Source organism: Mirounga angustirostris, unplaced genomic scaffold (assembly GCF_029215605.1).
Source record: "Mirounga angustirostris isolate CCGP_5_RB_7025 unplaced genomic scaffold, mMirAng1.0.hap1 SCAF_8, whole genome shotgun sequence".
Classification (NCBI taxonomy): Eukaryota; Metazoa; Chordata; class Mammalia; order Carnivora; family Phocidae; genus Mirounga; species Mirounga angustirostris.
Genome location: NW_026991716.1, coordinates 137,495,532 through 137,765,308, shown reverse-complemented (window position 1 = coordinate 137,765,308; position 269,777 = coordinate 137,495,532). Strand labels below are relative to the sequence as shown.

The window sequence follows — 269,777 nt, the reverse complement described above, 5'->3', positions numbered from 1 at the left end:
GATGGTCAAAGGGTTCATGGTATATTCCCAGTAAGTCAGATCAGTGTGGAGAAAATATTTGCAACTTACAGCACAGGAAATCTTGAAAACTGGGAAAAGACCAAAATCCAAAGAGAATTTTTGGGCAAGAACGTGAACAGACAATTCACAGAAAAGAATAGCAGTGGTCCTTAAACATAGAAGGCTCTTTGCCCTCACTTATAATGGAAATACACATTGAAATTACAAAACTCTGGAGAAACAGTGCTCATAAATTTCTTGGTGGCGATGGAAAAATGAAGACCTATGGAGTACCAAAATGCCATTTGCATTTATTCTTAAATCTTGCAATTCTATTTCTAACCCTAACCGTATTCTGAAAATACACCTCCACAAATAGAAACAACATGTAGGCAAGGTTACTTGTTGCAGTGTCATTTGTCATAAAAATTTGGAAATAACCCGAATGTCCATTAATAGGGAACTGGTTGGACATGATAAAACCATACAATGGAATACAATGCAGCCATAAAAAAAAAAAAAAAAAAAGAATGAGTTGCTTTGGAATGAGTCCCAAGTTATATGGAAAATTGGAAGGATGGGGCGCCTGGGTGGCTCAATTGGTTAAGTGTCTGCCTTCAGCTCAGGTCATGATCCCAGGGTCCTGGGATCAAGTCCTGCATTGGGCTACCTGCTCATCCGGGAGTCTGCCTCTCCCTTGGCCCCTCCCTCCCCACTCGTGTGTACTTGTGTGCTCGTGCATGCTCTCTCTCTCTCTCTCTTTCTCTCTCTCTGTCTCGAAAATAAATAAATAAATAAAATCTTTAAAAAAAAGAAAGAAAAAATTGAAAAGATACCCTAGAAACAAAAACGGTTACCTACAGAGGATTGTGGAAAGGGAGCAGGGGAAAGAAGTAGAAGCAAGGCATATGATTTTGAACTTCTAAAGTTTTACCTAGCCAAAAAGTAAGTAAAGGAACCAAAGTAAACGTTGAAAGCAAATTGAAACAAACTTACCTTTAAGTCAAATTGGTAACATAACTAATGTTGTTACCCAGAGAAAATAATTATTCCCCCAGGGCTTTTGAACATAGTACTCAGGCAACATCTGTGGTGGGATATGTTCTAAGGATGAAAAAGAACTACAAAGGAATCTGAAGCTTCTCTCAGTGGTTTAGAATTAATGGCAGTACGGTTACTGTGGTTTTGAAACTGTATTATAGGATAACAAGTAATATAATGTATAACTTTTAGGCATAAGAGAAAAGGAGGTATAAAATCAAGGAAGTTCAGAAAAAGCCTGTAATACACTTAAATTATAAGTATCAATTTGAGCACGTGATTATAAAAATAAATTTCCTGGTTCTGGGCACTGAAATGGCCAAGAAGCACTAGGGTGACAAACTGTCCCAGGGATTTCCCAGGATGCTACCTTTTCGGTGTTAAAATTGGAACTCTTGGAAGCAAACCAGGATGGTTGGTCACCTTTAGGAGCAATGAGCACACTTGCCCCCCAGATCATGGTTTCTAAATTCCATTTCTCACTAAATAGATCCAAAACTCCTTGGAGAATTGGCTGATTCCAGGCTGGGGCAGAGAAAGTACAGGATGAGTCAGACATTTTGTGCCTGAATGCAGAGGAAGTGCTTAGGCTAATAAAGATAAGTCAACAAGACTCAGGAGAAAAGGCAAAACTGATCTATAGGGATAGAAGTCAAATCCATGCCTGGGTGGGGCAGGGCGGAGCATGAATTGACTGGAAAGGAAAATGGGGAACTTTGGGGGGTTATGGAAATATTCTACATCACAATTAAGGTGGTGTTTACCCAGGCTTTGTGTATATATATATAAAATATATATATAAAATATATATATATAAAAAATATGTATGTATAACATGTATATATGTCACCATTCATCACACTGCGCCACTAAATGGGCACACTTAATGTCAATTTTACCTCATATAAGGTATATATATTTATTACGTACATACACTTCATATAAATTAACCCTCATATGTATGTATGTATTCATGGTAATTTTAACATCAAAAGGAAAATGGCAACAATTAATTGTATATACTGAATAGATAAAAATCTATAACCCTAGAGTAACACTTGAGAGAGGGGTAGAGGATGGTTTTCCGTCTTTGGAAATGGGTATTACATCAAGTCACTCTGAAAATGAGCAATTAAAGGGAATATAGTATTTTGCCCTACCTTTTTTTTTTAAGAAAAGGAAAACTGTGGTTCACTCCGGGTTAATGAGGAAAACCTTTTCCTCACAATAGGGTGCTAGCAAATAAATGTAGAATAAATAATGTAATTAGCAAATAATTAGTATGCAAATCTAAAGAAATAATTGATTCAGGCAAGGATCATCAATGGACTTTAAAACCTTTAGATGACAGATTGCTGGGAAATCAGAGTATGCATTTGGAACCAAAATATCATTTCTCAGATTATTTATCTAATTGTGAAGAGAATGCATTTGTATAGTGGAGTCATTTGGTGGTCACCATCTGAACCAAATGAACAAATTTAGAATCTGTAATAGTGGGACAACCTCCAATTTACAGAAAATACAGGAGAAAGAGTAATAGTAACAAATCTAATGGCACTAGCAAAATTATTCCCCCCAAAACTTTATGAAACTGTAAGCAATAACTTTTTATTGAACACCTGAGTTAGGTCTAGCCCAGTCCTCAGTATCACTATCCACCCAACTTTAAGCTACAATTTCAAAAGAGATATCAAAGTATGCTGAAAGTTATTTACATTTGACTGTTTTAAATAGCACATGCTGTTGAGTTAGATTGACGTGAAGTAAATTGGCCACTTCTTTCCCATCAGCCTAGTAGCCTATAATCTATATTCCTACTACTTTGATTTAGGAACCATCTAATAAAATATGAATAGGAAAAAAGAGAAAGAAGAAGAAAAAGGCACTCACAGTAAGTCTGGCCTTTGTCATTGGCACATAAGAAGTCCAGGGAGCTTGGAGATGGACAGAATTGGCAGTTAAAGAAGTTGGTAGTAATTCATGGATGCTCTTCTGAGCTCAGAAATGGCATGACCATGACCCTGAGCATGTCAAGTTTTTCCATAAGTCAGTACTTTGGATTGGTCCATTCTTCCTGTCTGCCTTGCTCTTTCTACTCTTCCTTACTAGGTTATCTCCTATTACTCATTAGCAATTAGCTTTAGAGACATTATTTAGCCTATTATGTGTTGATCATAGAGATTTGCGGTTTCACACATATGGGAGCTAAACAAAGCTCTCTAGACCAATTTTCTGTTTTTAAGCTAGTGGATTTTACAGTGACTTTCTTACAAAGTTTTTCTTTGAGCAGCAATGCAATATACTAACCCAATGTATCTAATCTTTCAGGTTTCGTTAACGTTTATAACCATAAAGCTAATGGTGTTTAGTCTTTCTTTACAGACCAAAAGAACTCCATTGGTACTCTTTAAACAAGTTTTAAAAAATAAATAATTATATTCATATAATAATTTTTACAAGTACTATTTTTAAAATGCTATTTCATGGTATCTATCTCCTGAACATAATACTGAACAATTTTCCAAGCTTTGTTTCCTTCTATTGTTTTTTGGGTTTTTTTTTAAGATTTTATTTATCTGAGGGAGAGAGTGAGAGAGTAGAAGCGGGGAGGGGCAGAGGGAGAGGGAGAAGGAGGCTCCTCGTTGGGCAGGGAGCCCAATGCAGGACTCAATCCTAGGACCCTGAGATCATGATCTGAGCCAAAGGCAGATGCCTAACCAACTGAGCCACCCAGGCGCCCCTTCTTGTATTGTTTTGAATCAGTGTATTTGTTAAAAACCCAGGAAACATTCATTAAATACTTGCCACACTATACTAAATACAAAGGAGATTTTATCCCCCAAATAGTGACTCTACTGGAAGTTTCAGTCATTCTGAATCCTTGATGGGGGCAGGGAGCAGAGATAATAGAGGTGTGGGGAACGCAGAATCACTTGTTCTTGAAAACAGGCTTGTCTAGTTCCTGGGAAATCCTTTATTAAAAAAATAATAAAATAAAGGCAGACCTTGGAGATAATTTCCCTATCATGATCTCTGTCCTTGTCACCCATTCAGTGCAAATAACAGCACTTTCTGAAAAGGAATCAGTGTGCTAGCATGACTAAGCATCACTGTACTCCTTCCAACTTCCACCAGGGTACCATGGCACACACTGCTGGGAGCCATGTTCCTCTTCTTGCTGATGGTTTCCTAATGGTGTTTGAGTCATAAGATCTTCAGCCCAGGGGATGAATTATGGCTGGTATGAGCCGATGTTTCTTAACAGGAGTGCTATTGATATTTGGGTAGGATGAATTTTTGTGTGTGTGTAAAAGTGTTCCGTGCATTTTAGGACATTCTGCATCCCAAGACTAACCCACTAAATGCCAGTGGTATCTCTCTATTTATGTGACAACTGAAAGTACCCCGTCTATAGTTCCAGTACCTCTGTATGGGGAGGATTCCCCTGATGAGAATCAATGGGGGGGTATTGGAATCTTCTTTACCAAAAATCATGATACCCCATCTTCCTGCAGGCAGAATTAGCCAGTTGATCAGTTCTGGCCAGGACCAGAGGAAATCTCCTGGGGCTTCTGAGAAAGGTTTTTCTTTCTGATAAGAGAGGTGTACATGAGGAAAAGTGTTTTTCGCCCTCCCTTCCTCTTAACAGTCTGGGAGAGGCTGTGATGCTCATACCTATAGGAACCATCTCACGATCAGGAAGTACCAAGTGGGAAAACAAGCCAGCCTGCTGAGAATACAGAGTAGGGAGTGAAAAGTTCCTGGATTGTGGATGACATTGTTAAGCTTCCCAAATGAACCCAGGGACTGCCAACTGCTGGGCTTTTTATGAAGTAAAATAGAAATATATTTTAAACCACTGTCCATCAGGGTGCATATTAACACATCACCAAACACATTCTGACTTAGGTAGTTAGGGAAAAAGAGTATTTACATGATAAACAAGTTAAAGAAAATGGAAAGGTACCGAGTAAAGCTAGGTTTTTCTTGGGGCAAAAATATAATAAAACAATTCACCTGCAGAGAGTTGAATACTTAAAAGTCTCAATATATGGATTATATTTGCTTTATTGAACCCATGCATCAAAATAATTGTTCTTCCTGTACCACTTTACATTAGGTTATGATTATGGCCCTCATTGTTTAGTGACTTGATAAAGCAGAAATTTACGTACCATTATTTACTTCCAGAAACCCAAGCCTTATAAGACACAGACCTAGCCACATTAAATATGTAAAGGGCCTGGAGAATCTTCTTTTCAGAACTACTATTCTCTTTTCCTTTGCTGCTTGCCAGCCTATGGGTACAACAGCTAAGTTCTGTTGGGTCAAACACTCAATGAAACCTCTTCTAATTTTTAAAAAGGACAGCCTTTTATTCCCCATAGATTAAAGAACCACTAGCTCAGGAGACAGTCCATCCAAAAACCATGTGCCTGACTCGCTCCTGATCATTGAAAATCTGTACTTCTTGCAGAGAAGAGCAGTTGTTCCAGTCACTGTGCTGACCACCTGCTACAGACGTCTGTTAGGAATAACATAAGACTTATTTTCATTGCTCTTTCCTGCCTTTTTTTTTTATTATTTTTTTTTATTTGAAGGCAGAGAGCCCAAGCAGGGGGAGCAGCAAGTAGAGGGAGAGGGAGAAGCAGACTCCCCGCTGAGCAGGGAGCCCGATGCAGGGCTCCATCCCAGGACCCTGGGACCACGACCCGAGCTGAAGGCAGATGCTTAACCGACTGAGCCACCCAGGCACCCCCCTGCCTTTTTTAGCCTCTTTTCTCTATCCCACTCATCTGTGTCCAGTGCTACTGGCCACATCCAGATATTTATCTTTTCTCATGCAGAACTCCAACAGCCTCCTAGTTGGTCCCCTGCCACCCATCAAAAACATCGTCCACAGAGCAGTTCTGGAAGATTTCCATTTTTGGGGTTATGGAGCAGACATACTATTCCATGTTCCTCTCACGAAGCACAACAGTAAGTCCTGCATGTTACCTATGAAACGAACATAAGAAAGCACACGGGCTAGGGACATCAGGACCGGAGAGCAACACAAAGCTTGTCCCGTTCCCTGAACTTTCTCTTTGCTTTATAAACCTCAGAAGCAGGCAATCTCAAAATACCAACAGGCATAGACAAAACATACTCCACCACCCCCCCCCGAAAAGTCTGTTCCCTATAACCAAAGGACCAGGGAAGAGACAGCCCAGCAAGACAGAAAATCTTTAGACAGCAACCACTCTTTACAGCCAGCACCCCCACGCGTGCCATCACAGGGTACTGATTAAAAGCATCGGTGAGCCAGGATGTGGTTAATCCGGAGACACTGGAGCAGGAGTTACCGCACAACCCCAACACATTGTTACACCTTTTCAACAAAGGGCGACACCGGAAGTGCTTTTTAGTATTCTGGGAAAGAGCACCACCTTGTGATGAAAGAAAAGGAAACAATCGAAATGCTGTGCTTCTAAGCCCTTGGTCAAAGCCAAGTCAAGGTGGACTTTTAGAGGCTAACTCCCCAGGGGGTGGTGTACCATCCGGAGAAGGGGCTGATGAAGCCCAGCGTTCCAGATCAAAGCTGGGCTCATCCCTCTTGAGGAGGGGACATTCTGTATGAGATGTATCCCACAGTGGGGGACTCAGGGATATCTGAGGTCCTGGTTTTCTGGACAGGAAAAAGAAGATGAGGAAAGTTATAGAAAGAAAGAGAAGCAAACTGATTCTTAACACTTTGCTGGAGGCTTTACATACATTGTTTTATTAGTTCTCACAAGCAGACTTGTAGGGAAGTGAGGTCTTGTATTAGTCCCATTTGGCAGGTAGGACAGCCGAGACACAGAGAGGTTCAATAACAGCACAGATAAGAAGAGGGAAAGCCTCAACTTGGAAAAGTTAAGGTGATTTCAGGGTCTCCTCTCCTAAACATACACAACAGGCTTCCCTCAGGAACATATGTACACATAGAAACCTTCAGCAAAATAAAGGTATGACTACGGCAGAGAACGTAACTTAAAAGTATGTTTAATCTCCTCAGCCTGATATGATAAAAGTAAGGGTCCCTCTTTGGGACAGCCTTATTTTATGCCTGTAGACCCCTGTGCCTAAGAACAAGTTCCCCTCTCAGCAGGAGAAGGTTTATGTACAGTGGAGGGGGATTTTGTTCTTGTTCCGTAGAAAATAAGTGCTAAATATAGCCAAACCACCCAGTAAGTTTGAGTCGTGCTTCCGCCCCAGAGAGAGGAATAACCAAATGATAACAAGGGCAGATTTGGGTAGGAGACTATCTAAAAGTGGCTGCAGTGACCACAGGGTCTTTCTTAATAAGGAAAACCAGGCTGTCCAAGGCCATGTCCAGAAGGCATGGAAAATTTAGGTGTGTTTAGGCAAACAAGTGTTTCCAGAGCTCCATTCTCTGAGCAGGGCTCAGCAGTGAGGGAGTCCTGCCGGTGGAAGGTGATGCTGGACAGAGTTTGTGGCAGCCGTGCTAATTATAATCCAAGTGGGAGCCCAAGCGGGAGTCCAGAGGCAGAGAAGGGGATCCAGCCCCTAGAAGAAGGGACTGGCAAGGGCCAGGAAGTGTTCGTGGGCCTCAGGCATTGAAAAAAGGGAATAAGTAAGATAGCCAGGATAAATCACAGCAGCTAAATGTGCTCTTACTATAAGGCATTACAAAGATAATAAATATATAATACTTCTTTTAAATTTTATTTAATTACTTGAGAGAGAGAGAAAAGGGGGGAGAAGGACAAGCAGACCCCCTGATGAGCAGGGAGCCCAATGCGGGGCTCCATCCCAGGACCCTGAGATCATGACCTGAGCTGAAGTCAGACAACCGACTGAGCCACCCAGGTGCCCCTATTTAATAAGTTTTTAAAGGATAAACCGTGGTGTGGCTTTGACCTAGGTATTTTTCCAAAACCCACTCTATACGTGGCTTCAGCCTTGGCCTTTGGAAAACTGGGATCAAGTGCTCACTTCATTGTCATTTGGATCATCCCTGGCCTTGTGCTAGACGAGAGGTTGTGTAATTGCTTCAGTTACTGTCCTATTCAACTTGGGTAACAACGTCACTCATAGAATCAAGGCATGCTGTCCCGATTATTTCCAACAGACAGATGTAGCATGGGGTGAACATCTTCTTGGGTTCTGTGTTCACTGAAATTCTATTAGTTATATAAATGTATATTCATTACACAAAAGCTTTAAAAGAGCTAAAATGTATTTAGCTCTTTTAAATACATTTCTCTTCTGTTTAATATCATTTAAATTCTTATCAACATTTATTGACTCAAAAGAATATAATGGTCTTCCTAAAGTTATCTACCTAATATTTAACATTCTCATTTACTTCAACCTATCTTCAAATGTATTTAGCTTTCTAAGTGTTCTTAATAACTGCTTTGTACAGGGGTGCCTGCGTGGCTTAGTCGGTTAAGTGTCTGACTTTGGCTCATGATCTTTGATCTTGATCTCGGGGTCCTAGGATTGAGCCCCATGGAGGACTCCATGCTCAGCGGGGAGTTGTCTTCTCTCTCTCCCTCTGCTCCGCACCCCCCCCCCGCTCGTGCAGTCTCTCAAATAAATAAAGAAAATCTTTAAAAAGATAAAAATAGAAATAAAAAATTAAGTTAAATTCATACTACTACTAAATGTTTTATTTTTTTATTTTTAATCTTTTTTAGAGAGGGAGGCAGGAGGGGCAAAGGGAGGGGCAGAGGGAGAGAATCTCAAGCAGTTTTCCCACTGAGCCCAGAGCCCCCCACCCCCCTGCCTCAACATAGGGCTTGATCTCACAACCCTGAGATCATGACCTGAGCTGAAATCAAGGGTCAGGCGCTTAACTGACTGAGCCACCCAGGCGCCCCAACTTTTCTAAAGGAATTTTCAAGAGATGTTTGAAAACAACTCAGGATGCCATAACATATCTTGAAGAACCTAAGTTGTAACTTTTCATAGTACTTGCTAGATTTAAAGTCACGTTTGGGCTGATTAGAGGTGGGTACCCTTGGGTAAGGTGGTGGTGTGGGTGCAGGCTTGCCTCTAAAATCCCCATTGAAATGACCCAAGGGACAAACTCATGGGGAAAAAAAAATCCACAGTACTGCTAGAAATCTGAAGTGCCACTCAAAGACCAGAAATCTGGGAGAATTTCTGTAGACATAGTCTTTTTTTTCCCCCTTAATTGAGGGGGGTAGGGGGGCTGAAGGAGAGAGAGAGAGAATCCTCAAGCAGACTCCCCGCTGAGGAGGGAGCCCCACACAGGGCTCGATCCCATGACCCGGAGATCATGATCTGGGCAGAAACTAAGAGTCAGAGGCTTAACTGACTGAGCCCCCCAGGCACCCCTCTGGTAAACAGGCTTGATGTGTCGCTGCCACATTGGGTAGCAATGATTTGTGGGATGTGATCACACAGTGACTCCACTGTGTTATTATGTTGGCCGGCTGAGCTTGGTTTTTCTTTGCCCCTGGACCAAAATGCTGGTGCCAGGACCTTTTTTTTCTTTCTTTCTTTCTTTTTTTTTTTTAATTGTAGGTGATAAATCATATAATCACTTTAAGTTGGGACACAGGCTCAGTCTTAAATGCCCAGTCCTATGTACAAACCTCTGCCATGGACTTTAAGTTGAGACTTGTGCTTTAGTGCAGGACTGCAGTGGGAGAAGGAGAGGGAAGTCTGCAGTCTGCAGTGGGAGGAGAGGGAAGCTGGTGGGCTCTTCCAGTCTTGGGCCTTCTTCTCCTGCTCTTCCTTTCCTAGCATGCTAACCCTGGTTTCTGGCTTTCCAGGGATTGAGCTGCAGGAGAGAGGAGGTGTGGGGTTATGGTTCATGCTGGTGGTGTGGGGAGCGAGGGGCCTGTGGGGGAATCTTAACTTGACTATTACTGTCTTGTCTGGCTGTTGTTTGACACTGACTCTTGTGGTTTTGGAGACCACCTGTCACTGAGGATTTCTCACCCAGAACTTAGTCAAAAAGCTGAGAGACCGCATTGTGTTCCAGGGAAGCTTAAGAAAAGAAAACAAGATCTCTGCTTTATGCTGACCCCGAAAGAAAAGTAGGCCAGCAGAAAGTCAAATTTTAACAAAAATAAACGTTATGTCCAAAGACCAGTCATTTATTTTTTTTTTAAGATTTTATTTATTTATTTGACAGAGAGAGACAACAGCCAGAGAGGGAACAGAAGCAGGGGGAGTGGGAGAGGGAGAAGCAGGCTTCCCGCTGAGCAGGGAGCCCGATGCGGGGCTCGATCCCAGGACCCCGGGATCACGACCCGAGCCGAAGGCAGACGCCCAATGACTGAGCCACCCAGGTGCCCCCAAAGACCAGTCATTTAAACATAACTTCCAAAGTGCATACCCAGAGATAGGTGTTCCTCATTTAACACTAAGAGACATCTTCTTATTCCATGTGATCAAAAAAGTTGGAGTCAGAAAATATGTCATGACCTTATTTTAAGCAATGCATTTTAACTTAAAACATGCAAATGCATATCCATTCAATACCTTTCAGATGAAGAGCCAGAACATTGTTGGAGCTGCCCGTGACCACACTAATCGTGCATTGTCTATGGTTTCCGTTTTCAGTTCTCAGCTGTGGGGTGGGAACTTGAAGACACCTGCAAAGCAATCTGATCCTTTCACCATTCAGTGATCTTCCCAGTCATATTACTTGTTTTGCCCTCCTCTAATTGAACAGCGATTATTTTTAGTGGCTCACCTTTATTGAAACTTTACAAAGTATTCACTTTAGTTTTCATTAAAATAACTTCCTTTCTCACATCTTAAATAGGGCTTTGTTAAATCACATAATTTCAAAAAAAAATCACATAATTTCAATAACTGGTAAATAAGTAAAACTAGGCATAAATCTGTTAGGGGAACAAATACACCTGCCTCTTGGTAAGCATCCACCCCAACTGCTGGGGCAGTAGTGAGTGGTCTGGCCCTGATAATTCATGGGTTACGGGCATCTGTCACTATGCCCTACAGAGGAATGGAAAGATGTCTGTTAATCTGGAAAGCTGTTGAGGTGGACTGTGTATGAAAGCTTCTACGATATGTATTCTGCCTGGAATGGCATGGTATGGTGGAAAGCATGGGTTTCTCCACTATGCCTTCCATGGTCTGGCCTCCTTTGCTGACTAACTCACTTGGTGTGACATTTTTGTAATAGTTTTGCCTCTAGGACAGTGGTCCTCAATTGGAGATGATTTGGCCCCCAGGGGACATTTGGCAATGTTTGAGACATTTTTCGTTGTCAAAGCTGGAGGTGAGTGAGTGCTATTGGTATCTAGTGGGGGTTAACAGGGAGGTGGATAAATATCCTACAATCCACAGGGCAACTCCCATAACAGGGTCATCTGGTCCAAAATGTCAGCTCTGCTTGGGGGAGAGACCCTGCTCTCTGGGTTCTGGCCTCTGACCCCAGACTCCAGTGTCTGGGTGGCTTTTGGCCTTCCCATCAGCACTCCCAGATGTCACCATCCTTCCTGAGTGACAGGCTCCCCAGGTCTGTGACAAAGTTCCTGGGGATAAGGATGATCACTGGTTCTATACACAACTCATAACGAGCTTAGCATCCAGAGGACAGTAGGTACATCATTGTTTAAATAATAACAACATGGGCGCCTGGGTGGTTCAGTCGATGGGTGTCTGCCTTCGGCTCGGGTCATGATCCAGGGTCCTGGGATCAAGCCCCGCATCAGGCTCCCTTCTCAGCAGGAAGCCTGCTTCTCCCTCTCCCACTCCCCCTCCTTGTGTTCCCTCTCTTGCTATCTCTCTTTCTGTCAAATAAATAAATAAAATCTTAAAAAAATAAAAATAAATTTATAAATAATAACAACAGAACACAGAGGTTGAAGCACCAGTTGAAATCCTTTCTCATTCACCCTCCAGTTCCAACTAATGGAGTCAGCCGCTACCAGAAGTAAGATTATGAATCCCTACAGCCTGGATCAAAGGTGGAGAGGTTCATGTTGTGGACAGGCTGTGCAGGTTTGGCAGCTTCCCCCACTGGGAAATACAAAAGGGCGACTGAAAGGAAGAGCAGTTCTGGGCTTTAACAGAGTGTTGGGCTTGATCCTTTCTGATTTTGCTCTCCACTCATGCCCTTGGAGAAAGAGGATCATGGAACCTATGCGCCCTGAACATTGAGGGTGAGCTTGGACACTGGTACCCACTTTTTGTCAGGATATTTCTGAAGGTGGAGGCACCAACCAGTCTCAAAGGGAGCATGGAGATGAAGCATGAACCAGGCTGCCCTGTCCTGCATGTTGATCAAAGGAACATTCACCCAGAAAAGGGACAGGGGAGCCCAACAGACGCATGGTCACACCTGGGCAGGGACAAGGGCTCTACCTGACAGAGAGCCAGCTGGGGTGAGGCTGAGCCAGATAGGTCATCTGTATAAAAACACTTGTGCATATGTGGGGCCACTAAAATGAAGTTGAACCAGACCGAGATAAAACGCACCTCTTCTCTCTCAGCCTCTGACTGTGGCTGGAACTGGTACCTGGGGTCAGATGACACCAAAGCAGGAGACAGCTAAGAAAGGCCATCCCTCCTGGATACAGACTCCCTTTTCCCTCCCTGCAGGTGAGTACCAGCAAGCCCTCTGAAGGAGCAGGGCAGGGAGGAGAGGGGAGGGGAGTGCCGTGGGGTGAGTCCCTAGTGGGAAGGAGACCCAGTGATTGTGATTATAAACTCAACAGTGGCTGACAGTTTGAAAACCAGATTGGATTACAGAAAGCTGTGAACTGCTGTATTAGTTTGCTTGGGTTGTAAAGCAAAATACCATAGATGGGGTGGCTGAAGCAACAGAAATCTGTTTTTTCACAGTTCTGGAGGCGGGAACTCTGAGATCATGCTGTCAGCAGGATTGATTTCTCTTTAGGTCTCTCTCCTTGGCTTGCAGATGGTCACCTCTCAGTCTGTGTGTGTGACTTTATCTCCCCTTATAAGGACACCTGTCACACTGGCTTAGGGCCCACCCTGAAACTCTCATTTTAATTTAAGCACCTTTTTAAAGGCCCTATCTCCAAATACAGTCACATTCTAACGTACTGGGTGTTAGATCTTCAACATATAAATTTTTGGGGGACACAATGCAGTCCATAATAACTGGGTTAAGTACTAACCTGGTCTGGGACAAAACTAAGATGTCTGCTCAAGGGAGAGTTGAATGTTCAGGGTCAGTGTTGAGATTAAGAGAACTTCTGGTTTGTACATCACTGAGAGGATACTCTTCAAATCCCATACAGGAGTAATTGATAATCAACCAGACTATCTTGTACCAATATATAGCTGACTAGTTCCTTAAACTAAATTAATACTCTCTTTTTTAAAGATTTTATTTATTTATTTATTTATTTATTTATTTATTTATTTATTTATTTATTTAAGAGAGACAGAGATAGTAAGAGAGAGCATGAGTGGGGTGGGGGCAGGGAGAGGGAGAAGCAGACTCCCCGCCCAGCAGGGAACCCGTTGCAGGGCTGGATCCCAGGACCCCAGGATCATGACCTGAGCCAAAAAGGCAGACGCTTAACTGACTGAGTCACCCAGGTGCCTCTAAATTAATACTCTTAGGGTGAAAACACTTCTAGGCTTATTTCACATGATTTTATGCTATTTCCCCCACAAAAGGGCCAGTGAAGATATAAGCCAGCACCAGAGTGGGGGGATGTAGGCCAAGATAGCTAGTGTTCTGGGACATGCCTGAGGTGGGACCCAAAGTTCATACTATTTCCAGTGGACCAAGTTCTGGCATGAACCTCTGTGGTATATGAGGCCAAGCCTCCTGCACACCTACGCTGGTTCCTTGGTGTGGGGTGTAACCCCTGGCATATGCTGGCTAGGAGATATAGCCAGCCTGAGATCGTTATGCTTGGTCATTGCCCTCAGGGACGTGGGTCCATTCATCTTGGGTAGCTCTCGGGAATTATTCTTAGAACTGTGCCCATGAATTCAGTTTTATTCCATGATAATCCTGGGATATTAATAGATCAACACACTTCTCACACAGAATACATTGGCCAAGTTGTTTTTCTACCTGCTGTGATGGTTAATTTTACGTGTCAATTTGGAGGGTGTTTTGGATGAAATTAACATTTAAATGGGTGAACTTGGGGTAAAGCAGATTGCCTTCCATAATGTGGGTGGACCTCATCCAATCAGCTGAGGACCTGCACAGAACAAAAACTGACCTCCTAAGCAAGAGGAATTCTCCCTCAGAATGTCTTTGCACTGGATCTACATGATTGGCTGTCCTGGGTCTCCAGCCTGTCGGTTCACACTGTAGACTTTGGACTTGCCAGCCTCCATAATCCATGAGTCAATTCCTTATAATATACCTCTTTCTCTATATATATACAAATCATATCAATTCTGTTTCTTTTTTAAAAAAAGATTAATTTATTTATTTTGGAGAGAGAGAGAAAGAGCATGCAAAGGGGAAGGGGAGAGGGAGAGAGAGAATCCCAAGCAGGCTCTGTGCTGAGCCCAACACCGGGCTCAATCTCATGACCCTGAGATCGTGACCTGAGCAGAAATCAAGAGTTGGGCGCTTAACCAACTGAGCCACTCAGGCGCCCCTCAATTCTGTTTCTTAATTCATCTCTTTCTCTCCATATATACAAATCATATCAATTCTGTTTCTCTGGGGAACTCTGACTAATACACCTGGAGTAGTTATGATGGTGGGTTATTCATTCCCCTAAAGGGGTAGACACTGCATCGTCTTTATGGAGGGATCTGCTGGACTCTAGATATGGGACACCCTTTCTTTTTATGCTCCTCTATTCTGGCTTCCCAGGTTTATGGCCTGCAAGGGTGGGAAAAGTCAGGTGACCCAGTGCCAAAGGCAGCTCTAGGAAGCTGGGTTTTCACTGAGGCTAAGAAGTAATGTGATTGAAAGTACAACCCAACATGAGAACGGAGAAGCAGTATCAAGCTCAGGTCCAAGAATTATGACCTGAGTCATATACAAGAGATGAGTCTGGAGATTAGATTTCACATTTTTTTCAGGCTGGAAATATGCACAGCTAACTGACTACATCTCCCAGCCTTCTCTGTAGCTAAGTGTATCTGTTGGGTGAATCTACTGCAAAGGGTCCTTAAAAGGGAGACAGCTGGGGCCCAACCTTTTTTCCTTCCCTCTTCATGGGAAGGAGGTGAGATGGCTGGTGCTCTAGAAACTATCATGGATCATGAAGCAACTCTGAGGACAGAGGAGCCTGGGTCCTTGATCATCTCATGGCACTGTCATCCCAGCTTGGACTGCCTACTTCAGATTGCTTTTACATGAGGGAATGGATATGCTCTTCTGTGTTTGAGACACTCAGTCACTAGAATATGAATGTGATTAATAACTGGCTCAAAATGATTTCATCTCAACCCATATTTTGCTTCCTGCAGCCAATATGTTGGTCTAACGTGGTGGGTCTGAGTAGCTTTGGGAAGTTTATGCAAGGGAAATGCCCAGTTATGATGCCAGATGTGACAGATGACATCCTGAGCTGGCTGGAGGAATTTGGGACAGGCCCCAGTCAACTGTAATCTAACTCCAGGCCAATACTGAATGAGTACTTCCTATAGTCGCCAACAAAAAAGAAAAAGAGGCCTGTTCATTGGGTGTGGCAGACAAAGAAGGTAAAAAAACTTCTCCTAATCTCCAGTATCCCCCAAATCCTTGGTCTCAATCCAGATACTCTCACAGTTGGGGTTGTCTTCTGGAAGGATGTAGCTGATACAGATGTGATGTGAGAGACACTTCTACCAGACTGTTACTGTCACTAGCCCACCCCCCAATTGTTCCTTGTTCAAAAGGGCATCTCCTGAGGGGGTCAATTTAAGTATCAAAGTATCATCATCTGTACAAACTAGGAGTACATCCATGCAGCCTAACCGGGCTCAGTCGCCTTACGGTGATAGAACAAGCCTTTTTATTAGTGACTGATCTGTCACTGAATTCTGTTATTTCATCCTTCAAAATGTCCTTTTCTTCCAGTTCTCAGAGCTAGTACCCTAAAACTGGCTCTTAGGACCTCAGCTAGGATTCACGGAACAGCTTTCTAACTAGCTTGCCCTTCACGATATCAATGCCAGACTACCTTGACTGAAAAACTATTTTATATCTCAGTTCAGCTAAAATGCTTCTTAATTTCCATAACCAACCAAATTTGAGTTTTGAGCATATGCCTAGCTTGCCCCCAACCTGATTTTCCTCCTTTATCCCATCAAATATTCTTGGTTAGTTTCCCAACTGTTGGCAAGCGCCAGCCCTCTTGCTGAGAAGCCAGCTCAGTGGTTCCTGTTAGCTATTCCCCAACCCAAATCCTAGTCATCCTTGGGAAGGGGGGAGAGATAGGGAGGGGGGTGTAAGAGAGTAGCTGAAACTATTCAGCACCTACTCTGCTTCCTTTTATATTATTCTATTCAGTAAGGATCCAACTTACACCAATAATAGTGTTAAGGGTTTACTAACTTCTATATAGAAAGGATTCACACAATTTAGGATTTTTTTTAAATTGTTGAGAAAGCATTAGATGCAGCTCATTGGGCTGTTAGACACAGTAGGAAAGAATCCTCTGTTGCACTTCTGTAATATTCTCCTGAGCTTTTGGTTCTTGGAAGTCACTCTGAACAAACACTCAGGACCTGACTGGTAAGGCTTAGTAATCAAGAAAGTACGAACTTTCGGTTCTAATCCACTCTTTTACTTATTAACTGTGTGATCAGGGCAACCTGCTTAACTTCAGGGAGCTCATTAATACCGCCTGGAGTCAACGATACCTACTCTAGGAGTGAAATAAAGATAAATGCATATAAACCCAGCAGCATAGTCCCTGGCACGTTGCAGGCGTTCAGTAACACTATCAGGCCGCCCCGGTCCTGGCTCCGGTCCCAAGGTCGAATTCACTCGGAAAGAAAGGTCACTCCGGGCAGCGGCTGGAGGGGCACCGGCTCTACACCGTACCAGCGCTCAGGACTCTCCTCCCTGCGGGCCCTCCCTAGCCCGCCAGAGCGCGCCAAGGCTGCTCAGGGAAGCCGCAGCCCTCCCTCCCAGGAGGTCGCCGGACCCCACCGCGGCCCCGAGGCGCCGGGAGCAAAGGGGCGGGGTTGCGGCGGCTGCGCCTGCGGGGGCCCTCCCCGCGGGCCCCCGAGGGGGCGGGGCTGCGGGCCGTACCATCTTCCACCATGGGGGGGGTTAGAGCGCGGCCTTCCCTTTGGCCACACGCTCAGAAGCGGGCAGGTGGGCGCCGCCGTTCCCCTGGCCGCCCGGGGCAGGTCCCTCATGCCCCTCCTTTTCCTCCTTTTCGCATCCCCTGGGCTCAGGGCGCGGGCTGGCTCCGGCAGGGCAGACCCCGGGCCGCGCGCCCCCCGGCGTGGGAGCGGCAGGCGCAGGGGGCGGAGCCCGTGGAGGTCGGCGGTGTCCCCGCGGCGCGGCCCGCGGGCTGCGTCTGTGTGCGCCCGGCCCTCGGCGCGGCGGTTCGGCTCTGCGGCCTGGACTGCTGGCGTAGCTCACCATGCTGTCCCGGGCAGCGCGCAGGTGAGGCGCCCGGGCCGCAGGGCGCAGCGGGGGCGGGCCGCGGCCCGGAGGGCGGAGGGGCTCGGGCGGCCGCCTCCACCGGCCCCGCTCCGTGCGTGCCCGCGCCGGCGCGGCGGGTCCCGGGCATCTCCGGGGCCCCGGGACGTGGGGACGCGGCGGGCGGCCCTGCGTCGGGGCAGGTGGCCGCCGAGCGCGCCCCGGTGCTGCCGCGGCGCAGGGCTGCCGCGTTGGTGTAAAGCTGCAGCGAACGTGGAGGGCGAGCGAGCGAGCGGTAGAAAGGCCCGGATGGCGCTGGGTCTGCGTAGACGCGTGAGCGAATCGGTCTGCGTCTGCTCTCTTCGCAGCACGAGCCGGACGCTGGTGCCGGCGCTGGGGTCGCTGGCTGCCCGGCAGAAGCACAGCCTCCCCGACTTGCCGTACGATTATGGCGCCCTGGAGCCTCACATCAACGCCCAGATCATGCAGCTGCACCACAGCAAGCACCACGCGACCTACGTGAACAACCTGAATGCCATCGAGGAGAAGTACCTGGAGGCGCTGGAGAAGGGTAGGTGCCGGGCTGCCTGCCGGTGAGAAGCGACAGGGAAAGGGGACCGCGAGGCGCGGCCCCGGGAACCAGGAGAGCGGCTCCTCCGCGTGTTCCGGAATTCACAAGGAATGCGGTCATTTTGTGGGAAACTGAAACAGGCCTGTGTGTATCTACTAATACTTAGAATTCGGTGTTACGATATAATATGGACTTACCCCCCCCCCCGCCCCCAAAGAGCTTAGTTGACAAAACCGGTAAGGAGCGTGTGGACTTTGTGGCCGGGGGCGTGTGTGTACGAGAGTCTGTGTGTTAATGTCTCCGTACAGAATCGTATTACACTTTTCAGCCTGCTAATCAGTGGCTTGCACGAGAAAAACAACTGACGGTGTGTACTGCTTAATAAGCTGCCCAGTTAAAACATGTCGTTTTTCCAAGTTTATTGACTTTAGGTCCTCTGACATTTGAGTAAATTTCGGACCGTGACATCTTGCTGACGGGGGGCATCTAGTGGGAAAAGGTAGTATTTCAGCCTGATTGCACGAGGTAATTGGCTAAACAAAAACAAGAGGAAGTTGCCACATTCTGGAAGATTTGTGACGGGAACCATGAGTACGGGGAAAAATTTTGGTGATTTGTACGGGAAAGGGGTTTTAGAAAATAACAAATTCGGGGAAGATGTGGTAATGATGGCAAGGTGGGGAATATCCCAGTTGTGAAATTATTTCCTGCATGATAACACCTGACAACTTGAACCTTTCTCTTCAATATTTTAAGAACAACTTAATTTCAGTCCTTCTCTTGTGCAATCACACCTTTACTCGTTTTCATGAAAGTTACTGAAAACAAAAAAAAGCTGTACATTATGTTGTATTATGTTGACTATAAATTAATAAGTACCTACAAAGTTTTCTTTTATTTAAAAAATTATATATTTTAAAGACTGTTGAAGAATTAAATTTTCATGTTTGAAAATTTGGGGCAAAAGTATTAAGTGACGTAAACATCATCAATCTCATTAAAAGTAGGTAAATACTTTTCAAACAAAAGTATTTAACTTGTACTTAACAGGAAAAAAATTGAATTGAAACCAAGGAAAATGTTGAACTTAATAGTATTTTTAAAGCAAATTGTAAAGCCCCGCACATTTCTATTTATTACTACTATTTTTTATTTTTTAAAATATTTTATTTGTTTATTTGACAGAGACATAGAGAGCACAAGTAGGCAGAGCGGCAGGGAGAGGGAGAAGCAGGCTCTCTGTGGACCAGGGAGCCTGATGCGGGGCTGGATCCCAGGACCCTGGGATCATGACCTGAGCCGAAGGCAGACACTTAACCACCTGAGCCACCCAGAAGCCCCAGTTACTACTTTTTTTTTTTTTTTAAGCTCTATACCCAATGTGGGGCTTGAACTCACAACCCCAAGATTGAGTCGTATGCTCTACCAACTGAGCCAGCCAGGCACCCCCCAAATTTATATTAAAGTTTATTTATTTATTCAGTTTATTTATTTGAGAGAGAGAGCACAAGCAGGGAGGAGGAGCGGAGGAAGAGGGAGAAGCAGACCTCCTGCTGAGCAGGGAGCCCGCCAAGCAGCTTGATCCCAGGACCCTGGGATCTCCACCCGAGCTGAAGGCAGACGCTTAACCGACTGAGCCACCCAGGCACCCCTATATTAAAATTTAAAAATGATGAAGTGGCTCAGTCAGTTAAGCATCTGCCTTTGGCTCGGGTCATGATCCCAGGCTCCTGGGATCTAGTCCTGCATCGGGCTCCTTGCTCAGTGGGGAGCCTGCTTCTTCCTCCACCTGCCGCTCCCCCTGCTTGTGCGCATGCTCTCTCTCTGACAAATAAATAAGATCTTTTTTTTTAAAAGATTTTATTTATTTATTTGACAGAGAGACAGTGAGAGAGGGAACACAAGCAGGGGGAGTGGGAGAGAGAGAAGCAGGCTTCCCGTAGAGCAGGGAGCCCGATGTGGGGCTCGATCCCAGGACCCTGGGACCATGACCTGAGCTGAAGACAGACGCTTAACGACTGAGCCACCCAGGCGCCCCTAAATAAATAAAATCTTAAAAAAAAAAAAAGATGAAGTAAACTTTAAGAGATTGAGATTATTAAGCTGGTTTTCAATAGCATGTTTCTTTCCCATTAGAAAAATTTAGATACTGTTGATTTATTAAAAAACAACATAAAACCTACATTTATTTTTAGGGTGATTTTCCTAGAATAATTTCTAAGAGGGACACTGATCTATAACAAAATTATATTGTGAACATAATAACAACAACAAATTGGCATCTTAAAACAACTCTACAAGATGATCTGTGTATTCTGAGATCACTTGGCCCTTTCCTCCTCTCTGAGGTATGCCCTAAGAACAGATTAGAGAACTTCTATTATGTAAACTCCCTAATAAGCACAGAGCTCTCAGTGGTTCTTTGTGTCTTCCACTTTGTCTCTTAGTATCTTGTGAATAATAAACACTTGGGATTTAATTGAACAAGGGAATTGCCATTTTCCCTAATAGTTAATCTTAGCTTCTTAAAGGCATGGAAAAGAATATTTTGCCTACTTATTTAGCAAGGTAAAAAAAAAGTCTTCCAATGTGTTTTTTTTTTTTTAAGTATAGATATCAGAGAATTAGTTTTTGTTTTTACTTTTTTCATAAAAACTACATTTAATGTATTCAGTTATCTAGTCAATCAAACATTTATTGAGTGCCTGGTATGTAGGAGGCAATATATCGGCCCCTGGGACACAGCAGTGCACAGAAGTCCTTGTTATTATCGGAGCTTTTGTTCTAGTGGGGAGACAGATGGACAAGTAAATATGTAGTAGTATGCCAGGGCTGTAAGTCCTATCAGGAAAAACAAGTTGGGGAAGTGGTGAAAATTGCCCATTTTATATTGTGGTTTGAGAAGGCTTCACTGATGAGGTTGCCATGTCCGTGGAGACACGAAGGAGAAATGTGGGAATGAGCCACGAGGCTATCTTCAGCAAGAGTATTCCATTCCAGTTCAGGCAACAGCTAAGGTTAGGAACAGTTAGGGTTAGGAAACCCTAAACTGGGAGCAGGCTGAGCTTCTCTTGGAAGTGCAAGGAGGCCAGTGTGGCTGGAGCTGGGCCAGCGAGGAAATGCACAGGGTCAGATGACCTGCATCTTTGAAGGCAGTTGTAGGGACTTGGGGTTCACTCTGAGTGAGAGGAGCAGCCTTTGGAGGGCTTTGACTAGAGGAGTGCCACGATCAGTGTGGGGTGCAGAGGAGCCCTCTGGCCAGTGTTGAGAACAGATTGTAGAGGGCACGTGTGGAAGCAGGAGACCAGTATGGGATATGGTGGCACAGATGCAGGTAGGTGATGCTGCTCGTCTGCACCAGAAGCAGGAAGAAGGGACTGGATTCTGGATCTTTTTTTTTAATTATTTATTTATTTATTTGAGAGAGAGAGAGAGAAACAGCATGAGAGGGGATAGGGTCAGAGGGAGAAGCAGGCTCCCCGCTGAGCCGGGAGCCCGATGTGGGACTCGATCCCAGGACCCGGGATCGAGCCCGATGTGGGACTTGATCCCAGGACCCGGGATCATGACCTGAGCCGAAGGCAGTCGCTTAACCAACTGAGCCACCCAGGCGCCCGATTCTGGATCTTTTTAATGGTAGAGCTGGCTTTGCCAGTGGGTATGTTGGTGGGTTGAACGTGGTGTGAGGGGAAAGGAGTAAGAAATGACCAAGTCCTCAAAAATGTTCTGAGAAAGCAGCTGGGCTGGGGAAGGCCGTTGGAGGGTAAGTTTGGGATTGGAAATCTGAAGTTGAGTCTTGAATATGCTGAATATTTTGTTGATGTAACATTGAACAATTTCCCAGTGGAATAGTTGTCTGTCTAGAAAATGAGAGCTGAAAATCTACCATTTTTTAAAAAAACTTACATTTATTTTTAGTAATCTCTACCCCCACTGTGGGGCTTGAACTCACCACCTTGAGACCGAGAGTTGTATGCTCTACTGACTGAGCCAACCAGGCGCCCCTGAAAATTTACCATTTAGTACAGTTTATGGAACCACACATATCCGCATTTCACTGTTTTCTATCTTTGTTCTCATTGTTGCTGAAATCTTCTTTTTTCTTTTCTTTTCTTTACTTATTTGCCAGAGATAGAGGGAGGGCACAAGCAGGGGGAGTGGCAGGCAGAGGGAGAGGGAGAAGCAGGCTGCCCGCTGAGCAGGGAGCCCAGTGCGGGGCTCAATCCCAGAACCCTGAGATCATGACCTGAGCCGAGGGCAGACGCTTAACTGACTGAGCCATGCAGGTGCCCCTGCTGAAATCTTTAATATCCAAGAAAACTTTGAGTTCTTTGAAGCTCAGGAAAGAATTTTCTGCATGCTTTGCACCCCCTGCTGGGACACTCATTGAGTTGTTCAGAATGTTATTAATTGAATTGAAAATCCACTGGGACAAATAATTTTTTAAGATAATCTTTTGTTGTTGTTGTTGTTGTTCGAAATTGTGGAATTTTAGGACCGATAGGGATGTTACAGATAAGCTAGTCTAATTATCTGACGTTTTACAAAGAAAATGGTGTATAGAGTGTTTGAAAAGTAAGAATTTTAAAAAGTATGTTTGCCTCTTTACAGGTGACATTACAACTCAAGTAGCTCTTCAGCCTGGGCTCAAATTCAATGGCGGAGGCCATATCAATCATTCCATCTTCTGGACAAACCTGAGCCCTAAGGGTGGTGGAGAACCCAAAGGTTGGTAGATACTGGTATAGTCTTAGCTACATTTTGTGCACAATAGGAATGACGGTTGCTTTTCTTATATTAATTCTGAGATATCATAGTGGCATACTTTTCATAGCAAGGAGTACAACAAAGTTGTAACTTTGAAAGGGACGTGTAGGAATGGAGAGTACATTCAGGGAGTTACGTCATCAGGTTTTATACACATACAGTGTCAGATACGGTGTCAACTTCTGGTTGAAATGTACTGTACATTAGAACAAGACTGGTAAATGGTTTTTAGAAAAGTTGAGCAGCCTGGGGGTGGGTAAGATACTTAATCATTCTGTATCTACTTTCTTCATCTGTATGATACAGGGACAGTAATAGAGCTGTTTTGAAAATTAAATAAGTTATCAAACATAAAATGCCCAGAATAGTGCCTTTTGCTATTATTTTCCTGCTCTTCCTAACTGATAAAAAGTTAGTTGTCCCAGAAAATTAGGTTTTCCAGGACACCTGGAGGGTAAATGAGGGGACTACAGAGCTAATGGTCTTGTTCACTCTGGCTGGTTTACTTGACTTCCTGTGTCTCTCGTGGAGGCCCAGAGGACTATAATTACCCTCCTCATCCCAGGGAAGTTACGGGGCATAAGTAGAGCTCTCCCTGTCTCTGGGCTTCTGGCATGTACCTTAAGTTTCTGTGGGTTTATTTGTTTTTAATTGTTTTGTAGAAGGCATCTTAGGCACTTGTAATAAGCAATTTCATTTGGAAGTAAAGATGAATGGGAGAGTAAATTTGAGTAGCTGGGCATTTTTTTTATGAGTTAGGTCTGCAGACAGTGACTTAATACTTCTGAGGTTTTGGGATTTAGTAGAATGTCAGATGTGCCCATTTTCAGCCAACAGGTCTTGGTTCTCTGACACTTTGGGTTATCTGTACCACTTTATTATTTGTGCTTATAATAGATAATTACTATCTATTATAATAGATAATCAGAGAAGTGATATTTTGGCCTACTTGATTTGGTTGATGTGCTCAATCTAGAATTATATGTTACATTGCTACAGAATAAAAGGACTATAGCTCTTACAGTGTACCCTTTGTTCAGTAATAAAAGACAAAAATCACTCTTTTTAAAATTACATAATTGTGATAGGAAAGATCTAGGCTGCCTTGGGGAAGAACCAAATAACAACCATAAAATTTTATTCCCAAATTGAGACAGAATAGGTAGGGTAGAAGTCAAAGTAAAATTTTCTGTTGAAGGGAAGGTAACGGAAAATATCCTTTCTTTTCTGATGGAAATAGCACAGTGAGGGAAGAAATCCCTCTAACATGGTTCAGTAACAAACCCGTGAATTACAATTGTGAGACCTTGTGATGCTAGTGTTAAGGCAGGAGTAATGTGGTGCTGTCTAGGCTCACTGGGTTATATTATGTCTTCCGATGTTGTCTAGCTGTATCTTGTGCCTTATGACAGGCATATTTTAATGTATGTAATGAAATTGTTTATTGTTACAGTCTGTTCACTTATGCATGTTGTTGGATTTTTTTTAAAATAGGGGAATTGCTGGAAGCCATCAAACGTGATTTTGGTTCCTTCGACAAATTTAAGGAGAAGTTGACCACTGTATCCGTTGGCGTCCAAGGCTCAGGTTGGGGTTGGCTTGGTTTCAGTAAGGAACAGGGACGCTTGCAGATTGCTGCCTGTTTTAACCAGGATCCCCTGCAAGGAACAACAGGTTAGGTTTGAAAATTGTTTCACATTCATTAGTGGGAGATGGTTCACTGTAAAGCATTTACCTTGAAATAAGGAACAAGAGCAGCGATTAAACCGATTAAACCTATCGTGAGCATGTCCTAATGTGAGTAGATCTTAACAGCTGATAATACCCTGAGTCTTGTATAAGCAAAAATGCTTTAAAAGCCCTTGATGTTTTTGCAAAATTAGCACATGTAATTTTACAGATACATTAACAAAACATGTTTTGGACATAAACCCTGCTTCATTTGACAGAGAATGCGTATCAGCTTACATAATTACATGCACTGAAATTAGATAAACACCACGCAGGAGGAAAAGACCTGGAAGCCGAGTCTGACCTCAGGCCTTGGACCCTCAGCCCGTCTGCTTGAGCACCTGTGGTCAGAATGGCACTAGAGCTCAGATTTCCAGACTTCTGCCTTTTTGGGGGGTTTTGGTTTTGGTATAGGAAAATATTTGGCTTAGAAACTCCAGGCTGGGGATACCAAATCCTTTTCCATGTTGAGCCAGATTGAATCAGAATGTCTTTAGGAAATAGTCACAAGGCATCCAGCAGTTAGTGGGAACTTTGATCCTCAATGTAACAGACCTGTGGTGACATCTTAACGTCAATTATCTGTAGTTCTCAGCCATGTTTTCTGCCTCAACACATGCCCGCAGACTTGCTTACATGCCTCATTTCCCTGGATATATTCAGATTTAGCGAGGCTCTAAATGGCTCTTTTGGGAAAGTGAAATGCTGGAGAATGTTCAGAGAGTCGGGTCTACCTTTGAAGGTGCCTTACAGACAAGGCTGTGATTTCCAGGTGAACCATGGCCACACCTGCTTCTCTTCCACTTGAGGAAAGCCCATTGGAATGAAAATCTGTAAAAGTCACGGCAGTTTACAGAGGGGAAAAATCATTTATAAACTTTGTTACCTTAATTATTCATAATACATGATTAGTGACCTACCTCCCCACTGCTCAAGACCTACTGGTTGGTACTTGTTTTCCTAAAGGAGAGCTTGTCATTTAGTTTGAGAGTTTTTGAAAATGAGTGTTGTGTAAGTAATTCCTTCTTTATACTATTTAATTTCTGAGGACAGTGTCTCTTTTTCTTTGGTCCTGTTCAGTTTTCCTTGTTAACTTATTCTTTCTGTTAGTGTCTCATAAATGTTCTGTATTCTCTGAGACTAACATTATTAGCCTTAGGAGCAGAGCGGGTTCTCCTAAAACTCCCCTGACTGCTTTGGAAGGTCCTCAACCACCCCCACAAACATGGTACCTTACTGATTGTCCGAGAATTGGCTCATGGATAGCTTTGTTGGTATTTCAAGAACAGCTCTTAAAATACCGTACTTAATTTTCCAAACTCTATTTTAAATTTTTTACTCTTTATCGCATTTTCTTACAAAGAGCAAAGCTTAAAAACATTTTTATGGGATGTTTATTCTTAGCCGAATTTCCTATTTGTAAAAGAAACTGAAAAATGGATGGGAATGTTGTGAAGGGTAATTTTGTATGCAAAGGATAAAGTTTCAGTGGAGAAGATGCAGTCACGTTTTAGGTTGAAATTCATAGTTTTTGCTTTTTTCCCCCCCTTCTCTCCAATAGGTCTTATTCCACTACTGGGGATCGATGTGTGGGAGCATGCTTATTACCTTCAGTATAAAAATGTCAGACCGGATTACCTAAAAGCTATTTGGAATGTAATCAACTGGGAGAATGTAACGGAGAGATACATGGCTTGCAAAAAGTAAAACGTGATCATTACACTGAGCAAAATAAGCTTTTCACGACTATTTTCGTAGTAGTGCAGAGTACTATAGTCTACCAGTAAGCTGCTCTATTGTAGCATTTCTAGCTTGTTCAAGCATTTGATGAACATGATTTAATGCTATGAATTTCTTGTTTTCAAATTTTGTTATTGGGCAAGTGAAATAGTAAGTGCTTTGTATGATTTAGTCTTTTGATTGAACATCATTTTCCGAGAGCTGAAACAGCCAGCAGGTTATAATTGCCATCATAAAACCATCGAAAAGATCTCATCCCTGTTCTCTTAGGGCCTCTGGGGAAGCTTTTGCCCCTTATTGCACTGGTAGAAAACCTGGTCCTTTGCCCAGTTGTTTAATGATAAAAGATTAAATTTGTTTCCCAAGGGAAATGTTCAGTTTTTCTATTGAAAATTGCTCTTTTTGTAAGTAATCTTCTGTCTAGTAGTACTTGATATCACCCATGGGCCTTTAATTATTTTTGGTCACATGTTCCACAGGGTTAACACCATTTTGTCTTTTAAAAAATATCACTTGATTGCCAATTGAGAATTGCTCTATTATGAAAAGGAAATAGTCGTGCATTTGGATTTTTCTGTTGGGAGAAATAAAAAGACTTATGTGAAAGTTTGTCATCAGACATAGAAGTATGTGTTAGGTACCTGCTCAAAGCAGACAAATCTGGGTCTTGTTGATAAAATGAATGTTGGGAATGAGGCCACAGACTGTTCTGGCCAGGCGCTTGCCCCACGTTTCCACCCTGTTCACGAGCACAGCTCTGCAGAGCGGCAGCCTGGGTCGGGTGCTCTCTTCCCAGAGTGGCAGGTGGTTGGTTTCTGGATGTGGGCAGCGGCGTGTCCCTGCCCAGGAACATTGCTTTTCAAAGACTTGTTTTTGAGTTATTCCATCATATTTGATTTTCTTTTCTTTTAAAAAAATGCATAGTCACTATAGAGCTTTATGTTGTATAGTCCTTTAAATAAAGGAAAACGATACCCATAATCCAGTGACACAGCCTGTCAGATTGTGTTCCTGTTTCGTGCTTGCAGGTGGGACTGTTTAAATGTAGCAGGGAGCCTTTTGTAATTTGGCTTGACATTGTCATGTCATTTTCCTTATTTTTGGTGGCTGTATAATTTATCAATTGGACACTTCCTAATTTATTTTACAGTTCTGTACTGAATATTTCATTGGTTACTAATTGTTATTTATTCAAATAATCCTGTGGTGAGCAACACACATAGATTTTACCTTTTTGGGGAATATTTTTTCTATATAGGTTTTTTTCTTAAGCCTGTTTAGTAACTGGATGTTTTCCCAAGTTAGTATATTATTTTTTCCCCAAGTTTATTCTATTTTTTTTTTTTTTTTTGCATGGAAAAATGGAGTAACTTAGCAGTTTCAATATTGAAGACTGAAGTTTAAAAAAATTAAATTTAAGGCACTTTTCTTTTAGAATTCAATTAGAAAGTACTTAGGCTTTCTGAATTGTCAGCAGCGTTGATGAGAGTAGTGATAACTGTGTATGCTTGTGGATTGAAGACACTTTGGAGACTAGGATTGCCATCCTTCATCTACCACAGTGAAGTGACTTTCATGGAGTGCAAATGAGAGTCATGTGCTTACCACTTACATATATGCATATATACACACATATATACATATACATACACACATATATGTATACGCAAGGCAGTGAACTCTTTAAATGGACCATTTAGAAAAGTAGAACCTTTTTGAAAGATGGCATTTTGAATACAAGTAGTCTGCCAGATCCTGGTTTGTATTGAACTAGCAGGTATGCAGAGATGACTGATTAATACAAAACTTTTTGACTTTTATTAAGCTTTAAGATTTCAAAAAAATTCGATGTTGAAATTTCTATGGCGCTCTATTTTTGCTCTGATTTTATGTTGTGGGAACAACGGAAAGCACACTGTTTTTCCCTAAGGTTTTGTTTTTTCCTCCCATCAGATAGATTTTAAGAGACTGAGATAATTTACAGATAAAGCTTTTAATCATCCAGCAGAAAATGAGACTTCAAGATTTTGTTTAGCTCTGTTTCTCATAATAGAAAAGACATAGAAAAGGTAAAAGCCATTTCTTCTGAAATGAACCAAGCATTTCATTGTTCATCCAAGAGGGATTTTTGTGACCACTCAGCAGTGCCTGCTCTAGTCTTAAATGTGCTTCGAACACCATCACGTGATTAATGCCGCAAGAAAACAGGGCATGAGACAAATGCTGTCTGAAGTAGAATCTGCTGCTTGAACTGTTGTGTAATAATTAAACTTTGATGTTGAGAAATTACAAGTTTTATTGCACACCTCAAATTCATGATCTTAAAATGCGATTTGAGTTTTCTGGTGACTACCTTTAAAAAAGTAACATCAAGACGATAAAATTAAGATTGATGTGTATTGTGAGTCATCTAAAACTAGGTCTAAATACAAATTTTATTTCCTGTTTTAATTTAAGCAGGGGAGCTACTGTTTGGGAAAGCCGTTAGGTAAATCTTTTATAAATCAGTTTCTCATTTTCAGTCATACCTAATGATTGTGCAAGCTGATGTCCTGTCTTCTAAGGTACACATCAAACCCGGGATGCATTAAAAATCCTATAAGGTCCTGGATAGTTTTCATTTAATTATTCATTAGAGAAACATTTATTTTCCTATTGTGTGAAGTTTTTTGATTATTAATAAAAGAATGTCAACTATCAAAAGAGGTCTGCATTATGCATGTGTGTCAAAACAATAATCTTGTAATGCTTTATCATTTTTACTGCTTTTCTGTGGGACAGGGATAATAAATGATAGGTAGTTGAAATTTTACTCTTAAAACTCAGAAGGCATATGAAGCCTATTCATATCTGTAGTAACATCTGATAATGTAATAGCATAGTATTTTATATACTAAATTATAAGGTTAGAACATCTTCAAACACTAACCAGACAGAACATTGCCTTGGGGCGCCTGGGATGTTCTGTCGTTTGGGCGTCCGACTCTTGGTTTCAGCTCAGGTCATGATCTCAGGGTCATGCGGTTGAGTACCATGTCAGACTCCGAGCTCAGTGGGGAGCCTGCTTGAGATTCTCCCTCTCCCTCTCCCTTTGCACCTCCCCACTCTCTCTGTTTCAAATAAATGAATAAAATCTTAAAAAAAAAAAGAATATTGCCTTAACTATATACAGCACATCTTGTGATAAAAAGCTGTTTACTTTTTTTTTTCCATAAAGTTCTGGGCAGGTGATATTTTATCCACTCATACTGGGAAGTACGAGCTCACCTCATGCATCTTCCCCTGGACTCTTTGTATAACAGTCCTGGAAGGGGGAGTAAGGTGCCCCTGTTTGGTGAGGTCCTGCTGCTTGCTACCCCACATGTGCTTGTAATGGTAACGGGTGCTATTCTCAAGACTCTTCTGGAACATATTAAGAAAAATAAGACCTCTCAATTTAGACTGTGAAAGGGAAAGAGAATGAGCGCTTCCGAGTCCCTGCTTTCTGTTAGTCATTTACCGTCCTATTGTCGCATTCAGTGCTTCTCTTAACACAGAGGCCATTCTGTGTTTGTTTCGTCCCCCACTAAAACAGGAGCTCCAGGAAGGCCCAGGACAGGAGATTCTTTGGTACTGAGCACATCATTTTGGCCCATATTCAAGTATTTTTACTAAATGATGTGATTTAATAGTGTCCTCATTGTAAATACCTGTATTTGCAAGGCTCAGTTCACTTACCAAGTTCACCTGCCAAAACCCACACGGATGTTTGATGGCAGAACTGCTGTGACTGAAGGCCTTGCGCCTGCCCCTCTCCCTGCTGCTGGCCTTCGCGCGGCACAGGAAGAACAGTGAATTTCATGGCAGGCCTGGAGCCCAGGCCTGGTGCTTTCACTCAGCACCCGTGGGATGCCGTCAGCACGCCTGTTTCATGTCCTATCCCTTTGATGTAGAATGATAGATTTGGAGAGAGCATCTTAGGTGCCAACTCCCAGCATTTTATGGATTTATCTGTGTATTGACTAAAATTGTGATAAGTGAGTACTGATTACACAAAATGTTTATGTCACAAAGGGCATCCGTCCAACCTATTCCTTTGAACAAGGTTCTCCAACAATGGAAGTCTTGCTGGTGTTGCTCGTAGCGGCTCCATCTCTCACTGGGGCTCAAGAAGGATGCCAGGAGCGCCTTGGTGGCTCAGCTGGTTAAGCGACTGCCTTCGGCTCAGGTCATGATCCTCGAGTCCCGGGATCGAGTCCCGCATCGGGCTCCCTGCTCGGCAGGGAGTCTGCTTCTCCCTCTGACCCTCCCCCCTCTCATGTGATCTCTCTCATTCTCTCTCTCTCAAATAAATAAATAAATAAAATAAATATAAAGAAGGATGCCAGGAAGAAGAACAACCGAGTCTTTCAGCTTCTTATCCCCAGCCGCATTGAAGCGATATCAAAAGGCGCAGTTCAGTTGGCTAAGCTGTCTCCTGGATACCAACTCATATTAAATTGCACCGCGACTAAATTTGGGCTTTATTCCTTTATTGCCTGGAGCAATCGTGTGATTATCATTGATTTGGAGTATGTTATTTCTTTATTGCCTTATTAAGAGACATTATCTTGTATGCCATTGACTTGTGAAATTCTCCGTGAGCTCCTGTTAAATTTCCGGCAAAGATTTAAAAAAAAAGGAGAGATCTGGGGGAAATAACCCTGATGGAAAGTAAGGACTATATAATGAACCCTGACACCTACCAGATTTTGAGACTCTACTACAGGTTAGACATTACAATTTTTTATTGAAAAAAAGAGAAAGTGGCTCATAATAATACCTCGTGTTTTTTCATGGAGAGTAGCGTAGCCCAGATTGTGGAGCCTGGCTGCCTGAGTTTACAGCCCAGGTACATCCCTCTTTTTGCGGGTTGCTGTACCGAGAAGTCCTATGTGAGTGAATAAGCTATAGATGTTTATTTCTATTTCATATAAAGCTCCCAGTGCTTCCCCTAGTCAATCGCTTACTCTATAGTGATTCACATACCCAGGCTTCTACTGCGCCCCACCATCTTCAATATGTAGTGCCCAGGGTTCCTGTACTTGGCATCAAGCTGGCGGAAGTGGAGAGAGCATGGGGACTTGCTCGTGGGGAGCTTACGGTCTAGCACACACCACTTCCGCTCATATTTCATTGGCTAGAATTTAATCCCATACCAAACTGTAAGGGATACTGGTGTGGTCTTGTCTGCAGGTCACCGGTCTCGGTCAATGTTTTGTTCTCGTTGTTAGAACAGCAATTTCCGGAGTCCCAACTCCAAGTGATATACAGTCCTGTCCATTAGATTTGTTTGTGGCCCCTCATGGTCTGGGGACCTATGAACCAAAAAGTCAAGGTGTCTGCCCAACCTTCCCATCCCAACCCAATGTAAGTGAAAGTGCATGGACAGATAATGGCAATAAAAAGTCCTGTTCAGAAAAGAGGGAGGAAATAACTCAGCACTCACTGGTCCATGGCAGGCATCATGAAGGGTGAGAGCAGTTTCCTGATTAGACTCCGGTTCTGTTCCCTGTGCTACATTCTCCTGACCCTGGCTCCACCCCCTGGAGGTTCTAATTTGTGCATCCTCCACTGTTCATTTGGAGTAGGTGATGGGCAATTCCCTCTACTGGGAGGATGCATAGCTTTCATGGCCTGGTTTCTGCCAGTGCAAGTTTGGTCTGAAAGTTAGTTTAAAACTCAAACAGTGGAAGACTTTTTAGTTCTGACTCTATTGTTGACAGAGAGAGCACAAACAGGGGGAGCAGCAGGCAGAGAGAGAGGCAGGTGCCCCACTGAGCAAGGAGCCTGATGCAGGACTCGATCCCAGGACCCTGAAATCATGACCTGAGCAGAAGGCAGATGATTAACTGATTGAGCCACCCAGGCACCCCTCCCCTTTCATTTCTGCTTGCAGACAGACCAGTTCTTTCCTGAACACACCAGGTATACCTCTCGAAAGGGGAAGGTAAGAGCCAACATGCAGTTTGGTTCTTCCCAAACACTTGCAGAGCTACCGTGGCCTTGCCCTTCATGCTACTGCAGGAACCAGCTTTACTGCATCATTTGCCACTGTGTGACATGGCCTTCCATCTCTTCAGCTTCTGACTCCAATTTCTTCACCACCCACTAACCCAGTGTCACCTACTTTATGTCCCCCCCACCTGGGGCAGTACCCACCTGTAGGTCCTAATTTTTTACGTAACTTGGGTAACAAATTCTTGCTTTGACAACAAACCCTAAATATATAATGGCTCAAGGACAATAGACTTTTTTACTCATGCAAAGTCTACAGTGAAGGTTTCTGGTTCACAGGGGCTTTCCTCCAAGTGGAGGTTCCAAGATCCAGGCTCTTTAGGTCTTACTGCTTTGCCATCTCAGTTAAGTGTCATGGAAGGTAGCTCTTGTCATCGTCATTGAGCCAGTGGTGTCAACAAGCCTGAGGATGGCAGGTATGAAGTTTTATGGGCTAGGTCTGGAGATGGTGCAAGTGCTTTTGTTCCTGTTTCATGGGTGGCCACACCATACCTCCCCGGGAGGCCGGCTGGGACATGTAGTCTAGTTCTGCTCCTATGCCCAGGTTTATTTGACCTTTCTGTGTCTCAGTGTCCTCAGCTGGTGATAATGGGATGTTGTGAGTTTCAGATGCCTTAATACATGTGAGGGGCTTAGAACAGTGTCTGGTGTGTAATATGCACCATGAAGTGCAGCTGTAATACAGCTAAACGTGGCTTCCCAATTTTCACGTGGTCTGACTTAGCCACTCTTCAGCAAAGGCATGGAGGACACAGAATCAGGGACAGACGCAGACATCCCTGGCCCAGCTCAACAGCCAGTTCTGGGAACCTCTGACTGCTTTAGTGTTCATTCCACAGCACTGCATGATATTCTGAAAGAATGCCTTTTATTTATAACTTATAGGTCAGGGGAACAAAGCTGCTTCATTTAGGAAAAAACTCTAATCTGATTTAATAAAGTAATTGTGCTGATGTGTTTGATTTACATTTCTGTATGCATGTTTCAAATATTACTTTAATTTCCTCCCCCATACCAAAGTATGTAATTATTTACAAAGCCTTTTTTTAAAAAAAGATTTTATTTATTTATTTGAGAGAGAGAGTGTGTGTGTGAGTATGAGTGGGGGCAGGGGCAGAGGGAGAGGGAGAAGCAGACTCCCCGCTGGGCAGGAGCCTGATGCAGGGCTCAGTCCCAGGAACCTGAGATCATGACCTGAACTGAAGTCAGATGACAAAGCCTTTTTTTCTAAAGAAAGTATTTTTATTTGGTTAAGCCTTTCTGTGAGAAGGCCTGGAATAAGCCAAAAGTGAATATACTGTCCCTTCAAAGAGAGCAGATGGGAAAGGGTGAATGGCTTTAACCTCTCTCTCCCTTCCTCCCTCCCTTCCTTTCTTTTCTTTCTTAGACTTAGCCATCAAATAGTTAAGGGTAAGATCCTTTGCATGGCCTTGTAAGCAAATTGACATTTTTTTTGGGGGGGGGGTGTTGAGAGTGAGATTTTTTTCAGAAAAAAGTAGGATATTTTGGGGTAAGTTCTGGCCTAGCCATGGTGTGTATTTAAAAAAAATTATTTTTATTTTTTTATTTTTAATTCCAGTATGGTTCATATACAATGTTATATTAGCTTCAGGTGTATAAGACAGTGATTCAACAATTCTATACATTACTCAGTGCTCATCAGGATAAATGTCCTCTTAATCCCCTTCACATAGTTCACCCATTCCCCACCCCACGCCCCTCTGGTAAACATCAGTGTGTTCTCTAGAGTGAAGAGTCTTTCTCGGTGTGTCTCTCTCTTTTTTTTTCCTTTGTTCATTTGTTTTGTTTCTTAAACTCCACATATGAGTGAAATCATATGGTATTTGTCTTTCTCTGACTGACTTATTTCACTTAGCATTATACTGTCTAGTTCCATCCATGTTACTGCAAATGGCAAGATTTCATTCTTTTTTAAGGCTGAGTAATACTCCATTGTGTGTATATGTGTGTGTGTGTGTGTGTATATATATATATCTCATCTTTTTTTTTTTTAAATCGGCTCTATGCTGGGTGGGGGCTTGAATTCACTCAGGACTTGAACTCACAACCCTAAGATGATGACCTGAGCTGAGATCAAAAGTCAGATGCTCAACTGACTGAGCCACCCAGGTATCCCTACCTCATCTTCTTTATCTGTTCCTCTATTGATGGACACTTGAGTGGCTTCCACAATTTGGCTATTGTAAATAATGCTGCAATAGACATAGGGTTCATATACATTTTTAAATTAGTGTTTTTGTTTTCTTTGGGTAAATACCCAGTAGTGGAATTACTGGATCATATGGTATTTCTATTTTTAATATTTTGAGGAACCCATACTGTTTTCCACAGTGGCTGCACCAGTTTACATATGTCATTTGCAAATACCTTCTCCCAGGCTGGTTGCCTTTCAGTTTTGTTGACTGTTTCCTTCACTGTACAGAAGCTTTTTATTTTAATGAAGTCCCAATAGTTTGTTTTTGCTTTTGTTTCCCTTACCTCAGGAGACATATCTAGAGAGATGTTGCTATGACTAATGTCAAAGAAATTATTGCCTCTGCTCTTTTCTAGGATTTTTATGGTATCGGGTCTTACATTTAGGTCTTTAATCCATTTTGAGTTTATTTTTGTGTATAGTGTAAGAAAGTGGTCCAGTTTCATTCTTTTGCATTTGGCTGTCCAGTTTCTCCAACACCATTTGTTGAAGAGACTGTCTTTTTCCCATTGTATATTCTTGACTCCTTTGTCGAAGATTAATTGACCACATCATTGTGGTTTTATTTCTGGGCTTTCTATTCTGTTCTATTGATCTGTGTGTCTATTTTTGTGTCAGTACCATACTGTTATGATTACTACAGCTTTGTAGTATATCTTGAAATCTGGGATTGTGATACCTCCTTTTGTTCTTTGTCAAGACTGCTTTGGCTATTTGGGGTCTTTTGTAGTTCCATACAAATTTTAGGATTATTTGTCCTAGTTCTGTGAAAAATGCTGTTGGTATTTTGATAGGGATTGTTTTGGGTAGTATGGACATTTTAACAATGTTTTTTCTCCCAATCTATGAACATGGAATATCTTTCCATTGTTTGTGTTGTCTTCAATTTCTTTCATTAATTTTTTAAAGATTTATTTATTTATTTGAGAGAGAGAGAGAGAGAGAGTGGTGGGGAGGGGCAGAGGGAGAGGGAGAGACAGATCTCACCAGACTCCCTGCTGAGCATGGAGCCCAACTTGAGACTCAATCTCATGACCCTGAGATCATGACCTGATCCGAAATCAAGAGTTGGACACTTAACCGACTAAGCCATTCAGGCGCCCCACATCAATGTTTTATTGTTTTAAGAATATAGGTCTTTCATCTCCTTAGTTAAGTTTATTCCTAGGTATTTAATTATTTTTGGTGCAATTGTAAATGGAATCTTTTTCTTAATTTCTCTTTCTGCTCCTTCATATTAGTGTATAGGAATGCCATTGATTTCTGTACATTGATTTTGTATCCTGTGACCTTGCTGAACTCATTTATCAGTTCTAGTAGTTTTTTAGTGGAGTCTCTCAGGTTTTCTATATATAGTATCATGTCATCTGCAAATAGTGACAGTTTTACTTTCTCCTTACGAATTTGGATGCCTTTTCTTTTTCTTGTCTGATTGCTGCAGCGTAGGACTGATTTCCAGTACTATGTTGAATGAAAGTGGCAAGACTGGACACTTGTCTTGTTCTTGATCTTAGGGGAAAAGCTCTCAGTTTCTCACCATTGAGTATGATATTAGCTGTGGGTTTTTCATATAGCTGTGGGTTTTTCTTTATTCTGTTGAGGTATATTCCCTCTAACCCTACTTTGTTGAGGGTTTTTATCATGAATGGATGTTGTACTTTGTCAAATGCTTTTTCTGCATCTATTGAAATGATCATATAGTTTTTATCCTTTCTCTTGTTGATGTGATATATCACACTGATTGATTTGTGAATATTGAACCACCCTTGCATCCCAGGAATAAATCCCACTTGATCATGGTAAGTGATTTTTTAAAATGTATTATTGGATTCGGTTTGCTAATATTTTGTGGAAGGATTTGTGCATCTATGTTCATCAGAGATTTGGCCTATAGTTCTCTCTCTTTTTTTTTTAAAGATTTTATTTATTTATTTGACAGAGAGAGAGACAGCGAGAGAGGGAACACAAGCAGGGGGAGTGGGAGAGGGAGAAGCAGGCTTCCCCGTGGAGCAGGGAGCCCGATGCGGGGCTTGATCCCAGGACCCTGGGATCATGACCTGAGCTGAAGGCAGACGCTTAACGACTGAGCCACCCAGGCGCCCCACTCCTAAGTTCTCTTTTTCTGTAGTGTCTTTATCTGGTTTTGGGTATGAGGGTAATGCTGACCTCATAGGCTGAATTTGGAAGTTTTTCTTCCTTTTCTACTTTTTGGAATAGTTTTAGAAGAACAGGTATTAACTCTTCTTTAAATGTTTGATAGATGGGTGCCTGGGTGGCTCAGATGGTTAAGTGTCTGCCTTCGGCTCAGGTCATGATCTCAGGGTCCTGGGATCGAGTCCCGCATCGGGCTCCCTGCTCCTTGGGAGCCTGCTTCTCCCTCTGCCTTTCTCTCTCGCTCTGTCTCTCATGAATAAAAATAAATAAATAAATAAATAAATAGATAGATAAATAAATAAATAAATATAAATGTTTGATAGAATTCACCTGTGATCTATCTGGTTCTGGACTTTTGTTTGGTGGGAGTTTTTGATTACTGATTCAATTTCATTGCTGTAATTGATCTGTTCAAATTTTCTATTTCTTCCTGATCCAGTTTTGGGAAGTTATGTGTTTCTAGGAATTTATCCATTTCTTCTAGGTTGTCCATTTTGTTGGCATATGATTTTTCATAATATTCTCTTATTATTCTTTGTACTTCTGTGGTGTTGGCTGTTGTTTCTCTTCTTTCATTTCTGATTTTGTTTATTTGAGTTCTTTCTCTCTCTCTCTTTATTGATGAGTCTGGCTAAAGTTTTGTCAATTTTGTTGATATTTTCAAAGAACCAGCTCCTGGTTTCATTGATCTGTTCTACTGTTTTTGTTTTTTTTTTTAAGTTTCTATTTCATTTATTTTTTGGCTCTAATTCTTTATTATTTCCTTCCTTCTATTGGTTTTGGGTTTTGTTTGTTCTTCTTTTTCTAGGTCCTTTAAGTGTAAGGTTATGTTGTTTATTTGAATTTTTTTTGAATTTATTTGAATTGTGTTTTCATTCTCATTTGTCTCCATGTATTTTTGGATTTCCTCTTTGATTTCTTGGTTGACCCACTCATTGTTTAGTACCATGTTATTTAACCTCCATGTACTTGTACTGTTTCCAGATTTTTTTCTTGTGGTTGATTTCTAGTTTCATAGCATTGTGGTTGGAAAAGATGCATGGCATGACTTCAATCTTTTTGAATTTGTTGAGACTTGTTTTGTGGCCTAACATGTGATCTATTCTGGAGAATGTTCCACATGCATTTGAAAAGAATGTATATTCTGCTGTTTTAGGATGGAATGTTCTGAATATACCTGTTAGATCTATCTGGTCCAATGTGTCATTCAAATCTACTCTTTCCTTGTTGATTTTATGTTTGGATGATCTATCCATTGACATAAGTGGGGTATTGTGGTATTACTATTGATTACTTCCTTTATGTTTGTTATTATCTGCTTTTGTATTTGGGTGCTCCCGTGTTGGGTGCATAAATATTTATAATTGTTATATCTTCTTGATGGATTGTTCCCTTTATCATTATGTAGTGTCCTTCTTTGTCTCTTGTTATAGTCTTTGTTTTAAAATCTATTTTGGCGTCACTTGGATAGCTCAGTCAGTTAAGCGTCTGATTCTTGGTTTTGGCTCAGGTCATGATCTCAGTCTCCTTAGATTGAGCCCTGCATCAGGCTTTCTGCTCAGTGGGGAGTCTGCTTCTTTCCTTCTCTTTCTACCCCTCTCCCCCCACTTGTGCTCTCTCTCTTAAATAAATAAATCTTTTTTTTGTTAAAGAAGATCTATTTTGTCCAACATAAATATTGCTACACCAGCTTTCTTTTCATTTCCGTCTGCATGATAAATGCTTTTCCGTCCCTTGACTTTTTTTTTTTTTTTAAGATTTTTAACAATTTATTTGAGAAAGAGAGAGAGCATGAGCGGGGGAGGGTATCGAGAGGGACAAAGAGACCCCACACTGAGTGTGGAGCCCAACGTGGGGCTCGATCTGAGATCATGAACCCTGAGATCATGACCTGAGCCAAAATCAAGAGTCAGCCACTTAACCTATTGAGCCACCCAGGCACCCCTCCATCTCTTCACTTTTAATATGCATGTCTTTAGGTCTGAAATGAGACTCTTTAGGCAGCGTATAGATGGGTGTTGCTGTTTTATCCCTTCCATCACCCTATGTCTTTTGATTGGAGCATTTAGTACACTGATATTCAAAGTAATTCCTGACAGGTATATACTTACTGCCATTTTGTTAGTTGTTTTGGTTGTTTTTGTAGTTCTTCTCTGTTCCTTTCTTCTCTTGCTATCTTCTTTCATGGTTTGTTGGCTTTCTTTCTTTTTATTTTTTTTGCATATATATTACTGGTTTTTGATTTGTGGTTACCATTAAGTTTATATATAACATCTTATGCAGATAGCAGTCTATATTAAGTTGATGATTGCTGAAGTTTGAACCCCATCTTTACTCCTCCATGTTTTAGGTGTATGGTATTATACTTTATATCATTTTATTCTGTGAATCCCTGACTGATTTTTATAGATATACTTAATTTTACTGCTTTTGTGCTTCCAACTTTTCTTCCTCCTACTTATAGTCTTTCCTTTCTACTCAAAGAGACCCCTTTAACATTTCTTGTAGGGCTGGTTTGGTGGTGATGAATTTTTTAAACTTTCATTTGTCTGGGAAACTATCTCTCTTATTCTGAAGGATAGCCTTGGTGGACAGAGTATTCTTGGCTGTTGGTTTTTCCCATTCAAAACTTTGAATATATCTGGCCTGGAAAAGTTTCTGCTGAAAAATCAGCTAATAGACTTATGGAGTTTCCCTTGCATGTAACAGTTTTAGTTTCTCTTGCTGCTTTTTTTTTTTTTTTTTAAGATTTCATTTATTCATTTGATAGAGAGAGACACACAGAGAGAGGGGACACAGTCAGGGAGAGTGGGAGAGGGAGAAGCAGGCTTCCCACTGAGCAAGGAACCCAATGCAGGGCTCAATCCCAGGACCCTGGGATCATGACCTGAGCCGAAGGCAAATGCCTAATGACTGAGCCACCCAGGCGCCTTGCTGCTTTTAAAATTCTCTCTTTATCACTACTTTTCACCATTTAAATTACTAGGTGTCTTGGTGTGGACCTCCTAAGGCTGATTTTGTTGGAGGCTCTCCATGACTCCTGGATTTGGATTTCTGTTTCCTTCTTCAGATTCAGGAAGTTTTCAGCTATTATTTCTTCAAATAAATTTTCTGCCCCCTTTTGTCTCCTCTCTCCTCTGGGACCCCCTATAATGCAAATGTTATTACACTTGATGATGTCACTGAGTTCCTTAAGTCTATTTTTATTTATTATTATTATTTTCCCCTCTTTCCTGTTCAGCTTGATTGCTTTCCATTACTCTGTCCTCCAGGTCACTGGTCTGTTCTTTGGCTTCCTCTAGTCTACTATTCACTCCACCTAGTGTATTTTCAATTTCAGTTATTGAGTTCTTCATCTCTGATTCATTTTTTGTGTTTTCTCTCTCTTTGTTAAGGGTCTCAATGAGGTCCTCCACTGTTTTCTCAAGTCCAGGGAGAATCTTTATGACCATTACTTGAAATTCTCTATTAGGCACATTACTTATCTCTGTTTTGCTTAGGTCTCTTGCTGTGATTTTATCCTGTTCTTTCGTTAGGACAAATTCCTCTGTCTCATTTTGTCTAATTCTGTGTCTGTTTATATGTGTTAGGAAAGTTAGCTTCATCTCCTGCTCTGGAAAGTAGTGGCCTTATGAAGAAGAGGTCCTGTAGTGCCCTGCAGTGTAGTGTCCCCTCTTCACCAGAACCTGGCACTTCAGGGGTGTCTCCTATATGTGATGTGTGTACCCTGCTGTTGTGGCTGATCCACTTTTGCCTTCAGTCTGTCATCTTCAATGGCTCTCTGCCTGTTGTGGGCAGTGTTTGATCCCTGTGGTGTTAGTTGACTGGTCTGGGGCCGAGTAGAGCTTGAATTGAGTCAGACTGGGGATCTACCAGAGATGCAGTAGCACCAAACTGCAGGGTGCTTTCCCTGTGTTGTCCCCCAAGAAGCTTTCATTGGTGGGCAGGGCCTGCAGTCAGATCAGATGTCTGTCCCCAGCCCACTGCTGGAGCCTAATGACTGCTTCTGTATGGTGACTGCAGGTGGTTAAGAAGTGGGTAAGCCTTCCTAATCTTCTCATGTCCCTTCTGCTTGCTTGCTGGGCATGAATGCTACTATTTTGGAAGCCACTTATTGAAGATGGCACAGATACAGAAGAGAAAAAAAATCTGTGTCCTTGAATTGTTGCTTCAAAGAGAGCTGCGTGACCAAGAATACCCAGATTATGGGAGCAAGAACTAGTGTCTTAATGTGGGAAGGCAAATGTTGTGATTTCTTTATTACAGCAACTAACACTAATAACCCAGGGGTCTTCCCCTTCTGCCTGGTATAGTATCCTGTTATTCTTTGGGGAACAACTTCTTTTTACTCCATCATGGCTTGGTAAGTCTGTCTATTCCTGTGCTCTGTCCCCTTCTCTCCCCAGTTTGGCCCACTAGGTGGGTGTATGAACCAGGCTGGTCAAGTTCTCCATTTTTGGGTGCATAATCAGTTCAGGAATGGTTTCATGACTCAAACTGTATCAATAAGAATCTTCCTAAGCCTCAGCATCTGGGCAGTGGGAAAAGTAGTTTTTCTTTTCTTTGGACTCCTGTTTGGGAGAGCCTACAAACTGGTGGCATCTTGTCCTCTACGGTGGAACAGAAGACAGTGAGTGAGGCAGGAAGAACTGAAGCATGGAGACAGAGGCAGAACTCCATTATCACTGTTGGGTCTTTGAGGCTGGTGGTGCCTGAAGATAGTGTCTGGGTTCACTGCTTCTGTGAGCTGAAAATTCATTGAAATTATTGTATGAAACTTTTGTTTCGTTACTTCTTCTGCCTAGGTAAGTCGAGCAGGATCACTGTCGCAAGCCAACACACTGCCTGCTGTCAGTTCTGGCTCCATTCTTCTCTCCAGGCTTGTGGTACACAGTCCCTGCTCACTTGCTCGCAGCTCCATGAGAGCCACCAAGGAGAGCTCAGGGTTCTGCCCACTCCCCAGTCTGCTCATTTCTGAGTCCTTCCCACCTCAGGAAGTGGTGACACCTGATATCTTGAATCCAGAACCTCAGTTGCTCTCAATCTTCTCTCTCTCTCATTGTCTAGTTTATCAGTAAATCTTGTCTTTCTTCTTCCTTCTCATTTCTCTACTTTCTCACCTGCATTTTCTCCAAGAGCCTCCCAAGTGGATTCTCAGCTTCCACTCTTGTATCCCTGTAACTTATTCTCATGTAGCAACTAGAATAATCCCAGAAGTGCACATTCTTCTGCTAAAAACTGCAATGTCATTCCTTTGCTCTTCCAAAATTCTTCCTGCGACCTTCAAGGCTTTGCATGGTCTGGCTCTTCCCTGGTTTTCAACCTTACCTCTCATCCCTCTCTTGCCATGCCCTGCACTTGGGGTCCTGGACTCACCATTTCCCAGATCCCTCTCAGTTCTTCTGGGCCCTTGGGCCTTTGCACCTGCTGTTCCCACCAGAGGGAAGTTATTCCTTTCTTTTTTTTTCCAAATATTTTATTTATTTATTTGAGAGAGAGAATGAGATAGAGAGAGAGAGCATGAGAGGGGGGAGGGTCAGAGGGAGAAGCAGACCCCCCGCTGAGCAGGGAGCCCGATGCGGGACTCGATCCCGGGACTCCAGGATCATGACCTGAGCCGAAGGCAGTCGCTTAACCAACTGAGCCACCCAGGCGCCCCGAAGTTATTCCTTTCTTTCCCAACATGGCTATACTTCCTCAGAGAGGCCTCCAATCATCCTATTTAAATGTATTTCCTTCCCAGGAGAGTCTGTGATTGTCTATTCTTTTACTTGTTTGTTACTTGCCTCTCTGCTTTAGAACCTAAGTTTAAAGGAGGCAGGGGTCTTGTGTTCTAATCATAGCTGAATCTCTGGGCCCCATGCCTAGCACATAGTTGGTGCTCCACAAAAAACTCTTCTCTTCATGTGACAGGCCTTGAGGGGGTCCTCAGAAGGCAGTTTGAAACCCCTCAGACTAGAAATTCTCTATGGTACCTGTTGGTTTGTCTTCCTCCTGAACTAAGTGCAAATCGAATATAATATTTTGATTAATACTCACTTAGGTTGGAGTGATATTTTATCTTATTTATATGTGCTTTTATTTATTTATTTATTTTAAATTGAAATATAGTTGACATATAACATTATATTAGTTTTAGCTGTACAACATCATGGCTTGACAATTACATGCATTATGAAGTGCTCACCATGATAGTGTAGTTACTACCATCTGTCAATCTAAGATTTCTTGCATATTTTCTGATTACAGAGGTAGGAAATAGAAGAAATCCATACTTAAGTTTTGTTTTAATCGAGTACTTGTAAGGGGTTCCTTTTAACTCCTCAAAGGTTAAACTTGAACCCAAACACATGAATTTGTGGTGCTTTCAGTGCTGGAAGGATGTGGGTGACTGTATCTGTTATTCTCTTTACTTTGGCTATATTCAGCTGTCATTATGATTTTGGTGAAATAGAGATAGAATTTTAAAAAATAGATTTTGTGTTTTAATTTAATTTATTTTATTTTTTTTGAGTAGGCTCCATGCTCAGCATTGAGCCCAACATGGGGCTTGCACTCATGACCCTGAGATCAAGACCTGAGCTGAGATCAAGAGTCAGATGCTTAACCGACTGAGCCACCCAGGCCCCCCTTGGCTTTATGTTTTGTATTGTTTTTTTTTTTTAAGATTTTATTTACTTATTTGACAGAGAGAGAGACAGCGAGAGAGGGAGCACAAGCAGGGGGAGTGGGAGAGGGAGAAGCAGGCTTCCCGCGGAGCAGGGAGCCTGTTGCAGGGCTTGATCCCAGGAGCCTGGGATCATGACCTGAGCCGAAGGCAGACGCTTAATGACTGAGCCACCCAGGCGCCCCTAGGCTTTATGTTTTAGAGCAGTTGTAGATTAACAGCAAAACTGAGCAGAAAGTACAGAGATTTCCCATTTACCCCCTGGACCTCCTATAGCCTCTCCCACTATCAACGTTCCTCACCAGAGAAGTACATTTGTTATATTCAATGAACTTATATTGACAAATCATGATCACTCAAAGTCCTCAGTTGTTTATATTAGAGTTCACTCTCAGTGTTGTATATTCTATGGATTTTGATAAATATACAATGACATGCATCCATCATTAAAGTATCATACAAAATAGATTCACTGCCCTGAAAGTCCTCCGTGCTCCACCTGTCATTCCCATCCCCACAAGCCTCTGGCAACCGCTGATTTTTATTTTATTTTATTTTTTTACTGTCTCCATAGTTTTGTCTTTTCCAGAATATCATATACTTGGCATCATACAGAATGTAGCCTTTTCCCATTGGCTTCTTTCACTTAGTAATAGGCATTTAAGGTCCCTCCATGTCTTTTCATATCTTGGTAGATCATTTTTTTCTAAGTGCTGAATAATGTTCCACTGTGTGGATGGATCACAGTTGATCTTGGTTGCTTGTAAGTCTCGGCAGTCATGAATAAAGCCCCTATATACATCTTTGCATAGGTTTTTGTGTGAATATAGGTATTCAACTCATTTGGGTAAATACCAAGGAGAGTGACTGCTAGATCCTATAGTGAGACTATGTTTAATTTTGTAGAAATGGAGTTTCAAAAAATTAACAAATAACTTTTAGAAAGTTAAATGTTCACCCCAATGTGTGGAGAATCTTACCAGTAGCCAGGGCCTTGGCAAATGATCGTCAGGCTGTGCCCCACAAGGATCGGGCCAGGAGGGTGAGCATGGGCTGGGATCCAGCCTTCTCCTGCCCTAGTGTGAAGCTTCACCTGCTCCACCCACAAAACTGCCCTGTGAGTGAGCTTAGATCCTGCTAACTGTCTTCTCTCTCCTTGGGTCCTGGCCTGGCATCTTATCCTTGGGCCCGTTCTCTCATTTCTTCTCTTTCCCAGAGAATTCCTCTTCTCCAAGGCTGCTGGGGGTGTGGTGGGGAATGGAAAAAATTTTGTCTTTATCATACCCTGTAAATGTATCCCTTCCTCTTGAGTTCCTCATTCTAGAGCATGCCCTGGGCTCATCTGAAACCCAAGAAATCATCTGCCACCAGCTCCAAGTGTCAGATTGAATTCTCAGGCAGGCCTCAAGGTTAAAAGACCTGTTTCCCTTGCTCTCCAACAGCTTTTAAAAGTCAATCCCCATAGGAAGCTCTGTTCTTCCCAGTGCAGGGGATACCTCAGGATGGTGTCCCCCTCTGCGCCCCCATTACCCTAAATGTATTTGCTCTCCGCCAGTAGGTGGCAGTATTCCCACACTTTTCTCTCTCACATGCGCTCTCCTAAACGCAGCATTTATGTAAGAGCAGAGTGGGTTCAGGGTGTTGAGATAGTATTAGAGGAAGCCTCCAAAGGCACAAGACTTTTTTTGTTTTGTTCATTTGAGAACAGATAATCTTTTACCTTTTTCTCATTTTAACCCTTTTTCTTTTGAAACAATCTCAAATTTACATAAAAGTTGCAATTATGGTTCAAGAACTTTTTTTTCCTCAGAATCTTTTGAAAGTAAGCTGCCCATGTGATGTCCCATCACCACAGAGAACCTTATCTGTATTTCCTGCAAACAAGGACATTCTTCTACATAGCCACTAGAGAGCCTTCAAAGTCAGGAAATGAACAACCGTACGTGACTATTCTGTGATTCTCAGATACCATCCAAGTTTCACCCTTTGTTCCCATTATGCCTTTTACAGCACAGGGATCCAGTCCCAAATCACCACTGTATTTAGTTATCATGTCTCCTAATATCCTTCAAGCTGGGAATGTTCTACAGTCTTCCCTTGTTTTCCATAACCTTGATACTTTTAAGATTACAGGTATTACTTCGTAGAATGTCCCTCAGTGTATCTGTGTCCTTACATGAGATTCAGTTTATCCATCTTTGGCAGGAATATCACAAAAGTGATATGGATCCTTTTCACTGCTTCCTATCAGGTAGCTCAGGGTCTCAGCTTGTGCTGGGACCGGTGAGCTGTTGTGCCTCGACCCACTCAATTACGGTGATGTCTGGCAGTCACGTCCGTCGTAAAGACAGCCTAGTTCCCTTTGTAACTAACAACACCTTTGGAGTTACTTTGAGACCAAGTGAATAGCATGTTTATCATCAAATTTTTGAACTCCTCACTCACTTACTTCTACCAGTATGAACTGATGAATTGCTGTTTTATTCAGTGGTCTATTTGTTTCATATTTAGTCAGTGAGAACAGCTTCGAGGTGACTTCTATGTCCTTTTGACACACCCCATCATTAATCTCTGGCACAACATGTACAAAGTTCATATCGTACTTTCCTTGTCCCCCCATCTGCCATTTCTTCTAAGAGTTCTGGGTTCTTTTAGTGGAGAATGGGATTTAGAAACCAGATCGAGGAGCCAGATGAGCTCATTGTTTTTCAAGCACCCCTGCTCCCAGGTCTTTTTGTTGGACAGAGCTAAGGAATATGTGACTATGCATGTGAGTATGTACGCACACACACACACACACACAGACACTGACACACACATACATATACAGACACACATAGATGCATACACATATACACACATAGATACGCACAGATACACATACATGCATTTACACACATAAAAACACATATACACATACATACACACATAAAACACACACACAGATACCCACACGTACACTCGTGTATACACACCTAGATATACACACATGTGCACACACATATATGAAAATACCTATATACATCTCAGACAATTACATCTACAATTTTTTCTGTATGTGTATATACTGAAAACTATGAGTCTACATCAGAGCTCGCTACACAATTTGTGGGCCCCAGTGCAAAAGGAAAATGTGATGCTCCTTATTCACAAAACAGAAAAAAAGTGCTGTGTAAGTTATTGAAATATAAAGCTTTTTCCTGTTTTCCACAGTTTCTCTCCAACTTGTCATGATGTCTTTCCATTTGCTATTTAATGTCACTCTAGGGAAAGAATAATTCAAAATTTAGATTGTTAGCATGAATTTTACTCTTCATCTGTGTATTGTGCAATGCCAGTTTTCAGTGCAAATATAAAAGCATTTAACTTGTATGTGGAATCACCTAGAATAATACATATTTTGTACAGGCACACGTATTTTGCTCTTACCAGAACAGCTATGACACTACACAAAACTGACCTAACTGTTTTTATTTTCCCTCCTGCTAGGTGCACGTTCTACTAACACTGTCTGCTCAGCTTAGGCTCACTGATGACCAGGAGAGACGTAAGGAAAGGAGATACAAATTGCGTGGGGGCCACAGGCAGGCCGCCCCAAGAGGGGCCACTGTGACAAATACATTGTTTTAAATACAAGTTCCGTGAGAGATGGCCTCAGACCCTCCTGTCCCCCTGACAGCAGGAAATAAATCTCCTATGTGACAGGTGCCTTTGCTGTACCAGGAGGGAGAGACAGCCTATCACCAGGCATGGGGAATTTAGAGCCCAGATGCTGTATATATTCTTGTGACTTTCTACTAATTAGCTAGCCTGGCCCAAATTCTGTGGAGAATTCCTGACGAATTGAAGCTCTGGAAGTTGTTTTGTTTGTCCTGTCAATTCCTCACAGATTTATCATCTCTGTCTAAAAAGTATCAAAACTGTCTGTCTGGGTCGCTTCTTTCAGTCTCCATTTCATTCCTGGGCCTCCGTGAGCAGTCATCAACCTTTGTTTTTCTTGTGTTAATCTGTCTCATGTCAATTTAATTCTTAGCTCAACCAGAAGAGTCTTGACCAAAAGAATATTTCTTCCTCCCTGACAATTGCCACATCTTTCCCTTTCCTTCTAGGTCCATAGTTTCGGCAAAGTTAGTTGGCTCATACAATAGAACATGAGTAAGGAAGAACACGGCCTTTTGTTTTTCTTAAAATACCGTTGTCTTCTAGCAAGTTCTAGTCCAAATGGAAAGTGTGGCTCTCAGAGCTGTCAGTCACAGAAGGAATGCGTTTCCTGTGTGCTGGCTTTGAGTCTCACTGAAGTCCCGGTGGGTCCATGAGAACCTGTGCTCAAGGGGCATGGCGGATGCCACATGCGAAGGGGACATTAGGGAATGACAGACACGTGTTGCTGTATCTCCTCTGTGTATTCTAGACTCTATTGTCTTGTTAGACTTCATTTCCAGAGCACAAGTGCAAAAACAAAATTGCTAAGAATTTCGAGAAGGTGACGCAGAGTATGAAACAAAGTGTGGGGCTCTTCTGAGCTTGGGTCCCCACCGGCCTGCACAGGTCACGGGATCAGAAGGCTGGCCTTGGCTCTGGCATCTGATGATCCAGAGAACCTGCTTTAGAGGCTCCCATGGGTGTTGTTAGAAGACCCCCATGTCCTGGACCCTGTGCAAAGGGTCATAGTGGGAAAAACACCCTTTGCTTTGCTTTGTACTTCGACACCCTTGGTCGGGGTTTTTAGCCTACATGCACAGTCTTGTGAAGGCTCAGAATGGGAAGCTTCCAACTAGGCCTGCAGTGAGTTTCTGTGGTATGCCATTTGAGTTCACTGGCTTCCGTTCACATCTTTCTTGCCCCTCAAGAAAAAGATTTCCTTGAGGCAAAAGTTCCTGTGTCAGGTTTTTCTTCCAAATCTTTTGTTCTGACTTATTTGGGTTACGAGATGCCATCCTTAGTTTTTAGGCATTTTAAGGAGGACCCAAGCGCCGCTGAGGGAAACCATGTGTGGGTGTCAGCCATGATGTTACCAACTGGTCTTATTTCCCCCACGTCTTGCCAAGGAGTTTCTTCCCTTGAGAAGGTGATCACATTTATCTGGGTCATGAATCTCTATCCCTATTTCTTTAAATATTCCATTTGTTCCTTCCACCTCTTTTTCTTCCTGGGAAAATCCACTTACTCTCTAAGGTTCAGTGTAATGGTGCCTTTTTTTTGATGCCCCAGGCCTAACTGGTCAGTCCTTTGCAACCTGTCTGCTCTCGTCTCCATTCTGGTGTGTACTGGTTTAAATGGTGATAATTGACTTCCAGGTTTGTGTTCTCCAAGAGGCTTCACGTTTCTCCAGGGTGGGAATTGGTCTTTACTCATTCTGAATCCCCAACGCTTCTCACAGGGCTTGACCCCTGGTTCATGGTCAGCCTCTCTAAAAACGGGTGCTCTGAACAGCTCTTTCCTTTAGCTAGTTTCTTCTCACATTTCAGTTTGGCATTTTCCTCTGTTTACCTGGCATGTGTTTTTGGTTGTGGAAAATGTAATAGAAAGCATTATCCCATATATTGACATGGCTTTGTTACCAATAACTAGAAGTTGTCTTAATAGACATCTAGTTATTGTCAGAGAGCAGAACATAAGAGTCTCTTTAGAAACCCAAACTGTCATTTTAAAGGCTCATTGCTAACCACTCTACAATAGTCCATCCAATTTATTTAAGCTTTTTGAAGGTTAACATGTTTCAATACATTTCTGGCTCTTTACTAGTTGTTGTTGTTGTTGTTGTTGTTTAAAGAATGCTACAGATAGCATTTGGTCAGATTCATTTGAAAACACTTGCTTGGAGAGAATTATTATGGGTATCCTTAATGACCTGCAACTCAGACTTTAAGGGTCCATTTATCTGTGTGTTTAAGCAGATCCAGAAACTGTCCTGTGGGACAAAGGATGGCCCTGGGCCACCTCCTGTGGAGAGAACCACCTTCTGTTCACGCACCCTGTAGTTTATCCTACAAATTCTACCTCAACCCAGTGGACAATGAAGGGGTGTGGACCCTCCCATATTTTGCAGTAGCAGTTTGAACCTTAGATAGTTGTCAGAGTAAAGCCCCCAACTCTCTCCTGACCAGTATTTGTAAAAGTCAACAAATAGTATTTATAGGCATTTATAGGAAGCATGACTATACATCATGTGGAGATCATTCATGAGTGATAGGCTCTGATTCCTTGCCATCACCAGATTGGGCTAGATCTGCTAAAAATCATTCCTGGACTCGGCAGGCCATTGGATCGCTGCTCACGTGCACTGCATTATTTTAGTCTTCTATAGACCTTCTTTGCTGAACAGGTGAGCAGTACAAACAGTGGTTGAGAGCTTGGGCATCAGATACAGGTATTCCTGACTTGAATCCTGCTCTAACCCTGGCTCTTCCTCTTGCCACCTGTGTAACCACTGGCAAGTGATCTGATCTCCCTAAATGTCTGTTCTTTCATCTGTAACGTAGGGTATGAATGCCTTCTGACAGGGTTGTGACAAGAATTAAATTAATTCGCCTGCTGCATTTGGCACAACGCCTGGCTCATCATAAGTGCTCAGTGTATGTATTTAAAAACTACTTAAAACTTTTGACATAATTATTAACCGTGCATCAGTGAACTGTGCATTGGCATTCATGGGGGTAACATTATGACAGAGTTCCCCTGTGATGTCGTGGTAGGGATTTGCCAAGATGTTCATTTATTCATTTATTTATGAAGTATTTTTTGACTATTATTGCCAGGCATGATTCTTATTGCTAGTGATGGAGCAATGAGCAAAACATTAAATAATTCCTGCCCTCAAGAAGCTTATATTCTAGTTGCTGGTCAGTGGTGGGAGGCAATAAGCACAAAAAATAAGTAAATTTGGGCACCTGGGTGGCTCAGATGGTTAGGTGTCTGCCTTTGGCTCAGGTCGTGATCTCCAGGTCCTGGGATGGAGCCCCACATTGGGCTCCCAGCTTGGCGGGGAGTCTGCTTCTCCCTGTCCCTCTGCCTCTGCTTCTCCCCCTGCTTGTGCTCTCTCTGTCTCTCTCTCAAATAAAGAAATAAATCTTTAAAAAAATAAATTATTTAATATGTTAGAAGGCGAGAATGCTATGGAAATAGAACAAGAAAGTGGGGGAAGAGGGTGCATTTAAGAATGTGGTCATGGTGGGCCTCACTGGGAAGGTGTCCTTTGAGTGAACACTTGAAGAAAGTAGGGGTGAGGGGCACAGTTGCCTGGTGGGAAGGGCACCCCACTAAAACATTGGCATGGGAGTGAGTTTCTGGTGTGTTCCAGGAATGGCCAGGAGAACAATGTGGCTGGAGAGCAAGGAGGTAGCTGTGGTAATGAAATTGGGGTGGGGGTGGGGGCATCGTTCACTTAGGCCTGTTGGCTTCGGGAAGGACATTGTTTTGTGGTTTTTTTTTATTCTTATGTTAATCCCCATACATTACATCATTAGTTTTAGATGAAGTGTTCCATGATTCATTGTTTGTGCACAACACCCAGTGCTCCATGCCGAATGTGCCCTCCTCAATACCCACCACCAGGCTAACCCATCCTCCCACCCCCTCCCCTCTAGAACCCCGTTTGTTTTTCAGAGTCCATCGTCTCTCATGGTGCGTCTACCCCTCCGATTTCCCCCGCTTCATTCTTCCCCTCCCGCTACCTTCTTCTTCTTCTTTTTTTTTTTCTTAACATATATTGCATTATTTGTTTCAGAGGTACAGATCTGAGATTCAACAGTCTTGCACAATTCACAGCACTTACCAGAGCACATACCCTCCCCAGTGTCTATCACCCAGTCACCCCATTCCTCCCACCCCACCCCCCACTCCAACAACACTCAGTTTGTTTCCTGTGATTAAGAATTCCTCATATCAGTGAGATCATATGATACATACATGTCTTTCTCTTTTTGACTTATTTCACTCAACATAATACCCTCCAGTTCCATCCACGTCATTGCAAATGGCAAGATCTCATTCCTTTTGATGGCTGCATAATATTCCATTGTATATATATACCACATCTTCTTTATCCAGTCATCTGTTGATGGACATCTTGGCTCTTTCCACAGTTTGGCTATTGTGGACATTGCTGCTATAAACATCGGGGTGCACGTACCCCTTCGGATCCCTACTTTTGTATCTTTGGGGTAAATACCCAGTAGTGCAATTGCTGGATCATATGGTAGCTCTATTTTCAACTTTTTGAGGAACCTCCATACAGTTTTCCAGAGTGGCTGCACCAGCTTGCATTCCCACCAACAGTGTAGGAGGGTTCCCCTTTCTCCGCATCCCCGCCAACATCTGTCGTTTCCTGACTTGTTAATTTTAGCCATTCTGACTGGTGTGAGGTGGTATCTCATTGAGGTTTTGATTTGGATTTCCCTGATGCTGAGCGATATTGAGCACTTTTTCATGTGTCTGTTGGCCATTTGGATGTCTTCTTTGGAAAAATGTCTGTTCATGTCTTCTGCCCATTTCTTGATTGGATTCTTTGTTCTTTGGGTGTTGAGTTTGATGAGTTCTTTATAGATTTTGGATACTAGCCCTTTATCTGATATGTCATTTGCAAATATCTTCTCCCATTCTGTCGGTTGTCTTTTGGTTTTGTTGACTGTTTCCTTTGCTTTGCAAAAGCTTTTTATCTTGATGAAGTCCCAATAGTTCATTTTTGCCCTTGCTTCCCTTGCCTTTGGCGATGTTTCTAGGAAGAAGTTGCTTCGGCTGAGGTCAAAGAGGTTGCTGCCTGTGTTCTCCTTTAGGATTTTGATGGACTCCTGTCTCACATTGAGGTCTTTCAACCATTTGGAGTCTATTTTTGTGTGTGGTGTAAGGAAATGGTCCAGTTTCAATCTTCTGGGCATGTGGCTATCCAATTTTCCCAACACCATTTGTTGAAGAGACTGTCTTTGTTCCATTGGACATTCTTTCCTGCTTTGTCGAAGATTAGTTGACCATAGAGTTGAGGGTCCATTTCTGGGCTCTCTATTCTGTTCCATTGATCTATGTGTCTGTTTTTGTGCCAGTACCATGCTGTCTTGATGATGACAGCTTTGTAATAGAGCTTGAAGTCCGGAATTGTGATGCCGCCGGCTTTGCTTTTCTTTTTCAATATTCCTCTGGCTATGCGGGGTCTTTTCTGGTTCCATACAAATTTTAGGATTATTGTTCCATTTCTTTGAAAAAAGTGGATGGTATTTTGATGGGGATTGCATTGAATGTGTAGATTGCTCTAGGTAGCATTGACATCTTCACAATATTCGTTCTTCCAATCCATGAGCATGGAACGTTTTTCCATTTCTTTGTGTCTTCCTCAATTTCTTTCATGAGTATTTTATAGTTTTCTGAGTACAGATCCTTTGTCTCTTTGGTTAGATTTATTCCTAGGTATCTTATGGTTTTGGGTGCAATTGTAAATGGGATCGACTCCTTAATTTCTCTTTCTTCTGTCTTGTTGTTGGTGTATAGGAATGCCACTGACTTCTGTGCATTGATTTTATATCCTGCCACTTTACTGAATTCCTGTATGAGTTCTAGCAGTTTTGGGGTGGAGTCTTTTGGGTTTTCCACATAAAGTATCATATCATCTGCAAAGAGTGAGAGTTTGACTTCTTTGCCAATTTGAATGCCTTTGATTTCTTTTTGTTGTCTGATTGCTGTGGCTAGGACTTCCAATACTATGTTGAATAGCAGTGGTGATAGTGGACATCCCTGCCGCGTTCCTGACCTTAGGGGGGAAGCTCTCAGTTTTTCCCCATTGAGAATAATATTTGCTCTAGGTTTTTCACAGATGGCTTTTATGATATTGAGGTATGTACCCTCGATCCCTATACTCTGAAGAGTTTTGATCAAGAAAGGATCCTGTACTTTGTCAAAAGCTTTTTCTGCATCTATTGAGAGGATCATATGATTCTTGTTCTTTCTTTTGTTAATGTATTGTATCACATTGATTGATTTGCGGATGTTGAACCAACCTTGCAGCCCAGGAATAAATCCCACTTGGTCATGGTGAATAATCCTTTTAATGTACTGTTGGATCCTATTGGCTAGTATTTTGGTGAGAATTTTTGCATCCATGTTCATCAGGGATATTGGTCTGTAATTCTCCTTTTTGATGGGGTCTTTGTCTGGTTTTGGGATCAAGGTAATGCTGGCCTCATAAAATGAGTTTGGAAGTTTTCCTTCCGTTTCTATTTTTTGGAACAGTTTCAGAAGAATAGGTATTAATTCTTCTTGAAATGTTTGGTAGAATTCCCCTGGGAAGCCATCTGGCCCTGGGCTTTTGTTTTTTGGGAGATTTTTGATGACTGCTTCAATTTCCTTAGTGGTTATAGGTCTGTTCAGGTTTTCTATTTCATCCTGGTTCAGTTTTGGTAGTTGATACATCTCTAGGAATGCATCCATCTCTTCCAGGTTATCTAATTTGCTGGCATAGAGTTGCTCATAATATGTTCTTATAATTGTTTGTATTTCTTTGGTGTTGGTGGTGATCTCTCCTCTTTCATTCATGATTTTGTTGATTTGGATCATTTCTCTTCTCTTTTTGATAAGTCTGGCCAGGGGTTTATCAATCTTGTTAATTCTTTCAAAGAACCAGCTCCTAGTTTCGTTGATCTGTTCTACTGTTCTTTTAGTTTCTATTTCATTGATTTCTGCTCTGATCTTTATGATTTCTTTTCTCCTGCTGGGTTTAGGCTTTATTTGCTGTTCTTTCTCCAGCTCCTTTAGGTGTAGGGTTAGGTTGTGTACTTGAGACCTTTCTTGTTTCTTGAGAAAGGCTTGTATTGCTATATACTTTCCTCTTAGGACTGCCTTTGCTGCATCCCAAAGATTTTGAACAGTTGTGTTTTCATTTTCATTGGTTTCCATGTATTTTTTTAATTCTTCTTTAATTTCCTGGTTGCCCCATTCATTCTTCAGTAGGATGCTCTTTAGCCTCCATGTATTTGAGTTTTTTCCAACTTTCCTCTTGTGATTGAGTTCTAGTTTCAAAGCATTGTGGTCTGAAAATAGGCAGGGAATGATCCCAATCTTTTGGTACCGGTTGAGACCTGATTTATGACCTAGGATGTGATCTATTCTGGAGAATGTTCCATGGGCACTAGAGAAGAATGTGTATTCTGTTGCTTTGGGATGGAATGTTCTGAATATGTCTGTGAAGTCCATTTGGTCCAGTTTGTCATTTAAAGTCTTTATTTCCTTGTTGATCTTTTGCTTAGACGATCTGTCCATTTCAGTGAGGGGGATGTTAAAGTCCCCCACTATTATTGTATTGTTGTCGATGTGTTTCTTTGCTTTTGTTATTAATTGCCTTATATAATTGGCTGCTCCCATGTTAGGGGCATAGATATTTACAATTGTTAGATCTTCTTGTTGGATAGATCCTTTAAGTATGATATAGTGTCCTTCCTCATCTCTTATTATAGTCTTTGGTTTAAAATCTAATTTGTCTGATATAAGGATTGCCACCCCAGCTTTCTTTTGGTGTCCATTAGCATGGTAAATAGTTTTCCACCCCCTTACTTTCAATCTGGGGGTGTCTTTGGTTCTAAAATGAGTCTCTTGCAGACAGCATATCGATGGGTCTTGTTTTTTAATCCAGTCTGTTAGCCTGTGTCTTTTGATTGGGGCATTTAGCCCATTTACATTCAGGGTAACTATTGAAAGATAGGAATTTAGTGCCATTGTATTGCCTGTAAGGTGACTGTTACCGTATATTGTCTGTGTTCCTTTCTGGTCTATGTTGCTTTTAGGCTCTCTCTTTGCTTAGAGGACCCCTTTCAAGATTTCCTGTAGGGCTGGTTTTGTGTTTGCAAATTCCTTTAGTTTTTGTTTGTCCTGGAAGCTTTTTATCTCTCCTTCAATTTTCAATGACAGCCTAGCTGGATAGAGTATTCTTGGCTGCATATTTTTCTCATTTAGTGCTCTGAATATATCCTGCCAGTCCTTTCTGGCCTGCCAGGTCTCTGTGGATAGGTCTGTTGCCAATCTAATGTTTCTACCCTTGTAGGTTACATATCTCTTCTCCCGAGCTGCTTTCAGGATTTTCTCTTTGCCTCTGAGACTCGTAAGTTTTACTATTAGATGTTGGGGAGTTGACCTATTTTTATTGATTTTGAGAGGGGTTCTCTGTGCTTCCTGGATTTTCATGCCTGTTTCTTTCCCCAAATTAGGGAAGTTCTCTGCTATAATTTACTCCATTATACCTTCTGGCCCTCTCTCTCTTTCTTCTTCTTCTGGGATCCCAATTATTCTAATGTTGTTTCGTCTTATGGTATCGTTTATCTCTCGAATTCTGCCCTCGTGATCCAGTAGTTGTTTATCTCTCTTTTTCTCAGCTTCTTTATTTTCCATCATTTCATCTTCTATATTACTGATTCTCTCTTCTGCCTCATTTATTCTAGCAGTTAGCGCCCCCATTTTTGATTGCACCTCATTAATAGCCTTTTTGATTTCTACTTGGTTGGATTTTAGCTCTTTTACTTCTCCAGAAAGGGTTTCTCTAATAACTTCCATATTTTTTTCAAGCCCAGCTAGTATCTTTAAAGTGATGATTCTGAACTCTAGATCTGACATCGTACTAATGTCCGTATTGAGTAGGTCCCTGGCAGTCGGTACTACCTCTTGTTCTTTTTGTTGAGGTGATTTTTTCCGTCTTGTCATTTTGCGCAGAGAATAGATTAATGAGAGAACAAAATGCTAGTAGAGTAACCACGTCCCCAGAAAATATACTCTAAACAAATCCGAAAATACCTGAAGCAGTGGGATAAGAAAGGGAAAGAGAGAAAAAAGAAAAAGAAAAAAAAGAAAAAGATAAAGATAAAAACAAAAACAAACAAAACAAAACAACAACAACAAAAGAAAAACCAGAATGTGATCAAATATGATCTATATGGTATATAGATCAGTGCCACACACTAGATTTGGGGTGTATTTTGGTCTTTTATTTTATTATTTACTTATTTATTTATTTTTTAAAAAGATATTATTTATTCATTTGAGACAGAGAGAATGAGATACAGAGAGCATGAGAGGGAAGAGGGTCAGAGGGAGAAGCAGACTCCCCGCCGAGCAGGGAGCCCGATGCGGGACTCGATCCCGGGACTCCAGGATCATGACCTGAGCCGAAGGCAGTTGCTTAACCAACTGAGCCACCCAGGCGCCCTGTATTTTGGTCTTTTAGAAGAAAGTGCCTCCCAAAATTTTAAAGAAAGAAAAACTTATATATGTACAAAAATAAGGGTTGATATGATGAAGGGATGGAATATGACTGTAAAAATGGAAATTATAAAAAATGTTATAAAGAATTGATAAGAAGTTGTTTGAAAAAAGAAAGAAGAGGATTTAAAAAAAGAAAAAAGAAAAAGAAAAAAAAAGGGAGAGGATGTGATCAGGCAGGGGAATAGAAAACACCATATACTAGAGATTTAGGGTATATTTTAATCTGTTAGAAGAAACTATCTCAAAATTTTAAAGAGAGAACAACTTATATATATAAGCCAAAAATATGGGCAACTACTATGAAGGGATAGAATATGACTCTAAAAATGAAAAATAAAAATGTTTTTTTTTTTAAAAAAAGGGATTGATAAGATGTTGGTTGAAAAAGGGAAAAAGAAAAATTCAAAAAGAAATAAAAAGACAAAAAAGACAGTTAAAAAAAATTAACTTTGAAAGACTAAAGAATCATGGTAAAAAAGCCGTGAATTCTATGTGCAGTAGTCCCCTAGCGCTGGAGTTCTGCCGTTCTCATTGATCGGTAAACTTGGTCTTGGCCGGCTGTTCTCGCTGATCTTCTGGGGAGGGGCCTGTTGCCGTGGTTTCCAAATGTCTCTGCTGGAGGCGGAATTGCCCCACCCTTGCCGGGTCCGGGCTAAGTGATCTGCTTGGGTTTGCTCTCCGGGGCTTTTGTTCCCTGCGAGCTTTCCGTCCAGGTTTGGAGGCAGAGAGTGAAAATGGCGGCCTCCCAATCTCCGCCCCGGAGGAGCCGAGAACTCGGGCCCGCTCCTCAGTGCGCCCCCAGAGAAGAGCCGTCAGTCACTCCCGTCTCCCGGTCTCCGGCCGCACTCCGTGCTCGGCCGGCCTGTGACCGCGCGTTTCTATCTCTGGCACCGACCCCGGGTGGAGTCTCCAAACCCAGCAGATCCCTGCGGTGCCCTCCCGCGCGGCTCCTCCCGGGGGAGGAAGGTGAGTCTCCCCGGATCTGCCGCTTGTGGGGTCCCTGCTGGAGGAGCAGGGGCCCGACTGGGCCGCGGATCACGGTTTATGGCGCCTGGGCTCCGCCTCTGCAGCCGGCTTCCCGGCTCCGATACCTGGGAGCTCTGCCACCCTCAGGCGCCCCCGGTCTTTCTGTGACCCCGAGGGTCCTGAGACCACACTGTCCCGGAGGGTTCCACCCCCCGCTTAGCCACCAGAGTGACGTCCCTCGGCGGAGCAGACTTTTAAAAGTTCCGATTTTGTGCCCCGCGGCTCTATCACTTGCCAGAAGCGGCCGACGGAGGCCCCTCCCCCGCCGTCTATCCTCCCGAATATCTCCGCGGATTCACTTCTCCGCACGTCCTACCTTCCAGAAAGTGGTCGCTTTTCTGATGAGAGAGTTGTTGCTCTTCTTTTCTTTGATCTCCTGTTGAGTTTGTCGGTGTTCAGAATGGTTTGATCCCTATCCAGCTGAATTCCTGAGAGGAGACGAAATCCAGGTCTCCTACTCCTCCGCCATCTTGCTCCGCCCCCGGACATTGGTTTTTGCCCTGAATAAGATGAGAGCCATTGGAGGGTGTGAGTGAGGGAAATGTTGTTCAACTTGTGTCTCACTGTTTTCTTCCTCCTCTCTCTCTTCTTTTTTTAAGACTTTATATTTGAATAATCTCTACACTCAACATGGGGTTCAGACTTATAACCCTGAGATCAAGAGTCACACGCTCTACTGACTGAGCCGGCTAGGAAACCCTCTCTTCTTTTTTTCTCTTTTCTTCTCTTCTCTCCTCTCCTCTCCTCTCCTCTCCTCCCCCCTTCCCTCCCCTCCCCTCTTCTTTCTTTTCTTTCTCTTTCTTTCTTTCTTTCTTCTTTCTTTCTTTCTTTCTTCTCATTCCTCTTCTTCTTCTTCTCTCCCTCTTCCTCCTTTGGGTAGATAAACAGAAGATTTTTTTCTTCAAATCGCAGTATCAGGTCAGCTCTGTCCCTGAGTAGATGCATGTTTTTCAGAGATTATGAAAAGTGTGAGTGGTGTGACTTTCCAGGCTGTGTCCTTTTGTTGAGAGCCAGAGAGCTAGTCTACATCCACTTTCAGGGCAAAGCTAGGGCCCCCTTTGGCAATAGAATGTTAGGTTGATGAAACTGACTTGGTCATCTGCACAGCTTCCTCACAGCAGTAGGCGGCTTCAGAACACGTACCATCATTGGTTTTTACTATCTTGGCGTGATCGTTTGGTTAGTAGTGGTTTCCTCCACTAGACCATAAGCTCCATGAAGGCAAAGGTCATGGAGCTGTTTTAAAAATCAGCATTGTGTCCCCGGAACCCACTACACTGCCCTGTACACTTACAAATATTGGTTGAATGAATAGCTAAGTTGGATCAGTGTGATAATTTCTATTTCCTTTGCTGCCATAATGCTAGAACCACACAGGAAACCTGTGTTCACAGAGCCGTAGGCAATTATATTATTGGATAAAATCTATCTGTTTAAGAATACATTGCAAGACTGTGGTTTGTGTCAACAAGATGTGGGTCACGGGGCCCAGCTTTTGTCGACTTAGCAATGGTCTGAAATGTCCCCTGTCTGCCAATTTGTTGGGAAGTCAGACAAGAAGATTTCAGAGGAATGGTAAGATTTGATAAGAAAACCCATTTGTGTGTGTGTGTGTGTGTGTGTGTAAATGAAAGAATTCAGGAGACTCAGTTTGGTGTTCTTTTATTTTAACTTAAATGATTCTTTTTAAAAAAGATTTTATTTATTTATTTATCTATCTATTTATTTATTTATTTATGAGAGAGAGGGAGAGAGAGAGCACACACTTGAGCATGCGCAAGCCGGAGTGGGGGGAGGATGCAGAGGAGGAGGGAGAGGGACAAGCAGATTCCACACTGATCCCATGACCCTGAGATCATGACCAGAGCCAAAACCAAGAGTCGGACATTCAACTGACTGAGACACTCAGGTGCCCCTAACGTTAATGATTCTTAAATTAATATGAATACGTAAAAATACCAACCTATATAAAAATGTCTACTTTTATGGATCTTACACAACTATAAAACCAAATAAATATGTCATTTAATATGAACACAATTATGAAAGTGATATAATTCACAGGAACCACATCAGTGAACCTAAGGGTGCCTCCTGTGCGAACCCTGCCCTGCCTGCCCCCCACGCATGTTTCCCTTGGCAGCCTTGCACCCCATTCCCTACGGCGATGTGCTTCTCCCAACATTCCTCTTGCTCAAAATATTGCAAAATACATATTCTTTCTGCCATAGGCAATACAATTCACCTTTTACCTTCACTGGATTAAAAATGCCTCATTTATCTACTAAATTAGTTTCTGCTTAGTTCACCAAATTTAAAGTGGTATTACTCGATGACCAATCAATCAGCCCAACTGCAATGAAGTCACCTTGCTGTCCCTAGACATAAGGCAGATGTTCCGATAGCCCAGACAGTGCTTACATTAAAAGTTTATGCATTACAACTGAAATGAAAAATAATTGACGATTTACTAATTTGCTGTCAAAAAATTGAGAGTGACCAACATCAGGCTAAATGGTGACTTACTGCCTATTCATTCAGACCCAAACAATCAATTTGGTATTTTTTCTTTCTCTGTGTGTGCATGGAGGGTATGTGTGTGTGTGTATTTGTGTGTGTGAGAGACAGAGAGAGGGAGGGAGGGAGCAAGAGAGAAGTTATTCTTGAAATATACTTGTTTATTTTAGGCTAGTCCTTAAATTTGGGTGGGTACATAATTTCTTATGGAGATCTTTGAGGACAATCAAGAGTATGCTTGCCTCTGGTTATTTTCAAGATTCTTAACATTAAGTTGGCATTCTTGAGGGATGAAAGATACTACATTGTTCTAGTAAACAAATACAAGAATTTGAGAATGCATGTCCTGGGCAAATGCCAAGACTATTGCTTTTTATTTTCCACTTAAGTAAACTATTTTAAAATGTTCTTTGGAGATAGTGCTCGCCATTGTGTTATATTTTAGACTGTTCATTAGAGAGTTTATCAAAAACTTACTGGTGTTTATTTAGATTATAATAAATGGCTTAATTATCTCTTTTTAGCCATTTGTAATTGTCATGAGGCCAACTTCAGTTAAAATGTCAAGTTACTTTTTTTCCTTTATACAAATGTTTTCTGGAGTGTTCTGTGAATTCTTCAAAAGTACAGCATATACTTTACTACTGCCAAGAATATATGTGCCTTAAATGTGAGTTTTTGAACTCTAACATCTGAGTTTGTTTAAAAACCAAATTGTGACATTAGTGTGGAATCACCATGTTGAAAATGCATGAGAGCTTCAATATTGAGATGACCATATTAACATAAAGTGTGGCAACTTCAGATTCAATTTCATGGTCTACTTTCTAGTTCTATGTGGGGAGCAATTCTAGTGCTTTACAAATAAAATACATTAGCTCTTAACTAGTGAAATGCTCTGGCAGTAAAACTTAAATGCTTTGGTGTAAAGTTTTAGGATGGGATTTTAAAAGCTATCTTAATAACCGTTAGGATCCTAATAAAAATAATGAGCAAATCTTGTGGTAAGCAGACACAACACTGAGGCTATCACAATGGCCAAAATTCCATACGAGTAAATATGTCTATTAGCTAAGTTATGCTGTGACCCCCTACATTACGCCCAACTCTGATTGCGAACTAAAAATAATCAAATGACAATAGGTGTCTCCAAAGTCATGGATTTAGACTGTGAAATAGAATTTTACATGTTAACATTTTTATTCCATGGTCTGACTGTAATACAGCTTTGCTCCTTATCAAGGTCAGAATTAAATTTTATTTATTTTATTTTTTTTTAAAGATTTTATTTATTTATTTGAGACAGAGAGAATGAGAGAGAGAGAGCACATAAGGGGGGGAGGGTCAGAGGGAGAAGCAGGCTCCCCGCCAAGCAGGGAGCCCGATGCGGGACTCTATCCAGGGACTCCAGGATCATGACCTGAGCCGAAGGCAGTCGCTTAACCAACTGAGCCACCCAGGCGCCCCAGAATTAAATTTTAATACTGAATTTTAACATTTGTATATTTCACTAGTTAAGACCTAATGTATTTTATTTGTAAAGCACTAGAATTACTAATTAGTAATTTTGGTAAAGTGTTATTATTTATGACATAAAACACTGATTTTTCCCCCTCTAGTCAAGATTATGCTGCATCAGCTATATTTGTGTGTGCGTGCGTTTGTGTGCTTGCAGTTATGCAATATTTATCGTGTCTGTCACTATTTAATTTACTGACACATTGTAGAGTATGTAAATACAAAACAAATCATGTTAGAAGTTTCAGTTTGCATTTTGGGTTTTTCAAGGTGTTTATACAGATGTGTAGACAAACACGCACACTCAGTTGAACATCAGGTGACAAGCATGTGGAGCCATGAGCCTGATCGTTGGTCCAAATTGAGGGTGGATCAGATAGGGTGTTTTGGTTGCAAGGAAAAAGAATCCCAACTCACACTGGCTTAACTAATGAGAACACTGGATGGCTCACGTAACAGAAATCTGAGGCCATAGTGGACTTTGGGGCTGGTTGAGCCAGAGGTTCATGTGCTCTTCCAGGATCCCGGTATTTTCTGTCTGTCCCCTCTGACATCCACAATATCAGTTTCAAGCAAAGGCTTGTTTTCTGAGTAGTTGTGGTTTGGTCAGCAGCTCAGTTAGGGCTTCATGCTTGTCTCTTCCCATCCAGTGGGAGGGAGGTCTGGTGTCCTGTGGTTCTCTGAAGTCAACCACAACGGATGGGGAGGCAAGGGAGAAAGGTAGGTGAGGCATGAATGCTACTCCTTAGCAGAAGGTACAGATCCGATCCAATAGCCAGGCTTCCTCTTCAAAGGGTGGGTCAAGGATTGAGCAGAGATGGTTAAAACCCGATCTCATGGGGCTGGGGTTCAGAGCCAAGAATGCCGTCATTTTGGTTAGGAGAGCCCGTGTGCCGGGGGAGGAATCTTGTTTCTGAAGGTGCTGGGGAAAGAATGAAGTGGGACATAGGAAGTTTTAAATCTCAGTTTCAGAACCCTGAGGATGCCAAGAATGGATGAGAAAACCGACTTCATGTGGAGCGGATGGGCCATCTCCTCGGAACTCTTCAGATCTCGCTGCCTTTCTCTGGAGTGCGGTTTGGAGCTGGGGCTGTGGGTACTGATGGGGCTTATGTGGCTTCAGCTGCAGAAGGTAGGGAGTGGGTGACACAGAGCAGGAAATACGTGGTGTATTCTGGCCCAAATATTCTGATTGAGTTAAGAGGCAGAGAAGAAATCCAGCCAATAGAACACATTGAATCTCATATGATATGCAGCAGGATGTTGAAATGGAGCTTTTAAAAATGTCAGTTTCAGCAGAGGCCCCCAAAGCCAAAAATAAAGACGCTATTTCTGGTTAAGGTCACATTCACGGGTATCCGGAGGTAAGGCTTCAATGTAACTTTTTGGGGTACACAATTCAACCCACAAGAGGGGTCTCCAAGAGGACCTTTGGAGACCTCAGTATGTGTCCCCTGGAGAGTCAGGGCACGTGAGTAAGGATCTAGTTCTTTATAAGAGAAGTGTAAAGGGGAGAGGACGTGGCTGTTGCTGCCAGTCGGGGAGCAGGGAGGAGGGCGCTGACTGATTTGGCGGTTCCTAAGTCAATGGCGGGGCCAACATGTGGGTTTGTAGGAACGAGAAGTGGAATGCACTCAAAGGAAGCTGGCCTGGGGTCTTCTTAAAAGGCTCCCTCCCCAGGTGGGTCCTGGAGATGTGACCTCCAAGAGAGATTGATCCACCGAAAAGGGCTGGAAAGTGTAGCCAGGACTTCTCTGCCCAGACCCACACTGGGAATATTTCTACATGTAACCGTCTATACCTTCATTAAGCTAAACATGCATCCTGACTGATGTCTCCAATTCTAATATATCACCATGTGGCTCATTCTGACGTTCTTGCTCACCTATAAATTCCTTCTCCATCAGTGCCTGCTCGACCTTCAGCTAGTCGTTACTTAATTATTTAATTGCAGTATACAGGATAGCAGCATTGCAGCTATTGAGCTGTTCACCCAAGGGAAGTAATTTTATCAACTAGAGAATGGTGCTTGTATGCAGTTCCTCTCTACCTTTTATTTCCCAGGCTCCATCCACTTCCAAAGTTACTTAGCGCAGCACCTTTCCCCAACACCCCTCAGTGAGATTGTGTCATACATTTGTCATCCAGCGAGATCCTTTGTCGTAGTCTACCTTCCTTCCTGGGATTTTTTTGACTTCCTAAATGAATTTTTTGAAATGTGCATGCATTAAGTCTCAGTCTTTGTGCTGTAATGTGTTTTGGACTTTAACAATTGCACAGTGTCATATAGCCACCATGATAGTATCATGCCGAATAGTCTCACCATCCTAAAATCCCCTGTACTCCACCTTTTCGAACCCACCTCTCCGCCCGAACCCTCGGTAACCACTAATCTTTGAATTGTCTCTACATATTTGCCTTTTCCAGAATGTCATATAATGGGAATCATATAGTATGTAGCCTTTCCAGCCTGGTTTCTTTCACTTGGCCATATGCATTTACATTTCTTTTATGTCATTTTGTGGCTCGATAGCTCATTTCTTTTCACGGCTGAATAATATTCTATCATACGGATATGCCGAAGTTTGTTTATCCATTCGTGTTTTGAAACACATCTTGGTTGCATAGAACTTCTATAAACATTCATTTACAGGCTTTTGTCTGGACACACATTTTCAAATCAGTTAGGTGAGTAGCTAGGAGTGTGATTGCTGGATCCTGTCGTGAGACTATGTTTAGCTTTGTCAGAAACTGTCAAATTGTCTTCCAAAGTCACTGCTCCATTTTGCCTGCCCACCAACAATGAATGGGAATTGCTGTTGCTCCACATCCTCACCAGCACTTGGCGTTGTCTGTGTATTGGATTTTGACCAATTTTTCTTTTTTTTTTTTTTAGAGAGGGAGTGAGAGAGTGTGGAGGAGGGGCAGAGAAAGAGGGGAAGAGAGAATCTTAAGCAGGCTCCATGCCCATCACGGAGCCTGACACGGGGCTCAATCTCACGACCCTGAGATCATGACCTGAACACAAATCAAGAGTCAGACGTTGAACCGAGTAAGCCACCCAGGTGCCCCAGATTTTGACCATTTTATTAAATGTGTAGTGATATCTCATTATGATATTGTTTTAATTTTCAATTCCCTAATTACCAGCGATATTGAGCATCTTTTCCTATGCTATCACCGCATCAGGAATGAAAAACATCAGTGTAGACAGAACGAATTACCTCTGGACTGAATAGGTCATTTTTTCTTTAACTAGAATATGCTCATCTGGAATGTTCCATCTGTACGTCTACTTTAGTGAAGTGTCTGTTCAGATCTTTTGCACGTTTTCCAATTGGATTGTTTGCTTTGTTGAGTTTAAAATTTCTTTATACATTTTGGGTTCAAGTTCTTTATCAGATAATGTGTTTTGCAAATATTTTCTCCCAGCCTGTGGCTGGTCTTCTCATTCTTTGAACAGTGTCTTTCCTAGAGCAAATGTTTTTAAATTTCAACAAAATCTAACTTAACTTATTTTTATTTCATGGATTGTGCTTTTGGTATTGTATCGGAAGAATCTTTGCCAAATCAAAGGTCACATACATTTTATTCTGTATTTTCTCCTATAAGTTTTGTAGTTTTGCATCTTACATTTAGGTCTAGGACCTATTTTGAGTTAATTTTTGTGAAAAACTAAATAAATAAATATATTTTAAGAATTTAATTGTAAATAATCACTTGTTACATTTATCCATATTTGTACTACATGTGACTAATCAGGGTTAATCTGTGACCTTTTTCTCCATTACTCAGGTCACTCAAGAGTTTACAGCATGCATGTGCTTTGTTACTATCAGCGTGCACTCTAAAGCGGTTGCATTTTCCTTCTTATCTACTGCAAACTGTGTTCTTTCTCATTACCTCAGCTGGGGTGGACGTTCTTTCAGCACAATTGCACTTCTTAAATTAAAATCAATTCCCTTAGTCAATATCTCATTAGTTGGGATCCTTTAGTGATAACTCTAGAGTTAGAGAACTGTTGGGAAGGATTTATATGCTTTGAAATAGACATGTTCAGGTCATGAACATGGAACGAATGCATTCAGGTCAGAAGTAAGTTCTTCTGTCTGCACTGATATTTTTCTCTCCTGATAACAGGGTTCTCTGCCCAGCTCCCTTCTTAACCTGGGAATCTGCATCCACCTGGCTCTTGGCTGTAGGCTGACCCTGTCACAGGCTTTTGGACAGTCCTGTGTCTAATGAGGAAGATACAGAAGGTCAGAAGCCCATGAGTTATCTAGTTATTCTTGCTGCTGGTTGTCTTGCAGTCTTGAGGTTGGATTGTCCATCTGAATTCTGACAATTTCCTGCATGGTCACTGCTTAGATACTAGATGTTTTAGATTCAACTTAGACCTTTGGCTAGAGTAGTCATGTCTTCCCTTCTTAATTCTTGGTGGCTTCATCTTTTAGTTTCAAACCTGCATATGCCTTTGTGACTTCCAGAAGTAATTAAAATTAGACAGTGCTTATGCCTAGAACCTCAGCCTTCATCTTGTGTGGATTCTGATTCTAGTTCTCTCCTGTTCAGCCCATCCAGCTCCATCTGAACCTGATGGGCCATCTCTTTCCCTCCCTTCCTCTCTTTCTCTCCCCCCACCTCTCTCCAACCTCTGGTAGACCCTCCTCAACTCCCACCGTCCCCTGTGTGGGCACAGTCCAAGGTGTCACTTCTTCCCAGGGGCCACACGTGTCTTTTCTATATTCATGCAAGAGCCCACACTGACTTGGCTCACACTGACTTGACACCATCTCTCTCAACCCCTTCTCTGCCTTCCTCGCTCAGCTGGGGCTCCATGTTCTCTGCCTGCCCTCCACACTCAACTCTAGCACAGTTTCCCAAGCCTGTCGGTCATGCTCCATCTGTCCTCCTGGTCTTTGCCCAGAGGTCTCTCCAACTCTCCAAACCAGGTAGTGTTTGCTCCTCAAGGACTGGGCGAGCATCAGCTCTTTCTGGAAGTCACTGTGCATCCCTTGCCCTCTCCGTCCTGTGCTTCACGGCTGCTTCTTGTTCATCCACCTCCTTATGTTACTTGATTAACTGAACCAATATATAAATAAATGAATACATTTGCTACTTTATCAATTTGCCAACTTAGAGGCCTAGGAGTTTTTGCTTTACTGAGTATTCAAGGATTATGAAATTCCCTTGTGGGCTAAATCTCTCCGGCACACCAGGAAGCAGCGCATGGAAAGAAAAGGAGACTGGGTGAAGAATGGAGGTTAGTGAAGGCACAGGGAACGTGGGCACAGGACAAGGGATGAGGGTCTGTGCCCTGTCCGGGGCTGCCTGGAGGAGGGAGGTGCCTGGGACTGGTGTGAGGAACCGGTCATTTTAGTGCTGGTCACGAGTTGGTTCTATCTTCCCTGGACAGGCGGATTTCTCTGGTGACAGAGGGTAGACCCTACTGCAGTCACAGCTAATGCATGCATTCTCAGTGGTGGGGGATGGGAGGGGGAGGATATCACAAATACTGTTCTTGGGAGGCAAAAAACCCCATCTTAGATATTGCAGTGGTCTGTGGCCTTCCAAACAGCCTCAATCCACAGTATATCAGTGTATCTGTGGCATTAAAATTTTATGCAAGGGGGTGATTAGGACACAAATGCCTAATATGGCTTCTGGGGAGGAGGATAAGAAGGTTGGGAAAAATGGGGCTGACAGACAGTTTTCAAGCCAAGGAAGAGACTCTGGCCAGCGTCCTGGAGAATGGTGACGTTTCTGCACAGCCCAAAGCTGCCCAGCCGAGGGGTGAGTGGGGCTGAGTTCAGCCACTCTGTGGGGTGGCCCTGAGTCTTGTCCACCCACAGGGGGGCTCTCATATTTGCACCAGGCAAGCTGTATACTCCTGGAGGCCCTCGATCTGGCAGTCCTGCCTGCTCACGCTTGAGCCTGAGCTGGCAGTGTCCGGAGGTTCAGACTAAAATAAGAACTGCAGGTGCTTCTGGGTGGCTCAGTCGTTGAGCGTCTGCCTTCGGCTCAGGTCATGATCCCAGGGTCCTGGGATCGAGCCCCGCATCGGGCTCCCTGCTCCGCGGGAAGCCTGCTTCTCCCTCTCCCACTCCCCCTGCTTGCGTTCCCTCTTTCGCTGTGTCTCTCTCTGTCAAATAAATAAATAAAATCTTAAAAAAAAAAAAAGAATTGAATTACTGGCAGGTCAGCTGAGTGGGGATTTGACTGACAGAGAGCTCGGCGCCATTGCTAGGGTGAAGCAGGAATGCGGGTCATTTTAAGGACAGGTGAGTCCTTCTACAGCCGGAGACATGTTGGTTCTGCTCCCCAGGTGGAAAGTGCCCCGGAGCAAGGTGGGGGTGTGGGAGTGGAGCAACAGCCCTGGAAACGCCAGCCACCCCTGGGCTTCTGTGATGTGGGGCTGCTCTATCAGCTGAAAGTCAAGGCCAGCGCATGAACCCTTCTATTACTGGGAACCGGTGATACTATCCTAAATCAAAACCCTTTGGTTTGCCTTTTAGAATCCTCTCACCCTGCAAGTCCCAAAGGAAACCCAAACAGAGAAAAAGAACTGCAGAAAAATGGGAAAATTGCCAGCTTATTTTTCCTCCTCCTTTCCTTTGACTCGGTTGGGCTGTGGTAATGGATACATAGGTAACGAGTCTGTTTGTATATACACTTTTATTGATAGACTATCAATCAGTAAGTGTCAAACAGACCCTGAAAGACAAGGCAGTGCTGGGTTCACACGGATAGTTGTCATTCTGTGTCATGAATTACAGGATGATGCAAGCGTCGCCGCCCCCCCCTTGAAATAGGGGGCTGTCTCGGGCTGGTTGGCTCCAGGGGCCAGGGCAGGGCACGGGTGAGGTCAGGGCTGTGGGCTCTGCTCCATCCCACACCCACATCAAGCCACGCCAAGGGCTATCTGGTGACACGTGTGGGTAGGCTGGCACCAGCCCACCTCGCTGACTCGGGAACATCTCCAACCCTCGGCTGCAATGCGGGTGGGTCAGGGAGGTAATTTTCACATGAGACCGGCATGCTCCATACCACAGACTCATAGAGCTTCTTTGCTGTTTTCTACAAATGGAAAAGTTAGATTGTTTATTTTTCTGTGGGAAGGCTGTTTAGTTCTGCGGGTGAGGATGAAGACTGTCTCCCCGAGACTCACCAGATCAGACATGCTGCCAAGTCTGTTGTTAACATCTTTTTTTTTCTTTTAAGACTTATTTATTTATTTGAGAGAGAGAGAATGCGAGTGGGGTGGGGAAGGGCAGTGGGGGAGAATCTTCAAGCAGACCTCCTGCTGAGCGTGGATTTCCCCATGCGGGGCTCGATTCCCCGCCCCATGAGATCATGACCTGAGTTGGACGCTCAACCGACTGAGCCCGTTGTGAACATCTTGTGCTCAGTCTGACCATCGTCTGATGGGGCCGAGCCAGCATGGTGGCCAGTGAGGAACTCGGAGTGAGCAGGCCCAGGCAGGCAGAGGGGCAGAGCGTGGCAGGAAGGGAGGAACACGTGGTGTCCAGCTTCCAAAGAGGTGATGCGGCGGAGCAAGCTGCAGCCGTTGGAACAATGACAAAGTGGGTTTGTGCTATCCTCCTCTCCTGCGCGACCCCATGCGGGCCCCCTCTCCTTCCTTAGCACGGTGGCACGAGAGGTTGCCTGTAATTTGGAGCTTGGGCAGACAGTCTAGATCTTTCAGGGAACACAGATGGGGCAAACTTCCCGGACTGCCATCACTGCCCCCTCCCCAATAAAACTACTGGCTGTAAGATAAAAACATTTTCAATTTTATTAGATAGTATGTGCCAACTTGCTCTCCAAAGCTGTCCTTGCCTACTCTTGATACTTTTACATCTGAATTTTTTGCTAGTCTTTTATGGGTGAAAAGTGCTATCTCTGCCTTGATTTGGAGGGTTTTTTTTTTTAAGATTTTATTTACTTATTTGAGAGAGTGAGAGAGAGCACAAATAGGGGGAGCGGCAGGCAGAGGGAGAAGCAGACTCCCTGCTGAGCAGGGAGCCCGATGTGAGGCTCGATCGCAGGACCTTGGCATCATGACCTGAGCCGAAGGCAGACATTAACCCGCTGAGCCACCCAGGCACCCCGATTTAGACTTTTCTAATTACCAGTGGAGTTGAGCTTTTTCTCCCATTGAACTTTTTTCCAATTAGTGTACTGGCTGTTTGCATTCCTTCCTCTGAGAACTATATAGTCATCACCTTTGCATGTTATTATTGGGTGTTTGCTGTTTTCTTATTGATTTGTAAGTTGTAAAAAAGTATATATTTGGATACGAATTCTTAGTTTGTTCTATGTAGGGCAAAGACTTTCTCCAGTCCGTGACTTCTCTCTTAATTCTGTTTATGTCATCTTTTGAAAAATTGGAAGTTTTGCATTTGACAGAGTCAAACATTCTCCCTTATCACTCATGCTTTTGGTGTCACGGTTAAGAGAAACTTACTACACTGAAGTCACAAATATAGTCTTATACTTTTTACTAATAATTTTAAGATATTTTTCTTCTTTCCCATTTGGATCTTTGATCAATCTGATGCTGATTTGGGGGGTATGAGTCTAATTTAACTTTTCTTTTTTTTATTGAAGTATAATTAACATAGAGTGTTAATGTCAGGTGTACGGTCCAGTGATCCAACCATTCTTTGCATGACTCAGTGCTCATCACAATAAGTGTACTGCTTTAACTTTTCAATACGAAAAGTCAACTGCCCTAATACTATTTATAGGATGGCTCATCAGTTCTCCACCGGTTGGTACTGCCATCCTATCATATCCCAAGTTACCACATATATACAGGTCAATTTCTGGGCTCTCTTTGTGATTCAATGAATTTTTTTTTTATCAATTCTTTTGATAAACTTTTAAAAACCATTTTATTGAGGTATAATTAATATACAATATGCTGAATGTATTTAGTTTTTAATTTCATGGGCTCTCTGTATTTATATATTCTAGTTTTTGTTCATTGATTTAATATTTATTTATTTTTATTTTAGTATAGTGAACACAAAATGTGACATTAGTTCCAGGTGTATGACACAGTGATTCAACATGTTTATACATTACGTCATGCTCACCACAAGTGTCGATAGCTACCATCTGTCCCCATGCATTGGTGTTACAATATCATTAACTATATCCCCCATGTTGTGTCTTCTATTCCTGTGACTTTTTCATTCCATAACTGGGAGCCTGTATCTTCCACTCCAATTCACCCATTTTGCCCCTCCCCTCACTCACCTCTCCTCTGGCGACCACTGGTTTGTTCTCCGTATTTATAGGTTTTAGCTTCTTGACCTGAATATTTATCTCATTAATTTGTGCATTTTTTTAAAAATATGCTTCCTGTTTTAGCTACATCCAATAAATGTTGATGGGTAGTTCTTTCGTTGTTCATTCTAAGTACTTGGGAACTTTCATGTGAGTTTTTCCTTTACCAAGAATTTTTAAAGATATCTGCTCTCTAATTCCAAGGATATTTTTATTTTTTAATTAAAAAATGTATTGCTTCCAATTGTATTGCATTATGATCACAGAACCTGGTTTTCATGGTACAAATATTTTGGAGTGTGTCGAGAATTGCTTTGTTTTCATAAAATATTATATATTATCTGTTTACTGGGATGTATATCAAGCTGTTTGATTGCATTGCTTGAATCATTTGTGCTCTTATTATGCTTGATGTAACAGTTTCTGATGGCAATATGTTTAAAAAAAAACCTCATTATGATTGTGGATTTGTCAATTTCTCTTTCTAATTCTGGTAATTTTTGGCATATATATTTGGAGGGAATTTTTTATTGTTATGTTAATCACCATACATTACATCATTAGTTTTTGATGTAGTGTTCCATGATTCATTGTTTGTGCATAACACCCAGTGCTCCATGCAGAACGTGTCCTCTTTAATACCCATCACCAGGCTAACCCATCCTCCCACCCCCTCCCCTCTAGAACCCTCAGTTTGTTTTTCAGATCCATCGTCTCTCATGGTTCGTCTCCCCTGAAGGGAATTTTGTTAGGTGAAGCAAATTAATGATTTTTATATCTTATTCGTTATTTTTCCCTTTAATTATTAAGTAATGTCTGTATCTTCATTAATATATTTTTCTTTAATTTTATTTGACTAAATACTACTAAACTGGCTTTATTTTCAACTTTTTATTTTATTTATTTATTTATTTATTTTTTAATATTAAGAAGGATTTCTTTTTTTTTTTTAAAGATTTTTATTTTTATTTTTATTTATTTGAGAGAGAGAGAATGAGAGAGAGAGAACACCTGAGAGGGGATAGGGTCAGAGGACGAAGCAGACTCCCTGCCGAGCAGGAAGCCCGATGCGGGACTCGATCCAGGGACTCCAGGATCATGACCTGAGCCGAAGGCAGTCGCTTAACCACCTGAGCCACCCAGGCGCCCCGAATTTCAACTTTTTAAAAAGATTTTATTTATTTGTCAGAGAAAGAGAGTGAGTGAGAGAGCACAAGCAGGGGGAGCAGCAGGCAGAGGGAGAAGCAGGCTCCCCGCTGAGTGAGGAGCCCAACGCAGGACTCAATCCCAGAACCCTAGGATCATGACAAGAACCGAAGGCAGATGCTCAACTGACTGAGTCACCAAGGTGTCCTTATTTTCAACTTTTTAATGTCACTTTCTTTCTTTCTTTTTTTAAAAAGTAGGCTCCACACCTAGCATGGAGCCCAATGCAGGGCTTGAACTCACCACCATGAGTTCAAGACCTGAGCTGAGATCGAGTCAGATGCTCAACTGACTGAGCCACCTAGGCACCCCTTAACATTAAATTTTTTTAAAAGATTTTATTTATTTACTTGATAGAGAGAAAGACAGTGAGAGAGGGAACACAAGCAGGGGGAGTGGGAGAGGGAGAAGCAGGCTTCCTGAGGAGCAGGGAGTCTGACTCGGGGCTCGATCCCAGGACCCTGGGATCATGACCTGAGCTGAAGGCAGACGCTTAATGACTGAGCCATCCAGGCACCCCTAATGTCAAAATTTTAAGTGAAAGACTAGATAGTCAAAAAATAAAGAAATAAATCTGGGAGATTGTCTTTTAATTGGTGAATCAAAGGCATTTATATTTATGGTAGTTACTATATATTTAGACTTCTGTCTATCATTTCATTTTGTAACTACTATGTTTTTCTTTGGTTCTTATTTTTTCTTTACCGTATTTTGTTGAAGTAAAAGATATATATATATATATATATTTTTTTTTCCTTTCTTTCTTCTCTCTCTCTCTTTTAACAGTTTCTATCTTGTTCCTATACTGGTTTGGAAATTATGCATTCTAATTATATATGTATACATACTTCTAATTTTAATATTTCTAACAATATATAAAGTTAATAAATATCTCTTTCCTACTCTTGAAAAGACAGTGACTTTAGAACACTTGACTTCTCTTTAAATTCACTTGCCATCTGGGGCTCTTGGCTGGCTCAGTTGGTAGAGCCTGTGACTCTTGATCTCAGGGTCATGAGTTTGAGCCCCAAGTTGGGCATGGAAAGTCCCACCTTTGTCATCTCAAAATGAGTTGTTATCTTTATTTTTGAGATGGAGGGTTCTTTTTAGATTCTTCAAGTCTTTCGTTGTTGTTTGTGTGAGGTCATCATTGCTTCAAGCGCTCTTCTCCTTTCTGGGCTAAATGTTTTTCTTGCTGAAGTAAGAGCTGTGGTTACTCTCGGTGGGCCAGGCTCTGCTCTAAGTGTGGTCATGGTCATGGTCACGGTCAGCACTGGCTCTCCATCCCCACAGTAGCTCCAGGTGCTAGGTGCTTGCCGAAGGGCATCTGCCTGTACCTCTATTTCCCCATTTACAACCTGAGCTCTGTCTCTTTGTGCAGGTTCCTTCCTTGTTTTTCTTCTAATGTCCAGGTTCCTGTGGGTTCAAAGCAGGAAGCATGAGGGAGAGGGATCTCCAGCAGAAACCCAAGCATTATTCTCAGAGAGAACTTTGGGTAAGCAACCAGACATCAGTGGCTTTGTTGTATGCAGGGAAAGTTCTGTGGAAGAGCTACAGTCTTGGGAGTTAGTTCTTCCTTTTTTTATTTAGCTATGTGAGCTCAGTTATAATGGAAATAAGTGAGAGTATTGTGGGATTTAAGACTGGAATCAGTGGTTCCCACATCAATTCATACAGTTTTTCTGGGTGGTTTTTAGGAATAAGCACAATATTTAATCAGAGGATATTAGTTCTGGTCCTCATCACCCACAAATGAAATGTGGTTATTCAGTTTACTGGTAAGTACTGTCAGAAAACAAAATTCAACTGAGTAAAATTTAGAGATCTTATCAGCTTTAGTCAGCAATTCATGGATAAGGCAGCATCTAATCTAGCAGATGGGAGCTCTGAAGAGCTGTACAAGGCAAGAGATTCTATAGACAGAAGGGAGTAGGAACAAGGAGGTGGTACTAGGCAAAAAGCAGATTGGTTATTGTGAGGTTACTTTCCTTTAGGGGATGGAAGGGTGATCAGGCAGATTACCTAACTAATGCCAATCCAGCGATTCCTGATGACTAGTTTAAGAGTCCATTTCTACGAGAGCTGAAACTGTCATTAACGCCCATGTTGGTGATGTGGGAGTTAGCATGTGGAGTTAGTGACTCCAATTTGGGCCCTGTTGTCTTTAACAGTACTTCTGAATACTATTATTAAATACAGGAGATGTAGATCCTGGAATACACTCATATCCCAGTGCCACCTTGAGGAAAGAATTTGAATTGAGAGGCAAGCTACGTGTATTTATGTCCATCTTAGTCACCTACATATCATTTTTGCCTTTCACATGTATTTCTTCTTCTGTAAAGTAAGGGCACCCACAGCATAGTTATGTGAAGATTTCTCACGACCAGAGTCACTAACTCGTAAGAATTTTAAGGAAGGCTTGCTACCATTTTTAATGAAGACTGTACTGTAGGCAAAATGCAAACTTACTGATTAAGAGTGAACACAGTTTTTGCTTTACAGCACAGAAAGCCATTGAAAAATAAAAACAACTGGTCATCTCAGTTGCTGAGCTGCCTTTAACACCAGAATATTTCCCACTCTGTACGTGAGTCTGGCTCACAGCTATCTACCATGTCCTCCTAACCTTGGACTTCCCTTTCCCGGTAAGCATATTGCTTGCCTTCTAAAGTGAGATGTGAATTTTCTCGCCATTTAGAGATAGTGACAATAAAAGTCACCACCAGGTATTGAGCTCTGTCTTTCAATCAGCAAAATATACTACGATGGCACTGAAAATTTGCATCCTCCTCCAAGCGCTTGCCCCCCTCCAAATTCATATGTTGAAGCCCTAACCTCCAACATAGTCGTATCTGGAGGTGAGGACTTTGGGGGGTGATTAGGTTTAGATGAGGTCATGAGAGTGCAGCCCCCAGGGATGGGATTAGGGCCCTTATATGGAGAGGATGAGACCATGAGACCAGAGCTTGCTCTAGTTCCTCGCCCCATGTGGGCACACAGTGGGAAGGTGGCTGCGAACCAGGAAGAGGACTCTCACCAGGAGCTGAGTCTGTGGGCCCCTTGATCTTGGGCTTCCAGAGTCCAGAACTGTGAGAAATAAAGTTCTATGTCTACACAGTCCATGGTATTTTGTTGTAGCAGCCCCAGCTGACTAAGACATACACACAAGGTGATAACTATTTCAGCACTGCAGCTCAGATTGGCATAGTGAAGGCCTGTCTCCTAGTCCATTATTTTTAACATCAGGCTTCATTAAATCTGTCAAAAAATGTAAAGAACTTACTTGGGTGATCTGAGAGCCAGGAAGTAGGAATACGAAGATGAACATTAAACCATTTCTGCCTTTGTAGGGCTCACTGTCTAGCCAGAGGAAAGCCATGGGGAACCCTTATCGTGACATGGTGTGATAAGAAGGGTGATGGAAGTGTGTACTGAGCACTGTGGAAAGGAAGACATTAATTTATAGGGTGGAGAACGTGGAGAGGAAATGGGGACAGCTTTGCAGAAGAGCAGACATTTGCACTTGGCCTTGAAGGATGACTGAATTCTGATACCCAAAAACTGACTTCTGGATAAAATGTGGTGGATTGACCTGTGCGTCCTCTGGAATCCCCATTCAAACAACCATATAGTGATTTAAAATTTGTTTTTAAATTATAAATGATAAATCGAGGGTAGAGATAAACGGGATCTATTCTGGAGGCCAAATAACATCTGAATGAATGAGAATTGACCAAACCGAGCAGGTACACCGGGAAGAGAAGGAGGCAGGGAGGGAGGAGGGGAGGAGGCTCCTGCTCTGGGCTGCAGCCCCCAGAACGGCTCAGTATCTGGAGCTACAGGAATCCCTGAAGATGCAGGTGCAGCTGGGATGGGAGGACAGGTGGAAGGTCTGCAGGAGAAGTGGTTAGGATTCCTCCCCATCCCATCCCATTAGGCAACTACTCCTCCTCTGCCCTAGCAAAAGGCCATATGGTTACTCCGTGAGGACATCCCGACTACCCGTGCTCTGGACTCAGGGGCGCCAGGCACAGTTAAGGCTGGAGGCTACAAGGCCTGGGTCAGTTAAGGCAGTTAAGGCTGCTGGATAGTGAGATGCCCTAGCACCTTCCCCAGTCCTGTTCAGGATGCTGGCAGCCACGCTCACATACCCCAAGCAGAATATTAGAGTTCTCTTCTGGGGAAACTGAGCAGCCCAAGAGAAAAGGCCTTCTGATACTAATAACCGTGTGTGTCCAGTGAAAACTACATCCCAACTTCCTTGCCATGAAGCCCCTTGTCCACAAGTCCTGCCATGCACACAGAAATTTCAACCACTTTATCTGAAATTTACTCTTTAAATATGAATGAGCAGATGAAGATCATGAGACTTAGGGGAAAGTTTCCAACATTAAAGACAGCTTCATAACAAACAAATGACAAAGACAAATAGAAAAAGGAATTTGGAGGAAATAAATACTTTGAGAAGCAGTAAAACCTGCCCCCTCCCCTCCTCCCCTGCCCCCAACAGATAACTTTGAAAAGACTAGAGAAGACACAGGCAGAGGTTCTTGCAGAGGATATTCCTTTTCAAATAAAAGGCAAAGTCTTACTAGGAAAGATATCTTTGTCCTTCCCTATTCTTTTTCTCCTGGAATGTGGACACAATACCTGGAGGTAAGAACCGCCATCTTGTGACGATGTGGATGGATGCCATAAGCAAGGATGGTGGAATAGAAAGGTGGAAAGAGCCTGGTTTCTGAAGACCCTGTTGAGACTCATGCCTGCCTTAAAATGTCTGTGTGGACTTCTTTTTATATGAAATAAACTCCTTGCTTGGTTAAGTCACTCTAGAAAGGTTTTCTATTACTTGCAAATGAACATAATCTTAACCCATTTAACAAATGTTGTTAAAAAATATAGAAAAGACACAGTTAAAAGAGTTGAAAGTAGGGACACCTGGATTAAGCATCTGTCTTCGGCTCAGGTCATGATTCCAGGGTCCTGGGATTGAGTCCTACATCAGGCTCCTTGCTCAGCGGGGAGTCTGCTTCTCCCTCTGCCTGCCGCTCCCCCTGCTTGTGCTCTCTTTCTCTCTCTGACAAATAAATACATTAAAAAAAAAAATAAGGAGGGTGCCTGGGTGGCTCAGTCATTAAGCATCTGCCTTCAGCTGAGGTCATGATCCCAGGGTCCTGGGATCAAGTCCCACATCGGACTCCCTGCTCCGCGGGAAGCCCCCTTCTCCCTCTCCCACTCCCCCTGCTTGTGTTCCTTCTCTTGCTGTCTCTCTCTCTGTTGAAAAATAAATAAAATCTTTAAAAAAAAAGGAAAAAAAAGAGTTGAAAGTAGTTAAGACTTGGGGGTTGGGAAAAATGAGGCAGGGAATGACTGTCTTTCTTTACTATAAGATTTATAGAACTATTTTTTTTAATTACATGTATAATTTTGAGAAAAATACCTATCAACTAAAAGTGGGAGAGAAAAATTGGTGGGGGGATGGGTCAAGCATTCTGGGCTAATGGCATGAACACAGGTGTGAGCAGGAGCCCACCGGAGGGGGGACATGGTGGGGGAGGAGCAAGAGATGAGAATAGGAGGAGGGAAGCTGGAGACAGATTGTGGGAAGCTGGATGTGCCAAGCTATAGAACTTGGACCAAAAAAAAAAAGTCTCCTAAATGTTGATGAGTTCAATCACAGCCCAGCGGCCTGGAAAAGCTAATGTATCTGAGTCATTTCTCTAGAAAGGAACTACCTGTCCTCTTGGGAGACGAGAGGTACAAACAATTCAATGTAATCACTCAATTCTAAGGGGATGACTGGTCCCAGTTTGATGATGTTCATGATTATTTCGGTCTGATCTTTTTCTCCTGGTTTAGAAAAGAGATAGATAGGAATTTGATGATAATTAAACATGAAGAAAAACACTGTGACATTTTACTGTTAAATTTGAGTGCCGAGGAGCAAATGCTATGGGTTCTGCATTATTAGTTGTGTGACATTGAGTTCCTTAACTTCTCTGTGATTCAGTTTCTTCATCTGTAAAGTGTTATTTTATTTTTTAAAAGATTTTATTTATTTACTTGAGAGAGAGAGACAGAGACAGAGACAGAGCATGAGCAACGGGGAGGAGGCAGAGGGAGAGGCAGACTCCGCGCGAGCAGGGAGACTGATGCCGGGCTGGATCCTAGGATCCTGAGATCATGACCTGAGCCAAAGACAGATGCTTAACCGACTGAGCCACCCAGGTGCCCCTGTAAAGTGTTATAATAATACCTACTTGTTAGAGTTTAGGGGATTTGATGAGTTAATGAATGTAAAGTCCTTAGTACAGTGCCTGGAATATAGTAAGTGCTATTTACAAGTTTGCTATCGTTACTGACATTACCAGGATGTCCGGTGGTACGAATACCTAAAAAAGGTCTATTGAGGATCCAAATGATATGGCAAATAACAACATTTTACTATGTAACAGAGGAACGAAAACTGTCTTACTTATCTTGACAAGTAGAAGAAAACATCTGAAAGCAATCAAAGGAGAGTTAATAAAGAACAATTGGGTGAATTAACTGTGAACAATAGTCCAATCAAATGTGCCATTATAAAAACTGGCTTTGGGCAAAAGGTTCCCAGAGGGAAAGGGAGGAAGGGTGAGTATGAAGGTCAGTGGGGAGTAGAAGAGGCTACATGGATAAATCGAGTCTGTTCTTATGGAACATGAGTCAACAGTATGATCTAAATACTGTAGAAGGCAAAACCACATTTGGGCACATAACAGACCTAGACTGAATAGTTCATTATTCCATTTCCTTTGGCTCTTGCTGGGCTCTATTCAGACTTTTTTTGGGTTACATTTCCAAAAATCACATGTTGCAGAATATGGAGGGGAGTGCAGGGATCCTGACCTGGAGTTTGGAAAGCAAGAAGGATAGAGAAAACACCCTGACTAGCTTGATGCTGACAGTTGAGTTGTGGCTCATGTTTGGAAGAGAGAGGCTTCGTTAGTCTGATTAGTCAAGGACAGCAGGATCAGAGATCGCAGTGTGACACTGCTAGGAAGGGGAGTAGACACTGAAACGCAGGAGTAATCTAACCACAAGACCCGATCGGTCAGTGGGACCAGCGGCCACCAGTGGCTAGGAATGATGCTGGGAACATGATGGGTTCAGACAGCTGCCTTTCAGGCCGACTTTGGCATAAACATGAGCTCAAAGTTGCGCTGAGAAAATACTGTGGTCAGCTAAGCCCAGTGAGAGCTGCCTGTCCTCAGGACTTCGGGTGCAGTCTCCACTGATCCCCACACCCAGGACTGCTAGAGGACCACAGAACCTTGTCGACGATTAACACCACACTCAGGAGCGGGTCATTCAGGCACCCTGTGGCCGCCTTATACTGACTGATGGTGATAATTCTATTTCCCATGATTTCTCGAGTGTGCAGTGGAAACCCCTTTTGCTTTTCATCTGTATCATTCTATTTCGTGAGGAAACCGTAGAAGGGTCCCTGATCTTCACAAACTGGGAGGAAACAGGAAAAGTTGGTGTAGGGCTGGAAACGAAATTGATGTGATCTGTGAAAGGGGCTTGTCACACTGGCCAGTGTCCATCCTGAAGTCAGATCAAATGTCACTTCTCAGAGGTGTCTTCCTGGACCTCTCTTACTGCAGTAGACTCTCCCGCTGGGGTCATACCATCAAATCCCACAATGATCTATTTGCTTACTTACTCATCAGCTGCTTCCCTTACTGCATATGAGATCTCTTGAGCTGGGTGATGGTCCTGTGTTTTTAAAAGTTGTGTCACCCAATACCTAGAAGTGTGCCTGGCATTTATTAACTGTTTTTTGTGTTTGTTTGTTTGTTTTTTCCCTTTGGATGAACAAGAGGCAACTCTCTAAGGTAAGATTGTTTTGAATAGCTAACCACTTGCATCCTTTTTATTAGGAAACATGTCTCTCTGAATCTCTGTGAAGTAAGGGTGCCTGTGGGAAAGGTCCAGGATAAACATATATAGGATTATTATTTAGGATTTTCTAGTTTTGGCAGGGTTCATCAAAATGTATGGAAAAGCCTAGATTTTTGCTTTGAGTGGCCAAAGATGTATCTAAAAGATCAAGAACATCTGATGGGATGAAAAGTTGATCAGAACAAAAGGGTAAAGTTAGAGACACAAATGTTCTCCCCTAGAACTCGCAGACTCATAGGGTGATCAGATGCCGGTTTGCCTGGGACCATCCTGGCTGACACCTGCTGTCCTGGCATAATTCTGATAATGCTCCTTTACAACCTCAGAAATTTATTGGTTTTGGTGATCAATTATATGGTCATGTGGTCTGTAAGATTCAGTCCACTCCCTTTCAGCACCCAGTCCTACTGGGGCCACAGTGTACATTGAGCTGAGGATGGAATAGTAAGAAGGGATAGGAAGTTGTAATTCTGGAGTTCATAGATTATGTAGGAGAATCTCAAATATTTCTTGACACTCTTATTTGATTCTCCTAAGGTTCTGCCAGTCAAATGGTCTTTGTGTTTTTAAGTTTTCATGACTTCAGGATATTCGGAGCCCATAGCTCTGGGGGCGATGGGTCTTGCTACATGATCTTTTTATTTATTTATTTATTTATTTATTTTATTTTTTATTTGACAGAGAGAGAGAGTACAAGCAGTGGGAATGGCAAGCAGAGGCAGAGGGAGAGGGAGAAGCAGGCCCCCCCACTCAGCAGGGACCCCGATGCAAGGCTCGATCCCAGGACCCTGAGACCATGACTGAGCCAAAGGCAGAAGCTTAACCGACTGAGCCACCCAGGTGCCCCTTGCTACATGATCTTAAGACAGCATGGCTGGGTCGCAATATCTTCCCAGGAGAAAAACTTGGTCAGTTTTATTCATAGCTCTGGTCTCTCTAGGGCTCAGCAAAGTCTGCTCTTGGGAAGACCTCTGGGGAACAGAGAGACAGGTACTAATAATTATGCCTCCCTTTAACCTAAAAGACTTTTTCTTGGTCCAAGCTTCTAAGCATCCATTTCTTTCTTCTTGAAGGGGGCTTTTGATCCTTAAAGCAAAGAGACACTGGAAAGAGGGCTCAGGCCATACCCAGATATGTCAGAACACTTGGGTCTATAGACAGGGGTCTCATAAAGTCTGCTAACACAGGCAACTTTCTGACATATTTGACCACTTTTAAGTGGTCGATAATGATGCATGCATTTGAAGGTTGGGGAAGGTCACTGAGTGGTTCCAGCAGAAGAATGTGTCATCCCATTACACCCAAGTGGTTGGATGATAAATTTCCCAAACCAGAGTGGATGATGTGGCCAACAGGAGAGGGCCACATGCTTGCTAGATCTGAATTACAGTTTTAGTCAATGAAAATCAGAGACACAGATCACCTGCGGCAAGGCATCACTGATGCAGGCATGGGGGGCAGAAGGAACTGCTGCCCTAATGCACTGTGTCCATTGCAATGTACCTGTGCATCACTTTAAGAGAAGCGACACTGACTATAACATGTGATGCCATTTCACATGTGGTGTCTTGTAACATCAATGAATTATTCTCTGTTGATTTGCCTGTGTATCCAGACTGTCCATAGTTTTTATCACCACCATTTAAAATGTTTTCATCATAGTCTATTGGCATGCCATAACGTAAACATTCTTCAACTTTTGTGTGTGTAGGTTGTTTCTTTTTTTCTATCGTAAAATTCTGTAAACGCTGGAAGTAAGCACACACATTTCCCCATATTTTAGATTAGTTAATTAAGATGAGTGTTCACCAGGGGGAGAAAGATTAAGGACCGTTTGAAGAGTGGCAGGAGGAAGAGGGTCCAAGGAGCAGTGACTTGGCGAAGGCATTTCCTTGTCCGCACCACACTCCTCCTGGCGCTCTGTCGTCTGTCTACAGGATGTCCCCAATGTGTAACAGAAAACTCCTCACAGCAGGCTAGTGAAGGATTTGACAATCTGATGACCAATGACTCTGTGGACCTTGAATGGAAATACTGTACCCCTAATCTGTTTAGGGGAGGAAGTGAAGTGAGGAAAAACCTCCCATCTACACACAACGGTGCTTTTTGTGCAACAATGTGAGAAATACATGCATTTCTATGTTACACGTCTTGTTCCAACCTATATGTGGGTTGTTTTCTTTCCTTTGCATTCTCTCAAAGCAGGTTAATGGTCCGCGGGAGAGATGATTTCCCTGGCCAAAGAGGTAGAAGACATTTGTGCAAGAGGCAAAGAACGTGTCACTGTGGGTCCTTCGGATGCCTTCCCTTGTTTTATTGAATGACCTTAAAGAAGAGTTTACTGTCTTTCTTTTCTCTATTAGGAATTAAAATAGGAGACTTTAGATGAGGTCTTGTTTTAAAAAAGGTATTTTCTTTGAGAAAAAAAGGGCCTCTCCTTTGCATGTTTGAGTTTGACATGATGAAGTTTAGGAAAAACTTATTTGACAGTTGGTTATGTTTCTTCTGGGTGATTTATTTAGAGATATGTGTACGTCTAAACTGCTTAAAGGTGTTTATGACAGATTTCTCACTTTCATAGGGGATATGTAACATTGCAGAATGATGGGATTTTGTAGCCTCCAGCTGGTGGAATTGTACATATTTGTAGAAGTGTTGGAAGATGCTGAGAATGATTTTGCAGAGTTTTAAAGTAGAGTGTCCAGCCACGTGAAGTAAGGGAAGAATGAACATCAAGTAAGCGCCTACTTTGTGCCAGGCACAGAGCTGTGCTTATACAACTGTCAGCCCACTTAATTCTCATGACAACCTAGGAGGTAGGTACTGTTATTTCCCCATTTTACTCAGCATCAGTAGAAGAATTTGGACAAAGAAGCTTGATTTCCTAGTTAGATGCTTGATCCACTGTATTGTCCTTGGGGCCAGCGAAGCTGTTCCCCACTTCCAGAAGTTGAGTGCTTTGTTGAGGCTTCTCTAGGGTCAGAAGTGGCTGCTCAGCACCACTCTCACAGCGGGACATTCTAAGAACAGAAGAAGTCATTGCCAAGGAGAATGGTTATTTGTCCTGGCTTTAGCAATTTGCCAAGTCCAATAAAAAATAAGTCCCAAAGCAGTCATATGTTTCAAATCTGAATGTTAACAGCTGTGCTCTTATTTCTTTGCTGACTATAATTCTACAATGCTAAGCTTTTCCTCTGTGTTTAGAAAAAGCTCTACCTTTACCTTAATGTCTGGCCATACCACCCAACTGTATATTCCAAATTTGCACCCAATTTCCCATTTCTTTCTATATATTTCTTTCTTTTCCTTTTTTTAATTTTAATTTAATTAGCCAACATACAGTACATCATTAGTTTGGGATGTAATGTTCAACGATTCATTAGTTGCATATAACACCCAGTTCTCATTACATTATATTTCTTTCTTCTTAAGGAGTGATCTCTATAGGGCTAAAATTTTAAAACAGCAAATCGCTAAACTCTTAATCTTCCTCTAACTTCTAAATTTATGCTTTTGGAACACACACACACATATATTTTAGTAATGTTTTAGGAAGTCTTTCTACCCCTGTCCAGAAAGAAACTTCAAGAACCAATTTTTTCTTTATTTCCTTCCTTCTTCCTTCCTTCCTTTCTCTTATTCCTCTCTCCCCTTTTTTCTCTTCTTTCTTTCTTTCTTTCATTACTTCAAGGGAAAATGATCCCTTAACGTGTATGTGAGAACACTGAATGATGGCTGGATGTTTCGTGTTCCTTTCTGGTCTCTGAATTCTGAGTCACTGAGTTTGTATTTTTAAGTCACACCTGTGGGCGAAGTTGTCTTTAAACTAGTGTCCATGATTTAAAATGCCAACCAACCAAAAAACCCACTCCCTAAAAAAAATGAACAAACCAACCAAAAACCCCTCAAATTGAACCAAAAACCTCTCCAAAAAAATCAGGTCCTCATTTGGGATCAAAGCCAGACTATTTTTTCCCCCAAATTCCTCTCGCTCTGCAGAGAAGGTACATCTCTGAACATGCCAAATGGAAATTTGGATATGACCAACACTTTTAAAATTCTAAAGTCCTTTAAATATTCATTGTTTTCCAGTTCTTTATGATCATAAAATTCTTCTCATTAGAAAGCTCACCTTGGAAAGAGCGAGGGGAGGAGCGAGTTTGGGAGGCTGCTGTTTTCCTGCCTCCCGCTTGCTCAGAAATCGGCCAGTCATTGGCGAGACATCCGGCTGTGGGTGCTGGAGGGTCCTAGTTCGAATCTGTAAGGACTGAGATGTGTCCCTCCAAATCTATCACCAGGGCTGGACGGACCCCACTGAAGCCTCTCTGGTGGGGGTGAGGGTGGGAATTCTTGGAGGCAAAGATGCCAGAATTTTCTATAGGATGAGCCTGTAGAACTTGTTTATAGGTTGGCTATCAAGCTAGAAAGGCATAGGGCTGGGGACGTGACTGACAGCTGCATTTGCTCAGTACTTTATACAAGACAGAGATGATCTTTCCTTTATTCATTGAAGAATGTGTAAGAGGGCTGCTGGTGACGACAGTGGGGTGGGGTAGGGGAAGGAAGGCCACTCCTTTCAGCCCCTTCATGGAACCTCTACTGATGAGGAGCCTCCTGGGATAGAACTATGACCATGTTGGAGGTTGGGCATGTTGGCAAACTGACGATGAGAGAAACTGGGGCAAGTGCATCTGCCTGAGTCTGCAGAAGGGGCAGGCAAGCCTAGAAACTTTTTCCATCACGGGAGGGGAGAAGCATTTCCAGGTTTCACCATGCATCCTGTGATTTGTCTCCTTGATTAAATGTCTGGGTTCTAGAAGCTGCTTTACTAATGATCTCTTAAGGAATGGAGAACCATGGAATCTCTCAAGTAATCTTGCCCACATGAACTCCAGTGGGTGATGAGGCATCCTGCTTCATTTTGCCTCAGAACAATTTGGGCACCATGAGAGCCCAAATGTAGCTGGGGCAGGGCGCTTCAGCAAGTAAAGGAGGATGGGCATCACTTTGTATACTGGTGTGATTCTGTTTTTTTGCTTTTTTTTTTTTTTTTTTTAAGTCCTACTGTGGTAGTCAGTGGCACAAGGGGTGGACATCTAGTGGTACCCCTCTTCACTGAGTTTCAGTAGCATCTGTGCCGGTAGATTCTCAGTGAGTCTCATAGGCACCCTAGATGTTGGCTTCTCAGCCTTGAGCCTCCTACACCCTGGTGGGGTGTTTCTGCTGGCCAGTCCCAGCCCACATCACTCTGCCTTCCAACCTTTGCCCAGCCACTGTGGACCAGCTCTGGCTCAGGTCAGCCCAGAGAATTTCCCCACCCCCCAGTAGGCATCAACCACACCTTTTCAGTGAGATCTGAATCCCAGCCTTGGAAGCTGGGAGTGTTCTCCTTTCCAAGTTTGTTCTTTCATTAGGCGTTCTCCTTCATCTCTTGGGTATTCTTTAGAGTTCTCTTTATCCCTTTATAGTCAACCCCCGCTTATGGTTAATAATTCTTTTTTTTTTAGATTTTTTTTTATTTTTTAAATTTTATTTTTATTATGTTATGTTAGTCACCATACAGTACATCATTAGTTTTTGATGTAGTGTTCTATGATTCATTGTTTTCGTATAATATATTAAGGTCTCCTTGTTAAAATTGTTGTGTGGTTTCTGTCTCCTAACTAGACCCTGATTGATACAAGATGATAGTAGGATAATTGCTAGAAATACTGAGTTTGTTCCCTTATATATTTTACTTCCTTCTTATTTGAAGCCTAGAGTTGAGGAGGAGAAGGAATCTCCGTCATGGTCCTGACAGGTGCCAGCCCTCGGAAGCTGTGAGTTGCATCCAGTGGAACTGGGTCCCACTCACCCAGGCTCACTGAAGATTTCTATACTTGCCAAAATGGGCAGAATGGATGAGAATTGATAGTGTAACACTAGCTTCACATGTGGGTGAGTGGAACCTGGAGAAAACCAGCTTGAATTTCCTGCTTGTCCAGAGGGATGGAAACTCAGTATCGGAATGAAGTTGAAAGAAAATACAGACAAGACTCCCTCAGTGAATCTGCTATATGATAGTTATATTTTTTATGTCAAATCATTGACAAATATATAAATATAAAAGGTGACCTGAATTTAATAATGCTTCCATAAACTTGTATTTTATTATTTATAAAGTGTTTAGAAACACTTGAAAAAGTGGTGCATATATCAATCTATTTATTTATTATTTAGTCTCTATAGACGAGAGGGTTTCCTGCCTGAAGGTAATAACTCCATAACCCCACTGGGATCCGAGGCTCACAGGCTTGGATCTAGTGTTAAATTATAAGAATGGAAATAATACTGATAGCCAAGTGCTCATTAACGTATAACACTGAAATCATATCATCTTTTAAAAAGTCTTAGCAAAAGATGCAGAAATCTGGCTTTCATTTGCCAAGTCTCCATCTCTACTGTGTAATTTTCTTTGTCCATACTTTGAAAGGGGAAGCAATCATTGCTTGTCTGTTTGCACTTCCTGCAAGAAGATGCTACTCTGGATGAAATGCACTGGCCTTCGCCGGGCAGCTTGAGGATCCCACTGAGGGAGCAGTCGGCTGCTGGCCACTGGCTGGGTGATGCACAGAGAACAACAAGCCCCAGAGCTTGTCCCTGTCCCCAGCTGTCCACATCCTCATTCTCATCCTTATTTCCCCGATTTTTCTTCTGGAACTAGGAGAAGCCCCTGATGTGCCTTTCTCTTTCTCTACCTTTCATATTTTAAAAAGTAGGATACTAATATTTATGAAGACATGAACTAATATTTAACCTTTCCTGACACCCAGTAAACATGCTTACTTGGCTCCATGGCACAGGTCTACACTACATTAATCCAGAGAATACCAATAGGAAAAAGGAAATGATGAAAGCAAATGCACCACTAGCTACAGAAACACTTCATTTAACAAAATCAGGAAAGAGAATATATTTCCCTAAGTTTGATGTGATAAAATAAAGTGATAATACTTCGGTTTCTTTAATTTCATGTCCTCTGCTCTGTTTTCCCTTTGACCACTAACAACACTCAGCTGTGTCCCTTTGTGACCCAATGACTGTGTGCCTGAGAGCCTGGGGCCGATGAGAAGGGGACCTGCTTGCTCTCTACCAATTTTCAGCTTCTTTTTACCGCCAGCCCCTGAGACTCAGCCCTTCCTGTTGTGAGTCTAGTGTTTGGCTAAACTGGAGAAGGAACTTAATGATGGTATTGGAAAGACTTTCTTGACAAAATTCATTTTCTGGATATGGGAAATAAGGATTCTGGACTTCATAAATGTGACTTATGGGGCAATTAGACATCTTGGCAGCTCTTTTGGGTCTAGCATGGATGTCTGGAAATTATATGTCAACTCCCACCCTCATGCTAGAGTCTAAAGTTTTCTGGCCTCCCCAAGAAGGGACATGGTGATTAAATAAATGATCACTAAGTGAAAGACAAGAAGAAAGAAAATAAGTCATTTCATAAAATGGGAGAATAAAGGAAAAAATGAAATTTTTACATTTTGGTACTTTTTTTCCCTTGGATTTTCCCCAATCTTAGTTTCCTTAGTGCCAAAGTTTTGATAGTTCTATGTAATGACTTAAGAAAGTCACACTACATGACTATGCAGACATCTACCTTGCAGTCCCAGTAGTGGGTATTGGGATATTTGTGTCCACTCCTGGATGGAGAAATTGATCATTGAGGGTGAATTTAACAGGCATCAAGGATGTAATCTTTTCTCACTCATCTTTTATGATAATGAACAACCTAAACATAAGTTGAAATTGGTGATTGGTGGAGGGTTGGGGAAGGAGCTTTCCTTTGCCCCCGACCTTTGCTTCCTGCCACTGTCACCCTGGCAGTGGTCACCCTCTGGGTCTCAGTTTCTCCTGAGCTCTTATGTATTAGCTCCACCTCTCAATCCACTTCACATGCAGGTTATTGCTTTGTCTTGGTGTATGGGGAATGTCTGTTAAAGTTGATCTGAAAATATTTGTAGAATTAAGTGGGGTTGGGTCGGATTGCAGATGTTCAAAAGAAACCTATGTTTGGCAAAAAAGGAAAACAAAGTGAGAAATATTGCTCTTCTTTCCGAAGAAAAACCACATAGAGTTTTTGGAGTTGTGGAATAGTTTTAGGAATTGGCTCCAAACACAAGTTCCTGCCTGTGTTCCTGAGCAACCCAGGGTATTCTTCCAACTGAGCCAACACCTGTCCAGTAACCCCTTGGGCTTTGGTTTCACCACCTGTGAGAAATAGTTGTGAAGCTCAGGGCTCATATGAACAAATGCCGAAGCAGGTCAAGTGTGTGCCTGCCCAGCTCCCACGTTTGTTTTTCTTCTAGCTTCCACACTTCCCACAGGAACTCAGGGCTTTTGGCAAGTGTATAATCAAGACATTGCAAGACAGTCCTGATTTTGAAGATTCAGTGTAAATGTTCCCCAAAGCTTAGTTGAATTTGTTTGATAGTGAATTCTAGTTTTAGTCTTGGGAAACATGGATATAGGCTTACAGTGGAGACCCACTGCCCTGAAATGTCCCATTCCCTGAGGACCTGAGCTCAGCTTTTTGCTGAGCCACCTTATCTATGGTGCTAGCGGTTGAGAACGACTTACTGGGTCAGCTTATAGGAGGATTTATAGTTAAAACAGGTAAGCCAATTTCTCAACTCAGGGGTAACCAAGTGTTTCTGTGTTTTTAATTGTGGGCTACAGACATGACCAGAAATCCAAATGTGTGTGAACATTGTTAACATTTTCTTTTTTAGAATGATAATTTGAGGGGGTTTGAGAATTAGACATGACTTGAACATGAGTAGAATGTGTGGAGTCTGGTCACATCCTTTTTCTGATGTCAGTAATCCTTCTTAAGCTTCATGGTTGAGGTTTAGTGATTAAAACATGAAAAGCTCAAAATTATACCATTAAACAAAGATTCACTGCAAACTTGCCAGTGTGAGCCTCGTAGCAGTCACTCAACCAAAGCAGTCTATGTGTCTGTCTGGATTCCTGTTAGTAAGTTCAGGAAGCAAATAGCTCTGGATAGTGAGGGATAGTTATATTAGAGCATGTGTGCAACTTACTAAAAGCAAACCAAACCCTGTGTATTTTTTCTTTTTTGGGGGGGGGGGGCAAGGTGGTATTTAGGTTGCCTGGTTGTTATCTGTCCCCAAGCAGTGGTTTTTAAACTTTTTACCCATCAGATTTTTCTTTAAGTGAAACATTACTCTAAAAAAAGCTAATACTAAGACAGATGAAACAGAAGTGCCCTAGTTGAAAGCTGGGTTGGCAGCTGAGCCTTCACTCTTGGTTTTTCCTCTTGAAGTAGCGCATGAGCACTTCTGCAGAACTGCCAGCCTCTTAAGGAATGTTTGGGAGTCCATTCATTGAAAGGAATGACTCTTTGGAATCTACCTGGTCCATGTGAATTTGACTCCTACTGGACTAATCAAGTATCCCTGAAGCCTAGTGGACCCCCAGAATCCTCCTGCCTATAATACGGTCAAAGAAATATGACCTTTGGCCAGAAAATAATACTGTGCCAATTTTGACTCATGAAAGACTCACTCAACCTAGGTGGATATTCAGAGCAAACCATTTTCCAAGCCAACACATGGAGAAAAACAAAGTTTTACCCTAATTGGCATTTCTGTTTTGAATGGAGAATGGAACTTGGAAGACAGTGGGGAGGTAGGCTGGTGGCTCTGAGATGCAGTGTTCAGGACGAATGAAATGTTGGAATCTTGTGTCCTGATTTACTCACTGGTGTATGAGCTTGAGGGGTGGATAATACATATTTTCCTCTTTTCGTAAAAGGTCCGGGTTGGGCCAGATGACAGTTGGAAGCTGACCTCAGAAGGCCCTGTTTGGAAGGCTCGTGTGTATCACATGAGGAAAGCTGTGGGGATGTCACCCGGCCAGCTCTTCACTATGCCAAGCTGGGTCTCCATAGCTTCAAAGTCATTCCAGTATAATTGAAAACATGTGCTGAAATATGCATTTTCTTAAGGTTCAAAATTTCCTTGTGATGTACTTTCCATACCATTTTGAATTAAATGCAGAGGATGACAATGCTGTGGCCAAAAACTTGTATGTCAGTATATAAGTGTTTTAAAACAAATCTTTTAAGAGTAAAAATCCTGATGAATATACAGAAGACTGAATCACAGTTCTGAGAAAGGAGACAGGTGAGGAGCCTAAAGGAAAAGGCTTAGAGTAGTAGTTCTCAATGCAACATCATTATAATTCATAATTTCGTACAAATGTTTTATGCTCTTGCTTTCTTTTTTTTTAAATTAAATTTAATTTTTAAAAAAATTTTATTATGTTATGTTAGTCACCATACAATGCATCATTAGTTTTTGATGTAGTGATGATTAGTTTTGATGTAGTTTTGATGTAGTGATGTAGTGATTCATTGTTTTCGTATAACACCCAGTTAGGCTCTTGCTTTCTTGAAAATGATTCTTCTATCTGGACATTATGTTTGTGACTTCCTCAAAGAGGAAACAAGGCATCTGCCCGTATTTATCCTGCACAAGTTCCCATCTGTGACAATATCAAATGCCTATATGGACCAAACAGTAAATTATGGGAGTGAAGCCAGAAGGTGGAGGCTTGGCCACCTGGACACAGGGCTCATTTGAAGGGAGCTGCCATCGAGAAAGGCCAATGTAGTATAGCCACGACTTCTGATTTTTCAAGATAGGCTGGGAATTAATATTTCTAATGTAAAAATCTCCTGGTTTTTAAAGTTTTGGAAATTAAAGATGTAAATATAGTGTGTGGTCCAATAAATATCTCTGAAGGCCAGGCCAGGCCCTGGGCAATGTCTGGTCTGCAGAGTGTGAGGCTGGTCTCTGAAAAGTTAGCAGGCAGCAGAGCCTTATAGAAAGGTGGGACAAGCATTTCTGTTGAGGTAGAGTGGGGTGGGAGAATGGGGTTAGTCCCATCTCTATTTACCTTAATTGAGGTGGGGAAGGGGGTGTGGGAGCCCCCTTCAAGGTGGAGTCAGAGATTGTAGTGACAGGAAAGAACTCGGTTTTGCCATCTGTGTGTTGCTTTCCTGCATGTCTCTTTTACCTTTCACTTTTCACAGCACATTTCACTTCAGAAATTTTTGGTTATCAAGTATGTGGAGGCTTTTCCCCCTACCAACAAATTCTTTGTGACACCAGCTCGGCAACCTACAGTTTAACTCAATTCTGACACTACCAGCCTAGAGAAAGCATCAGAGTCCACAGGTGAAGGCTCAGCCCCACAATGTGGCCCCCCACTTCAGGTGACAAATGCAAGTAGTAGGTCCCCAGGTTATCCAAAACTTCTGTCCAATTTGGCTACAAATTGGGGATTCAGTTTCAATTGATTTGCTAGAGCAGCTCACACAACTCAGGGGAACACTTATTTCTGTTTACCAATTAAGGGAAGTGATAAAGGACACATATGAGTAGCTAGATGAAGAGGTACATAGGGCAAGGTCTAGGAGGGTCCCCAGTGCAGAAGCTTCTATTCCCGTGGAGTTGGGGGGAGCATCACCCTCCTAGTGTGGATATGTTCACCAACCTGGAAGCTCCCTGAACCCTGTACTATTGGGATTTTAGGGTGGCTTCCCCACATAAGCATGATCAATTATTAACCATGTTTTTACCCTTCTTTCCTCTCTGGAGGATGAAAGGGAGGGCTGGAAATTTTTTTTTTTTTTAAGATTTTATTTATTTATTTGACAGAGAGAGATAGCGAGAGCAGGAACACAAGCAGGGGGAGTGGGAGAGCGAGAAGCAGGCTTCCTGCCGAGCAGGGAGCCTGATGTGGGACTCGATCCCAGGACCCTGGGATCATGACCTGAGCCGAAGGCAGACGCTTAACGACTGAGCCACCCAGGCGCCCAGGGAGGGCTGGAAATTCTAATGGCTTGGTCTTTCTGGTAGCCAGTCCCTATCCAGGAGCCCACTAGAGTTGCCTCATTGGAACAAAAGATGCTCTTTGTGCTCTTATCACTTAGAAATTTACAAGGGTTTTAGGAGATCTATGTCAGGGAGGGGGACAAAGACAAATATTAGAACAAGAGATACTCCTAGTATTCTTATCACTTATGAAATTCCAAGATTTTTAGGAATTCTGTGCCAGGAACTGGTGGCAGGGACCAATATATATATTTTCTATGACACAGTAGAAATCCAAATGTTGGTAGAAGTAGGTGAGATCAAATGTTCTAACTATGACAGGGGAATCTCTGTCTACTTATGGAATGATACAAGACCGACAAGCCAACAGACACAAAGGTTTACTAGGCTGGGAAGAGCCTGAGGAGTCTTCTTGCCTTTACAGTTTCCAACATAGTGGAGCTCAGGGATGGGCAATGCCAATTTGTTTCTTAGGATCAGAGGTTAAGAAAGGAAAAAAAAGAAAGGAATCCAGAGGAGAGGAGTTCTAATTCTGACCAAGTTGGAGTAACAAGGACCAGATTTACTCTCACACTTGAAACAAACAAACAGACAAACAAAAATCAGGGGTGTCTGGGTGGCTCAGTCAGTTAAGTGTCTGACTTTTGGTTTCAGCTCAAGTTGTGATCTCATGGATCGTGAGATAGAGCCCTATGTCAGGCTCCACATTCAGTGGGGAGTCTGCTTGAAGATTCTCTCCCTCTGCCCCTCCCCTACTCTCTCTCTTTCTCTCTCTCTCTAAATAAATAAATCTTAAAAAAAAAAAGGAAACCAGACAAAATATGTGAAACAATGGTTTTCAAAACACTAAACATTGGACAATGGAGTAATTCCTGAGATATGGAAAACAAATGAGGTGAGTCCTGTGATTGCCCCAGCTTACTGCTTTGAGAGTTTAGGCTGCAGCACAGAGAGGGGAACTCCACATGGGACACCCACAGGACACTCCACAACCAGTGGACACCCCAGATTGAGGAGAGAGAACCAAGGTGGCTAGAGTTCACAGGACTGACTTCTGGAGAGGAGAGAACTACACAGAGAAAGAACTCTGGAGATATGCTGAGAGCACCTCTCGAGTATTCATCAGAACACTGATCACCACATGCATGTGGAGAGTACTTGAGACCAGGAAGGCACTCTCTGAAAGGTTTAGAGGGAACAGCATCCAGTATCTATACAGGGTCAGCAATAATGCTTGTTCCCCCCAGCCAGATCGAAAAGCCCTATAATTCATGTGAAATTGGGTAGAGTATCCTGAAGGGTCTGGTCACTGTAGTGGGGTATAATTAGTTCTAGACTAAACTGTTTTGGTTCTGCCTAACAAGACTTAAAAACAAGACCTAAAAGGATCAAACTGGTTCTAAGAAACTTAACTGCACCCCAGAACAAAGTTTGAGAATATTTATGGGTATACAAAAATATCCAATACCTAACAAATGAAAATTCAAAATATCTGACATCTGATAAAAAATTGCCATGCATGCAAAGAAACAGGGGAACACAGTTCATAATGAGGAAAAAAGTCAAAATTGAAGCCAACCCAGAGCTGACAAATATTAGAATTAGCAGGCAAAGACATTTTATATGCTTGAAAGTTAAGGAGAGAAATGGAAGTTATAAAAACCCCAATAGAGCTTCTAGGGATGAAAACTACAGTGTCTCAGATAAAAATACACTGAATGGGGTTGAAAGCAGATTAGATATTATACAAGAAAAATTTAATGAAAAGATTGAAGACAGAGAAATAAAAACCAGGCAAAATTAAACCAAGATAGAAAAAAAGAAGAAAACAATAACAATAGTAAAACTATAATAATAAAACAGAGTCTCAGTGATCTGTGGGACAACTATAAGCGGTATGATGTATACGCAATTGGAGTCTCCCTAGAAGGGGGTCAGAAAAAATATTTGATGAAATAATGACTGATAGTTTCTCAAATATGATACAAACTATATACTCATAGATCCAAGCAGTTCAATGAACCCCAAGGAGAAGAAACACACACGGAAAACTACACAAAGGCACATCTCAAATTACTCAAAACCAGTGATAAAGAGAAAATGTCAAAAGCAGCCAGTGGGGAAAATATACATTTGTACAGAGGAACAAAGGTAAGGATGATGGCAGATATCTCCAGAGGCAATGCAGGCAAGAGCATAGTGGTGTAGCATCTTTAAAGTACTATTGAATGAAAAAAAATCCCACAACAACAAAATCTCTGTCAACCTAGAATTCTATACTTAGCAAAAATATCTTTCAAAGAATGAAGATGAAATAAGACTTTTTTAGACATGCCAAGGCTAAAAGAATTCACCAGTGACCTACATTATAAGAAATTTTAAAGAAAATCTTACAGGCAGAAGAAAAATTATAGCAGATGAAAATATGGCTCTAAACAGAAGAATGAAGAGTGCTAGAAATAGTAACTATGTGGATAAATGTAAAAACATTTTTTCTTACTATTTAAATCTCCTTGAAATATAATTAAACAAATAAACAAAAACAATGTTGTGTGGGGTTTAAAACATATATAGAAGTAAAGCATAATGGGGTGCCTGGGTGGCTCAGTCAGTTAGGTGTCTGCCTTCGGCTCAGGTCATGATCGTAGGGTCTTGGGATCTAGCCCCACATCAGACTCCCTGCTTACTGGGAAGCCTGCTTCGCCTTCTCCTCCCTCCTTGTGCTCTCTCTTGCTATCTCTGTGTGTCTCTCTCAAACATATAAATAAAATCTTAAAAAAAAAAAGAAATAAAAAAAGTACAGCATAATGTATAAACTTGTCAAATCACTAAGTTGTACACCTGAAACTAATAAAACATTGTGTATCAACTGTACTAAAAAAAAAAAAGTAAAAGTAAAATGTGTGACAAAAACCGCAAAGACAGTGGTGAAGAAATGAAGAGTCTTATAAAGTTCTCACTTTATATGGAAGTGCTATAATATTGCTTGAAGTTAAACTGTGATAAATCAAAGGTGTATACTATAAGCTCTAAGAAATCATGAAAATAACAAAGAGCCAAAGAGCTATAGCTAATAAGTCAACGAATGATGAAAATGGAACCATGGAAAATATTAAATTGCTCCAAAGCAATAGGAAAAAAAGAACAAAGACCAGATGGGACACACAGAGAACAAGATAATAGTCTTAAACCTAATTGTATCAATAATCACATTAAGTGTAAATGGTCTAAACACCTTGTTATAGGTTGAATTGTGTCTTCCTGGAAGAGATATGTTAGAGTCCTAACCCCCAGTTCCTTAGAGTGTGACCTTTCTTGTAGATAGGGTCTCTGTAGGGACAGTCAAATTAAAATAAGGTTGTTAGGGTGGACCCTAATCCAATATGATTGGTGTTTTTATAAAAAGGGGAAATTTGGGTGCAGAGATAGATATGCATAGAGAGAAGACACCATGAAGTCATAAGGAGAAGATAGCCATCTACTAATGGAGGAGAGAGGCCTGGGTCAGATCTCATCCTCACAGCCTTTAGAAAGAAGATACCTTGCCCAACACTGTGATTTTTGGACCTCTAGCCTCCAGAATTGTGAGATGGTAGATTTCTGTTGTGTAAGCCTACTTTGTGGTACTTTGTTACAGCAGCCCTAGAAAATTAATACATTTATTAAGTGGAAGAGGTTGTTAGATTGGATAAAAAGTGAGACCCAACTTTATGCTCTCTGCAAGAAACACACTTTAAAAATAAAGATACGAGTAGACAAAGTAAAACTATAGAAAAAGATATGCCATGCTAACACTAATCAAAAGAAAGCTGGGGTGGTTACATTAGTATCTGACAATGTAGATGTCAGAACAGAAATAAAGAGGGTCAATTTATAATGATAAAGGGGTCAGTTCATCAGGAGGTCATAACAATCATAAACTTTCATGTACCTAATAGCAGACCTTCAAAATACATAATGCAGAAACTGATAGAACTACAAGGAGAAATAGCTAAGCCACAATCAAGTCAGAGATTTCAATGACACTCTCTCAATAATGAATAAAACAAGTAGACAGAAAAATTGCCAGGATATAGAAGTCCTGAAAAACACTATTAACCATCTTGACCTAATCGACATTTATAGAACATTAAAATTAACAATAGCAGTATACATCTTCTTTTCAAGTTCACATAGAACATTTACTAAGATAGACCAGTTATTGGGCCATAAAAGAAGTCTCAATACATTGAAAAGAATTCTAGTTATAAAATATATATTATCTGATCATAATGGAATTAAATGAGATATCAGTAACAGAGAGATCTCTGGAAACTTCCCAGATCTTTGGCAATTACACAACATACTTCTAAAATTCATGGATCAAAGAAGAATCCAAAAGATAAATTAGAAAGTGTTTTGAACTAAATTAAAATGAAGATACAACATTTAAAGTTTGTGACACGACACTAATTGGTACAATGGGAAAATTAGGGCACTAAATGCCTATATTAGAAAAGAAGAAAGGTCTCAATCAACGATTCCAGCTTACTAATCAGGAAACAATAAAAAAAGAGCAAAGTAAACTCAAAATAAGCAGAAGAAAGGAAACAAGAATGAAATTAATGGACTATAAACAAAAAACCATAGAGAACATTAACAAGACAAAAACTGCTTTTTTTTTGAGAAAATCAATAAAACTGATAAGCTTCACCATACTGATCAGGGAAAAAAGAGAAGATACAATTACCAATATAAAAAATGAGAGACAGATCCTACAGATATTAAGGGATAATAAAGGACTATTCTGAACAAATTTTATTCTAATAAATTTGACAACTTAGATGAAATGGACACATTCCTTGAAAGATACAAACTACTAAAGCTCACTCAAAAAGAGATAGATAACCTAAAGAGTCCTATTAAAGACACTGAATTTGGAGTTATAAATCTTCCCACAAAGAAAACTTCTGCCCCAAATGCCTTTACTGATGAATCATACGAAACATTTAAGGAAAAACTTACATCAGTTTTACCCAAACTCTTGTGGACAATTGAAGAAAAGGGGATACTTCATAAATTATTTTATGAGGCTAATGTTACCTATTGATAAATGGTAAATGATAAAAAAAACAAAGACATTATAAGAAAAGAAAGCTACAGACATAATATCATCATAGGAATAGTTGTAAAAACTCTTAACAAACTCATAGCACATTGTACACAACAATATATAGACAGAATAATATATCATGGCCAGGAATATACTATATTTATCTCAGAAATGCAAAGTTTGTTTAAAATTTGAAAATTAACATACATAATTCCCCATGTTAACAAACTAAAACACACACGCACGCGTGCACACCAAAAACTAAGCCATATTGTCAAGAGCATTTGCCAAATTCAATATCCCTTTATGATAAACTCTCTTAGTTAAGGAGGAACAGAAGGAAACTTCCTCAACCTGATAAAGGAGTCTCTACAAAATGTCTCTGTTCTCATTTGCCTTGGAGTCAAGTACACAAAAAGTGATGGGTATTATGGAAGTAGCACAAGCTGCTGGGTCAGAGCACTTAAGTCTGAACCACAGCCTTCCCACCTCTCTGATCACACACACGTTAAAGAGCCCCTCTGAGCCTGCATGCTCTCATTTGTAACACAGAAATAATGGACAAAGAAGTTATGCTTTGTGACTGCACACATTAAAATTAGTACCTTCTCCGTTTTCTTCACCTGGTTCTGACAAAGGGGAGATTGGCTCAAGATGACAGGTTTCAGCATGCTTATTAGCCACAAATGTTTACTCCAGGTCTGCTCTGGGTAAGGCATCAGTAGGCTTGCTCTGGTCCTTGATTCCTTTTTGGAAGGACCTGGTGGAGTGGAGCAGAGTGGGGAAGAGGCTAGGAGGCAATCAGAAGATGAGGGGCACCTGGGTGGCTCAGTCGGTTGAGCCCCGGACTCTTGGTTTCAGCTCAGGTAATGATCTCAGGATCCTGGGATCAAACCCCTCGAGTGGGGCTCTGTGCTCAGCATGGAGTCTGCTGTCCCTCTCTCTCCCCCTCTGCTGCTCTAGTTGTTCAGCAAATAAAAATGTTTCCCTTATTACACTAAAACTCTCTTCTTAGGTGTGTGGGTGGGACAGACAACACTTGGTGAATGCTGTCAGCCTCTGTTTGTTTTACAGGTGTAGAAACTGGGATGACTAGAATACAGTCTTACACTCACACTTGACAGATTTTTGGAGCTATAAAACAGTTATACTCACTCTTGTCTCAATATTCCCATCCTTGAAATGGGGATGGTAATAGTTATAAGAATTACATTACTGTATTTTTTAAAAAGATTTTATTTATTTATTTTAGAGAGAGAGTGAGCAGGGGAAGGTGCAGAGGGGCAGGGAATGAGAATCTGAAGCAGACCCACCCTCAGCACAGAGCCCCACACAGGGCTCAATCCCACAACCCTGAGATCATGACCTGAGCTGAAACCAAGAGTCAGGCTCGACTGAATGAACCACCCAGGTGCCCCAGTTACTGTATATTTTGATGTGACTTGAAGACTCTGCAAAAGCTAAGGTTATCACTCATTTGCATGTCTAAATGGGACTGTTCATCAATTTTCGCCCACCTGCCTTTGGTGTCCCCCAGACCTGCACCTGCCGCCTGTCCCCCCACCCCTGCACCTGCACAAAGGTCATGCCTGCTCACCTCCTCTGCAGAGACATGCACACCAGGCCTTCCTACGGTCCGGGGCGCTTCCTCCAGACAAGGACAAAGCAGGGCATGAGGTCGGGACACCCTGGGTTTCGGACCCGGAGTACCCGGACCCTGAACATGAGCGAGGTTTGGAGAAGCCGCTATTCAAACCTTGGCTGTGGGGCTTCTCTGGCCAGTTGGAGGGTGTTGTCTTGTACCGTTCACCAGGCAGTGCTCCACGCCCTTCCTTGCGCTGTTGTCCGTCCCTGCCCACCCTCTGACCCCTATGCAGGAGGCGAGTTTCTATAACTTACTAACATTTCTCTTTCCAGTTTAGCCTCCGAGTGGTAATCAAAGATTTTGCCTGAGGAGGGCAGCCAGCTCCCAGCCTGCCTCCAGCCAGGCTTTGCTGGCGTGGCTCTGTGAGAGATAGCCCCCCATCGATGACTCCTTTGGGAAGGGGGCTGGTGGGTGCCTCTGTCCAGGATCAGCTCTGTTACGGTTCACTGTTCATCAGTCTCCAAACTGCGTCTTTTCGATTGTAATGCTAAGCGTTTCTTTTCTTTCCTAAACAGTACTTTATGATCGATTCCTGGGTTTTGTTTTAAGCACTTTGAAGAAGCAGGATGGCCTCCCCCCAAAATTTGATCTGGATCTCAAGAGGGCTGATGCTACACTCACAGTAAGAGGGTATATGAGAAGTTGATCACACACGTATGGAGGCTTTTGGGGAGAGCAGGCAGGCTCTCCTTGCTGGCCTGAAATGTCAGGAGAGACATTTGACCTGTCTCCTACCCCCAAAGAGGGAGCACTTGGGCCTTCTCAGCTCTCTCAGGTGTGGATGGAGGGGGAGTGGGTGGGGGAGGCTTAAAAGCTGTCAGGGAACATCAAAAAAGGGGACCATACTTTTTATTATAGGTTTATTTTGGATTTAAGAACAACTGTTCAAAATACAGAGACATTTTGTCACATGAGACAGGGTTTACCTGTCCTTAACTGATAACCAGATTCAAGGGTTTGGAAGTCTGTGGGCAACAAAGCCAGCAACACAGCCCATCTCACTTCCTCACACGCCCCATGTGAACTAAATCACCAGCAGATGACCTCCTGACACTGTGAGCGTGAAGCCTCAGGTCACGACTCTCCGGAAACATAAGAGGTGATTAAAATTGTCTTTAGCATTTATTTCAAAATTATTTCCTTGTTCAAAGTCTCAATGGCCCTATTAGCGAGGAAATTCAATTTCAAATGAGGATCCTTATGCTGCTTATTTCCAGATTTACATCTCCAGTGGGCACCTGTCACCTGAGATCCAGCAGGTGTATCTCCATCTGCGTGGAGAAAGCATCCCAGAGGGAACGTGCTCCCAGTACAGCGCCTGATTTACCCTTACAACTTGACCTTTCTCTTAACTTTCCCATCTTCCCAGTTGGACTATCCAAGATTCTAGAAGTCACTACTCTCACCCTCAAAAGTCATGTGGGTAGAGTTACAAAACAGAACCCAAATCTTAACCTCTCTTTTCGCTCTGCTTCCCCCAAGCCATCTCCGCAGGCTGTTTTCCTGCCTGCGCCCTGCAGGAACCCGAAGCAGCCCCCGTCTCGGTTCCTGTGCCCCTGCTGTGGGTTGAACTGTGTCCCCCCCAAGAGGTATGTTGAAGTCCTGACCCCTGGGAATTTTGAATGTGACCTATTTATTTATTTATAGATTTACTTATTTATTTTAGAGAGACAGAGAGAGAGAGTGCACGTGCGAGTAAGCACATGGGGAGGGGTAAGGGGACAGGGAGAGAGAGTCTTAAGTAGATTCCACTCTGAGCATGGAGCCTGACTCGGGGCTTGATCTCATGATCCTGAAATCGTGACCTGAGCTGAAACTAAGAGTCAGATGCTTAACTGACTGAGCCACCCAGCCATCCCGAATGTGACCTATTTAGAAATAGGGTCTGCAGGTGCAATGAAGTCCATCCTTAGGGTGGGTCCTGATCCAGTCTGACTGGTGTCCTTATCAGAGAAGACACACACACACACACACACACAGGGAAGGAACCATGGGAAGATCGAGGCAGAGTTTGGAGTGATGCAGCCACAAGCCCACGAACACTGGGGACACCAGAAGCGGAAGAGGCAATGAAAGATCTTCCCCTCATAGTATTGAATCACTGTATTGTGCACCTGAAACTAATATAACACTGGATGTTAAGTAACTGGAGTTAAAATAAAAACTAAAAAAAAAAAGAAAAGAAAAGAAACTACATTATCTCTTTACAAAAAGAAAATAAGAAAATTTAGTTGAGTCTTTCAATATTGTATTGAATAGTAGGTAGCTGGAGTTCAGTTCTAGTAACTATCATCAACAGGGAGAGCCCATCATGTCATAATTTACATATATAGAAGCATCTTTCAACTGTAAAGTACTACCTAAAACATTGTTAACAATTAAATGTGTTGCATGGACAAATAAGGATAGTGTGTCATACACAAAGTTATAATCACAACCTTTTGAGCGGAGGTCTGCAGAAGAAAAAAATCTAATTAATAAATTGAGACCTTGCAATAGGAAAAAAAAAAAAGAAGAAGAAGAAAGATCCTCTCCTAGAGGCTTCTGAAGGAGTGTGACCCTGTCAACACCATGATTTGGGGCTTCTGGCTTCCAGAGCTGTGAGGTAATCAGCTTCTGCTGTTTGACGCCCCCCACTTTGTGGTACTTCGCTCCTGCAGCTTTAGGAAGCTAATATAAGCCCTATAATCACCTTTTCACAAAGGATCCAGTGGGATCTTTTGAAACTGAATTCAGATTGTGTCCTTCTTCTGTATCAAAACCTCTACTGATTTTCCTTGGAACTTGGGATAAAATCCAAACTCTACACGAAGTTCCAGGACGCCTGGCACATCTGGCCCCACTATCTCTGACCTCATCTCTTACCCCTTTCTCTGTTCCTTATCTTCAGGACAAGCAGCCTGTTTGCATGTGGGACCTCACTTGCTAACATGGGATCTTTTTATTTGCTTGTCCTCTGTCCCCAAACGAATCAGCTGGAGTCACAAACCTTGCCCCACATATTAACCCTATTTGATTTCCTCCAGAGCGCTTATCCTCATGTGACATTTCTGTACTAGTTCGTTGTTGGTCCCCGCGCCTTCTAGGGGGAGCTCGTGAGACCTCAGCCTTGTCTGTGCAGGGCTGTGTCCTCAGTGTCCAGAACAGGGCCCTCCACTGCAGAGCGGGGCTTCATGGATGTTTGGTGAATGAATGTATAGCACGTGAAAATGTTTAAAGAAGGGTTTTGCTTTTATTAGGGACACCAGTAAATGAAAGAAACTTAATATTTACTGAATTTATTGACATTTTTTAAAGTATGCACGCATAAGTGCAATTCATGCTTTTCCTCAACTAATCTCCCTTGGTTCTTAATCCAGAAAGAGTAGTCAAACCTCACTGGGGAGAGGCCCACAGACATCTCCCAACCCCTACTGTCTAGGCAAACACCTGCTTTGCCATGAAACAAGAGTATCTTAGTCTAAGGGAGGCTCATTGCACCCTTTCCAAGGGCCAGTACTTAACAAAGTTAAGTACTGCTTGATCAAACAATTGTGACCAAGTGTTAACGCAGTACTTCTAGGTGAAGAGTAGGAAGGTAGTCAGTGCATCATTCTGTCATTTCACTCTAGGCTTGAACATTTTTAGAATGAAAAGTTGGAAAAAAATTAGCCAAAAAAATACTGTATGATTTCAAATTGCCTTTAGGAAAATTTTCTGCTGTAAGATTAAAGGACTAACGGCAGGTTTGTGTTAGACAATTGACTGTAGACTATTTGGTTAGTTCAGGAATACAATGCATTTGTGGGCCAATATGTATATTTTATGTGTTTTTAAGGTCAGTCAGAGGTTTTTCCAACAAACCAGGGCAAAATTTGCAGGTCACAATTGTGTCTTTTTCCTGCTGTGGAAAACTTGAGGTGTAGTTTTCATGGGTGAATGGTACTTGTCTCAGAAGGGACCTCAGCCCTCAGAGCCTCTCAGGGAGGACTTGGCTTCTGTGGAGCTTCAGGTGTCTTTCTAGGTCCCCCTGAAACTGTGTCAGGTGACTCCAGACTCAGGAACCAGGAGTCTATCCCACTTTCCTGAAAAGTGATCCTTCTTTCCAAAATATGATAATGCCTTGAGGTCTCATAAATGGTTGTCCCTCTGTGTTAGAAAACTTTTGCCTCCAGAAAGCCAATGTTAAAGGGCAGGTGGGTTAGCTGGAATTCCAGAAACCTCTGGACACACGAACCAAAGAGGTGAGAGTGAGGTCATTGTTCTGCCCACTATTTCTCTGACCCTGGAAGCTACCAGTGAACTTGTTGCAACTTCAGCTCCTTTCAGAGGGTCACCCAGGTGCTTGGAATCTTCAAGGGTGACTTACGTTTGTGCAAGAGTAAATGTCTCAGGCTTCACTGGTCAATGTGGTTGCTGCAGGCAAACCCATTGCCACTGATGGTGGGGATCCCTAGGATCCCTCTTCCCAGGACTTGGTGAGTCACTGCTGGACCACCCAGATCTTCTGGAAATGTTCCTTTCTAGCAGGTTCCTCATTCTCTCTGGGAAAGACTCTAGGCTGACTTGCTCCTGGTTTTGCAGACACATGTGGGCAGGTCTGACTCATGGTGAATGTAGCTTAAGCATAGGTGGGGACCCCTGCTCATAAAGGATTAGCAGGAGCTTTTCAGACTAGTTCAGAAAGTGATTGTAATATAACTTTGGGTGGGGAGTGGACAGAAAATTCTACAAGATGGGGAGATTTCTAGGGAGGGCAGGCCCTTGTGGGATGTTGGCAGGGCTGGCTTCATTGCCCAGAGATTCATGTAGTCACATGGGGCCCAGCCCTCGGAGATCCTTGCTCTGTGGCTGCCATCTTGAAATTCTTCATAATTTTATCTGCATTTATGTTTTGTAAGTGAAGTCCAGTGGGATGATGCAGCATGTGCAGGGGCCTCCCACTGCCTCCCTGGAACACATCTGCAGTTGCCTGCATCCTGCCTCCTGGAGCCTGGATCCTGCCCAGGTCTCTCTCCCTATCCCTGGCCCAAACCCATGCTACCCTCTATCCTGAGGCATTGGTTGGGGAGGTCCAGGTTCTCCTGCTCCCTCCACAGTCAGCCTTTCAGACTGGGCAGGGCAGTGGTCATCCTTCCCTGGGCTGGCCATGCCCAATTTGGGCAGAGCACTCGCCACTTGGTCCAGGTACCCAGTACATTCCTGCATAAAGATTGCAATCCCTTGGGGTCACCCATTCCCTGAGGATTAGAGCCATGAGCCCAAGGAAAGGGGAGGCTCACTTACGCTCTCCACTGGTGCTCTGATTTTCATTTGGCTTTGGGTTCCAGCAAATTCTATAGCTGGCCCTGCATGCTGGGAACCTAGCAGCTAAGCAGAGAGGAGAGAGATAGGGCAGCAGATTAACTCTTCCTACGTATTAATTCCATCACCATTTGGCCCTGGTCTCAGATGATGAAACTTACCTTTAAGAAACTTTGTTGACACTGTCCAGATTTCTTGATTTTATTCACATCATTTTGTCTGTCCTGGAATGTTTTCTACTAGGCTTTCTGATTTTCCAGCTTCTCCTTTTTTTTAGGGCTCATATTGACTCATCTGTCTCATAAGACTTTTGATCCCTCCCTCCAGGCAACATTGCTGACTTTCTGCACTGAACTCAAGGCTGCATCTTTCCCAGCTCTATTTGTGAATTAAACAGATTCCTTCTTTTTAATTTCAATTTTTATTTATTTTTTTCTTTTTTGAACCTCTTTCTTTTATTTTTTATTTAATTATTTTTTAAAATGTAAATTCAATTAATTAACATATAATGAATTAGTTTCAGAGGTAGACTTTAGTGATTCATCAGTCGCATATAACCCCCAGTGTTCATTACATCAGGTGCCCTCCTTAATGCCCATCACCCAGTTACCCCATCCCCACACCCCCGCCCCTCCAGCAACCCTCAGTTTGTTTCCTATGATTAAGAGTCTCCTATAGTTTGTCTCCCTCTCTGATTTCATCTTGTTTTATTTTTTCCCTCCCTTCCCTATGATCCTGTTTTGTTTCTTAAATTCCACATATGAGTGTGATCGTATGATAATTGTCTTTCTCTGATTGACTTATTTCGGTTAGCATAATACCCTCTAGTTCCATCCACATTGTTGAAAATGGCAAGATTTCATTTTTTTGATGGCTGAGTAGTATTCCATTGTATATATATATATACCATATTTTTTTATCCATTCATCTGTTGATAGACATCTTTGGTCTTTTCACAGTTTGGCTATTGGGGACACTGCTGCTATAAACATTGGGGTTCACATACCCCTTCGGATCCCTACATTTGTATCTTTGGGGTAAACACCCAGTAGTGCAATTGCTGGGTTGCAGGGTAGCTCTATTTTCAACTCGCCAAGGAACCTCCACACTGTTTTCCAGAGTGGCTGCTCCAGCTTGCATTCCCAATAACAGTGTAAGAGGTAAACAGATTTCTTATTGCACCTCCAGGGTTCATTGTTTGGCATCATTACTGAAATTTTCATGTGTTTATATTTTGTTTACATTACTGTGTTCTTGGCTCAGTCTCCTAGGTAGAGTAGATGCATGCAAAAATGTTTGTTGATTGAATGACATGTTGGGTGTATTGCAGCATTTTTAACAAATAAGGGCATTAAGGCCATGATTCCTTTGGAAGTGACTGATTGGTTGCAATCAAACTTTCAACTTGCTTGATCTTGGGAAGAAGTAACAACAAATTAGAAACTGACAACTGAAAAAGGAATATTTCAGCCAGAAGATATGGTTTCTACAGCAGTGGATTCGTTTGATTTGAACCCTGTTTTTAGTAATCATGAGGTCATTAAAGCTCTGAGTGATTAAACATAATTCTCACTGTGATATGAGCATGTGTGTCCTCCCAGACCCACAGATTGTTTTGTACCCCTAATCATGAGGGCGAGTGGGATTCTGGGAATTCAGGCAATCCTGCTTCAGTCATTGCTTGGCATTTGAAAGCCCACCCAGCCTGGTGCCAATGTATTTGGGCGGTACTTCACCTTCCTCTCTGCTGAATTTTCCCCCTGACTTGGGTGACATCCTGTGTCTTTGGAATTACGGCAACTTTCACTGCAGGATCCTCCACAGGAGGGCCCCCCAGTGCTGTGAAGCCCCTAGAACCCAAAGGGTTGAATTTCATCAAAAGATGCTTCTTTTTGGTCTTCTTTTTTTTTTTGCAAGTTTTTTTTAAAATTTTATTTTATTATGTTATGTTAGTCACCATACAATACATCATTAGTTTTTGATGTAGTGATTCATGATCCATTGTTTTCGTATAACACCCAGTGCTCCATGCAGTACGGGCCCTCCCTAATACCCATCACTGGGCTAACCCATCCCCCCACCCCCTCCCCTCTAAAACCCTCAGTTTGTTTCTCAGAGTCCATAGTCTCTCATGGTTCATCTCTCCGATTTTCCCCCCTTCGTTTTTCCCTTCCTTCTCCTAATGTCCTCCATGCTATTCCTTATGTTCCACAAATAAGTGAAACCATATGATAATTGACTTTCTCTGACTTATTTCCCTTAGCATAATCTCCTCCAGTCCCATCCATGTTGATGTAAAAGTTGGGTATTCATTCTTTCTGATGGCTGAGTAATATTCCATTGTATATATGGACCACATCTTCTTTATCCATTCAGAGGGTTCCCCTTTCTCCACAACCTCTCCAACATTTGTTGTTTCTTGCCTTGTCAACTTTTGCCATTCTAACTGGTGTAAGGTGGTATCTCAACGTGGTTTTGATTTGAATTTCCCTGATGACTAATGATGATTAACATTTTTCATGTGTCTGTTAGCCATTTGTATGTCTTCTTTGGAGAAGTGTCTGTTCATGACATAACAGACACTTCTTTTTGGATTTCTAATGATGAAGGTGAACACATGGGCCATTAGCTTCATTTTCTGAGGATTTTTGAGGTCATGCTTTAAAAATCATGAATGAAGTTAACATCTCCATTTTATGTGGTGCGTGAGTCCCACACGTGGAGTTCTTGTTTTTTTGCTTGGGTGGAGGAGAGCTGCGGAGGTGCTTTCGTCCCGGGAGCTCCTGAGGAGTTTAAAAACAGAGGCTCTGGGTTGAATGAAAAGGTCTCTATTCTTTCTTAAAATATTCACAGGATCTCATGCCAGAAAGCAAAACAAGATTGCTCCATTAGTCACCCAACAATGAAAGGAGAAAACCACCCACTTTTCCAAGCTTCCTTTCAAAGTAACCTCAAAGACCCTGATGGATTCACGGAATTAATTAGAAATAGTAATGACACACTGAGATGGGTAATATTGTCTCTAGATGACATTTCAGAATGCCCTGAGGATCCTCTACTCCCTCAGCCCCAACTCACTGCCACCCTTGGATACAGACCCTTGTCCCTCCTGACAGTGGCTCAGTTGTCCCTCCCCCCATGTTGCCACTGACAACCTGGGCCTTCTCGGATGTAATTTTCAGGCTTCTAGCCCTCCAGGGACATTTAAAAATAGCTGGTTAAAGGGTGCCTGGGTGGCGCAGTCAGTTAAGCCTCCAACTTTTGGTTTCAGCTCAGGTCATGAACTCAGGGTCCTGGGATTGAGACCCGAGTTGGGCTCCATGCTTGGCAGGGAGTCTGCTCAAGATTCTCTCTCTCCCTCTCCATCTGCCCCTCCCACCCCCTCTCTAAAATAAATAAATCTTAAAAAAAGAAAAAGCTAGTCACATACTTGACCATAAAGGAAATCTCAACAAAACCAAAGGATTAGCATCATCAATAATAAAAAGTCTGACCAAAATACAACACAATGTGAAAGCAACAACTCAAAAGATATCCAAAATGTGTTATATAAGTATTTAAAAAATTAAACAAATACTTCCAAATGATTCATAGGTCAAAGAAAATATCATAATGGGGAATTTAAATATTTTGAACTGAATAATAATAAAACCACTACCACAAATTGTGGGATGTAGCTGAAGCAATATGTATACAGGGAAACTTTTGGCTTTAAATGTATTTATAAAAAAAGTTTCATGAATCAGTGAGCTGAGTTTCAACTTAAGAAGTAAGGAAAAGAGCAATAGAGTAAATCCCAAAAAGGATAAAGACAAATAAAAAGGACAAAGAGCAGGAATAATAAAATAGCATTTTAAAAACCCACAGGGGAGTAAAATGAAACTAAGCTTTCTCATCTGTAGAAAGGAAGTGCTAAAATCCACTTGAAAGTGAAGTTGTGAAGGTCACATGTCATACTTCGTACAAAAGCACTTTGTAAATGGCGGAGAACTATTCATATGCACTTCTGTCCTTGTTTCATTTTTCCAGCACATTCTTACTACTTACCTGCTCTGTGCCAGACAACTTGCCTGGCAGCCGGGGGCCCAATGCCTACTGGGAACTTACCCTCTATAAGGGTAGTGGAAATTATAATATCTATCCAATATGGCCCAAATCGGTGCGTGTGACAAAGGAGACACATAATAGAGCCTAGGAGGTTATATGTAGGGGCAGAAATTTTCCTTTCTTCTCTTCTAGGTTCTTTGGCTGGTCTAATAATTAAATTGATACAAGACAGATTAACAGGAGAAAAATAAAAGTTTAGTGAACATGTATATGCAGGGGCCGAGGGCAGGCTGCCCCAAAAAGTGCCTCTCTTGGCGCATTGATTATTATTATTTTTTTATTATTTTAAATAAAAGTTACTTAAGAAACAGCCAGTGGCAAGGACACTCAGACCCTCCTTTGTCGCCCTGAAAGCAGGAAATAAATCTCCAATATGAAAAATACCCTCCCTGTACTAAGAAGTAAAAAGATATTCCTAACCCCAGAGATTTGGGACTTTAAAGCCAAGAAAGCTGTAGAAACAAATCTTATTTTCCTCTAATCTACTACCTCAACCCAAATCTGCTTGGAATTCCCTACTAATTAAAGCTCCTAAATACCTCTTTTCCCTTCACCTGGCACACTTCTCCCTCCATCCCACCTCCTGACCTCCAAAATCAAGGTGCCAGCCAATTCAGCTCCCGTGAGAGCCTCTTTCTGGCCTTCAGACGGCTGCCTTCTCGCTACGTGCTCACATGGCAAACAGAGAAATCTTTCTCTCTTCCTTTTCTTATAAACCACTAATGCCATCATGAGGGCCCCAACCTCATGACCTCAAACCTAATCCTAATTACTGCCAAAGAGCCTCATCTCCAAATTGAGATGGGACTCATCTCCCACCAGGTGTTAGGGCTTCAGTACATGAATTGGGGGGTGGAGGGGGACATTATTCAGTGCACAATTAGAGGCATAGGCTTATGTCATAACCGTGAAGGGAAAAGCATGTGGGACAGAAAGGGCCAGTGTGGCTGGAGCCCAGTGGGCTGTGGAGGGGGATGGGGTCACAGGTAGGAAGGAGCCCTGTGGGCCCTGGTAGGCCATGTTTGGAGTTTTGCTTTCTAAGAGCAATGGGAAATAGTGGCAGTATTTAATTTGGGGCACAGAATGGATGGAAAGAAGAGAGAAGGAACATAGGGGACCATTTGGAAGGCCTGCGTGGTCTAGGTGAAAGGTGAACTGATGGAGGCTGGGATGAAGGTGGCAGAGGCAGAGATGGGGAGAAGAGGTGGGTTTGAGCAATATCTTGAAGATAAAATCTAGAGATGAAGGATATAGATCCAGATACCCTACTGGCCCCCATTGAAAGGGATGATCTAAGGGGTGCCTCCCTGGCATGCAGTCTTTGCATGTGGACCTACCAGTTTATCTACCAGACAGGGGCCCTGAAATCCTGTCTTTAGGCACCCAGGGTCAAAAGACAACAAGGCTGCTGACCTGTTGGTTATGACATAAGCCTATGCTTCTGGGTAATTAATAACAGTTTGGGGAAGTGAATCTTTGTGGGTCACATGTACAATATCTTCATGAATAAGGTTTTCTGGGAAGATGCGCCAGATGCTTACCAAACCTGAACCTTGGTATAGTTAGTCTACATTTCTTCCTGGGTGCACAGTCAGACTACAGTTCCCAGTCTCTCCTGCAGTTAGGTAAGGCCACATGACTGAGTTCTGGCTAATGGAATGTGGATGGAATTAATGTGGATAATTTCCAGAGCTGGCCTAGAAAAACCTCTCATGCAGGAGCCTGATTTTTCCTCCTTTCTGCTGAAGGGATGGTGAGTCCTCAAATGACCTTGGGAATCAGCTGTCAAAGATGGCTCAGACCCTAAATGTTTACACGAACCACACCCTACTTCCAGTTGGATTTTATATATGTGAGCAATAACCTTCTATAACATTAAGCCACTGGAAGTTGGGAGTTTGTTATATAGCAGTTCACTGCAATACTCTGTTGTGCACTGAATAATGTCCCCCTCCACCCCCCCAATTCATGTACTGAAGCCCTAACACCTCAATTTGGAGATGAGGCTCTTTGGCAGTAATTAGGATTAGGTTTGAGGTCATGAGGTTGGGGCCCTCATGATGGCATTAGTGGTTTATAAGAAAAGGAAGAGAGAAAGATTTCTCTGTTTGCCATGTGAGCACATAGCGAGAAGGCAGCCGTCTGAAGGCCGGAAAGAGGCTCTCACGGGAGCTGAATTGGCTGGCACCTTGATTTTGGATTCCCAGCCTCCAGAACTGTGAGAAATAAGTGTTTGTTCTTCAAGCTGCCCAGTCTGTTATTTTGTTAACCCAGCCCAAGCAGACACACTAATCTGACTAGCTGAGTGCGACTGAACCAGGTAGTCACGTTCTGAGAATTCCTTCTGAAGACCTTTGTTTTCCAAGCATCTGTTTTAGTGTATCTGCTTATTCTCACTTCCCTGTTTCTTCCAGGTTTCACTGGCCCCATATTTCTCAACTGTGCCCAGCCAAACACCATCAGCAGTAGAGAGAGAACAATGTGTACTACCAGAATGCTCTGGGGCTTCCTGATGCTGCTTGGACTTGCATTTGAAGTCACGGTATGTCTGAGGGTTCATGCTGGGACTCTGGGAAGACCCCCTACTAAACATAGGTCCCCCACCCTCTGCTCCCACTCCAGTCTCCCTGCCCTTATTCTGAGGCAAATGACTACTGGGCTTTATCGGGAGTGGGGTGCAAGGGGACTTCGGGCTCTGAGGAGCCCCAGGGGTAAGGTTGACATAAGTTCCATGTGCATGTGCTTGAGCTACCTGGTCTTGAAGAGGCCAGGGGGCAACTGAATGGGTGGGCTGGGTCTTTCCTGCCTTTGACCCTGACATGGACGCTTTGGCCTCAATAGAGACTGAGCACCTCTGCTTTAGTGACCTGGACCACACAGGTGAGAGGGCAGCTACCATCAGGGCACGTGAAAGCAGGAGCCAATGATGCAAAACAATATCCCCTCTCAGGTTCTTGCCTAGAGAGAGGAAGACCCGGCAAAACAAACAGGGCTGCTGGAGGAGACACAAGACAATTTGAATTTTAAAAAATATTAGTGTATTGAAGGAGATTTAAATATAGCACAAAAAAACTTTCTGGAGCTAAAAATCATAACTTCCTAACCAAATACAATTCAAGAGATTAATTAAAGGAGAGGAAAATCACCAGGGGATCTGAATTAGCATCCTAGAAAATCAAAGGCAAGAAATATTTTGACATAGAGCAAAGATAAGAAGAGACGGAAAGCAAGTGGAAAAGATAAGAAGCTTGGAAGGTAGATCCTAAAACCTTGAACTGTGAGTAGTGGGAGCAGAAAGAGGGAAAGGAGCAACAGAGGAGGGGCAACTACTATACTAATGATAACAGAAGACTTTCCTGAACTGAAGCAGACTTGAGCCCGTTTCTTTTTTTCCTCTTAAAAATTTTAATAGATTTTATTTTTTAGGGTAGTTTTAGGTTTACAGCAAAATTGAGCAGATGGCACGGAGAGTTCCCATAGACCCACTCCCCACCACCCCGAAGCCTCTCTGACCATCAACATCCCCTGCCAGAGTGTTCACTGGTTACAGTAAATGAATCCACACTGACCTTATTATTGTCCATAGTTCACACTGGGCTTTCCCTTGTGATGATGTACCTTCCATGGGTTTGGGCAAAGGCACAATGTTGTGTATCCATCATTACAGTATCATATAGAGTAGCTTCACTGCCCTACAAATCCTGTGTTCCTTCTATCCATCCTCTACCAACCCCTGGCAACCACTGACCTTTTCACTGCCTCCATAGTTTTGCCTTTTCCAAAATGTCATATAGTTGGAATCATATAGTATACAACTTTTCCAGATTGGTTTTTTTTTTTCACTTGGTAGCATGCATTTAAGGTTCTTCTGTGTTTTTTTCATGGATTGATGTCTTATGTCTTTTCATCCCTGAGTAGTATTCCATTGTCAGGACATATCATGTTTATATATCCATTCACCTACAGAATAATATCTAAGTTATTTCCAAGTTTTGACAATTATGAATAAACTCCCAGAAATATCTGAGCGTGGGTTTTTTATGTGGAGATAAGTTTTCAATTCACCTGGGTAAATATTAGGGAGTGCAATTGCTGGATTGTATGATGAGGGTATGTTTAGTTTTGGAAGAAAGGGTCTTGCAGAGCGGCTGTGCCATGTTGCGTGCCCCCCAGCAGTGAGTGGGAGTCCCTGCAGCTCCACGTCCTCGCCAGCATTTGGTGTTGTCAATGTTCCAGATTTTGGCCAGGCCAGTTGGTGTGCAGTGGCATCTCATCATTGTTTTAAGTTGTATGTTTTAAGTTCCATGCGATGTGGAACATCTTTTCATATGCTTGTTTGTCATTTGTATGTCTTCTCTGGTGAGGTGTCTGTTCAGATCTTCGGCTCATTTTTAAATTGGGTTGTTTGTTTTCTTAGTGGTGAGTTTGAAACTTCTTTGCATAACAGCACTGGGTGTTATATGCAACTGGTGAATCACTAAATCCTACCGCTGAAACTAATAATACACTATAAGTTAACTAAATTGAATTTAATTTAAAAAATTATAAAAAAATTTTGATAAACAGTCTTTTATCAGATATGTCTTTTGCAACTGTTTTCTCCCAGTCTGTGGCTTGTCTTCTCATTTTCTTGAAAGTCTGCCTTTTTAAAAGAGTTAGCCCAGATTGAGGCCAATTTGTTGAGAAAAAGCATGTGTCCAGGCATTTTCTAGTAACAATGTAGAACTTTAAGAATAGAGGGAAAAATATTTTTCTAAGTGCCTCTAGGCAGAAAGAATTAGGAAAGAGTCAGCCCTGCTGTGGACTCCACATGTGACCCAGCTGATCCTTCATCCTCCTTGATATTCTTCTCATGGTTCCGGCATGTCTGTCTCTCTTAGCATCCCTCCTTTATCATGGCTTTTCCCCTAATGAATCTTTGTACTCTTGATATAAATATACACATCCAGACCTGACAGCTGTACTTCTAGGGACTGAAATCTATAGAAATAAAAACACTGGGAAGGAATAACACATGTGTAAGGATGTCTATAGCAGCAAAAAAAAAAAAAAAAAAAAGATAAACAAAGAAAGGTAATACTTACTATCAGGGAAATAGTCAAACAGTTTATAGGATAGATTGAAGTATTACACAAGCATTAAAGAGGATGAAGGGAAATACACCAGTGGACTTGATAGTGATGAGTGAGAAAATCAAGAATCAGAAAACTGTGTGATATGTTCACAGTACATGTACATAAGACATGTTTATAAGTGTAAGTATATGGAACTCAAGAATGTAAGTTCAACTAACACGGGGACTTTATTGTTTACCCTGTAATCTATAATGCTTAGCAGACCAGTATAAATTTAGAGAAAAAATTAGAAAAGCAGATACCAGATTGAGAGATTACCAGTGTGTGTGGTTATATGGGTAAAGGGGTCCAAGAAAAAATGGTTTATATATTACCATATTTATATATTTATGTAACAGACTATGTATGTTTGAAGAAATTTTTTTAAATTAAAAAAAAATTTAAGGTTTATTTATTTATCCGAGAGAGAGAGAGAGAGAACATGAGTGGGGAGGCAGAGGGAGAGGGAAAGAGAATCTCAAGCAGACCTCATGCTGAGTGCTTGGAGTCCCACCTGGGGCTTGACGTGGGGCTCAACATGGGGCTCAATCTCAGGACCCTGAGATCATGACCTGAGCCAAAACCAAGAGTCAGATGCTCACCTGAGTGCGCCACCCAAGCACCCCTGTTTGAAGAAAATTTTTTTTTTAAGATTTTATTTACTTATTTTTGAGAGAGAGCACAAGCAGGGGTAGGGGCAGAGGGAGAAGCAGACTCCCCAGTGAGCAGGGAGCCCAGTGCGAGGCTTGATCCCAGGATCCTGGGATCATGACCTGAGCCGAAGGCAGAGGCTTAACTGACTGAGCCACCCAGGTGCCCCTGAAGAAATTTTTAAAAGTAAAACTAACCAAAAAGGTTTGTGCAAACTTTACATTCTACTTCATTGTATATTTATGCTTATACATAATGTGTGTATTCATTTTAATTTAAAAATATTTTAAAAGAAAATGTTTTAAATTATTTACATGGAGCTCTCTCAAAAGATTTATTCTCAATTCAAACAGTAACTGTGGTATTAAAGAATGGTTAATTTTTAGGTGTGGTAATAGTATTGTGGTGATGGTAAACCAACTCTGGTCTTTGTGAAATACACACTGAAGTATTTATGGATGAACTGATAGGGTGTCTGGGACGGGCACGTGGAAGAAGTCTGGCCTGTGCTGACAGGTGTTGAAGCTGGGTGATGTGGACATGGAGGATTCATTATATTATTATAATTATCCTGTTGAAATTGTATACTATTGGGTGCCTGGGTGGCTCAGTTGGTTAAGCGACTGCCTTCGGCTCAGGTCATGATCCTGGAGTCCCGGGATCGAGTCCTGCATCGGGCTCCCTGCTCGGCAGGGAGTCTGCTTCTCCCTCTGACCCTCCTCCCTCTCATGCTCTCTGTCTCTCATTCTCTCTGTCTCAAATAAAAAAAAAAAAAAGAAAGAAAGAAATTGTATACTATTATATTATTGAAATTTGCTGCATAAAATGTTTAAAACTGAAAATGTACCATTTTCACAATCAACTCTTTTTATCTAACTCTCAAGCTTGTATTTCATAGCAGTAATCTATTCTGGAATGTTCCTTAAATCTTTACTGTTTGCTTTGTACTTGCTAATTCAGGTGATTATTTGGAGTACTATTATTACTTCAGAATATAAATAAAATCTGCTCACTAGTCATATTTGAGAGTTACTCTTTATTATTAGGGCAAAAAGAAGATCAAACTGAATTTTACCTTTTGTCAGATAATTTTTTCTCTTCCACTTGAAGAGAAATGACAATCCCACCCTGTATTTGAGAATTCTGACCACCACCTGCCTGGCTCCAACTTCCATCTGTGTGGTACCACAAGTGTGAGAATCACTTTCTGTTATCTCTACAAATGTCTTAAAATGTAGGCATTTTCAAACTATTCTTTTGTGTTGTCTTACAAAGAAGATCCTTTTAACAACCAATCAATCTATCACCCAAAAGAGGCATCCACTGACTGACTGACTCAATCATTAGTGGCCCTACACTGTAGTCAAGGAGATGAGTCTAATAAATTATCATGCCTGATAAGATGGGGTAAGGGCTCAATGTAAGGAAAGACTATATGTGCTGAAGCTGATCCTCTAATAAATTCCTTTCCCTCTATCCTTTCATTCCCAAGGTCAAACAGTTTCCCACGACATTCTTTCTAACTTGATGCTTAGGATGGTCTGAGAGCAATATGTGGCTCAAAGCTAATACGTGGAAGATTTCCATTTCTGTGATACTGTGATTTATAAGGAATTTATATATTTGGCCATTCAGATGACCAAAATATATTTCTCATATATATTTGGCCTTCATCCATGGTTCCTGGATCACAGTCCCTCAAACTTTTAGAATCTCCTGAGGCATGAGAGCAATGGGAACATCTTTTGTTGTATATTAAATATATATAATATTTCCTCTCTTGTCCTCAGTTCCTGAAAATGCTTCAGAGTCATGAAGGTGAAATAGGTGTCTTGTTATCCATAACAAGCCCCTTTCCATCACAACTGAGTTTACGTTCATGGAGTGACCTGGAAAACACCCAAGGATAGGGGTTGGTTGCCGAGGGGAACCAGAAGTGAATAGAGGGGTGGGGCTTTCACCCTCTGATTTCTGGAGAATCGATCACCAATGGCTAAGGATTTAATCCCTCATACCTAGGTAATGAAGCCTCCATAAAGACTGGCAAGGAGGGAGTTTGGTGAGCTTCCAGACTGGGGAACCAAGACACTTCTACTTGCCAAGTTCTATAAGAACAGGGATCCTTTATTTGGGACCTCGTTCTGTGTATCTCTTCATCTGACTGTTGATTCGTATCCTTCAGTAGCATTCCTAATAAATGGGTAATCTAGTGAGTGAATGGGTTTTCTGAGTTTTGCGAGCCAGCAAGCAAATTAATCAAACCCAAGTAGGGGTTCATGGGAACCTCCGATTTATAGCCAGTTGGTCAGAAGCACACATAACAACCTGAGCTTGTGACTGGTGTCTAAAGTGGAGGGCAGTCTGGTAGGACTGAATCCTTTACCTGTGGAATCTGATGCTGTCTCCAGGTACATAGGGGTAGAAAGTATCAAATGTGAGTTGAATCATGGGACACCCAGCTTGTGTCTTTGAGCGTTGCTTGGTGGTGTGGGGAGAACCACATCCCACATGTTGGAACTGTGGGTACAGAGCCCTTCATTTCCTCATGCCATCTCATTTCCCTAGCCTTAAAACTGACCTGCTTCTACTGACTACGGGAAATCCCACTGAGCTTAAGTAGGAGACAGGGGAGTTTTATTAACATGAAAGTGGGACAATTCCTTGCTGTCTCCTGCCAAACAGCACATGTACTTCCAAGGGAGACTCTTACTCAAGGGAAATTACCTCAGAATAGCATGAGTATGCTGGGAGAGGCTCGGCCCTTTGTTTTTATTGAGGGAGTCATTAGGATAGTAAAATTGGGTAACAGTTAAATCAGAAATTCTTAAAGCATTTGAAACCCTCTTGGTTTGAGCAGCCTATGGCAGCTCAGAGTCATTGTTCTGAAGGCCTGGATCTCTGGGTTGTCTGTTGGTCCATTTGTTTTCAAAGCCTATATCTTGACTGATCATATCTGTCACTTGGTATACAATCTTTAAGGGTTTCCTAGTGAAGTGTATTTGTTAGGAGGTTGTTTTGCCTATAGACAGCGGAAAACCTGAACAAAATGGCTTACATATTAAGATTTAGCCCCTTCCGTAACTCAGGTGCCCCTATTTATTTTATAATTGACTTTTGACTGACTACCTTCACTCATTTTGCCCACCTCCCCATTCCCTGCCTCTGGCAACCACCAATCTGTTCTCTGTTTCTGTGGTTTGGTTTTTTTTAGACTCCACATATAAGGGAGATCATACAGTATTTATCTTTCTGTGTCTGACTTATTTCATTTAGCATAATGCTGTCAAGGTCCATCCATATTGTCAAAAACAGCAGGCTTTCCTTTTTTGTGGTTGGTTAACATTCCATTGGATATATATACACCACATTTTCTTTATCCATGCATCTGACGTTGGACACTTGGTTTGCTTCCACCTCTTGGCTATTGTAAACAATGCTGCAATGAACCTGATGTACATATATCTTCTTGAGTTAGTGCTTTTGTTTCCTTTGAGTAAATATCCAGAAGTAAAGTTGTCAGGTCATATGATAGTTCTATTTTTAATTTTTGGAGGAACCTTCCTACTGTTTTCCATAGTGGCTGCACCAATCACGTTCCCATCAACAGTGTGCAAGGGCTCCGTTTTCTCTTCATCCTCTCTGAAACTTACTTCTTGTCTTTTTGATTCTAGCCATTCTAACAGGTATGAGGTCATGTCCCATTGTGGTGCTGATGTGTATTTCCCTGGTGAGTAGTGATGTTGAGCACAGTCAGGATTTCATGCCCTTTCCTCTGAATCTACTCTCATCAAGGTCCCAGAAGTGTTGATGCATCCAGTGGATAATTTTCTTTTCTTGACTCCTCAGCAGCATTTGGTGTAGTTGATCACTCCTTTTGCCTTGAAACACTTTTTACTTGGCTTTTGTTCCCTTCCTACTGCATTGATATTCTTCTTAGTCTCTTTTTGGGGTTCATCTGATTTTCTGGACTTCAAACATTGACATAACCTGGGTTAGTCCTGAGAGCTTTCTTCTACCCATGTTCTCTCTCAGTGGTCTCATCCTATCTCATGGCTTTAAATGTCACTTATGTGCTAATGACTCCCAAGTTTAGACCTCCAACTTGGGACTCTCCACCAAACTCTAGACTCACAAATCCACAAATCCTGCTTGAGTATGGAATGTCTAATTGGCATCTTAAACTTAAGGAATCAAAACCAAGTCCTGATTTCTTCTCTGCCCCAAACCTGCTCTTGCTCCAGTTGTCCCATCTCGGGGAATGGCAATTCCATTCTTTCACTTCTTCTACCCCCAAACCATGGAGTTCTTCTCAACTCTTTCTCCGACATCTCCCTAAGCACCAGCAAATCTTCAGATTATATCCAGATCTTGACAGCTTCTGACCGGCCCAATTCAAGCCACTGCCTGTTTTCACCTGGGATGAGGCTGTGGCCTCCTGACTAGTTTCTGTGATTCTACTCTCGCTCCTCTTTAGCAGTGAGATTGTTAAAATGTAATGGCAGTGCATTTTCCCTCTCAAAGCCGTCCAGTGGCTTCTGGTCTTGCTCAGATCCATAGCCAGAGTCTTTACAGCAGACTGTGAGGGTCTACCTCATTCCCACCTGCCTCTGACCACAGCCCTTACTGCTTTCCTTTCATTTTCTTCTTTTAGGCTGTATCCACTTCCTTGCTATTGCCCAGTCACCCCACCCCTGCCCTGAGATCTTGGCACTTGCTTTTCCCTTGGCTTTGGATGCTTACCCCAGATATTCATGTGGCTCACTCCTCATTTCCTTCTTGTGTCTGCTCAGATTGTGTGTTGACCACCCTCCTCACTCATCACTCTCCATCCGTGTGCTTTGTTTACTTTACTTTATTGTCCTTATGTGGATAATTTAATAGGATTTCATTTGTAATTTAAAAAATTGATTGCATGTTAAAAGGATAATATTTTGCATATATTAGGTTAAGTAAAACAGATTATAACAATATTTTCACTTATCTTTTTTCAGTGTGCCTACTGGAAAATTTAAAATTGTGTAGGTAGCTTGCATTTATGGCTCACATTCAATTTCTCTTGCACAGTGCTGGCTTAGACCAATAATGCTTTACTTTGGCTCATGGTGGGGAAGGGTGCTCACTCATATAGAATTGGGGTTCTGTAAGTATTGAAGAAGTGGGGAATGGCAGTTAGAAGACAATCAACAGTGTTCATTACATGGAAGCAGGTGTTTGGAACGTGGGGTTTGGAGCTAGACAGGCCTTTGCATTCTAGTCCCACTAATCAGTGGGTGACATCTCTGAGCCTCAGTTTCTCATCAGTGAAATGGGGATACCAGTATTTAGCATGTAAGGTCACTGTGAGAATTAATGGGATGATATTTATACAGTTCTTAACACAGGACCTGAGACATCATGGGCACAAATCAATGGTAGTTACCATTCTCAGTTCTCAAGCCTTGGCTGGCCCCACCGCTGGGCAGACTGTCCTTGGCTGGCATTCCCCGGTGCTGTTGGCAATGTTCTAAAGTTCCAGTTTTCTAAAATGTAGTGTTGGAAGCATATCATCACCATGGAAACTTGTTTCTGGCTTATTGAAACATTAGCTGGGCATATGTGAGGTATATTATTCCCAGGATTCAGAATTTACCAAAATCACAGGTACATGGGGGTGATGTCATTTTAGCAAAAGGATCCTCTGAACCACAAAAGGATATCTCAGTGTGTTTGGAGGGTTCATTCAATGGATACTTCTGCCAGATGCTAAATGCCAGTCTCTGAGCCTGTCAGCTATCAATCCCAATCCCACCTACCCTCCAGGGATTTCGGAGCCTGTCCAGTTTCTCAGGTTTAAGGACCCTTAGGACCAAAGCTCCTTGTCAAAGCTCTGTGAACTGTTGTGGGAGGTGAAGCGTGTCTCTGAACCTTGCCAGCTCACACTGAAGCTGATGGTTTACTTCCATGGAAGGAAGCTTTCTGTACATTAGTGAGATGGGCCCAACATGGGGCTCTGCCAGGCTGTCTACATGGGCCACACCCACAACAGATAGGATTCTGCTGGTGCCAATAAACATACTTTTTGGAGAACAAATGCTGGGTCAATACTTGCTTTTGCTGTACTTACTGGCCCAGTAGGGGCTGGTGGGGAGATCACATAGAGCGGATTGCCAGGTTGAAAGGAGAGGACTGTTGCTCTGAAATAGTCGTGGTAATCAATACTAAAATGGGACCCGAATCATGGATTGCCACAGAAATTCTCAGAAACACACCTATTGTATAAAGTAGTGATTTCCAACATTTTGAGAAATGGAAGTTGTTACTTGTGTCATTTGTCATTATCATTCTCCACCTTTCATTCATTGAAATATGCCTTTCAGTTTAGTTTGGGGATTATAAATATTATAACTAATATTTTGAAAAAGTGATTGAAACTTAATGCTGGTTTTCAGTTTTAAAATCAACATGTTTTTTCAGAATTTTGTGACTCTGCTTGTTGTTCCAACTGACTCTCCCTCCCTTAAAGATAATTTGAAATTCCTTAAGGTATAAAATAAGATCCAACTCTCTTCCTTGTGTTCTTTCTGCTATTGGATATGTTTCATAGTGACTTTGTTCTGACATCTCAAGCACTGGCATATTGTTGAATAAAAGAGATCGGGAATAAAAGCGAGACTCCTAGCTCTGGACCCTTCATTGGGAAGATTAGTTGTCTTCTGCTTTTGGTACTTGCTCAAACGGATGTATGATTATTCTTAAATTATTGCTTGGCAATTGTTATTTAATTTCTCATTTGTATATCTCACCCCTCAATTAAATAGTATGTTCCTGGAGGGCAGGAATATTAGCTTCTTTGGGTTCCAAGTGATGGTATTCAAGTCCATATAGCTTAAGTAAGAGCTGGGATTTACTGACTACTGTACCTGGGAAAGACAGGGCTGCCCCAAAGGAATCAAATGATGTTGTCAGGGCTTGTTCTCACTCTCTATCTCTCATCTCATCTTCTCTCTTTGTGTTGGTTTTATTCTCTGTTATTACAAGGCTTTTCCTCTATGTGGTAGGTGATGGGGGTGGGCAGAGGATATGAATAGGGAGCAGGGGACCTGGTAGCAGACAGCTACAGACTTTTATCATCCCAGCTCTTGTATGCTGAATTTGGCTGGCCTTTGTCCATCGTTCCTGAAAGAAAGCCTCTTGGAATTTCCCAAGTGATAGGTGTGTCTTTGTAATTCAATGTGGGTTGCTTGGACCACACCTGAGTTTATACTAGTGAGGTGACTCATGGTCAGCCCCTAGATAGTTTCAGGACAGGCACTGGCCAATGCCAGAAAGGCTAACCATGGGGTTAGAGGGTTGGCTGTGAGCCAGGTGGTATCAGCCCAACTTCCTGTGGAGGGAAGAGGGATGGAGACAGTTTAATCACAAGGCCAATGACCCCATCAATCATACCTACAGAATAAAACACCAGTAAAAACTCTGGTAATCATACATCAGAATGCTTGGAGATTGACACATCCTGAGGACATGGGAGCTTTGCATTTGGAACCCTTCCATATATTGTCCTGTATCTCTCTTTATTTGGCTGGTACTGATTGGTATCTTTGTGCTATAATAAAGCTGTATAGTGTTTTTCCAAATCTATGAGTCATTCATCAAACCTGAGGAGGTTGTGGAGGGAATCCACAAATTTGTAGTGGTGGAGATCCCCAACTTGTAGCTGGCGTTTGAGCTGAGGGTGATCCGTTATAAGACTGTGCGCTTAACCTGTGAACATTGACCTAACTCTGGGTAGTTAGAATTGCATTCTACCTTGCAAATAGAATGTGCAACTAACTACCTTGGCAAAGGATGAGATATCTTTTCCTCTTAACATTGAAATGGAAAATTTCACATTAAGACTTTGATTGGATAGACTAGGTAATGCTGCCACCTTTGAAACTAGAGGTACATGGTGTGGGGAGGGGCAGCTCTGCAAAGGAGGGGGATGCCTGAGTGGAGGAAGCGGGGAACAGTGTTGGATGACAGAAGCTGTAGTCTCGCATGGTGCAAGTCCCCTATAATTTTATGATCTCTTTCAGCATGTTGCAAAGACAGTTAGTGCCCATCAAATATCAAATATTCATTTCCCCCTTACATATGCCTGCTTTCCTTACACTTGGTTGGGTCCATATGACTGGTTCTGGCCAATGGATTATGAGCAGAACTGATGTGAGTCAATTTCAGGCTAATGTACTAAGAGCCCTGGATCCTTTCCCATCTCTCTTCTTTCCTTGCTGCTATGCCCTTGGGAGCCACATGTTCCGGATGGCATACCACAAGATGGAGAAGGCCACCTGTTCATGTTGGTCTTTATTGTGTTAAGCCAATGAGACTTGGGGGGCATAGTGGACAGATTAATTGCCCTCCCCCAAGATATTAGGTTTTAATCTCTGGAACCTGTAAATGGAAAAAGGGTCTTTGCAGGTGTGAATAAATTAAGAACCTTGAGATAAAGAGATTATCCTAGATTATCTGGATGAGTCCCAAACACCATCATAAGTGTCCTTATAGGTGAGAGGCAGGGGAAGTTTAGACATATACCCAGAGGAGAAGATGATGTAACCCTGGGGGTAGAGATTGGGGTGATGTGGACACAAGCCAGGGAAATTTATTCTTTCACAGCTCTGAAAGCCTGAAGTCTGAAAGCAGTATCACCAGGCCAAAATCAAGATGTCTACAGGGCCACATTTTCTTTGAGCTCTGGGGGAAATTTTTCCTTGCCTCTTTTAGCTTCTGGGGGTTCCAAGCATTCCTTAACTTGTAGCAGCATGACTCCAAACTCCACATCTGACTTCTCATGAGCTTTTTTTCTGTGTCTCCTCCCCCATATCTATGTCTTCTTTTCTTCTCATAAGGACACATCATTGGCGTTAGAACCCATCCGGATAATCACGGATTATCTCTTCATCTTGAGATCCTGAATTTAATCACATCTGCAAGGACTCTTTTTTTCAAATAAGGTCACATACACAGGTTCTGGGTGGACATATCTTTTGGGGGCCATCATTCAACCAACTAGAGATACCAATGTCTCAGAAAGCAAGTCTGGGACAGGTAGTGTCTCCAAAACAGGTTCAGTGGAAGATTTTATTCAATGAGCAGTTTGCCCTTATCTAAAGAACATATTATTTAAGAAATATGAAAGTTACTAGTATAGGGGTTGACCAATTATTGCTTTATGCAAAACACACGATTGAATACTGCCTGCGTATTGCTTGAGAATGTTCTACATTAGGTTGAACACATGTCCTATCTAGTAATTGCTTTCTTGGCTTTGTGTTGTTGGCCTAGAATGTCATCAGTATATCCGACATACCAGTCCCATCTTTACCATGATGATTTGACTGATTCCTGTTATGAGGATGACGTACTGGGTGAATGGTTTATGAATATAAATCCCAGGCTCCAAATACATCAAAGGAGATGACAAACATGACATGTTTACTTATGATGCTAAACTCAAACCAGAAATTGACTTAAAATACCATTTTAAACATCTCAAAGTCTGCAATCCTTTGGTTCAGTTGAATAAGATTAGGTTAAGCATTCTTCAAATTTTGATGGCTTAAATTGTAAAATGGTATATTATTTGATCCAAAGAAATAGAAAAATTTAGAAAAGTACCCAGAGGTTTAAATTGTTTTTAGTTATCTCCATTTAAAATGAAAATATTTGGAATCAATTTTGAAATCAAGCTCAACCAAAAACTAGAGAGCCTAGGGATTTATCATGTTGAGGGAGAAAGAATCCCGCACCTTCTGGAGACTCTGCACCATTCCTCGCTCTGCAGCTGGATTGCTATGCAAGCTTGCACAAGTTATTTAACCTCTCTGGGTTAAAAGATGAGGATCTTTTCATCAGTAAAAGGAGAGTGTTGGAATAGTTGATGTCTAAGCTTCTTTCCATTCTAAAATCCTATGATTCTCTCATGGGAACCCTATTTTATAACAGACCACCCAGGTGAAAAGTTAACTCTCTAGAGCATACCTCATCATTTGACCTAAGAGAACATGCAGCAATAGGTCATTGCAACACAGTTATGAGCAAGGGCAGACCATGAAGCAAAACAACTGAAACAAAAACTTGGAACTGATGTTGATTTATCTCTAAGATATGTTTTTTCCATTTTCTCTAGCAAGTTTGCTCTCAAGTAGATTCAGCTGAAAAAGTACGAGCTGGCAGGATGCACACAGGCCCTTCTACTTGGGAAAGGTTTCAGAGTTCTGGGCTCCTGAGAACACCCCCTGTTCACTTTCACCATCAGCTTCTGAGGGACACCAGCCTGGGTTGTAGACCTTTCTGCATCTAACTTCCCTGGGCCTCAAGTCAGCTTGATACCTTTCTGCTCCATCAAGAGGTGTGCCACCACCCCCTCCTCCGCCCCCTCCCCCCAGAAGGAGGATGTGCCTGCAGAGAATATCCAGGGCTAGGGGAACGTGTTTAGGGGATGGCGTGCTTATGATGAACTGGATGAGGGGAGGTGTTGGATGGTTTCCTAAGGGTGAGAGCATACAACTAGCTGCTTTTTGCCAAAACAATATTCCATAGCTCAAGGAATGACACGGCCTTCCAAGCCAGGCGTCTAACATGCTCAGGCCCAGATGACTTCATGTGGACAGTGACAACTGGCTCTGTCATAATAAATAGCTCTTAGCAGAAGGCCTGGCACACTCTGTGTTTTCTCTACTTTATAGGTTGGAGGTATGGAAACAAGAAACAGGAGGCTTTCCTTTGAGAAATGTGTGTTTCATACTTGAGAAGCTTGGGGGAATTTAAAGTTATTTTTTCCTTAGGTTTTTCCTTATGATATTTGATATTCATTGGAGGGAAAAACAAATGATCCTTACCTTGTGATCTCCCCACTTTGAGATCTCATGGGAAGATTGATAGGTCTGTCCCTGTGAGCACTGTGGTGAAGTGATGATAGATCTTCCATGTGGAGTGTGGTGTGGGCACAAGGTTTGTACGTTCAGGAGTTTCCAAGATCACACACTCTTGCCACCATGACCCTAAAGTGTCCAGGAAACAATCAAAAATCACTCATCATACCAGGAAATCGGAAAATCTCCACTTGATTGAAAAAAGAAAATCAATACCAAGGTGACACAGATGTTGAAACTGTCTTAGGCCAAGGGCAATGAGTGACCTGCACCCCAATTCTGCACAGACCAGTCTGGAGACTTGGGAAGCATCAGCACTGTGAGGAGCAAGTGACATGGGGCCAAGGCAGTGCTCAGTGATGGTGCAGACCAGGCAGGTACCTGCAGAAGAGAGTTCAGTTAGGGATGAGGAAAGGTGAGGAACACAACCCACATCCATGAGGTGACTCACTTGGAGCACAAGAGAAATTATGACAGTCAGGTATTTTGAGAGGTTTTCCTATGAGCTAAAAGACAAAAATGTTTGCCATCAGGAAGTCAGGGAGACCCAACTAGGGTGTGTGTATATGTGTGTGTGTGTGTGTATTCAGGTTTTATAGTATATTACATGAAAGGTCAAAAATCATCATTCCTAGTGCCAGAATTGCTATATTTGGCTCCACTGACCTTTTTGTTTTGCTCCCAGGGCCTTTAGCATATACTACAAAATATATAAAATTATATCATAAAATTATAAAATGTAGCTACACCACCAGCTGGTCAACAATAGAGCTGGATCTTAGCTCTACCACAGTTGTTGCTTTTTGTTTCTTCCCGTCCCCCTCAAATTCATTCTGATTCTGGAAAACTCTAAGGCTGCCACAGCCACTGCTCAGAAACCATTCCTCATGACACTTATTTCCAAAACTGAACTTTTCTCCTGCATTATGCTTGTAGTTAGGATGATCACACAATTAAAGTCCTTCCAACATCTGTGGCATCTTAGTGTTGATTGTCTTTCTCTTTCAAGTAGAGATTTCTCTGGTTCTTGGTATGGCAAGTGATTTTTGATTGTATTATAAACACTTGGGGTAATACATTGTGAGACTCTGGATCTCATTTAATCTTTTGCTTTTGCAGGCAGTCACCCTCTTGGAGTGTAGTATGGAGGTCCAGAAGGGAATGGATGTTCAGCACCCCCTGGGCTCACTGACATCACTCCAACAAAAGTGGAATGCCAGAGGGCCCTACCTTGCTCGTCTGGCCCTGCCTTGTAGCTGATGTGTGGGCACGGAAGTTCAGTGCTGTACTGAACGTCAGGGGTGCAGTGGAGGCAGAGGAAAGCATTGTGTATTAAATAATTTGATTGGCCTTTGTCCTTGGTTCCTGGGAGAAGATTCCTTGGAATTTCCTCAGTAATAAGAGTATCTTTGTTCATTATGAGCCCGTGGGATCACACCTGAATTTATTCTAGAAGATGAGATGACTCAGGATGGTGGCTGTTCACCAGAAAGACCAACCTTATGATTATGAGCATGGGGCTTTGAGCCAGCCCAACCTCTGGGAATGGAGGGAGGCTGGAGATTAAGTTGAGTCACAGGTCCAATGATTCAATCAATTTTGAATATGTAACCCCAATAAAAACTCTGGACACCACAGTTCAGTGGAGCTTTCTGGTTGGTGACCACATTGATGTGCTAGAGGGTGACACACCTTGACTCCATTGAGAGAGGGCATAGGAGCTCTAAGTCTGAGACTATTTCAGAGCTTGCCCTATGTGTCTCTTCATTTGGCTGGTCCTGATTTTTATCCTTTATAATAAAACTAGTCATAAGTATGGTGTTTTTCTCAGTTATGTGGGTCATTATAGTGAGTTATCCAACCTGAGAGGGTTGTGGGACCCCTCACATTTGTATCCAGTGGTAATAAGTGTTGGAAGCCTAAGGATTGCTCAAGTTGGCAGTTGGCATCTGAAGTAAGGGTAGGGTTGTTGGGGACCACGCCCTTTAAGTTATGGGGTCTCTACTAACTCTGAGTGGTTAGCATCAGAACCAAATTTCAGGACACCCACTGGTGTTAGAAATAGAGGGGGATTGTATGCCCCGCTTCATTAGACCTTGTTGCTATTGTGTGATGGTGAAGATTCCCCTGTGGGTCCTGCTGACATTACCCCTGCAGAAGCAGAGCACCAACTCACACCCCTCTCTGGCTTGTTGCCACATGTGAGTGGAATTTCAGCTCCCTGCTCAGCCCCATTGACCTTTGGTTGGGGTGGTGGGCAGCTTTCCCTTTGGTGTTTGGGTGGGTGGGTGTTACCAAGAAGATTTCTGTTATGCCTCTTTCCTTTTCCTTTGGCTAGAGGGATAAGCTTCTTTGTCTGTCCCTTTTGGTAGATCTGAGCTGCAGGCTCCTCTAGCACCCCTCCCAGATATATAGGAGGCTAAAAGAAACCCAGAGAATTCACCTTTGAACTGTTCCTCGAGTCCTGTGGTCCCTAGCCAGCTCTCTTTCTTCTTTGTACCATTCAGTCCTTCTATGTTTGTTTGTTTGTTTTAAAGATTTTATTTATTTATTTGACAGAGAGAGACACAGCGAGAGAGGGAACACAAGCAGGGGGAGTGGGAGAGGGAGAAGCAGGCTTCCCGGGGAGCAGGGAGCCCAATGCGGGGCTCGATCCCAGGACCCTGGGATCATGACCTGAGCCGAGGGCAGATGCTTAACGACTGAGCCACCCAGGTGCCCCAGTCCTTCTATGTTTGTTTGTTGTATTATGTCCAGGGGTTTTGAGTTGTAAGAGGGAAGACTCACAAGGAATGGGGCTACTCCATCTTGACTGGAACCACAAGTCCGATAGTACAATTTGTCAGCTAACCTGGGACACTTGAGAGTGAAAGAGGATGCTGACTGTCAGGATACCTGAACAAATGGCACAAAACAGAACCTGTGGTCTACAGTCCTTGCTCCCGGCTAATCTCAAGTAGGAATCACTTTGTCATTTTTACTCACGTCTGACCCAAAATTTCAGGGGCCCAACTCTACCAGATGGTGTTAAGGATCAGTTCCTTCTCTTGGCCTCTATTGTGTAGTCTCTGTGTTTGCCCTTCTCCCACCTGGTGATAGCACCCAAACAGGGTCAGGGAAGATAACATTGGAAGTGGGGACTGAACTTCCCCAGCCTAAGCTGCTTTCTTCACTTTTGAGGGATGGTTAGTTGACCTCCTGTGAAGGTCAACAACTCCTGTTAGGATTTTGTGCATCAGAGTCTCCAAGATTCTCCGTCCCTGGTGCTCACTTTTAGAGGCAAGTGATGCTTTTGACCACAAGTCTCTTGTCTCTCCAGGGCTTAGAATTTTCCCTTAAAGTCATTTGGTGCTTACCGTAGAACTTGTTCCTTTCTTTGAGTAATCTCCAAGTCAGATGTTTTAAGGGCTGTCCTAGGATGAATCCTGCCTAACAGTTACCTACCTAACCCTCCAAACCTGCTGAGTCTTGATCACTATGCCTTTATTTCATGGTGATTATTTATACTTTTTCTGGAATAAATACCATAGAGAAGGACCCCCTGACTTTTCCAGATACAGTCTTGCCTTTGATATGCAGAGAAATACCCTCCATTGATATAATAGGAACTAGTCTAACTATGCTCTAGAACATAGTTAACTTGGGGTTAACCTTCACCTTCCTTAGCTTGGCTGATATACACTAACCACATTGAAAACCATTGCTGGTACATTTGGAGAAAGGGAAAGACCTCCTATGGTTACTAAGGTTAAGAGCCATCTGGATGGAGTATAATTTAAATCAAAGTTTAAAATGCAGAGCACTAAACTTAAATCTGGACAGAGACTAGCCAGTGAGTACATTGGCAGGAAGAACTTTTGGACTGGGATATCTGGATGGCATATTATACTTCTCCTTCGGATAAGTTTTTGTGCCCTTGATGTTTAAGAAGTAACCAGTCAAAAAAGTTACTTGTGTTCTTTCTTTCTTTTTTTTTTTTTTAAGATTTATTTATTTATTTTGTGGGGGAGGGGCAGAGGGAGAGAAACTCAAGCAGACTCTGTACTGAGAGGGGAGCCCAATGCAGGGCTCAATCCCGTGACTCTGAGATCATGAAATGAGCCCAAATCAAGAGTCAGATGCTTAACCAACCGAGCCACCCAGGGTGCCCCCAAAAAGGTTATTTACTTCTAAGAGACTGACTTACAGCTAATTTTGAGAAAGGCAGTATAATATGGTATTTAGACTCTGGACTCTGGAGCCGAAACACCTGGATTTTATCAGCTAAGCTATCTGTGTCTCAGACCACAATCTTTGTGTCTCAGATTCCTTATCTGTAAAAAAATAATAGCACCTACTTGATTGAGTTGTGAACATTTAGATATACACATATGTAGTGCTCAGAATGAGACCTGATATGAAGTATTTGATACATACATACAGGTTAGCTTTAATTATTCCTTTGAATGGAAGTGCATGGTATATATCAGTTTATCAACATTTATCAGATTTGGAAAATGTTTCAGCAGAGTACTTCCAATCCGGAAATGAAGAAACTAATGACATCTGAAAGCATGAGACTGTGGTAACAATGAACTTGCAAGAAAAGTCTTGAGTTCATGAATATAGAGACACTGCCTTTTGAGGACTGCAGTCTAGCGTCCTCTTTTGATAGTAGGATTGGAAATTGGCACAAGCCTTTGAAGAGCATTTTGGTAATGTTTATCAGTTTTGTTCTTTTTTAATGCTATGTCCTTTAGCCCGACTATTTTACTTCTAGGAATACATTCAAATGAAATATCAAGGCTGCAAAAATATTTATTCACAAGGATGGTCTTTGAAGCATTACCTGTAATAGCCAGAAATAAGAAACAACGAAAATATCTAACAATAGGGGCTGGTTTGGTAACAAATTAAGTTATGCATGTATATGGATTATTAAGTGGCCACTAAAAGTAATGTTGAAGATTACTTACTGATGGGAAAATGCCTGCAGTATATTTCAAGTGGAAAAAAGTTTACAAAACTCTGTTTAGTATGATTTTTGTAGAATCTACGCCTTGCCCACTTGCCTTTCCAGGCTTCCTTAGCACACAAGCCACAGGATATGGGAGCGTCCCTGCCTCCAGCAGAGTCACCACACCCTCCCTGGGGTGACTCCACCACGAACAGCAGGAGGGCACAGTTGCCTGGGGCTCCTACACCGCTGATTTCAGTAAATGTTCACGACCAGAGTGTGATAGCAAATGATTGTGTGGACTGTTTTAATAGGAAGTGAAACTGTTTTGGTTTTTTTGTTTTGTTTTGTTTTTGTTCATTCTTTGATGTGCTAGAAGGATGGAACATAAATATTTCTCTTTACTTACCAGGGGATTTTAAAAATTAAATTTTTTTTTGCCCTTGAGGATAAAGCAACTTGTTTTTTGGGGGTAGTAATGGTTAAGAATCTGGACTTATTTATTTATTTATTTTAAACTAGGCTCCGCGCCCAGCGAGGAGCCCAACACCGGGCTTGAACTCATGACCCTCAGATCAAGACCTGAGCCAAAATCAAGAGTCAGTTGCTCAACCAGCTAAGCCACCCAGACACCCCAAGGATCTGGATTTAATAGGCTGTTAATATCCATCAGAGCAAGAACAAGAGAGGAAAAGGGTTGAGGAAAGAAGCAATTTATTTTGGAGAAACAGGACTAGACATCGCTCTGGAATGAAGGCAGGAGCAGCTCTTTGAGTTTCTGACAGCGCCCTAGGAAGATGGCAGGACCTGGGAAAGGCATGGTCTTGGGGAGTAACAGGACAGGCATCCTGAGCCTTGTTAAGAATTACTGTGTCCCGAATGTGACACTCAACAGCAGAGGGCCATATGTAGGGAGGATGCAGATGTCTTAGTGATAACTGGTGTGGAAAAGAGGACCCCGCCAATTTTCCACTCCCCCTTGGAACTGCATAAATTAGTGTTCAGTTTTGGGATTTGAAACTGTCTAGAAGCGCTCTCACTGAAATCACTGCTCAGGGGAGAAGACAGACCTGGCTACTCTGTCTGATTGTTCAATAAGCACGTTTTATAAATGGTCCCTATTTCCTCTGCTACTTCCAACTGCCACATAATTACTTAAAATAAACTTCTCTAACCAGCTTGGATGTCCATTCCAATAGATGTAGTTTATATTTCAGATGGGTGAACACTGTGTCTTATAATAGAAGGATTTAACAAGGGGAAAATACAATCGAAAAAGGTAAAAAGAAAAAAACCATTTCTACTTGTGATGGAGACTAGGATGTGGACAAGTTTTATCTTAGGGGCTGACTCCAGTTGATGCGTCAACTCACCAAGATTCTTTGTTTACTTTGTTCCTTGTAAGTATTCAAGTTTCTTTTCAACAAAGGCTAAGTCATCTTATATCCCAACATCTGAATAAAGCACGTTTAGGTCCTGGTGATTTGCTTTCACATTTCCCTTAAATTAAAGCTAATGCTCACCGTGGCATGATGGAAATGACGAGGCCCAAGCTTCACAGGGCTTTGTGTCCCCAGAAGACCCCGGCTGTAGCTAATCCTGCCTGTTTGGGGGTGAAGAGACTGTCAGGCCCCACCACAAGGTCCCGTTCCATTCACACCAAGGCTTTCACCCTCCAGTCTTGTTCCGTGCCCATTTGCCAAAGCAGGGCAAGGAACTGAGAGCAGCTGTGGCCCATTTCTAAGAATCCATGGTGACATGGGGTGAAGCAATGGTCAATTTTCCAGAAGTGCCATTTTCCCAACGGACCTAGGATTTCGATCTTAAAGAAATTCCACTGTTTTGCTATTAAAAATGAGCCTTCTGTTGGTTTTGTTTTAGATACTCTTCAGCAGAAGAAGGAAATACTCTGTTCCAAGTTTGCAGAGAGATATTTTCAAATCACGAAAGAATGTTGATTATTGTCAGAAGGTTTTCGTACATTTATTAAGATAAATGTATGGTTTTTTCCTAGTGAGTTACATTAGTTGATGTGCTAATGTTAAATCAACCATGAATGTCTGGAATAAACCTAGTTAAATCATCATTCTATTATTTATACATATATGTTTTCCTTCTGCTATTTTTTTTGTTTGGGTTATTTGTATCCATTTTCATGACTAAGATTGACTTGTAATTTTCTTTCTTCATACAGTCCTTGTCAGGCTTGATATCAAGAAGCTAGTAATAATTCATAACAACAGCATCAGCAGCAATATATGGTTGGGTGCTTGTTTTTCTAGGTCCTGTGGCAACTCATTTAATCTTCACACAATTCTCAATCCAAAGTACATTGGTCTCAAGTCCTTATTTTACATGTAAGATGAGCTCGTAAGTGACCAGAGCTAGGATTCAAACTCAGAAGGTTTAACCCCAGACCCCTTCTTCCTCTTTCTGGTTTTTTAATTTGAGTATAGTTGACACACGATGTTACCCTAGTTTCAGGTGTACAACGTAGTGATTCAACAACTCCATACGTTATGCTGTGCTCACCACAACTGTAGCTCCCTATTGTCTCCATCTGCCACCATTACAATACCACTCACTGTGTTCCCTATGCTTGGCCTTTCATTCCTGCGACTTACTCATTCTATACCTGGAAGCCTGTGGTACCTCCCTCTCCCCTTCATACGTTTTGCCATCCCCTCTCTTCTGGCAACCCCCAGTTTGTTCTCTGTATTTATAGCCCACCCTTTATTCTTTTTTTTTTTTTTAAGATTTTATTTATTTATTTGAGAGAGAGAGAGAGAATGAGAGAGAGAGAGAGCATGAGGAAGGGAGGGTGAGAGGGAGAAGCAGACTCCCCGTGGAGCAGGGAGCCCGATGCGGGACTCGATCCCGGGACTCCAGGATCATGACCTGAGCCGAAGGCAGTCGCCTAACCAACTGAGCCACCCAGGTGCCCCGAGACCCTTTATTCTTAATTATATACTATATAGAGCTTATCTCGCTCTTTCTGCCTCTCCCTTTGACCTACCTACGTCCTACTGACCTCACACAATGAGTTGAGAGGCATTCCCTTATCTTCTGTATTCTAGAATACTTTGTGCAAAGATGTAGTTATCTGTTCCTTGAATGAGCTACTGATTCCATTTCTTTAATGCTTATTGGACTATGAAGGTCTTCCAGTTTTTCTTAACTTAGTTGTGGTAAATAGTAATTTTCTAGGAGTTAGACTATTTCATTTGTATTACAAGTTTTGTGTGTACAATTTTGTTCCTAAATATTGTTCCTAATATGCTCTTATGTTTTGTGATATTGGCAATACTTGAAGCTATGTCCCTAATGGTGTTTGTGATCTCTCTTTTCTCTTTATTACTCTGATTCAAAGTTGGTCATTGTATTAGTCTTTACAAAGCACTCAGTTTGTGGCTCTCTCTTGTGCTTTTCTCTTTAGTATCATAACGTTTTCTTCTTATCTTCGTTGTTTTCGCCTTTCTACTCAATATAAATTTCTTTTACAGCTCTATTCCTGCCTCTGGAGATGTGTGCTTACATTGTTCATTCTCAGCCTTTCTTTTTACTTACTTATCTAAAGAAATTTTTTTATTTATCTAAATGTCTAAGGCCATGAATTTCCATCTAAGCTCGTCTTCAGCTGTGTCCTGACAACTTTGGTGTATTTTCATTAGTAGCATTTTCATTATCATTCAGTTAAAATATTTTCAACTTTTATTTTGGTTTTTTGATCTATACACTATTGAAAAGGGTTTCTTAATTCAAACATGGCAATTTCAGTGATGTCTTTGTTATTGATTTTTACTGGTAGCATTGCTATAAAATATGTTCTGTATGATACCAACTCTTTTAAATGTGTTGAATCTTGCTGTATGGCACAGTATATGGTCAGTATTTGTAAATATTCTCAGTAGCTATTGGGTGCAATATTCTATCCGTTCATTAGAGGTTTTTTTATCATTTTATTTTTTTCAGCATGATAAATGTACTATTTATTTATTTATTTATTTATTTATTTTTAGAGAGAGAGAGAAAGTGCATGCATGAACAGGGAGGGGCAGAGGGATAAGGAGAGAGAGAATCTCAAGCAGGCCCCATGCTCAGCACGGAGCCCAACGTGGGGCTCTATCTCACAACCCTGAGATCACGACCTGAACCAAAATCAAGAGTTGGATGCTTAACTGACTGAGCCACCCAGGTACCCCTGTACACTTTAATCCCCATCCCCTATTTCTCTCATCCTTCCCCCATCTCCCCTCTGGTAACCATTAGTTCGTTCTCTATAGGTAAAAGTCTGTTTCTTGGTTTGTCTCTCTCTCACTAGAAGTGAGATCATATGGTATTTGTCTTTCTCTGTCTGACTTATTTTGCTTAGCATTATACTCTCTAGCTCCATCCCTGTTGTTTTAATGTCAAGATTTCTTTCCTTTTTTTATGGCTGAGTAATAGTCCATTGTATATATATATATATATATACCACATTGACACTTGGGCTGTGTCCATAGTTTGGCTATTTTAATTAATGCTGCAAGAAGCCCAGGAGTGCATGTATCCCTTTGAATTAGTGTTTTTGTATTTTGGGGGTAAAAACCCAGTAGTGTGATTGCTGGATCATAAAGCAGTTTTATTTTTAACTTTCTGAGGAACCTCCATACTGTTTCCAGAGTGGCTGCACCAGTTTGCATTCCCACCGACAGTGCACAAGAGTTCCTTTTTCTCCACATCCTTGTCAACACTTGTTTCTTGTGTTGTTGATTTTAGCCATTCTGACAGGTGTGAGGTGACATCTCATTTTGGTTTTGATTTGCTTTTCCCTGATGATGAGTGAGGTTGAGCTTCTTTTCGTGTCTGTTGGCCATCTGGATGTCTTTTTTGGAAAAATGTCTGTTCCTGTCTTCTGCCCATTTTTTAATTAGATTTTTTGTTTTTCAAGTATTGAGTTGAATCAGTTCTTTTATATATTCTGGATACTAGCCCTTTATCAGATATGTCATTTGCAAATACCTTCTCCCATTCAGTAGGTTGCCTTTTAGTTTTGTTGACTGTTTCCTTTGCTGTGCAGAAGCTTTTTATCTTGATTAAGTCCCAATAGTTTATTTTTGCTTTTATATCCCTTGCCTCAGGAGACATATCTAGAAAGATGTTGCTACAGCTGATGTCAGAGAGACTTCTGCCTGAGCTCTCTTCAAGGATTTTTATGTTTTCAGGTCTCACATTTAGGTCTTTAATCCATTTTGAGCTTATTTTTGTGTCTGGTGTAAGAAAGTTGTCTAATTTCATTCTTTGGCACGTAGCTGTCCAGTTTTCCCAACACCATTTGTTGGAAAGACTTTTTACCATTGCATATTCTTGCCTCCTTTGTCAAAGATTAATTGACCATATAATTGTGGGTTTATTTCTGGGTTTTCTGTTCTGTTCTATTGATCTATGCATCTGTTTTTATGCCAGTTAGATAAAACTTTTTAATTGTGTTATTTTTCAAATCTTTTATGTCTTTGCTGATTTTTTGAAAGCTTGGGGTCACAATTTCTGAGAGTGTTATATGAAAATCTATCACAGCAGTGGTAAACTTACGTGTTCTATTTTTGCTTTATTTATTTAGAGGTCTTGTAATTAGGTGCATAATAGTCTAGAATTATTTTAACTTTCTAGCAAATTAAACCTTCTATCATTATGTAATGACCCTCTTTATTTCTAGCAATACTTTTTTTGCTTTAAAGTCCAGTTTTTTTTTCTAAAATTACTACAAGTGCAATATTTTTTTTGATTGGTATTCACCTGTATATATATTTTTGTCCTTTTCCTTTAATGTTGATTTCTTGTGCCTATATGTTTTTAATGTATTTCTTTAAGAAATGTCTCTTAGTTATTGCCTTTTAACTGGGGAAATTAATGTTTACTTTTTTGTAATTAATGAAATTTTTTTTTTTTAAAGATTTTATTTATTTATTTGACAGAGAGATAGCGAGAGCAGGAACACAAGCAGGGGGAGTGGGAGAGGGAGAAGCAGGCCTCCTGCTGAGCAGGGAGCCCGATGTGGGACTCGATCCCAGGACCCTGGGACCATGACCTGAGCCGAAGGCAGACACTTAACGACTGAGCCACCCAGACACCCTGAAATGTTTGTTTTTATATTTCCCATATTATATATTATTTTGTGATTTCTGCCTTTTCCACCATTTCCATTTTCCTTTTCCTGTCTTTTCTTATCTTCATTTGGATTGATTGGTTAGTTTTTCTCATGTCATTTCTTTTCTATAGTAGTTTAAAAGTTATGCATTTTATTTCTATTCTTTTCATAGCTACTACAAAATTTAATATGCATAATTTATCAAACTACAAAGTTAATCGGTACTAAACTCTCTTTCCAAATAACGTGAAATCCTTAAAATGCTTCCATTTCAATCACCGCTTCTAACATGGTGCTATTGTTGTGTATTTCGATTCTATTTATTGAAATTACTCTCCAAGAACATTATTATTGTTAATCTCATTCTTATTTTATATCTCAATGTTTTCCTAGATTTACCCACATATTTTCCCCTTTCTTTGTTTTTAATTTCTTTCTGTATCTCATTCTTTCCATCTGGGATAATATCCTTTTTTCCTGAAATAAATGCTTAAGGATTTCCTTTAGTGAGGGTCTGCTGCTAGCGAACTCTCAGTTTTTGTTTCTTTTAAAAAAAATCTTTATTTTATCCTGGTCCTTGGAAGACACATTTGATGGATACAATCTTCTTTTCTTATGTCATTATTTATCCTTCTGTTAGTTGAAGTGGCTTGTAACAGATGGGTATTTAGAATACCCCTGTTAGTGTGGCTGTCGTCCCACAGAGACAAGGCACCCCTTTACCTAGAGGGTGGGTTTAAGGAAAACCGAACAGCTCTTCCCTTCCACAGAAAAAAACAAAAAGGCTCTCTTGCCCAAGTGCCACAGAGCTGGAAATGACCACCTTTTGATTAAAACATGTGGCTCTAAAAGTCTTGTGTTAAAATGCAACTTCTCGTTGCACGGGGTGATTAAAATAAAAACTTAAAAAACACAACTTCTCATCAGTAGAAAGTACAAATATTAGTCATGGTTCACTGTCAGCTTTATACAGTGAATTAATTCATGGAGTGCTTTCTACTGCAGGGCTAGGTAATGATGTTGGCTTGGAGTGGGGTCACATAGGGATAAATAGGAAAATTAACTTTGATAGAAGGAGGGAGAAGGACAGCTTTTGAGCAAGGATCACGGCCCTGGGAAGTCTGAACAGGCTAAGAAAACAAGGTAGGACAGCCTAGACAAGGGTTGCTGGCAGGGAGCTTTGGTTCTGGCGGAGGGTGGGGGAGAGCTGACCACGTGTTTCAGGGTACCTCAACTTCCAGCTCTGAGCTCTTCAGCTCATGCCTCTCCACTTCTTCCTCAGCTGTGGCCTTGAGAAAATAAAGTATCAGATGAGAACTCTCCCCACTAACTCACAACTTCGCTTCACAAACTGCCTCTCTCCTTCTTACCACTTGCTCTTCGGTCTTCTGCTTATAAACATGTTTGAGTCTCTTGCATTAAAAACCCAAACCAAAATCCCTTTACTGTGACAAATGGAATACAGTATTCACTGTACAGAATCTGGACTATACACAAAATTGCAAAGAAGAAAAATAGAACCCATATATAAACTTGTCACTAGAAGATAATCACATTTAACATTTTTGTATATTATTTTTTGGATTTTTTTCTATGTCTGTTCTCTCTCACTCTCTACCCTTTCCCCCCGACATACAAAATTAGAATGGTAATGAAGATCCGTGTTCTAGTTTACTTCACCTTCCTGTTGCTATGCTTCTTCTGTCTTGTTGCTGTGTTTTCCTGTCTTCCTTTCCCTCATAAACATCATGAGGCTACACTCCCTATCTACACTTCTGCCTTCTCATTCAGTCCTCAAACTCTGGAAGACTGAACTCTATGCTCTCCCAAGCCCTCCTTTTCCCACCCCCACCAGAAGCTGGCATATGCTGTCAAAGACCTTGGCATTGGCGAATCTGACAAACATTTTTCGTTCCTCATTTTATGGAACTTGCAGTGACAGTGGTCACTATTGGTTCCCGCCTCCTGGAAACTCTCTCCTTCCTCAGTTTTCATGAGCATTTCACCCTGATTTTCTTTTCTTTTTTCCTTCCTAGAATGTGTCTTCAGCTTCTGGGGATAGTTTCACTTGTGAATTGCTAGTGGTCTTACCTGCCCTAGGTTCTTTCTCCTTCTCCAGTCTTGGGGCAATCACATCTCTGTCAGTGATTCTACAGGATTTTCTCTTGAGCTTCTAACCCACAGATCTGTATGTCTCAATGGCACTTCAGGCTCAGCATGACTGAAGCAGAATACCCACTGCATTAGGGAGGGTTTTGTGGGCCAGCCTGAAAATGGTGGACATCATTCTGTCCACCCCTGTCCACAGTCTTAGTCTAGACCTCAGTCACATGGGTGCCCCTAACAGCAAAGGAGTCTGGGAAATGCCATAACTGGGTGCCCAAGAGGTAAAGAAACACAGCTGGGAGAACAACCAGCCAGTCTCCATCACAGCTACCTATGAGGAATATTACATAGCAAAATTCACTGTAGGAGTGACTTCTGCAGAGTCTATAGATAAACGATCAGAAGGGAGTGCCCTGGAAATCATCTTTCAGGGAAGTTTGGAAGAGAAATTACTCTGGAGATTATGCAAAGAGAAATCAGAGAGCAAAGACAGATATTAAAAGCAGCACATCCAACACGATTTGCTTATCCACGAAGCCATCCAAGATGAGCTCAGTGAGAGTGTGAGGTCAGTGAGGGACGTCTCCAGAGCATCCAGATGGGGCTTTTCTCTTGGCATAGAGAGACAGGACACCCAGGACAGCTTAGGCAATGTTTTGGGTATGCTTTCACTCATCACTATCCCTTTTTCCATTTCAGTTGCAAGTTTGAAAAGGTTTTACGTTTTTAGATTTCTGGTCATTTTCAAAGATAGCTGAAGTATTTCAGTTCTGTTTTTTCTCTCAATCCCTCTCCTTAACTCTTCCAATCTTTATATTCTTCTACCTTTTATTGCCAAGTGTCTTCTAGAATGCATGGCTTCTGAAGATGAAGGAGGCTCACAGCAAACACAAACTGGGTGCCTGTCCTTCCTGTGCTCTCTTTGCTTGAGCCATTACTTATTTGGTTTCTGTGAGGCATTGGTCCCATCAGACCAAATAATGGGCTTGACAGATAGAAGGAAATTCTTAAAACATCTGTGAATATTTCCTTGCCTGCAAAATGTAGATGAAGATGAAAATGAGTCATCCTTACCAACCATCCTATTTTTAAAGATGTTTAATAAAAGATGTCTTTGATCTACCTGGCAGGTAGATTTCTATAAATACTAAATTATATTAAAAACTTATTTATTTGTTCTTTTTAAAAATTTAAATCCAGTATAGTTAACATAGTATTATATTAGTTTCAGGTATATATAGTGATTCAACAAATCTATACATTATTCAGTGCTCATCATGACAAGTGCACTTTTAATCCCCTTCACCTACTTCACTCATTCTCCCACCCACCTCCCCTCTGGTTACCATCAGTTTGTTCTTTATAGTTAAGAGTCTGTTTCTTGGTTTATTTCGCTCTTTTTTTTCCTTTGCTCTTTTGTTTTGTTTCTAAAATTCCACATATAAGTGAAATCCTATGGCATTTGTCTTTCTCGGACTTATTTCGCTTAGCGTTATACTCTCTAGCTCCACTGTAAATGGCAAGATCTCATCCCTTTTTACGGCTGAGTAATATTCCATTATATATATATATACATATATATATATATATATATATTTTTTTTTTTTTCCCCCTCACATCTTCTTTATCCACTGATCTATTGATGGACACTTGGGCTGCTTCCATATCCTGGCTATTGTAAATAATACTGCTATAAACATGGGGGTGCATGTATCTTTTCAAATTAGTATTTTCATTTTCTTTGGGTAAATAGTAGTGGAATTACTGGTTGATAGGGTAATTCTATTTTTAATCTTTTGAGGACCCTCCATATTGTTTCCCACAATAGCTGTACATTTATTTGCTCTCCATCAGGCTTTCTTTTCCTTCCTTTCCATTCCCACTACAACATCTCTTAACTGCTCTGCCTGCTTTCTCCTGTCTTGGGAGGTACCACTCATGAGGTGATCCAGAACTTGGCATCACAGGCTAGACCACCAGTAAGTCCAGCTATGCCACTGACCAGCTATGTGATCATGGGATGTTCCTTACCATTTCTTCATCCTAGTGTATGCATCTATAAAATGAAGAAAATGATAGGACTTGCCTTAAGGGTGGGTGTGAGAATTAAATGAGTTAATTCTTTTTTTAAATTGAGGTATAATTGACATACATCATATTTGTTTCAGGTGTACAGCATAATGATTTGACATCTGTATACATTGTGAGGTGATAGCCACAGTTGCCATCCGTCCCCACACAGAGTTACAAATTTTTTTCTTGTGATGAGAAATTTAAAGATCTTCTCTCTTAGCAACTTTCTGATATGTAATACAGTATTATTAACTATAGTCACCATCTGTACATTACAGCCTCATGACTTATTTATTTTATAACTGGAAGTGTGTACCTTTTGACCTTCTTCACCTGTTTCTTCCATCTCCTCATCCCCTGCCTCTGGCAACCACCAATCTGTCTTCTCTATCTATGAGCTCTTTCTTTTTTTTTTTTTTTTTAAGATTTTATTTTATTTATTTGACAGAGAGAGACACAGCGAGAGAGGGAACACAAGCAGGGGGCAGTGAGAGAGGGAGAAGCAGGCTTCCCGCCGAGCAGGGAGCCCTATGTGGGGCTCGATCCCAGGACCCTGGGATCATGACCTGAGCTGAAGGCAGACGCTTAACAACTGAGCCACCCAGGCGCCCCGAGCTCTTTCTTTTTTTAATGAGTTATTCTTTTTTTTTAAATTAAAAAAAATTTTTTTATTCTTATGTTAATCCCCATTTTAATGAGTTAATTCTTGTAAAGCACTCAGGGAAGTGCCTTATCAAGTGTTTTGCTTTTAATATCATCATCATCATCATCATCCCCATTTTAATCCATTCAGAAAGCCAGGGCCAGAGTGTTGAAGCTATCAGTTTTTCTGCTAACAATCTTCAGCAACTGAATTGCCAAGCCAATAAAGCGTAAATGTCCTTCAAGGTCCCTTATGATCTGGCCAGGATGCTCCCTGCCGGCATATTCTCTTATTCATCACAACCAACCATGAGCTTGTTCTCCAGATGCATATGTTTCTTTCCTATCTCTGCATCTTAGCACATGGTATTCTCTTCACCTCGAATCTTATCTTTCTAGTAGAACTTTCACTTCTGGCATGCTGCTTTCCTCTTACCCTGAGCAGATTATGACTTAATGAATGACTCTTTACTTGGCGCTTCTAACCAGGTCCCTGCCGACTAACTGGGGAGGGAGGCAGATGTGAACGGGTGAGTTGGTGGTCAAGTGAGAAGAGCAGGAAGGTGTTTGTTCCAGTTTAGGCATTCAGGATGTGCTCAAGGTTAATCTTTACCCTGCCATGAAATGCAAGTCTTGCATCTATAAAATGAGGAAACATGACATTCTCTGCCCCCTTTCAGAATTACTACGAAGTCTACATGATATCAATAATGTGAAAGTTCTGTAGGAAGAAGAATTAGCTTTGCAAATATACAAAATATCATCATTATTGTAAAAGACAGGGGAAAGAGTATACCGAAGACTTCAATTTATTACCAGACATAATCAGTACCAGCTTGAACGTCTACTATGTACTATGCATCATCTCATTTCATTTTTACAACCACCTTCTGAGTTGAGTTTCAGAGAGGTGTAAGGACTTGCCCAGGTTCCCATGGTTGGTTGTCAATGAACTCAGACTAAGGCTTCGGATTGAATCTAGATCCACCTGGCTCCAGAACCTGGATTTTTCACAGTGAACTCCTGCCTCCAGATTTCATGAGTGATGTTAGTAGTGTGAGAGCTTAGAATTTGGAGTAGTGTCTCCAGGGCAGAGGCTTTCAACCATGGGCAGCATCTGACTCATCTGAACCAGCTTCTCTGGAATACAATTGTCCAAATGCAACCTGAGAGATTGGATCCATTAGGCCTTGGGAAGGGTCAAGAATTCTGCATTTTGAAAAATCTCTCCAGAAGATTCAACAGTTTATCCCTGTTTAAAAACCCCCTACTCTTACATATTAATTAGTTGAGCACAAACAATGTGCCAGTCTTTGTGTTAGGCGCTGGGGTATAGACGTGAATGAATCTGACTCTTTGTCCTTAAAGATCTTGTATTTTAGAAGAGAATTGATTATGTGGAATTTGCAACACAGAGCAATGAATGTTGCTGACACTGTGCACAGTGCTATGGGATGGTGGAGAAGCAAATGCCAGGCTTTACCCGGGAAGACTCTTCAAAAGAAGTTAACACTGGACCAGAAGCTTGAAGGGTGAGCAAGCATTTATCAGTTGGAATAAGTAGCCCAGATGGCATTTATGAAACGTGCAACAGTTCAGTTCAGATTTTGCTGTTGGAAAGATTATTCTGGTGACTTTAAGAAAGATAGATTGGAGAAGGAAATCTAGACATACAGCAATCCAGCCTTCTGGTCCCCAATGACCTTGGGCTCCAGTCCAGGTCAGTAATCTCATTCAAATTGGAACTCTTTATCATTAGGAGCTACATTACATGTGAACTTGGGCCCCTTCCCTTCCTGAAAATTCTGACACTTCTTACTTCCTGCATCCTCCCTGGCCTTCCTCATCCCCATAGAACTGTTCTTCATTCTCACCATCTGCACATCTCTCCCTGGACCTCAGGGGATCCCAGTCCTTCCAGTTCACAATTCTCTGCCTGACCTCGCTTGGCTCATGCACAGCCCGGAAACTTTTGCGTCATCCGACAACACATTGGCTAATGTGTCCCCTTTGCCTAACTACAGAGAAGAGTTTATTTTGAGTCCATAAGTGAATCATTTTCATAGCATTATTTTTGGAAACCCCAAATGTTTTATATAAGAAACGTAGTTGCAGGAAGATGAAGCATTGAAATTAAATGCACAGACAATATTGTGTCAATACTGACATATTTCAGAACAAAGAGCTTGGGTGTATGGATTTGTATTGGGTTGTATAGGAGGTGTGCTTTGGTGGAATACAAAGTCTGAATTATTTAGGGAGGAAGTTGTCAAATGCTGTACTTTATGGAGACATGGTTTACAAGCTGACATTTATATTTTCTTCAGAACTATGCAATTTGGTCTTGTTCCTGCTTATGAATTTAAAAAGTTGAGATGTAAATGTCATTATACAACTGACAAAATGATACCTTAATGGCTTTAAAGTTCTTTGAAGAGCAAATAGGGAGGATTTCTCCTATTCAATTCTCCTGTTGTGGAGGCCCAGGACTAGATTAAATTAGGTGTGCCAGGTCAACACTGTATGGCATTCCAGCTAAATTTGAACGATTTTCCCAACAATTTCATTTGTTTGCTCATGATGACATACTGATTTTTAGTGCAGATACTGTAGGACTGCTAACAGTCCTATTGAATGGCCCATGTGGCCCATGAGCTGTGAGGTAGATCACTCTACCTTCTTTTATCTTTCACCATCCACACCCCTGGCTCTCTTTTCCCTGGTCTTTCTGCCTTGTCCCAGGTGGCTGAACATCTCAGGGAAAGTCCTGAACCAGGGCTTCTTGGTTCCAGCTGCTGATATTCTGTGCTCCTTTTTATTTATCTTTATCTGACCCATAAGCATATTTCTCAGTGTGCTTATTCTAAATCTCTTCTGGCCTGCCAAATCCCTAACCTTCATCCCTACTTACTCACTCTTGGCAAATGACCTCACTTCCCAATTTCTAGAGGAAATTGATAGGGGCGCCTGAACCCCCTTGCTCCTCTCCATCACAACCTTCTCTGCATCCTTACTTTGGTTTTGCCTCCCATGTTTCTTAGAGACAGAAATGTGCCTCACCTTCTGGGGTAATATTTCCATTTGGTCTACCCTCCCTCACTTCCTCAGAGACTCCTCTGTCGTACGTCGACAGTCAGTTCTCTCTGCTGACTCTAACAGAGCCTTCCTCCCACCTTCCCCAGGCTTCACACATTCTCAGCTCTTCCCAACATTATAGCAACTGCTTCTCTGAGAGCAGTCCCCTCATTCTGGCCTCTCATCACTCCTCTCCCTCCCTCATCAAACTTCTGGTAGAGATACCACTGTCTTCTGGTACAGATACCAATATACTTCTGGTATATTCTTACCACTCTGTCTTCATTCTGGGACCCACCAACACTCTTTATGTATATGTATCTCATTAGAGTTAGCTTGCTCTTTCTTTCAATGCTATTTATATGCATTTTCCCATCAGTTTTTTTTATGACTTCAGCCTGTTGTGTCTCTTCTTAAAAATTTTCCACCATTAGATGACAAACTTCTTATGCTCAGATGCTATGTCTGACTCATCTTAATGTCTTGCAATATCTACTGCAGTGAAGTATAGTCTTTCCTTAAATGTTATTTTCTCATAAGATCTACACTGATCTTCCTACTTAAAGCTCCGGCCGTGTCCCATCTTTAGCATTACCGAATTCCCCTTACCCCTTATTAACTGAAATTATGTCTAATTGCCAATGAGATTGCCTTCTAAGAATGGTTTTCCAATAATTTATAAATGTGTACCTGAGAGATCTGGGATCACACCATCTGATCAAGATGATTCGGGGACATGGCAGCACAAAAGTTGTGATTAAAAAAGAACCCAATCAATTGTGTTGTATTTTATATATGGGATGATTTGAATAGAGTATATGAGAGGGAAGCCTGTAGAGCAAGAATTGTTGAGAGATCTTCCACTATTGGGGGGCAGGGCGAGGACAGAGTATGCCGCTTGGCCTCCTGCCCTATCTGCTTTGCTGGACGAGCCTAGCCCTGTAGGGAAGATGGTGTGGTTGCTTCAGGCTGACTCAGACCTTGATGTCAGACCACCAGAAATGGAGAGACTGGCCAACAGCTCAGACAGAGCCTTTGGTGGCAGGTGATAAGGGTTCTCTTCTGCCTCAGGTCTGGGTCTCCCCACAATCCCAGGGCTGATCACCTGAGGGGAGCTGGCTCCCCATGACTGCACTCTCAAGAGACATTAGAAACCAGGTGGTTAAAATTTCAGTTTACAGTGAGAAACAGAGCAGCCATTTTTCTCCTGTGGGAAAATATGCAGGAGAAACCAGTGGTAAGCAGAGGGGTGCTGGGTGCCTTCCTCTGCCTTCGCCGTAGCCAGAGGAGGATGCGGTTCTAGATGCCTCCAAAGCAAGTGTGCTGCTTGGGGCAACCACATGTCAGAAATAAGATCAAAGCTAAGTTCCCACATACTTACTGCAGGCAGCTTCCACCCCAGCACTATGGTGGGAAACAGTGGAATAACCCCTGCAGAAGACTTTGAAATTATCTTCTCTCTCAGTCCATCTGTATCAGGCCACTTGCTTTCCTTTTATGCTTTTTGTGACTCAGTATCGAACATCAGCATACGCAATAGGAGGACACACTAACTTGATAACAGCAAAGAATAATAAATGAAGATGTCAGTGGCGTGGAGGGAAGGAGAAGCCAACCATGGCTACTGAACCCCCCAGACCTGATTATACAGAGATGCCTCTTTCTTTACCGTGGCGAGGCCTGAGAGCCAGCTTTCCCAGCATTGATAAAACCCTGCTGAAATCCATCAGCTTAGACTAGTGGGAGGCCTCAAGCCATCTCAATAAATAGTAATGTAAACAATGCTTTACTGCAGCAGAGTGTTTTCATCCCAATGGAAGATGTCTTGGAGCACCGAGTTCCCAGGGCAGAAGATCAGAGAGAGTGTTATAAATACCCAGCAAAAAGAGTGATCATTTCCTTGGGCTGTTTCTAATTGACAGAGCAGATGTCGACCCACACTTCATCTCTCTGGGATTTCGCAATTTGGTGTCACCATGTGGGACCGGCACCCCGGGATGCAATCAACCCTCCATGGAGACACCCTGCAGGGATGGAGGGGTTTGTGTGTGTCCTGCAAACATTTACCACAAGAAGACCCCTGCCTGGACCCTGCTGTGTCTTGGTCACACTGAGCAGACTCTTAAAATCTGAAAATCTTGGTGAATCACAGGTAACCCTCTGAGTCTCTACCCCCCACCTTGCTTCTTGAAGGATAATGTAAATAAAAAATAGTTGCTAAAGGCTGGTCATAAATTTGCCTGCTCAGAATAAAACCACCTTAATCAACTCTCTTTACATCAAACTATATGGAAGATTAGTTCCACTAATGAAACATTTATTCTATAGATCATGTAAGTAGAGAAATGTGTGAATTCTATACTGAATTGATGACAAAGACATTTCTTTCTTTCTTTTTTTTTTTTTTTTTTTTGCCTCTAACCCTGGGCTGTCCCACTGTTCACTTCTGTCTTCCTGAAATACTTACTGACACAGAACAAAATCTACTCACTGGGAGGTTGTGAGGTAAATAAGACATGTATATGAGAATGCCTGGCTCGAGCCCTGTATTCAGAGGAAACTTCATAAATATGTGTTGAGTTAAAATGACTTTGAAAGTAGAATTTTTAGTTCACCAATTGCGGCACTGCCTCTAAGTACATTTTTCACCCAAGAATTCAGCAAATTTGTTTTGGGAGTCCTTGAATCTAGCTCACCCAGGATCAATGGATACTGAAAATGAGTCTTATGATAGGAAATGTGGGGGTAGCTGGGTGAGAATCCTCGTAAGAAAACCCATTTATCAAATTCACTTTCTGAGCAGAAACCACATTTCTTCAGCTCAGTTTTAAGATGTTCCTTGTGTGAGTTGTTTCCCTGTAACTCGGGCCATGGGCCATGGCCCCGTGGTAGCTTCTGGACCTAAGGTGACTTCTGGGAGCCAGGCCCACACCTCTCCCCTCTGGGGGACACGTGAGTTGTCAGCAGGGAGGCTCTGACTCATCAGTAGGTGAGGGGAAATCTCTTTGATGTGTCATTAAAGCGTTTGGATTTCCAAAGGAAGTTTTAGATGAGGCTCTGTTGAGTATCCAAAGGGCTGGAAAAAGAAAGGAGGGAACGGAAAGGCAGCTTTATGCCAAGTCTATGGAAATACTGTGTGAAAAGCAACAAGGCAGATGGCCTGTTCTGGAAAGTGAATGGGAGCTCCAGAGGATGCTGGTTTTTGTTTAACTAAGAAAAAGAAACAAACAAGTAGATGTTCAAGATGGCTTTGTGGCCATCAGGAAAAGGGCTGAGCCCAGAGAGAAAGCTGCTGAGGGTATGTGAATACACTGGATGTGAGCTGGGGACCCCAATGCTGATCTGTGTTCTGCTCCGACCAGGGGCATGAGCCTGGGAGAATAATTAACCTTTCTGGGTCTCTGTTTTCTCCAGTATTAGAGGGGGCCTTGGGCCTTATGATTCCCAATATTATCCTAGTCCCAGGCTTCTGGGAGGCCTGCTGGTGAAGAGCAGTGTGTCCCAGGCACTGTGCTAGGAGATTACATATGTTTTCTCATTCACTCTATGCAAGCATCCCTACAGGCTAAGTAAAACTGTTTTCCTATTTCAGAGATGGAAGCAGAGTCTTGAAAGGGAGAAGTGACTTGGTGGGCTGCATAGGCTTAGAAGGTTCTGGAGGCAGCATTAACTCTGAATCGGCCTTTCTGATGAGGGCTGAGTGATTCAGGAGCTGTGCTTCTGTCCCTGTGGCATCCAGAGAGGAGTAGAGGCCAGCCTGGTCACAAATCTGTCCTAGTCCAGTGGCGGGAAGCTGTCAGTTTCACGGGGGTCCTCTCATAAGCTGGAGGATATTTTCTCCTGTCATGCCCAATGGCCAGGACTCGAGAACTGAGGTGAGGTGGAGCAAGGAGGGCTTCCTTGGGCCAGTGAAGAATTCTCCACAGCCCATTGGCCCCAACTCAGGGAAACCCCAGCTCTGCAGAAAAATGAACTTGGAATCATAGAGTCTTAGGATTTAAAGATAAAATGGATTTCTGGGACACCTGGGTGGCTCAGTTGGTTAAGCGACTACCTTCAGCTCAGGTCATGATCCTGGAGTCCCAGGATCGAGTCCCACATCAGGTTCCCTGCTCGGCGGGGAGTCTGCTTCTCCCTCTGACCCTCCCCCCTCTCATGCTCTCTCTCAAATAAATAAATAAAATCTTAAAAAAAAATGGATTTCTGCATTCAGCAGCTCTAATACATGAGTCTGTCTGAAACCAGTAGCCTGAAGCTAGATTCAGAAACTTCCGGAGTGGGGCACCTGGGTGGCTCAGTCAGTTGAGCGGCTGCCTTCGGTTCAGGTTGGGCTCCCTGTTCAGTGGGGAGCCTCCTTCTGCCCCTCCTCCTTGCTTGTGCTCTCTCTCTCAAATAAATAAATAAATCTTAAAAAAATTTGAAAGAAAGAAAGAAAGAAAGAAAGAAAGAAAGAAAGAAAGAAAGAAAGAAAGAAAGGAAGGAAGAAAGAAAGAAAGGAAGGAAGGAAGGAAGGAAGGAAGGAAGGAAGGAAGGAAGGAAGGAAGGAAGGAAGGAAGGAAAGAAAGAAAGAAAGAAAGAAAGAAAGAAAGAAAGAAAGAAAGAAAGAAAGAAAGAAAGAAAGAAAGAAAGAAAGAAAGAAAGAAAGGAGCTGCAGGAGATTCCCGCGCAGGCTGATAGGGGAGCTCTGAGTGCTGTATGCAGAACTCCTTCTGGACCGAGACTCCGGCTCCTTCGCATCTTCCAGGCTCTGGGGATGCCTGGCACTGACTCTATTCTGAGGTGGGATTGTGCCATGAAAGCAGGGCCTGGGGCCTCTCAGGGAGGCATCTGGGAATTGTGATTCAAATTCAGGTCAAGCATCAGCACCACAGGTAACTAGGAGTCCAGATGCCTTTTCTCCCCTGACATAAAAGTGTTTGCTGGAAGCCTTCTTGGTGTCTCGTTGCCATGACTGAAGGTGTGGGAGAGAAAGTCACTTGGAAATACGTTCGAGAGAAGGATGATAATTATCGCCCGTTCTTTATTTTTCAGTGTTAGATTATTCTGTTAGTGGGTGATCCAGGTCTTTTCCTTCTCTGCTCTATTATATATTACCTTTATGTTTTTGCAGTTGGACTTTGCCCTTATGCTATTTGATAGTGGAGGGAAGGGCAATGGAGAAGGCCCAATCAAGGAATCCTGGTCCAGTGGTGGTAGGAGGAGGTTCATGTCAAGTGTTAGGTGTTAATGCGGTGGGATCTGAGGGCCACAGTGGGCCACTAACCAAATAGAGGAATATCTTTAGGGAGAGCTCCTTGCTCAGATTAGCCAGGCACAGATAAGGGTAGGGGGAATGGGGCCCTGTGTCGTGTTCAAGGGATAAATGGGACAAGCTAGGGGAGAAATCACAGAGGGTGGTGTTCTGGGCAATCAGGAGAAAGTCGGGGTCCTCAGCACCTGGTCAGAAGGAGGTAAACAGTGTAAGGAGAGGCGGGGCCGATGGCTTGAGCAAGGGCTGCGCTGTGTTTTTCAGGAAAGCAGTATGGTGAGCTGATGGGAAACACACTGGGCTGAGGGATCAGAGAGAAGATGGTTCCAGCCCAGATTCTATCAAGTGTTTCTGTGACCTGTGTACACCAACTGAACCCCTTTGAGACTCAATTTTTCATCTATAAAATGAGGGGTTGAATTGGATGGGTCTTGGGATTTCTTTCAGCTCTAAATTAGGACAATTGCGGCTACTGGACTGAGAAAAATTGATGATGCATCTGCTGCATGGGAGGCCTCTTTTGAGGGCCTGCAGCCCCTGATGGGCCATGTGTGTTCTGGGTGTGAGAAGCAGGAGTGAGCCCTGTTTGAGCAGAGCATACCAGCGTCACACGGCACCTTTCATCGGCTCTGAGAACTCCATGTGCTGTTCAAACATCTTTGCTGACACGAGTGATACAAACCCTGAACGTCACAACACAGACGCGGAAGCAAATCAGGGGCAGGGTCGCCTTGCAAAGCTGATCTGGAACGTCTACCAGCCCAGACGTTTCTGTGTCCTCAACACTTAAAAAAATCTGGGTGATGTGTTCATGGGTGTTTGCTATAGTGTTCTTTCTGTATGTTAAAAATACTTCATGATGACAGTGATCTTTATTTGTTTAGGAAGAATGTGGGGAGCAAGCACCCTGGTACAGTTAAAAGCTGACAGTTTTGGAGTCTGGCAGGCAGGCTAACTGTGTTAAGAGTTCTTAGAGCCTCAGGACTAGGGGTAGCACTGCCTGCCCACTTGAAATAAACACCGCCCACACTTTCATCCCCTCCTCCCAGGCCACACCGGCGAGCAGTAGCCCCGGATGGTGAGGAGAAAGCGTGAGCACTGGGAGGTGCCCTGTGTGGATCCATCTCTGTGCCTCTGGTTAGGATGACCTGAATTTTCCTTGGTTCACAGTCCTACAGCTTCTCAGATGGGAGGGAAATGGAGGTGATAATGGAACCAGGAAGAGGGAAAATGCCAAGGGTCCCCTTGCCTCCTAGGGAGCTGTAAGCGAAATCTTTCCCAGAGCGCAGATACTTAGGGCAGTAGCGTGAGGACAATAAACATTCCAAGCCACATACGGAAATGGAATTTATGTATTTTCTGTGTCCTTGAAGGCCTTAGGAGGTTACGGGGCGGGGGCTGGGAGACTACTCTCAGACAACAGAGAGACCCTTTGCTCTCACTAACAGATCTTCAAGCATCCTCTCATGGAATTTGGCACCCATGCTGAAAGCCAAAGATGAAAAATTTATTTCAAAAAGATAAGCAGTGACTTTAACTGCTAAGAATAAACCCACAGTCACTCCAGCCTGCAGACCTCCCGGCTTTACATAAATCAATTTCTTGACAATTTTGCTCTGTTTTCCACATACGTAATAAGAATCTTTGAGATGTTCACCTTGGTTAACCCTCCTTTCATTTCCTTTAAACAAAGAAAGCAATATGAGGAAGCAAGTTTTCTTTCCTTTCCCTTACGTGTTGGTATTAGGGAAAGTTGGCAGTTCTAGAAACTGAAGTATGCTTGAAGCAGATGGAGCTTAGGCTGTGCTGGCATAATACATATTAAGTGGGGATTTTCTATTGCCAAATTATATTTTATATATAAACTTACAAAATGTTTCCTTCCATTATTCATACTATTACTTAACTTCTTTTAAATGTATTGTTGCTGCCTAAAATTCAGGACAGCTGAACTTTGGACTCCATGTCTTAAGCTCTATTTTTGACCTTAATGAAATGCTTAATTCTTGTAAGATGAAATTAGGACTTAAATGCTTCTTTCTTAGCTTGGTCCTGAAAACTGGCATGCTACTCTCTTAAGGAGGTTTGGGTAAAAAAAAGTCCCCCCAAAACCAACTCTCTATCTTTTCCAACTTAGACCAAATATTTCCCTCACCACCTTAATTCCATGGATCCAGAGAAAAAGAAATTGGATTGTATTTTTAGGTAGCTATTAAATATTAACAATTTCAAATGTATTTATTAGAGATGCACTATTCTGGGATGTAGTGGAAGGATGGGCTTTGAGATCATACACGCCCGAATTCAGATGCCGGCTATAATGTATGCTGTGATCTCGGGAAAATTTCCTATCCATTCAAAGGCTCAGTTTTCTCATCTGGAAAATGGGAATATTGATACAAACCACTCTGATTAGCTATGAGTATTAGATGAGAAAATGTATTATGGGCAAAAAAAAAAAAAAAGTGCTATGTCAGATACTAAATGCTAAATGAAAGTGAGACCATAGCATTTTCTTGACATGGTGTAGCTCACCCAACCACATCTCATAGCGAGGTTCCAAAGGTACTGAGGGGAGAGCAAGGCTGGGAGGTTCTCTGAGAAGGGGAAGAGAGGGAGAGAGAGGAGGCAGAGGGAGACACTAGAGAGGGAGTATCTTCAGCAGCAGGGGAATGAGAGCCACCCAACTCCACCTGAGCTCGCCTGTCCTTGCACACATTGGCCCTGGGTGAGCACCTTGAGGAGGATGGGGAAGAACATGTAAGTCATGGATCCATGGGCCCTGCTCTTGGAGAGAGATGACAAAGACTGCTTTGGAGGTTTTGAAGGATGCTGGGACTTGGGACAGACACTCTGTTTAGGAGTAAAATTTGTCTAATTGGTTTGAGTTTTCTTATTTCTGGAGTATGGGGAAGGAGTTGGGGCTGTGGTGTGTTTTCAAGCACCCTAACAACTACATGGTATTCTAAAAATATTCTGTATGTGAATAGTCCAATGGTGGTGGTAATAATCGGGAGGCACCAGGTTGACTGAAAAGTTGGTTGGCTGGTGCCTGAGGTGCTTGATAAATGTGAAAAGTCATACAATGTGGAGTTTTTCATTTTTATTTTTTGTTTTTGAAAAAGAAATTAGGAGCTTTGCTGTTGTTGTTTTACCACATGGGGTGGTCATATCCAAGATGGCTTCATGGTCCGATATCACCAGCTCCAGCCACCAGCTCTTCTTTCTAGATGGCAGGAAGGAGGAAGGAGAAGGGCCAGACCCTTCCCTCTAATGACGGTTTCCAGAAAGCACATACAATATTCTGCTCCTATCTCATTGACTAAGGCATGGTTACATGTCCACCGTTAGCTGCTAGAAAGGCTGGAGAATCAATGATCCCAACTAAAAATTGGGATTTTTCTCAGGAAGCAGAGGCTAGTGACTGCTGGAAGGCACTTCTCAGTCTCTGTTGGAATTTATGTGTATGATCACGTTCCAGCTAGAGCTGACATTAGCTTCAGGTCTTAAAATTAATCAAAAAATTTTCTGGGAATGTTATAAGTATCTTCTGGCTAGAGATTGGAGTCTTATATATGCCAAAGTCACGAGTACTAGCAAATTGGTGAAATAGAGGTCTGTTTTAGTGCCATGGTAAATTGTGGGTTTAAGTTGAAACATGTACCTTTGTTACACATATAATTTTATAAAACTTTTTATTCCCCAAAGAATCTCCTGCCTGCACTGATTATTTATTAATATGTTTATTAAAGTTATTCATTTTATACTATTTGTGAAGATGTATGCCAGGCACTCTAGGGAATAGATCACTTCCTTGAAGGAGTTTATAGTAGGGTAGAATAATAAAGATTATTTCACACAAACTTGAAAAATACACAATAGAAGCATGAGTGGGAATCTAATGGTCAAATCACTAGCTGACAATGCCAGACAGAACTGTTATCCTATGCTTGACCTTAAACTGGCATATGCTGTGTGCACAAAGATTTCTTAGCTCTGACTGTGCTCAAGGCCTTGACTAGAGTTTGGTTATTGTTCATACTCTTCCAAAGAAGAAGAGAATAACTCTCATGATTTTCTATAAATACTGGATTCAGAATCAAGCTTAACAACTGTTTTTCATGATAAATTTCAGAGGTAGAGTTTTCAGCTGCAGGTCTGATCATCTTCCTGAAATCAATCCATTGGCCCAGGGCATAGTGAAGAGTGTCCTAAGGGAAGTGAGGGAGGATTGTATTTCTATACTCTGCAGGGCAAGAGCAAGTCAAAAGCAGTGTAGAACAGATTTGCAAAGGAGATGGGGTAGGTAGATACTTTAAGGACCAATAAAGAAATGAGAGTTCATTGGAATACAAATGGATATAGGTAGCCAGTGGTAGGCACTGAGAAGGAATTATGTGATAGCCATAATGTCCCATACCTGACCCCACAGAGTTTACCTGATAACCATATGGCAGGATGCTGAGTCTGCCCCATCTAGTTACATTTCTTTGATCCCATCCATGGGATTTCCTCAAGCAAATCAATATGTGAAATTATAACTTTTAAAATGTGGCAGCTGTAGGCTATATCCTTTTATGGGAGCTGAAGTAGAGTCCAAAGACATGTTCATGAGCCATGCTTTGTCACTTTCCTCAATAGTGTCCACGATTCTGATGTTAAGACAAGCTAGCTATGGTTGCATGAGTCACAGTAATATGTTTTTACTATTTCTTATTTCTGAGATTTTCATCAAAATTTATTTTCTACAAAGCAACATCAACCTTTTTTTTTTTTAATTTTATTATGTTATGTTAGTCACCATACAATACATCATTAGTTTTTGATGTAGTGATCCACGATCCATTGTTTTCATATAACACCCAGTGCTCCATGCAGTATGTGCCCTCCTTAATACCCATCACCGGGCTAACCCATCCCCTCTCCCCCCTCGCCTCTAAAACCCTGTTTGTTTCTCAGAGTCCATAGTCTCTCATGGTTCATCTCTCCCTCCGATTTCCCCCCCTTCATTTTTCCCTTCCTTTTCCTAATGTCTTCCATGCTATTCCTTATGTTCCACAAATAAGTGAAACCATATGATAATTGACTTTCTCTGCTTGACTTATTTCACTTAGCATCATCTCCTCCAGTCCCATCCATGTTGATGTAAAAGTTGGGTGTTCATCCTTTCTGATGGCTGAGTGATATTCCGTTGTATATATGGACCACATCTTCTTTATCTGTTCATCTGTTGAAGGGCCTCTCAGCTCTTTCCACAGTTTGGCTATTGCGGACATTGCTGCTATGAACATTGGAGTGCATATGGCCCTTCTTCTTACTACATCTGTGTCTTTGGGGTAAATACCCAGGAGTGCAATTGCTGGGTCATAGGTAGCTCTATTTTTAAATTTTTGAGGAACCTCCACACTGTTTTCCAAAGTGGCTGTACCAGCTTGCATTCCCACCAACAGTGTAAGAGGGTTCCCCTTTCTCCACAACCTCTCCAACATTTGTTGTTTCTTTCCCTGTCCATTTTTGCCATTCCAACTGGTGTAAGGTGGTATCTCAATGTGGTTTTGATTTGAATTTCCCTGATGGCTAATAATGATGAACATTTTTTCATGTGTCTGTTAGCCATTTGTATGTCTTCTTCAGAGAAGTGTCTTTTCATATCTCTTGCTCATTTTTTGACTTGATTATTTGTTTTTTGGGTACATCAACCTTTTTTGGTTTAAGAATAGAAATAGCAATGAGGGGGCACCTAGGTGGCTCAGTCCATTGAGCATCTGACCCTTGATTTCAGCTCAGGTCATGATCTTGGAGTCGTGAGAGGAGCCCTGTGTCAGGCTCTGTACTCAGCACGGGGTATCACCCTCTGCCCCTCCCCGCTTCATTCTTTCTCTCTCAAATAAATAAGTCTTTAAAAAAGGGAATAGCAGTGAGGCTGTTAAGGTGATAACAAGCTCATTTTGTAAAGAGAGAAACAGAAGCATTGGACTATTTGCGCAACAAGCGTTAGGCACCTGGCACATCTGGATGTTCAGCCCTCTACATATTTCACTGTTAAATTTCCCTGTAGAGAAGATTTATCCCTGCACCGGATATACCATGGAAAGTTTCATTATTTATTTATTTATTTATTTATTTATTCATTGGAAAGTTCCATTTTTAGAGGAACACAAAATTCTTTGTGCATGCCAAGTAATATGGACCTATTTAAAACATGAAAGCAGTTCCATGACAAATAGGAAGTTCTGTTTTTTGAGAAGAATATTCTGTTCTAGATATATTGGTTGGGAAACCTACATTTCCAATTGGGTCTTTGGCTCATCATCAGCCAAGTAAAGAACCAAGGTCCAGGGGCTATGGTAAGATTAGAGATGATGGCTCCCAGCACAGGGCTCTTTTAACAGACTTGTTTGCAAGATGGCGGGCCTGTAGCCTTGTGGGAGACTACACACTTGAGAGAATGCTCTGCAGAGAATGAGTGTGTGGCACAGCAGAAGTTGTCTGGAGTGAACTGTGTAACTACCACCCGCATGCAAGCTCCCAAAGCCCCAGGTAGGGCGACTCCTACTGAGCTGGATGTGTTATTTGGTCTGTGAGTGGATGCCGAGGATGGCCTGTTTCTTCTGGGGATAATGGGGGCTCCTTTGCTGTTGATAAGCCAGGGTCAGTACGGAAGCCATGGCAGGTATTTTGGATTTTGCTTCTGCTGATACTTGGCTGGACCAGCAGTAAACACTATACAAAAATGACCCACCAATCCTTTCTTCAAACCTCCCTTTCTGTGTCTCCCTGCAGCAGTCATAACAAATGTACAGACCCATTACTGCAGATCAGTGCCCACCGTTGTAAAGTTCCATTTCTTTGGTCTTCTGCAGTCTTATTTTCTCTATGTCTGCCCGGAGAGATTTGGACTCAATTCCTTCTTTTTGAACGAATCAGGAGAGGATTTCAAGATTTTACTTGTTGTCATCCATTCTCGTTCATCAGAGAAGTTTAAAGTTTACTGCAGCTCTTGCAGTCTCCTCCATAGCAGCCTGAATTCTGTGGAGCGGTCCAGTTAGAACAGGCTGTCTTCAGAGGGAAGCCAAAGCCAGACAGACTTGGCCACAGGGCGTATGACCCATCAGGCGAATAAGTGGATGGTTCTGATCTCTTTTAGCAAGGATCATGGTGACAGAACCACAAGTGGTGGGATGATTATTCAGTTACTGTAATGGTTGGCTGAAGCGAGTTGCCCAGGGGTCTTTCTTTGGCTTATTGGCTAGTCCTTATGACAGAGAAAACGACCAGAATAGCCAATATTGTACCATTAGAAAGTGCTTGGCTGCACTCAAGTTTAAGGCCATTTGGTTTGCATGCATTCAAGTATCATTTTATCTCCAGTATGCACCATTTAATTTGCTCTTCTTTTCAAAAACAAAAAATGAACTTGAGTCTAATCCCTTCTTTTCTACCTGTCATAATGTGTGGCTTACTTTTTCCAACCCTCTGAGCCAGAACAGAAGCAGCTCCCTAGAGGCTGTTGAACCCGGTGTCAGGGTTCTGAGAGAGCTGGAGGAGAGGGTGGGACATAAACCAGATTTCACCCTTTACACCAAAAATTGCTTCTCTAGAGCCAGCAGCCCTGCGCTCACTTTCAAATGATTTAAATGGAGAGGAGGTGGTGGGGAGGATGCTCAAGAGGAGATATAGAGTGGAGTTATTAAAAATATCAAACTTAAAAAAAACCCCATCAAACTTTCAGTTATAAGATGTATGAATTTTGGGGTTCTAAGAGATAGCACAGCAACTATAGTTAGTAATACTGTACTGTTCACTTGAAAGTTGCTAAGAGAGTGGATTTTAAGTGTTCTCACACACAAAAAATGGTAACTATGTGAGGGGATGGGTGTGTTAACTTGATGGTGGTAATCATTTCACAAAATGTATTTATATTAAATCAAGTTGTACACTTTAAATATATACAAGTGTATTTGCCAATTATCCCTCAACAAAGCTGGGGGGAAAAGCATCAAGCTCTAAAGTCAGGTTACTTGGGTTCAGACCCTGATTTTACTTATTAGGGAAATCACCACAGACTACTCCCTGAGGATCAGTGTCCTCATCTATAAAATGGGAATCACACAGACCTTGCTCATTGTGGGGGAGGATTAGATTATCAATGTCAGGGGCACGGAGCAAGCGTTCGATACACATAAGCTGTTAGTGTTGTGAGAGCATTGGGCGATGCCTTCTCAGAGCCTCCAGGCATCCATTCCCTTTTCTAGGCCTTGGTCATGAGGAGTCTTACTTCTATCAGAGTCCTGGGGACTCTTTGCACATTTAATTCCAATTCCAGATCAGCCTCATTTGATGATTTACTCCTCTTTGTCTGGCAGGCTAGGCTGTCTGCCCAGCCATTTTCACCTTGAGTCCTGCATTGATTTATAGACCCATGCAATCTGCCCATGTGCACTCTGAAGGTAATATGCTGCAGTGATTATTATAGCTCCCATTATAAACATATAAAGAGAATTATTTTCTGATGAAGCATGGTCCTCGCCAGCCTGCGTGCAGCCCTATGCTATATGAGTTGTAATCCTGAGCAGAACTGCTGGATGCCCTGTATGTCCATGGCTTAGCCCACCTGTGCCCCCAGCCTCTGTGCTCCCACTGAACTTCCCCGAGGCCTCTGGTTCACGTGGGGTCATGGTCCTGACCGCAACCTTAGTCATACCACTCTAGGGGTCAGGCTCAGAAACGACCCTCCAGTGACCTTTGGTCAACTCCCTCAACCCATGGGAGGCCAGTCATGCGGCCCCCTGGGTAAGCATGTGTGCAGGGAGGTCATGACTTCAGGTCACAATGCTGGCGTGGCAAGTGCCTCATGAGGTAAGATTTAGAGCTGGTGCATCAGGTCACCGACTCTCCGCCTTTCTCTCTTCTGATCTTCATCTTGTGTTTCACTGTTTCTTGGCAACTAAGCTGTGCATGGCAATTTTTGCGTATTTTCCAGAAGTGTTTCTCCTCTCCTCTTTCACAGAACTATTCAGAGGGCTCCCGAGTTGGCAGATCCCAGCTTCCCTCCATGCTGGAAGCACAAATACAACACCCAGCTATCCCCTCATGGAGCAAAGAGAGGGGTATACCAACACAGTCACAAATGCACAAGCTTCATGCTGAAGCCTCATAAAGATGAGTGCCCAAATCAGTGTGGGACATTGACTGTCACTTAGCTCTGAACTTGTGGTTTCCAGACAGTTGTCATATGTCCCTAGAGCAGGTGCTCTCCTTCTACGGTGCTGGGACTCTGCCACGGGGTTGGGCAGCAGCCCTCTGGGCCCCCTTCTTGCATTTTTTTTTAAAGATTTTATTTATTATTTATTTGAGACAGAGAGAAGGAGAGACAGAGAGCATGAGAGGGAGGAGGGTCAGAGGGAGAAGCAGACTCCCCGCCAAGCAGGGAGCCCGATGCGAGACTCGATCCCGGGACTCCAGGATCATGACCTGAGCCGAAGGCAGTCGCTTAACCAACTGAGCCACCCAGGCGCCCCCTTTCTTGCATTTTGAGCTACAAGATGCATGCCTATTCTGAGATGCAGGAATGCCTGAGAAGTTCCCAAACCACACTTATAAAATGAAAACTATATTTAAAAAACCCAAGCATTAAAGAGTGGAGTAGATAATCTTACGGAGTAAGCTTGTAAAAGAGATAAACTCCTAACTCTATTAGCTTCTATAAGGCTCTCACTAAAAAACAATAATTATCTAGAACAACTGAATCCAAAACTGGTCTAACATTTGATCTCAGTGCAAATTTTCCAATGGTCTTAGTCTATAGATCTATAGTCTATATCATGTAAGCTATATCTATATTTATAGTCTATTGATCACATAAATACATTTTGTGAAATGATTACCACCATCAAGTTAACACACCCATCCCCTCACATAGTTACCATTTTTTGTGTGTGAGAACACTTAAAATCCACTCTCTTAGCAACTTTCGAGTCTATTGACCTACAAGTACCAGTGGCTTCTGCCCCCCAACTCAACTATAGGAGGTTTACTCTTTATGCTTGGATTATTCAAACTAATCTTAATTAGCATCTTTAACACAACAGGCCACCTATGAGGTCCAGCCCATTCTTCTCTGTCTCTGTCTCTCCTCTCTTCTCTTGGGGCAAATAAAAAGGAAGAGCCAGGCTGGTCATCAGCTACTTCTTTATCCCAAGCTCCTGTCTTATTCTCTGAAATAGGAAAGAAGTGGTTTTCCACTTCATTCTTAGATTGAATCCCTTCAATCTCACATTGGAGTTTCCCAAATAGCAACTGGTGGGCTAAATGGCAGAGAGTCCTTGCATCCTCTGAAGCAGGACCCCACATTCCAAGTGTATATAGGAAATGTGCATGTTCCTGGAAAGATGGTCCAGAGCTTTTATGAGGAATTTACAGGCATCTGTAACCTCCTTCCTCCTCCAAAGGTTAAGTTTCTGGGAAGTGCCGCTTGGGACACATGTGTAAACCATTGTCATCAGTTTCTAGCATTTGATAGAGCTCATTTGCAAGCCTTATAAACTTGCACACTCTTCCAGAAATTATTTAAGGTAACTTGAACCTCTTCTTAGAGATTATTTTGAATAGTGTTTAGGGAATTTTTAAACAGAATTACGGCTAGTTTAATAATACCACAAAGGCCAGCTGATTCTCTAAACCAAAATTTTAAATAGAACATTTCATTTGTACGTTTTGATTAGAAAAGTAATATGTGGGGGTGCCTGGGTGTCTCAGTCGGTTAAGTGTCCGACTCTTGGTTTCAGCTCAGGTCATGATCTCGGGGTCCTGGGATCGAGCCCCGTGAGCCCCACATGGGGCTCTGCGCTCAGTGGGGAGTCTGCTTCCTTCCCCCTCTTTCTCCCTCTGCCCTTCCCCCACTCATGCACACACTCTCTAAAATAAAGAAATAAATCTGAAAAAAAGTAATATGGTTAATTGTAGATAACTGAGAAAATATAGAAAAACATAAACATAAAAAAGTTCACTTGTTACTGTACCACCCATTAGCAAACCATGTTGTATGGCTTTCAGATCGATTTACAAATTTATGTATCCCAAATATGTTGGGATTGTACCAGAAAGCACAAATATATCATGAACTTTATCACTTTCTGAATCTTTTATTTTAGCAGTTGAACAGTTATTATGGTATGTATATAATATATTTTTAACTAATTACCTATTATATAATTATCTATTGTTATTTTCTCATTTTACATAATTAAATGGATGCCTACCAGAACAGACTTGTAAACAAATATTGTTTATTAAAATTTATTATTTTAGTTATTATGCTAAACATAGGACTTATGTTATTTTGATTATTTCTGAATACAATTTGTGATTTAGTACTATTTGCCCATTTAATGGATCAGGAAGAGCCACTGGGCTCAGGGATATTCAATGGCACAGAGCCATTAAATTAAGGAGTGAAAATCAGAACTGAGGCTTTGCATAAAGTCTTACAAATGGAATTTTTGGGTCAAGAATATGAATATTTTTAAGTCTTTTGACCATGTTTCCAAATTGTTCTCCTGATGTGAATTTATACCAGCAGTGAAACAAGTGTCTCTCTTTTTTTTTTTTAAACGTAATCCTTTTTTTTTTTAAATTTTTTTTAAATTTTTTATTTATTTATTTGAGAGAGAGAGAGAAACAGCATGAGAGGGGATAGGGTCAGAGGGAGAAGCAGACTCCCCGCTGAGCAGGGAACCCGATGCGGGACTCGATCCCGGGACTCCAGAATCATGACCTGAGCCGAAGGCCGTCGCTCAACCAACTGAGCCACCCAGGCGCCCAAGTGTCTCTTTTTTTAACAGCTTTCAGGAAAGGAGGTTCTGCAGCATCTCATGGTCCAATTTAGGTTTTGATAATACTTTGCACTGGACTCTGCTTTGCAGATCAGTTGAGCTCCACCTGGCTGCTGGCCTCATCAATTACTTTCAGAAGTGAAGAACAAGTCCGTATCCTCAATACTTATTCTTTGACACTGTAAAAGAGCAGTTTAAGACATTATGTTCATTTATTGATATATTCACATCAGACATTTTTCTTAAAAAAATTGTGGGATGATCATAATAGTTCTCCTTTTGTCCTTCTATTCTTTATCTTTCCTAGGTAGTGTTTAGTTTCCATCTCCTTTCATTGTTTCCCTCTTTCCTGACTCTTGTTAGCTCAGTTTTTTTTTTTATGCAAAAATCTGGGTGCCTGGGTGGCTCAGTCGGTTAGGTGCCTGCCTTTGGCTCAGGTCATGATCCCAGGGTCCTGGAATCGAGTCATGTGTCCGGCTCCCTGCTCGGCGGGGAGTCGGCTTCTCCCTCTACTCCTCCCCCCTGCTTGTGATCTCTCTCTCTCAAATAAATAAAATTAAATTAAAAAATGCAAAGATCTAAGTTAGGTCTAATACTGTAGGAATGATGAGACTGAAACATGATTCTCTGGTTTTTGAAAGTAGCCAATTATTCAGTTGCATTTCTTACTGCTGAGCTATACCTGTCGAGTCCTTTTCCTTTGTGCAAATGTGGTGCTCTTTTTTAACATAATTCCTCACGAACTTTTTCTTTTTCCCTTTGAACCATTTGTCTAACTCATCCAAGTAACTGAATTCTGCATCTCTCTTCCAAGACATTAGCTCCCCTGCCTCACTCGGCGGCATCCATCAAGCTAGATGGGTGTATCCTTCAATCCTTCTTATAGGTCAATGACAAAGAAATGAAACCATGCTAATTGTGGGGCTGGCCCCTGGCTGGCGTTGCTGACCATGTTCTCTGGGGAGTGATAACTCAGCTTTGGATGCAGAGGTATATAGTTATTAGCCAACTGCAGTCCCATGGAACCTGCCATTAGCAAATCAGATGCTTCTTTTCAGGAGCACGAGAACCAGAACTGGAACAGTAGTCCTGTCCTGGAGGAAAAAGTGCTCTTGCTGAAGAAATAGTGAGTGTCTTAGTCCTTTTGGGCAGCCCAGATTCTTACTGTGCCTCAGCTTTGGCCACCAATTGAACAGTATGGAGGACTTTACTCTAAAGCTCTACATGGTCCTAAACACCCCGGTTCCCATTGAAAACTGAGTGCCTGCGTGGCTCAGTCATTAAGCGTCTTGTCTGCCTTTGGCTCAGGTCATGATCCCAGGGTCCTGGGATCTAGTCCCACATCGGGCTCCCTCCTCGGCTGGGAGTCTGCTTTTCCCTCTCCCACTCCCCCTGCTTGTCTTCCTGCTCTTGCTGTCTCTCTCTCTATCAAATAAATAAATAAAATCTTAAAAATAAAAAAAAAGAAAAGACCTTATCTAAAAAACAAAACAAAACAAAAAAAACCTGACCTATTTTGCCAAAGAAGGCATACAGTGGCCAACAGCTACATGAAAATTTGTTCAACATCACTAATCAGAAAATGCAGATCAAAACCACAATGAGATATCACCTTGTACCAGCACTCCAGCCAGTCTGAAGGGTTAACTTGTTCAAGGTAACACACTCTGTGCTTGCTGACTTAAGGTCCTTGAGCTGTAATAGAACGGATTGACTTTCTTTGAGATCTGCAGACCACGAGCCTTGGGGAATGAAGGGCCAGAACGTTCTAGGCCACAAAGGCCAGCAAGGCTGCACCACCTCGGCTTTCTGATCAGCCCAGCAATCTGTTAGCAAAATGTTTTCCTTTCTTAAGATCACAACAAATGACTTTACTGACCTCCCTTTGCGCATCTCTAGACCTTGCTCTCCTTAGCAGGAAGAACAGAGGACTCTTGCACAACCTCTGGTACCAAGGAACCAGACCTCCTTGCACAACTCCCCACTCCCCTGAGCACCAAGGAACCAGAACTTCTTGCACAACCTCCGAGCACTGAGATAACTCAGTAGCTGGCAACATCAGTCTGCGTGTAGTCAAGAAATGTCACAGCCCACCGCACTCCCTTAACCAATTAAACCCTTTTTAAAAATCCTTGGGCCAGGCAGAAACCTCAGAGTTGGCTTTTGGACAGGAGTCTGCTTTCTCCCCAGGTGCCTGGACTCCCGAATAAAGCTCATATTCCTTTCCAGTTGAAACTCATCTCTTGAGTAGTGGCCTTCCGAGTGACAGGCAACCGAACTTGGGTTCATAACAGTCTCACTCCCATTAGGATGGCTGCTATTAAAAAAACAAAAATTAAGTGTTGGCCAGGACATAGAGAAATCGGGGCTCTTGCACACTGTTGGTGGGAATGTAAGTTGGTACAACCATCATGACAACAGTATGGAGGTTCTTCAAAAAATTAAAAAGAGAAATACTGTCTGATCCAGTAATCCTACGTGGGGGTACTTATCCAAAAGAATTGATCAGCATCTCGAAGAGATACCTGCCCTCCTGTGTTCATTGCTGTGGTCTTCCCTGTAACCAAGATATGGAAACAACCCAAGTGTCCATTGACAGGTGCATAGATAAAGGGGTGGTATGTACATACAAGGAAATATTATTCAGCCTGAGAAAAGATGGAAATCTTGCTAGTTGTGACAACATGGATAGACCTGGAGGACATTATGCTAAGTGAAATAAGCCAGACACAGAAAGACAAGTACTGTATGATCTCACCTCCATGTGGAATCTGAGCAGGCCGAACTTAGAGAAGCGGAGAGTAGAGTGGTGGTTACCCAGACTGGGGCGGGGGGGACATGGGAGATGTTGGTCAAGGGGTACAAAGTTTTGGTTCTTCAGCAAGATGATCTTCTGGAGGTCTCAGGTGTAGTGTGGTGACTAGAGGTGACAGTAACGTCCTGTACACTTGAAATTTGCTGAGAGGGTAGATCCTAATGTTCTCCCTTCACACACACACACACACACACACACACACTCACGTGCACATGCACACACATGTGCACACACGGTAACTCTGTGTGGTGTTGGATGTGTTAATTAGCTTGGTTGTAGTGTTTACTTCACAGTATATGCATAAATCAAATCAAATTGCATACTTTACATGTATACACGAGAACAAAGCAAAAGGAAAGGGACCACCACCACAAACATCGCTGTCTCCTCGGAGGCCTGTGTCTTCAGGCTTCATCCTCTTGCCCACGTGTGCCCCCTCACTGGCTTTTCACTGCCCCCTCAACAGGTTCAAACTCACTTCCATCTCGGTTTGGAAAGGGGACCCAAAATATCTCCCTGGCACCATCTCTAGCTACCACTCTCCCTCTCTCCTTTACCTCACATTCTCAGCCTGATCCTGTGTGCTTCCTGCTGTGGTCTGAATGTTTGTGTCCCCCCCCATTCATGGGTTGAAACCTAAGCCCCAGGGTGACAGTATTAGGAGGGGGGCCTATGGGAGGTGCTTAGGCAGAGCCTTAGGAGTGGGATTAGCATCCTTAGGAGAGAGGCCCCAGAGTCCCCTCCCACTTCTGCCACGTGGGGCCGCCTACAATCTGGAAGTGGGCTCTCTGTGGATGCCAGACCTGTCTGGGCCTTGATCTTGGACTTTCAGCCTCCAGAGCTGTGAGAGGGAAATTTCTGTTGTGTAAACCACCATGTCTGTGGTATTTTGTTACAGCCGCCAGAATGGACCAAGACGCTCACTGCTTCTTCTTCATTACCTTTCAGACATTGGAAAAGCCACAACCATTTTTCTTCCATGGTTCAAGAGTGTGGAAGCACTCCAGTGAGCTAACCTGTGACTTTCTACTTGAAAAATTCAACGAACAGTTTCCATTCCTTGTCTTACCGGACCGAAGTCCTTCATTCCCTAGTGATCTTCCCTCAGCCTCCTGGGCCGTTTCCTCCCGTCTCTCCTCCGTGACCCCCTCTTCTGCCTGTTCTTCAAATGTTGGGGTGTCACTGGCTTTGGTCTCTCACTATCTCTAGTCTCCTGCTGCAGTTCCTCTCTAGACGATCTTATTTACCATTGTCATTTAACTGGTACCTAAATAAATGTGAATGGCATTTTCTGGCTATGTGCCTGATCACCCCCCACGCCCAAGCACTGGGTGCATTTTAAACCATCTCCGAGCATCTTTCCCCACAGGAAACTGAAGTACAAAGTGTCTGAATTGGAGTTGATCATCTTGGCTTCAAAATTGTTTCTCCTCCTGCTGTAGTCCGGCTTCATCTGGTGACACTGTCCTGTGCCTTGCCCAGGCTAGAAATCCAGGGGATCATGCCGGGTTCCTCTTTGTCCCCCACACCCCACATCCAGCCATAGTCCCCCAAATCTCACGGTTCCACAGGCTGTGTGTGGCTGGGCGCTCGCCCTCCCGTGCCTCGACCCTCTCCTTACCCTTCCCGCCAGTCTCCTGCCTCCAGCCATCCTCCCCTGGGGACTATGCCCTGTCTCTAGAGAGATCTGAAAAACACAATCAGGCTATACTTGTCCTTAAAAATCCTTCCATGGTTTCCCATCTTCTCCTGCAGTTGACTTAAAAATATTTGGGGGTCACATATATCTTTGAAATGTGTATTAAAAATATACAGACACAGTCATTTGAAGCCGATCACAAGGTTTCTGGAACTCTTTTTCTGGACCCCTGACTAGAGGCTCTTTCTGTCCCTCTTAAAGTAGAGCTACAGTGAGGGACCAACTTCCTTCGGAGTTGTTGGCTGTGGGGCCAGATAAAAGGAGGCTTCACATCTTCGTGTCCTCAGATCTCTTCTTGGTTGCACTGCACTTGCCTTGCCACATTATTCATGAGTAGTCACAGAGGTGGACAATCCCATGTGGACAATCCCATGTGGACAGTCTGTGAATGCTGGGAGAGAGGCCTTCAAAGGGTAATGCCATGCATTCACTCGCAAGCAACTTCTTAACCCGGACAATTTTATTTCAACATTATTCTTAGCAATGGGCAAGAGAGGTTAATAAAGAATGTATAATCATAATTATTTTCCTGCCGACTCTGCTCTTTATTCAAATCACTATGAACGTTGATGCCCCATGCTGCAGTCCAGAGGTGGCGCTGTGGGACCATCCAGCCACAGGATGGTTGGCCATAGACACTGTCAGAGAAAATAGACACATTTAGAAACAGATGGGATTATTTGATGATAGAATGATAATAAAAGGCAGTAAAAAATATCCAAGGGTGGAAGAGTCACAGAAGCAAATAGAAAAATCATTGCTAGGAAGACAGAAGAGAACGGGACATTTTGATTAAAACTACTGAACCAAGTGTAGAATTTTCAAAAATTGGTCTCTGGGCATCTTATGTTTACTACAGAAATAGCCATGACATTAGGTAACGGATTCCTGAGTGTTTGAGAAATAGAAGTCTGTTTAGACTGCAAGACAGCAGAGATATTTTAGTTCCTGCTCTATACTGGTAGAAGAGCGACCTTGAGCTTGTCACCAAACCTCCTTGGGCTTTCGTGTCAGCATCTGTAAAATGGGAGAGCTGTACTGAGTGATCTCAACTATCCTTTCTAACTTGGAAATTCTGTGATTCCTGACTCTGTAGATAGAGTTGTATAGCCCCAGGCAGGCAGTCTGAAAATAAATGATTAAATGAGATTTAAAGACAAGCTAACAAAATTAGAAGAGTCTCAGAGGACTGCAGATGGCGTTGACCTTTAGCTAAATCAAGAATTTGTTTTATTTTTATTTTATTTAATCTCCACCCCTTTCTGTTTGTTTTTTTGGAGCCTTGAGACCCTGAGCATCCCCACCAGCCTCTCGTGCTGCTCCCACCTCTGACTCCCGGGACCGCTCAGAGCCACCTAACAGGGAGCCAGACATCTCATTGGGGGCAATGGGGTGTCTGGGGCTGTGGCCTTTAAGGCATTTCTTCTAGATGGCATGTGCCCCTGCTGCAGCAATTCACAAAGGGAGTGGCCAAATGAATGCTGAGGTCCACACAGCACACAGAGTGGAGGCCATTTTCTCATGCACTCACCACTTTATTCCATAAGCTGGTCTGGAGCCCTGGGGCATGTCTGAGATGCTGCCGTGATGGTTCTGGGTCTCATAGGCTAGTGACACAAACTGGAAACATGGTTTCTTCCATGCAGTGGATCGCAGGTGAAGTTGGACCCTGTGCCCCGCGGTTCCCTGTGTCCATCTCTAGGATGGCACCTCGAATGCTGCCCTGCACTGGGGATCAACAGAGTGGTCTACTACTGGACTGCGAGCTCTCATTACAGGGCATGGTGGGGAGTTTGAGCCCTGCAATCAGCATTCCTGGGTCAAATCTTGCCTCCAACACTTGGAAGCAGTGTGACCTTGGTCATGTTACTAAAGTACTCTGTGCTTCCATTGTCTCTTCTGTGAAATAGAAGCATTAATACCTCCTCTATAGGATAATTGTGAGGAGTAAGTAAATTAAGATATGTCAAGTCACTGGAACCAAGCCTCATGTGCAGCAAGAACTCGCTCCACGTTGTCTAGGTGTCCCCAAGTGCATGGCGGAGCGTCTGCTACATAGTAGGTGCTCAGTAGGAGTCTGTTGGCAGGATGGAGGGAGTGAGGAGACGGAGCACAGTTTGAGAGCAATTAACTGGCCTGTGGAAGGAGACGATGGCTTGCAGGAGAGGAACAGCCCTCGCGGTGCAGCTCTTTTTCGGGATTGCCTCCTGATGACTGTGTGTGCCTCTGGCAGCCTGATATCAAAGCCAGGCCCGGGCAGTCAACCAGCAGGGTTTCTGGTGATTGAAACAGGGAAGGGAAGGGAAGGACTGAGTTTGTAAATACAACTGCAAACACACACTTGGTAACTAAGCAATTTGGCAAAGATCTGCACCCAAGAGAGGGAATTTTCCCTTTGAAAACAAGAATAATAGCAATGATTTCATGCCGGGCTTTAGGGTGTGCATCTTAGAATGGCCATCTTCACAATGATGTCCAAGGTCCCGAAAGTCAGGTCAGATATCCGTGCAGGGTCCCCAGTCCTCACTGGGTGCAGCGGGAGGTCACTCCAGACGGGGGTATTTTCACTCAGTCCTTCTGCAGCGATCTGTGTTTGTCCATCAGCTCCTGCCGAGACCTTAGTTCCTGCACTTTCTCTAATGCTCACACTACCAGCTGAGGTTTTTCTCAATTAAAGTTATAACTCAGTCACTTTTTTAAATGTTTTTTATTTTTAAAATATTTATTTATTTATTTATTTATTTATTTATTTATTTTCAAGATTTTATTTATTTATTTGTGAGAGAGAGAATGAGAGAGAGCACATGAGAGGGGGGAGGGTCAGAGGGAGAAGCAGACTCCCCGCCGAGCAGGGAGCCCGATGCGGGACTCGATCCAGGGACTCCGGGATCATGACCTGAGCCGAAGGCAGTCGCTTAACCAACTGAGCCACCCAGGAGCCCTATTTATTTATTTATTTATTTGAGAAAGAGAGAGCAAGAGAGTGGGGGGAGGAGCAGGGGGTGGGGAAGAATCTCAAGCACACTCTGCGCTGAGCATGGAGCCCGACGTGGGGGCTTGATCCCACGACCCTGAGACTATGACCTGAGTCAGAACGGAAAGTCAGATGCCCAACTGTCTGAGCCACCCAGGCGCCCCTGTAACTCAGTCATTTAAACAAGTTTCTGTGCTTATTCCTTTGCTCTTGCCCTGGACTGGAGGTTATTTGGACCAGAGAAATGGGATGAAGCAGAAGAACCATGCTTGTGGTTGCACAGCCCCCACCCCCGCACCAGAAGTCTGCATTTCTTGACCTCCCAGACCAATGGCAGGTGCCCCATATCTCCTACCCATTCCCATAAACTAGGTGATGGGAAGCTGCTCTTCTTCCTCCTCTGGTCTTTAAAAGGTACATGAGCAGGAACCATGGGGAAAAAACCGCTCCCTATCAGGTCATCTTTTTCCCTTTCTCCCAAGGGAAATCACTTGTGTTTTTCTACTTCTTCAAATAACCATTGTCTTCTCCGCTTGTCATCACTGACCATAAATCGACTTCACAGAATTTGAATCACTCACGCTGGACTGGTTAGGAAACCCAAACTGAAAAAAAAATCATATTCTTTTTTTTTAGGATGAAGAAAATATCCTATTAGTTTGTCAATGGCTAGTTTACGTTTCTTTCTGGAAAGTTGCATTTGAGATCATACTGGGCAGGGTTGACATTAGAACATTCGTCTTCTACTCAACCCCATGACTGAAAAATTTATCAATTCCCAGAACAGCTCTGTTTATAAAAATTGGTAAGGTTTGGGGCCAGGTTCTTTCAGAAAGAGCCTTCCATTCTAAGAATTGAAGATTCTAATGATTTTTGAATCATATTTTATGTAGATGGAGCCAGAGTCCTCCTGCAGTTGATGAGACTCCAATCTCTTCTTCTTCTTCTTTTTTTATAGTGAAATGTGAACTTGAGAATTTGGGGCCCAAGACAAGGTGCTTGGTAGGCTATTCTTTCTTTGTACAGACCTAGTACCTAGTGATATTTCCGAATCCAAGAATTTCTGGTGCACTCAACACAGACACACACAAACACACGCATGCACACAGAAAGCCAGTTTATCCCACAATTCCCTGGGAAAATAACTGTTGTTCCAGGCTACGGTGACCTCATGGGCTCGTATGGGGGTACCATGACCCCTGGTTTGGTGCATATTTTTCACTGCAGTGGCTAGACCTAGCTGTGTGTAGGTATGAGCTCTGACCTCCTGTTGGAGTAGATAATTGTGAGGACATGACTGCTGGTTGACCTGTGAGCTGGACCCAGGTGATCAGAAGCTCCTCACTCTCTTCTACCTTTGGAATATACTCACTGCCCACTGTTCCTACAGCTGGAGCCATTTTCAATGACATAGCCTTGAGAGAGCAATGTGTTGTTGATACCTATTGGCTGAAATAATCTTTTTTTTTTTTTTTAAAGATTTTATTTATTTATTTGAGAGAGAGAGAGAATGAGAGACAGAGAGCATGAGAGGAGGAGGGTCAGAGGGAGAAGCAGGCTCCCTTCCAAGCAGGAAGCCCAATGCGGGACTCGATCCCGGGACTCCAGGATCATGACCTGAGCCGAAGGCAGTTGCTTAACCAACTGAGCCACCCAGGCGCCCTTGGCTGAAATAATCTTAAACATGTGTCTAATTTTTTTACTTTAAGGAAGTTTATGATAATGGTGGAAGGAACCCTGGATGGGAAGGGAAGAGATAGCCTGGTTTTGGCTTTGTCCCTGCATAGCTGTGTGATTGTAGGCAAATCTCAGTGCATACTGTTTCCCGGATCCCTTTTTAAAAGCAAGCTGCATCAGAATTACCTGGGTATTTATTAAAAACAAGAATACCTAGACTCATCCCAAGTCTACTGAATCAAAATCTCTCAGGGGAAAGCCCAAGTATCTCTATTTAAATTTTAAAAAAGTGACATAATTTAAAAGTTACAGAAAAGATGCAAGAATCATATAAAGAATTCCCGAATAATCTCACCTAGATGACCTATTTTCATTCTCTCAACACACACACGTGCAAGCTTGCTTACTTGCCTATGTGTGTTTAAGTCTTTTTCTGAACCACTTAAGAGAAAGCGAAAGTTATAGGCATGAGACATGATGCCTCTTTACCCTTAAATATCCTTGCTTCCTAAAAACTAAGACTATCTCATAATACACAATATAATAATCAAAACCAGAAAATTAACATCAATGCAATTGTTTAATTTAAAAACTTTATTCAGATCTTGCCAATGGTCCAACAGTATTCTTTATAGAAAAAATAAATCCAAGGCCTTGCATTCCATTGCCATATCTCGTTAGCCTCTCTTAATCTGGAAGAGTTCCTGAGGCTTTGTTTACTTTTTACATTAGTATTTTTAAAGAGTTCAGGTCAGTGATTCTGCAACATGTCCCTCAATTTGGATGTGTCTGCTGATTCCTCATGACTGGATTCGGCTTATGTTCTCTGGGCCAATCCGTCACACGGGAGTGATGATGTGTCTTTCTCTGTGCATCGAGTCTGGAGGCCCCCTCAGTTGACTAGCTCCATTCCTGGCAACGGCAGCATTGGTTATTGGTTAAGGTGGTCCTTGCCAGGTTTCTCAACCATAAAGTGATTTTACCCTTTGTAATTAATAAGTACCTTGTAGAGAGAGATATTTAGACAGTATTAGTTCCTGTAATCTTGACCACCATCACCCACTAGGTTTGGCATTCATTGATAGATACTCTCTATTTTTAATAAGGCTTCCAGGGGAGGGCGCCTGGGTGGTTCAGTTGGTTAAGCGACTGCCTTCGGCTCAGGTCATGATCCTGGAGTCCCTGGATCGAGTCCCGCATCGGGCTCCCTGCTCAGCGGGGAGTCTGCTTCTCCCTCTGACCCTCCTCCCTCTCATGCTCTCTCTCTCTATCTCATTCTCTCTCTCAAATAAGTAAATAAAAAAATCTTAAAAAAAAAAAAATAAGGCTTCCAGGGGATCCTGGAATGCCTGGCCTGGTTTGAGGACCAGGTCTTGAAAACCTCTGTGTTCACTGGACAGTGAGCTCTGTGAGGGTGGGACCTTGTTTGTCCCCTCTGCCAGTCCCAGCATTTGGTCTAGTGTCTAGTTCACAGCTGGGGTTCCATGAGTGGGGAGAAAGAAAGCCATGGGCAACCATGTCTTCTCTCTGGGGTTGTGTATCATTATATATATATATATATATATATATGATGGGGGAGACGACCAGTTACAACTGTGGTATTTTTTGATTATATAAGTTTCCACTTCCCCCAGTGACATGGGTGACATGGTAATGCCATTATCCAACGCTTTCTTCAACATAGTAGCCTGGGGTGGTGTGTGTCATGGAATCAAAAGAAACCAAGACATTTTCTACAGTTTGATACATATCACAGGAAACGAAGGTTGAATTTAGTTTATTCGTTCAGGTTCATTCAATCTCACAAATATTTATTGCACACCTTCCATGCGCCAGGCACTGCTACAAGTGTTGGGAATAAGCAGCAACAAACTATTGTTATGTTCTTCAATGGGCGTGTTGCTTCGTGATGCAAAGAATGTCCACTCTCTGTGCTCTAGTTGATTTTTTTTTTGCATCTATCTTCTTTTTTTTTATTTTATTATGTTATGTTAGTCACCATACAATACATCATTAGTTTTTGATGTGGTGATCCATGATCCATTGTTTTCGTATAACATCCAGTGCTCCGTGCAGTACGTGCCCTCCTTAATACCCATTACAGGGCTAACCAATCCCTCCTCCCCCCTTGCCTCTAAAACCCTGTTTGTTTCTCAGAGTCCATAATCTCTCATGGTTCATCTCTCCCTCTGATTTCCCCCCCTTTATTTTTCCCTTCCTTCTCCTAATGTCCTCCATGCTATTCCTTATGTTCCACAAATAAGTGAAACCATATGATAATTGACTTTCTCTGCTTGACTTATTTCACTTAGCATCATCTCCTCCAGTCCCATCCATGTGGATGTAAAAGTTGGGTATTCGTCCTTTCTGATGGCTGAGTGATATTCCATTGTATATATGGACCACATCTTCTTTATCCATTCATCTGCTGAAGGGCATCTTGGCTCTTTCCACAGTTTGGCTATTTCAGACATTGCTGCTATGAACACTGGGGTGCATATGGCCCTTCTTTTCACTACATCTGTCTTTGGGGTAAATACCCAGGAGTGCAATTGCTGGGTCAGAGGGTAGCTCTATTTTTAATTTTTTGAGGCACCTCCACACTGTTTTCCAAAGTGGCTGTACCAACTTGCATTCCCACCAACAGGGTTCCCCCTTCTCCACAACCTCTCCAACATTTGTTGTTTCTTTCTCTAGTTGAGTAGTTCGAGATGGCACAGGGCAGACCTCCAGAAACAACCCCCTTCCCGCTCTAAGGTTCATCGTCTTGCAGCAAAGGCCTGGGCAAGCCCCTGTCAGGAGAGCCAGGCAATGTAGAAATGTAGAAAATGTAGAAAAAGAAGCTCTCAGCTAGGAAGAAGCTTCTGTCATTCAAAGTTGCTTGTGAAATTAGCCTGTAGCCTTCCTCATCTGAACATGTTGCGTATTTGTGTTGTGCAAAACTCACTTTGCATTGTTTTCAAAGGAATGACTCTGACCAGAGCTCAGTTTGTTTCTCAAATCAGCCTGTAGGATCAAAGCCAAGATACACTCTTGACAATTCCTGATGCATAAGTAAAGTCAAGCCAGTTATATACAGATGAGCTTTCCAGAATAAAATCAGTGAGGTCATGAGAGTGATCTAATTACCACAGCACTGATGTGTACATTATAATTTAGATGAGTAAACTATTGTGTTCTGTAATAAGTATCTTAAAACAAATATAATCTGCTAAACAAATAAAATAGCAAGGGAAAGTAATTCTCCACAACAACTATGCAAAGCAAGCGTAGCCTAGAGATTAAGGGTTCCATTCCAGAAGAGATGATAATAAGACTTTTAGAATTTACAAACAGAATGTCACAGGAGAATTTCCTGCAAACAAATCAGCCTAGACTCAGTTTGAAACTAGGCAGAATAAGAATTTGCCAGACTGGTTAGCGTTTGTATCCTGGAGCTTCTTTGAGGTGTTTGACTTATAAATGTTTTTTACCTTCTGTGATAACTTTTTAAAAAATATTTTATTTATTTATATGACAGAGAGAGAGACACAGCAAGAGAGAGAACACAAGCAGGGAGAGTGGGAGAGGGAGAAGCAGGCTTCCCGGGGAGCAGGGAGCCCGATGCGGGGCTCGATCCCAGGACCCTGGGATCATGACCTGAGCCGAAGACAGATGCTTAACGACTGAGCCACCCAGGCGCCCCTGCAATAACTTTTAATAAGATGAAGTGGCAAACTTGGTACTTTGTATTCTCAAAATACTTGTGATGACAGATTTCTCATTCTCTCAAGGTTGTTGAAATTTCTTAACCAAAGCTCAATACAAGAATGTGGAGTTCTATGTTTTCTGTTCCTACCTATCATGTTTGTTGATACATAGATATTCTACTTCTTAAGCCCACCTCTCCCCCACTCTGTGGCTTACTGGAGATTACCTATTAAACTATTCAATGTAATTCACACCAAGGTGATATGACTTAATATAGATAATGTAGATATCTTCTCTCAGGAGTCCTTGGCTTTTCCTACCCCTTTCTCTGTTCGTTATTAACTTTGCTTCCCCTGCCTGGTTCGGTGTCTTCAAGGACGTTTCTCTTTGAAGGCATCCTTAGCCAGGTAGAATTTTCCAACCAGTATGCTCCCACAAGGACCACATAATGTGCTGATATGTCTGTCTCTCCAGCTACAATGTTTATACTATGGTAGCAATATCCTATGTTATTCATTTTTGTATCCATGATCCATAGCATAATTCACAGCACATAGGATATGCTTGGTAAGTGTTACTTGAATAAATGAAGCAACTGGTGAATGAGGAAAAGGGATTCCAGGGAAAAAACCTTGTCTGAATCAGTGACGTTGGAGTGAGGGCTCAGGCAGGAATGACTGGAAGGGGAGGTTTTGCTAAGTGGCAGGGTCAGTGGGCTCTGACTGCTGCAGCATTGCCTTCTTGCCATAGATGTAAGGCCCTCTTGACCCTGTCATCAGAGACTGGCGTTTTCTGGAGCCATTTTCTGGCTGAGAGAGTGCAGATGGCTCCTTTGTTATTTATGTCATATTTCCTGAAATCACTCTCACTTCCACTGCAGAAAGTCCCTGAAAATTCCCACAATGATCAAACCTATACCATGGAATCAGAAATGAGGTATAATACCTCAATGTGATGTTGACTTAAGTGGCAGATGAGCTACATGAATGTACCCCTCTTGCCTACTGAACCCCTTGTAAAAGGATAGGAAAAACCTACAAACCTTTAAGTACAAAGAATGCCGGAGAAGAGAAAACAGTGGCAGGAGATACAAACACATCTTCAGAAGAAAGTGGTTGAAGAAGAATGGTAGCTGGTTTAGCAGAGGAAAGGAATATATTTTTAAAGATTTTATTTATTTATTTATTTGGAGAGTGTGCAAGTGGGGGAAGGAGCAGAGGGAGAGAGAGAATTTCAAGCAGACTCTGCACTGAGCGCAGAGCCCCAGGCAGGACTCCATCTCCTGACCCTGAGATCATGACCGGAACCGAAATCAAGAGTTGGATGCTTAACCGACTGAGCCATCCAGGTGTCCCCAGAGGAGAGGAATTTATAAAACAGCTTACAGAGGGCAAGTTGGGGAGGAGCGTATCAGCTTTGGCCGAGCTGTATTTAACAGAATACTAAAAGAAAGTCTAAAATATGTGCAAACTGTGAGCCCAGATAGCTTTTGTGCACTAAGATGATGATCTCAACTGAGCATTACATTCTAGGGAAAAAATTGTCCTGTTACCCTAAACCTACCCTGTTTTAGTTAGGACGACAATATATTGGTAGCCTGCATTCCTGCCATACAGTTCCAAAGTTCTCTCCCACACACGGTAATCTTCCTAAATCACTTCCCATGCAGTGCTTGCCTGCCCTGTCAGACTGCACTCTGAGGTAGGCAGGCAGGTGGGGAAACGTGCTCAGAAAGGTTGATCTCTCTGGTTAACCTGGCCTGGGTCTCATTTTCTGCCTTTTGAAGGATGAGCAATATTGCCTCTGTAGAACCGTTCTGTCGCAGCTTACAGTGGGCACTGGAAGGGAATGACATTCTCTGTCCTGCTAGACCAGTGCTGAGAGTTCCAGGGCCAAGTGCTTGTTAGGAATAACCACGTCCTGGTCAGTGTCTCCTGGCCCTCTGATGCTGGGATTGACCTTATCTGTCTTCTCACCAAAAGTGAGGACATTTCAGCTCCCCAGGGTCTGGTTGAGAAGCATTTCTGGTATTAGGTACTCAGGTGACAACAGAACAGAGCTCTGACTGGTGGCTGCAACGAGTGTCCAGAGTAACGTGTACAGGCAAGCATGTTTCTACATCATGAGTAGGTTCTTAAACTGGGCACTACATCTTCTGCTCCCAAATCCCCATGTGGAGTGTGGCAGGCCATGTCAGGGGGCCAAGTCCTTTTCTCCAGAGGTAGCCAGGAGGGGCACAAAAGAGTCCACATCTCAGCCTGGAAGGTCAGATAACATTTTGAGGTACACTTCTTCAAGAGCATTTGAAATGTAAATATTTTCCAAACATACCTTTGTCCATCTTGTTTGTTTGTTTATATTATGTTATGTTAGTCACCATACAATACATCATTAGTTTTTGATGTGGTGATCCACGATCCATTGTTTTGCTATAACACCCAGTGCTCCGTGCAGTACGTGACCTCCTTAATACCCATCACAGGGCTAACCCATTCTCCCATCCCCCTCCCCTCTAAAACCCTGTTTGTTTCTCAGAGTCCATAATCTCTCATGGTCATCTCTCCCTCTGATTCCCCCCCCTTCATTTTTCCTTTCCTTCTCCTAATGTCCTCCGTGCTATTCCTTATGTTCCACAAATAAGTGAAACCATATGATAATTGACTTTCTCTGCTTGACTTATTTCACTTAGCATCATCTCCTCCAGTCCCATCCATGTGGATGTAAAAGTTGGGTATTCATCCTTTCTGATGGCTGAGTGATATTCCATTGTATATATGGACCACATCTTCTTTATCCATTCATCTGCTGAAGGGCATCTTGGCTCTTCCCACAGTTTGGCTATTGCGGACATTGCTGCCATAAACACTGGGGTGCATGTGGTCCATCTTTTCACTACATCTGTGTCTTTGGGGTAAATACCCAGGAGTGCAATTGCTGGGTCAGAGGGTAGCTCTATTTTTAATTTTTTGAGGCACCTCCACACTGTTTTCCAAAGTGGCTGTACCAACTTGCATTCCCACCAACAGGGTTCCCCTTTCTCCACAACCTCTCCAACATTTGTTGTTTCTTGCCTTGTCAATTTTTGCCATTCTAACTGGTGTAAGGTGGTATCTCAATGTGCTTTTGATTTGAATTTCCCTGATGGCTAATGATGATGAACATTTTTTCATGTGTCTGTTAGCCATTTGTATGTCTTCTTCGTAGAAGTGTCTTTTCATGTCTTCTGCCCATTTTTTTACTTGATTATTTGTTTTTTCGGTGTTGAGTTTGAGAAGTTCTTTATAGATCTTGGAAATCAGTGCTTTGTCTGTAGTGTCATTTGCAAATATCTTCTCCCATTCTGTGGGTTGCCTCTTTGTTTTATTGACTGTTTCCTTTGCTGTGCAAAAGCTTTTTATCTTGATGAAGTCCCAAAAGTTTATTTTTGCTTTTGTTTCACTAGCTTTTGGAGATGTATCTTGAAAGAAGTTGCTGTGGCCAATGTCAATGAGGTTACTGCTTATGTTCTCCTCTAGGATTTTGATGGATTCTGTCTCACATGGAGGTCTTTCATCTATTTTGAGTTTATCTTTGTATATGGTGTTAGAGAATGGTCGAATTTCATTCTTCTGTATATAGCTGTCCAATTCTCCCAGTACCATTTATTGAAGAGGCCGTCTTTTTTCCATTGCATGTTTTTCCTGCTTTGTTGAAGATTATTTGACCATAGAGTTGAGGGTCCATATCTGGGCTCTCTATTCTGTTCCATTGGTCTCTATGTCTGTTTTTGTGCCAGTACCATGCTGTCTTGGTGATCACTGCTTTGTAATATAGCTTGAAATTGGGCAACGTGATGCCCCCAGCTTTGTTTTTCTTTTTCAACATTTCCTTGGCGATTCGGGGTCTTTTCTGATTCCATACAAATTTTAGGATTGTTTGTTCCAGCACTTTGAAAAATATCATTGGAATTTTGATCGGGATGGCATTGAAGGTATAGATTGCTCTGGGTAGCATAGACATTTTAACAATGTTTATTCTTCTGATCCATGAGCATGGAATGTTTTTCCATCTTTTTGTGTCTTCTTCAATTTCTTTCATGCGTGTTCTGTAGTTCCTAGAGTGTAGATCCTTTACCTCTTTGGTTAGGTTTATTCCCAGGTATCTTATGGTTTTTGGTGCTATTGGAAATGGAATCGTTTCTCTAATTTCTCTTTCTACAGTTGCATTGTTAGTGTATAAGAAAACAACTGATTTCTGTACATTGATTTTGTTTCCTGCCACATTGCTGAATTGCTGTAGGAGTTCTAGTAATTTGGGGGTGGAGCCTTTTGGGTTTTCCACATAATGTATCCAAAAAACAAGAGCCCAGGGCCTGATAGATTCCTTGGGGAAATCTACCAAACGTTCAAAGAAGAAATAATACCTATTCTACTGAAGCTGTTTCAAAAAATGGAAACAGAAGGAAAGCTTCCAGACTCATTCTATGAGGCCAGCATTACCTTAATCCCCAAACCAAGCAAAGACCCCATCAAAAAGGAGAATTTCAGACCGATATCACTGATGAATATGCATTCCAAAATCCTCAACAAAATCCTAGCTAATAGGATCCAGCAATACATTAAAAGAATCATCCACCACGACCAAGTGGGATTTATTCCCAGGATGCAAGGGTGGTTCAACATTCGCAAATCAATCAATGTGATAGAATCCATCTTGTTTGTTTAGGAAAGTAGTTGTCATGGTTAAATTTCATGTCAACTTAGCCAGACTATGGTGCCTGGTTGTTCTGCCAACATTAGTCTAGATGTCTCTTTTGGGTATTTTATACATGTGATTCACATCTAGGGTAAACTGACTTAAGTACAGGAGATTACCCTCCATAATATGGGTGGGCCTCATCCAATTAGTTGCAGGCCTTATAAGTTTCAGAGCAAAAACTAAGGTTTCCTTAAGATGAAGGAATTCTGCCTCAAGACTGAAACCCTGCCTGAGTTTCCAGCCTACCAGTGTGCCCTACAAATTTTAGGCTTGTCAGCCCCCACAATCGATGAGGTAATTCCTTAAAATACGTGTCTTAACATATATATCCTATTGGTTCTGTATCCCTAGAGAACCCTGACTAAGGCCATATCTTTAAAAACACAAGGATATAAGGCCAGAAGGGGACAGTGATACAGTGTCTCTGAGCAAATTTTTTCTATACCTGGGGCTCAGATGTCACATTCTCACTGAGCAGCATGGCTGGTAGGCAAGAAAAACAGGTGTCTGGTGAATACTTAACAATTTTATAAATTTGTCTGCCACTGACACATAATTTCAGCAGTATCTAATGGGAGGGCTGTCCCCAAAGATGGTGGACACACCTACTAAGTCTAAGTGGGACTGTTCTTTTTTTAAAAAAATTAAATGTGTAACTTATTTTATTCTATTTATTTATTTATATTTTATTTTCATTGAAGTATAGTTGGCATATTATGTTATATAGTTTCAGATGTGCAACATAGTAATTGCATAATTATATATATTACACACTGCTTACCACAATAAGTCTAACTACCATCTGTCACCAGAGAGCTATTACAATATTATTACTTTATACTATGCTATACTTTTCATCCCTGTGAATTATTTATTTTATAACTGGAAGTTTGTACCTCTTCATCCTCTTCACCTATTTTGCCCAGGCCCCCCAGCCCCCGCTCCTTTGGCCACCCCGTTTGTCCTCTGTATTTATGAGTCTCCTTCTGTTTTTGCTGTTGCTGTTTGTTTGCTTGTTTTGATTTTTAGATTCCTGGGTGGGGCTTTTCTGATCCACCTGGGTTCCATGACAAACTCACTTAAGTCCTGGGCTTCCAGGCAAGATGATGATAACTATAGTAGGTAACATGTCAGGCACTTTGCAAATGCTTTAAAACATGTTCTCTCTTTTAACTTAAAAAGCCAGGCTTTATTTTTTAGGGCATTTTTAGATTTACAGAAAGATCGAGCATAAAGGACAGAGTTCACCATATATCACCCCTCCCCACAGTTTCCAGTGTTATTAGTATCTTGCATTAGTGTGGTACATTTGTTACAACTGATGAGCCCCTATTGATACACTATTATTAACAAAAGTCCAGAGTTTACCTTAGGGTTCACTCTCTGTGTCCTAAAGTTCCATGGCTTTGGACAAAGGTATACTACAGTATCCTACAGAATAGCTTCTCTGCTCTTAAAATCCCCTATGCTCTACCTCTCCCTGTCTCATCTACTTTCTAAACAAGGTTATGAGGTGGGATTTCATAGGCCCTGTGACAGCTGAGCACTAGAGCCCTTGTCTCCTTCTCTATAGATAGAGGGTCAGTTGTGTCTACCGCAGGCATCGCTGTGAGTCTTCAGGGGGATAGCACACGCAAAAGCCCGAAAACGATAGCTATGATTTGAGTGTATGTGGAATTTGGTATAAACTCTGAATGATCAGACTTGTCTGCTTATGTGGCCAGAATAAGATTGTCCCTCTTCAGACCGGGATTGGTTTTACCTCTTAGTGCATGGGAGGAGTAGCCATGGTCCTGGAAGAAGCAGAAAATTTAGGATTAGTCTGTTAATAATGGCTAGATGGAGCAGAAAGAGGGCTTCAGGACAGGCTGGCCCCAGCAGTCCCTTGTTTCCTCTCAGGACCCCAGGGCTCTCAGCAGCTGAGATAGAGTGTGGCCAATGTGGAAAGCAACCTGCCTGCCTTGGGCAGTGGCTTCAGTGCTGGTCCTGGTGGTGGTGGGTGGGGAGCAGGTGAGCAGGGAGAGGCGGGTCTGGGCCAGGTGAATCTTGAGACTCCAGGGCCCTGGTGCCGTGTGCCTGGGAGAGCATGTCACTGAAGAGGAAGTCTGTTCCCACCTGTAGACTGCTGAGATGGCCCCTGACATCCTGTCTAGCTGGTGCCTTTCTCCTGGGAGTGGGTCCCAAGCCTCAGAAGCTTCCTGGGTCCCTCTACCAACCTGAAAGTAGCCTCGTCACTCATGGCAACTCTGGCCTCATGGCTTCACCACCTCGACCGTGGCCTCCAGACTGCACTTGGCCTGTGCCTGTGTCTTTCGTGGGCCCACAGCTGGGTGAAGCCCCATACCCACCTCTCTCATCTTCTCAAGTCATGTTATGCGTGAGGTGTTTGGACAGGAGTCAAGCTTGAGAGTTCTGTGAGGGCAGAGGTGGTGTGTCTGTTCATACTCTGCAGCCTTTATACACCGCAGTGCAGAGGCTTTTCACCAGGAAGATGTGGGGGCTTCTAAAAGTCACCTGAGGGGCTTCTGAAAATGGTGCATGCCTTCTACTCCACCCCAAGCCCCCAGCTGGAGATTAGGATGCAGTAGGTCAGGCAGTGACTAGGGTGTTTGAGCATCTTTATTATGAAAATATTCCCTGGGCCACTCTGGTGCACCCAGGCTGGGGCTCACTGCTATGGCATCTCAGTCTGACTGTGCTGTGGCCCTGGGGAGGGGGTGTGAGGGTCCTCATGCTGCAGGGCAGGATGTCCTGGAGAAACCCACAAGGGAGGGGAGTGCCCTTGTCATGTGAAGTCTTTTCCCTTTTCCAGAAACTTTGCCTTTCCTTTCCCACCCTGCCACGCTTGCTTGGGAGGCCTGGCCTGCAGTGTTTGGGGATGAGGTAATGGTCAAGGAGAGAGCTATGGGCACGGGGCTTGGGTTGCCTGGCCAGACTCGGGAGGGTGGGGCAGGAGCTCACGTCGGCTTAGTTATTCCAGGAGAGTCTGCTTTCCGAAAGGAAAAAGAACCACGCAAATGAGTCTGGTGCCCTCCTGAAGGTCTTTAATAGGCTCCCTCTGACTGGGAGCACTGGCTCCCCGCCTTCTGCTCCCACCTGGGGCCAAGAAGTCCCCCAAAGAGACAATCTGAGCCTGTGCAGGCAGCCTCATAAATGCACACTCAGGAGCTGCCTTGCTGGCAGTTCCCGGAGCAGAGCCTGCCGGGGTCAGCGGATCCAGACCTCCACACCTGCACATGCTTCGACCCTCTGCCTGCCTGGGCCATGGCAGGACCAAGGAGGTGCCCTCCGTTACAGGGTAGAAGTGTCTCAAGTCTTTCTTAATTTAAAGGAATTGGACCTTTCTTTTCTAGAAGAAGAAATTAAGAGTCATTTGAATCCATATAGAAAAAGAATCACTTTTGATTTTTTAAATGGAAAATGTGAAACAATGAGAATGGATTCAAGAGCCATTTATAGATGAACTGGTTTTATGGGGTGAGGGGACAAGGGAGAGCAGAAGGAGAGTGATGAGGGATGGTACAGAGAAGGAGTTGGGCCCAGGGGAGGGACACAAGTTGGCTGGCAGAAGCTGAAAATTTCTTCTTTGCTAGACTTTTATCCAATATTGGATAATCATTGCCTTTAGCTCTCAGGGGGCCACACCCCCATGCTATACCAGACCAGCATGATTACCTGATACTGTAGTGCATAGCAAGAGTGGAAAGATGAATAACATTGCTTGAAAGTGGCAAAAGAGATTCTTTCTGTTGGTTATAAAGGTGGGAAAATCCATACCAATCATCTCACTGAAAATAACCACCAGACAATTAAATGACATTTAAAAATTTTCTCAAAAACATTAAAGAGCTAATGACAAATGAGGAATTAGTGGGTTCAGATTCAGGAGAAGATGAAAGTCCAGAGAAGATGTTGGCACTGGGACTGCTTTTGACCAAGGGGCAATTGAGAATCTGAAATATAGTTATGAGAGTAAGCAGCACCTTTCCAGTCCTGGGAGATGAGGGGACGTGAGGTTGGAGCCCCAAGCCCACCAAGATATAACCTGCTATGCTTTGGTCTCAGTCTCAGCAGAGCTTTTCATCCTAGAGGTAAGGGTGAAACAGAAGTAAAACAGACCTCTCATGAACTTTGGCCTAGTTCTGGGTCATCTGGGTGACCAAGAAATCTTATGTCCTGAAGTAGGAATTAAGGGTAATGAATTGAGGGCGCCTGGGTGGCTCAGTTGGTTAAGCGACTGCCTTCGGCTCAGGTCATGATCCTGGAGTCCCGGGATCGAGTCCCGCATCGGGCTCCCTGCTCCCTGCTTCTCCCTCTGACCCTCCTCCCTCTCATGCTCTCTGTTTCTCATTCTCTCTGTCTCATATAAATAAATAAAATCTTTAAAAAAAAAAAAAAGGGTAATGAATTGATAGTGTCTTGAGACTTGGCAGAAGCAAATAAAAATTAAATCTAAAAAGTAACATCAATTTAGACTTCAAAATATTTCTACCAATAATTTAAAAAATACAATGTCAAGCACATAGTTAAAAAATTCCAACAAGACAAAAAACTAGGTACATGAAGATAGACACTCACCTGAGAAAGAACCAGTGAAAACAAGAAATAACACACACACCCATAAGAATATCAGATATGGGAATTATCAGTGAGAGACTGTATAACAACTATGCTTACTATTTTTAAAAAGAGAAAGGATAAGTTTGAAAAATTTGTCAGATTGTTGGAAACCATAAAAAGTGCAAAGCAGATTTAAATAAATACAAACTCTAGAACAAAAATCTAATAACTTAATTAAAACTCAATGTATAGGGCTCCTGGGTGGCTCAGTTGGTTAAGGGACTGCCTTCGGCTCAGGTCATGATTCTGGAGTCCCGGGATCGAGTCCCGCATCAGGCTCCCTGCTCAGCAGGGAGTCTGCTTCTCCCTCTGACCCTCCCCCCCTCATGCTCTCTCTATCTCATTCTCTCTCTCAAATAAGTAAATAAAATCTTTAAAAAAAAACAAAACTCAATGTATAGATGAGTGACAAATTAGATACAGTTGAAGAGAAAATTAGTAAACTATAAGATTAGTTAGAGGAATATATACAAAATGAAGCACAAAAGGCAAAAGGTAATAAGAAAATGTAATATAACATGTTTATATATATATATATAAAATTAGAAGGTCCAACACATGTCTATTTGGAGATGTGGAATGAGCAGTGCCATGAGCCTTGAGAATAAAATAATTGCTAAAAGTTATATTTATCAATAATAATTGATAAAATAATTGCTGACAATTTTCCTAAGAGACATTTTTATATATATAAAAATTCACAAGAAATCCTAGTCAGGATAAATATAAATCCTTAAAACTGCCTGAGAGGAAAAGGTCACTTTAAAAAAAATTTTCTTTTATTTTATTATGTTATGTTAGTCACCATACAGTACATCATTAGTTTTTGATGTAGTTACTTTTTAAAGGCACAACAGATACACTGGTAATTGAGTTATTAAGAACAACAATGGAGTCAGAAGATAGTGGAATATCTTCAATATACTGAAAATGCAAAAACAAAGAACAAACTGCTAACGTAGACTGTCAGTAAAAATATCTTTCAAATATGAAGTTGAAATAAAGATGTTTCCAGACAAAAACAGAGAGAGTTGTTAGCAGTGACTGTCAGTGAAGGAAACATTAAAGAGAGTTCTTTAGGCAGACAAAAAGCAATCCTCAATGGGAGCAAAGGAAGGTATAAATATATGAGTAAATCCAAATGACATGGCTTTTATAAAACAATAATAATACTTGTGGGATACATATATATGTGTGTGTTATTATCGATCAATCTATCTATCATCTATTTATCATCTATCTATCTATCTATCTATCTATCTATCTATCTATCTCTACATAGGACACAAAAATGTTTAAGTTTGGAAGGGACTAAAAAGATTGTAAGTGTTCTGGATGCCTGGGTGGCTCAGTTGGTTAAGCGACTGCCTTCGGCTCAGGTCATGATCCTGGAGTCCCAGGATCGAGTCCCGCATCGGGCTCCCCGCTCGGCAGGGAGTCTGCTTCTCCCTCTGACCCTTCCCCCTCTCCTGCTCGCTCTCTCTCATTCTCTCTCTCAAATAAATAAATAAAATCTTAAAAAAAAAAAAAGATTGTAAGTGTTCTAAGGTCCTTAAATTGCTGAAGAGGAAGTAAATAGTTGCCCAATTACCATGACTACTTTGGTAAGTCCAGGATACATGTTGTAATTTCCAAGGTAAACATTAAAAGCATAATAAAAAGTTTAAAACTTTTAAATAAAGAGACTGAGAAAATGGAATGATAAAAAAAATGGTCAGTCCAAAAGAAGACAAGAAAAGAGAAAAAAAGCATGGAGTGAGTGGGACAAATAGAAAGCATATTGTAAGACAATAGATTCAAAGTTAAATATTTTATAATTATATTAAATATAAGTAGACTAAATACTTTAGTTAAAAGACAAAGATTTTCTGGCTTGATTACTAATTGAAGCCAAATTATATTCTGTTTCCAAGGCACAAATTAAAATATGAGAATAAAATAAGTTTGAAAATAAAGGAGTGGAAAAAATTGTACTTTGCAAACAGTAGCCAAAGGAAAGCTATTAAATCTGTATTAACATCAGACAAACTTGACCTTAAAGCAAATTAAAAAAAAAAAAAAAAGAAAGAAAGAAATTATTGGAGACTAAGAGTCACTTCTTACTGATTAGGGATTCAACCCATCAGGAATATAGAATAACTTAAAATTTATATGCATCTAATTATATGGCCTCAAAATATTTGAAGGAAAAAGAGACCAGAAGATGGAGCTATAGGTAAATCTAGTCATTCTGAAATTTTGTAACAGATCTCTCTCAGAATTGATAGATAAAGCAGGCAAAAAATCTGTAAGGCTGTGAAAAATTTCAAAAACATGATTAAAAACCTGACACACCAAGAGACAGCATGATAATATGCCTGGTTTTCAAGTACATATTAAATTACAAAAACTCAGCCTATAGGAGGCCACAAAGCAGGTATCAACACTTTCAAAGGGTTAAAATTACAGAGGATGTAATGTGACCACAGTTCAAAAGCAAAAAGGTCACAGGAAGATCACCATATGTTTAAAAATTAAGAAAAAATATCTAATAACCCTCAGGTCAAAAATAAATCTCAACAAAACCGCATTTTTAGAAAACATGTTTTTAAAAAACATGTGGCATGTAGTGAAACCAGAGCTTAAAGAGAAATCTTCACCTGAGAACGCTGTACTGGGAAAAGATACAGCCTGAAAAAGACTCAGTGAACTCTGCGTTTGTCTCAAGAAATTAGAAAGAGAAAAGCCAGACACATGGAAAGAAAGTAGAAGAAAGGAAACAATAAGGACAAGAGTAGAAAATACTGAAATAAAAACCAAGCAGAATAGACCAAACCAAAAGTTATGTTTTTGGAAAAGATGAATAAAATTGATAAACCATGAGCAAGGCGGATCAATACGACACTGAAAAAAGGGCAGAGAAGCCACTACTGGAGATGAGAAAGGGGGTACAGAGGTAGGGGCTTAAAGAGCTGAGAGTGAGTTAGGAGGTGATGCAGGGGAACGGATGTCCCAGCAGTGAGGACAGTCTGGACCGTAACAGGGGCTGAGGCCAGTGCTGCTCACTGTCTGGAGCAGTGAGAGAGAGGCCGGCCTTTGGGAAGAGCAGGACGGGAGGCAGGTGCAGCCAGGAGGGTCCAGATTGGGCAGGGCAAACTGGGCTTTATCTTGAGAGCTGCGGGGAGCCCCTAGAGGATTTTAAGACAGGGGAGAAGTGAGGCCACAGATTTGCCCTGTAGGGTGATGGTTAGCTGCAATCTGGGGCAGGATGAGGAGATGGGGTAGAGTGAGGGTGTGTGTGTTGAGGAGGCACATGCAATCATCTAGGGGGGAAAGTTGAGGGCCTCAACCAATGGAGCAGGAGGGGCAGGGTCAGACACATCCGGGGGGTGGAAACTGAGGACAGAGGAAACACAGGATATTTAAGGAAACAGAGGATATTTAAGGGATGAAGGGCTCATGATGAATCGGCAAGTGGGGTGCAGCAGAAGAAAAACAATTGCCAAAGAAAGGGCATTTCAGATCACATCCTCCTACTGGCCCTCAGGACAGCCCCGGTGACAGTAGGAGACTTCAGGGAAGAGTCTAGTTTCTGTGGATCGTGTGTAAGTGGAGCCCGGTGCCCGCCGCCCGTGAGAGCATGGCTGGGAACTTGCTGAGCTGTGACGGGAAAGAGAGAGCACAGCCACCGAAGGCAATGTGAGCTCACAGAGTTTTTAAAAGATGGAAGATGAGGGTTTTCCTTCTTTCGCTCCTTGCAGCCTCCACCTGAAAAACTACAATCAGTGACTCACATCATATGACGAAGATTTTCCAGCTATTAATCCAGGTTTTCCCTTTCCTCCCTCTTCTTACATATTAATGGGGAAATATTTTTGAACCTGGCCTCATGATTATTCTTTGTTTGTATGCCTGCTTATTTTACTCCATCAGAAGACGGGGAGAGAAATATTTTTAAGAATTGCAAAAGGCAAAGAGATAAATTTAAAGAATCGCCATCGCTGTTCCTGCCAAGGGAGTCTATGAAATGTTTAAGTCAGAAATGGCCAGTATACATGTCAGACTGGTATGTCTACATCCCATTTCCCCCCCTGTAACATATTGTAATTGAAAGATACCCAAACAGATGTTTTCTGTTATACGGATTCAGTTCCAAAGTTTTCTTCATATGCTGTTCACAGACAAATAATCCCTAAGGAGCTACAGGGGCCAATAATCTTCATTTTTGTTATTGCATGTGAAAATATTTCAGGCTGCATATGTTAGATTAATTTTGTTTCTGCACAGTATTATTATTAAAAGAGGATCCTATCACCTTTCTGTGCACGTTTTAACAATTAATTCCTTTGCCTTATCTTGTGGTGAAAATTCTATTCATTCCTTTTAGGTCGTCAAATCATTTATTCATTTGCTGTGGTATCGAGATGCCCCCTTCCTCAACCAAATTACATCCCCTTGACCCATGGAGTCCCTCACAAGAGATACTCAGATTGGCCAAGTGTGTGTTCAGGCACACCTATTAACACAACAAGTCTCATGTTTTCTTGTTGAACTGATGTTCCAAAAATGAAATATTTAGAATGGCAGTGTGGAAACAATGTTTCTACTAAGAGGGCTAGGAAAACCACTGTCTAGCTAGACTCTATCAATATTGCTTTAAATCTTGAATTGCTATGTCTCAAAGTCATGCTAAGGTCAGAACTTATCGTGAATAATGGCTTGGCAAACAATTATAACCCTCTCTGCGGGTCCTGCGCGCTGATTCCAAGGATGGGAAAGAGCACTGACCACGAGATGACTGACCTTTGCAGTATAAGCTTCCTGGGGTCTGGACCCCAAAGTGCTATCCAATAATGTCCTTTGTCACCATCATGGGTCTTTCTGCTCATCAGTAAATGAATGCAGGAGAGATGGGGAGGTGGCTGTCAAGGTATCTTCTAGGGTTAACGTTGGTGAAGTTCATTGTAGAATTCAGGGGTCTGTTTAAGAAGTTGGAGTTCCTTGTTCCAAAACACAGAGATTTCCTGCATTTCTTTGCTGCAGGTGGAGGACAGGCCTGATTTGCTGGCTGAGTGGATGGAGTTCACATAACCACAAACACTAGACATGAGTATGGGAAGGAGAGGCCAGGCGCAGTGCCCTCCAGGACGTGTGGCACTGGTGGGGCAGGGGGTTGAAATCTAGGCTTTGTTATTTGTCCCTTCATATGTCCATTCCCTCACTAAATGATTATGGAGTCCCTTCAGTGTGGTGGGCATTGTAGTAGGCACTAGGTAGACTATGGTGGACAATATAGATACAATCTCTGGCCACTTAAAGCTTCCAAGTCTGTTGAGACAGACAGATGTTGGATAACTAGCAGACAAGCTATTCGTTGAACATTGTCATAAATTCCATGAAGGACAAGCACAAAATCCTATGGGACAGTATAGCAAGGGGACCATTGGTAATGGTAGGAGCAGGGGTTAGAGGTCAGTGAAGGCCTCTCTAGATGACACATTTGCCAGTTTGACAGGAGGAGAAAGAAAGGGCACCAGCCCAGCAGGGAGGATAGCATGTGTGAGGCTGAGAGTGGGGAACAGCCATGACAGGAGGCAAGAACCAAAGAAAGTTCAGATGGTAGGTGAGGGAGGGAGGCTGGGGAAAGAGGAGGCTGGTGATGGTGGCTGGGGGCCCAGGAAAAAGCTCTTTTTTTTTTTTTTTAAAGGAGGTTCTATGCCCAGCATGGAGCCCAACACAGGGCTTGAACTCACTACACTGAGGTCAAGATCTGAGCTGGGATCAAGAGTCAGATACTTAACCAACTGAACCATGCAGGCACCCCCAAAGCTCTTCTTTTAAATCAAAGACAGTGGAAGCCAGAAGGTGGTTTTAAGCAGGAGAGTGACACAATTCCACTTGCATTAAAAAAATATAATTCTGGCAGCTTGAAGAGAGGCTGGGGACTGGTGAGACATAGTGGGATGTGGGGAACACATGAAGCAGGACAGGGCTGGGGTGAGGCTGCCCCTTCAGGTGGTCAAAGACCACAGCTGCAGCAGCCTTGGCTTGCCCTCTCCACTGTCTCCCTCCCTCCATAATGTCATTCTGCTCCCAAAGCTGCTCCCCTGAGAAGCGGGGGGCACCTCATGGAGTACAATGAAGACTGTGGGCAAATGACTTCTCCAAGGACTAATTTTCTTCACTCCGATAGCAGGTGAAGGAATGAACTCATTGAGCAAATGTAAATAGAAAATATAAATCGGGGCTTTCTCATGCCTCCAAAAATCAGATTGTGTTGATTTCCTCATTTGTGCTCCACCTGCGTGTGAGGTGAGTCCTGAGCATAGTAGGGGCTGCAGGCCAAGGATGGTCCCACGGGCAGACAGGGACATGCTGGTCATTAGGGACTGCGGGGCACATGCACTTGAACACAGACAAGACCCTGATCTCAGAGATTTGCATCTGGTGCTCTCACACGCACCCCTGACAGTCTCTAAAAATGAGTGATTGGGATTTGAACATCAAAGCCTCTTGGTGAGTAGAAAGAAAGACTATCTTTCCTGTCAACAACATTCAGCACTCCCAGTGGCAAGGCATAGAATGCTGCAGGGTCAGGTTTCCCCCGGATGGAGGAAATCATGCGTGTCCCGGAAGGGCCACACGACAACCAGCCCGGGAGCCCATTTACCCTGCTTGTTTGAAAAGAAATGGGAGAACCATTTGCTGAAAACCCAATTTTCCTTAAAAAAAAGAAGCTGATCCAATATCCTTGACATGGGGCGGAAAGATAGATTGCTCAAACCTGGGACCAGAGCAAGCTCTTTGTGAAGTGGAAATGGATCAGATCTTAGTGGTCTAACAGAACAGAAAACACCTAGGTATTCTTTGGCACCATTTAAAAAGTATGTCAACATGAATGTCCCCAGTTAGCAATACAGCTCTCAAGTTAAAATAATCTGTCATGTGCATAGTCAACATACATGTGGGATCAGCAAGGTGAAGAGTCTTCTTTCAATTTTGTGTCCCAGAGCTGAAGAAGTTATCCAAATGTTGAAGATCTAGAGGAGAGAATCTAAAAATACCAAGAAATAGCTTAAAGGGAATCTCATGAGGTTTTTGTAGAAGTGTGTGGAGAAATCCTTCCTTTCAGTCTTCCCGCGAGTAAAGACATGGTTTTGAGGATGCTGAGAGCAGGAGGAGCTGTGTCAGCTATCTAAAAGAGCTTCCTACCCCAAAGGCTCCTGAGGTTTGGGCTGTGTTGCAGTAGAGGTTGAGGATTAGAGCTTATTGTTGGGGAGCCCGTTTCTTTTCTTTTTTAAGATTTTATTCATTTATTTGACAGAGAGAGACACAGCAAGAGAAAGAACACAAATAGGGGGAGTGGGAGAGGGAGAAGCAGGCTCCCTGCTGAGCGGGGAGCCCGATGCGGGGCTCGATCCCAGGACCCTGGGATCATGACCTGAGCTGAAGGCAGATGCTTAATGACTGAGCCACCCAGGGGGAGCCCGTTTCTTCATTGGCTGCCACCTCCTCCTTTTCTTTCTGAACTGCTTCCCCTCTGAACACCACGAGCCTTTTATGCAGGCTCCTCCCTCCCCCCACCAACCCTGGAGGGAGGCCCTGGGCTAGCACGGCAGATGTGACCCTGGAGGAACCCCTCTGACATGGTCCCCTTTCCCTACTGCAGCAGAAACCAGCATTGCACCCCTCCCCTGCAGTGCTCACTCCACGTGAGGTGCCATTGGCTTAGCAGAACTCTAAGCCAGACTGCTGGGCACTGGTCAACAAGCATCTCATTGAGGTCAGGGAAGAACAAAACTCTACTTGTTTTCAAAGCTGTCTTTATTTTTAAATTTGCCTTAAAAAGCAACCAGACAGACAGAATTCATTCTCCTCTAGGGTAGGCATGCCAAAAGGTTTCTGAGCAGACACAGAAACAGTGGGATGCAAAACTGAGGCCGTTGCATAGACCTACCACTCCACTTTGGGTGAGTTGGGCAGCAGGACTCTGGATCAGTCCTTCCCAAGCACAGAGTTAAGGCGAGGATGAGGCTCTTCATCTGTGTGTTTCTTGGCCACATCCTAGCTCTGGAGTCCTGTGGTTCCTTGTCAGGGTTCTGTGAAAGTGGTATACACTCTGGACCAACATCAAAATAAAGGAGGCAGCCACATTTAAACAGGAAATATTTGCTCATTCTCTTTCTCTATATTCTAAATTATACTCTTCTTTTGAGCCTCAGTGAACACTGCACCTCCTCCATGAAGCTCTTTCTATAAACTCTGTCTGCCTCCTCTCCTCTGTCTTCTTCAAGTCAGGAAATTTTTTTTAAAGTAGGCTTCATGCCCAGTGTGGAGCCCAATGCAGGGCTTGAACTCACGATCCTGAGACCAAGACCTGAGCTGAGATCAAGAGTTGGATGCTTAACCGAGTGAGGCACCCAGGCACCCCAAGTCAGGAACTTTTTCATTTAGGAACTTCTACATTGCCAACTCTGCTAGATTGTTCTAGGCCAACTTGGTGAAGCTGGGAGCTATGGTTCCTTGAATCCCCTTTCCTGGGTTAGAGTTGGCCAAAGGATATTTGCAGGAGATGTGGAAGGCAGGTGTGAAGTGGTGGCCATCATTCTTAGAAGTTCACTGTGGTCACTTCTGGCTCTTCTATGGGAAGATCCACCATCATTCCTTAGGGCTCTGTGGCAGGAACATGGCATGGAAAGTGATAATTGAGCCCATTTGCCTTTTCTCTTTCCACCCAGCTGAGCAGCTTTCAGAGGTGGCCCTTCTTCATGTGAAAGACCAAGGAAGGGAGATTCTGGGGAAACCCATATCTGATAGTGCTCAAAGCTCTTGTTTCACAGATGGGTAGTCAGAAGTGTTGCCTACCTATAAGAAACACTAAGTAGGCTCCTGGAAATTCTACTAGTCTTTGAGTTCCTGGAATGTGCAAGTCTTTCTAAGAGGCAAGACCAGAAGTCTGATAGCCCAACAAATAAGGGATATGTAGTATTCATTCCCTGCCTCCCTCTTCTTTCCTTTCTGTCATAAACATGTTTTAAAGCCTTTCAATCTTCAAAGTTACATACCAGGTACTGAAAAATGGAGAGAGCAATGATGAATGCTAAAAGTCCCAAGAAAGAGTTGTTTTTCAAGTACTGTAGGGATACAGAAGAGTGATGTAGGAATGAAAACCTTCCCTAGCAGGAGTCATGCAGAGTAGCCAGGAACCAGCTCTGCCACCATGACCTACTCTGGAAAGCTAAGACTGTAGCATGCCCCACGACACAACTTCTGGAGAAAACCCTTCTCTGTGCCCCCCACCAATCCACTCTTGACTGTTTCATCCAATCTTTACTTGGGTGCCTTTGAAAGCCCACCCCCAAATCAGCTGAATCCTAACACTCAACACAGGCCCAGTGCCATAAAATTCCTCTCTGATTTCACTTCTCGAGATGTAGTTGAGACCCTGTCCTTAGCACCCCTTCCCTTGCCCGTTGACCCAGTTTGCTTATTTGACATGGGTTTTCCTGGTTACCTTTGTGAGGAGTATCACAATTTCTTCTTTATAATAGCTGTATTTTTTGATTTTTTATTTATGTATTTATGTATTTATTTATTATTTTATTTTTTATTTTTAAAATATCAAAAACTGGTCAGTTTTAATCATCTTTTGCTGCTTTTTCATGTTTGTAATTCTATATTTTATTCCTTTGAACATTTAATATGGGGTTTATCTATGTGTGACAATTTTAGTATCTGAGGTCCTTGGGTGGGAACATGAATATGTTGGTCTTGTTTCTGTTAACTCACATTCATGATGATTTTTCCTTTATGAATTTGGTCTTTGGTTGTGAGTTTGAATTTGTTAGAGTTTCATATTGGGGAATCCTGAGAGCCCAAACTGGGGATGTTCCTCCAGAGATTTGCATTTGCTTCTGCCAGATCCAGGGCAGTGTTTCATCTTCAGGTGGCCAGACTTGCAGGGATCCCAAGTTCATCATTCCCAAGTATCAGGTACTAAACTTGGGTTTTTACTACAGAGTTGTGTTTTCACTTGCTCTCATGTCAGCCCTGCCTGATGCCTTTGTTTGAAGCTCATGGCTCTCTGCTCTGTTTTTAGCTCAGACTTAAAAAAATAAAAATTCTGTCCTTGGAGATTTCCCTTGCTTCCTAGAGCCCAGGCATATTTAAAAAAGATAGCATAAAGCCCATTTTATCTGGGATCCAACTTTGTAGAGGGTGGTATCTAGCACTGTCGGTGGAGCCCCATCTCTCCAGGAGTGTTCCCCTGGATAACCCAGCTTGATTAAGGAAGTTTACCTCCTTTGCTATATTTTCAGCAGCAGCATTGAGCTATAATTATATACTGATGATGTATAAATGGATACTGTAGATTAAGAAAGACACTTTCAAAATCTGTTTTATTAAGCATTCTTGAAACTGCTCTGTAAATGTCACAGAATAAGACTTGAAAAGTTTTCAGCAAGCTGAACCCAGAAATAGTATGTATTGCCTGGTTCATTCTGTGCCCACTTCCTTCTAGGGCAGATTTTAGGCTGTCTTGAGGCCAATTTTTTTTTTAAACTCTGAAATATTCCATGTTGGAACAGACTATAGAAAGTCAACATTGAAAATTAGATTTCCAACCTACTAGTCTAGCAAGAGAAGTCCCATGTAAGCATAAAAGCAGTGAGTGAGATGTGATCAGTCTACTCTTAAAGACATTGCAATAAAAATAGTTAATCTCTTTCTAAACCTTTTGTTTGACTCTCTGAAATGTTATGGACAGGGAAGGCAAACCAGATTATCAAAGCTGCAATGCCTGGTGTTAATAAAGCCCAATGAAAAAGCAAAAACCAAGCCAAGCCAAGGTAACATGTGGAGGGGATGTGATTTTTAGAATTACCATAGCCTTTTTCTTGTTAGTAAAGGGTCTTCCAAGTTTCTCTACATAGTGATTCTTCTCAGCTTGAAAATTTGATAAACACAATCTCAGTTACACAAGCATTTGACTGGAACAAGGAGTATCAAAGGTGCCGTCCTTAGATTTGGAAGGCTCTAAAGATAATTAGATAATATTGGTCTCAGTATTCTCATTGTATAATTATCTGATGTCCATGAGTCTTCCAAAATAAGAATTATTTTGTTGTTTTAACCAACAAAAAATTTTGACTTGCTCTTTAGTACACCATGCATCACGGTGCTGGTACATGCCCCGTGGCTGTCCCCTCTCCCTTGGGGCCCTGGCCCACTTCAGCAGGGGCCAACAAGTTTGTGTCCTTATAGCATCTTGAGGCCCAGGGTGGAGCAGAATGGAGTTCGACAGCCACTGCCAGTGCGTTCATGTCCATTAAAGGCTCCAGTGCACTGTCCATCATTGTCAGATGAATATTCCGTCTGGTGACAAGGGACTATCACAACTTGTGGTCCATGTTCTGTCCATGTAACTTCCTGATATGGCCTCTGATGGAGTTTTCAGGTTAAATGCTGAAAGGGGTGTGTCTGCATTACTGCTTCTCAAAGATGCCTCAGATGCTAATGCTTTAATAACTGAGGAATATTTGCCCTTAAATATTTTTCTATGCAATAAAGTAAGTCTTCTACATTATACGGATATATATGTATTTATAGACACCTATAATTAGACTCAAGATATTTTCATTTTGTAAAAAAATGTGTGAACACTTTTGTTTTTCTGAGTGACCTGTGTGCCCACCAAAAAATGATTTCTTACCCCTAGTGAACACTATTTCTGCGCATCCACTCCTATCTCTATTTTTCTTCTTTCTCTCCTTTTTTTCCCTCTCTGTTCCTCTATTGCTCTTTCTCCCTCTCATTTTGCCTCAGATATAATCTAAGTTATATAACATCCAGTAATATAACATACATTAAAAATAGATCATAACAGACTTCCAGTTAAACAAAGAAGTTTGAACATTTTATTCATCTTTTCTCCCTTCTGAAATCCCACCAAAGTGATAGTAAAAGAATAACACACCATAAACCCACTAGAATTGAAGGGAAAGGAGGGGAGATTTCTGTGTCTAGAAGTTAGCAGTTTGGAAACTTGAAAGGAGAAGGGAGACATATAAATGACTTGAATCCCAGGGACAGCTACTACCTAAGTCTCTGGGTAGAAAATGGAAAAAAAGCAAGATCTCTCTTCTCACAGAAACCTGGAAAAACCCAGGAATTAGAGCATTGGGTCAGGATGCAGGTGGGGCTGAAAACAGGAATAATGATGGAAAGCCAAAGGAGAATTAGGGCTTCAGATGGTTTTGTTCACCCTGTATAACTGGCAATCATGCTTTCCTTATTCCAGGACAAGGTGGGAGATTTACTTTCTGGGGATATTGAGCTAGACAGCCTCTAGATTTGGGGACATCCCAGGTAGGAGGTTTGAGGATCCTCTATAAGGACAGTGGTCCAATATGAAATACAGTTAACCTTTGAACAACACGAGTTTACACTACATGGCTTTTTTCCCCCAAAAAATACAGTACAGTACTGTAAGTATATTTTCCCTTCCTTATGATTTTCTTAAAAACATTTTCTTTTCTCTAGCTCACTTTATTGTAGGAATACTATGTAATACATACAACGTATGAAATTGTATTAATCAACTGTTTATGTTCTGGTAAGGCTTCCCATCCACAGTAGGCTATTAGTAGTTCAGTTTGGGGGAATCAAAGTTATGTGCGGATTTCTGACTGTGTGAGGAGTTGGTGCCCATAATCCTCATGTTGTTCAAGGGTCAACTGTATTTTAAATACTGGCATTTAGGGCCCTAGTGAAACAGCCAATTTTCTGTAATGAATCCATGTCTTACAAGGTCTCATCTGTAATTATGAACAGATAGTGAAGGATAACCAAGAATTCATGTCAAACCTTTAACTGAGTAACAGAGATTCAAACAGAAAAAAGGACAATGTGGTACAGAACAAAACAAAACAAATGGAACAAAAGACTTCAGAGAGATATACATGGAGCAACTATAAAATTCTATAGAAAAGAATCCAACAGAATAAGAAAAGGGATTTAGACACTTAAACATATGGTAGCATAAAATAAAAAATTAGATGATGAAGCTGACAGATATCCAAAAAATAGAACAGAAAGACAAAGAGAGGAGAAGTGAGAAGTGAAAAAGAGAAAAAAATAGAGGATCAGATCAAAAGATCCAAATGATGGCCATTTCAGAAAGAGGGAACAGATTAAATGAAAGGAAGAAGTAAATTAAATAAATACAAAATATCAAGAAAAGATGTCCAGAACTGAAGAACATGATTGTCCAGATTAAAGGTGTATAATGAGTGCCCAACATAATGAGAGAAAAAAGACCCACACCTAGATGTATTTTTGTGAAGTCTCAGAACTACAGGAAAACAGATAATCTTTTAGAGAGAGAGAGAAACTCAGTGGAAAATTGCCTTTGAAAGTTAGGAGGAGGGTGCCTGGGTGGCTCAGTTGGTTGAGCGACTACCCTCAGCTCAGGTCATGATCCCAGAGTCCTAGGATCGAGTCCCTCATCGGGCTCCCGGCTAGGTAGGGAGCCTGCTTCTCCCCCTGACCCTCTTCCCTCTCATGCTGTTTCTCTCTCTGTCAAATAAATAAATAAGTAAATAAATAAATAAATAATAAAATCTTTAAAAAAAAAAGTTAGGAGGAGACAGAACTTGTACCACTATTTAAAAAAAGAAGAGACAATGAAAGAAGCAGAAAAAGAGGGAGGCTTCCTCTCCACTCCGTCACTCTGGGGATCTGGTGAGGGGATTAGCTGGGACTCAGCACCACCCCTCCCTGCTTCCCATTGGCTCCCCTCATGGGGACAGTGTTGCAGCATCAGGATTACTGCCACAGTTGGGCTCTCAGGTGATGCCAGGCTTACTGCCCTAAGTACACAGTGGTATAAAGCTTACCACATGGACTACTATGAATCATTTGGATGTTTGAGTTCTGTCCTTTTTTAAATTTTATTACCTTATAGTCATACTAGATAGTAAATCAGCAGCAGAGCTGGATTCAGAACTGAACTATCTTGACAGGAAGCTGAACACTTCTGGATGGAAGCATGAAGGGACTCTGAAATAATCTCCACACATCTCTGGCAATGGGAGATGGTGACTGCTGTTCACCCAGGTGGCTGCGTGCACATGAACAAGATGTGAACTTTCGTTTAAGCCATTGTTTAAGGTTTTGGGGTCTTTTGTTACTGCAGTGTAACATGTAGTATTCAGGTTACTCCCCATCCTTCACAGTGTAGGAACTAAAATGTCTATACCTTGTAATTGATTGCTGGGAGGCCAAAGGACTAACTTAACTTATTTCTGCTTGAAGATTGAATTCTTTCTGTCAAGCATTCACATTTTCTCCAGAGGTCCTGGGGCTACTGATGGATAGTGAGATTATATGCCATGGAATGATCACATTCTATATAAACTTTCCTTTATTCTAAAAAAAAAAGACCCAGAGGGTATCATTGTTCCAAGAGACCTCCCTCTTACATTTGTAATCATTAATGTCAAGGATCTTAAAGGAAAGATAGGTTCAAGGAAAGTTTGTGAGATCACTACTTATAAATTTCCCCAAAGCCTATCATCAGTCTAGATCACAGGGGAGGGATCCACAAATATTTGTATAGGTGGTTAGAAAACACAGGATACAGTCTAGTGAATGGTGGAGCTTCTCTGGACTTGAACACATTTTTGGCTCTTGTTGTCATGGCGCCCCTCCAGGACTTTCCTCTCAGTTTCAGCCTTCCCTGGAGACCAGATGCTTCAGCTCCAGCCCCGGGGCCTCCGGGGAAGAGATCCTGGTGCTTCCTGTGGAGTCGTAGCTGCCCTTTCATTTGGGGAGAGTAGGACTTGCTGGTGAATTGGTAGCTGAATTGCTTAATTTCCTTTTTGGAAAGGCTGGATCAAGTCTCTTCTTTGGGTTGAGTTATATCTCCCCTGAGTCTTCATGAATGCCCTTGGCTTTCTGAAATGTTTTGTGGTTGAGTGCTGTCCTAGGAGTTACTGGGCTAGTATTGAGGCTGTTATAACCATCATTGCCATAAAAGCACTACAGCCAACAAATGTGTCACAGGAAAATGTTACTATGACGAGCACTCCAAATGCTGGGAAGCTCTCTATTTTAGCATCACTTCCTGCAGCTCAGTCTCCTTGAATGTCATTTGGATCTGCTCATTCCCATTGTCACAGCCATGGACAAGATCTCTGTCTCATCAAGTGTGGACTATTTGCACAAGCTCCCTGGCCAGCCTTCCTGCTGTCACTGGGCTCTTCCATTTCCTTCTCCAGGGGCTCATATGGATTGTACTAGATAGACCTCCTTTATTCTAGATAGAACACTGGAAGTGATGACTACCTAAATTAGGAAGGTGAGATGTCTAAACCTAAGGACAAAAAAATGACTGGGTTTCAGGATTAACTAGAACCCAGAGACTTAGAAGCCACCAAGAATCTCTCTTCCTCCTTTCTGCTCATCTTAGACGCCACCAAGAATCTCTCTTCCTCCATTCTGCTCATCATGCAACATTCTCCTCTGCTCAGCCAGCCAGAGCATTGGCATCCACATCGTAGGAACCAAAGCCACCCAGTGACTGAGCACCACATCTACCAGCTGCAACACCAGGGAAGAGGTGGGTCATGGAAAACACTATTGCTTATGGAAACCATGTGGATGGAAGTGGGATGGTGGGAAATGGTTCCCAGAAGAGATCGGGTGCTTGTGTGACAAACAATAGGTGCATGTTATTCAAAGCAGCCAGAAGAATCTTCCTTCAGTGCCTTCCACACCTGCCACACGAGTCACCAGCCTTCATGCAAACTGCTTATTCCTGTCTGAATTTTATAGATATCGTTTGTTCACCATCTTGAAATATCCCTGATCTTTGGGAAGCAGTCTTCCTTTTTTCCTACAGAATTCATCTTCTGCCCAAATATTTTCAACCAGCCCTACTGTATCCAGAAATCCTTCCAGCTCTTGCTTGTTGTAGAGTTGGTTGAGTAAATTAATAAGTGTACACAAACATAAATGCCAGCTATGGCATCTCTCCTCCTAGACATCTTGGAACAAATGACTGGAATCCCCAATTCTCCTGGTTTTGAAGCTTGTTATGAATCCCTGAGGGGGCTCAGGTGCCTCTCACACAATCTCTATTCTACACAGAGTTGATCCTGGCATAAAAACTACCACCTTTGTGTTGTAACAAAGCAAAGCAAACAAAACCAATACATAAGAAGATGTGGTATATATACATAATGGAATATTACTCAGCCATCAAAAAGAATGAAATCTTGCCATTTTCAATGACCTGGATGGAACTAGAGGGTATTACCCTAAGCGAAATAAGTCAGTCAGAGAAAGACAGATACCATATGATTTCACTCATATGTGGAATTTAAGATGCAAAACAAATGAACACAGGAGAAGGGAAGGAAAAATAAGACAAAAACAGAGAGAGAGGCAAATCATAAGACACTCTTAACTATAGGGAACAAACTGAGGGTTGCTGGAGGGGAGGTGGGTGGGGAATAGAGTAACGGGGTGATGGGCATTAAAGCAGGCACTTGAAGTAATGAGTACTGGGTTTGTATGCAACTGATGAATCACTAAATTCTACCTCTGAAACTAATAATACAATGTATGTTAATTAAATTGAATTTTTTTTTTAGATTTTATTTATTTATCTGAGAGAGAGAGAATGAGAGACAGAGAGCATGAGAGGGAGGAGGGTCAGAGGGAGAAGCAGACTCCCTGCCGAGCAGGGAGCCCGATGTGGGACTTGATTCTGGGACTCCAGGATCATGACCTGAGCCGAAGGCAGTCGCCTAACCAACTGAGCCACCCAGGCGCCCAATTAAATTGAATTTAAATAAAAAATTAAAACAAAAAACAATAGGTAACCACGTGCACAAAGTATATATGGGCCTAGCAGACTTTACCAATGCTGTCATTATGGAGACTGAAGGGGGAGGGACTGTCTCTCAGCAAAATGTACAATTCAAAGGGCCAAAAAACTCAACTGTTTATCAGCCTCTGCTGTTCCGCCATTGACCCTGGCCCTTCAAGGCCCAGCCTCCTCCCGTTGACACTTTTCTTTTCTTTCTCTTTCTTCAATAATTATTTTTCATTTGAGTATAGTTGACACACAATGTGAGATTAGTTTTAGGTGTACAACATAGTAATTCGAATTCTCCATACATTATTCTATGTTCACCACAAGCGTAGCTCCCATCTGCCACCATACAACACTATTACATCATTGACTATATTCCCTATGCTGTGCCTCTCACTCCTATGACTTATTCATTCCATAACTGGAAATCTGTATCTCCCACTCCCCTTCACCCATTTTGCCCATTTTCCAGCCCTCCTCCCTCTAGCAAACATCCATTTGTTCTCTGTATTTATAGGTCTGATTCTACTCTTTATTTGTTTATTCATTTGTTTTGTTTTTTAGATTCCACATATGAGTGAAATCATATGGTGTTTATCTTTCTCTGTCTGACTTATTTCACTTAGCATTATGCCCTCTAGTTCCATCCAGCTCATTGCAAATGGCAAGATTTCATCTTTTTTATGACTGTGTAATATTCCAGTGTGTGTGTGTGTGTGTGTGTGTGTGTGTGTGTGTGTGTGAGAGAGAGAGAGAGAGAGAGAGAGAGAGAGTATGCTACATCTTCCTTATCCATTCATCTATTGATACTTAGGTTGCTTCCATATCTTGGCTATTGTAAATAATGGTACAATACACATAGAGGTGAATATATCTTTTTGAATTAGTGTTTTTGTTTTCTTTGGGTAAATAACCAGTAGTGGAATTACTGGATCATACGGTAATTCTATTTTTAATTTTTTGAGGAAACTCCATACTGCTTTCCATAGTGGCTGCACCAGTTAGCATTCCCACCAACATTCCCACCTTTCTCCTCATCCTCACCAACACTTCCTTGTGTTTTTTATTTTAGCCATTCTGACAGATATAAGGTGATATCTCACTGTAGTTTTGATTTGCATTTTCCTGATCCTGTTGATGAATGATGTTGAGTATCTTTTCATGTGCTGTTGGCACTTTTCTATTTCTCTTCCCCTCTTGTCCTCTTCACTCATTCCCCCCACCAACCAAAACTGATAGATTGCCCCCTCTTTCAGGCCATCTTGCTATTCTCAGTGTAGAACCAAAGTTGAGACAAAACGCTGGATCCAAGCTACCTCGGAGGTGCTTGGCTGCCCATGTGCCCAGCCTAGGAGAGCTTCTTTCTGCTCAGGCACTAATTCCCGGTCTCATATACTGTGACCAGGAGCAGAGCTGCTCTGAATAAAGAAGGTGGGTTGAGGCCATGTTCCCAGAACAGGGCTGCTTCCTGGCAAGGGTATGGACTCCCCACCGTAGTGAGTGTGTGATTTAGGGCAGGGGTGGATGTAAGGAAACAGCATGTGGATGGGCATGAGCATTAAGTTTTGTTCCTTTTCTTACAGATGACTAGGAGGGATATTCCTGAGCAAGATACAGGGCTTTCTGCATGGAGCTAAATATAACTTTTGAGCAGGGAATATGGTGACTCTGCCAGGGGAGGGATCCCAGGCTGAGCCAGATGGGCCAGGGATGGGGCAGGCCAGGGATGGGAGGCTAGGAATGCTTCTCAGTGGACCTGATAACAGATTGAGTAGACGAGCTGTGGAACCAGCTCTCCAGAAGCGTCTCCAGCACAAACTCAGGAGAATATAGAAAGAAAAAAAGGGGACAGAATTGAGGAAATAGTATGCTGATGGAAAGGGCAGCTTGATTCAGGGAGGCTGAGAAAGTGGTGAAGGACCATACTGGAAGAAAGGCTTGTTTTGAAACTATTGCAGAGCCCAAGTGACACTGTTTAAAGCGGCAAGTGGAATGATGGCCAAGGCCAGTCTTCTCCTGGAAGTTCAAAGTGTGGGAATGGGATGGAGCCAGCCAGGAAAGACTCTGCTTCTCAGAGGACTTCAAAGACTGAGAGAAGATGCAGAACTTAAGGTAAGAAGAGGAAAAGAACAGGGGACTCAGGGGCAGATCTAAGAGGAGGACTTTCGGACAAGTGCTCCCCAAACATGCCTATTGAGTTAAGTGCCACGGGGCATAGATTATGTGGGTCTTGCTTGGTGCTCAGTACAATGTCTGGCACATAGTAAGTACTCAATACACATTTGTTGGTAAAGGCATAAGAGTGCTCCTAGAAGATGCATCATATAATAGGTGTCATTGCCAAGTGTGTTTGGGGCAAGCTCCAATAATGCTTTTCTCTTTAGGAAATGTTCAAATTGCATTAGCTAGTTTAAAGCTCTGAGAAATCCCGAAGGAAAGGAACTTGTCTAACTTTCCTTAACCCAGTGTTTGCCATACTTATTTGGCCAGAATGTTCCCCATCCCAATTGTCATGACACCTGTTAACACTTGGAGGAGCGCAGGTTCAGGTACAAAGAGAGAACCAGGAAGGGGCTGGAATCCTTGCCAAGACAAAGAGAGATCTGAGAGTGTGGGTTCTTGGAGAATGAGATAGGTGTGCAGGACATGGCGGGTAGAGAGGATGAGTGTAGTAGAGTCGGAGGAGAGAAGGGCACAAGCCTGGACCCAGGACCTTCTGCCTCCCCATGCATGTGTTTGCCAAGAGAAGTGGTGGCAGAGCCCACAACTAGGCAAACTCAGGGGAAGGATGGCCTAATAAGGTCAAATGTTCAGCTTGTTCAAGGTGAGAGGGGCAGGGTCTACACAGCAGTCCTCATACTGATATCTCACAGGTCTTTGTCAGACCTGGAGGTGTTCTTCAGAGATGTATCACATGACACCCCCAAAGCAAAGGCATTTTATGTCAATTTCTATGTAATTTCTTCCTTTCTCCCTCCTTCTCCCTCCCATTCCCCACCCCCTTCCTTCCTTCCTCCCTCCCCTGTCCATCCCTTCCTAAAAGCGGGGGTTTGTGTTTCTTTTCCCAGTAATGTGTAGACCATGAAAAAATATCCTTCCTCCTGATCCTCTGACTCTGGATGTATCCTCATTCATTCATTCAGTCATTGGTTGGGTCATTCATTGATAGGGGTGGGGTAATCCAGCCCTCAAGTCTTAGATAAAAAAAAAAAAACACCAAGACAATCTAATTAAATTCCAAAGTGGAAAGTTTACACCAGTGATTTTTAAACTTGATCATTCAAGAATCACTAGGAAAATAAAAAAAGACACATCCTTGTGTTCCATGCCTGAATCAGAATCCTGGATTTTTAACTTAAAATTGTAAGAGCATCCCAGGACATTGTCATGGTATGTGTGCTCAGCACTGCACTGTGAATTAGTGTTTGGAAAATACTGTAGACAATAGGCCATCTCTCTGAGATCAAGGATGGAACCACATCTGACCGACTGACTGAGTTATCGTGCTTGTCTCACTTGCTAATGAGGAAGGTACAGAGGAGGGATCCGAGCCCTCATGACCAGACAGACAGCCATCTGCCACACAGAGACCTGCTAACATGCCCGGAAAGTTGAGAGCCACACATTTCTGCTCTAAGGTCCTTGAAGTGGAAAAGGTGGCCTATTGCCATTTTATTTGGTCCCATGACTACCATGAAGCTTCAGTCCCCACACTCCACACTTGCCTGTTAAAGGTCTGTCTGTTTCCCCTTTCACCAAATTTACCTGTATGGGCAATGATACTGAAGACTCTCCTCCAAGCTGTGACAGATCATTGAAAATTGCTAGGAAAATAACTGCATAATAATGACAGCAATAATACTTGAGACCCTGTGTTCCCTAAGCGTGCTTCTTTACCCCCAGAGTGTTTTCAAAGCATGTGTCATTGCTTTGGGGCAGGCTTTTACTGTTAGCATCCTCATAACTGACACTCATCTGGGGCCCCATTTACTTTTTTATACATTTAGTCATGCATACAGATCCGAGGACTGTGGCGACTCACTCAAAAAACTCATTTGGGGGGACTACAAAGAGTGTCTTTATCAGTTGTTTTAATAACAACACAACCCCAATTAAACAGCTCAGTTTGGCTCCTTAGATATTCCTTCTCAAATCATGTCATACATATTTTGGGAAACTGTATTAAAATACTACATATTCTCCCATCCCCCAGCCCCTTCAGTCTTTGTTTATTGCTTTAGTTCATTCCTGGATTTTCTCGCCAAGCTGTGGGTAAGGAGAGCCATGGATAAGTTTATTTATTTATTTATTTATTTTTTGCTTCAAAGGATAGAAATGTCTGATTTCTCTCTGTTTTTGGAAAAATTGAGTAGTTGTAGAAAATCTAAAGCAGAACAATCTAAAACCTCCTTAGAGGGAGCTGCCTCCTGCTCTCCTTTCCTCCCTCCTTCTCTCTCTTCCTCCTGTCCTTCCTTCCTTCCCCACTCCATGTTTACTAAGTATCCGTAATGTGCCAGCCACTGTTCTAGATTCTGAATCAGACACAAAGGTGAGCAAAGTATGGTCCCTGCTCTCAGGTGTCCCACAGTCTTCTGAATCTCTCCAAGAGGACAACCTAAGAGATATGCAACATTGCTTGTGTCAGTATGAAATCATTCTGAGATGTCCACGCATGCTTCGGGGGACACCTTCCTGGCTCATAATTCCTTTTCCTGCAGACTTCTCTGTTCAGGGTACAGGCCTAGACAGGCACGAGACTGAGGACTTCATTACTCACAGAAGCCGCCGTGAGATAATCAGCATTTTTTGATGCTGGTCCTGAGCCCCAATTCCACAGGGTGACGTGAAGACAGCCCAATGACCTGCGAGCATGTGGTGGCTTGCTTCCAGGAGAGGATTTCTGAGTGCAGAGAACCCAAATCTTTTTTGATGTGCAGGATGCCTACCCTTTTCTTCAACGGGAGACCTTATACAGCTTCTGAGACTGCTTGATATGTGTGGAGATTCTCCCCCAACACACCTTTCTCTTGCCCTCTGGAAATCCAAATGAAAATAAAGCAGCTGTCAAGTGTAAAGTGAGATATAAGTGCCTCCCCCTGCCCCCGGTCAAGGCCCCAGATATTGTCCCTGCCCTGCTGGCTGTCCTTCCCTACTCTGCCTTCTCCTTCTTACCCTCATCCATATTCCACTTGGCTGGAGACACAGACCTGAGCTCTAAGGGTGTCCAAGCTCCAGTTTGAGATACATTTAAGGAAAGCTGGAGTTGGCAAACCATGGTCCCAGCTAAACCTAGATTGCAGTCTGTGTTTGTGCATCTCTGGAGCTAGGGGTGATATTTAGATTTTTAAAAGGTTGCATATATTAAAAAAAGAATATGAGATAGAGACAGCCCACAAACCTGAAATATTTACTATCTTGACTGTTATAGGAAAAGTTTGCCAACTCCTATTGAAGAAATTGTCATGTTATAGGGGAAGGGGGACCATACAGAAAAATAGCAGTACATCATCCCCAGAATGGATGGAGGTGCTGGGGTCCAGTGTAGCATGCTACCTTTTCATTCTTTGAGGAGTCCTGCATACCTCCTTGGGAGAAAGCAGACTGTATGAGCTTCCTCGTGTCTTAGAAGTTGCAGATCTCTCAGGCTCTAAAATTGTACTTTCTGTCTCTGTCTCTCTCTCTGTTGCTCTCTCTTACTGTTGTGAATTAAATCAGAAAAAGTGAAGAAAAGAATGTGAATTATTGTTCCAATTATGATATGTGATTCAAACACGTGAGGGATCTTGGCTCTTCTTCCTCTCCCCATTAAGTGCAGCTACAGCATCAATTAGGATTTAGATGATGTTCTCAGATCTGGGGAATGGATTGCTGAGTGCCAGGAAAATACTACTACAGTGTCTGTGCATGCACGGAGCTTGCTGGACAGCTGCTCAAACGGATTTCCTTTGTGCTGTCCCTCATCTGAGCTCTGTAGAAATTCTCTCCTCTCAAAGTCGTCTTGGAGTGCTTGAGTCCTCAGATCCCTGCAGTACCTTATTTTTTTTTAACCTCTCTGTTACATAAAGACTTAAGATTTTGGCTTATACTTCATATACATTGAAACATGCATATGCTTGAGAATATTGATGCTTCCTCTAAAATGGCTGTGGATACTTTCTTCTTCCAGACTCTTTATGGGGTTGACTCCAGCCTCTAAACTTGGCCTTGAAATGTGGCAAGCAGTTCAATAATGTAGAACACAGGAGACCTGACTTAGCTAAGTCTGATTTTGACTAGAGCAAGAGGCCTATTTAAAAAATTGAATGGTGGTGGCTTGCCACCTTGAAGAAAGTAGCAGTTTTAAATCAATATACTCCACCATCTGAGAAACAGATGTTAATAAGATATGACATTTGAAGGACATTTCAGAAGAATAGGATTATACTGAATATTTTTCTAATGTTTATCTAATTCTTCCCAAGTGACTTTGGAGTACAGAAAGGCAAGTGCCACCGTTCTCAGGGCTATGAGTGTATTAGCTTGTTTGATGACCACATCCCAAGATGTTATTGTGCTCCTCATTTGACAGAGGAGGAAACTGAGGCACAGGGAGGTAAATGGAATAGCTCAGATACAGAGCCTGATGATTTAGTTCCAGAGCTCATAGCCTCTTCTGACTGACACCTCATGTTCTCAGCATGCCTAGTCATATACCGGAAGGGGGATTCTTGACACTGGTCATGAATTAGAGTCACCTGGGAAATGTTAAAAAAACATAATGTGGCCTGGGCTTCACTCAGCTTTTCTTTTTGGGGTTGCTGCTACTACATTTGGGGGTTTCTCCTAATATGTGATCGGGAAGGAGAATCACTTCTCTAAGGGATTGTCTCAAGGTTCAAGTACATGCAATTGATATTTGGATTTTGATTTCATTGGTTAGATATTGTGGCCTGGATATTGGTAATTTTTAAAAACTTCCACATTACTCTCAGGTTGAATATAGCTCAATATTAGAAACTTCATAATGGGGCACCTGGGTGGCTCAGTTGGTTAAGTGACTGCCTTCGGCTCAGGTCATGATCCTGGAGTCCCTGGATCGAGTCCCACATCAGGCTCCCTGCTCGGCAGGGAGTCTGCTTCTCCCTCTGACCCTCCCCCCTCTTATGTGCTCTCTCTCATTCTCTCTCTCTCAAATAAATAAATAAAATCTTAAAAAAAAAAAAACTTCATAATGGCATTGCTCTTTGTAGGATAACATTGCCTAGAGAAAGCTAATTTTGCCTTCCCTCTAAAAATCCTTAAAGACCATTTAATCAGGTAGCTCTTAACATAAAGGAGTTTTACAGTATGGGGTTTCCTCAAAAAAGTTAAAAATGGAACTACCCTACAATCCAGCAATCGCACAACTGGGTATTTACCCAAAAAATACAAACACACTAATTCAAAGGGATACATGCACCCCTATGTTTATAGCAGCTTATTTACAATAGCCAAACTATGGAAGCAGTCCAAGTGTCCAAAGATAGATGAATGGATAAAGAAGATGTGATATATACACACAATGGAATATTATTCAGGTATAAGAAGAATGAAATCTTGCCATTTGTGATGACATGGTCGGAGCTAGAGAGTATAATACTGAGTGAAATAAGTCAGTCCGAGAGAGACAAATACCATAGGATTTCACTCATATGCAAATTTAAGACAAAACAAATGAGCAAAGGGAAAAAAAAGAAAGACAGAGAGAGACAAATCAAGAAACAGTCTCTTGGGGGGAAGAGCAAGATGGCGGAGGAGTAGGAGGCCTAAATTTCGTCTGGTCCCAGGAATTCAGCTGGATAGGGATCCAACCATTCTGAACACCTACAAACTCAACAGGAGATCGAAGAAAAGAATAGCAGCAACTCTCTGAACAGAAAAGTGACCACTTTCTGGAAGGTAGGATGTGCGAAGTGAATCTGAGGCGATATTCTGGAGGATAGACGGCGGGCGAGGGGGCCTCCATCGGCCGCTTCTGGCAAGTGATAGAGCAGCAGAGCACAAAATCGGAACTTAGAAGTCGGCTCCGCTGAGGGATGTCGCTCCAGTGGCTAAGCTGGGGGTGGAACCCTTGTGGGACAGTGTGGTCTCAGGACCCTCAGGGTCACAGAAAGACCGGGGGTGCCTGAGTGCGGCACAGCTCCCAGGTATCGGAGCAGGGAAGCCGGCTGCAGAGGCGGAGCCCAGGCGCGGGCTCTCAGCTCGGGGTTGCCATAAACCGTGATCCCCAGCACAGTCGGGCCATTGCTCCTCCAACAGGGACCCAACAAGAAGCAGGTCCAGGGAGACTCCCCTTCCTCCACCTGGAGGAGCGGTGCAGGAGTGCACCGCAGGGATCTGCTGGGTTTGGAGACTCCCTCCACACGGGGTCGGGTGCCAGAGATAGAAACGCGTGGTCACAGGTGGGGTGAGCACGGAGTGTGGCCGGAGACCAGGGAGACGGGAGTGACTGACTGTTTTTCTCTGGGGGCGCACTGAGGAGAGGGGCCTGAGGTCTTGGCTCCTCTGGGGCGGAGATTGGGAGGCCTCCATTTTCACTCTCGGCCTCCAAAGCTGTATGGAAAGCTTGCAGGGAACAAAAGCTCCCAAGAGCAAACCCGAGCAGATGACTTAGCCCAGACCGGCAAGGGCAGGGCAATTCTGCCTCCGGCAAAGACATTTGGGAACCACGGCAACAGGCCCCTCCCCCAGAAGATCAGTGAGAACAGCCAGCCAATACCAAGCTTACCGATCAATGAGAACGGCAGAACTCCAGCGCTAGGGGAATACTGCACATAGAATCCATGGCTTTTTCCCCATGATTCTTTAGTCTTTCAAAGTTAATTTTTTAAATATCTTTTTTCTTTTTCTTTTTTTTTCTTTTCTTTTTCCCTTTTGCAACCAACATCTTATCAATCTCTTTTTTAAAAAATCGTTTTTATTTTTCATTTTAAGAGTCATATTCTATCCCTTCATAGTAGTTAACCTTATTTTTGGTATATATATATAAGTTGTTCTCTCTTTAAAATTTTGGGATACAGTTTCTTCTAACAGACCAAAATATACCCTAAATCTCTAGTGTATGGCTTTGTTCTAGTTTCCTGCCTGATCACATTCTCTCCACCCCCCCTTTTTTTTTAAATCCTCTTCTTTCTTTTTTCAATCAACTTCTTATCAATTCCTTTTATAAAATATTTTATAATTTTCATCTTTACAGTCATATTCCATCCCTTCATCATATTTACCCTTATTTTTGTACATATATAAGTTTTTCTTTCTTTAAAATTTTGGGAGGCACTTTCTTCTAACAGACCAAAATACGCCCAAAATCTAGTGTGTGGCACTGATCTATGCACCAGCCTGATCGAATTTGATCATATTCTGCTTTTTTTTAATCTTTTTCTTTTTCTTTTTTCTTTCTTCCCTTTCTTTTCCCCCAGTTTCAGGTCTCTTCTGATTTGTTTAGTGTATATTTTTCTGGGGTCGTTGTTACCCTGTTAGCATTTTTTTCTCTCATTCATCTATTCTTCTCTGGACAAAATGACAAGATGGAAAAAATCACCTCAAAAAAAAAAAAAAAAGAACAAGAGGCAGTACCGACTGCCAGGGACCTAATCAATACAGACATTAGTAAGATGTCAGAACTAGAGTTCAGAATGACGATTTTAAAGGTACTAGCTGGGCTTGAAACAAGCATGGAAGATATTAGAGAAACCCTTTCTGGAGAAATAAAAGGACTAAAATCTAACCAAGTCGAAATCAAAAAGGCTATTAATGAGGTGCAATAAAAAATGGAGGCTCTAACTGCCAGAATCAGTGATATAGAAGACCAAATGATGGAAAAGAAAGAAGCTGAGAAAAAGAGAGATAAACAACTACTGGATCATGAGGGCAGAATTCGAGAGATAAGTGATACTGTAAGATGAAACAATATTAGAATAATTGGGATCCCAGAAGAAGAAGAGAGGGGCAGAAGGTATATTGCAGCAAATTATAGCAGAGAACTTTCCTAATTTGGGGAAGGAAACAGGCATCCAAATCCAGGAGGCACAGAGAATCCCCCTCAAAATCCATTAAAATAGGTCAACACCCTGACATCTAATAGTAAAACTTACGAGTCTCAGAGGCAAAGAGAAAATCCTGAAAGCAGCTTGGGAGAAGACATCTGTAACCTACAATGGCAGAAACATTAGATTGGCAACAGACCTATCCACAGAGACCTGGCAGGCCAGAAAGGACTGCCAGGATATATCCAGAGCACTAAATGAGAAAAATATGCAGCCAAGAATACTATATCCAGCTAGGCTGTCATTAAAAATAGAAGGAGAGATAAAAAGCTTCCAGAACAAACAAAAACTAAAGGAATTTGCAAACACGAAACCAGCCCTACAAGAAATCTTGAAAGGGGTCCTCTAAGCAAAGAGAGAGCCTAAAAGTAACATAGACCAGAAAGGAACACAGACAATATACAGTAACAGTCACCTTACAGGTAATACAATGGCACTAAATTCCTATCTTTCAATAGTTACCCTGAATGTAAATGGGCTAAATGCCCCAATCAAAAGACACAGGCTATCAGATTGGATAAAAAAACAAGACCCATCAATATGCTGTCTGCAAGAGACTCATTTTAGACCCAAAGACAGCCCCAGATTGAAAGTGAGGGGGTGGAAAACTATTTACCATGCTAATGGACACCAAAAGAAAGCTGGGGTGGCAATCCTTATATCAGACAAATTAGATTTTACACCAAAGACTATAATAAGAGATGAGGAAGGACACTATATCCTACTTAAAGGGTCTATCCAACAAGAAGATCTAACAATTGTAAATATCTATGGCCCTAACATGGGAGCAGCCAATTATATAAGGCAATTAATAACAAAAGCAAAGAAACACATCAACAACAATACAATAGTAGTGGGGGACTTTAACACCCCCCTCACTGAAATGGACAGATCATCTAAGCAAAAGATCAACAAGGAAATAAAGACTTTAAATGACACACTGGACCAAATGGACTTCACAGATATATTCAGAACATTCCATCCCAAAGCAACAGAATACACATTCTTCTCTAGTGCCCATAGAACATTCTCCAGAATCGATCACATCCTAGGTCACAAATCAGGTCTCAACTGGTACCAAAAGGTTGGGATCATTCCCTGCCTATTTTCAGACCACAATGCTTTGAAACTAGAACTCAATCACAAGAGGAAAGTCAGAAAGAACTCAAATACATGGAGGCTAAAGAGCATCCTACTAAAGAATGAATGGGTCAACCAGGAAATTAAAGAAGAATTAAAAAAATTCATGGAAACAAATGAAAATGAAAACATAACTGTTCAAAATCTTTGGGATGCAGCAAAGGCAGTCCTAAGAGGAAAGTATATAGCAATACAAGCCTTTCTCAAGAAACAAGAAAGGTCTCAAATACACAACCTAACCCTACACCTAAAGGAGCTGGAGAAAGAACAACAAGTAAAGCCTAAACACAGCAGGAGAAGAGAAATAATAAAGATCAGAGCAGAAATCAATGAAATAGAAACCAAAAGAATAGTAGAACAGATCAACGAAACTAGGAGATGGTTCTTTGAAAGAATTAATAAGATTGATAAGCCCCTGGCCAGACTTATCAAAAAGAAAAGAGAAATGACTCAAATAAATAAAATCATAAACGAAAGAGGAGAGATCACAACCAACACCAAAGAAATACAAACAATTATAAGAACATATTATGAGCAACTCTATGCCAGCAAATTAGATAATCTGGAAGAAATGGATGCATCCCTAGAGATGTATAAACTACCAAAACTGAACCAGGAAGAAATAGAAAACCTGAATAGACCTATAACCACTAAGGAAATTGAAGCAGTCATAAAAAATCTCCCAACAAACAAAAGCCCAGGGCCAGATGGCTTCCCAGGGGAATTCTACCAAACATTTCAAGAAGAATTAATACCTATTCTTCTGAAACTGTTCCAAAAAATAGAAATGGAAGGAAAACTTCCAAACTCGTTTTATGAGGCCACCATTACCTTAATCCCCAAACCAGACAAAGACCCCATCAAAAAGGAGAATTACAGACCAATATCCTTGATGAACATGGATGCAAAAATTCTCACCAAAATACTAGCCAATAGGATCCAACAGTACATTAAAAGGATTATTCAAGTGGGACCAAGTGGGATTTATCCCTGGGCTGCAAGGTTGGTTCAACATCCACAAATCAATCAATGTGATACAATACATTAATATAAGAAAGAACAAGAAACATATGATCCTGTCAATAGATGCAGAAAAAGCATCTGACAAAGTACAGCATCCTTTCTTGATCAAAACTCTTCAGAGTATAGGGATACAGGGTACGTACCTCAATATCATAAAAGCCATCTATGAAAAACCCACAGCGAATATCATTCTCAATGGGGAAAAACTGAGAGCTTTCCCCCTAAGGTCAGGAACACGGCAGGGATGTCCACTATCACCACTGCTATTCAACATAGTATTAGAAGTCCTAGCCACAGCAATCAGACAACAAAAATAAATAAAAGGCAACCAAATCGGCAAAGAAGAAGTCAAACTCTCACTCTTTGCAGATGATATGATACTTTATGTGGAAAACCCCAAAGACTCCACCCCAAAACTGCTAGAACTCATACAGGAATTCAGTAAAGTGGCAGGATATAAAATCAATGCACAGAAATCAGTGGCATTCCTATACACCAACAGCAAGATGGAAGAAAGAGAAATTAAGGAGTTGATCCCGTTTACAACTGCACCCAAAACCGTAAGATACCTAGGAATAAATTAACCAAAGAGGCAAAGAGCCTATACTCAGAAAACTATAAAATACTCATGAAAGAAATTGAGGAAGACACAAAGAAATGGAAAAACGTTCCATGCTCATGGATTGGAAGAACAAATATTGTGAAGATGTCAATGCTACCTAGAGCAATCTACACATTCAATGCAATCCCTATCTAAATACCATCAACTTTTTTCAAAGAAATGGAACAAATAATCCTAAAACTTGTATGGAACCAGAAAAGACCCCAAATAGCCAGAGGAATATTGAAAAAGAAAAGCAAAGCTGGTGGCATCACAATTCTGGACCTCAAGCGATATTACAAAGCTGTCATTATCAAGACAGTATGGTACTGGCACAAAAACAGACACATAGATCAATGGAACAGAATAGACAGCCCAGAAATGAACCCTCAACTCTATGGTCAATTAATCTTCGACAAAGCAGGAAAGAATGTCCATTGGAAAAAAGACAGTCTCTTCAACAAATGGTGTTGGGAAAATTGGACAGCCACCTGCAGAAGAATGAAATTGGACCATTTCCTTACACCACACACAAAAATAGACTCCAAATGGTTGAAAGACCTAAATGTGAGACAGGAGTCCATCAAAATCCTAAAGGAGAACACAGGCAGCAACCTCTTCGACCTCAGCCACAGCAACTTCTTCCTAGAAACATCGCCAAAGGCAAGGGAAGCAAGGGCAAAAATTAACTATTGGGACTTCATCAAGATACAAAGTTTTTGCACCTCAAAAGAAACAGTCAACAAAACCAAAAGACAATCGACAGAATGAGAGAGGATATTTGCAAATGACATATCAGATAAAGGGCTAGTATCCAAAATCTATAAAGAACTTATCAAACTCAACACCCAAAGAACAAATGATCCAATCAAGAAATGGGCAGAAGACATGACCAGACATTTTTCCAAAGAAGACATCCAAATGGCCAACAGATACGTGAAAAAGTGCTCAACATCGCTCAGCATCAGGGAAATCCAAATCAAAACCTCAATGAGATACCACCTCACACCTGTCAGAATAGCTAAAATTAACAAGTCAGGAAACAACAGATGTTGGCGGGGATGCCGAGAAAGGGGTACCCTCCTACACCGTTGGTGGGAATGCAAGCTGGTGCAGCCACTCTGGAAAACAGTATGGAGGTTCCTCAAAAAGTTGAAAATAGAGCTTCCATACGATCCAGCAATTGCACTACTGGGTATTTACCCCCAAGATACAAATGGAGGGATCCAAAGGGGCTACGTGCACCCCGATGTTTATAGCAGCAATGTCCACAATGCCAAAGTATGGAAAGAGCCAAGATGTCCATCGACAGATGAATGGATAAAGAAGATGTGGTATATATATACACACATATATACACATATATACATACACACACACACACACACACACACATATATATATACACATACACAATGGAATATTATGCAGCCATCAAAAGGAATGAAATCTTGCCATTTGCAATGACGTGGATGGAACTGGAGGGTAATATGCTGAGCGAAATAAGTCAATCAGAGAAAGACATATATCATATGATCTCACTGATATGAGGAATTCTTAATCACAGGAAACAAACTGAGGGTTGCTGGAATGGTGGGGGGTGGGAGGGATGGGGTGGCTGGGTGATAGACACTGGGGAGGGTATGTGCTATGATGAGCGCTGTGAATTGCATAAGAATCATAGACCTGTACCTCTGAAACAAATAATACATTATATGTTAAAAAAAAAAAAAAAGAAGATAGCAGGAAGGGAAAAATGAAGGGGGGGAAATCGGAGGGGGAGATGAACCATGAGAGACTATGGACTCTGAGAAACAAACAGAGTTCTAGAAGGGAGGGGGGTGGGGGGATGGGTTAGCCTGGTGATGGATATTAAAGAGGGCACGTACTGAATGGAGCACTGGGTGTTATATGCAAACGATGAATCATGGAACACTACATCAAAAACTAATGATGTAATGTATGGTGATTAACATAACATAATAAAATAAAATAAATTTTAAAACAAACAAAGAAAGAGTCTCTTAATTATAGGGAACAAACTGATGATTGTTACCAGAAGGGAGATGGGTGGGGGTTTGGGGGGAAATAGGGGATGGGGATGAAGGAGTGCACTTGTTTTGATGAGCACCAGGTGTTGTATGGAAGTGCTGAATCATTATATTGTACACCTGACATTGATATTACACTGTATGTTAACTATACTGGAATTAAAATTAAAAAAAAAATAAAGTTTTCATGGCTCATGCCAGTGTTTAAATCTATTCAAACCAAAGACCCTTTTTAAAATGAAATATTTTGTTTTATCATATTCATAGGTCATATCACTCACCTACATAGGTTAATCTAAAAAATCATAGACATTTTAACAATGTTTATTCTTCCAACCCATGAGCATGGAATGTTTTTCCATCTTTTTGTGTCTTCTTCAATTTCTTTCATGAGTGTCCTGTAGTTCCTAAAGTATAGATCCTTTACCTCTTTGGTTAGATTTATTCCGAGGTATCTTATGGATTTTGGTGCTATTGTAAATGGAATCGTTTCTCTAATTTCTCTTTCTACAGTTGCATTGTTAGTGTATAAGAAAGCAACTGATTTCTGTGCATTGATTTTGTTTCCTGCCACATTACTGAATTGCTGTATGAGTTCTGTATTTGAGTGTGGGGCCTTTTGGATTTTCCACATAAAGTATCATGTCATCTGCGAAGAGAGAGTTTAACTTCTTCTTTGCCAATTTGATAACTTTTATTTCTTTTTGTTGTCTGATTGCTGTTGCTGGAACTTCTAGTACTATGTTGAACAAAAAGATGGAAAAACATTCCATTTTCATGGATCAGAAGAATAAACATTGTTAAAATGTCTATGCTACCCAGAGCAATCTATACCTTCAATGCCATCCCAATCAAAATTCCAATGACATTTTTCAAAGTGCTGGAACAAACAATCCTAAAATTTGTATGGAATCAGAAAAGACCCCGAATCGCCAAGGAAATGTTGAAAAAGAAAAACAAAGCTGGGGGCATCACGTTGCCCAATTTCAAGCTATATTACAAAGCAGTGATCACCAAGACAGCATGGTACTGGCACAAAAACAGACATAGAGACCAATGGAACAGAATAGAGAGCCAGATATGGACCCTCAACTCTATGGTCAAATAATCTTCAACAAAGCAGGAAAAACATGCAATGGAAAAAAGACGGCCTCTTCAATAAATGGTACTGGGAGAATTGGACAGCTATATACAGAAGAATGAAACTCGGCCATTCTCTAACACCATACACAAAGATAAACTCAAAATGGATGAAAGACCTCCATGTGAGACAGAATCCATCAAAATCCTAGAGGAGAACATAGGCAGTAACTTCTTTGACATTGACCACAGCAACTTCTCTCAAGATACATCTCCAAAGGCTAGTGAAGCAAAAGCAAAAATGAACTTTTGGGACTTCATCAAGATAAAAAACTTCTGCACAGCAAAGTAAACAGTCAATAAAACAAAGAGGCAACCCACAGAATGGGAGAAGATATTTGCAAATGACACTACAGGCAAAAAGCACTGATTTCCAAGATCTATAAAGAACTTCTCAAACTCGGGCGCCTGGGTGGCTCAGTTGGTTAAGCAACTGCCTTCGGCTCAGGTCATGATCCTGGAGTCCCTGGATCGAGTCCCGCATCGGGCTTCCTGCTCGGCGAGAAGCCTGCTTCTCCCTCTGACCCTCCCCCCTCTCATGTGCTCGCTCTCTCTCATTCTCTCTCAAATAAATAAATAAAATCTTTAAAAAAAAAAAAAAAAAAGAACTTCTCAAACTCAACACCGAAAAAACAAATAATCAAGTCAAAAAATGGGCAGAAGATATGAAAGGCACTTCTCTGAAGAAGACATACAAATGGCTAACAGACACATGAAAAAATGTTCATCATCATTAGCCATCAGGGAAATTCAAATCAAAACCACATTGAGACACCACCTTACACAAGTTAGAATGGCAAAAATTGACAGGCAAGAAACAAATGTTGGAGAGGTTGTGGAGAAAAGGGAACCCTCTTACACTGTTGGTGGGAATGTAAGTTGGTACAGCCACTTTGGAAAACAGTGTGGAGGTGCCTCAAAAAATTAAAAATAGAGCTACCCTCTGACCCAGCAATTGCACTCCTGGGTATTTACCCCAAAGACACAGATGTAGTGAAAAGATGGGCCATATGCACCCCAGGGTTCATAGCAGCAATGTCCGCAATAGCCAAACCGTGGAAAGAGCCGAGATGCCCTTCAACAGATGAATGGATAAAGAAGATGTGGTCCATATATATAATGGAATATTACTCAGCCATCAGAAGGGATGAATATCCAACATTTACATCCACATGGATGGGACTGGAGGAGATTATGCTAAGTGAAATAAGTCAAGCAGAGAAAGTCAATTATCATATAGTTTCACTTATTTGTGGAACATAAGGAATAGCATGGAGGACATTAGAGAAGGAAGGGAAAAATGAAGGGGGCGGAAATTGGAGGGGGAGACGAACCATGAAAGACTATGGACTCCGAGAAACAAACTAAGGGTTTTAGAGGGGAGGGTGGTGGGAGAATGGGTTAACCTGGTGATGGGTATTAAGGAGGGCATGTACTGCTTGGAGCCCTGGGTGTTATACAAAAATAATGAATCGTGGATCACTACATCAAAAACTAATGATGTATTGTATGGTGACCAACATGACATAATAAAATTAAATTAAATTAAAAAAATAAAAAATCAATATAATGCCCTGGGTGTTAAATAAAGGAAAAACAGCAAGAAGATAATTTGTAATAAAATAATAAGAACTTTCATTTTCAGTAGGCAAGTGCTTAAGGCACAACCCCATGAAAGGACTTACTAGTGCTCACACCAATACCATCTTGAATATGGCCCCCGGGAGTGTACAACAACATAGGAGTATTGGATTGGTGACTGCCATGCTAGGAGCTGTATTGCTGTTGATGTCGTGATTTTTCTAAAATAATGAACAGCCCTTGGTAAAATTTCAAATACAAAATGTACAATTTTCTTTTTGACTCATACAATGGTTGCATTCTTGGAAAACTCAGTGTCTACTAAAACTGCAAAAATATTTTCTAGATATATGTAAAAGTGAAGTTGGGGGGTGGGGGGTGTCCAGGCTCAGAAAACTACAAACAAATGTTTCACCTACATAACTGTCTGGTGGGATATTGAAAACTTGTACAAGATTGTCTCATACCTTCCGGGCCTCTCCCCACTGAATGCAGTAACACCCAATCTCCATAATTATCAAAAAGTCCTACAAATTTCCAAAATGTTCCCTAGGGGGCAGTACCCTCCGTGGATAACTATTGGTTAGACTTTTGATGACTTAAAGATGACATTTCTCCAGAGTAAATCAACATGGGTAAGAGTTGTCATTGGCAAGCAAATGTCTGTAGTCTTATATGTGTGTGAAGAAGTAAGTTTGCGATGGGGGTGGGGCATACTAAGGGAAGGTAGCCTTCATTCGCCTGGACTCACGTAAGGCTGTCCCCACACAATGACACAGTAAGAGGAGACTTGAGATTTTGGCAGTCTGTGCAGTGGTGACTCACTTATAAGGACACACACTGATACTTGACCTGAGTGTGCTAGAATCCAATAACTTAGAAGTAGATCTGCCAGAAAACACACAGGATAGATTTTTGGAAGCTACGTTGGAAACTGTGATTGGCTGAGGTAGAGCAAGCCATGCTTTCCAACATCTCGTCAGGCAGACTTCTCTGGAGCCTGTGTATGCTGGGACATTCTTAGACTTCTGCCCTCAGCCAAACTTTCCCACTTCCTTCCATCTTTTACTAAATGAGAAAATCGCTACTTCTGGGGATTAAAAGCTTCCCAACTACTTACAAATTGTGATGGTGACTGGTAGTTCATGAATCATGAGGGATTACCATGGGGCCTCACAAAGACCCGTGGATGTGCACTAAAGATAGACACCAAAAAACGCATCAGTAGTGTGGAGAGAAGTTCTTTATATTCCCATTTTGAACACTCCGTTTTAAAGCTATAAATAATGTCTCCTTTCCTTTTCAAATAATGTTCTTGTAGGGAACCTTCATATTGCTGCACACATGTGCATTCAGATACTTACTTTAAATGCCTTTTGCCACTGAGGAGAGTTAGGTCCTAATTCTTGTTGTGCCCACACATCCTGGGGAGGGACTGGTGGCATGGCTCCTAACTCGTGAAAGAGGTAACAGGTAATTACACACTGGCCTCAGGGAAGTTCTCATATGTACATTAGGCTGCTTCCTTTGGCTGCAAAGGGAAGATTCTTGGGGAGTTCTGAACTGAGTTACACCAATATTTGAGAGCCAGAATTAGGGAAAACACGTTATGATGACTTTCACCATGTCAGAACTACCAATATTTAAAGGTCTTTCATGAAAACAGTTGGTAAATATAATTGCTGGTATAAAATATTCCAGTTTAACCACCCACCATTAAAGGAAAAACTTGAACTGAAAATCCTGATGTCAGGAAATATAATATAAATTTCAAGATAGTGGTTTGCCTTGTTGGAAAACCCACAAGCTTCAGGATCCAGCAGGCCTGTGTTAAAATCTTGGCTCCTCTATTTACCAGCCAAAAGGCCTGAAAGCTAATTCTCTCTGAGTTTCAGGTTCTTAATCTGAAAAATGTGGCTCAAAATATTTACTTTGTGAAGTGTGTTTTGCACAAGGTTAGCTGTGAGAGAGAAAGAGGGAGATACGGTTAGAGACCAGACTGAAAATTTTATCACCAGCAAGGCATAATAATAAGGAAATTAATTTATTACACTCTGTTTATGTTTCCAAACTAAGTGTTTATTTAGCTAGGACATTATGTCTTGATAATGGCACCCCCTACAAGAGAAAGCATTAATGTTGCAAATATAATTAGTTATGAGAAGTTTTGCATCACACACTATGCAGTTAAATTTGATTATCACCCATTTGGGTGGGTCAAAATCAGCGGTTCTCGGTAATTTGGGGGGAACATCCCCTTGAGAATCTTATGAGAGATCATCAACAAATGCATGTATCTTCATATATCCACAAAAGTTTGTATACAACTTTTAGCACACTAATTCACAGACCACTGAATTCTGTATAAGGATCTCTCAAGGGTCTGTGGACCTTGTATCTGAAATCCCCAAATACATGCTTATTAAGAGATAGCTTTTACATTTGGGCTTCTTAATTTTTATCATCACTGCCAGGATTTAATTTTACTTTAAGTTAACATATACAACAAATTGCCCATTAAAAGAGAGCAGAGATCATGGAAAAAAGAAATCTGCTCCAAAAGTATGTATTGTCTGTGTTTGCTCTCTGCACATGCTTGTGAGGGAAGAGGGAAATATTTCAGAGAAGTGTTTATGACATCGGGCATTTGTAATGAGCTGTAGTTTGAATATCCCCTAGAGCAGTTCGCTTTGTCGCATTGCTGGGAATAATTTCTTACAGGGTCCAGTTACTTGCAAAAGAGAAAGGATGGGTCATGGAGGACTTGAGCTATTACACAAGATGGACTTGGGGAACTTGGTTTCCTGGTGGCTTTGTTGTTGTTAGACAGTTGCTCTAGAGAGGGCTGGAAAGGAGAGGGTCTGTAGCCTGCTTGCTGTCCAGAAAGAGATTTTCCCTCAACTGGAGATTCATGTGAAGCCTACTCCCTAGAAGGGTGATGCTTAGTCATCTTTCATACCTTTCGTTGATTGCTTTGACTGGATCTGGGCCTCTCTGGATTGGCCTCGTTGTGGGAGGGTTTTATTTGGGCTGAGCTGAAGGACTCCAAGGCCAGTTATGGAAGAGAGGGCACTTTGGGGAAAGAACACCTACCGGTGGCCTTGGATAAAGTTACTCTCCCCTCAGGCTTTTAGTGTTCTCACTGTGAAAATATCTGAAGCAAGAATGTCATCTCCACAGTTCACCCATTTAGTGATTTCATTCAATTCAACAAATATTTATTAAGAGACATTTGCCAGGAATGTCCTAGGCACTTGGAACAGATCAGCAAACAAAATAAACAAAAATCACTGTCCCCCCTGGAAGGCATTGCTGGGGGGTGGGGTTGGTTGGGGAGTATTGGGAATTATAATTGTTCATAGAGTGGTCATTGAGAAGGAGATACTTTGGGAAAGACGTGAAGAGGGAGATGGGGCAAAGCTTCCAGGCAAAGAGAACAACCAGCACAAAGTTCCTGAGGCTGGGGCACAGTCCTCAGAGGGGCTGTGAGGGACCCAGTGTTGCTGCAGCTGTGCAAGCAGGTGGGGAGGAGGAGTAGCCTATCAGGTCACAGACACAACGGGAGGCAGATACAGCTCATAGACACCCTTGTTGGCCAATGGAGCTTGGACTGGCTTTTGGTCCCATTTACCCCTTGAGCCATGACTGATGCCCTCAGCATTGAACAGTGTGCAAAATAAGCTGACTAGGCCTATGTTAACTCATATAAGAAGAACAGATGAACGTCATCTTTCTATGTTACGATGTTTGGTTCAACAGGATTGTAATGTCCTGAGTGCCCAGTAGTAAAGCTTCTGAGGCTGCAGTACTTTGCTCTCCTTCCATGAAATCCCATTCCTCTGCATGAGGGACTCCTGGAGTCTCGGACAGGCTCAAAAGTGACCATGTCAGTCCTTCCGGCTTGCCACAGAGTCCTTTTTCATTTCCAAGCTAACCAGGATCACGTAGAGCATGGCATTGACCAGGGGTGTTCTCGACTTCATCACACAGGGATCTAAGCCCAATGTCAGCTACTTGATGGAATAGGCCCTCTCCTGAGGGTTAGCGATTCTGTCACACACTCTCAGCTGGGACCCTTGTTGTAGAAGCCTCAGGAATGGCACAATGGTTGGAGTAAAAACCAAAACAAACATCCTACATTGACTGCGTTTTACCATGCACTTTCAGCTTTATGAGGAATTGTGTAAGTTGGGCTAGTCACCCAAGTTTTCTGTGTGTGAAAAATGGGAATCATCAGAGCGTCTTGTCCTTACTCATGGCGCTTTTGTAAAGAGTAAATGACAGTACATAGAAAGCACTTAGCACAGTGTCTAGAACATAAGTGCTTGATAAACGTATTTTTAAAGCCTTCCAAATTTTCTGGAACAGTGCTAATGTCAGATATTCTCTCATGGGTGCCTTCAGAAACAGGTGTTAAGTGGAAGTTAGTTCAATGTCTTTGTAAAAAAAAAAGTTGGTGGTGTTTATGGAGAGATTTATTTAAGAGTTTTTATCCTGTGATACAAAATTTTGGCTTTTGGCTATGCTATGGATATTTTCAGAAGGGTGAACAAATATATGTATGAATGTTTAACACAATATTTTTGTTACAGTATTTTTAATAATAGCAAAAAACTGGTGGCAATTTAAATGTTCAATGACATGTGGTGGGTAAAAATAATTATGACATTTGCAAAGATAGACTATTATACAGCAATTACAAATAAGATTTACACAGAATCTTCAATGACATGAGAAAATCTTTATGACATAGCTTTAATTAGAAAATTCAGGATGCAAAATTATATGTAATACATATATAATTATATATATTATATATAAAATACAGTGTATTACTCAACTTGATAAAAAATCATCCTCTTTTAGAGACAAAAACTGAAGAGAAATATGAATCCAAATGTTAATAGTGGTTATTTCTGGATGGGGATTGCAGATATTTTGTTTCTTCTTTGACCTTTCTTTAATCTCTAAAATTAACATGGATTCTTTTTTTTTAAGCAGGAAAAAAAGGCAATGTACTTTATTTTTAAGTAGTGTGGGCAGTGCACACATACTTATTAGACCATGTGTCTGGAATTTTAGTTGGAAAATATGGTTACAGTAAATATAGGTCAGCTACTTTCCAAGATTTTTTAATTGGAAACTTTTTAAAAACTTCAGAATAAATTATTTCCTGGGCTGGATCTGGATGTGAAGGGAAAATAAAATTTTAAAGGAGCTGGATAAAAGCCTTGAACCTCCCCACATACAAGTAACTCTCCTCTTGGCATTTGTCAGGGTGAGGTTTCTTCTGTTTCTTGTTTTGAGAAATAGCTCAGAGGCCTAAAGGGTCATGTGGGCCACGGGACAAATGTTGATCTTCAGTGAAAGTGACTTTCCTCAATTTTGTTGCTGTGATGTCAGTGGTGACCATAGGAAATGTAGACAGAAACTGCTTCCTAAGGGAAGGGGCAGACCTTAGCAGGCAGGGCTAAATCAGGCAACCCTGTCTCACTCTCTGCTGCTTGGCCCTTTGGTTTCAACACTGGGACTTCAGAATCCATCAAAATCCTAGAGGAGAACACAGGCAGCAACCTCTGTGACCTCAGTCTCAGCAACTTCTTGCTAGACATGTCTCCAAAGGCAAGAGAAACAAAAGCAAAAATGTTTTGCACAACAAAGGAAATGGCTGACAAAACTAAGAGGCAACCTACAGAATTGGAGAAAATATTTGCAAATGTTTTATCAGAAAAAGGGCTAATATACAAAATCTATATCAAACTCAACACCCCAAAAAACAAAAAAATCTAGTCAAGAAATGGGCAGAAGACATGAACAGACATTTCTCTAAAGAAGACATACAAATGGCTAACAGACACATGAAAAAATTGCTCCAATATCACTCGGCATCAGGGAAATCCAAATCAAAACCTCAATGAGATACCACCTCACACCAGTCAGAAAGGCTAAAATTAACAGGTCAGGAAACAACAGATGTTGGCAAGGATGTGAGAAAGGGGAACCCTCCTATACTGTTGGTGGGAATGCAAGCTGGTGCAGCCACTGTGGAAAACAGTATGGATGTTCCTCAGAAAGTTGAAAAGAGAGCTATGCTATGACCCAGCAATTGCACTACTGGGTATTTATCCAAAGGATACAAACATAGTGATCTGAAGGGGCACGTGCACCCCAATGTTTATTGCAGCAATGTCCACAATAGCCAAACTATGGAAAGAGCCCAGATGTCCATCAACAGATGAATGGTTAAAGAAGATATATATATATAGATATATATAGATAGATAGATAGATAGATAGATAGATAGATAGATAGATAGATATAATGGAATATTACTCAGCCATCAAAAAGAATGAAATCTTGCCATTTGCAACAATGTAGTTGGAACTAGAGGGTATTATGCTAAGCGAAATAAGTCAGGTAAGAGAAAGACATGCCATATGATTTCACTCATAGGTGGAATTTCAGAAACAAAACAGATGAACGTAAGGGAAAGAAAAATAAAATAAGATGAAAATAGAGAGGGAGGGAAACCATAAGAGACACTGAACTCTAGGAAACAAACTGAGGGTTGCTGGAGGGGAGGTGGGGGGGATGGGGTAACTAGGGGATGGGCATTAAGGAGGGCATGGGATGTAATGAACACTGGGTGTTATATGAATATGAGGAATGATTAAATTCTACCCCTGAACCTAATAATACAGTAAATGTTAACTAAACTGAACGTAAACAAAGAATAAAAAAAAAAAATGCTGGGACTTCGAGAACTCACAGGGAAAGAACAACTGTAAGAAGTGGCTGGATTAGGCAGCAGCTCTTTCTGCTCACGGGTCCGGTCCCTGTGCTTTAATAAACCATCCTTTTGCACCAGAGATGTCTCAAGAATCCTTTCTTGGTTGTCGGCTCTGGAACTCACCCCACTGAATTTCGCCTATATTCCAATACCCTATCAAAGAAGAGCACCCCCTGGACTTAACACCACCCACTCCAGATTTCCCCACCAGTATCTCTCCCCTTAGTGCGAGACTCCATCCCTACGATGACTTCACATCAACAGATGATTCTTACCACCCACAGAGATACTTCCTGACTTCCTGTCAGCCTTAGATTCAGCTGCCTCCCCTTTCGTAACTCCCCTAGGTAGGGACATCTCTACACCCTTATTCAGCAGGAGGACGTTACAGAAAATGAGACCTTCTGCCTTCAACAACCTTAGATTTAAGGGTCAAAATTGCTCGGGGAGGAAATGAGGGGGCAGAAGGGGCTAGCTGAAGACAAAGCATAAGCACAACCTCTCCCACCTCCCCCCCCCCACTCTGGGTGGGACGTGTGTGACATCCTTCCAGGAATCTCCCAACTGTTTTAATGTTAATACCTTGCTGGGGGAGAAACAACCTGACAATGGTGCTGGTGTCTGGTATCAATTCTCTTTAGCATATGAAAGGTCTTTTGAAACCTCCCTTTTCCTTACTTGCCCCAACACCCACGCTTTTTTTTATTTTTATTTTTCAAAGATTTTATTTATTTATTTGAGACAGAGAGAATGAGAGAGAGAGAGCACATGAGAGGGGGGAGGGTCAGAGGGGGAAGCAGGCTCCCCGCTGAGCAGGGAGCCCGATGTGGGACTCGATCCCGGGACTCGATCCCGGGACTCCAGGATCATGACCTGAGCCGAAGGCAGTCGCTTAACCGACTGAGCCACCCAGGCGCCCCCAACACCCATGCTTTAATAAACGACCATTTTTCACCAAAAAAAAGAAGTGGCTGGATTAGACATAGCAACAGTAGCAGCATGGGGTCTAGTGTGGATCCTCATTCCAACATATTAACTGTAAAAAAGACATCTATGAAACAATTGGGGGAATTTGAATATCAAAGGGATACTAACTGGTTATAAGGAATCCTTGTTAAAATTTGTTAGGTCTTATACTGTTATGGTGATCATGTGAAAAAAATGCTATCAGTTAGGGATGCCTTCTGAAGTATTTATAGCAAAATGACATGATAATCTGAGATATGCTTTCACATAGTCCAGAAAAAGGTGTGTGTGTGTGTGTGTGAGAGAGAGAGAGAGAGAGAGAGAGAGAGAAGGAGAGAGAGAGAAGGGGAGAGAGAGAGAAGGGGAGAGAGAGAGAAGGAGAGAAAGAGAAGGGGAGAGAGAGAGAAGGGGAGAGAGAGAGGAGAGAGAGAGAAAGGTGTGGGAAAAGCAAAGGAAGACCAGCAAAATATTGGGAAAATTGTTAAAACCGGATAATGGAGAAATGAGGGCTCCCGAACATTTTTTCCCTGTCTTCTCTATGCTCAGAATTTTCCATAATAAAAATGCATTTCTCCCCCTCTCAAAGTCAGTATTGATTTGATTAAACAACAGCATCAACACAGGAGCTCCACGACGCCCCAGGCCAAGCATCACACACAGGAACTCTGAGTAGCACATTCCACTTCCCTGATCTCCCAGAGCACGCTGCCCACTGCACACAGGTTTGCAGTGTTAAGTTCCGAGAGAAACTCCCACGGGCCCCAGTCTGAGCAGTCAGCCCGGGAAGGTGGAGGCCTCTTCTCTCCGCCTGAGATCTGTTTCCATTTTTGCAATTAACATAATTTGAAAGATGAATGAATGGTTCTGTTTGCCCAGTGGTCCACATTTTACACGCAGCGTAAACACCGTTGGTGGCCCAGGGTGCTTGCCTATCTCGGGCAGTTCCCTGCCAGTCGTAGACTTGCTCAGTGGGAGCCGATAGAGGGCAGGTGGTGTCCTAGGCAGGGAGCATCTCCAGCAGAGAGCCGCCTTCCCATGGGGACAGCCTCGCCACTCAGGTGCTCTGCGTTTGGGCTTCTTTACCCACCTTCACATCGTCTGAGCCAGGAGAAAAAAAACCACTTGGTTTTCTTCTGACCCTTAGAATTTATTTCCGAAGTTAAGGCCGCTGAAAAGTCTCCCTCCTGTCTTTTTTCTTTCCCTGCTTTGGAAACCATGGTCCCTTTTGTTCTCTTTGGAGTTGCACCTGAATTGCTGGCACATTTGGTTGCAGGGCCCAGACCAGACTGGCCCCTCTAATACAGAGGCAAGTGGCTTCCGTTTCAGCGCCCAGCCATTTATTTCTAGGAGTGACACCTCTGGGAGTCCTTTGAAAACAGGCGAGCCTCCAGACAAGTGTACAGCATTCATATCAACACTTGCTACAGGGCCCCTGTTCGTGGCAAGGCATAAATGCATCGTTCATTCCCGTTGGCGGGCCCAGGAGTTTTGGAGTCATAGCACTGTCAGATTAGTAGGAATCTGAGGGGGAGTATTTACTCCAGCGCCCAAATCTATCCATGCATCAAATAGAATGGTAATGAATCATGAAGGGTTTCATGATTTGAACATCTTTTAGGGCTGAAAAGTGATGCTGACCTGCAGGTACCTACTCTGGGTACAAGTGGATCTTGACTTCATTTAAAGTGGCAGGTGTAGGGGCCAAGCTGCCCAAATTTAGCTTAGACCACAGCATAAGGGGAAATGTTCAATATTTTCCCCATTATCTCTGCATCTAATGTATTTTCATGATCAAGCACCATATGCACAAAATGAGTCAATTCTTCCTTATAATGTTTCCTTCATTATTTCTTTATACAGGCAAGAGCCTTTAAAGTTCTGCTCTTTGCATATAAAAAAAGTAATGGTTCCTGTCACTTCTGGTTGAACAAACTAGAAACTTAAAATTCTTGGCAATAGCAAGATAGTGTGCTTAAAACTGGTGGAAACAGATAGGTTTTTAAGCATATGTTTTATAAACATTATGAAATCACTTATCCGATAAGTTAATCCAGTAAAATAAACCACATTTTTCTTAAATGTATTTTAGAATATGAAGAGGGCCAAAATGTATACAAGAACTAAATTATTCAATAGCCACTTTTTTTTTTGCTATTGGTTAAGAAAACTTCAACTGCTTTGGAATAGACATTTGTCTGAAAATGTATATCAAAACTGGCTATTTAAAGCTTTTCTTCACATTTATCTTTATATTAATTTCTCTTTGTATTTTCTGGCCTTGACTTTGTTTCTCATGTACTCTTTGATAATAGGTATATGAAACTAAATCGGATATAACTGGAGCCAGCTAAGTATTTTCCCTAAAGATTTATGTATGAACAAAGAAGCTAATAATCTAATTGGAGATGGACATCCAATTCAAAATGGATTAAGTTAATAGCACACTGTGGATTAGTAAGTTGATATACACACACAGCTGTCTGGGTATAAGTTGAACCTTTGGGTCAAGTTTAAAGGTGGTGAAATGTACCCCTATCGTTGTCTTTCTTATCACCAGATGGCAGTGAATATTAAAGACATCCAATAAATCCTACCTATGTATTAGTTAACCATATCACCCTCCAGTTGGTAATACCTTCTTTCAGTTCAAGTGCACGAATCTGTAGAACAATGGCACCTAACCATTCTTTCCTGTGGCCTTCAGATCACGGTGTGTTGGTGGGTGTAATCAGCACTTAACGCGTTTCTGTGCCTCTGCTTGAGTGTAATAATGCTGGGGTTCTTTGTGCATGAAGGAAACAAGTGCGCAGAGGAAAACACTATGGATTGTAATCTTAAACAGCTTGGATTGGAATCCCACCTTCACCTTCACCTTGGGCAGGATATTTAAACTGAGTCTCTCGTCTGTAAAATGGAGAGAGTGACACATAAATTTCAGTGGGTTGTGGGGATGAGTGGGCACCTTCTCCGTCCAGTGTTGTACGTAATGGGTAAACAACAAATGGTAGCTGTACTAATCACTATGATTATTAATTCACAAATGTGATTTGCTCAGTTGCTAGGTGCTGGTGATAAAAAGATGAATAACACAGAATCATGGTACTCTAAAAGCTTCTAATCAAATTGGAGGAGAAACAGATCATTTTAATGCAATGTGGTAAGTGACCTCATAAAGGGCACACCCCTAAGGAGTGTGAAAACTGGGACATCTGTGGTCATAAGACAAGAACCAACCAAAGACAAAATGCCAATGACTATGGTTGGTGCCAGCATCTCAGGAGAGAGAAGACCTAAGCTAGGATTGACCAACTGATACAGTCACAGTGAACACAGAGGGCCCAAAGCTCAAAAATGAGGTGATGTGGAGGACTGCAAAGGAGGGTATTTTGGGTCAGGGAGGGAGGGTATTTTGGGGTCAGGTTTCTTATAGGAGGGACTCCTTCCAGTGTACTAGTCAAACGATTCCATAAGGGAGGCAAGGATTGAGCTGAGTGTTGAAGTGTGGATTTTATTTCAAGAGATAGGGAAGGGAAATGGTGCCATTTACAGGCAATTGGTGGAATGGGCAAATCTGTAAGGATAGGATCAGGACAAAGAAGTTGATCAGAAAGATAAGTTAGCACAGGAACTTGAAGAACATTGAATATCTGGCTCATGTGTTTGGCTCTTATTCCATGGGTAAAGAACAGGAGTGGAAGCCACTGGGGGTGGGATCCCAACTACAAAGCTCTGTGCAGAGCAGGAGTGCCCCTGTGCAGTGTGAATGCCAGAGATGGGATCATGACAGAGGCATGGAGAGGAAGGGACAGAACAGGAGATATTTTGAAAATATGACCAAGAGACCTGGGTATCTGACTAGATGTGGAAGTTCAGGGGTGGTGGGAGGTAGAGGGGAGTCTAAGATTTTTCACTAAGTAATTTTTTTTTTAAAGATTTTATTTATTTTACAGAGAGAGACACAGTGAGAGGGGGAAAACAAGCAGGAGGAGTGGAGAGAGAGAAGCAGGCTTCCCACTGAGCAGGGAGCCCGATGCGGGGCTCAATCCCAGGACCCTGGGATCATGACCTGAGCCGAAGGCAGATGCTTAATGACTGAGCCACCCAGGCGCCCCTTCGCTGAGTAATTATTAAAAGGGGTGGTGGCTTCACCAGAAAATAGTGACATTGTGGGGGCAGGGAGCTGGACTTGGTAATGATATATTGATGCACTTGGCTTTAGCATGAAAGTCATGACAGGTCATCCAATGAGCTATGGTCAGAATATGTTTGGAGGTGCAGGCATGGAGGTCAGGAAGGAGGCCTTGGCTTGAGTTCAGATCCTTGTAGGAGAGAAGGTACCAGCAAGGACCATCTCCCCTCTGCATGCACGGTGTATGTGCAAACTCATTCACTCATTTATTTGCTCTTCATTCACTCATTGATTCATTTGCTTTTTATTTATCCATCCATTAGTTCATTCACTCATCATATCCTTACTGGAATCCCTGCTCAGTGCCAGGTATCATAATGCTATGGATCAAAGGGGCCAGACACAATGCTGCCCCCTAAAGCTCACTGCTGGAAATCCCAATTGTGGCTCATAAGCACCTTGGCTTTCACCAGCTTCTCCCTTCACTGCTGCCTCAGGTTCTTTTTCTGTAGCCAACAGCTGCCAATGCAAGATGTAGAATCAAAATGTTTCAGGTTTGCTTCCCATGGAAGGGAATATGGAGTTACATTTTCTAAACATTCTAGGACATTTCTTTCTTTTAAATTTAAAACAGATAGAAAGGACATTTGCCAGGGTGGAAAAAGCTAGTTTTCCAGACAGTGATCATTATTTGAGTTGGACTCCCAAGTAAGTAGAACCCAAAGGTATTATCTTCCTGGAAGTTATCTGCTGAAGACACACTGTCTTTGGGGCTGAACCCCCCCCCCCCCCCACAGGCAGGTGTAGTCCTGCTCTTCAATGGGCTTTGGGGAACAGGGCTTGGGAACTGGGCCCCACAGGGTAGACATGCCTGTGAAAGACTTTCTGGGTTCAGAATCCTAGCTTTGTCCCTGTGCTTGTTTTTGCACATGAATCTTCTCTTCATGCATCTGGTCAATAGTTTATTCCCAAGAATGTGAAGTCATTGTTGGCCAGAGAAATCCAGCCCTTGGAATTCGATCTTTAACTCCTGCGTGAGTGTCTAGTTGTCTGGATTCCTTGTGTCCTCGGTGTCCCGGGGTTTGTCTCCAAGCAGGGCAGGTGCCGGGGGACAGGACCGTGGGTAGACCAGGTGACCTGAGGAGGGACCTGCAGAGTTTTCTGCTGTGGTGTCATGATTCATAAATACGATCTTTGTTTGTTTCATGTGCTGCCAGGGGTGCCTACAGTGGTGCTTTTTCCTGCCTCTTTTAAGCACTTATTTTCCCTCTTCCCCCTAATTAGTCAGTCTTTGTTACCTGGGAAGGGGCTGTGTACTGAGCCATCAGAATTATTTCTTGAGAGCTTTTGGAAGACCCCAGGCCCCTTGTGGCACTTGCTGGGGACAGAGCTTTCAAACTTCAGGAGACACAAATCACATTGTATTCCGGCTGAATTTTGCCCCCTTGGAGTGCACCTGCCCAGAACGTGAAATGATCAGTGCCTCCTGCTGTCATGTGATCAGGGGCGGGAGAAGACCTCGCTCCACAGGGTGGGGTTGCGGGACCTCCTAAAGCACAGTCTCTACTTGTTAATATGCAGGAAGGAGCTCCTGGTTGGGGAGGAGTGTCTCTCCAACCCATTGGATGTCCCTTGAGCTCTGTGATGGGGACTTTCACCCCCTTTCCACCAACCCCTCACAGTATAGCGCCTAGCTGTAAAAAACATGAAACATGAAAGACACATGTTGTGTGTTGAACCACAGAAGTGTATGAGCCCCTATGAGAGATGGGATAACAGAAGCAGCTTAGATTGTGCCCCAGTTACCTAGTGCTGTGTAACAAAGTATCCCACAGCCTCGTGGCATAGAACAAGAAGCATTTTATTATGCTTATGGATTCTGTGCAGCTGAAATTTAAATGTGGCACACTGTGGAGACTGGTCTCTGCTCCACCGTGTCTGAACCTCAGCTGGGAAGACCAGGATGTCTGAGGGGACTCAAGTAACTGGCTCTGGGGTCCTTTGGAGCCTTCTCCACACACATGTCTGGTGCCTGAGTTAGTTCTGGGATGCCATGAAAACTGGGCTCAAGGGGCTCCCCATTAGAGTGTCTCCAAGCACCGTGGCTCCAGGGTGGTCGGGCTTGTGACTTGGAGGGTCAGAGCTCTAAGAGTGTGTGTTCTGGTAAATGAGTCCTTCTACACCCGGCCTTGGAGACCACTTCCAGCATCTTCCATCAGTCAGGCAGTCACAGAGCTGCCACAGCCCCGGGGAGAGAGGCCTCACCATCTGTGGAAAGAATGTCAAAGCATTTGAGGCCATGCATCAGAACTGCTGCAGAGCCCACCTGAAGGAAGAATCTCTCTCAGTATTGGAGACAGGGCAGGGACATAGGTGGGGAAAAAGGAGGACGTCCTGTGGCCATAGAAGGCAAACGGAGATTTTTCTTAAAAATTGATTAACTTCTGGGGCACCAGTGCTGAGTTCTAAGCTTCTTTGCCCTTCCCACTTCCAGGTAGAGGAGCGGAGAGGGCTCCAGTTGAGTCAGGGGGCGGTGCCGTTCCTGGGGCTGCCCAGAGTCTCGGTACAGATGCTTACCTTGCCCTCTGAGCACAAGTGCAGACCTCCAGTCCCGTCAACCTGAGAACTGTGAAGAATTCGCATTCAAAACTTCCTACTAAATCTCCTTCTGGTCCCCCCAAATGTCAATACTTCCCATGACTATTCTGAATCAGGGACAGGATCCTCCTAGCCCCGTCCCCCCCGGGGCGGTGTTGAAGCAGACTCAAGGCACTGCCACAGGTGGTGGGCTTCTGTTCCGATGTTCCTCCCTCATCCCTGAGGATCGGAACTGACTCAAGAAGGGCATCTGGGGAGACTTGTGCTCAAAGCCCCACACCTGACCTATGGCCCTGGAGGAAGCTTATATTTGTTTGACCTTTTATCTGAAACACCATGGGGATTTTCAATTTCCGGTTTGGGACTGCGTGCCTGTGAAGTTCATCGTCAGCTGACTTCCCATCCACGAGCGCCACTCGAGATGCATTAGGGATGGACTTTACCATCTGTGCAGGATCATGACTGTGAAAGAACTGAAGAAGAAAACATTGGAGCTATTTTGGGTAGCATCTTTTTTTTTGGACTCCAATAATTTTTAGTTCCCTAAGATTTACCAGCTTCGTTTGGCCGTCTGGTCGGATGTGCTTGCCACTGGAAAAACATTCTACCTTTAGAAGGTCGGGCCCAGGAATGTCCTCAGTGAGAGCAGCATGACTTAGAATGGAATCTTTGCTTCTTACTCACACTTGCAACTTGAATCTCCCAGGAGAGGCATCTGACTTGGGGCCGGAAAATATCGCAGGAAGACTATTCTGAGCTTTGCTCAAGCTGCTTTCAGAGCTCAGGAGGCCCTTATCAGCTTCTGGAGCTTTAAGTAACAGGCCTCCTGGGCACCAGGCTTGAAGTGTCATGAAGAAAAGCCTTCCAGCTGTTGTCCTATAGAGAGTTCACTTATATCCTGAGGGAAATCCAAGCTAAAGGGGTGGGGGCTATGAAATTTGGAAGGTGAGTGAAGCGAAGGGAGGTAAGGGGAGACAGAGCAGGGCTGGGAGAAGACACGGGGATGAAGGGTGCTCAGGCTGGTCAGACACCAGACAGTGCTAGCTCATCTTTATTCCGTTATGAACAAAAATCTTAATTCTGATTGATTTGGGGGAGAAAGGAACAACTGTGCCAGCAGCCCTTACAGAAATCCTGCTCAGAGCCCTAAATTAACTCACCCTCTGCCTTTCCTTGTTCCCAGGCTCCCCTGCCCCAGGCACGTCCAGTGTTGGGTAATTAGACCCGTGGGCCTTTGGCAAAGCCAACTTCTTAATATAAAACATCCCAGGTATGAATTACGAAGTGCTTTGGGAAAAGCCATCAGCATCAGATAAGATCTTCAAGCCCCAATGGCGATGAGATCCCATCTTCACTCCTCCAGCCTGGATTCCACACCACTGGTGGTGCAAATTACTTATTTATTGTATTTTTGGTGGAAGCACACGAATCAGCCCTTCATGCACCTTTGCAAGTCATAGACAGGGAAAGCCTGAACCTCCGGGTATGATCTACCACCTACAAGAATCTCTGAAAGCACAGTGCGTTCACACACAGGAGAAAACGGCAGGTTCCAAAATTTAAAAGGAACTACAAACTACTGGTTGATCAATGGTGAACTTCTAGATACTGTTCGGTTTCCACACAGAAGCTGATATTTCGGTCTTGGGCTTGGTTGTGAGTTGCCCAGGAGCAATACCTCCGTATTTCTGCATTTCTGGGATAGCCGCGTGCTAAGCTACCCCAGGAGAGCATGAGGAAGGGCCTTGGTGCTGGATGCAGGTGTGCAGAGCCACCTTGGGGTTGGGTGGCAGGGCTCGCCCGGGAAATCAGCAGGTAGGCCCGGGAAAGCACGGGGTTTTCATGGACATGGTCTGTCCTGGAGTCTGAGGGCTACATTGTAGACCAGGGGTGGAGGATGGGGGAGCGCTCCTCCACCGAGGTGGGAGGCGTGGCCGTGTTAGCTGCTCTCACCAAGTGGCTACGTTCAGGTTTAGCAGAGCAAGGGCCCTGGGAGCTTTGCAATCCCTGGACCGGCTCCCACCACCTGCCGCTCTTGAGGCGGCCTGGATTCCTGCTGAGTTTCTTTGTGTTGGGTTTTGGCATCTGCCGTTGACAATGGGACACACCCTACGGTCTCCTACTGCTGCTGCTTATCTCTGTTTCTGGATGTTTCCAACTCGAAAGGTGGAGGGGATTTGCTTTTAATCACTTCCCATTAAAAAAAAATATGAATTTAATAACTTCCCAGTTTAAGGTTTTATTTTCTAAGGCCACTGAGTAGCCCAGTCTGTCAGAATGCCTAGAAAAATAAGGTACTTAATAGACCTCAATTAATTGGCAGCCCATGAGCTTTCAGATGTTCTCACTGTTCTCCAGAGGGGACAGGACCTTCCTCGGTTCCTCGGAGTACAAGGTCTTCTCCTCTCAGGAGACAGCAACTCTGGGAAAGCAGGGGCCAGGTCTGACTCACTTGCACCTTCTGGTTGTCTGGCTGAGCCCCAGGCTGACTGAGGACTCCAAGCTTGCTAAATAACTGAAGTGGAGGTGTCACCTTCAGCCCCGTGCCACTGGCTTGGATACACGCTGTCTCTGGAAGAGGTTCTGATGGCATCAGGAGAACACTGGCAGCCATAAAGACCCCGGGGTGCTTGGCATTGTACGAAGTGCACGGGTTCGGGCTTCTGTGGAAGGTGGTTTCCGTGATGGCCACCAACACCCTGGCCTGTCCTGAGGCCTTTTGACATCTGATTTTGTCTCTCCTCTTCTCCCAAGGTGGAGTCCACTGCCCCTTCCCTGGAGTCGGGGATAGCCCTTGGTACTGCTCTGACCAACAGAGGTAGAAGAAGCCATGTTAGTTCACATCCGAAGCTTGCTAGGCTTCAGCCTCCCTTTGGTTTCCATTTTCACTCTCTTAGAGCCCTGAGTGCCACAAAAAGTCCCTCTATCCTCTTGGAGAAACCTCATGAGGCAGAGAGATCCTGGAGAATGAGCCTCCGTGAGAGAAGAGAGGCCACTGAGAATGAAGGTCCACAAGCAGAGCAGACCCGGCTGAGGGCAGACATACGCATGTGGCCATCTCAGATCTCCCAGATGAGCCTGCAGCCGCCTGCGAGAAGCCAAGTCACACCCCATGGGACAGACACAGGCCTTCTCGCTGAGCCCTGCCCCCCCCAACCTGGGAACTGTGGACAAACAAAATGGTTTTTTTTTTTTAAGCCACCAAGTTTGGGGCTACTTTTTTACACAGCAATAGATAGCATATACACTGACCTAAATTCTAATTTCAATTCTGCACTTGCTAATTGTGTGACTGTGGGCATACTTTCTTTTTTTAGCCCTTTCCTTCATGTGTAAAATAAGAAGAATAAAACCTGCCTTACCAAACTAGGTAGCACACGCGTTCGGGAGCACCTTGCCAGCCACACCCCCTTATTTGGAATTGCCCACGGGCCAGGTACAGAGGCCCGGGTGGCCATTAATAGACCATGTAGTGTTGCCGTCACCCTCTTCTGTACTGGATTGGATCAGGAGCAGGCACCTAACCCTGGTGGGCTATTCCACAGACTCCAGTGAGCCTGTTCAGTTCTCTCTTGAGATGGGGAAGCAAGAAGCCCAGAACCTAGAGTTTGCAATTAGTGGAACATGAAGGCCAGGGTCAGAGTTGCAGGTGCCAGTCACGCCCGAGCCGAAGCTAAGAGGGAGCTTGAGCTGCTAGCAGGCAGAAGAAGCTGGCCCATGCAGTGCGCATGCAGAATGAAGGCCAGAGGAGAGGCCTGGTGGCTTCAGTGCTGGCTTGCACATTCCCCTCTGCGAGGGGAGGCAGGCTTGAATGCTTGCACATTCCCACTGCGAGGCTCAGTTTCCCTGGCTCAGTGCTCTGGGCTCCCCGAGGACCGCTTTCCTCGGCTTGGAAGCATTGGCATCTGTTGCTGCCCACCAAGCCAGCTCTGATCCAAGGTGGAAATGTAGGTGAACACCAGACAAACAGAGGGTCAGGACCTGGTAATAATTTGTTAATAATGTTCAAATCTTCAAGGCAGAATTATGTTTAACTATTTTTTTCTTAATTCATGGAAGAAGGGAACGTTTATCCACTTTTCTATCAAAATCTGTATTCTGCCTTTTCATTAGGTATGATGGGCCTTAACCCAGTGCCCTGAGTCCCAGGGCAGACAGTGAGCTCTTTCTAAACTTCACATGGAAGCACGGGGTTTTTCCCATGAGGTCGCAGCTCTGGGGAGTGGGGAGGAGTCGGGGCTGCCCCTGCTTTGGGGTGCCCCCTCAGAAAGGGGGAACAAGGTCCACGTGTAAGCAGCTCTGGTTCCTGGTGTTTTCTGTGAATGGATCACCCAGAACAGGATTTTCCAGATTTGCAGGCTCTCAGATAGGATGCTTAATAGGTTGGCTTTGGAGCAAGAATTCTCAACCTCTGGAAAAGAAGGAATCATAATCCTTGGATAATATTTTCCTAAGAGTCATAAACTGCATCCTCATTGGTGTGAAACCTTGAGTAATGTGGCCTCGGACAAATCGCTGAACCTCTCAGTGTCAGCCTTCTCACCTGCGAAGCCGGGCAGTGGTGTCCCTGCCTCATGGAGTTGCTGGAGAATTGAGATGAGTGATACACCTGAAGCGCTCAGCAGGGGCCTGGCCCAGGCTTGGCAGGTGCCTCGCTACCAGCTGCTTCCCTTTCTCTTGGGACCACCGCAGTGGCCTGGCCTCTTTTCTCTGCTTGCTCCATTTTCGGGACCTAATGTTCATATATATCTTGGGCTTGGGCTAAAATTTACTTTTACCTACTTTAAAATTCAAGCCTGCTTTCATGTTCATCCATGGCTCCTGGGTTCGGTGATCCGATTTCCAGGCAGTGGCCCCTGCCGCCCCCTTTCCCCTGCCGCCCATCCTGGGGGGACTCGGGGCAGCCCCTCACATTTGGTCATCTTCACTTTGAAGCTGAGACCCAGACATCCCTCAGCAGGCACCGTCCTTTGACTTCTTTCTAGGGGAGAAGATGAGCTTTGCAGAGTCATTCATTTCTTGCCAAATTCTTCTTCTTATGTGTTTCTGGCCAGGGTTAAGAAAAAAAAAAGTGAATACCCTGGAAAGGAACCCTTCTTTGTGTTCTGTGTGAGCACGAGCTTATTAGTCCTGTCCTCCAATCAAGTGACACTTTCAGTAAGGAAGACATTAGATGAAACATCGGGGCTGGGTGAGTCCTATCTCCCAGGCCCTGACCCCTCCCCAGACTATGTAGCACATCTGCCTATCAGCTCCACACCAGATTCAGAACCTGCTTATGCTCTTTACTTCCCTCCTCTATCAAAATATGTTCTCAGGAAAGGCTTTTAGGAATCCATTTCTACTCAACTATAAGCTATCATTACTGATGTTACATTAATGAGTATTACAATAGGGGAATAAATCTTGAAGTCAAAGAAATAAATCTCTAACTGTAGAATGTTGATCATCAGTGGCAAACTGATGTTGGCAGGGGGGTGAGGATGACAGGGTCTCACTACTAGAGCCTCTTCCCTTACCACATGCATTGACCACTAACTCCGCTTTCTGGGGAGGCCTGCTCCGGAACTAACCAGCAAACACGGAGAGCCTGCACAGTGTTCAGCCAGCTAAAATATGGTGGGAGGTGAAGTTTGTGACCTTGCCATGTTCCCTTACTCATGCTTCTGCCTCTGGGAGCCCCCATTCCTACCACGTGGCACTTTCCCTTGTCAGGTGCACAGGATGCTGTCCCATTTGCCTGCTTCTCCTTTTCATCTCCTCTCCTCTGAGCTCAACAGCGATCCCTGGCGGGACTTGCAAAGTAGGGAAGGGCTGGCTATGGGCAAGTTTAGGAGACCTATTGCAAATGAGCAGAATCAAGGTAATGAGGGTGTTAGGATCCCATCTGTGATGGATGTAAAGAAATGAGCGGTTCCTATCTTTGCCTCTAATTTTTATATGTTCATCAGTCAGACATTTTTTTTATGTTGATTTGAAGTTTGGTTCCAGGTGGGGATGATTCAGTTAATATTCCTGACTCATTCACAGTTGGATTTGAAAAAAGTAGTTGAGAGAAGACTTAATATCTGGAAAGCATTCTGACGGTTCTGTAAATGGTCAGAGCTGTTTCCCTCATGGATGGGGAGCAGAGTGAGTACATGTTTTTGGGGTCCACTTCACATTATTCAGCTTCTGCTGGTAGACAAAACAGGGATTATGTGGCAGTAATTTGGCAAAAAACACCCCTTTGTTTTCACTTCCATGTTTAAAACATGGCTTCTTGGGGCACCAGGGTGGCCCAATTGGTTAAGCGTCCGACTCTTGATTTTGGCTCAGGTCATGATCTCAGGGTCGTGAGTGAAATAAGTCAATCAGAGAAAGACATGTATCATATGATCTTACTGATATGAGGAATTCTTAATCACAGGAAACAAACTGAGGGTTGCTGGAGTGGGGGGGTGGGAGGGATGGGGTGGCTGGGTGATAGACATGGGGGAGGGTATGTGCTATGGTGAGCGCTGTGAATTGTGCAAGACTGTTGAATCACAGATCTGTACCTCTGAAACAAATAAGGCAATATATGTTAAGGAAAAAAAAAAGAAAACAAGATAGCAGGAGGGGAAGAATGAAGGCGGGGAATCGGAGGGGGAGATGAACCATGAGAGACTATGGACTCTGAGAAACAAACTGAGGGTTCTAGAGGGCAGGGGGGTGGGAGGATGGGTTAGCCTGGTGATGGGTATTAAGGAGGGCACGTACTGAATGGAGCACTGGGTGTTATATGCAAATAATGAATCATGGAACACTACATCAAAAACTAATGATGTAATGTATGGTGATTAACATAACAATAAAAAAATAAAAAAAAAACCATGGCTTCTCAGTTGTGCAGTGACTAAGGCCTGGTTTGGGGGAGTTTCATGGATCGCTGGGCTTCCTGGGGTAGGAATCTGTTCATCACTGAGGAGAGGGAGGGTATTATGGCCATGGGTCTGGGAGAGAACTTTGATAATATTTAATTTAAAATGTTTTCTGTTTCTTGCTCAACATTTGTTAGATAATATGAACCCTGCTACCTCAGAGGAAGCAATATTTTACAAAAGGGAGATTTGATCTTGAAAAATGGCACATTTAATTATAGTTCAGGATCTGAAATTTCCTGATCAAAACAAATCTGTACAGTAATTTAAAAATTACAGGCATTTCCAGCTGTAATTGGTGTGGTTTTTTTTTTTTTAATATGGAACCCTCCACGAATTTGAGTGTCATCCTTGTGCAGGGGCCATGCTAATCTTCTCTGTATCGTTCCAATTTTAGTATATGTGCTGCCAAAGTGAGCACTGTAATTGGTGTTCTATCAGCTCTCTTAAGGCAGGATTCAGGACATGCGCCGAGTCCCTCAGCTGAGCAAAGGACCAGGTCTCCAGGGAGCTCATGAGCATGTCCACCACTTGACCTCACCTTTTTCTCCCTGTCTTTGCATCTACATGTCCACCAGCCCGTCTTCTTGTTCTTATGCATTTCTAAGTCAGCTGCGGACACCAGTGCTCTTCCTCCCTATGCACACCATTCACTGGAGGTCAATGTTTGTGTTCCGTAAGCTGTCAGTCTCACTGCCCTGGATGCTGATGTTGTATGGAGTTTTAAGAGAGCAGCTTATTTTGGGTTTTCAGGATGCAGATATAAGTCCACGGGATGCCGGACCAGAAACAAAGCAAAGTGAAAGAATTATTCTTTCTCTTCAGCAGCCGGGACACAGCTACTGGATGAGCTTGTCTTCTGTCTCTTCCTCCAGGTAGGATGAGTCCTTTCTCCTGAGGCTCCCTGACCTCTCAGGAAACTAGACCCTGGCAGCCCCGTCCCTACCAGTCTTGAGGCCTGGGGATTCCTAGAGGCGAGTATTATTGTTCCAAGAAGTGGTAGAAAATTATTGGAGGTTGGGATGAGGAGCGGCCTGGAGAGAGTCGGAAGCAGCCTTTGTCACCAACATGGTCAGACCTAAGATGCGCCAAACCCTGGGCGGAGAGCGTGCAGTGTGTATCCGTACGGCCTCCGCCATGTTCTACCCACATCCTGTAATGGTCTGCTTTGTACAGACAAGATGAGTTGATGACCATGACATTAACAGTTACGATACAGATGTGTATAAACTGGCCAGGAGAAAGGTCAGGAAAGATTTTTCTGGCAGAGATTATCCACGAGAAAGTGTATTTTATTTATTTATTTTTTAAAGATTTTATTTATTTGTTTGACAGAGAAAGAGAGCAAACACAAGTGGGGGGGGAGGGCAGCAGGCAGAGGGAGAGGGAGAAGCAGGATCCTTGACGAGCAGAGAGCCTGATGCAGGGCTGCATCCAGGACCCCGGGATCATGCCCTGAGCCGAAGGCAGACGCTTAACTGGCTGAGCCACCCAGGCACCCTGGGACAGTGTATTTTAAAATGTAGGTTTTATTGTTATTCAGGTATGGTAAGGCCAACAGATAAGGAGACGGATTGTCACAGATCCCAAGAGGCTTGCCGTGGCACACAGGGCAACACCAGGAGGCAGAGGGGGCGAAGGAATCACAGACAGGAGACTTTACTGCAGTTCTTAGGGCAAGGAATGGGTGAAGCGGGGCAAGCAGGCTGAGGATTGGCTAGTTTAAGTAATTCCAGTGGGCTCCAGAGTGTCAGGGCTGTCCCTAGTTGTCTGGAACCTGGCCCTGGGGTGATGAGAACTGGGGCACGGAACCCTGAGTGGGAGAGCCACCAGAGGAGGTAGGGGTGGGGGTGTGTTCAGGATGAAAGTTGCACTCACAGGCAAGGTCTAGGAATTTACTCTCTCTAGAAATGGGCCAGGAGGAGCAGACTGCAGGGTCAGCAAGGCCTCAGATGACAAAACATCAGAAATGCATGGTTAATACGGTGAGGTGGGGTGAGGGGCACCTATCAGGCGAATGTGAGTGTCTTATCCCAGCCATGTAACCCCCCAGGACCCCCAGGAAGACTCAAGTGGTCCCCTGTGAACGGTCAGTCAGCATATCCTTGGCTATTTGGAGAATCCAGACTTGGAGACCTTGAACAAACTCCAAAGGCTCATGGGACCCAAGTGAGACTATAAGACTCCCCCCCCACACACACCCAGAGTCCCCACGTAGCTGCCCCTGGCCACTGCTCTAGCTCCTGCCCCGCTCACCGTGTGCTGGCCCTCTGAGGGAGGTTGGGGGGTGCTGTGGAATGGGGGCTGCATGCATGGACCCCCAGGTTAGGGCCCGCCTCCCAGCAGCACACGAGCTTTAGCGGCCCTGCTTCTCACACCTCCTTACTCTTGCCACTGAAGGTCAAGGTTGAGGGACAGATGGTGTCAGCTCCCTTGTCAGTGATTCCTTTCAACTTGTTGGTCTGTGTGCATGTGTGGGCATGAGGGCAGATCTAGAGCTTGTTCAGAAATTGTGACTTTTTCTTTCCAGGGAGGTGGCTAACAACCGGTGGGGGAGCGTGGCTGGCAGGTGGCCCTGAGCCCAAGGGCAGGTGCTGTGAAGTCCCGGCCTCCCACGCATGGAAGACCATGCTGGGCTCGCCACTGGAGCCCCAAGTGGCATCTAGCTTCCTTCCTGTCACCTGACTTTGAGCCATTTTCCCATTCTTTATCAGCCTTCCCCATAGTAGGGAATAAAAGAGGAAAGGTAAATAGCTCAATTGGGACATTTTAATTGAGAGGTTTAGGAGAAATATCGGGATTATTTATGAAGTTCAATTTTCTGTGTTCTTCACCCCCTCAGAATCATGACAGTTTTGCTGGGCTCTGTGGTTATAGAACCAAAGAATAGTGGGGACAGAAAGTGGTCCTGGAGCCCATCGAATCCAGTTCCTTCATTTGAAACAGATTAGGGATCCTCTTTCAAGACTCCCTGGCATGGCGTCCATCTGTTCCTTGCACTAGACTGTGACCCACCTGATCACGTGTGATGCATGTTTCCTCAGAGTCTGGCACTGTGCCTGGCACATAGAAGGTATTTACAAAGTGTTTGTCAAATGAATGAACGAGGAGGAGCAGAGGTGGTCTTCAGAATAGGGTTTCTGAAGCACCATGAGCCACTGAGACCCTCAGAATAGCTTTGGCCTGATGGAAAGACCTGGGTTTGAGGCCTGTCTCTGCCATTTCCTAGCTGGTTGCCTTGGGGCAAATCACTTAATCTTGATGAGCCTCCATTTTTTTCTCCTGGAAAATGGGACAGAGGCTCTGACCCTGCCAATCTCACAGGGTTGCTGTGAAGTGCAAGCATGACCAAGAATATGACAGCCATGCCTGGCCCACACAAAGGGTTAGAGCCTCTAGTGGCTGGTGCAGAGCAGGGAGCTCAGGACCAAGCTGTCCTCAATGTGGAAATTGTGCTCTGTCCCCACCCTACCTCGAGAGGCTCCCCGCTGTGCAGGTGAGAGTGGTGTCCAGGTGGTCGCCGTGATGCATGTGTATTACTTGGGGGAGATGGAGGAATTGGGAACTCCCAGGTAGCTGGGGAGGTCAGAGGAGGCGAGAGAGAAAGTTGTCACCTGGGTGGGACGACAACCTGTTGACAATGGAGCACATGGGATGGTGCGGCAGGCAAAGCTGTCCTCTCCTATGACCTTGGAAAAGGAGAAGGACAGCCCGGGCCAGCCCTCAAGGCTCATGTATTTCCCTCGCCCTGTGCAGGTAAAGCACAAGCTGTGTTGGTAAAAGCTGGTAAAATACTGCTCGCGGGCAAAGAAGTCACGTGTTCTGGAATAAGTGTATCCAGCAAAAAATTAAAAATGGGAGTAGGTTTTTGTGACTCAAAAATTCTATATCATGTTAAAATAATAGACTAATTTAGTCAATAGGGTTAGGAAAAAAAAAAAAGGAAATAGGCCAGACTGCTATTTGAAGTCATACAGACCAAACAATGGACCGTTGTCTGAACACTGAATTTTTAGCTGGTTCCTTTGTTAGGTTGTTGGCATCGAATGCACCTGAGTGAGGAGAGCTGCTCAGAAGTCCCCCAGAGCTGTCAACAGCAGAGCCGTGGAGCAGATTCTTCCGATGGTTGAGCATTGTGCTTTTGAAATCGAGCCATGGGTGTCAGGGAGTGCAGACTCGGAGGGAGGAGCATCTTACCTGCGCACGCAGCCCTATCACTGGTCCTGGTGGGCTGCACATCTATAGGAGAAACACTGACTTACTCTCTGTAGCTATCAACAGGTGATTATCTGAAGCTGGACATCCCTCAGAGTCAGAGGGCGGAGGGAATTCATTTTAATAAGCTTTCAATGCATTTATGTAGAAAGAGAAGAAAGGTTCACAGCAGAAATGCCCAAATTAAGGCATCAGCCAATCTGGGGGGATGAAAGGAAGTCAACAATTGTATACACACACAGTAGTTGTTTTTTTACCTTTTAATTATGAATTTATAATAATAAATTTCCTATTTCTTTGGTAGACGTTTACCCCAATGAGAAAACAATATACAGCCTGCCACTAATAGGAGAGGGTCAATGTCACTTTGGCAAAAGCATAAAAATACTGAGTTATTGACTATCTTAAGAGAAGTAAGCCTTTATTTTTTTAGACATTTTGCCTGCATATACTAAATTCTTACCTGAATTTAATAATATTACAATAGGATGAGGATAGGAAATAACTTTTATAATCTCAAAAGTGTCAATTGAGCAGATTCTCAGAGATATTTATAATGAGCACCTTGCCCTTCAACAACATTAAAACTGTTTGTATATGTCCCTAAAAAGAGATAATTGGCTTCACCTTTGTTTACACTGTTAATCTGTTTATAATCAGCACAAAGAAAATTCAGCCTAATGTGTTGGATTACAGCTAAATTGTGGCTCTAGTTAATGAGGTGTATGTCTTCTTTTTAAAAGTAAGCTTTTGTGTTTAGTTTTGGCTAAAAATATGTTCTCTGCAAAACTTAAGTCTTATGATAAAGTAATTACAGAAATATGTACATAAAAAATCAAAGGAGGGGTGCCTGGGTGGCTCAGTTGTTAAGTATCTGCCTTCCGCTCAGATCATGATCCCAGGGTCCTGGGATCGAGCCCCGCGTTGGGCTCCCTGCTCCACGGGAAGCCTGCTTCTCCCTCTCCCACTCCCTCTGCTTATGTTCCCTCTCTCACTGTGTCTCTCCGTCAAATAAATAAATAAAATCTTAAAAAAAAAAAGCATCAAAGGAGACAGAGAACAGTGACCTCCTCCTTTCCTTACCTGTCCTTCATTTAGCACCCCCAACATGGAGGAGGGAGGGATTGTTCCATCCCTCACCATTGTCCATGTCCCTCTTTTCTATCAGTAACCCCAGGTTTACTCTGGGGACTGCCAACCATGGGGTTCTCAGCTCCGGACTGGGTTTGGATTAGATTAAGCTCATCAGGATATGTGGTAAATTTTATTTTCCAAAGATGGCTGTTCTTCTAGATGTTCTTCTAGAACCTTGTCCCCCTTCCATCGAGAGGTTGAGTCTGTGTACCATTCTCTTAAACCTGGGTGGGTTTTGAGGTTTCATCCAGTGCAGGGTGAAGTGGCACTATGTGATTTCTGAGGCCAGGCCATAAAAATGCCAAACACACCTTATTTTCCTGGGACACTGATGTATAAGCGGTCTGACTATCCTGAGAGCTCCATGATGTGGGGAAGCCCAAACTGGTCCAGAAGAGAGGCCCCAAGACCATGCCAAGAGAGAGGTATGCCTTGCCAGCTCCCAACACCAACTTCCTCTGTCTCCCCAGTGTTCTAGCTTCTAGTATATCCGACTACAAGTCCACAGGGGGCCCCAAGCCCGAGTCACCCAGCTGAGCTTACCCAAATTCCTAACCCACAGAAACCATGAGAATAATGAGCTGATTGTTGTTTCAGTCCCCAAATTTTGGAAGGATTTGTTCCACCACAACAGATAACCAGAACAGTCTATCTCATCTCTTTGGCCATAGTGATTGTTTCAGGATGGACGTGTGACCCAGGCCAGTCTAATGAGTGCAAGTGTTAAGCTGTTTGCTAGGAATGATGGAACACAGACCTTCTTTTCTCCTCCGGGCTTGGGGACGTGAGCACACAGGCTCAGTCAGATGCTGTGGCCATCTGGTTGTAGCAAGGAGAGGCAGGCTGAGGGAGAAACTGACACACAACAGAAGCAGAGCAGAGAGATCACAGTGCGCTGGGCTCTGAATCAAGCTGCACCTAAAGCTGGAAATCATCCCTGGGAATCATCTGTTGTAAAAACGTTTCAGAATTGCAAGTCACCATACAGATTACAGAATTAGATCCCTGTGCGATACCTGAATCTTTCCTATCTTATTCCCAATCCATGACCTGTCGGACAAAACCTGCAAAGGCCAAGAGCTCACGGTCAGCTGGAGCAGCCATTCTGCCTCCAAGCAGCTTTCCCTGCCCAATCAAGTCTGTCTTCTCTGTAATGGTTTTCATGAGGCCAAATGGAACGTTGAAAAACGCTGTATATAAGAAGAGTAAGGCTCAGCAAGTTCTTTTTTCCATTTTTATTTTTCCAGTTTATTGATGTATAATTGACATACATCGTTGTATAAGCTTAAAGTAGACAGCATAATGGTTTGACTTACATGTATGGTGAAACGATTATCACGCTGAGTTCGGGAAACATCCATCATCTCATATAGATACACTAAGAAGAAAAAGAAAAAAAAAGAAAAAAATTTTCCTTGTGATGAGGACTCTTAGGATTCATTCTCATTCTCTCTCTCTCTCTCTCTTTTTTTTTTTTTAGAGAAAGAGCACACATGCAGGAACAGGGGCAGGGGGAGGGGTGGAGGGCGAGAGAGAGAGAGAATCTTAAGCAGGCTCCACGCTCAGCTCAGAGCCTGATGCGCGGCTTGATCTCAAGACTCTGAGATGATGACCTGAGCAGAAACCAAGAGTCAGACGCTTAACCAACTGAGCCACCCAGGCACACCAGGATTCACTCTCTTAAAAACCTTTCATATATTCTTATTAAACAATATTAGCTTTAGTCATCTTGTAATTTACACCCCTAATGTTTATTTGTCTTATGACTGGAAGTTTGTACATTTTGACCACCTTCCCCCAATGGCCCCTCCGTGCACCCTTAGGAAAGAATTTTGTGATATTCCAACTGCCAAGATGGAGAAATGTGGGCTGGATGCTATAATAGTCAGCTGGATTGCTGACTGGTAGAACACTTTCTACCTAAAGAGCACGGATTCACTGATCAAACTAAATCAGGGTCAGATAGGAGGAACTTCCAGTCCTTGGACTTCTCCTGCTCAGTGGTGAAACCAGGGATTTGGATAGGCCATTGAGATCATAATAAACAAGCCCACGAGGGGGCATGAAGCTGGGAGGGACAACTCCATACATTGGATGAGAAATCAAGATCCTAAAATATTGTGATATTCTAAACAATTACTGAATCCAAGGCGATACATTTTAAAAGTGATAAACACAACATCCTGCCCTTTAGTTTTCTCAAAATCAGCCATGTAAGTATGAGAGAAATGAAAGTGAGTGAGTCTGGAGGTAGCACATGGAAAGATGTAGAAATTTCACTTGTCAGAAAGACTTGATGCAAGACGAAGGGTTACATATCTATCAGGAAAGTTCGTGTGATCTTAGGTTGTATCAGCAGAAGCACTGCATCCAAAATAAGGCTGCTAATCCTCTTTCCTCTATGCTGGTCAGACTTGTCCTGGAACACAATGCTGGCTTTGTGGATGCCGCAAATATGACAGACCAGTGGATACACAGAAGCAACTGGGGTATTGGTGAGAAAACTTGAAACCTTATCATAAGAGAGATGGTTAAAGGGTATGGATGTTTGCCTGGAAAGACTCTATACAATATCTGGGCTTCTGGAAAGTCTGATAAAGTCACCATTTTATCCTAATAAGCAAAGCTCCCTGGGGAATGATTCACAGTGGCCTGCCAAGTGAGAACTTTAAAGCTCAGGCTTTTAAAATATATCTGCCGGAATCTGCAGTTGTTAATCTGCCTTCATCGGCAGGGTTGGGAAATCTCTGATGACGCTGAGGGGAACGCCAGGACCATTCCCCAGAAAAATCACAGCAGCTTAATAATTTACAAAATTTTCAGGTTTCTGGATCCGTCTGAGGAGCACACATCCTGTGCTGAGAATGCCTGATGGGAATAATAGGAGGCCAAATGGATTAATCCTGCACAGGTCATATCATCAGAAAGCATGTAGCCCCAGTTATATGAGGTCATTGTATCGAATTCCTTGGAATATCCCTTCATTTCCTTCTGCCTGTTTTCTCTGCTCCGTAGAAGCAAATGTCAGAAAGCCTTTGCTTGAAATCGCTAAGAGTGAAGGGGCTTCTCTTGGTGGTTTTGTTTCGCTTTGCCACCTTCAGAGCAAAAGGCCATTTAAAGCATTTTCTTTCCCACCAATTTCCCTTCATCTACTCCTTAATACCTTTTTTCATTTCCTTCTATTTTCTTCTCTCCCACCTCTCCTTTCTCAATAAGCAAAAGAAGCAAGGATGTGGTGGCCAAGGCGTTCCAGGGTGAGGGGCACGATCAGAGGAAGCTGGGACCAGCTGGGGGCTCTTCATGTTCCTTCACTGACCTCTGACCCCTTCTGCCCCTGTCCCTGGACCCTCTGCCCTCTGCTAGTCCCCATCTTCACCCCAGAATTCTGGAGTTTCTGAGACACTCCAATAGAAGCTTCTATGCCCTAGCCATACTACTTCATCATGTGAGAGATTTGGGGGTTTCCAGAAGGTGGTTTCTCGTATGTTGGTCTTTTCATGACAAAGCTCTGAGCTTTGATAAAATATGCTATGATTTTAATGAAGATTATCCATTACCTTGAATTGTACCTTAATTTAATTAATTGTGTGCCTTGTCTGTATGCAGATGGATTATAGATTTCTGACAGGCCGAGGCTTCATGCTACATTACCTTCGTGCCTTGCACAGGAAATCGTAATGTGGCTGCTTTCACGGTCTCTGCTCTGTATAAACTATTGGCATGTACCCCTCAATAAGAAATGAGAATACCAGGTATATATCCAAAGGAAATGAAACCAGGACGGCAGAGACACAGTTACACCCACATGTTCAGTGGGGCATTATGCACAATAACCAAGGCTTGAGAATGACCTGAGCGTCCGTCAACAGACGAATGAATAAAGAAGATGTATATTGTGTGTGTGTGTCATGGGATATTATTAAGCCACAAAAAAGAAGAAAATCCTGCCATTTGTGACAACATGGATGGACCCTGAGGGCATTATGTTAAGTAAGTCAGAGAAAGACAAATACTGTACGACATCACTTCATGTGAAGTCTGAATAAGCTGGACTCACAGAAACAGAGAGGAGAGCACAGGTTTCCAGGAGCTGGGAGGGGGGAAATGAGGTACTGGTCAGAGTACAAACTTCCATTTGTAAGACGAATATGTTCTGGGGCTCTAATGTACAGCATGGTAGTTATAGTTCATCATACTGTGAGGGGTGCCTGGGTGGTGCAGTCAGTTAAGCGTCTGACTCCTGATTTCTGCTCAGGTCACAATCTCAAGGTCAGATCGAGCCCCGCGTTGGGTTCCATGCTGGGCATGGAGCCTGCTTCAGATTCTCTCTTTGCTCCTCCCCACCCAGGTTGCATGCTTTTTGTTTCTCTTTCTAAAAAAAATACTGTTAATAATACGGTTAATAACTGAATAGAGTAGATCTTAAATGTTTTCAATACACTAAAGAAATGGTAATTATGTGATGTGATGGCCTTGTTGGCTCATGTTATAGTGGTAATCATTTTGCAACATGTAAGTGTATCAAATCAGCACGCTGTACACCTTAAATGGACTCAATGTTATGTATGAATTACATCTCAATAAAGCTGGAACAAAAAAAGATGACACCAGATGATCAGCCCCTGGATAACTGAGGGTTACCGAATGATCTTGCCAACAGGAGCGCAGGCTGTGAGGTCAGCTGCCAGGCTGGAGCTGAACTTCCGTGTCACCAGCCACCAGGCGTGTGACCCCGGGCAGGATCTGGGGCCTCTCCAGGTCTCGGTTTTCCCACACATAAGAAGGAAATGACAATATATAATGAGGTTTAGTGAGGGTTAGATGAGATAATTTACATAAAGCACTTAGTCCAGTGGCCCATACTCAAAAAAGTTTAGTTATCATTATTTTAGTGAATGTGGTCCTTACATACATTTGGGGAGTCTCAAGAATTTTTAGCAGGAAGCAAAATTTGCATGAGACCCAGCTGTGTTTGAGATGCCAGTCCTTGTTCTGTAATTTTCTGGTACAAGGCAGAGGGAATACAAATTCAGTGCAAGACGTGAAACTTCCCGCTTAGTCGAAGATTAGTTGACTGTAGAGTTGAAGGTCCATTTCTGGGCTCTCTGTTCTGTCCCATTGATCTATGTGTCTGTTTTTGTGCCAGGACCATACTGTCTTGATCACTACAGCTTTGTAATAGAGCTTGAAGTCCAGAATTGTGAGCCTCTTGCTTCTCTTTTTCAAGATTGCTTTGGTTATTCAGGGTCTTTTGTGGTTCCATACAAATTTCAGATTTGTTTGTTCCTGTTCTGTGAAAAATGCTGGTGGTACTTTGATAGGGTTGCATTGAATGTGTAGATTGCTTTGGGGAGCGTAGACATTGTAACAATATTTGTTCTTCCAATCCATTAACATGGAATGTTTTTCCATTTCTTTGTGTCCTCCTCAATTTCTTTCATAAGTGTTCTGTAGTTTTCAGAGTACAGATCTTTTACCTTTTTGGTTAGGATTATTCCTAGGTATCTTATGATTTTTGGTGCAATTGTAAACAGGATCAATTCCTTGATTTCTCTTTCTGCTGCTTAATTGGTAGTGTATAGAAATGCAACAGACTTCTGGGCGTTGATTGTATACGCTGCGACTTTGTTGAATTCTTGTTCTAGTAATTTTTTGATGGAGTCTTGGGTTTTCTTTCTTTTCTTTTTTTTTTTTTAAAGTCAAGATACAGGATGTTTCCATCACCACACACACAAAAAAGATTTTATTTATTATTAGAGAGAGAGCGTGAGCGGGGGGTGGGGCGGGCAGAGAGAGAAGCAGGCTCCCCACTGAGCAGAGAGCTGACAACGGGGCTCAATCCCAGGACCCTGGGATCATGACCTGAGCCGAAGGCAGATGCTTAAAACCGACCGAGTCACCCAGGTGCCCCTCGATTAGCTAGTATCTTGTTGAGAATTTTTGCATCCATGTTCATTAGGGATATTTAACAGGGTTGCTGGAGGGGAGGGGGGTGAGAGGATGGGATAATTGGTGATGGGCATTAAGGAGGGCACTTGATGTCATGAGCGCTGGCTGATACATGCAACTGATGAATCACTAAATTCTACCCCTGAAACTAATAATACAGTATATGTTAACTAACTTGAATTTGAATTTAAAAAAAAGTGAAACCTCATGGAGATCCTCCAAAAATCCAATTTTCATGAACATCTTACAAAAAGAGAATTGAAATGACTGACTGAGTTTACTCGGTTTATTTATTGCCAACTTCTGGATTTTCTTCATGTTCTGTTGACTAGATGACCATGTTCCAATTTGTATGGTTGTTTTAAATAGTGTTCAGCCCTGATTTCATTTATTAATATCAGGTGTCCCTAAGCTGCCTTAAGCAAATAAAGTGCTCATTCCTTCCAGTCTCCCATAATAAGCTTAATACATCCCATATTCTAGGTTCATTTTCTTGCCGACATGAACGTGCCCAGTTCTTCTGCCGGGCAAGAACCTAAAGTAAGAGAAGTCGGTGGACAGCGGTGGGCTCGCAGTGACCGTGCTCCGTGGGATCCAGAGCTTTATCTGATGGTAATGCATGGTGTGTACAGAAGTTTCTATACCTGCAGCAGAGAATCCAAGACAGTCTTTTGCATGAAGAGGAACCTGTAAAACAAACCTCAATTGTGTGAAAAAGGAGAGAGCTCTAGCAAGGGTTTGGGTGGGGAACGTGCTCCCCCCTCTGTCTGTAACCTGTAGAAACACCCCTGGCCTCTAGAACAGGCTCAGAAAGGGCCCTGTCTGGCCTGTGGCCACGCTGGCTCCATTGGAAATAAAACCCACATGGAGAAACGTACAGAGGAAACTATTCGGGAGAGAGAACTGGGTGTGTTTCAGACGTTAAGTCTGCACAGAAAAATCTCTAGAGTTTTTTTTTTTTTTAAAGAAAAACAAGCCCCTGGAAACGGACTTTTTGAGACATCATTTATGCAGGAAATCTTCCCAGAAGGGAAAAAAAGGAACAGAGCTAAGAAACCATTCAAATTTTAATACCCTCTCCCCCATACTAGGGACGGAAATGAAGACAGCAGCTGAAAAACAGGAAAGTTCCCTGAAGCTGAGATGGAGGCAATGGGTGTGCTGAGCAGAAAGCTTCACGCTAAGTGGTGTGGGCTTTTCTCTGTGTGTGTAGACACGTGCTCTGGGTATGTGCGTCTCCTCGTGCCGGTGAGCAACTCTGAGCTGGCTGTGCTTCTTGCAGTCCTGCTCACGGTCCCCCTCCTTTTCTTTCACCACGTACGCTCTCGCATCTTCTGAGTGTCAGAGTGAATGAAGAATAAACTTGCAAAGGGGCACGCCAGGCCCCCCAGACCCTGGAGCAGCGCGTGGGGGCCTCCGGCTCTCTGCCGTTCCCTCTGCGGCTCGCCAGCCTGTGTCTGCACCTGAGATGTCCCCTGGACCCCGGGTGAGTGTCTCAACTTCTCTGTGCTCATGCTTTCTTATTTACTGAACGACGGTTCCAACGGTACCCACTCGGTAGAGGGGCTGTGAGAATCAACTGGATGAACAAAAGCCATCTCTCCAACCTTATTTTCATGATCGGGTATTGTGCTTCCTGATTGGTCCCCTCAGGAAAATTTAACCCCACAGGTGTGCTGACTACGTGGATATGTGCACGTGTGTACGAGGCTCGGTTTACACTGGGGCGAGGTTTGTTTCGCCATGGCCCGCCCCCCCGAGGGAGCAGCCAGCTTCAGGACCCACGGCAGGGGACCCAGGGGGATATGTTTTTACCCCAAAGTGACTCACACCGAGAAGAACTCCGTGAGCACGGCGAGTCCCGGGGCTGGTCAGTGGGAGGGGAAGAGAGAACAAGCTCACGTGTGTGGCCGCGGGGGGATTTCAAGGGACTGCGGTGGGAGCCGCGCCTCCTGTGATCGTTGGCCTGGTGGCCGCCAATCGCTGGGGCCGTGGCTCACGCTGACTCCTGTGGCAGCCCCTGCTTCGGTCACCGGCCACCCTTGGAGGTCAGGCCGGCACCACCGTGGGGGAGGCTAGGCGCCTCCTCCAGGGCAGATCTCCAAGGCTCCTCCTCCCCGCTCCATTCCGTCGGGGTCCTGGCTTACTCTTCTTGCTCCTAAGCTCAGCAGCTGAGGTCCCTGCGGTCTTAAGGCCAAGCCTCGGGAATTAGCAGAGTGACAGGTGTGCTGGAAATGAAGCACCCCAACACACTGGGACATAGGGACAAAAGTCACCATTATCCTAACATATGCTGGAACATTTTATTAAAAGTGGTGGCCAGGGATGCCTGGGTGGCTCAGTGGGTTAAGCGTCTGCCTTCGGCTCAGGTTATGATCCCGGGGTCCTGGGATCCAGCCCCGCCCGCATCACGCTCCTCTGCCCTCCCCCCTCCCCCCGCTTGTGCTCTTTCTTTTTCTCTCTCTCTAACAAATAAAGAAAGAAAATCTTTAAAATATACATAAAAGAAGTGGCCAATCAACTTGGTCAAACTGATTGAAGAGGTGTGTGTGTGTGTATGTATAACTGTGTGGGTATGTGTGTATGTGCATGTGTGTTATGTATGTGTGTTGTGTGTGTGTGCGTGTAACGAGTGGCGTGTGTGGATGTGCATGTGGTGTGTGTGTATATGTGAATATGTGTGCACATGTGTTTGTGTGTGGGTGCATGCGTGTATTTGTGTGTGTGTAAAATCACAGAATTCGCTCCTCCTCCCCGAGGCTGTGCTTGCGTGGCTGCCTCTCAGAATGTTTGGAAGAGCCCGCGTCTGTCACCATCACCCTGGGGAGCAGTTTCCTGGGCTCTCCCCTCCCTGCTGCTCTGGAATCTCTGAAGTGAGCCCAGAAATCTGAAATTTAATGAACATTCCAAGGGAATCCTTTTGCAAAATGAAGTCTACAACCATTGGCTGATAGGCACATCGTTCCAGCCTGTTGTCACGTGGGATTGTCTCCTGTGTGTCCTCACACGGTCTTCTCTCTGTGCATGTCTGTCTCTGCGTCTCTTCTCTTCCTACAAGGACATCGGTCACATGGATGAAAACCCTCGCTAAAGACCTCATCTTAACTTAATTGCTTCTGCAAATCAGGTCACTTCACAGGTACAGGAGGGTGAGGACCTCAGTGAATCTTTTGGGGGTACAAAATTCAACTCATAATAATGTCCAAACAATCCTCACCTTGTCCCAAATAGTTGAGTGACAGCATTAAATCAAATTGTTTGATATGGGGGCACCTGGGTGGCTCAGTCGGTTAAGCGTCTGCCTTCGGCTCAGGTCGTGGTCCCGGGGTCCTGGGATCGAGCCCCTCATTGGGCTCCTTGCTCTGCGGGAGGCCTGCTTCTCCCTCTCCCTCTGCTGTTCCCCCTGCTTGTGTTCCTTCTCTCTCTCTGTCAAATAAATAAATAAAATCTTTAGAGAAAGAAAAAAAAATGTTTGATATGTCACACAGAAAATAATTTGCTTGTCATTGATTCCATAAATACTTCAGAACCCACATATATCCGTGTGCACCTTTTGGAGAGTCACATTAAGGATCTTGTATCCTTAATGCACTTCAAGTTTCAGAGGCCAGATAAGAGACAAAATTGTCAAGCAAGTGACAGGGGTTTGCCCCTCCAGGGGAGGAGACCACCCCACCAGGAGCAGCAGTCCCAGATGTCAACCCCCACCATGGTTCAGGGCCGCCAAGAAAGGCATGACTCACACAGGTCCTGAATGGACAATGCTTTACTCCAGTGAAGGAGACACAGCAAGACCGGCCTCAGCGTGGGCCTTGCCAGCAGCTGATGTGGGGCCATGGTCTGTGCGTACCTGCTCATGCTGCAGATAGACACCCAACACAACCCCTGCGGGTCTGTCTGAAATACGGAAAACCGGAGCATGCCCGAGGGCCAATGGTGCACACGTCTATGCAGGACAAAGGAATACACAATGGGTCTGAACCAGGGGAGGTTACTCCCAAACAAAGAGATCTGCCTCACCCAGGCCGTGAGGGCTCCTTTACCAACAAAAAATTCAGTATGGAAAGTGGTCGTGCATGACTCAAGAAGTGAGATGGAGCCCTAAGAGATTTCCAGAATCGCTTATGGCATCTTGAAGGCTGATAGGTAGAACCTGGGATGGGAAGAAGTTCAAAGGAAAGAGCCTGAGACCGTGGCCATTAACTGGCTAAGCCGGGTGAGCGCAAACAGCTAGAAAAGCTGTGCCCTGAGGGTTAGTGGGAGCAGGACAGGAGGGGCTTTGGGCTCCCGCTAGGAGTTCGGGGGCAAGGCGGGAACAAGGTGAGGATTGTTTGGACATTACTATGAGTTGAATTTTGTACCCCCAAAAGATTCACTGAGGTCCTCACCCTTCTGTACCTGTGAAGTGACCTGATTTGCAGAAGCAATTAAGTTAAGATGAGATCTTTAGCAAGGGCTTTCATCCATGTGACTGATGTCCCTGTAAGAAGAGAAGAGACAAGGGTCGTCTGGGTGGCTCAGTCGGTTAAGCGTCTGCCTTCGGCTCAGGTCATGATCTCAGGGTCCTGGGATTGAGTCCTGCATCGGGCTCCCTGCTCAGCGGGGAGTCTGCTTCTCCATCTTCCTCTGTGATCACTTTCACTCTCTCTCAAATAAATAGATAAAATCTAAAAAAAAAAAAAAAAGAAGAAGAAGAGAAGAGACGCAGAGACAGACATGCACAGAGGGAAGACCATGTGAGGACACACAGGGGACAATACCATGTGATGACAGGTTGGAGAGATGTGCCTACCAGCCAAGGACACCAAGGATGGCAGTAACTAGAAGCCAAGAGAGGCACAGGACAGATTCTCGCCTGAAGGCCTCAAGAGAGCATGCCCTGAGGACACCTTGATGCTGGTCTCCTGGCCTCCAGAACTGGGAGAGAATACATTTCTGCTGGGTCTGCCACCCGGTCTGCAGCGCTTGGTGACGGTGGCCCTGGGAGAGGGACACAGAAATGTCGGTGGAGTTCATCCCTTTGAAACGGGGCTATCCTCACGCTGTGTGCACGTCGCGTGACCTGGGGACGCTGTCCTGCATCTAGGTAGCCCAAAGGCTTCAGTCCACCGTGCTTCCGTTTTATGCTTTCCTGCTCACATTCTCTTTCTCAGTCTCTACAAAGATATAATTAAACCTCTCATTGAATATATCTTAAGGAAAGCACATTTGTGAAAGACCTATGTTCAACTTAAAAGAAAACAGCATAAAATACCTTTATAATTGGCGGCAAACGGCCGCTGTGTCTGCAGGCTTGGCCCGCAGCCGTTGGGGGGCAGCCAGCCTGCACCTCCCCACACGGCTCCGCAGCCCCTGGGAAGTTCCGAACGAGGGGCCCGAGCCACTAGGGACCACCGCCTCCGGTGAGGCAGCAGGATTTGTTGTCAACATGCAAGCAGTGCTAGACGGCCCCAAGAGCAGACCACGACGGCGCTTAGAGCACCAGCAAAGCAGACACAGAATTAAAAAACAAATCCGATATGTGATCTTTCCAAAGGAAAGCAGTTAGCAGGCACGACTGACGGCTTTGCAGGACGTCATTGTGCTTGGCTTGTAGTTGAGCATGATTCTTCTCTAGTGACAGGGCTGGCAGCCAGCACCGCGGGCCTTCTTCCCACGTGGCCCTGCCCCGTGGGCTCGCCTGTCTGTACCACTGTCCTGGTGGCGGGCTTCCTCCGCTGCTCGGGCAGGGGGCAGGGAAGATGCTTGTCCCTGTTTGCACAGCATGGTTCTGCCATGTGCTATCTCCCTCCCGCCTATGTATACTTTGTTTTAATTCTAAATATGCAGACGGAGGACTCTTTCCCAGCAGGGGCAGGCCCACCGCTGACCTTCAGTGAACTTCAGCCAGACGGAGGTCGGCATGTGTAAATGGAGGAAAGACAGCGCGGCAGGTAAGAGTCCGACTTCACGGATTCTGACCCTGATCCACCCGATCTTGAGAATATATTACCACCTGAGGAAACCCTTCCTGCCTATTTCCTCATCTGTCAGTGAGGCCGAGAATAGCACCTGCCCCATAGAGTTTCTGTGATTAAATGGGCTACTGGATACACAGTGCCTGTCACACGGTAAGTACTCAGTGAATATTAGCTAGAATTATTATTAAAACTCCCAGGAGACCCTGTCACCATCTGGACTGAGGAGGGAGGGCAGTTCCTAGGAAAGGGTGCTAATGACTCCAGGACGGGGCAGCTGGCCAGGGCATGCCCTGCAGAGGATCAAGCGTGGCAACAGGGTGAGCCGTGTCGTGGAGCGGTACTGCCCACGATTGGTGTGCAAGCTGTGGCCAAAGTGGGAGACGGAGTGCAGGACTCAGGGGCCGCTGCGGATGGGTGAAGTCACCTCCCGCTCCCAGACGCAGCTGCGTTGTCCTTGGAAAACGGAATCCATATGGAGACTATGAGAGGGTGACTGTAAAAACGTCTGCCGGCTCTTTGACCCTTGCCTGAGTCATCCAAAGATAAGACTGTGTGGGTTGATCGTGTGGGAAATGGGTTCAGAGACATTTACATCAAAAACACTTGCTTCTAGAGAATCAAAGAAACCCTCCTCCTTAGTGTTGGCATCTTTGGCGTGTCTTTTTTTGAGAAAGTGAGTCATGAGTGTGAGGCAGCTCTGTGACCCACTGTGGGTCATCACGACCCCTCGGCACAGACCCCCTTCCTCCACTGGAATGCTTTAAAGCCTGCAGACACTCAAAGAGAGCAAAGCTTCTCTGCCTTGGAAACGGAGTAAATCCAGACTGCTGCACTTGGCCCGGGGCCGAGGAGAGGGAAAAGGTCGGCTGCAAGTTCAGCCTTGTTCTAAGCACTGGAAATGCCTGAGCGCCTCAATTTTCAAGTCCACCCATGTACAGATAAAGAAAGTGAGGCTCAGAGAGGTTACTTAGTTTGCCAAGGTCGCACGGTCGATGGCAGAGCTGGGCGCGGCCGGCAGGTGATGCTGATGCTTTGTCCACCGACTTGGCCCACTTGTGAATGCCTGCCCTTCCCATCTCCCTCCTGAGGCTGCTTCCTCCAGTCCCACTCAGGACTTGTGCAGGCCAGCCACACTGGGACAGTTGTGGAGCTGGGGTCTGGGCACGTCGCCAGGCTGGACTTACATGCTTGGACTTCCAGCCCCACATGTCTTTAGCATGGATACCTGGGAGTCCTCTCTCAGCGCTCAGGCTTAGGATGAGGCCACCCTGTTTTGCTGCACAAGCTCTCTTGCCAATGTGCTATGATTCCAGGGGCCAAGGATGCAGAGGGTCCCAAGCAGGACTGCAAACCAGTTGCCCACAGTGACAACCTGCATATAAACCACACCTGATCGCCTCCTGTCCCTTTCCTGAATAACCTTCTACCTCCCTCGTCTGTGCTTCCTGGGACCCCCTCTCAAAGCCACCCACACAAAGATAAATAAGTGCCTTCTCCAAGAAGCCTTCCCTGACTGTGGAGGTTAATAGCACATGGCTGGGCCACAGTGCCCAGAGGTTGGTCAAACACTAGAGTAGCTATTGCTGCAAAGGTGTTTCTTAGATGTGATTAATATTTTGTAATCAGTAGACCCCTAGTAAAGCCGATTACCCTCCATAACGTGATGGGCCTCCTCTAACAAGCCGAAGGCCCCAAGAGCAAAGACTGGGGCCCCATAAGAAACAACCCTGCCTCAAGACTGTAACACAGAGACCCTGCCTGAGTTTCCAGCCTGCCAGTCCATCCTGCCAATTTCAGACCTGCCACCCACATAATCCTGCGAGCCAGTTCCTTAAGATAATCTGTACGTATGTATATATACATCCTCTTGGTTTCGTTTCAAACTCTCCCAAACATGGCTCAGCTGGTTAAGCATCCGACTCTGGATTTCGGCTCAGCTCGTGATCTCAGGGTTGTGGGATCGAGCCCCGCGTCGGGCTCCGTGCTCAGCAGAGAGCCTGCTTCTCCCTCTCCCTCTCTCTCTACCCCTCCCCCTGCCTGTGCTCTCTCTTTAAAATAAATAAATAAATCCTCACAAACAGTACAAAGCCAACTCCCCCAAACAGTGAATTTTGCTACTTTCTCTCTGCTACCGCAACACTCACACTTCTATTTGTGATTCACCTAATGTGCTCTTTTTGCTTTATGATAATATTTAATTTGGGTTTCCCTCTTTCCTGTGATTTCAGTAATCCACTGACAGGTGTGAGCTGAGCCCCTTGAGGGTAGAGGTTGTCATGCTCAGCTTTGTCTCTGTGGCCCGCCACAGGACCTAAGCCACAGAAGGCACTCTATAAACGCCTCCACGAACAGAGGAGAGACCGGGGCATTATTTGTTGTATGAAGAAAGAAGAATCCTGGCAAGGGAGCAGAATGATCTCAAAGTGACTGCTGCCTTGTGTCCAAGTTTGGATCCCTGTGGACGGGCTGGATGGCTTGTGGCAGCTTTCTTCATCATCAACACTACCTTTTCTTTCTTTCTTCTTTCTTTCTTTCTTTCTTTCTTTCTTTCTTTCTTTCTTTCTTTCTTTCTTTCTTTCTTTCTTTCTTTCTTTCTTTCTTTCTTTCTTTCTTCCTTCCTTCCTTCCTTCCTTCCTTTCTTCTTTCTTTCTTTCTTTCTTTCTTTCTTTCTTTGTTTCTTTGTTTCTTTTTCTTTCTTTCTTTCTTTCTTTCTTCTTTCTTTCTTTCCTTATTCATTCATTCACATGTGCCACTCTCAGCTTTAAGACATCGTTCGTGGTTAGCAAAGCACATGTTTCTGAAGAAACCGCACATTCGGTAATTAAGCTGTTGTGTTACCCATCGGCTTAGCCAGGAGCTCCCAACGAGGATGGTGGTCTGATCAATGGGCAAGCAGAAAGTGTTGGGGAACACAGTTGAGATTTTGTTTGGTGTCAGCTTCAACTATTTATGAATGGCCGGAGACATGAATCATGCCCCTCCTCTTTTCACTGGACACATCTTAATTAGGAAGAAAACAAGGCAGGCAGGCTCATTCTGGGACTTGGTGTGTGTGAGGCAATTTTCTAGTCTCAACTTGACTGTGTTAGAATATCTTCCCTCAGGTTCCCAAACTCACTGCTCTGAAAGCCTCCAGGGAAGTACCTCTCCACCTGGTCTTTGCCCCTCAACTCCTTAAAAGAATGCACTTTTCATTCCAGTAGAGAAAGCATTTGAGATTTTTTTTTCCCCTAGTGAATTGAATTTGTCTTGGACCCTGAAGTCAGAGCTAACATCCTTTATTCACATTATCCTCTCATAACCAGATGTGAGATTTTTTGACACAGATTTCTCTTGACAACTGGACAACTATGTTGTAGAAGAGAAAACCAAAGTACAAAATAATTGTGCCTGAAAACTGACTTATGTTCAATTCCTGGGCCATCCCGGCCATTTGCTCTTCTCCAAAGATGTTCATTAACAATAGCCATTCTTGAATATTTATTACATGCCAGGTCCTGTTCTGGTGCCTTACAGGATAACCAATTTACACGCTCAACCAATTTGTTGTCGTCAGACTGGGAATCAGAGGCACAGGGAAGTAACTTTCATGGAGCCCTCTCTCCCCCTCTCCCGAAATGCCACCGACTGCAAAGGCCACCACTCTAGTTCTCAGTTCTCCCTTTGGAATTTTTGGCTTACATCTCCAGCTGCTTGTGAGGTGCCTCCACCTGGATGTCCTAAGGCACCTTCAAATCGACCTTTCCCAGCCTGAGCACATCATCTCTCTGTGCACTCCTGTGGCTTTACTGGGGCCCCTGCCTCAGTGAGTGGTCATTCTGCCCACTGGGTGCTCACACCAGAAACCAGGGCACCACCTCTGCCTCCTCTCCCTACCTCCTTCCTAACATGCAAGCAATTCACCACTTGCTTTGCCCTCCTCCTAACTGTCCCTAGAATGCCTCCTTCTTACTATGCTAACCATCACTTGCTGAATCCAAGGCACCATCCTGGCAGTTTCCACTCTTTCCTGTGTGCTGGGGCCATTTTCTTTTTCTTTTTCTTTTCAGAATTTTTAACTTTATTATCAGCTACTGAGCTATGAGATACAAACCAATCAAAAACATTTAAGTTGCTTGAAACAGGTGTGTATATTTACACTACACAAAAGCCAGAGTCCTATCTTCTGATCCCAAAGCCATCCCTCTGGGGAAGGATGGCCTCAGCTAGGGGGTAAAGGAACACCGTTAAGTTACAATAGTAAGAGTCTCATCCACCTAGAAAAGTAGTCAACAACTGCAGCCACATTTTTTATGGGCACCCAAAACTTATGTGAAATCAGTTTTTAAAGGTTCTCTTAATCATGAAGTTTTCAAATGAAAACAGGAACCCCACTTCCCCTGTAGGCATTCCAGCTCACTACCCAAGAAACTTGAGTACTTCTGTTAAGGCAACTGGAAGCCCACCCTAGCCTTGGTGACTTCTGCCCAGTGTGTGACCTGTCCTTCGTTCACCAGTAAATGCAGTCCAACAGAACATGCCCTGGGGGAAACAGGAGTTTATGCAGTGCTGCCCTCTGGCAAGAGGGGAGCACAGCACTCAAAGCAAAAGGCCACGGAGGGCTCCCTGAGAATCCAGTAGATCCAAGAGAAGCCTTCAACTTTCCCAATACACTCTGCAACTGGATCCAGGTAGAACAGTGCCTGCAGCGAGTAGTGTATAAACCCAATGAGAGCACCCAGCTTCCAAGAACTGTTAAAGGGGCTTCCAGAGTCCGTCTCTCCCATTCATGGCACACCTTTGCTCACTACAAACCCCTCTGGACAGAGGGGTTTGTTTCTAACTCTAGAACTTCAGCACAGGGCTGAGAGACTTCATGAAGTATTCTTCTCCGTGTCCAGCCATCTTTGGCAGCTCTCCTCATAATGCTTTCACCTTCCCACTCCCCTGTAGAGGAACAGAAGGACAGGTGATGGGAGAACCTGGGCTCACACTCAAGGGAGATGGACAAGCTCGGCTGCCCGGGGTCAGCTGCTCTGGCCTCATAGTCTCTAATCATTAGTTTCTTAGGAGCAACAGAGAACTGGAAAGCAGCAGAATTTAGAGCAGAAAGAGAACCCAGAGGAAGAGTGTGCTCAGTGATGGTTAAGTGATGAAAACGAATTTCATGAAGATTCTTTGTTACAAGGAGAAAAAGCTCAGTCTCAAATCTCAGAGCCTGGAGGTTGCCTGGTTGAAGAGAACTAGGTTTTCTTTTTCAACTCTTCAAATCTCCGGGAAAGATCATCAAAGTCAATGTCCTCAGATGCTGAGGCGTTGGCACCAGCAGATGCAGTTGGTAGTGTGTCTGGTACAGCTCCGGTAGTACAAAGTTGTGTAGGTACCCACAGGTCGGGAAGGGGGCTTTGCAGAGGCTTCCGGCTTGGGCCCAGGGCCAATAATCTGTGCAGAAGAGACATTCTTATCAGCATTAAGGTCATCAACAGATTCATACGATGGGGGAGTTGCTGGTATCTGAGGTGGGTGAATATTGGGAAAAGCCTGGTAAGTCCCCACTGGCAATCCATTGAAATCCGATGGTCCCTTTGGAAGTGGATAGGAGAAAGGAGTACTTGGAGAGGGCATGGGCATGGGCATGGGCATAGGCACTGGCACTGTTCCATCAGGTCCCCCAACTAGTGTTGCGAAACCACCCCCTCCTCCTCTTCCAGGACCCCCTTTCTTCACATCATCTGTGAATCCAACATCAATGAGATCTGTCTCTACCCCAGGAGGAGCTTCTGCCATGACCACAGAGTCAGGCTCATAGGGCACATTGTAGTTCTTAGCAATTTCAATCAGGTATCTCTCCACCAGGATTTTGGGTGGGGCTTCCACACTCAGTTTGTGCATTAGCCTGTCATTCACAGTTCCAATCTGGTTGGTCCTACATAACTTGCCGTATTCCTTGCTATACTTGGCACAGAGCTGATCAGCAACTATTTTCAACTCAGCCACTTCTGACTGGAGCCGAGGAGCAGCCCATATCAGCGTAGACACGGATTCAGCCAGACCAGAATCTAGTTCCTTCATAGACTGGATGAGACCAAACCGAGCCAGCAGCAGATCACAATACAGCTCCAGAATTTCCATGGCCTCCACAAGGTAGTCTTCTCGGATAATATGCTCCACTCGGATCCGAGCTCGTTCATCCTTCCCAGCAGCCAGATAGTCAGCAATCTCTTTCCTTGCTTTCTGGGCCAGTTCCGTTTTTTTTTTCTCCAATAGTTTAAGACGGTTTATGACTAATCGCAAATTGACTCGTAAACGCTCAGCTTTAAATCCAGAGCCCAGCATGCTGTGCTGTTCCTCCTGGCTGAATCCAGGCATGAAAACGGGTGAAAGGAACTTGGCACTTAAAGCTCAGCACCCAAAATGGCGGCTCCCTCAGCCCATTTTCTTTTTCAATTTTTTTTTTTTTTTTTTTGCGAGGGGGAGAGAGAAAGTGCAAGTGTGCAAGTGTGCAAGTGAGGGAGAGGGGCAAAGAGAGGGAAAGAGAGAATCCATGCCCAGCGCAGAGCCCAACACAGGGTCAGCCTCATGACCCTAAGATCATGACCTCAGCCGAAATCAAGAGTCGGAGTCTCAACAGGGTCATTCTTTTTTAATATACAAATAATAGACATGTATTTGTCTATTGCTGCATAACAAATCATCCCCAAATCTAGCAGTTGAAAACAACAAACATCATTTCATAGCTTCTGAGGGTCAGAAGTCCTGAAGCAGTTTAGCTGGGTGGATATCAGTCCCTTGCCATGTGGGTCTCTCCATAGGGCAGTTCACAGCATGGCAACTTATTCCTCTTCTCTCAATGAGAGAGACAGAGACAGAGACCAAGAAACTGAGATGGAAGCCACAGTCGTTTTATACCCTAATCTCAGAAATGACCTCCTTTTACTTTTGCTGTGTTCTTTTCATTAGAAGTAACTCACTAAATGCAGCCCGCACTCAAAGGGAAGGGGTAGAACCAGGGTGTGAATATCATGGGACACAGTCACTGGGCCATCTTGGGGCCTACCCACCTCCCCACACCTTTACTTGATACACTTCACTGAACACCCACCGACTTTAGGATGTAGTTCCAATGTGATGTACAAAGCTCTGAGATGGGAACCCTGCTCACCTTCCCACACACCTTCTGCTCCTTCATGTGAACACACCAGCCACACTGACTCGCCAAGCTCTGTAGAGGGATGCTTCCATGGACTCAGCACCAGGGAAATCATCCAAAGTCATGAGACAAACAAGAACATTCTTCTTCATCCTCAGGATTGAGTGGCCACTTATGTGGTTATTTTAATCCAACTTTGTTTAATGATTGCAAAAGTTGTTTTTTTTTTTACCTTATGAAAAATATAATGAATTTTAAATGCCTTGCTAATCTTAAGAAAGGTATGAAATTTCCTTCGTTACAACTTTTACACTTAATCTCAGTTACTAAGGAGTCATGTTTAGAAAAAGCCATTATAGAAAATGTGTTTATAGGGACGCCTGGGTGGCTCAGTCAGTTAAGTGTCTGCCTTTGGCTCTGGTCATGATCCCAGGGTCCATCAGGCTCATCAGGAAGCATGCTTCTCCCTCTCCCTCTGCCAATTCCCCAGCTTGTTCTCTCTTGCTTTTTCAAATAAATAAATAAAATCTTAAAAAAACAAAAAAGTAAGTGTGCTTATTGTGTATAGCTTCCCATACTGAAATGGTATTGTTCTTTTCTCAGTGTTTAAACACTTTCCCCGAAGATCCAGGGGATGTTAATTTAAGTCTCTTTCTCCTCTCTGCCTTTTTTTTTTTTTTTCAGTCACTAAGATGAATATCATCATGGGAGTTCAGTGTTCTCATTCCAGGCACATTGCACTTTCTTCCTTCATAGATGGCAGAGAAGTGGGTGTGTAGGCAGCATGCAGAGAACAAAGCGAACCATTTCAAGCCCCAATTCCCTGTGGCTAGCCCCACCCACAATAAATTGAGCAGTAAATTAAGTGAGATAGGGAGTGGAAATCGTCTGTTTTATTGCAGGGATCTACAGAAGTTTACCAGGCAGCAAGACTCAGAGGCATGACTTGCTCATGGGGGGTGATGGTCAGTGTAAGGTTTGCCAGTCAGCACACGTCTTGGTCCACTTCTGGGGCTGCATTTCCAGAAGTTGGCCTCTGGTTCCGATCTGTGCCTCCCACCCTGATAAATTTGGCTTATGCTCCTTGAGGTTCTGAGGTCAGAGGGGTTATTGCAACACCACATAGTGAAAGGTACACTGTTGGAAGGTGAAGGGAAAGTGGGGACTGAGGCCCAGTTCCTATTCTCAAGGAACTTAGAGACAATAGGTGAGGGACCCTTGGTATCTGCTAGCCCCTAAATGATACAGTAGGTCCTCAAATGAAATTTCCAAGGTCCTCTTTTGCTCTTTCCTAAAGAACTTCCAGTGCTTCTGCAACTTACAACAGTGGCTTGTGACTTCTACCATTCCTTCCACCCCAGCTTCCAAAACCTCAGCGCCAGCATATCAGGATATGTCTGCTTAGGTTTAAATAGGGTGTTACTAATCTTTCCCCTAATCTCTGTCAGCTTCTTCTTTTCTTTCCCTAGGTACTGTTTGTTCTAGAACTCAGAAAACTGCTCGTCTTTTTGTCTAATATCATAGTTTATAATTTCCCAAGCCCTTCTTTTCGGAGCTGTCAAATGCCTCTGTGTGTCAAACAAATCTCTTAGAAAGAGTGATCATGCTCACATCACATGCAGTGCTGGGCTGGGGTCCCTCAAGCATTTGGTTCACTTTAGTAGAGTGGAGTCCTAAAACCCATTTTACCTGAGCTGAAACAAAACTGGGAAGCAAAACTCCTAACTCCTCCAACCACACCCAGTTCAGTCCTAAACTGTCATGGTTTTAAGTCAAACTCAATGGAGCAATAGAGGTTGTCTAGTAAAATGACTGATTTGAAACTAAAGGCCTTGGCTTTGGAGCTATCCAGGGCAGAGTTTAAATTCTGCCTTTGCTTCTGTAAAGTAAGTGATCTTGTGTGAGTTATTTCTTTAGGAGGCATTTTCTTCCTCTGTAATACAAAAATAGTACTGAATTTACTGCAGAATTGTGAGGATAATCTGTTAAAATGCTAGCAGAGTGCTAAGAACAGCACCTGCCATACGTAAGTGCTCATAAGTTACTATCTTTCGTGTTCAGGGGTTGCCCAGACCCCCTCAGGACCTGGACCACACTCAGCACCTCTCTATCTTTCCTGTGCCCATCAACGTCTCATTCCCTCACCGTGCAGCTCAGTTTATTGGCAGGGGGGGCGAAGTTAATAAAAACCAAAGATGTGAATAACAAGAAGCTGGACTCAGTGATGTCAACCCAAGGATATTTTATGCTACAACGTATGCTTTTAAGTAAAATATTAAATGCTCTTAGTGAAAATTCAAGTAATGAGGCAACAGAGTGATCATGCTCTCATTTTTAAAAGGAGCGACCATAAACACCATTTTCAGGATTTTGCTTATCGCAGGCCAACCAATCGGGAGGAAACATCTAGGTAATTTCAAAGGCTTTGGTCTGGTTCTTAAGTTGGGCAGATGTTCCTTGTGTAATTATATTTTATAACTAACATAGACATTGAATACATTATTTTGTGTTAATGAAGTATTACTTCAAATATCTGCGGCACAAACCAAATCATCCAGTGACTTGTTGGTCATATGACAAGTTTTAGACCTCATTTTCTGCTCATATTTATCTTCATTTTTCCAGTCTTATTTCCCGTGGGACTTCTCAGCATCTGGATGGTCACCAGGCGGATCATGAGCCAGGCCATCGTGACTCTGTGAACTCTTTTGGTTGGAAAGTATCCCCCCTTCCCTCCAGCTAGCACCCCTTTTCTCTGCCCAGTTCCCCACAAATCAAAGGCCCTCCTGACTGTTGGGAGAAAAATTCTCTGAGCAGATCTCTTGTTAAGAGACTCTCCTGTTATGCCCCAAGCCTTACCCCCCACTTCTCGGAAGGATGACTTTCACAAGGCTCCATAGTTGGAGCGACCCCCGCACCCTTTTGTAGGAGTGGGGGCTTCACAGCTTGTCCGAGCCAAAAGCCCTGGCTGGGCTGGTGTGCGGGGCCCACTTGCCCCCCTACCTCTGCCCCTGGTCAGCTTTGTGGACTCGCTTTCTCTCTGCTTCCATTTTTCTTTCCTTGAATGAGTTGTGATCATGTTAGCAGACTCTCTGGGGCCATGAGACTCATACTTGATGAAACCCACTGGAAATGCAAACCACAAATATCCACAGAAGCACATGGGGATGGACAGCCGAAGATTTCATGGCCAGCCACCCCCGCTGCCCCACTTCCACCCCGGGATTATGTCAGTTTGACACCTGCCGCCGAGAGAGCTGGGGCCACAGTTCATCACAGTCACTTGCAAGACTGGATCAGGATCGTTCCCAGCTGCTGGCTCAGGCAGAAGTTAATACTTACTGTGTGAGCACTTTCCAAACAAAGCAGGTGGGACTCAGCTCTCCTAAAGGCTGCTGGTGAAGGTGTATGCAACCCTCTCCTGTGAATAACTCAGCAACTGGCAAATGCTGAAGTTCCCGACTGGGTTCTGGGACCAACGAATTAGGAACATGATTCAATTAACAGAACCCTCTCTGTCCGTGGAGAAAACCTGAAAAGGGAGAGTTGAGTTCCATGCATTGAGAGGGTTCTTGGGGCAGAGCCGGGGTCATCCTGCCTGTAGTCTCCTCCCGGGAGGCCATAAACGGGGGCACCCCATATTTCACAGGGGTGTTCTGCAGCCGGCTCTGAGCCCTCTGGAGGCACCTGGAGCAGGAGGTGGTTCTATGTGACTCTGAAATAGCCCAGGTCACATGACCACCTTCACCCCATGCACATCCCCCACCCATGCAGCCCCACCCATCGGGCATTGGTGTTACCTTTCTTTGTCCCACTCGCTCTTACCTGGCCCCTCTCAAAGCTACCCTTGGGGGTCTTATACCCTCTTTTCCCTGGAGAGAAGCAACATGGGGAGTGTATGTGACAGGGGCCAGGTGTGGGCCTCAGGTGATGGTCCCTGGGCTTCCCTCCTCCCCCACCCACTCAGCCTTGGATACCTGGAGGAGGATGGTTGGAAGCCTATGACTTCACAGGAAATCGCTCCTGCCTGCAGAGTGTTTTCTAATCCCTTGATTTTGAACTAGAAGTCTTATTGTGATGAGTGAGGATTTCCAAACAGAAGCTTCTCCGTCAGCAGCAAAGAGATACCCACAATCACAAGCCCCACTCTTGAACTCATCCCTGAAGATGAACACATGCAAGTCGGTAACATGGCAATAAGATCAGATAGGTAAGAGCAGTTTCAAAACGCTTGTCTGGAGATTCAATGACAAGAGGCCAAAATACTTAAGTAGTTGTTCTGTGTTGTTCTGTCTCTGCTTCCCTGAGCCTGGAATGCTCCAGATTAACTCTGAGAAGTAGACAGGCCTCCACTTCAGTCTTCAACCTATGGCCTACAGGAAATTTTGATACAGAGAGAGGGAAATGGAGAGAGAGAGGTGGAAAGAGGGACAGAGAGAGGAAGAAAGAGAGAGACAAAGCAACATAGAGAGACAGAGACAGACAGACAGACAGAGGCTATGTTGCTGACTTTGGGCCCCTAGTTACAGGTCAAAGGGTTCAGCCCTTCGGCGTACAGTTAAGGTGTGACGCTCCACCAAGGCAAGCCCTTGCCTATCGGCCCACAGTGTGTCTGTGACCTCAGCCCTCTGACTCCCACACTTCCGTTTTGCTCATCATGATCATTCCTGCAGGGCAGGCAGGCTGAGGGATTTAGCCTCTCTGTAAGTCAGCTGATCTTCCAGTGACACCCAGGGCCATCCTGGGGCCGTTTTCGGTGTCGGAGCTCTGGCCTGTGGGAAGCCTGTGGAGATCGCCAGGTGGCCTCCTTGGGGTTGAAATGGCCAGTGGGGGCGTTGCTGGAGATGCCAGGGAGAAGCAAGTCACCTGAGGAGGGCTGGTGCGCAGCTGTGGGATTGCTGAAGAAGCCTCTGAGTGAGGAGGGCCGAGCAACCAGCCCAGCTTCCAGAAAGCACATGCCAGGTTCCTCTGCAGCATGTGACCCGTCAGAGAACAATCCATCTCTGGGGTTATAAGAAAGTAAAATAGCATGTGCATGAAGAGGCATGCACAGAAATGCAGCAATTTGCTGAGATGGGAGGGTCCCGTGAAATGTGGGTAATTATATGAAAGTTTATGATAGAAATAATAATGTTTTATTGAGCACTTGCTGCATATTAGCAACTCCCTAAGCCATTGACATGTTTTATCCCAGAGCCTCATAAAAACACCCAAGAGGCGAGAATTCTTACCACATTCATTTGATGGGTGGGGAAGCTGAGGCTAAGTGAGTTGTTTGAGATCACAAAACGACCGAGGGGCAGAGGAGGGATTTAATTTGATCTTGCTGGCTCCTTCCATTGCTCCCCTCTTGCCTCTCCTGGGTAAATAGGTTTTGTCTTTCTCAGGACTTAAAGCTCAGTTGTTTGAAACTACCAATGATTTCCATTTGAATCTTTTTTTTTTTTTTTTAAGATTTGTTTATTTTAGAGAGAGAGAGCACACGGAGGGGAGGGCAAGAAGGAGAAGGAGAGAGAAACACAAGCAGACTGTGCTGAGTGCAGAGCCGGTCGCGGTGCTCGATCTCAGGACCCTGAGATCACAACCTGAGCCGAAACCAAGAGTTGGCCTCTTAACCGACTGTGCCACCCAGGTGCCCCCAGTTGAATCTTTTAAACAGAGCAGGAGTCGGGCACAGGACTGGAAAAACAGGATTTGCCCCCTCTGAGGATCTGAATCCCCCCTCTTCCTGAAAGAGATGACGTCCAAAACGCATGCTCCTCAAGGGTTATTTCTGCTACCCAGGCTCCTGGCTCCTGGAGCAGCCCAGGCACCAGAACTGCAGCAGGTGCAAAGCCCCGAGGAGCCGCCATGTACCACGTGTGCCACGTACCACCTACCACCCATGTACCATGTCTGCAGCTGCCCCTGGCTTCACAGCAGTGGGGTTTTCACTTAGCAGGGCTTCACCCACCTCACCCAATGGGAGTGGCCATTATAGACACAGTTACCTGGCATCAGAGCAGGTGTTTATGACCATTAAACAAAATGCTAAGTGTTTGAGATAAATGAATATTTGCTTTGGGCCGGTTTTCCTATTTCCTGGGTCTCACAATATCGAGCGGGCACTCAGTGAATGCAGGTAGAATAAACAAATAAACTGGCTTGATCACCAGATATTGTTCCCAGGTCCTCATTGAAGAAATAGAATCTTTGACAGGTTAAGTAACAGTATCAGGAGCTAGGAACCAGAAAGCTGATGTCTTATTTCAAACGATGATATGCTGTGATTTTTTTTTAAAGTAAAAGATGATGCTACTCCAAGCCTATGAAATGTGTTAATGACATGAATTAATTACAGTGAAATTCAAGAGCAGCAATTCTGCAAAACGCTAGGGGTATACTTTTGGACGTATATTCTCCTT

At 43.1% G+C, this 269,777-nt stretch overlaps 2 protein-coding genes, 2 long non-coding RNA genes and 1 other non-coding gene across 5 annotated transcripts; 3 read left to right on the top strand and 2 right to left on the bottom strand.

Moving 5' to 3' along the window:
- The first annotated feature begins 17,435 nt into the window (after nt 1-17,435).
- SOD2 (superoxide dismutase 2) lies at nt 17,436-26,989 on the top strand. The gene is made up of 5 exons (XM_045865834.3): nt 17,436-17,593; nt 17,938-18,140; nt 22,752-22,868; nt 24,402-24,581; nt 26,200-26,989. The coding sequence occupies exons 1-5, from the start codon at nt 17,571-17,573 to the stop codon at nt 26,343-26,345; spliced, it is 669 nt and encodes a 222-aa protein (XP_045721790.1). The 5' UTR covers nt 17,436-17,570; the 3' UTR covers nt 26,346-26,989.
- A 35,617-nt stretch (nt 26,990-62,606) lies between these two features.
- On the top strand, nt 62,607-77,370 carry LOC135365640 (uncharacterized). The gene is made up of 3 exons (XR_010413832.1): nt 62,607-72,386; nt 73,626-73,739; nt 75,598-77,370. It is a non-coding gene; the product is annotated as an uncharacterized LOC135365640 (long non-coding RNA).
- Nucleotides 77,371-77,876: 506 nt separating this feature from the next.
- On the top strand, nt 77,877-209,523 carry LOC123836789 (uncharacterized). The gene is made up of 9 exons (XR_010413831.1): nt 77,877-80,124; nt 80,873-81,181; nt 82,773-83,007; nt 85,947-86,128; nt 99,353-99,936; nt 100,055-100,426; nt 110,642-110,769; nt 198,592-198,741; nt 209,439-209,523. It is a non-coding gene; the product is annotated as an uncharacterized LOC123836789 (long non-coding RNA).
- A 29,777-nt stretch (nt 209,524-239,300) lies between these two features.
- On the bottom strand, nt 239,301-239,407 carry LOC123838003 (U6 spliceosomal RNA). The gene has a single exon (XR_006789347.1). It is a non-coding gene; the product is annotated as a U6 spliceosomal RNA (small nuclear RNA).
- Nucleotides 239,408-260,276: 20,869 nt separating this feature from the next.
- On the bottom strand, nt 260,277-262,673 carry LOC123837314 (IST1 homolog). Its single transcript, XM_045866184.3, is given in 3 exon segments — nt 260,277-261,579; nt 261,582-261,599; nt 261,602-262,673. Coding segments are annotated over 3 exon segments (1,122 nt in total). The 5' UTR covers nt 262,593-262,673; the 3' UTR covers nt 260,277-261,466.
- Between the last annotated feature and the right edge of the window lie 7,104 nt (nt 262,674-269,777).

Coding starts and splice junctions, on each gene's coding strand:
- SOD2 (XM_045865834.3), top strand. CDS start 17,571: ATGCTGTCCCGGGCAGCGCGCAG. Junction 22,869..24,401: donor GGGTGGTGGAGAACCCAAAG/GTTGGTAGATAC, acceptor TTTTTAAAATAG/GGGAATTGCTGGAAGCCATC. Junction 24,582..26,199: donor TCCCCTGCAAGGAACAACAG/GTTAGGTTTGAA, acceptor TCTCTCCAATAG/GTCTTATTCCACTACTGGGG.